Genomic DNA, 288358 nt, shown 5'->3' with positions numbered 1-288358 from the left:
TATTTGAGATCCTTAAAGTAAAAGTACTTTTTATGGGTTAGTTATACAAAGTAAAATTTAAGCATTCCTTTCTTGGGAGTACTTTTTACCACAAGTACTGTTTACAGCAGTGTGTTTTTACGTCTGCCTCACCTGCCTTTAACACACCAGGCACACTCCTACCCCAGGGCCTTTGCACTTGCCCCATATATTTGCATGCCTAGCCTCTCACTTCCTCAACTCTTTGTTTAAATAGTACATTCTCTAGAAGCCTTCCTTGACTACCTTACTAGAAATTACAACTGTCCTTTTTTGAAAAATATTTATTTATTTACTTATTTGACTGTGCTGGGTCTTAGTTGCAGCGTGCGGCGTCTAGCTCCCTGACCAGGGATCAAACCCCGACCCCCTGCATTGAGAGCGTGGAGTCTTAACCACTGGACCACCAGGGAATTCTCACAACTGTCCCTTTCTAAGGTGATTCAGAAAGGAAAGAAGAAGCCTATTCCAAACTGAAGAAAAAGAGAAGGTTTACAAGCAAAGCAGGCCACGCAGAAAGAGATCAACATATTAAAGAAGAAAAAGATCCATGCATCTCCCGTCTTCCTGTGGCTCCGGACACTGAAACTCTGAAGGCAGGGCATGTACCTTCAGAAGAGTGCATCCAGGAAGAATAAGCTTGACCACTGGGCCACCCTTAGGTTCCCCCTGATTTCCGAGTGGGTCATAGAGAAATGGAGACCAACAACACATGTGCTCACTGTGGTTGTCAAGGGCAGATCCAGCAAGCTGTGAAGAAGCTCTGCTACTCTGATATGGCCAAGGTCAACACATTGAGGAAGGAAGAAGACATACCTTAGACTAGACCTACCATCATGCTTTAAATGTGGTCAGCGAAACTGGGATCATTTAGGTGGAGTCCAGCACATCTGTTTTAAATATATTAATTAAGGTTTCCTGTGATCCAAGAAAAAATGATAGCTGTGCCTTACACCCCACCCCCAACACCTCTATTCCCCTCCTCTGCTTTGTTTTCCTCAGTAGCACTTTTTATAACTGTTTTTTCCATTATAGTGCAAATTTCCATAAGGACAGAGATTTTTGTTTGTTTCATTCATTGTGCATCCCTCCCTACCCCCAGCTGTTAGAAAATTACCTGGCACAATACAGGTGCTTTATAATATTTGTTGAGTGAATGAATGAATGAACAAATGAATAAGTGACTGGTTCCTACCTGACTGCAAACTTCTCAAGGTGCTGATGATGTTTTACTCAGTTTTATATCTCAAAATTCTAGCAGTGTATTGGTAAAATAAATGTTTACTGAAATGGATTTGTTACATTGAGAGCATAGCTATAGAAGTTTAATTTGGACATTTATGTCACCAGAATCCTTTTGCCTGTTGTTCAGAAAAGGTCAGATAAAAAATCTGGGGCTTCCCTGGTGGCGCAGTGGTTGAGAGTCCGCCTGCCGATGCAGGGGACACGGGTTCGTGTCCCGGTCCGGGAGGATCCCACATGCCGCGGAGCGGCTGGGCCCGTGAGCCATGGCCGCTGAGCCTGCGCGTCCAGAGCCTGTGCTCTGCAATGGGAGAGGCCACAACAATGAGAGGCCCACGTACCGCAAAAAAAAAAAAAAATCTGGATATTGTACCACAATTCATAAGCGAAGCCCACTCAGCTGTAATAAAGGATAATTATGTGTTGTGCATTTCATGTCTACAGTTTTGAGAATTTCATACTTGATAGGCAGTTTTTATTTGATATATAAACATCTTACTATCTTGTAAATGTATCACTTTTTACTTGATGCTATTGAGTTACTTTAAGAAGGTTTTCTGCATGTCAAAATTGTACAAGCTATTATTTGATGTAGCAGTTGCTAGGGTAACCATCTTAATGAGCAATTAAGCATGTGAAGTCAGTGGAACTCATCCATGTATAAAATTTCAACTCCAGTGGTTCAGAAAGAGACGCATCATTATTTTCATGTTTTAAAATGAAATTAAAATTTTAGTCATGTGGGACTTCCCTGTTGACGCAGTGGTTAAGAATCCACCTGCCAGTGCAGGGGACACGGGTTCGAGCCCTGGTAAGGGAAGATCCCACATTCTGTGGAGCAACTAAGCCTGTGCACCACAACTACTGAGCCCACGTGCCACAACTACTGAAGCCCACGTTCCTAGAGCCCGTGCTCCGCAACAAGAGAAGCCACTGCAGTGTGAAGCCTGTGCACCTCAATGAAGACCCAACACAGCCAAAAATTAATGAATTAATTAATTTTTAAAAAATGAACCTCAATCTTTATTTCATACCATATGCTAAAAACTAACCTGCAATGGGTCATAGACCTCCATGTAAAGCAAAAATTCTAAGACTTCTTAGATAAAAGCATAGGAGAAAATCTCAGCAACATTGGGTAAGGCAAGACTTTCTTAAATAAGAAAAGCAAAAAGAAAAAGTTGATAATTTGAATTTCATCAAAATAAAAACTTTTGCTCTTCAAAAGTCACTGATGAAAAATTAAAAGGTAAGCCAAAGTTGGGAGAAAATCTTTGCAAAACATATGTATAATAGAGAATTTGAACGCAGAGTATAAAGAGTGCTTAGAGCTCAATAAAAACAAACAAAAAACCTTGATAATAAATCGGCAGATTTGAATAGACCCTCCACCAAAGACAATATATGGATAACAAGTAAGTCAACAAGCATATGAAAAGGTGTTTAGCATACTTAGTATTTGCATGTTTGGGAAACACAAATTAAAACCGAAATGAAATGCCACTGCACATGCACTAGTGTAGCTAAAAAGGTTGATGATACCAAGTTTGGCGGAGGATGCAGAGTGCCTGGAGCTCTCATGCTTTGCAAATAGTACAGACATATTGGAAAACACTCTGGCAGTTTCTAATAAAGTTCAACATACACTTACACAACCCAGCACCTTGCTCTTATGTATTTATCCAGGAGAAATTGAAAAAAAATTCTTCACAAAGACTTGTATAAGAAGTTAATAGTTTATTCATAATGGCCCCAAACTTTAAATAATCAAACTGTTCATCAACAGGGTAAATTATAAAAATACTGTAGAATATTCATTCATGTCTTCTATAGAAATTGAGAGGAATATGTTTGTATATGGGTATATAAGTATATGTGTGTGTGCATATATCAAAGGGTTGGTGAATGGGCAGGAAAGAGTAAACAGGAGGGCACATTTACCCACCCACTAACACTTTCCCATATTCTTCATTCTTTTCTCCCTATAGGTGGAGTTTATGTTTGATGTCAATTCCCTTTGGGCTAAAGAACTTCTTTCAGCATTTTTTTAGTGCGGATCTGCTGACAATAAACTGTATCAGTTTGGGTTTATCTGTAAATGTATTCATTTACATTTCTTTTTTTAAAATAATTTTTAAAAAATTTTATTTATTTTATTCATTTATTTTTGGCTGCGTTGGGTCTTCGTTGCTGCACACTGGCTTTCTCTAGTTGCAGTGAGCGGGGTCTACTCTTCGTTGCGGTGCGCGGGCTTCTCATTGCGGTAGCTTCTCTTGTTGTGGAGCATGGGATCTAGGCATACGGGCTTCAGTAGTTGTGGCACACGGGCTCTAGAGCTAAGGCTCAGTAGTTGTGGCGCATGGGCTTAGTTGCTCTGCAGTATGTGGGATCTTCCCAGACCAAGGCTCGAACCCGTGTTGTCTGCATTGGCAGGCAGATTCTTAACCACTGCGCCACCAGGGAACTCCCCATCAGGGCTTTAAAAGCTAAATTAATTTCTCTCCCTTCCATTCAATTATTTTCTTCCAGGTACTTTCCTGTTCTCTTTTTTCCAACTTGCCTCTTGGTGTTATTTTTCTTTCACTCCTGACTTTTCATTTCTTGCATTTTTCTTCCTCTTTCTCGTTTTTTCCTGTCCTTTCCCCTTTTCCCTCTGACCTCTTTCAACCTCCTTTCCGTAAGTTATTTTTGTTTTCCCACTTATAATTCATATATTGTACCAACTTTACTGAGATATAATTCACATACTACACAATTCACACATTTAAAGTGAAGATTTCAATGGTTTTTACTATATTCATGAAATTGTGCAACCAACTTTAGAATATTTTTATCATCCGCAAAGAAACTCTCTGCCCTTTAGCCATTGCTCTCTGATCCGCCCATTTCTCCCAGCCCCAGGCAAACACTAATCTAATTTCTGTTTCTACAGATTTGCATATTATGGAAATTTCGTGTAAATGGAATCGTATAATATGTGGTCTTTTGTGACTGGCTTCTTTCACTTAGCACTTTGTGTAATGTTTTCAAGGCTCATTTACATTGTGATATTAATCAGAGCTTCATTTCTTTTTATGGCCAAATAATATTTCATTATATGGATATACCAATTTTGTTTATGTTTATCACTTAATGGATATTTGTGTTGTTTCTTGGCTATTAGGAATAATGCTGTTATGAACATTCATGCACAAGTTTTTTTATTTGTTTTTTTGTGTGTGTGGTACGCGGGCCTCTCACCGTTGTGGCCTCTCCCGTTGCGGAGCACAGGCTCCGGACGCGCAGGCTCAGCCGGCCATGGCTCACGGGCCCAGCCGCTCCGCGGCATGTGGGATCTTCCCGGACCCGGGGCACGAACCTGTGTCCCCTGCATCGGCAGGCGGACTCTCAACCATTGCGCCACCAGGGAAGCCCCATGCACAAGTTTTTGTGAGGTTGTATATTTTCATTTCTATTGGAGTGGAATTGCTGGATCATATGATCTATGTTAAACTTTTTTGAGGAACTGCCAGGCTGTTTTGCAAAGTGTCTCCACAACTTTACATTCCCACCAGCAGTGTATGAGGGTGTTGATTTCTCCATATCCTCACCAACACTTATCTGTCTTTTTAATTATAGCCATCCTAGTGGGTGTGAAATGATATTTCATTATGGTTTTGATTTGCATTTCTCTGACACTAATGACAGTGAGCATCTTTCCATGTGCTTATTAGCCATTTTCATATCTTCTTTGGGGAAATGTGTTTTCAGATACTTTGCCCAGTTTTCAACTGGGTTGTCTTTTTTATTATAGAGTTATAAGAAGTTTTAAAATGTATATATTCTAGATACAAATCTCTTATCAGAAATACAATTTGGAAAAATCTTCTCCCATTTTGTGGGTCATCTTTTTACTTTCTTGATAGTGTCTTTTGAAGCAAAAAGTGTTGAGTTTTTAAGAAGTCCTAATTATTATTTTTTCTTTTGTTGCTTGCTTTTGGTGTCATATAAGAAATCATTGCCAAATCCAAGGTCATAAGGATTCACTCTTATATTTTCTTCTAGGAGTGTTATAGTTTTAGCTCTTGTATTTAGATCTTTGATCTATCTTAGTGAATTTTTATTTACAATGTGAGGCAGAAGTTTTAAATTCATCCTTTTGCGTGTGGATATCTTGTGTTAACCCCATTTGTTGAAAAGACTATTTTTGCCCATTGAATAGTCTAGCACCCTTTTCAAAAAATCAATTGATGGGTTTATTTCTGGACTCTCAGTTGTATTCCTTTGAACTGTATGTATATCCCTATGTCACTACCACACAGTCTTAATTATCATTACTTTGTAGTAAGTTTTGGAATTGGGAAGTGTGGGCTCTCCAACTTAATTCTTTTTCAGGATGGTTTCATAATTCATTTTAATTTGAAACATGTTTTTTATCTTCTGTATACCAGGGAATATGTGAAGGGAACAAGACAAGAATGCTCAGCCAGGAGAGAGATGTGTTTAAAGAAGAATTAACAATATATGATGGAGAATTCCCTGGTGGTTCAGTGGTTAGGAATCTCAGGTTTCACTGCCGGGGCCTGTGTTCGATCCCTGGTCAGGGAACTAAGATCCTGCATGCCTCGCAGTGCGGCCCAAAAACAACAACAACGACAGCAACAAAACAATGTATGGTGGAGATTAAGGTAGGAGAATTATAGCTACTTATAAAAACGTAACAGGGAGTCTTAGCCAAATCTGGTAATTGTGCAAGACTGACTGAAGAAACAAGGGTCAGACTGAATGCTGGGGGAAGGAATAAGAGATAACCAGAAGAAGAGAGAATATACCCCATTCTAAGCCATTCCAAGGAATAGCTTTTGTGAATCTTGGAGTCAAGGCATGGCTGTAAAAAGACAGAACAAAGTTCAGAAAAGCTTTAGTAGAGAGTGCAAGAAGCGAGAGGTAAAATTTGAGTAGAGTAAAAAGGCAAGATAGGGTCTGCTTTTTATCTCAAAGACAATGATGGGTCATTGTGGGCACTGAAAGAATGATGGGAGCCTTGGAGGCATGGTCATTTTACATGCACAAGAATCCCTTTGGCTGTAGAGTAGGCAGTGGATAGGTGGGTGCAACACCAAAGAAAGGAAAACCAGTTAGGGGGCTTTTGAAATGAAAGGTGATGTGACCCAGAGTATGATGGTGGCAAAAAAAAAAAAAAAAAAGTGGAATGACTGTGAGAAACTTCCAGAGCAGAGTCTAACAGGACTTGGCGATTCTTTAGATGTGAGGGATAAAAGAGAGACAGGAATCAAAGATGGCTCCTAATTTCTCATAATATGGAACTTGTCTATATTTTGAGTGTGTTGCAGATATTGAATAAAGGTGAGCCAATTTAAAAAAAAATAAAATGAGAGAGGAGAATGTTTTATTTCTCAAAAATCTCCCAAGAAAAAAATTAAGTTGCCTGTAACTTGTGTGGTCTCTGAGTACTGTGTTTTGTTGTTGTTTTTTAAGGCCACTCTGAGTGATCCTTTAAAAAAAAAAAAAAAAAAAAAACAGGTTTAACCAGGGAATATGAAAACCAAGCGAGAGGGTGTGACTGTAGGAGTTTCATGACACCCAGGTGGCATGCCTGGTGATAGAATGACTTCTCCCCATCTACTGATGTCTCCTACTAGGACCGTTCCCCAAGTGGTCCCCCAGCTTCCTATTTCCAGTCATGCCCTCTATCAGTGCAGTGCAACCAGAATGATTTCTCACAAAGGTACATCTCAGCTTGTCACCTCCTTTGCATAAAACTTTTCAGTGGCTTCCTGTTGCCGTGAGGACAAAGTTCAGACCTTTTAACAGTTTTCACGTTTCTGCATAATCGGACTCCTGCTGGCCTGGCTGACCTCTTGCCACGTCCTCCCTTATGCTCTGTGCACCAGGCACACTGAACTGGTGCTCTCAGTTCCTTCAACGTGCTGTGCTCCCTCTCTCTCACCTCTTGGCTCTCTTTTACATCAGCTTTCTTTGCCTGCTACTATGCCTACTTATCTTCCAGGTCTTGAGTTATACATCAGTTTCTCTGGAAAGCCCCACTGACGTCAAATCTTGGTTCGGGATCTCCTGTGTAGCAGCCTCAAATGCCCTAGGCCAATGGACCTGCTGGGGCTTCGCTCTCTTTTGGTCTGGCTTGGTCCAGGCATAGATTTTATTTTATTTGTTTTTAATAAATTTATTTATTTATTTTTGGCTGCGTTGGGTCTTCATTGCTGCCCATGGGCTTTCTCTAGTTGCGGTGAGCGGGGGCTACTCATCGTTGTGGTGCACAGGCTTCTCACTGTGGTGGCTTCTCGTCGCGGAGCACGGGCTCTAGGCGCGTGGGCTTCAGTAGTTGTGGCTCGTGGGCTCTAGAGCGCAGGCTCAGTAGTTGTGGCGCACGGGCTTTGTTGCTCCGTGGCATGTGAGATCTTCCAGGACCAGGGCTCGAACCCGTGTCCCCTGCATTGGCAGGCAGATTCTCAACCACTGGGCCACCAGGGAAGTCCCGGGCATAGATTTTAGACTCTGATAAGAGTGAAGGGACTGTGTTTCCTTCAAGTCCCCATAATGAGAATACTGATGCTCTCAGCCACTGGGAGGTAATGAGCTGGTACCTGCTCTACAGATACCAGCAAGTATCTGCTCTACTGAGACTTGATTTTGCCAGGAGATAGTCTGAAGATAGAGTTATGTCCCTTTGTGAAGGCTGAATAGGGAATCAGGTCTTAAAAGGCCAACCCACATCCATTGCACAAAAGAATAAGCAGCGAATCCCCAGAGTTCTACCCCATATTTTTAGCCTGGGCAATTTTTAAAGCAGCCATATCCAAACTTCCTTGTCAACAGCAGAACCAAATCGTTTTCAGTAAACCATTCATCCAATACCCTGCACTGAGTAATGCTACTTGCTGACATTTCTTTCACCATCAACTCCCCACAAAATGGACTCCAAGATAGATAAATGAGGAAACTTGTTACAAGAAATTGTTACTGTATTTATAAACCAGTTAAAAGTGAAACAATAAAAATTGAGACAAGGAGAGCAAGAAAAATTGAAGTCCTGTGCTCCTCTCTGGGCATAATTACCTGGTAGGCCAGTTATCTGTTCAGGGTACTCCTACTTCAAGGTAGCATTTGTAATAAAAGAACACCAGTCTTTCTGGTCTCTTTAGAGGCAAGCAACAAGCTCATCTAAACTCCTATCAGTCTATTCACAACTGGCTTAAAAAATAAGGAATTAGGAGAAAGGGAAGGAGGGAGAAAACAAATTTCTTAATTAACTCATTGGGAAGTCTTAGGACCTCCTGAAGAAGCTCCCTTCTTTGATCCCAAATCTCACAATCATAGTGTAGTTCCAGTTCTACATAAGCATCCATGAATGGTTCTCTAACTGGAGCACATGCTCTCAAACCCAAAGTCAAATACCCAGGCCAAGAAAACTCAAATCTCAAATAAAATCTCAAATAATCCAATAATATCTATTCCCCAGGTAATGGCAAATAGTATAACAATGTTTGTGAACAAAGACCCACATTTGAGAAAGTCCTGCTGCGCCCTTATAAACACAGACACACACACATACACCCACACACACTTTATCTTTGAGGGCCAAAGTTTTGAAAAGAAATCTGGACCAGGGTAGGCAAAGAGCTGGAAAGGATGATAAAATCCTGGAGGGATAATTTACCATTAGGATAGGAGGAGAGAGGACAGGTGCGCTGTCTTCTGTACCATAGTCCGAAGGGGAAAAGGGACTTGTTATTGGTTCTGGGTGTGAGAGGGGCCACATGTGGAACAAACTTGGTTTGGGATGAACTGGTGGCCAGCTTGAGCCCTGAGGAAAAGATTCTTCAAGTGCATCTGAATGCTGGTTTCAGTGTGGAGAACCTCTTGGAAATTTGATTGGTCCTGGGGAAAGGGAAGCAGGCAGCTCTCTTTCTTCTGCAGAGAGTGCCACAAGCCCTCACTGTTTCCTGTTGAATGGGGCGATTTACTTGCTGTGCGTGGTGGGAAGGCAGTGCGGCAGGGCCAGGACCTGGTGAGTCCGCAGCCAGTGCAGCAGCTTGTAGCCTGTGAAGGAGATCTGCTTGCCCATAATGCAGTCGGGCTTCTCTGGTGCTGGGACAGCAGGGCTCAAAAGGCTTCAGGTGCCCGGGCAGTGCCTTCCCATCATCCTCCTTGCCCACCTCGGGGTTGGTGTAAATCAGGGCGGCGTATCGGCAGTGGAGGGCCTCCACGCTGTAGTTGCCCGCGTCCACCAGGGCTGCCTCTCGCTGGTCCTTCCCACACAGCCTCAGGGAGCAGCCCAGGTATCGCAGGATGGCATTGGACTGGTACAGGGTGAGGTCTCCATTCTGGAACTTGGGGAGCTGCCCGTACAGTTAGGAGGCCTTGAGTGGGCACTGCAGCTGGGTCTCCTTGGTCACCACCTCCTCCTTCCAGCTCTGGCCCTGACCAGCCCGCAGCACGTGTGTGGCCTTGGCAGACCCTGGAACAGGGAAGTAGACAGTGGTGTGGGGCGTCAGGGTGGTGGCAGAGCTCAGGCCAGTGTGGAGGATCTTTCGCAGAGGTTGACGTGGAGGAAAGGGACCACTGTGGTCTGCAAAGGAATTAGCATAAATAGCGTCAAGCAGCAACCAGTGCAGGACAAGAGGTCTGAACCACATCCCCCTAAACAGCTGGTTTAGAAGTGGTACCGATAACTTGGCTGTTAAACTTCTGTGCCACCTCCTTTCAGAGTCTCTCAGGTTTACCACCACCTGCTTCCTGACCAAACCCAGGCCACTCCCTGAACGTCCCTCCCCCATGCCATCACCACCTTCTGTCTTGTGGTTTAATATTGACATTTGGCCTAAAATACACCTGGAGTCCATGGGTTTTACCACAAGAGACTTTTTCTTGGCCTTGCCAAGTGGCTTGTGGGATCTTAGTTCCCCAACCAGGGACTGAACCCGGGCCATGGCAGTGAAAGCACTGAGTCCTAACAACTGGACCACCAGGGAATTCCCCCTTAAGAGATTTTTTTTTTTTAAATGTAAACACCAAATCGTGTAACTTGTCGATAAGTAACACTTTTTAAGCACATCAACCATAGTACTCTCACTGTGGAATTTATGGCCCTGAAGAGACTTAACCCTGGAGTTTGCAAGGTCCCCTCAGAACAAATTCTTTGGAGAGAGACTTGCTAACTGCCCTGGGAATTTGCTTTCACAGGAGGCCAAGGGAGCAGGTGCCTGAGCAGCTGGGAGAGAGTTTCCTGTTTACAGTGTAAACCCGCCATGGTTCACACTCCTTCAGGCCCAGATTCTGGCCAGACAGTACAAAGATGAGTCATCAGAAAGGAATATAGGAAAAACACAAGGGGAATGAAGCAGTATAAAAGAGGGGAAAGAAATTAAATAGATAGAACCGATAATATCTAAAACAGGACCTATAAGAGACTAAAAAGACAGGAGGTTAGATGGTTAGAGCTAATATTTCCAACTTTAGGAATTAAAAAAATGAAATATTAGGACTTCCCTGGCGGTCCAGTGGTTAAGAATCCATACTTCCACTGCAGGGGGCATGGTTTTGATCCCTGGTCAGGGAACTAAGATCCCACATGCCACATGGTACAGCTAAAAAAAAAAAAGAAAAAAAAATATTTTGGGAGGGAATATTCCAATATCTAATAAAATTTAAACTAGTGATAACTTTTGACCAAAAAAAATACTTCTCAGAATTTATCCTTCAGTAAGTCATATAAATGTATAAAGATAAATGTACAAATGTTAGGGATGACTCCTGCCAAAAGCCTAGAGTTGTTCTTGACTTTTGTCTCCCTCACCATCACCATTCTGCCCCATTCAATCCATCAGCATATCCCATGAATTCTCTATTCAATATACACCCTGAATCTGACCACTCCTCACTATATTCCTAGAACCTCAGTGAGTCACAGCTTTTCTCAGAAATGGATTCCTACCTGGTCACTCTGCTTTTGTGCTTGCCCTCCAAACAGTCCATTAGCTACTTAGCAGCTATATTGATCTTGTAAAATCCTAGATAAATTCATATCACATCCCTGCTTAAATCTTTCATGGCTTTCTGTTGCACTCAGAATAAATTGCAAACCTCTTACCAGGACACTAGGGACCTCTCATAGCAGCCACCACTCTCCCATCCTGCTAGCTCCATCCCAACCCCACTGGTCTTCTCTGGGTTCCTTGAACAAGCCAAGTTGGCTCCCATCCCTGGAACTGAGCACCTGCTCTTCTCTCTACCTGGAAAGCACTTCTCCAGATCATCATGTGGTCTGACCTTCTTATTCTTTAGTTATCTGCTCTAGTTCATCTTCTTGAGGAGATTCCCTCATGACCAACCAAGAATAAAATTTCTCTTGTTATCTCTAGCCCCTTTCCAGGTACCCCTTTACTTACCACTTACCCATTTAATTGTTTGCTCTCTTTATTCCCCTTCTACTCACTTACATTGAGGTTAGGGACATCATCTATTTCACTGCTGTCTCTTTAGCACCTAGAACAAAGCCCGCCACATAATAGGTGTTAGTATTTTTTGAATGAATGAATGAATGAATAAATGCTGGACATTTTCTTAAGATACATACTTAACTGAAAGAAAAAGCAAGCTTCAAAATGTGTACAATGCTGCTATATTTAAGATAGAGAAACAACAAGGACCTACTGTATAGCACAGGGAGCTCTGCTCAATACTCTGTAATAACCTGAATGGGAAAAGAACTTGAAAAAGAAGATACGTGTATATGTATAACTGAATCACTTTGCTGTACACCTGAAACTAACACAACACTGTTAATCAACTATACTCCAAGATAAAATAAAAATTTAAAAAATAATATGTACAGTCAAGCCCCATTAATATTAATACAAATATCTTAGTATACATTTGTATTCGTATTATATATAATATTTGAATGAATGCATGGAGGTTTTTCAAAATATATTTGTTATTGAGGTATAAGTGACATATAACATTGTGCTATCTTAAGGTACACGATTTGTTGATTTGATACTTTTATATATTACAATGTGATTACCACCATAGCTTTAGCTAACACCTCTGCCACATCACATCACTTCTTTTTCGTAGTGAGAACATTTAAAGTCTAGTCTCTTAGCAACTTTGAAGTATATACACAGTATTGTTGACTATAATCACAAGGCTGGGCATTAGATCTCCAGAACTTACTCATCTTTTAATTGCGAGTTTATAACCTTTGACCAACATCTCTCCAATTCCTCTACCCCCAGCTCCTGGTATCTACCATTCTACTCTGTTTCTACAAGTTCAGCTTTTTTAGATTCTCACATATAAGTGAGATTATACAGTGTTTGTCTTTCTCTCTCTGACTTATTTCACTTAGCTTAGTACCTTCAAGGTCTGTCCATGTTGTTGCAAATGGCAGGATGTCTTTCTTTTTCGTGGCTGAATAGTATTCCATTCCAATAAATATATCACGGTATCGTTATCCATTCATCCACTGAGGGACATTTAGGTTGTTTCCATGTCTTGGCTATTGTGAATAATGCTGCAATAAACATGGGAGTGCAGATATCTTTTTTTTTCTTCTTTGGCCGAGCTGTGCAGCTTGCGGGCTCTCAGTTCCCTGACCAGGGATTAAACCCAGGCCATGGCAGTGAAAGCCTGGAATCCTGACCACTAGGCCACCAGGGAACTCCCAGATATCTTTTTGATATCCTGTTCTATTTCCCAGGACTTACTAACTGAATAAAGTGGAAAGTTTAAAAATGGTGTATAAAGTCAAGTACCATTTATCTTAGTACTAATATCAATAAAATATCTTTTATGTGTATGTATATATGCACCCAAATCTAGATGAATATACATCCGTTATTCACAGTGATTATCCCTGCTGAGGGGATTTGGGGATGATGGCTTTCTACATTATACATTTCAGTAAAATTTTTATTTTTCTATTAACCATAAATATTTTAATCCAAAAAAAATTTGTATTAAAAATAAAATCAAGGGCTTCCCTGGTGGCGCAGTGGTTGAGAGGCCCTCTGCCGATGCAGGGGACATGGGCTCGTGCCCCGGTCCGGGAAGATCCCACGTGTTGCAGAGCGGCTGGGCCCGTGAGCCATGGCCGCTGAGCCTGCGCGTCCGGGGCCTTTGCTCCACAACGGGAGAGGCTGCAACAGTGAGAGGCCCGCGTACCGCAAAAATAAATAAAACATAAATAAATAAAATTAAATCAAGTAAAGTTGAAACATTTAGAATGACAATGATGCTGGAAGCCAATTAGATAAAAGGTTACGATGTGGAAGTTAAGTGATATAAAATTATGATTGTATAGTTTTATATGATTATATGAAATGATGAAATTAAAATACACGGGTAAAAAGTTTCATTAAAGTGCATGTCTCCACTCTGCTCTCTGCCAGGAGCCTGTATGGTATGGACTCAATGATCTGTTCTAAAGTCCTCTGTCACTCTGGTTGGGTTCATCCAGTGAGGAGTCCCAGTAAGAAAAATGAAGGAAGAGGAAAGCAAGCTAAGTCAGCGTATTTGTCCCCCTTCCTCCCTCCCCAAGAGGTCTCATTAAGTTGGCTGCATCCCTCGATGGGAAATCCCCATTTTTCTTGGGGCCACTAACTGTACAGAGTCCTATTCTCTGTGGTCCTGACAGCTATTCCCTCCCCTTACCCTTTCCAGTGGTGAGCCCCAGCTCCTAAATTCACACCTTTGTAAATAAACCCTCCTCGTTACCTGAGGCCATCGGTTTCTTGCTGGGACTCTGGCAGACACTTTTTGGATAAAAATATGCATGTTCCTAAATTGTTCTTCCTATTTCCCATGATCCAGAAATCATCCAGAAAAACAAGACTCCTTGTGAAGCTACCTCTCTGGTATTAAAGCCTTCCTTCTCCATCTCGGGGCATGGCAAACTTTTTCCATAAAGGGCAGATAGTAAATATTTTAGGCTTTTTTTTTTTAATTGAAGCATAGTTGATTTACAATGTCATGGTAATTTCAGGTGTACAGCACAGTGATTCAGTTATACATACATATATATCTGTTAGTTTTCAGATTCTTTCCCCTTATAGTTTACTACAAAATATTGAGTATAGTTCCCTGTGCTATACGGTAAGTCCTTGTTGCTTATCTATTTTATATATAGTACTGTGTACATGTTAATCCCATCCTCCTAATCTATCCCTCCCCCCTCTTTCCCCGTTGGTTTGTTTTCTATGTCTGTGGGTCTATTTCTGTTTTGTAAGTTCACTTGTATCTTTTTTTTCAGATTCCACAGATAAGCAATATCACGTGATTAAATATTTTAGGTTCGAGAGGTCTATCCTCTCTGTTGCAGCTACCCTGCCAAAGTAGCACCAAAGCAGCTACAGGCAAGAGGTAAATGAATGGCTTGCTGCAGACGTTGAAGGAAGTCTCCTAAGGCATTATCATTCAGTAACGTGTTTGCTGTGGGGTTTTGTTAGATACTCTTCATAAAGTCTAGGAGCACATTATTTGTAAGCTCCATTTTACAGATTAGAAAACTGAAAATCATCGGGATTAATAGCTTGCTGTAAGTCTCATAATTATGCAGGGTAGTAGCAGTAATCCTCTGATAACAAATTCTTGGCTCCCATTACTATGCAGAATATCTTCAAACAAGGTATTGTGAAGTCAATATTATTCTAAAGAATGGTAGGTTAGTGAGATTTTTGAGGCTACAGTGTTTGAGGGTTTGTTGGAATCATACTATCTATTGGTAGCCTCAGTACTAGCCAGATGTATCACCGCGGGATTGTATATATTATGACAGTAAGATTCTAGAAAAGAAGTGAGTGTGTAAAGGAAAAAGTGTGACATTTTGGTTGTCTCTCTTACTGGGTTCTTCTGATATCACAGAGCTGCTAAATTCAGGTTGCCCTATCTTTAAATTAGTTATTGTTGTTGTTAACCAGTTCTAGTTATTGTGAACTGGTATGAATTAAGCTCTCTGTCTTACAACTGAAAACATGCTAATAGAAGCCAGAGCTTCCTGCTCTTTATTGATCTAGAAACCCAAAGAGAATATTTAGCAACCCAAAGCTATTGAATCTATGATACCACCGTTGTATGCTTATTGTCTCCTAATTTTGCTTTCTGCAATCCTGTAAGCTTTCCAGAAATAGGTGAAAGGGCTTGTTTTGCATACTCAGGAAGACTTATTAAGTATTTTAATTACAAAGACGTTATTTAAATTGAAATATACTTGAGTACATATATTGTTTGAAAACTATTCATAAAGTAGGGTGAAAGCAGCTTATATAAAATTATACATTTTATCATTACACTCTCTCTTTAAAATTAGTCGTTATTGTTTAAATGGGGACACGCTAACTTTGTTATTTAGAAAGTGAATTTGGGAAGGGGAAGATTGACAAGGTTTTTAGTTTGTTTGCAAGCAAAGCAATGGCAATCCTGCTGTGAGAATACTGTTAACTGTTGCTATTCCAATCAGAAAAAAGTGGGCACTTTGGGGAAAAAAAAATTTCCAAATGTTTTTAATGCTTTGTCTACTAGTCTCTGAAGTTCCCTTTGTTCTGTTGGAACGCCCAAGTCAATGAATTCAGTATTGATTTATTTCAAAGGCCCTTAGGCTTGAAGCTTTGAGAGAGAATGAAAAGAATGAAAGAACGATTTTTCATAGACTGTAGTAAGCCTCCAGGCATAGAAAATGTATAAGTGAAAAGCACATCAGAGACATCTTTGCTCCTTGCTAAAGCCTGTGGAAAATAACTCTCCAGCCAGGGTGGAAAGGTATAATATTGATTACTGAGAAGATTTATAATTGAACCAGGATTTCTTAATTCCACCAAATGAAACAAACTAACATCGTGACTGTTCGAGGCTCCAGCGTCACCTACACGCAGGTCACACGCTTGGCCACGTCCAGTGGCGCAGGTCCTGGCTTGCACGTCCAGTAAATAGTTCATGACTAGCTGGCTGGCTGCATGGATTAATGGGAGACTATAAAATTCGTTTAACTATCTTTTTTTTTTAATTAATTAATTAATTAATTTTTACTTTTGGTTGCATTGGGTCTTTGTTGCTGCGTGCAGGCTTTCTCTAGTTGCAGTGAGCGGGCTTCTCATTGCTGTTGCTTCTCTTGTTGCGGAGCATGGGCTCGAGGTGCGTGGGCTCAGTAGTTATGGCGCACGGGCCCAGCCGCTCCGCAGCATGTGGGATCTTCCCAGACCAGGGCTCGAACCCGTGTCCCCTGCACTGGCAGGCGGATTCTTAACCACTGTGCCACCAGGGAAGTCCCCTAACTTTTTGATATAATTTTTACTCCAACATTGCCCACTGGGGCACATTAAATATGTTCATTCTCTGTTTTCAATTACAAAAAATCAGTAGGGTAATAAACAGTAATGAGTTCCAAGAGTGTTTTGTTGCTGCTGTCATTTAACACTTTACTTGATACAATACATCACCTCTCCATAAAGAAAAATGTTGGCAATAGCTGATATAAATAGTAACATCTATCGAGTTCTTACTCTGTGCCAGGCAGGGAGCTATATTCTTCACATGAAATTTCAGAATTCACCCTCACAACAACTTTCTAGGTAAGTAGTAGTATTTTTCTTGTTTTACAGTTGAGAAAACTGTGTAAACCATGTTGCTTCTTGGGCTATATGAAATATATTTGTTTGCAGAAGGAAAATAAGGACATTAATGATCCTTTTACAAAAAGATTCTTTTGAGTGACAGGATTTCCCCTAGTCTTTTAATGTAACAAATACTCCTAGGGCATTCAAAACCTTTCAATTATACTAGTTCAGTTTGCATGCTTTTCATTTACAACAATTCTTCAAGAACACACCTCTATACATGAAAAGAGAACTCTAAGTTATTGTCCTGGTGACGATGTTTTTTTTGTGTGTGTGTGTGTACGGTATGCGGGCCTCTCACTGTTGTGGCCTCTCCCGTCGTGAAGCACAGGCTCTGGACGCGCAGGCTCAGTAGTTGTGGCTCACGGGCCTAGCCGCTCCACGGCATGTGGGATTTTCCCTGAACGGGGCACGAACCCGTGTCCCCTGCATCGGCAGGCGGACTCTCAACCACTGCGCCACCAGAGAAGCCCCCGGTGATGATGTTTTTATATTTGAGGGAGAGATAATCACTTGAACAAAAATAAGTTATTACTCCATATTTGTTTAAGCCACAACTAGAAAAAACTTAACTATAAATATGTATATTTAAGATTTTTTATTATGGAAGTTAAACCCCTACACACCTATCATGCAGCTTCAAAAATTAACAAAACTTTCAGAGCTACAAATATGTTTTTGAAATATTGGTACTAAGAGGGGTGATCATGTAATTTATTACCCAAACTAGGACATTTTTGACAGTAAAAGGAGGTGTTATAATAACTCCACCAGGACAACAGGCACAAACCCAGACTGTACTGGGGAGACAATGGCATATGATCACCCTAGAACAACTTCATTTCTGTAATATTGAAAGCATGTAATAGCATACCCATATGTAAGAACACATAAACAGATAGTTCTGATGTGAAAGAAGACACACAAATCTCTTTTTTTTTACATCTTTATTGGAGTATAATTGCTTTACAACGGTGTGTTAATTTCTGCTTTATAACAAAGTGAATCAGTTATACATATACATATATCCCCATATCTCCGCCTCTTGTGTCTCCCTCCCTCCCACCCTCCCTATCCCACCCATCTAGGTGGTCACAAAGCACCGAGCTGATCTCCCTGTGCTATGCGGCTGCTTCCCACTAGCTATCTATTTTACGTTTGGTAGTGTATGTATGTCCATGCCACTCTTTCACTTTGTCACAGCTTACCCTTTCCCCTCCCCATATCCTCAAGTCCATTCTCTAGTAGGTCTGTGTCTTTATTCCTGTCTTACCCCTAGGTTCTTCGTGACATTTTTTTTTCTTAAATTCCATATATATGTGTTAGCATACGGTACTTGTCTTTCTCTTTCTGACTTACTTCACTCTGCATGACAGACTCTAGGTCCATTCACCTCACTACAAATAACTCAATTTCGTTTCTTTTTATGGCTGAGTAATATTCCATTGTATATATGTGCCACATCTTCTTTATCCATTCATCCGATGATGGACACTTAGGTTGTTCCCGTCTCCTGCCTATTGTAAATAGAGCTGCAATGAACATTTTGGTACATGACTCTTTTTGAATTATGGTTTTCTCAGGGTATATGCCCAGTAGTGGGATTGCTGGGTCATATGGTAGTTCTATTTGTAGTTTTTTAAGGAACCTCCATACTGTTCTCCATAGTGGCTGTACCAATTCACATTCCCACCAGCGTGCAAAAGTGTTCCCTTTTCTCCACACCCTCTCCAGCATTTATTGTTTCTAAATTTTTTTTTTTTTTTTTTTTTGCGGTACGGGGGCCTCTCACTGTTGTGGCTCCTCCCGTTGCGGAGCACAGGCTCCAGACGTGCAGGCTCAGCGGCCATGGCTCACGGGCCCAGCCACTCCACGGCATGTGGGATCTTCCCGGACTAGGACACGAACCTGTGTCCCCTTCATCGCCAGGCGGACTCTCAGCCACTGTGCCACCAGGGAAGCCCCTGTTTCTAGATTTTTTGATGATGGCCATTCTGACTGGTGTGAAATGATATTTCATTGTAGTTTTGATTTTCATTTCTCTAATGATTAATGATGTTGAGCATTCTTTCATGTGTTTGTTGGCAATCTGTATATCCTCTTTGGAGAAACATCTATTTAGGTCTTCTGACTATTTTTGGATTGGGTTGTTTGTTTTTTTGTTATTGAGCTGCATGAGCTGCTTGTAAATTTTGGAGATTACTCCTTTGTCAGTTGCTTCATTTGCAAATATTTTCTCCCATTCTGAGGGTTGTCTTTTCGTCTTGTTTATGGTTTCCTTTGCTGTGCAAAAGATTTGAAGTTTCATTAGGTCCCATTTGTTTATTTTTGTTTTTATTTCCATTTCTCTGGGAGGTGGGTCAAAAAGGATCTTGCTGTGATTTATGTCATAGAGTGTTCTGCCTATGTTTTCCTCTAAGAGTTTGATAGTTTCTGGCCTTATATTTAGGTCTTTAATCCATTTTGAGCTTATTTTTGTGTATGGTGTTAGGGAGTGAACTAATCTCATACTTTTACATGTACCTGTCCAGTTTTCCCAGCACCACTTATTGAAGAGGCTGTCCTTTCTCCACTGTACATTCCTGCCTCCTCTATCAAAGATAAGGTGACCATATGTGCGTGGGTTTATCTCTGGGCTTTCTATCCTGTTCCATTGATCTATATTTCTGTTTTTGTGCCAGTACCATACTCTCTGATTACTGTAGTTTTGTAGTACAGTCTGAAGTCAGGGAGCCTGATTCCTCCAGCTCCATTTTTCATTCTCAAGATTGCTTTGGCTATTCGGGGTCTTTTGTGTTTCCATACAAACTGTGAAATTTTTTGTTGTAGTTCTGTCAAAAATGCCAGTGGTAGTTTGATAGGGATTGCATTGAATCTGTAGATTGCTTTGGGTAGTAGAGTCATTTTCACAATGTTGATTCTTCCAATCCAAGAACGTGGTATATGTCTCCATCTATTTGTATCATTTTTAATTTCTTTCATCAGTGTCTTATAATTTTCTGCATACAGTCTTTTGTCTCCTTAGGTAGGTTTATTCATAGATGTTTTATTCTTTTTGTTGCAGTGGTAAATGGGACTGTTTTCTTGATTTCACTTTCAGATTTTTCATCATTAGTATATAGGAATGCCAGAGATTTCTGTGCATTAATTTTGTATCCTGCTACTTTACCAAATTCAGTGATTAGCTCTAGTAATTTTCTGGTAGCATCTTTAGGATTCTCTCTGTATAGTATCATGTCATCTGCAAACAGTGACAGCTTTACTTCTTCTTTTCTGATTTGGATTCCTTTTATTTCCTTTTCTTCTGCGATTGCTGTGGCTAAAACTTCCAAAACTATGTTGAATAAGAGTGGTGAGAGTGGGCAACCTTGTCTTGTTCCTGATCTTAGTGGAAATGCTTTCAGTTTTTCACCATTGAGGATGATGTTGGCTGTGGGTTTGTCATATATGGCCTTTATTATGTTGAGGAAAGTTCCCTCTATGCCTCCTCTCTGCAGGGTTTTCATCATAAATGGGTGTTGAATTTTGTCAAAAGCTTTCTCTGCATCTATTGAGATGATCATATGGTTTTTCTCCTTCAATTTGTTAATATGGTGTATCACGTTGATTGATTTGCATGTATTGAAGACTCCTTGCATTCCTGGAATAAACCCCACTTGATCATGGTGTATGATCCTTTTAATGTGCTGTTGGATTCTGTTTGCTAGTATTTTGTTGAGGATTTTTGCATCTGTGTTCATCTGTGATATTGGCCTGTAGTTTTCTTTCTTTGTGACATCCTTGTCTGGTTTTGGTATCAGGGTGATGGTGGCCTCATAGAATGAGTTTGGGAGTGTTCCTCCCTCTGCTATATTTTGGAAGAGTTTGAGAAGGATAGGTGTTAGCTCTTCTCTAAATGTTTGATAGAATTCGCCTGTGAAGCCATCTGGTCCTGGGCTTTTGTTTGTTGGAAGATTTTTAATCACCATTTCAATTTCAGTGCTTGTGACTGGTCTGTTCATGTTTTCTATTTCTTCCTGATTCAGTCTTGGCAGGTTGTGCATTTCTAAGAATTTGTCCATTTCTTCCAGGTTGTCCATTTTATTGGCATAGAGTTGCTTGTAGTAATCTCTCATGATCTTTTTTATTTCTGCAGTGTCAGTTGTTACTTCTCCTTTTTCATTTCTAATTCTCTTGATTTGAGTCTTCTCCCTTTTTTTCTTGATGAATCTGGCTAATGACTTATCAATTTTGTTTATCTTCTCAAAGAACCAGCTTTTAGTTTTATTGATCTTTGCTATCGTTTCCTTCATTTCTTTTTTTATTTCTGATCTGATCTTTGTGATTTCTTTCCTTCTGCTAACTTTGGCGTTTTTTTGTTCTTCTTTCCCTAATTGCTTTAGGTGCAAGGTTAGGTTGTTTATTTGATATGTTTCCTGTTTCTTAAGGTAGAATTGTATTGCTATAAACTTCCCTCTTAGAACTGCTTTTGCTGCATCCCATAGGTTTTGGGTAGTCGTGTCTCCATTGTCTTTTGTTTCTAGGTATTTTTTGATTTCCTCTTTGATTTCTTCAGTGATCACCTTCGTTATTAAGTAGTGTATTCTTTAGCCTCCATGTGTTTGTATTTTTTACAGATCTTTTCCTGTAATTGATATCTAGTCTCATAGCATTGTGGTCAGAAAAGATACCTGATACAATTTCAATTTTCTTAAATTTACCAAGACTTGATTTGTGACCCAAGATATGATCTATCCTGGAGAATGTTCCATGAGCACTTGAGAAAAATGTGAATTCTGTTGTTTTTGGATGGAATGTCCTATAAATATCAATTAAGTCCATCTTGTTTAATGTATCATTTAAAGCTTGTGTTTCCTTATTTATTTTCATTTTGGATGATCTGTCCATCGGTGAAAGTGGGGTGTTAAAGTCCCCTACTATGAATGTGTTACTGTCGATTTCCCCTTTTATGGCTGTTGGTATTTGCCTTATGTATTGACGTGCTCCTAATTTGGGTGCATAAATATTTACTATTGTTATATCTTCTTCTTGGATTCATCCCTTGATCATTATGTAGTGTCCTTGTCTCTCCTAATAGTCTTTATTTTAAAGTCTATTTTGTCTGATATGAGAATTGCTACTCCAGCTTTCTTTTGGTTTCCATTTGCATGGAATATGTTTTTCCATCCCCTTACTTTCAAGGTGTATGTGTCTCTAGGTCTGAAGTGGGTCTCTTGTAGACAGCATATATATGGATCTTGTTTTTGTATCCATTCAGCCAGTCTGTGTCTTTTGGTGGGAGCATTTAATCCATTTACATTTAACGTAATTATCGATATGTATGTTCCTATTCCCATTTTCTTAATTGTTTTGGGTTTGTTATTGTAGGTCTGTTCCTTCTCTTGTGTTTCTTGCCTAGAGAAGTTCCTTTAGCATTTGTTGTAAAGCTGGTTCGGTGAACTCTCTCAGCTTTTCCTTGTCTGTAAAGGTTTTAATTTCTCCATCAAATCTGAATGAGATCCTTGCTGGGTAGAGTAATCTTGGTTGTAGGTTTTTCTCCTTCATCACTTTAAATATGTCCTGCCAGTCCGTTCTGGCTTGCAGAGTTTCTGCTGAAAGATCAGCTGTTAACCTTATGGGGATTCCCTTGTGTGTTATTTGTTCTTTTTCCCTTGCTGCTTTTAATATGTTTTCTTTGTATTTAATTTTTGACAGTTTGATTAATATGTGTCTTGGCGTGTTTCTCCTTAGATTTATCATGTATGGGACTCTCTGTGCTTCCTGGACTTGATTAACTATTTCCTTTCCCATATTAGGGAAGTTTTCAACTATAATCTCCTCAAATATTTTCTCAGTCCCTTTCTTTTTCTCTTCTTCTTCTGGAACCCCTATAATTCGAATATTGGTGCATTTAATGTTGTCCCAGAGGTCTCTGAGACCGTCCTCAGTTCTTTTAATTCTTTTTTCTTTATTCTGCTCTGCAGTAGTTATTTCCACTATTTTATCTTCCAGGTCACTTATCCGTTCTTCTGCCTCAGTTATTCTGCTGTTGATCCCTTCTACAGTATTTTTAATTTCATTTTTTGTGTTGTTCATCATTGCTTGTTTCATCTTTAGTTCTTCTAGGTCCTTGTTAAACGTTTCTTGTATTTTCTCCATTCTATTTCCAAGATTTTGGATCATCTTTACTATCATTATTCTGCATTCTTTTTCAGGTAAACTGCCTATTTCCTCTTCATTTGTTAGGTCTGATGGGTTTTTATCTTGCTCCTTCATCTGCTGTGTGCTTTTCTGTCTTCTCATTTTGCTTATCTTACTGTGTTTGGGGTCTCCTTTTTGCAGGCTGCAGGTTCGTAGTTCCCGTTGTTTTTGGTGTCTGTCCCCAGTGGCTAAAGTTGGTTCAGTGCGTTGTGTAGGCTTCCTGGTGGAGGGGACTAGTGCCTGTGTTCTCGTGGATGAGGCTGGATCTTGTCTTTCTGATGGGCAGGTCCATGTCTGGTGGTGTGTTTTGGGGTGTCTGTGGACTTATTATGATTTTAGGCAGCCTCTCTGCTAATGGGTGGGGTTGTGTTCCTGTCTTGCTAGTTGTCTGGCATAGGGTGTCCAGCACTGTAGCTTGCTTGTCGTTGAGTGAAGCTGGGTGGTGGTGTTGAGATGGAGATCTCTGGGAGATTTTCGCCGTTTGGTATTATGTGGAGCTGGGAGTTCTCTTGTGGACCAGTGTCCTGAAGTTGGCTCATCCACCTCAGAGGCAGAGCACTGACTCCTGGCTGGAGCTCCAAGAGCCTTTCATCCACACAGCTCAGAATAAAAGGGAGAAAAATCAGAAAGAAAGAGGATAAAATAAAATAAAGTTATTAAAATAAAAAATAATTATTAAGAAAAAAAATTTTTAAGTAAAACCAAAAAACGGACAGATAGAACCCTAGGACAAATGGTAAAGCAAAGCTATAGAGACAAAATCTCACACAGAAGCATACACATACACACTCACAAAAAGAGGAAAAGGGGAAAAAATAATAAATCTTGCTCTCAAAGTCCACCTCCTTAATTTGGGATGAATCGTTGTCTATTCAAGTATTCCACAGATGCAGGGTACATCAAGTTGATTGTGGAGATTTAATCCGCTGCTCCTGAGGCTGCTGGGAGAGATTTCCCTTTCTCTTCTTTGTTCGCACAGCTCCCAGGGGCTCAGCTTTGGATTTGGCCCCGCCTCTGCGTGTAGGTCGCCGGAGGGCGTCTGTTCTTCGGGGTTAAAGGAGCAGCTGCTTCGGGGGCTCTGGCTCGCTCAGGCCAGGGGCAGGGAGGGGTACGGAGTGCGGGGTGGGCCTGCGGCGGCAGAGGCCGGCGTGACGTTGCACCAGCCTGAGGCGCGCCGTGTGTTCTCCCGGGGAAGTTGTCCCTGGATCCAGGGACCCTGGCAGTGGCGGGCTGCACAGGCTCCCCAGAAGGGGGGTGCGGATAGTGAACTGGGCTCGCACACAGGCTTCTTGGTGGAGGCAGAAGCAGCCTTAGCGTCTCATGACCGTCTCTGGGGTCCGCATTTTTAGCTGCGGCTCGCGCCCCTCTCTGGGGTTCGCGCTTTTAGCCGCGTCTTGCGCCCATCTCTGGAGCTCCTTTAAGCAGCGCTCTTAATCCTCTCTCCTCGCGCACCAGGAAGCAAAGAGGGAAGAAAAAGTCTCTTGCCTCTTCGGCAGGTCCAGACTTTTCCCCGGACTCCCTTCCGGCTAGCCGTGGTGCACTAACCCCTTCAGGCTGTGTTCACGCTGCCAGTCCTCTCCCTGGGATCCGACTGAAGCCCGAGCCTCAACCCCCAGCCCCGCGCGCCCTGGCGGGTAAGCAGACAAGCCTCTTGGGCTGGTGAGTGCCGGTTGGCACCGATCCTGTGTGCGGGAATCTCCCTGCTTTGCCCTCCGTACCCGTTGCTGTGCACTCCTCCGCGGCTTCGAAGCTCCCCGCTCCGCCTCCCGCAGTCTCCGCCCGCGAAGGGGCTCCCTAGTGTGTGGAAACTTTTCCTCCTTCACAGCTCCCTCCCACTGGTGCAGGTGCCATCCCTATTCTTTTGTCTCTGTTTTTTCTTTTTTTTTTTTTCTTTTGCCCTACCCAGGTACGTGGGGAGTTTCTTGCCTTTTGGGAGGTCTGAGGTCTTCTGCCAGCCTTCAGTAGGTGTTCTGTAGGAGTTGTTCCACGTGTAGATGTATTTCTGGTGTATCTGTGGGGAGGAAGGTGATCTCCGTGTCTTACTCTTCCGCCATCTTCCCCCTCTCCACACATCTCTTATTAAATAATTTTCTGTATTCATTGTTGTTACGGACTGAATGTGTCCTCCAAAAATTTATATGTTAACCCCTAACCCCCCCCCCCAATGTAATGGTACTTGGAAGTGGGGCCTTTGGGAGGTCATTAGGTCATGAGGGTGAAGCCCTTATGATGGGATTAGTGTCTTTATAAGAAGAGAAAAAGCTCCTCAACACTTCTCTCTCTCTCTTTCTCTCTCTGCCATAGGAGGGCACAGAAAGAAGACAGCCATCTATGAATCAGGAAGTAGGCCTTCATGAGGGACCAAATGGGCCAGCACCTTGACCTTGGACTTCCCAGCCTCCAGAACTGTGAGAAATAAAAGTCTGTACTTTAAGCCACTCAGCCTGTAATATTTTGTTACAGTAGCCAGAGGAGCCTAAGACAGTCATGCTGAATAGGATTTGTATGGGCTTTTCTATTCTGTGGAAGAATTAAATAAAACATACATTTACTTTTTTTTTTTTTTTTTTTTCCGGTACGTGGGCCTCTCACTGCTGTGGCCTCTCCCGTTGCGGAGCACAGGCTCCGGACGCGCAGGCTCAGCGGCCATGGCTCACGGGCCCAGCCACTCCACGGCATGTGGGATCTTCCCAGACCAGGGCACGAACCCGTGCCCCCTGCATCGGCAGGCGGACTCTCAACCCCTGCGCCACCAGGGAAGCCCCATATATTTACTTTTAAGAGCATGAACTTGGCAGTAAATCTATTACTATAATCTAGTGGCAATCTAATAATTCTAGCTGTAGCCCAGCAGTTAGAGTGCATGGGAGGAGACAAACCTACACGTGTGACAGCTGCCTGCCACCTGCTAGCCGAACGTGTTCCCTAGCGTCTCAGAGATGCCTTTTCTTCCTTCACCACATAAAATGGAGATAATAATAGGATTTATTTCCGAGGGTTGTTGTGAGGACAAATGGGTAATGTGGGCAGAGCACATAGCATGTCACCTGACACCCATGAAAGTTCAGTGAAGGGGACCGTTTCTTTCCTTCCTTCTTCTCCTGTCTTCTCCCCACCCAGGCTCCTCTGGGGTCCAGGCGGCGGCAGCAGGGGCCTGGGTTGGCGATTTTACAAGGAGCTGTAGTGGAGGAACAGGAACTGCTCCAGGGCCAAGACGCTCACCTAAGATGCTCGCCAGTTACTGGGACAGGTCATTTCTTGTCCTCAGTCAGAGGGACTTCAGAGTATCCTCATTTGACGACTTAAAACCACAACCCTATTTATAATCAAAGACTGGTGAGGCCTGAATGTATCATTTACAGGTAAAACTGGGATATTATTCGCCTCAGAAAGTTGATATAAAGAGTGGATCGAAAAATTTATGTACAGGGTCTAGGGCAGTTTGGCCCACTGTAGACCTCAAAATGGTGGTTACCTTACGATTTTACTCCTAGGAAACTTCCTGAGGAGACAAAATGATGGAAAACAGTCATGCTGAAGGTTCTTTCTCTGCCGCAGAGGAGGAGACAAGCCCCCATGCCCCTCACCAGCCCTTGGAAGATTCCTCCTAATGGCTAACCTGTTTGTGAGTCAGCTCAGAGGACCAGGTCAATATTTAGATTGAAAAGCTCTCGCTCCTGACTAAATGTTAACAAACCTAATAGCAAAAATGTTTTTTTCAAAAAATTCTCCTTCGGGGACTTCCCTGGCAGTCCAACGGTTAAGACTCTGCACTTCCATTGCAGGGGGCATGGGTTCAATCCCTGGCTGGGGAACTAAGATCCCACAAGCCATGCAGCATGGCCAAAAATCCCACCCCCCCCAAAAACAAAAAAACTTCTCCTGTGAAAACTTTATTCATTATTAAATTTCCATAGCTTATGATTTTTGTCCATAAAAAAGAAAAATTCAGAAAATACCTAACATATATTTCATTTTGGGCAGTGATGCATGTGAGAAAAATGATAATGCTTTGTTCTTCACTCATTGTGTTTATGGGACTAAAGAGAAGAGCGCTTTACAAGCCGTAAGTGGTGCTGCTGCCCGGTTGCTGGTACTTACATAAATAAAGATAAATCTTCTAAAAGGAAATTAAGTGAAGCTGGTGGTCCATTAGCTAATGCTCCTAGAACACTTCATTCTACTCATATAGAGAAGAGACTGAAAAATAGACGTTTAAGATCTGGCGAGATGCAGGAGGTAATCATAAAAAGTAAAACTGCTTGTTATCTCACTTCTCTAGTTTTCGGTAGACAATATTTTACTACTGAATTCTATGAAGAGCTGAGCAAAAATTTTACCAGACATAAATACCTTAATTGAATTGTGCATATAGAATTGCAGTGTGGAATGTAGATGAACAGAAGGCTCGTGGTGGAGTTGGAATTAGGACATTAGTTCTTTTCAAAACCGCAGACATGGACGAACTGGAGAAGGAAAGCCACAGAGAGAGAGAAGCTTCAAATTCTACCAGATGAACAAATAATGACCTCATTACTTGTACTGAACACAGATGGAGTACTTCTTCTTTTTCACATATGGCTTTCCCTGACCCCTCCCACCTCTGAGACAGAGTGTTTTTCAAATCCCCCCAAGGTAGTGCGAGAGCAAAAATGGGGTAGCGCACTGACATTGACAGGAGCCCACGGGGCTTCTGGGAGCTCAGTTTCTCTCCCCGGTCCGAGGTTCAGTTTCTTGTCTCGCCAAGTGACACATGGTTTCAGAGCCCCAAGTCAAAGGCACATTTTCACCCACGTCTGCATATATGTCATGCACTTTCAGATTTGCACGTGCAATCTGAACAGCCCAGAGACTGGCATGGGAGCTGTGATTCGAGTTGTTCTCCAAAGGTCAAAGGCCGCTCAGCCAGCTTAGCACTCGGCCAGCAGCCCAAGCAAGGTGCGGTCCTTTCCTCCCTCTCTCCCTCTCTTCTTCCTCTCCCTTCCTCCCTTCTTTCCTTCCTGCCCTCCTTTCAAAACTATGCTCATCCTAACATTAGGAGCCAGAGACCAGCCTGAGAGATGTCAGGAACTTGCATCAGCAGTGACAAATAGGTGTCCAGTGTCCAGGACAATAGTCCTAGGACCTCAGTCCTAGGACCAATCCTAGTGAAGTGTTTTTACCAATTTCTAAGTGAGTTATTTTCTTGAGCAAATATTTGAGTTATATCCATGGCAGTTATCATTGCTTGAATTCCTACAAGTAGGGTTAAACTCCACATTAAAAAAAATTAAAGCAAATATTCAACCTCAATCCATACTTTCACTGAAGTAGTTGTAATTAAGAGAGTAACTGAGGGCTTCCCTGGTGGCGCAGTGGTTAAGAATCCACCTGCTAATGCAGGGGACCAACTAAGCCTGTGCACCACAACTACTGAAGCCCGCACGCCTAGAGCCTGTGCTCCACAAGAGAAGCCACCACAATGAGAAGCCCGCTCACTGCAACGAAGAGTAGCCCCCGCTCGCCGCAACTAGAGAAAGCCCGTGCGCAGCAACAAAGACCCAACTCAGCCATAAATAAAAAGGAATGGAACATTTCACTAAACTGGGTAAGATTAAAAAAGAAAAAAAGAGAGTAACTGAGGTAAGTCACGAACTCGATTACAAACGACCCACAAGACAATTCCAAATTAATGAATGTGCTAATTGTGCTTCCCAGTTTGTGCAGTGATCCCCACTGGTCTTCAGTTTGACACATATACTTTTGTACCGTTATGCTGTCTGTCTTGGAAATTCCCTCAGGGACACTGAATTGGGTCTTTGTTGAATTCTGTGTAACAACTGATATAACGCCAACTAGATACTAAATTTATCTTTTAAGTGATCAGTTTGATGGTACATAGTAAATATGGCTGCTGGACGCAAGACAAGGCACAAAATAAATTCCTGCCTGATTCTTATTTATTGTGTCATCACCACAATCCATGTAATAACCACGCCCACAATGAAACACATCAGTTCATATCAAACGGCAGCCTTGCTTCTGGGTATGCAATAGTGGGGTGGAGGTTGCCATCGAGACTCAGAACTTGGGTTCTGGTTCACAAAGTGCATCACCTGAGAAGCCTCAACTCCCTCCTACGTTAACTAGGTATGCGCGGATGCAGAACGATGACTCCTGGAAGATGCACACGTTCTAGTCCCTGAAAATTGTCAACATGTTCCCTTGCATGGCAAACAGGATTTTTCAGTTGTGATTAAGGATCTTGAGATGGGGAGTTTATCCTGGATTATCCAGGTGGGTGCAATGTAATCACAAAGGTCCTTATCCAGGAAAGAGGGAGGCGGGAAAGTGAGAGGTGATGTGACAACAGAAGCAGAGGTCAGAATGATGTCATAAGCCAAGGAAGATGAGTGTTCTCTAGAAGTTGGAAAAAGCAAGGAGATGGATACCCGCTAGAGTCTCCAGAAGGACTGCAGCCCTGCAGACCTATTTTAAATTTCTTTTTTAAAAAATATTTATTTATTTATCTGGTTGAGCCAGGTCTTAGTTGTGGCAGGCGGTCTCCTCAGTTGCAGCTCATGGGCTCCTTAGTTGCTGCAGGTGGGCTCCTTATTGTGGCATGCAAACTCTTAGTTGCGGCATGCATGTGGGATCTAGTTCCCTGACCAGGGATACAACCCAGGCCCCCTGCATTGGGAGTTCGGAGTCCTATCCACTGCGCCACCAGGGAAGTCCCCCATTTTAGATTTCTGATTTCCAGAACCATGAGAGAATAGGTTTGTGTTGCTTTAAGTCACTAAATTTATGGGTGTTTGTTACAGTAACAATAAGAAACTAATATTGGGTTATGTAAGGATTAAATGGAAATTGTTATGTAAAGATTTAACATGGTGCCTGATACATAGAAAGAGTGGAATAAATGCTGTTATCGATCTATAAAGCATCACCTATAACCTCCTTGAGCTCTTCCAAAGCTCCCTACAACATGTAAAGAAAAAAAAAAGATAAAATATTTAAGAGCAGAAGGAGGAAGCTAGAATTTATTGAGCTAGGCACTTTCCATGATGGAATGCTCACAACAAACTTGGGAAGTGGGGCTTCCTAAACTCAGAGAGGTTAAGTAACCTGCCCACCATCACACAGCTAGTAAGATATTAAATCCAGATCCAAATTCCTGTCTGTCTGAATTAAAAGTTCTGGCCTTCCTTCAGATTTTATAGTAGAAAGTGTAGTGAAATATCTATCTTGAAACACTTTAGTTTTTTAAGAAGACATCTTAATATATCTTCATTATCAAATTATCATTTTGTACAGAATTCTATCCCAAGTTCATAATACAGTGATATGGTGACTGCCACTTTGCCAGCTCTGCAGTAGTGTAGTAATAAGAGCGATAGTGAGGCTTCCCTGGTGGCGCAGTGGATGAGAGTCCGCCTGCCGATGCAGGGGACACGGGTTCGTGCCCTGGTCCGGGAAGATCCCACATGCCGCGGAGCAGCTGGGCCCGTGAGCCATGGCCGCTGAGCCTGCGCGTCCGGAGCCTGTGCTCCGCAACGGGAGAGGCCACAACAGTGAGAGGCCACAACAGTGAGAGGCCCGCGTACTGCAAAAAAAAAAAAAAAAAAAAAAAGAGTGATAGTGGTGGCACTAATTAATAATTCATTTATTACATTTGTAAAGCACTTTTATAGCTTAAAAATATATAAACACTTTTTAAATATATGTCTTGATTCTTCCAGGAGCCTCATGACTCTTGGTGGGTGCAATGTAATCACTGGGTCCTTATACTGGGGTGGGGCATCGGGGCAGGGGAGTCTAATGACCCCTGGAAGGCAAGCTTTACCATTCCCTTCTGCTGATAAGAACTCCGAGGGGATCACAGGCTGCTTTGCCTGAGGCACGTGTCTAAATGACATGCCAGAAATGAGTCTCCTGATTCAAAATTTCACAAAATTTCTATTACATTGATCTTTGGGACTGTCCTTCCCATCATGGTCGGAAAAGTGATTTGCAAATGACTTCCAGCAGAGCACCTAAGCTGTGGTCAGAGGGCAAGTATGCATTTAGGCAGATGAGTCCGGAAACAGTGTCCTGAGCCCTGGAGTTATTTTGAGGTCAAAAGCCAGCTCTTCTTCTGCTGCACATTAGACTTCCACGGAGGGAATTAGAGATTGCTTCTAAGGGGCTTGGAGTCAAGTTTTACTGAAGGTCATTGTGTTTCACAGCCTGCTCAACCTCTGTATTCTGTGTAATAGCTGTAAACTCTTCACATGGTTATCGTTGGCTCTTATATTTTATTTTTAGTTGCAATGGTGTAAAAAAGAAAATAAATCGCATTTCTCTTTGAAGCTCTTTTGTACAAACATAGCAGTTTCTCTTCTCTCTCCAAGTTTGGTAGCCTGTATTCACTTGTTTCCAGGAATTTTACTTTATACAATATAAATTCATTCCCACAGCCTTCAGATAATTATACCTTAGACAATTCCCTTCCTTTGTAATTATTCTCCAGTTCCCAATCCTTTTCCGAGGACATAAATATACTTAGTACTCCCCTCACTTTTCATGTAAGTTTACATGTTTTTCTAAAATGTTCATGAACTGTTCAGAGAACTCCTAATTTTGCATTCACTTGTTTATGATTGCAAGTGTTATTTTATGGTCCCACAGATGTTTCTTGTATGTTTAAATCTTTTTTTTTTAATAAAAAAACTGTTTTGAAATTCAAAACTCATTGAATTTTGTGTTTGGTTTTATTATGAAAAAATAGTCATCCTGTCCTATTTATATGCTGTGCATTCATTATTACAAGCTATGTTTGTCAGCATTCTTGTTAGAAATTTGAATAAATTGATAATTAAAATGATAGAACGGGACAAATGATTTTTTATCACACATACACACATTTTAGCTAGTCACAGTGATATATACTATTAGTGAAGTATATTATAAGCACGCTACTGTACTTCATTCATTCTAAGACATATGTTACATCTTACCATCTCTGAGATTGAGATGTGTCTTACAATCAATTAAATCATAGTTCAATTACGAGTGTTTTATTTTTCTTGGCAGTATGATGTAAAATTAGGCTGTATCTTCAATTTGGTAGCGTGTTAGATTCAACTAATACAATATATACCAACACTAATTCTATATGTTTTATGAATTCTCCAATTTAATCCTCTAAGCAATCCCTTGATACGTGTATTCTCCACATTTCACAGAAGAAGAAAATAGATTAAGGAAGCTGCCCTCATTTCTTACGAGCTACACCATAGTCTGAGGCATGCTGATAACAGCTAGCTCTCCCAGCAGTGGGGGGAAGCTTTGATGTGTAGCAGTTGCTCATTTCCATGGTGTAAATACTCTCAGTATGGCCCACTTAGCAACTACCATGAAGTCACCGAACATAGAATTGGGAAAATATACACAACATTGGCTCTTGTGAGCAGGTGTGAGCTGATTTCAGTGCACCATTTATGTTATGTGTTCTTCCTAGGAACCGTTTCCTAGTCCATGTCTTTAATACTACTTGTAGGCCAAACACCACAATAGCACACTCTCTTTTGGTCATCTCCATGTGGACATCCAAGTCAATAGATAAATAATACCTTTCTTACCCCTGACAATCTCCATGAGAATCGTTACTGAATGCAGGAGAAGGAATAATGCTTAAGACTTTATCCTGCGCTTCCCTGGTGGCGCCGTCGTTGAGAGTCCGCCTGCCGATTCAGGGGACACGGGTTCGTGCCCCGGTCTGGGAGGATCCCACATGCCGCGGAGCGGTTGGACCCGTGAGCCATGGCCGCTGAGCCTGCGCGTCCGGAGCCTGTGCTCCGCAACTGGAGAGGCCACAACAGTGAGAGGCCCGCGTACCGCAAAAAAAGAGACTTTATCCTATCTGCAAGCTAACAAATAAGCCTGCTACAGTTTCATGGATCTGTGTCCCAATACTGGATTTCCTGTCACAGTATTCCTGGATCAGAGACAGAGGGCTTTATTACTCACAGCAAAAGCAGTAGCCATAGTATTGAGACTTTCTTGCAGCGGTAGCCTGAGTTCCAATTCCCACCGGATGATGTAGAGAGCCTGCATGTACAGTGGGTGGCGTTACAGGAGAGGGAACCTGAGTCTGGGGCAGCTGAATATTTTATAATGGGAAGTAACCCTGCCTGACTTTTGCCTAGGAGGGAAACACTATTTATCTTACAAGGCTGTAAGCAAACCTGCCCTTTGCTCCAGAGGAAACACTGTATCTTTCAAGAGCGTTCATCCTGGAAAAGACAGTCTGGAATAAAGACTAGCAATGGCCCTGCTCCCAAGATGTAAACAAACGTGAGAAACCTGTGAAGGAATTTCCCATGAGTATGCATGCCACTGTTGGCCACTCTGATTAATCTAATTTACAGAGGCTGGGACTGAATCCGTTTCATCTGTCTCATACAACATTTAATTAAGGCTACTATCAACAGCACTCCAAGCGCAGCCATACCCCACCCTCCAGCCCGCCCACCCAGGATCCTGAACATACTTTGCTGAACAAATTCCAAAAGCCAAAAGATTCTGTCTTAGCTAGCCAGATGCCTTTCTCCTTTAGCTCCTGTATTGACTTTTCTTCTTGGCCTGAGGTATTAATACAGTTATAGAGGGATCGATTGGAGATTGCACAGACTCTGCCTTGGTCTATGTAGAAGACGTCCGGGCAATTCTATCAACAACCCTGACCAGTGAATTGAAGATGATCTGAATACCTTCTAGGGCCAAGGTGGTATCATTGATCACGTCAGCTGAAGTCAGGGACAAATTTTAAATCATCTTTGTCTTTTTTTTGCTCCAACTAAATCATTTACTTTCCCTTGAAGAAATGACTGAAAATACACAACTGTGGAAAAACAAAGCTAAACACAGCATTCTGAGTGTTGCCTGACACAACCAACCTTCTACACGACACGGTAATAAGGCCCATCGGTGGATATACATATGGCAGAGGTTTTAAATTCCATACATACAGATTTAATTGCAAAGAAAACACAAGCAAAAAAATTAAAACAACAACAACCAAGCAAACGCTGCATATAGACGCTGTTTTGCATTGCACTTTAGAAGGAGGGCCAGCAGCACCCAGCCCCCACCCAGTAAATCAAGGGCAAAACCCCACGGACGATGCCCTCACCAGGTCTCCGCTCCACTCGGTGGTCTCAGCACCACCTCTCGCGCTGCAGCCTCCACCCCTGGCCTCTCTCGCAGTTCCCGGGGTGTTGGAACGGAGTCAAGCAGGGGGTTCTGGTAAGATCTCTCCATGTAAATAAATACCATGATTTTAGGACGGGCAGCCTACTGGGAAATCATTTTTCAAGCTTGGGTATAAGAAATCTTATACAATTTGCATGCATTTGAGAGTAAACGAGATTATTTAATATATATAAAATATATAATAAATGCAAGTAACTCATTGTGATAGTGGCAGATTCAATAGCTACTGAAGACATATTTTGGGGGTTAAAAAGACAAGTCAGGGTTTGCTGTACAAGATAAATCATCTTTTCTAACTGGATGAGTTGCACCATTAGGGAAAACTGTCTCCAGGGTGCACATCAGTCAGTTATCCCACTGGAAAGCTTCCCAAAGTAGCAAAGCCTCATTTGGGAGAGATCTCTGTTCTTGTCTAAGGGCTACATGATCTACTTGTGATGTTTTCTTAAATACTTGAAGGTCCTTATGGCCACCTCTAATGTGTTAAGGCAACATGTTTTGGGGAGAGAGGCAAGTTAATGCCCAGTTTCCACACAGGAAGTACACATGGTGCCCCCAGAAAGAAAGTGTTCTTTATAGTTGTTGAGGCCCCCAAGTGGGACTGACATCAGTCAGAGAGCACAGTCTGACAGTGCATTCAGTGTAGCCTCCTGGCTGGTGGGTGGGTTTTGGGGTTCCCAGGTCAGTTTGAATAATTGAGTCTAGACCTTATATTTTGGAGGGATGGCCTAAGGGCAGTCAGTCCAGCCTGTCTAATCTATCCATACAACCAGGCAAGTGGCATTCATCCGCCCCACTGAGTGACGGAGTGATGACTACAGAATGGGAGGGGAGAAGACATCCAGTGGAGTTGACAGTTGTTTCTTGCCTGGGTGGTACAGAAGCTAAGGCCATTCCCTGCTATTTCCAATAGACTTCTTTTTTTTTTTTTTTCCAGTACGCGGGCCTCTCACTGTTGTGGCCTCTCCCGTTGCGGAGCACAGGCTCCGGATGCGCAGGCTCAGCGGCCATGGCTCACGGGCCCAGCCGCTCCACGGCATGTGGGATCCTCCCGGACCGGGGCACGAACCCGTGTCCCCTGCATCGGCAGGCGGACTCTCAACAATGGCGCCACCAGGGAAGCCCTCCGATAGACTTCTTGACAGCATTGAAGGGAATGGTGATCAAATAGAGATGGAAAATGTTAGACTCAGCAGTCAATTAAATTTTTTTTTAACTGAGGTACAGCTGGTTTACAATGTTGTGTTAGTTTCAGGTGTACATCAAAGTGATTCAGTTATATATGCTTTTTCAGAGTCTTTTCCATCATAAGTTATAAGATAATGAATATAGCTCCCTATGCTATACAGAAGATCCTTGTTTTTTATTTATTTTATATATGATAGTGAGTATCTGTTAACCCCAAACTCCTAATCTATCCCTCCCCTCCAACAGTCAATTAAATTTAAGGCACTTGCAATAGTTTGGGAGAGGTTTTGTGAAGTAGCTCCGAGTGCAGTTCTAAAAGATAAAGACTGGGACTTCTGTGGCGGCCAGTGGTTAAGACTCTGCGCTTCCACTGAAGGGAGCACGGTCCGATACCTGGTCAGGGAACTAAGATCCCACATGCTGCACGGCACAGCCAAAAATAAATAAATAGCTAAATAAAAGAGGAAGACCATTAATGTCCTTTCCTCTCCCTCTCCCATGCCTTTTGGATCTTAAGGTGTTCCCTCCACTGCCATAACTTCACCTTTTTTTCCAATCATCCTCTGCATCTAGACCTTTCGTCCAAGAGGGTCAGGTTGCAAGAGGGATAATAACTTTTTTTTTTAGGAAATATTTATTTATCGAATATTCCTTTTTTTAAATTAATTTATTTATTTTTGTCTGCATTGGGTCTTCATTGCTGCGTGCAGGCTTTCTCTAGCTGCGGCGAGCAGGGGCTACTCTTCATTGCAGTGCGCGGGCTTCTCATCGCGGTGGCTTCTCTTGTTGTGGAGCACAGGCTCTAGGGTGCGAGAGCTTCAGTAGTTGTGGCACGTGGGCTCAGCAGCTGTGGCTTGTGGGCTCTAGAGCACAGATTCAGTAGTTATGGCACACGGGCTTAGTTGCTCCACAGCATGTGAGATCTTCCCGGACCAGGGCTCGAACCCGTGTCCCCTGCATTGGCAGGCAGATTCTTAACCACTGCGCCACCAGGGAAGCCCTGTTGAATATTGCTTTGAGAATATTTTTTTTAAGAGCAGTTTTAAGTTTGTAGCAAAATTGAGAGAAATGTATAGAGATTTCCCATGTGCCTCCTACCCTCACACGTATACAGCCTCCCCCATTACAAGCATATTTTTACAAAGCTGACTGAGACCCAGTATGTCTCCTACTCTGGCCCACCTCTCTAATGTAGGGGGACTCGATGGGCAGTGTGCTCAAACAAGTGCTCATTATCTTTATGATCTAGGTCACGTATACCCAAAGGGATAGCTGCCAATTTTTCATGTACAGTCAAGGTACCTCTGAGGCCAGGCTGGCTGCATTCTAGAATACACCATTTGCGTTTGACCAGTGAGGCTTCTTGGGTCCTTTCTACATTGCTAGTCCTTGAGTTCATGTTGGTAGTCCTTCAAAATCGGAATATCAGGAAGAAGAGTCACAAGGCCTAGCTAGGCCAGGAATTCCGTTTCTATAAGAGCCCAGTATTTGCTTCTAGCTGCTGCTTTTCGGAGGTGACAGTTCCAAGAGCTCAAAGGCTGACTCCACACAGAGGCTACCTTCCTTTGTCAAAGGCTCCAACTGGCAAAACCATCAGTCAAAGAGACTTAAAGCTCAAAGTTGTTATTAGGGTTGTGAAGGGAACTCGCACTTCTGCATCTTCTCCATGAAGATAATCCTCTCTGAACTGTCTGATCATTCATGGTGTAAGCATAAGAAACATCAATCCCAGTTACATATCATCAGTGGAAAGCACGACAACAATACTTTGAATGGCCCAAAGGGTCCCACCCGGAAGATCACTTTAGCTTCTTTTCCCTGCCTGAATCCCATTAGCTTAGTCTCAACCCAATTGTGCCTGAATTCTACTTCACTCCTGTTATTTCCAGTTAGGTGAGCCAGTAATTCTCTTTTTTACTTAAGCTACTTTGAGTTGGGTTTCTATAATTTGCAGTCAAAAGAGTGCTGATGAGTATAGTAGAAACTTACAAGAATATGCTAAGAAGAATGGTTTAAACCTTGAAAGTCATGTGTGGTCACAAGTGAAGGATTTTAATCACATGAGTGATGTGGTCAGCATATTTGGCTTTCTCTGGTTGGTCCTGAGTTGGAAGCAGGGATGAAAAATAGAGAAGCTGGCAGTCAGTGACCAAGTCCTGACTCTTCAGGGCTGTTTACTGCAGAGGTTGCGATTTGGCTTCCTGAACTGGCTGGGATTCAGAGTTCTATTGTCATATATGGTCTGACTATTATCCATTTCTACAGTTAGTCTCTCAGGCCCCTCTTTTGGTCATTCTGTCACTTCTGAGAAGTTGACCAACTCAGGGAATGCTTGAGTTTCAGATCTTTACCTCTTGGGGATTGTCTACTTGTTTCCATAGCCACGTGTATTGAGACATCTTCTTGACTTTTTTGTTTTTTCATCATGGAGATCATCTGGCAGCAGGATGACTAAGCAGACGCAATGAAAACTCTAGAGTGAGAATACAGTGCACCAGCATCATGACCACTCTGACAAAAACAAGAACAATTAATATTACCTGTAAGATGCTTCAAAACCAGGAACCCCAACTGCCCAACCCAGGACCAGAGAACAAACCCAGTGACCTTGAGGACCAAGCTTAGGAAGCCAAGTAGCTTTATTTCTTCATAAGGTACATAGTTTGTTTATCTTGCCTGCTTCATTGATCTAAGCACAGCAAGAACTACTAACAAGGATACAAATGCTCCCATGACCAGCCAACAGGGAATCCAGAGCTACACTATTGTCTGTTTCTACTTGTGCCAAAGACTTGTCTTGTTAATAACTTCTGCCAGAGTTAGTGATATTCTTCCTACAGTCTTTTTTATTTGTATGATTCCTACTGTTGGAAATATTGTTCCGATTGTTTATATAAGCAGTGAGTCAGTAATTCCTCAAGATATATATAGTGCCTCAGTAATCAAGTGTGCCATGTTTTGAGTTCAGGTCTGAGCTCGACTTTCCAGCTTTGGTGATTAGCAGGATTAGGGTCTCTGCTCCAGACAAGCTTTGGAACGTTATCTGCGAAGTGCATGAGGTGCTACTCTGAGACAAACAGAATCAGGCATCTTTCCCACAGAGGAAACAGTATCTGGGATGGAAACAGTATCTGGGATTGGCACATGGAGATCTAGGAAAAAAGAATTGCTCGAAATAGTATCTGGGATTGGCACATGGAGATCTAGGAAAAAAGAATTGCTCACAAGATTGGAGTTTGGATTTCTGTTAGTCTCTTCCAGGCAGCAAAGATTTGGTTTATTGCTCTATGAATGTTACCGAGTCAACTCCTCTTGAAAATAGACATTCAATAACTAAAACAAATTCAAATCCCTTGGGGGAAATGAAATAATGCAGGGAAAAAAAATTCCACCTAAAGGTATTCAAAGGGCTGTGAGTCATCAGATCCTGGCTATCCCCCACCTTTAGTTTTCCCAGGATTAGTTGTGGACAAACCACACACCTGACAATAACCCCAGCTGTCTTTTAAAAGTTTCCCCAGTAATTTTTTTTTAACATCTTTGTTGGAGTATAATTGCTTCACAGTGGTGTGTTAGTTTCTGCTGTATAACAAAGTGAACCAGCTATACATATACATATATCCCCATATCCCCTCCCTCTTGCGTCTCCCTCCCTCCCTCCCTATCCCACCCCTCTAGGTGGTCACAAAGCACCGAGCTGATCTCCCTGTGCTATGCGGCTGCTTCCCACTAGCTACCTATTTTACATTTGGTAGTGTATATATGTCCATGCCACTCTCTCACTTCGTCCCAGCTTACCCTTCCCCCTCCCTGTGTCCTCAAGACCATTCTCTACGTCTGCATCTTTATTCCTTTCCTGACCCTAGGTTTTTAAGAATCTTTTTTTTTTTTTTAGGTTCCATATATATGTGTTAGCATGCAGTATTTGATTTTCTCTTTCTGACTTACTTCACTCTGTATGACAGACTCTAGGTCCATCCACCTCACTACAAGTAACTCAATTTTGTTTCTTTTTATTGCTGAGTAATATTCCATTGTACATATGTGCCACATCTTCTTTATTCATTCACCTGTCGTTGGACACTTAGGTTGCTTACATATCCTGGCTATTGTAAATAGAGCTGCAATGAACATTGTGGTACATGACTCTTTTTTTTGTTTTTTCAGCAAGTGGCCAAAGAGGAGTTCACCGTGATGAGGCTCTGTAGCCGGCAGTCTGAAAACATTACCGGATCTTTCTGCTTTGGGAAGTTCACATTTCCCTTTCTCACAAGCTGCACCAAGACAGGCATGAAACTACATGACTCTTTTTTTTTTTTTTTTTGCGGTACGTGGGCCTCTCACTGCTGTGGCCTCCCCCGCCGCGGAGCACAGGCTCTGGACGCGCAGGCTCAGAGGCCATGGCTCACGGGCCCAGCCGCTCCGCAGCATGTGGGATCTTCCCGGACCGGGGCATGAACCCGCGTCCCCTGCATCGGCAGGTGGACTCTCAACCACTGCGCCACCAGGGAAGCCCTACATGACTCTTTTTGAATTATGGTTTTCTATGGAGGTTCCTTAAAAAACTAAAAATAGAACTACCATACGACCCAGCAATCCCACTACTGGTCATATACACTGAGAAATCCCCAGGAATGTTGGTTTAAGCTGGTAACCAAATTTTCTGCACCATAACGAGTAGTTTCATGGAGAAATTTAGCTAATATCCCTTTGAAATCATCTGGTGCCACAAAGCAGCAGTCTTGGGAGCATCAGAGATTATCTATGTGAAGAGCACAGCCAGATTTTCCCCATCCTTCCTTTTCAAAACCAGAGACTACAGACTGATATTTTGTAATGGCCTCATTGAATCTCTCCAGAGATTTATCTTTAGGGGGTATAGCTAGGATCATAACCTTGATTAGGTCTTTTTGTTTGGAAGTGCTGCTAGAACGTTTCTTCAGCTTCCATATTTTGTCTTCGTGCTTGGCCTCAACCTTTGTAAGAGCCACCTCTCCAAGAAGTAGGAGGGCATCTAAAAGTTCCTTAACTTGTTGTCCATGTTGGATGGAGTTTCCAGCAGAGGTGAGAAACCCCCTTTGTTTCCATAGCATGTCAAAAAATGTCCTATTCCAAAAGCATACCTGTTCTCTGTGTATACGTTGACTTTCTGGTTTTTGGATAGTTGGCAAACTCTACTAAGTGTAAAATTTCTGTCATCAGGGCTGATTTTACCTCAGGTAGAGGACTGTCTCCTAAAGAAAAGCTTAAATTAGTAGGTAAATATCCTGCTTGCCCTCCAGTTTCAATTCTGAGGTATAATCTGTTTACAAGTAATATTAGGTCAGAGTTCTCAACAGGAGTTTCTAATACATTTGAGTAAGGTAAGGAGAGTTCCTTAACTGAGGTAAGTCAACCATGGGGTTCCCCTTCTTTTGGTAGAGTCAGGGAGTGGCTGGAATCAGGGTGTTGCAATGGTGAATAGTGATGTGAGAGGGAGAGAGTGGGTTAATTGGCTGGGTGAAAGAGTTGTATCTTCTCATTAGGTAGTAATGTCTGGATTGCATGAGGAAATACAAGGCCAAGTAGGGAACCTAGAACTATTTCAGCAGAAACACTGACAGTTTTGCCTGGCAGCTACTGCCCTAAAGTAAGGGGGATAAGCCTTTACAACCAGGTCAGAGATGCAGCTCTAATAAGCAATGGGTGATAATGGTTCTTGTGAAGTTGAGTTAAAACTCTAAGGGTTGGGCTTCCCTGGTGGCGCAGTGGTTGAGAGTCCGCCTGCAGATGCAGGGGACGTGGGTTCCTGCCCTGGTCCGGGAAGATCCCACATGCCGCGGAGCGGCTGGGTCCGTGAGCCATGGCCGCTGAGCCTGTGCGTCCAGAGCCTGTGCTCCGCAACGGGAGAGGCCACAACAGTGAGAAGCCCGCGTACCGCAAAACAAACAAACAAACAAACAAAAAAACTCTAAGGGTTTGTCTAGATCACTCATGCCACTGTCATGTAATCTTAAATTTACAAATGTTGCTGAAAGTTATTTTCTAGATTATCCCCGAATCACCTATAATTTTATCTTTTTTTGTTTGTTTGCACGTTTGAGTTATGATCCAATTGATTTAATGAGAAGTATTTCAGGTTTGGCTATTAGGGGGATTTGCCCTACTTTTGGGACCATTTTTTGACTGTCAGATTTACTGTGGAAAGAGGAATCCTCTAGGTCCCTTTCTGGGTCAGACCAGTCAGCTTTTCTTTCTTTTTTTTAAAAAAAATTAATTAATTAATTTATATTTTATTTTTGGCTGCGTTGGGTCTTCATTGCTGCACACAGGCTTTCCCTAGTTGTGGCAGACAGGAGAGTGGGAACATTTATACGGTCAGCCTTCCATATCCGTGGGTTCTACATCCACAGATTCAACCAACTGGGGGTCAAAATTATTTGTAAAAAAATTACAGAAAATTCCAAAGTCAAAACTTGAATTTGCTGTGCACTGGCAACTGTCTGCATAGTATTTATATTGTATTAGGTATTATAAGTAATCTAGAGATGAATTAAACTAGATGATTGTGTAGGTTATATGCAAATACTATGCTATTTTATACCAGGGACTCGAGCATCCTTGGATTTGGGGTCTTGGTCCTGGAACCAAACCTCCCCCCAACCCCTGCCGTGGATACTGAGGGATGACCACAGTGAAAAAAAGGGGAGGCTTCAGGTATGTTCTGACTGGAGGTTGCTGGCATGAGGAAGCTGCAGGTAGGCCGACTAGCAGTGAGAATCTTACGTGATTGGTTTGGGGAACATATTTGGCTTTCTCTGGTTGACCCTGAGTTGAAAAGGTGGGCCCCAAATAGGAAGGCTGGCAGTCAGTGACCAACTCCTGACTGTTCTGGGTTTATCACTGTAGAGGTTGTGGTTTGGCTTCCTGGAATGCTTTCTGCAGGCTGTGGGTAAGAGTTCTCTTGTCATATCTGGTCTGGCCATTGTCTGTTTGTATATTCAGTCTCTCAGTAGTAATCAGAGACTCCTTAAATTATATTGTGTAGACAGATGTCCACTCCAGCTCTTGAGAGATTGGCTGCCCCAAACATGACCAATGTCAGTTTAAAGTAGTCTGACTGTTGCCTATCCACAAAGTGGTTATGAGGACTCAACCTGCAGGTCTAGTTCACCTGGGGAAGTAGAGAAAACCTGGGTTCTGTCTGTCCCTTCATTAATAGCTATACATCTGGGGTGTGTACTCATCCTCTCTGTAACTCAACTAAAATGGACATAATGATAAGGTTTTATTTCCCTGAAGGCAAAGGACCAAACCAGAAGTTCACTTGAAGTAGTTTCCAGCCCCGAGTCACGTGATTATTCTGTAACTTTTTTTTGTTCCCAGTTCTCTCCACGGGGATGGCACCAGGCTGGTGGGTCAAATAGGAAATGTTCACTTGCGTGTGTGTGTGTTTCTTCCCTGAATGAAGCTGTGTCAGTGCATTAATTCATCCTCAGAGCTGCTTTGCTGTCATGGTGTAGTGGAAAGCTCTCTAAACCCAAAGGGAGATCTCTAGGGAGTTACAGCTCTGACATTTAGGAGGTATGAGATTTTGAGTGAGTTTCTTAACATCTTTGTGTCTCAGTGTTCTCATCTGCAAGATGTCCTTCTCTCACCTCAATGTTGTTGGGAAAATAAGAGATTAGTATGTGACCTCACATTGATTTTTGGTTCCATTAAAATTTCAGAATTGAATATAATGAAAAAGGAATTGGAGGAAATAGCTCAATTTGTTTTTCAATGCAGAGTTTAAAACTTAAAAACTCAACAGAGAACCGTAGGAAATACTTTTCAGACAGTTCATTCATAAGCCAGCAAGTGGGAGTCCATAAACCCCTTAACTAATGGGAACCCTCAGGTGGTTTATTAGTGGAGATTGAAGAGAGAATATTTTTCTTTCCTGTGTCAGAAGTAGTAGCTCCCTGGTAAGTAATTTCACATCTGCATCTAATGGTTTACTTTAGAAGTCTCATGCTTCTTTGGCATTTTCCCTGGGGAGGAAGATAAATGAGGGAAAGAGAGAGATTCTCTTTAGTGATCCATCATTTTAATTTTGGAATGTTTGTGGAGGAAGGGAGCTTATCTTGGGCTTTAGGACTGAGTTCACGAAATGGCTTAAAATTCTTCCTTTTTTTCTTTTCTATTCTTTTCTTTCCTCCTTTTCTCCTTTCCTTCCTTTGTCCCTTCTTTCTTCCTTCCTTCCCTCTTCCCTTCCTTCCTTCCTTCCTCCCTCCCTCCCTGCCTCCCTCTTTCTCTCTCTCTCTCTCTTTCTTTCTTTCTTTCTTTCTTTCTTTCTCTTGAGTATGAGAACTGGGCTCAAAATGCACCATGAGTGAAGCTTTCTCTGGAGCTTTTTGAAAAGATTTTACTGATAATGTCATAGTACATCATTATAAGGACATTAGGAGTATATTTTGGCCCTTTGAGGAAGGGGAAGGTTCTGGTCAAGCACCTATCACTTGGGCAGTGGGACATTTTTCTTAAATTCCCATGTCATTAGAAGGTAAGTTTAGTTCTTATTTCTTTGTTTGACACTTCTTACTTCTGTTCTGATTTATATTACTAATTTATAACGTGGGTAGAGATGCCCAAGAAGTTTGTAGAATATGATTGAAAGGATGCTGAGTGGTACTACCCAGACCCTCCCTTCAGGACCGGCAGTGTAAGCAGCTGATGGCTTTCAGCTTAGTTTCTCTGGGAGAATTGCCCTCAGCAGGAGAAAGCCACCTTGCCCAAGATTATTTCCTGAGGGCAGCCCACTTCCTAGGATGGGTCAACATAGGGGTATTAAGGCAGGGCTCCTTGCTTCAATTTGGAACAATTCTGAAGGAGCATCCCAGCTCCAGAGCTCCCAGAGGGATGGGATGAGGCCTTTGTTGTGACTGTCTCGAAGTTCACTTGTTTGCTTCTCTGCCCCACAGGTTAGATCCCCGGAGGACTCACCAATAAGCTTCCTGCACACGAATCTCCATCTCACAATCTATTTCTTGGGGAATCTGTAACAATGACCAAAACATTTTGCATAAAGGAAGCCTATTACTCTCCTTTTTTCATTCCCCTCTTCAGAATCAAATGTCTCTTCATTTCCCTAACGGAAGAACAACAAAACACTTATTTCACGATAGAAACTTTGAAGTTCACATCAAGAACTGCCTTCAGAAAACATGGATTGGTTAAGAAATTTTACAGCACTTAGCATCTTTCTCAAACTTATTCCACATTTTTTCTGTCCCTCCTAAATAGTCAACTATTATTTATAATGATTGGTTAGAAGTGAATAAAGGGCAAGTATTGGATAATTCTTTAACTGTGGAAAAATATACAGTACATAAAATTTACCATTTTAACCATTAACACTGTTGTGTAACCATCTCCACAATCCATCTCCAGAACTTCATCCCAAACTGAAACTCTGTATCTGTTAAACAACATGGATAACTCTTGACCTCATACTGTAGTTTTTGTTCCTCTTCATTCTAAAAAGTTGAGTTTGGGGAAAGAAGAGCAGGCAGAAATACCAGATGATTCCAAAGAACTTGGCTTTGTGCAAATAGCGATTGCTAAAGGTAAGAACAAAGTGACTAAAAAAGTGCTGGCAAGTTGGGTGCTCGAAGATTAGTATTTCTAAGATTGCAAGTCCTAAGACTCCTGTGGGATAGAAAGAGTTAATACAAAATATTTTGGTCGTTGACTCCTTAGATTTTTTTCCTTAACAAAAATACCTTTGTTGCTTTTCACAAGCTTAGTGTTAAAAATATAACAAGAAACAACAGAGGATAATACAAACAATTTGAGCCTACCATAAAAAAATAACCGTGATTAATGCTTGGTCAACATCCTCCTAGGTATCTTGCTATGCATACGATCCAATACTCAAATACACTTTTCCAAAAATGTGATTGTAATCTGCCTTGCAATATATTTGGATCTCCCACAATATATTTTGTCCATCTCCTTAGGCACCACAGATCTTTAGAGCTGAAAGGGAGACTGGAAATAGAGTCATTAGGGCCTTTATATCCTGCTGGAAATGTGAAGGCCTTGAGAGCTCTCTGCACAGAACAAGTACAGACGTTTCACTGGCTATTTTAAGTCTAATACAATTCAAGGAAAATACAAAACGGCTCTCTTTAAACAAACTATGGACTACTAAATGTGTTCATGCCACTTTACTTATTAAACTTCTCATTTTAGTCATTGATTTTTGTTTTCTCTGGTTTGTTTTCACTTCCCAGGTTTTAGTTTTTATTAAACTTATACACGCACATATTTTACAGTGGAAAACAAGAGTTGTTGCAAAAAACTCCAGAAGTCCCCTCCTGCACCCTTTGTATGTGCCTCCCTGAAGCCAATCACTTTAAAATCATTTTTTAAAACACTTTCCTATCTTTAAATAACATGCAGATGTGGGTACTTGTTCCGTTTCCGGCATTATCCACCAACTTTCCACTATGACAGATGAGGCATTATGCCTTCTATTCACACCTCACTGTCACCTGCTCTTAACTTCCTTTCCCATTCACTCCCATTCTGTCCCTTCAATACAAGGAGAAAATAAGGGCGAAATCACTTTAGTAAATTAAGGCTAGAGCTCCATTGTCCTCTAGTCTGGTTCAAAAGTTAAAAATCATTTTTACCCTTGTACTTGGAAAGTGACCTTTTGCTTTTCATCTCTGGATCTTTGTATTCAATGTTCTGAATTTCATAAATACATGGTATGCTCTCAGCCCTTAGTGATCCCTTTCAATCTGGAAATCATGTTCTTCCATTTGGGGAGTTATTTCATTGATGATTTTCTTCTGTCTGTTTTCTCCATCTCTCTCAAGCTCTTTTTTTTGGATATGGGATCTCTGGGATCAGCCTTCTAATTTTCTTCTATTTTCTCCTCTATTTGTCAGGTCCTTCTTTTTTGTTCTACTTTCTAGGAAATTTACTTGACTTTCTACTCCAAAGTGACTTAAAAAACACAAACCTTACAGTTCTGAGGGTTAGAAGTGTAATGTGAATCTTACGGATTAGAGTCAAGGAGTCTGAAGGGCTGCGTTCCTTTCCAGAGACTCTTGGGAAGAATCTTTCTTTGCCTATTCAGGTTGTTGGCAGAATTCAGATTCATACGATTGTAGGGCTGCAGTCTGCATTTTCTGTTTTTCTTTTTTTTTCTTTCTTTTTTTTTTTTTTTTTTGCGGTACGCGGGCCTCTCACTGTTGTGGCCTCTCCCGCTGCGGAGCACAGGCTCTGGACGCACAGGCTCAGCGGCCATGGCTCACGGGCCCAGCCGCTCCGCAGCATGTGGGATCTTCCTGGACCGGGGCACGAACCCGTGTCCCCTGCATCGGCAGGCGGACTCTCAACCACTGCGCCACCAGGGAAGCCCCTGCGTTTTCTTGATGGCTGTCAGCTGGGGGCTCTTCCAGCTTCCAGCGGCCCCTACATTGCTTGGCTCGTGGCCCCCTTCCTTCATCTTCAAATCCAGCAACAGTGAGTGGTGTCCCTTTCATGCGTTCTAATCTCTCCTCTCCTTCTACTGTGGCATCTCTCAGCCTCTGGCCAGAAAACTTCTCAGCTTTCAAGGGCGCATTTAACTAGATTGGGCCCACTTGATAATCCAGGGTGATCTCCTATTTCAAGATCCCTAACCTTAATCGTATCTGTAAAGTCCATTTTGCCATAGGTTTCAGGGCTTAGGATGTAGACATCTTTAGGGATCCTTATTCTGCCTACCACTATATTATAGTATCTTAATGTCTACTATAATATATTTAACTTCCGAGAACTCTTTATTCTCTGAATGTTCCTTTTTTTTGTATAGCAAATACTTGTTTCATGTTTGGGATATCTTTACTTCTCTCTGAATATAATAATGATAGTTATTATATCAAAAGTTGTAGCAGAAAAATCTGTTTTCTTCTCCCTGTATAGTTTGTTTCCTGTAAGTTGCCTTTCTGTTGTGTTTATTTTGGTCTCTGTCTTCCATTGTGTAACACTCTGTTGGTTCATGGCTGCCCATCATGGACCTTAAGCCGCTGTCTGTTCTCCCTGGTGCCCGGGCAAGACTCGTGGACCATGGGCTTGAGGGCAAGGTGATCTGGCTTGCACAAGATCACCATTTTAGGGGTTGTTTTCTCTTGGTTTGGTCAAATTCCTGAGAGGTGGATCTTTCTATCTCCTACTTTCAGGGTATTCCAACTTTCATAGGACTGGCTGGCTGCATTCTGAGAACCAAGGGAAGTTGGGGATCTCAGCATTCGTGATGTGAATGGCTAACGAACTTCTCTGCTTGTGGTAGGAAGTCACCCTCAATGTACTTACTGTGCTCTAGTCAATAGATTGGCCAGTTTCTTTCTCCAGAGAAATCACCTCAGTCTTCTGAGCAGAGCTGGGGAGGGAATTACAACCTAACTCCTTAAGTAGCCTTTCAACCAATCCTCCTGTATTGAGCCTCACTTTCTCTCTGCACCCGCAGATACCTGGTGTTAAGTCCCGAGGTTTTTAGATGTTCTGCATTATAAATTAGGTTCTTCTTGGCTTTCCCCACTGCCAGTTTAGCAGTCAGCTTTCTCAGATCTGCCAGGTCAGTTATGATTATGCAGCCTCTTGCATTCTCTCTGTCCTCATGGGTTTTCCCCTTTTCTGTAATTTTTACTAGCATTGGGAGGAAGTAAGAATGAATGAATGTTCATTCAGACTACTGAATTGTATACTTTAAAAGGGTGAATTTTATAGTATGTGAATTATATCTCAATAAAATAAATTTTAAAAGTGAATTAATGTGTGTGTGATATGCCATTCTTATCCCAACATATGCCTCCTAATTTTAGAGGAGAGTGAGCCAGAGAAGCTTAAATGAGAAGCCCAGGATTGTGATGGTTTTAAAATGATCTCAAAGCTCACTTAAGTCAACTTTTTAAAAATAATTAATTAATGAATGTATTTTTGGCTGTGTTGGGTCTCTGTTGCTGTGTGCGGGCTTTCTCTAGTTGCGGTGAGCGGGGTCTACTCTTTGTTGCGGTGGCTTCTCTTGTTGCGGAGCACAGGCTCTAGGTGCACAGGCTTCAGTAGTTGTGGCTCACAGGCTCAGCAGTTGTGGCACACGGGCTTAGTTGCTCCGTGGTATGTGGGATCTTCCTGGACCAGGGCTCGAACGCGTGTCCCCTGCATTGGCAGGCGGATTCTTAACCACTGTGCCACCAGGGAAGTCCCTTAAGTCAACTTTTAAGCGACTGTTCAACTAAATCCAATCAGGTTTTCTGAGTTGTATCTGGCCTTGCAGAGTTGCCTTTTGGGGCAGTGCCTCCTCAAGCCGTGACCTTGGGCACTTGCCATTCTAGCCTGCACCATTTCTAGAAGAGGAACATTGGTGCTCTGGAAAACTAAATATCTCTGCAGGGAGGAGATGACCTGCATGTCATTGAGTCGAATGCTAGTTTAAAAATGTACAAATACTGTTAATCATTTAATTCTTCAATCTATACATAATTAGTGCAATTTATATCAGACAGTAGTTTTAAGAATACATGAAAATACTGAGAACAGTGATGTTTGAGGCTCCAGGAGAAAAGGGACCGCGGCTCTCCATGCACTCCCCTCCCCACCCAGCTCCCATGATGTAATTTGATAAACACACAGAACTCAAAGTGGCTAAAAAAATACAAGGAACATTAAGTGGTCTATGGCTTTTCTTAACATAGTCAAAATCAATAACTTGAGATCTCTTCCTGTTAACATTTAGGGATTTACATGTCTAACTTCCATTAGTATTAAGTACTCTTTCCTGCCAATATTCATTTTTATGCATTTTAAAGTTGTTTTTTTTTTTTAACATCTTTATTGGAGTATAATTGCTTTACAATGGTATGTTAGTTTCAGCTTCACAACAAAATGAATCAGTTATATATATACATATATTCCCATATCTCTTCCCGCTTGCGTCTCCCTCCCTCCCACCCTCCCTATCCCACCCCTCCAGGCGGTCACAAAGCACCGAGCTGCTTCCCACTAGCTAACTACCTTACTTTTGGTAGTGTATATATGTCCATGCCTCTTTATCGCTTTGTCACCGTTTACCCTTCCCCCTCCCCATAGCCTCAAGTCCATTCTCTAGTAAGTCTGTGTCTTTATTCCTGTTTCACCCCTAGGTTTTTCATGACATTTTTTTTTAAATTCCATATATATGTGTTAGCATACGGTATTTGTCTCTCTCTTTCTGACTTACTTCACTCTGTATGACAGACTCTAGGTCTATCCACCTCATTACAAATAGCTCAATTTCGTCTCTTTTTATGGCTGAGTAATATTCCATTGTATATATGTGCCACATCTTCTTTATCCATTCATCCGATGATGGACACTTAGGTTGTTTCCATCTCTGGGCTATTGTAAATAGAGCTGCAATGAACATTTTGGTACATGACTCTTTTTGAATTATGGTTTTCTCAGGGTATATGCCCAGTAGTGGGATTGCTGGGTCATATGGTAGTTCTATTTGTAGCTTTTTAAGGAACCTCCATACTGTTCTCCACAGTGGCTGTATCAATTTACATTCCCACCAACAGTGTAAGAGGGTTCCCTTTTCTCCACACCCTCTCCAGCATTTATTGTTTCTAGATTTTTTGATGATGGCCATTCTGACTGGTGTGAGATGATATCTCATTGTAGTTTTGATTTGCATTTCTCTCATGATTAGTGATGTTGAGCATTCTTTCATGTGTTTGTTGGCACTCTGTATATCTTCTTTGGAGAAATGTCTATTTAGGTCTTCTGCCCATTTTTGGATTGGGTTGTTTGTTTTTTTGTTATTAAGCTGCATGAGCTGCTTATAAATTTTGGAGATTAATCCTTTGTCCGTTGCTTCATTTGCAAATATTTTCTCCCATTCTGAGGGTTGTCTTTTGGTCTTCTTTATGGTTTCCTTTGCTGTGCAAAAGCTTTTAAGTTTCATTAGGTCCCATTTGTTTACTTTTGTTTTTATTTCCATTTCTCTAGGAGGTGGGTCTAAAAGGACCTTGCTGTGATTTATGTCATAGAGTGTTCTGCCTATGTTTTCCTCTAAGAGTTTGATAGTTTCTGGCCTTACATTTAGGTCTTTAATCCATTTTGAGCTTATTTTTGTGTATGGTGTTAGGGAGTGATCTAATCTCATACTTGTACATGTAGCTGTCCAGTTTTCCCAGCACCACTTATTGAATAGGCTGTCCTTTCTCCACTGTACATTTCTGCCTCCTTTGTCAAAGATAAGGTGACCATATGTGCGTGGGTTTATCTCTGGGCTTTCTATCCTGTTCCATTGATCTATCTTTCTGTTTTTGTGCCAGTACCATACCGTCTTGATAACTGTAGCTTTGTAGTATAGTCTGAAGTCTGGGAGCCTGATTCCTCCAGTTCCTTCTTTCGTTCTCAAGATTGCTTTGGCTATTCGGGGTCTTTTGTGTTTCCATACAAATTGTGAAATTTTTTGTTCTAGTTCTGTGAAAAATGCCAGTGTAAAGTTGTTTATATCATATTCACAGTCAGTTTTTTACATAGCTGAGAGAATACAAGATGGCTGTAATATTTTCTAAAGCAATTAAGTGTTAATTACCTGTTATTAAATCAATATTTCTCCAAAACGTGTCCTTGATTTCTTGGCCTTCCTAACTTTCACCTAGTATATGTACCTCATTTACTTCCATAGCTCAACTATCAAGAGTCTGTCTTTCTGCTGGAATATGGTCACTTTTTCAAAATTGTGGTATCATAGGCCTTTAGTGGCTTGAGCGATCAGAGAGCCAGAACTGCCCTTAGAAACAGTTTGGGTTGACAGAGCTAGCAAACAAAAACACAGGAACCCATTAAGAATTTCAGATAAACAATGAATAACTTTTTTTTAGTATAAGTGTGTCACAAATATTGCAGGGGATAAACTTATACTAAAGAATTATTTGTTGTTTATCTGAAATTCAGATTGAACTGGGTGTCCTGTATCTTATCTGGCAATCCTAGACCCAGGCTACGGGGGACCCCCGTACGGGGCCCTGGGTTTTAGAGATCACCCACCAGTGCTTTTCTCAGGGTAAGGAATCCTTGGCACCAATTGGACCTACCCATCCATTCCTGCACCCTCTTATACACCATGCCCTGGGTGTCTGCAATCCTAGTCTACAACTACAGGTGTGACCCAGGGGTGGTTGATGGGAAAGGGTGGATCGAGATGGGATTTCTGGCTGAGGTGCCTGGGCACAGGAGCATGGCAGGCCAGCATGACTATAGGACAGAGTCCTAGGAAAAAGACCAAGCCAGAGGAAAGGGCCAGGGCCTTTGTTTGTACCCTCACCCTGGGTCCCACAAATGTGAGGGGTGGGCCTGCAAAGACCATCTGGCCATATACATTTTATGTGATTTCTGCTGGCTATCAGATGGGGAATGGGTACAACGAGGGCAGAGTGTATAGTTTCCACTTATAATGTACGGCTTCTGTTTCTAACCTCTTTAATATTTTCATTTGCTTCCATTCATCTGCTTTTTGCTACACTTTTTTTTTTTGGCCATGCCACGCAGCTTGTGGGATCTTAGTTACCCGCCCAGGGATGAACCCCGGGCCACAGCAGTAAAAGCACCAAGTCCTAACCACTGGACTGCCAGGGAGTCCCCTTGGTACATTTTCTTGTAGAAATTTCACCAATGAATGGGTATTTGAAAAAAGAAACTAAAAAAGAAAAAAAAATCCATGTCACCATTAACAACAACAACCCTGCAAAGTAAATCTAGTGTCTCTCTCCTGTACTGAGCCTTTTAGAGGATGGTTCAGTTAAATGCACCCCGGTGCTCAGTTTAAGTGCTAGCCATTCTCCAGAGATTCCTCGGTGTGCTAAAACATAAGCTCTGTTCATTTGAGTTGTAACACATCATGAGTTGTTAAGTACAGATTCTATTTGTCAAGAAAAAAAAACAAGTAGAAGGAAGACACAAGAGAAAAGTAGGCTTTTGTGGAACTATTACATGCTAGGTTGTTTATAATATAAACAGTGCTTTTTTAGCCTTGTAGAGAAAATTAAGTTAATATTTGTCTAAGGTTCAGGGCTGCATGAATCCACCTATGCTGGTACATGCCAGGAAGGGAATTTTAAAATGGCATGTTGTATTAGTTAGGATGTTTTTGGCTCAGTGTAACAGGAAGCCAGCTCTAGTGGTTTAAAAAAGCCAGGCGTTTATTTTTTCTCCCATAAGAAGCAGCTTCATGATGCCACTGAAGACCCAGGCTCTTTCTGCCTTTCTACGCTGCCAAACTTGGCTGTGGTTTCCTTCCTCATGTTTCAAGATGGCTGCTGCCCTTCTAGGCTGGAAGGGGGAAGCTGAAGAAAAAAATGTTTCCAAGTCTTTCTTTTTTTAAAATTGAAGTATAGTTGATTTACAATATTGTGTTAATTTCAGTTGTACAGCAAAGTGATTCAGCTATACATAAATATATATCTATTCTTTTTCAGATTCTTTTCTGTTATAGGTTATTATAAGATATTGAATATGGTCCCCTGTGCTATACAGTAAATCCTTGTTGTTTATCTATTGTATATATAGTAGTGTGTATCTGTTAATCCCATACTCCTAATTTATCCCTTCCCCCCTTTCCCCTTTGGTAACCATAAGTTTGTTTTCTACATCTGTGAGTCTGTTTCTGTTTTGTAAATATGTTCATTTGTATTACTTTTTAGATTCCACATATAAGTGATATCATATAATATTTGTCTTTCTCTGGCTGACTTACTTCACTTAGTATGATCATCTCTAGGTCCAGCCAAGTCTTTCTTTCCGAATGATTTCTTGGAGGTTTCTTGCTCATATCTCATTGGTCATTAATGTGTCAGAGTGCCACCTCCAGCTGCAAGGGAGGTTAAAGTGGCCATGTTTCAGCTGGACACACCGCTATCCCAAATAATATTTGGGTTCTCTTACGAAGAAAAATGGTAAAGCTGGGTATGGGCTGTGCTATTAGCATCTGTATGCTATTAGCCGCAGATGTGAACAAGCACATAAATTCTTCAAAACACAAGTCATTTTTCTCTCCCAACATACATAACAGTCAGGTTTCTAACTATATAGCAAGTTAAATAGATACGAAGAGAATAAATCATATTTTGAACCAACACTATTTTCAAGTGCTATTTTTTTGTCCACAAGTTAGTCCATAGGTTGAGAGATTGTCTTTCCAGCCATTTATCTGAGCAGCAGCTGGTCAAAAATTCTTGATCCCGTTATAGAACTTCCTGCCAATGCCAACATTTACCTTACTGGTACATTTAAAAGGTCATTTAAAAGAAAAAAAAAACTATCATTGCACCTCTTTGTTACAAACACTGGATTATTAGTAGATACAATGTACCTCTTTTTAAATTTAAACCTGAAAGCTAAACTTACAATGTTGACTAAATGCATAGCATAATTAAAGCAATGAAACCATGACACAAATGATCCTTGACCTCCTGAAGCTCATAAGCTGCTAAGTTATGACCTAGCAGGGCTGTGAAAAAGACAACCCTATAGCTGTAGCAGGCTGGCCTGGGAGATGAGTCCCAGGGGTGAGTGCCACAGGAGAGAAGCCAAGTGCAGTGGGAGTAGGGGCAGTCAAAGAGGAGAGGTCTCAGCGGATTGAGATAAACAGAACAAACCTCACGAGAAGACGCTGGCAATGCAGGTGGGAAAGAGATACACTTACTTACAGCGCAATGGACAGAAAACATGGAGTTGCTTCAGGTAACTACTGCTAATTAAAAAACATATTAACAAAAGCCTAGCGTGTGTGAAATAGTAGGCGACGCTGCGGGCTGAAGGCCAAGCCAGAGTCTCCACGTAGCACAAAAAGAAGCTTGCCTTATTCGTAGCTGCAGACAGCTTAGGAAACTGGGTTACCACCTTAGAACTATGTGGTAATGAAAGTGACTTCACGTAAGATGAGAAACTGCAGAACACTTTGGAAATAGAGTGCTAATGCTAATCACGAGAAGTGTTATTACAGGAACTTCAAACTGTCCGTTGATCAATGGACATGAAGCCTCCAATTATACTTTCAAAAGATCCCTGTTGATAATTCTACCCTTTGGTTAACTTAATTCATTTCCAACATTTCATTTAATTCATCTCAGCGTGTTGTCCTTAATCCTGCACTCAAAACAGTCAGATTTTATTACATGAAAATCTTCCTAATTTGCCACCGAAAACCCTGCGCTATTAAAAGACAGGACCACATGGTTTTTCGAGAGATTCTTTGTAATTTTCGCCTCTTGGCTTGCTTCGGACCTAGTCTGGCAGATAGCATAGGCTATTATTTCGGCAACAGGAGAACATGAAGAATATAAGGGAAAAAGAGCCACTGGCATGTCGAAAGAACCTTCCTGTTTTTGCCACTCAATAAGTACAGAAGAGTACGCGCTCGCGGAGGCAAAGAAAGGGAATCTTCAGGGTCCCCCGAGAAAACTTCTGATATGATAAATAACTTGAGGGTGGAACGTAAACGCCATCCCGGTCCCCACGCGGCCCCCACGGTGATGCAGAGCCTTCGCCTTCCCCCTCTTCCCTCTTCCCCCGGGCCGAGTTCCTGCCTGAGCTCAGCCTGCCCTCCCCGCCCGCCCTTCCGTCCGTCGGTCCTTCCGTCCGTCCTCCCTCCAGCGCCGACGCGGCGGAGCGCACCAGCCGGCGGGGTCAGGTGATTGGTTGACGCCCCGGCGAAGCGCTCCCCACCGCGCGCGGGCGGTGCCGCCGCGCTCTACGCCTCCGGGGGGAGGGGACTTCCCGGGAGCCGCCGGCGGAGGACGGGAGGAGCGCGGCGGGCGGGCGGGAGACATGGATCGCGGCGAGCAAGGTGAGGGCGCGGACGCCACCGGCACGGCGCCTCCGGGATGGGCGCGAGGTCCGGCGCGGCGCTGGGGTCCGAGTCGGGGTCCGGCGCGGCGCGCGGCCTGGCGCCGGAGCAGGTGCAGAGCCTTCGGTGCCTGCGCCGCGAGTTGCATCCCCGATCCGGATCCGGCGTCCTGGTGGGGCCCTGCTTCAGGGAGCGGCGCTGGCGGCCGGAGAGGGCGGATGGGGCGCGCGTGTGTGTTAGAGAGAGAGACGAAGCAGAAAGAAAAAGAGAAGGTTCTGGGAGGCGGCGGAGGGCTGGCGCCAGGCTTACCGAGCCGGGGCTGCAGATCGAGATGCGCTTTGGTGGAAAACAGTACCCAGGGAGTCCTGTTCAGCTCGCTCTTGTGACCGGTGGAAACTGAGGGACTGAGGACAGTAGGTTGTTTCGCCCCGCAAGATGGGCACGTGAAGTCCTCCCCACCCGCGTGTGAAGACTTTCTGCCCTCTTCTCCTTAACGTGGTTAGGATTTTGGGTGGCGTTTGAGCCCCTGGCGATGGCTTTGGATGCAAACATTTAACATCCCCCAATTGTGGAGTAGTGGCTACGGGTTTATTTGCAGGCGAGGAATTTTTCATAGCAAGGGTCCTCTTTTACCCATCAAGGTGAAACCCCCCAACACAAAACCCCTAATCTGATTACTCTAGCTTTGGATGCACTTGTTTTTGAATATAGTGTATTAAGTGAAATTGCCTCCAGTTGAGTCATTGTTTAAGAGAGATGTGGCAGTAGTATGGCAAGGTTTTCGGATTTAAACATTGCCACATCCTAGAGATCTTTGCTGATAATAACCCACTAACAGTAATCACAGATTCGTGGCACGCTTTTAAAAAGGTATATAAACGCTAAAAGAAAAAAAAAGAGTAACGATATTAAGGTAAATTTTAGGAAGTGGGGCATAGGAATTATTCCTATTTTGAGTTCTAATACAACAGTTTTCATTAATTTTTTTTTTACCCTCCAGTATTTACTTTCATGCATGTGAGTTTTTGTTGAAATAAAACCATATTCCATATATACTATTTTGTGTTTTACTTCTGATAAGTTGTAAGATAGAATCTTTGGAGCCTTCCAACCCTTCCTTTCTCCCCACCCCTCAAATTAATCTCACACCTGACATCTGAGTGTGTATATTATAAACATTTTATACAATATATTTTTTTAACTGTCAGTTCTTTTCTTTTTTAACATCTTTATTGGAGTATAATTGCTTCACAATGTTGTGCTAGTTTCCGCTGCACAACAAAGTGAATCAGCCATATGTGTACATATATCCCCATATCCCCTCCCTCTTGCATCTCCCTCCCACCCTCCCTATCCCACCCCTCTAGGTGGTCACAAAGCACGCAGCTGATCTCCCTGTGCTATGCAGCTGCTTCCCACTAGCTATACAATATGTAATATATAGTGCATATGTAATACACTATATATACACTTGAACACATATTGTCTAGATTTTATACGTCTTGAGGTTAGAAGCATATGCTTCATCTTTGTCCACGGTTGGGTAGCCTGGTGATTTGCACATGGTAGATATTTAAATGTTTGAGTCAAAAAGCCCCTCACAGGTCTTATATGTATTGTTAGGAGGAGGCCTAGGGGCCACCAAATAAGCCAGCATTTTTTTATCTGGATTTTAATGGGGGCAATGAGGGTGTCAAATATGTGAACGTTTGTATGTCTTACGTTGTCATATTTAACATAATGATGTTTTTAGAATACATAACTGTATGTGGTACTTGTCAAAGTGGACAGAGCTGTGTTTGACTCAGGTGAGTGGAGTGACTAATTTTTTTTAGATTTTGTATTCTAGTTTGGCTGGTAAGAGTCACAGCCATTAGTACTTCTGTAATAGTCCAGTTTGCTGATGCACTTTGTGTGTTTTGTTTTTTTAAAAAATAAATAAATTTATTTATTTATTTTTGGCTGAGTTGGGTTTTTGTTGCTGTGCGTGGGCTTTCTCTAGTTGCGGCGAGCGGGGGCTACTCTTCGTTGTGGTGCATGGGTTTCTCATTGCAGTGGCTTGTCTTGTTACAGAGCACAGGCTGTAGGCACGCAGGCTTCAGTAGTTGTGGCACACGGGCTCAGTAGTTGTGGCTCGCGGGCTCTAGAGTGCAGGCTCAGTAGCTGTGGCACATTGTCTTAGTTGCTCCGCGGTATGTGGGATCTTCCCGGACCAGGGCTCGAACCCGTGTCCCCTGCATTGGCAGGTGGATTCTTAACCACTGCGCCACAAGGGAAGCCCTTTTGTGTGGTTTTTGTAGGACTAGTTTTTTTTTTCTGTGTGTGTGTGTGTGTGTGTGTGTGTGTGTGTGTGTCTAAGACATATTTAATAAATTTCTTGGTTTATAAGAGGAGTCTTTTTCCGTCTCTAATTTTCAGATGTTTTCTTTGGTCAGGATATTTGTTAGTCATGTCAGTCCTTGCTTTTAATTGTCATTCTTGGACGGCTAGGGAAATCCATCCTCTTAAAGTGGAGAGTCTGGAGACTTGACGAGCCACCCGCCTGGGCAAGGTCAGCTGACTCACCGCACAGCTTTGCTGTCTTAGAACCACATGGCCTTTCCTTATACTTTTGCTTCCTTCTGCCTGTCTCCTTTGCCTTTTCATCTCTATGTTCCCACAGCACATAGTAGGTGTTCAGAAATGTGTGTTGACTGCCTCAGATGAAAGGGAAAAGTGCCCAAGAGCAAGTACCTTCAGGTTCCTGTAACCTCCGATGTCCCTCTAAGTTGGTCATTTGCTTCCCACTTCCTCCTGTACATTTTTTCCTCTGTGTTTTAAAGAAGCAGAAATCTGGTTGGGTGGAGAAAGTTGCTGATAAGGCTGCATTGAGCGTAGAGGGTAAGTTTACCCGTCAGGTCTTTGAACCGGTAGAGGGGATGGCTCAGTCTTCAGCGATTCCATAGACCCCAGGCTGAGACTGAGAAGGAAGAACCTGCATTTGTAAACCTGCAGGTTCACCAGCAAAGTACGTTGGCTGAAAGAAGGTTGGCTGTGATCGTCACTTGAATTTGTGATTTTTTTCGAAGTATCTAAAACCAAATCAGAACATTTTAGAATTTGTTTAATTTACTTTTTTGGTATGTGTGGAGTTTGTTGTGTTTGTCCCTTAAAAAAAAAACACCTCTAGATGCAAAATTAAATGCCTTACCTCTTGTCTTAAGTACGCGTCTCTGTTGAATTGTCTCCTTATCCCTTACTTCTTATGAAGTTGTCAAAATCTATCCTTTGCTACTGAGTTTTAACAGAGCTATGAAGTTTTAAAATGAGCAGTTTACCTTTGTTTTCAACCATGTATTCTGAATGTTTTTTAGTATCAGCCTGAGATTCTGTTTTTCCTGTCCTCTACTATACCCAGACTTTGTATACAATACTCTACTTATATTGAGAGCAGTCAACATCAAATGATTTAAAATGTACCGTAAACCACATAGTGCCTCTCAGGAGTTATTACGCGTTCAGCCCAGCAAAGCACACTTAACGTGTGTGCTATTTCCCACTTTGAAAGTGCAGTGCAGCTGGCTAGCTAGAGAAAACATTGTGGAAAATATCTCCTGACTGCCTTTGATGGGGCTGAATAGATAATTGTACTCGAGTACTCTCCTATGTTAGTAATAACTTGTCGTTTAGCACCATTATATTGAAGTGACAGTCACCTAGCCACTAAGCATTTTATCTGTGTTTGAATTAAACCACTACCACCACCAAAGCTTTATATTTTAATGGGGTGAGGGAAGGCTGCTGGGGCTCAAACAACTGGGGGAGGAGAAAGCTGTAAGAAAACCATGACACAATAATAGGTTACTATAATTTCAGCATGGTAATTATGGCTTAGAAATAACAGAAAGGTAAGGTGTCGCTCATTTACAGGTAACACAAACATAGGGATGCATGGATAACAGTTTTGAGGGTCTGCTCACAAATCTGTGGGTGTGACCCACCCAGGTTCTTGGTGTCTTTGGGCAAGTCTCACTTTCCGTATGGTGCTAATGCCTTTGTTAGCTCCCATTTACTTCCTGCATTTATTTTTATGCAGCAACCTGCCTAGTCCCTAGGGAAAAGCTGAGTGGTAAGAGGGGTTGTGATCCTTCAGAAAGATCTCAAAACCGCAGAATCTGTGTACACAATAAAAACAAATACAATCACACTTCCAAACAAAAAAGAACACCCGAATCTCCTGAACTTCTGTGCTGCTGTTCCTTTTGTTGGAGGCTCACATTATTTTATTTTCCTTGTGGGGTTAATTATTTCTGTTTTAATTGTTGACTTTTAAAAATCTCTCTTCTGAGGCTCTTCCAAATTTTATTTAAACTCGCTGGGTACCAGCTGTCCAGAAACCATAATCTTAGCAGTGTTTTTTTTATTAGAAAAGTGTCCAAGGGATCAAGGGATTTAATGTTTAGTGGAAGTTAACAAAATGTTTAAATTAAAAATACTTCTTCGTAACCGAGAGTAATTGTTCATTTTAGTAAAGTCAGAAAATACAGATGGAGAAAAAGAACATAATATTACCTATAATCCTAGTCTGGAAAATCACTGTTAACGTATTGGTTTATATCCATCCATGTATCTATCCTTTTAAACAAATCACAAAATAATCTCCTATTGACTATTTCATCTTATATCTTGCCTCCCCTCCCTTTTTACACTCAGTATATTTTAAAAATACCCTTCTCCAGCATCATTTTGACTAGTGTGACCAGGTAATTAATGCACATGATACAGCGTTCAGAATGACTAAAAGGTTGCAAAATGTAAATCTCCCTTCCACTCCTGTCTCTGAGGCTATTTCCCTTGGGTAGTGATGTCACCATTATTAACAGTTTCTTCTCTATCCATCCAGAGAGATTCTACTTACATAGGTGTACACACATGTATTTCAATACTATGTATGTATGTGTGTGTATTATATAAGCTGTAGCACGCAGATTATTTAGCGTCTCACTTCTTTCACTGAAATACAATGTGTATTTTAGAGATCATTGAACATAACGTTATATAGAGCTGTTTCATTTTCAGGGCTATTTGTAGATGTCTATTTGTAGATGTACCATAACAGGTGATGTTTATCTTGTTCCCTATTGATGGACATTTAGGTTTCCCCTAATATTTTGCTATGAAAGCAAAGCTGCAGCAAATAAATCTGTATGCAAGTTATTTGATAAATGCGCCAGTATGTCTGTAGGAAGAATTCTTAGAAGAATGCGACTGTTCAGTTTTGATGTGCTAAATTCCGCTCCATAGAAGTGGTGCCAGTTATTCGCCACCAGCAATGTGTGAGCATCTGCTTCCCTCCATCGTGCGCCCAGGGTGTTGTCACACTTTTTCATCTTTGCTTATCTTGTAGGGGAAAAGGAGTTTCTCAGTATATGCTTTATTATATACTTTTCTTAATATGAAGGTGGTCATACTTCTTTTGATGTGTTTGAGATCTAGATTGCATTTTCTGTGACATGTCTGATCATATACTTTGCCAATTTTTCTTTTCTCTTTTTCTTCTTGACTTATAGAATGTAGCCCTCTGTCCATGACATGAATTGCTAATATATTTTTTCCTAGTTTGTCATTCCTTTTTTGACTTTCTGGTGATATTTTCCAAGCAGAAATACTAATTGATGGTGGTTTTTATTTATAGCTTCTGCTCTTGAATCATTCCTAGAAATGCTATTCTCACTTTGAGTTTATGTTTTTATTTTTTACATTTAAATCTTTCATCCATCTGGAGATTATTTTGATTAAAAAATGGGAGTTATGAATCTCAACCGGCTGCCAGCCCCTCAGCTGGCTACTGAATTGTCCAATACCATTCACTGACTAATGGCTCTTTCCTTTACTAATTTGACATAGTACTGTTATCAATACTAAAGTCCTGTATTATTTTCTTTCCCCTTGATCTGTCTGTTCATTCCCAGCAACTAAACGGTTTAAATTATTGTAGCTTTGTAATATGTAAAAATGTCTGGAAGGGCTAGTCTCTCCTGTTCACTCTGTTTTTCTTCTTATTGCTAGAGTTTTTCCTAGCTATTCTTGCCAGATTTTATTTCCAAATGAACATTAGAATCAACTTGTCTGGATGCAAATTCAACAGAAATCCGTTTGGTATAGCTTTCTTCCCTCCCCGTTGCTCTTCCTCTCTACCCCCGTTTCCCTTTCTCTTTCTTTTATTAGACCTTGTTTTTTCCTTTATTGAATGTCCCAGTATATGTTCATCATAGTCGTACTATACATAATATATATATAGCTTTGTATTGTATTTTGGATACTATTAGATAATCAGAATTTTAACATGTCATTTAAAAAAGTATCTCCAAACTACCTTTTTTGATGACTGTACCCTTTCAGCATTTGATGTTTATTTAACTGTTTCTTTGCTGGAATATAGATTGCTTTTCATTTTAGCTATTATAATACTTTAAAGAGAAATTGTTTTAAGGTAAACTTCCTGAGACAGGACAAAGGATGTCAGTATGTTTAGGCCTTTCATGCCTGTTGCTAAATCGCTTTCTGGAAAACATAATTGTTACTGCTTTTTTTATTGTAGTGAAAAATGCATGACATAAAATACATTATCTTAGCTATATTTAAGTGTACAGGAGAGTGTTGTTAACTATATGTACCTTATTGTATAAGAAATCTCTAGAACTTTTTCATTTTGATGACTGAAACCATGCACCCATTGAGCAACACACATTTCTCTCTCCACACAGCCCCTGGTAACCACCATTTTCTTTTCTGTTTCTATGAGTTTGATTACTTCACCTACATCATTAAAGTGGAATCATGCAGTATTTGTCTTTTTGTGACTGACTTATTTCACTTAGCATAGTGTCTTCAGGATTCATCCATGTTGTTGCATATTGTGGGATTTCTATCTTTTTAGAGGCTGTATAATTTTCCAGTATATATGTATGTCCCATTCTCTTTATCATACTTTATTTTCTTTATTCATTCTTCAGTGGGCATTCAGAGGTTGCTTCCACCTTTTGGCTTTTGTGGGCATGGGTGTACAAATACTCTTTGAGTCCTGTTTTCCATTCTTTTGGGTATATACTGTAGGAAAGGAAAATTTATTTCCCCTACCCTTCTTGGTTCTTTGGCTGGTCTGATAATCAAATTAACGTAGGACAGATTAACGGGTGAAAAACAAATTTAGTTACATATGTGCGGGGATTTTACAAGAATATGAGACCCACAGGCATTCAGGGAATTGAGACTTATATGACATTCTGTGTTATGGAGAAGGGGGTAGGGTTCTGGGTCTTCAAAGAGAAGGAAGACGATCACAGGAAGATGGGAAGAGCAAAGGTTTGGTAAACAGATGTTTGCCATGCCACGCAGGACAGTGGGATCCAGGGAGGACTTTGATCTCTAGGCCCAGTTGAGCTACCCCCAGCTCAACACCTCACCTGTGCTCTTTGTAATTATCTCTTGTGATAGTTCCCTTCCTGGACTAGACCCTCTGTCTAAATCCTTTTAGGCAGGTAAGGCAGAGGTAAAAGTTTTTCCTGAATCTGCTGGGTCTTGAATGCCTTCAGCTCAAAATAGTCCACATGCCAGAGTGGTATATTTGAGGGAGACTTGTTCTGAACCCCTTCAATACCCAGAAATAAAATGACTGGTATATATGGTAGTTCTATTTCTAGGTTTGTTTTTTTTTTTCTTTTTGCAAACTTCTATACTGTTTTCCATAGTGGCTGAATGGCTGTACCATATTACATTCCTACCAACAGTTATTTTAAAGGGAAATGGGAAGGTTGTAGGGGCCATAAAACTGAAGAGAGAGGGAGCCTGCATGGGTTCTAATTTTTCCACATCCTCAGCTACACTTTTTATTTTCTCGTTTTGATACAATTGGTCTGAGATAATATCTCATCGTGGTTAGGATTTGCATTTTCCTGATGATTAGTGATGTCGAGCAGCTTTTCATGTGCTTGTTGGCCATCTGTATGTCTTCTTTGGAGAAGTGTTTATTCAAGTCCTTTGCCCATTTTGTGTTTGGATTATTATTATTATTAATATTTTCGTCAAGTTGTAGGAGTTGTTTATGTGTTGTGGATACTTAGCCCTCATGAGATACATGGTTTGCAGATGTTTTTCTCCCCTTCTGTAAATTGCCTTTTCACTCTCGTTTGTTTCCTTTTCTGCAAGATGTCATTGCCCTTAAAAAAAAAAAAAAAGAATTATAAAGCTTATAGGTAAAAAAATGCCATCTCTTTTCATTTAAAATTCTTCCACTTGCTAGAAAGGCTGTAGATGATATTAGCCGTTTGTGTTCCCCTTTTGAGATTGTTTGCTCCTTCATTTTAAAATTGGGATCTTAGTGCCTTCTTTGACCCTCACCCCGCTCCCCTGTTCATATTAAACCTTTGTGTTTTGTGGCAAGTATTTATTTTTTTCTATTTTTATTTTGGTTATGTTGAATCTTTTATGTTATTTTTACTAAGAAAAGACATTATTAAGAGCAGATATTTTCTCGGTGACAGTCTATAGAGTAAGTTGCGTGGCTCTGAGTTGCTTTCAGTACTTCCTTCTCTGTGTCTTTGTGTCTTCTGACGCTTTTGTAATCAATACGAAAAGTCGTGGTTTTAGGCAAGACTAGTCATTTACATGCCTTGGCTTATAGGCGTGGTGAATGTGTTTCATGTTACAGCTATGCAAATGTAAATGTCAGTTTAAACATGATGTAAGACATGACCTTATAAAGTTTCAGATTGAGAATAAACAGGATTAAACTTCACCCATTGTATTTTGAGCTTTGCTGGAGGCATTGTGGTGTGGAAAAGGAGCTTATGGTGCAATCAGTAGGGCTGTAGGAATAAAGATAGTTGTTTATCCACCCTACTCGGATCTGTACTTGGCTAGAAATGAAGTGTCAGTAGGAGAAAGTTCTTACGTTCGTATTCCCGGCTCTCAGTTGAGTGTGTGTGTAGTAGGTATTCCATAAATATTTGTCCTATTGCACATACATTCATTAGAAAGATTTCTAACCTATATAAAATCAGATGGGATTAGATAGAAAAGGTGAAGAATTAAGGAAAGTTAATTGTTTGGCAGGGAGACAAGAATACATGTTCCAAATGTGCTTATAGTTTTATATATAATCACTGAAAATCTGGTCTGTAAATAGAAACCAAACTGGTACTTTACTTCCCAAGTATATATGTAAGAGTGCGTGTGTATACATTTACAGATAGAGGAGGAGACAGTGCTGTTAAATTTTTGTTCTCCAAAGGATGTTGGATGTAGTGCTCAGTAAATACTTTCATAAATATGTTTTCTATACTATTTTATTGAGGGTAGTTATTTGATGCTAATGTATTCTGAACTTAGGAGGCAAGGATGGTGTCAATACATTTTAGAAGTTTTCTTTGAATGCAGTTGAGAAGGGTAATGGCGTTGCTGACAGTGGTGGAAAGGGTTTGCTACTAGTTAACCAGAAGACAAATTATGTAAAGAGGGAAAAATGCAAACATTTTGGCTGGCTGGGGCATTTTAGCAAAGGGGTGACCAACTTTCCATTTTGGTATATACTGAGTGTATCACTTCCGGTATATCACTTTATTAGTAATCAGAATGGTGATGATGATGATTCCATCTGGTTTTTGCAGAACTCTTTCTAATTTTTCTTCATATTATTCCATTTCCCTCTTTCAGTGCTGCAGGGTGGTAGAACGGGTATCATTTCCATTTCACACATGAGGAACAAGAAGCTGAGTGACCATGACCTCCCCATTCTTACTCTACTAGATGTGGAGAGTTTTACAAAAACTTGGTCGCACACCTGTTGTCTCTAAGAGAGTAACCTAGTGGCCAAGAACAATTTAAACTACATTTGCAAACAGTTTAAAGGGCTGGGGACACTAAGTACTTTTTAGAAATGTTTCCTTCCAACTAATTAAAACAAAATTGGAATCTGAAGGGACACCACTTCAGGCCCTGCATTATAATGACCTAAGTTTTCCAACTGGGGTTTTACTGGGTCACATTTAGTAATACCACTACTACCACTAATGCCAGCAACAACATCTGCTGGGTGTTTTCTATATACTAGGTCTGTTCTAAATGCTTTTTTTTTTTCATTTTGAAAATTTTTATAACAAACCTGTGAGCCACACTCATAATATCCTTGCTTTACAACTGAAGAAACAAAATGTGAAAGAATGAAGTAATGGGACTTCCCTGGTGGTGCAGTGGTTAAGAATTGGCCTGCCAATGCAGGGGACACAGGCTCAAGCCCTGGTCCAGGAAGATCCCACATGCCGCGGAGCAGCTAAGCCCGTGCACCATAACTACTGAGCCTGCGCTCTAGAGCCCACGAGCCACAACTACTGAGCCCACGAGCCACAACTACTGAAGCCCGCGTGCCTAGAGCCTGTGCTCTGCAACAAGAGAAGCCACCGCAATGAGAAACCTGAGCACCGCAGCGAAGAGTAGCCCCTGCTCAATACAATTAGAGAAAGCCAGCCCGCAGCAACAAAGACCCAACACAGCCATAAATAAATAAATAAATAAATAAACAAATTTACTTATTTAAAAAAAAAAGAATGAAGTAATAACTTCTCCAAGGGCACATAGCTTGATGCAGACAGAGCTGGGTTTTAAATCTGAAATATTTGGCCATATAGTTCATGTCCTTATGCAACATATTATACTACCTAAAAGTTCTATATCTTGTCCCTTTTCCTTTCAGAGGTGTTCAGAAGGGTGCCACGCTATGGTAGCTACCATGGGAAGGGCGCAGTAGGACTTGTATCTGCACCAGACTATGGCCACGTGTCTGTCCTCGTGCACCAGAACTCATTGTAAATGTTCAGGGCAAAGAATGCTGGACCTGAAGTTACGTCTGTGTTCAAAATTTGGCTTCATCACTTTTTGGTGATGAGACATCGGATCAGTCACTCAACCTCTTTGAGGCTGATAATACTTCAACTGTTTGCGAAAATTGAGTAAAAATCTGTGACTAGCACTGGGGTTCAATAGATACTGATTCTGAAATGGAATGTGAGCATTTCTGTAAAATGCTAATTCAGTGGTTCCCCATTCAAATTAAACATTTCGTTTATTTATAGACAATTATGATATGATGCCTGCCCTCAGGCTTACAGGCCAGGCTGAAGAAACACACAGAGAACTTGGTCACTGTAGTCAAGTGGAGGTTGTAAGGGCTGCATGACAGGCTGAGGAGAAAGTGAGCAACTCTGGCTGGTCATCAGGAGAGGGGTCTCATAGCAGGTGACCTTTGAACTTGGACTTGAAGGCTAAGTAGGTGAGAGAAGGAAGGGTGAGGAAGGGAATTTGGGAAGAAGGTTCAGAGGGCTGGTGATCCTCAGAAGTTCCTTGTGGCTGGAGTTCTAGGTGGTCGCTAGGGGTGTGTGAGCACTCTTGTGCACTGGGATCAGGAATCAGGACTGTGTTCTGATAGGCAGGTGGTAGGTGGGTGGGAGTTTAGTTTTAGAATAGCATTTTGCCAGCTGCATAGAAGGTACTAGCAAAGCAGGCAGGGGGTATCACTGTGTTCCATGCCAGAGGTGGTGGTGCTGGATTCCCGAGGGATCTTTGGTAGAACAAGTCAGATGTGAGGGGAGAGGATCTGAGGATAGGAAAGAACAGACAAGGGCTTTCAGATCACATGGAAAACAGGAAAGAGAGCAGAGGCAGGCAGAAGGAAGGGAATTCCATTTGGAGTGTGTTACATCTGAGGTCTGTTCTGTTTATCCAAAGCTGCATAACAGATCACCCCAAAACCTAGTGGTTTAAAACCATAGCATTTTTTGTATGGTCACAGATCTGTAATTTGAGCAGGGCTTGGTGGGGACAACTTGTCTCTGCTCCACTCAGCTCAGCTGGGAGGCTTGCAGCATGAGGCTGGGCTCATCCAAAGCCTCACTCACTGACACGAAGGTGGCTGTACTGGGGAGATGCCAGCGGCTGGGGCTCCTCGGGCACCTGACTCAATCCCCATGGTCTCCGGTGAAAACAGCAGGACCTGTTTGAGGACGGTGATTTGCTTGCCTGTGTTGAGTACTGTTTTTATCTGGAGACCATGTTCTTGACCCAGCAGCATACAGCCTCAGTGTGCCTGGGCTTCTTATATGTTACCCCAGGGCCCCCAACCTGTGGGTCCTAAGAGAGAGGCAGGCAGGGGCTGTGTCTTTGCGTGACCTAGCCTTGAAGTCACGTGGCATCACTTCCTCCTCATTCTGTTAGAAATGCGTCACAAAGACTGGCCGAGATTCAAGGAGAGGGGAATTAGACTCCACTTTTTGTGAGAAGAGTGTACACACGACAGATGTGTGCACGTGTTTTAAAACCACCACCAGGTCCTTGTGGGATGCTGGTGTGGATGGGTTCATGGGTGAACTACAGATCTTGAAGAGAAGGATCTGGGACAACCTAAATGTCCATTGACAGAGGAATGGATAAAGAAGATGTGGTACATATATACAGTGGAATACTACTTGGCCATAAAAAAGAATGAAATAGTGCCATTTGCAGCAACATGGATACAACTAGAGATTTCCATACTAAGTGAAGTAAGTCAGAGAAAGACAAATATCATATGATATCACTTATATGTGGAATCTAAAATATGGCACAAATGAACCTATCTATGAGACAGAAACAATCATGGACATAGAGAACAGACTTGTGGTTGCCAAGGGGGAGGGAGGGGAAGGAGAGCGATGGACTGGGAGTTTGGGGTTGGTAGATGCAAACTATTACATTTAGAAAGGATAAACAACAGGGTCCTATTGTATAGCACAGGGAGCTATATTCAATATCCTGTGATAAACCGTAACGGAAAAGAACAGAAAAAAAGAATGTCTCTGTGTGTATAACTGAGTCACTTTGCTGTACAGCTGAGATTGCCACAACATGGTAAATCAACTACACTTTAATAACAAAAATTAAAAAAAAAAAAAGAAGGAACTGGGCAGGAGAGCAAGGTTTGGGAGACGTGATCATTTGAAGCTGTTAACTATTAGCATATTACTTACATATTAGCACATGTGATATTTGAAGCTATTAAGTTGCTGAGACAGCCCAGGAACAAAAGTAGAACAGAACATGGAATCTGAAGATTTCAGGGCAGGGAGAGGAAGGTACAGGAATAGGGAGTTTAACTTTCAAAGGCCCTGGAGAGGCAAGGTAGATCGAAGGGGGACAGTAGATATTGGCTTTGGTGTTAAGGACCAGTCATGGATAATGCTGAGAGGTTCAATCTCCAAGGGTTGGGAGGGCGTTGAGGAGAATGGAGAGGGCAGAACCCATGGATTTGGGGCCTGTGAGAATGGTCAAATGTGGTTTAAAAAAAAAAAAACAACCCACAAATTGAGAGACTGCTCTTTCAAGAAGCAAGGTGGTTTTGTTGTTGTTGTTTTTTGCGGTACGTGGGCCTCTCACTGTTGTGGCCTTTCCCGTTGCGGAGCACAGGCTCCGGACGCGCAGGCTCAGCGGCCCTGGCTCACGGGCCCAGCCGCTCTGCGGCACGTGGGATCTTCCCGGACCGGGGCACGAACCCGTGTCCCCTGCATCGGCAGGTGGACTCTCAACCACTGCGCCACCAGGGAAGCCCCAAGGTGGTGTTTTAAAGGGAAATTTGGATTACATCGGTGATTTGCTTGCCTGCACTGAGTGTTGGTTTTTGTTTTCATGCGCAGAGAGGATGCTTGTTTGACCTCTGTGCATGTTTGTAAAATGAGAGAAGAAAGCGAGGCAAGGGAGAATAACTGGATTTGCTATTCCTGTATATGTCACTGGTTTTAGTTAAGATGCTTTTAATGCGAAATGTATTTTAATAGTCCTGTCCTAGAGTTTGACCTTCAAGGCGCTCAAGTCTGTAAGCAGTCATTCACTTTAATGTGTAAGAGACTTGCGGAGATAAGTATTTATTAAATACCTGCAAAACGAACGCATTATACATTCTCTGGGTGGTATGAGAGCCAGAGAAGCAATTTAGCCTTGAGGTGACATTATAGCCAAATCATAGTAAAGCTGTGATGTTTTTCTAAACCAGTGATTTCTCAGGGCAAACCTGAATTGTGAGCCCCCCCTTTTCATCGTGGAACGTGTCGGCTGCGGGGCTGATTTATGCAGCGTCTGAATTTGTCAAATAGCCTCTTGAGAGATGATTTTCCCTCCAGAGAGGCTGTACCTGCACTGGAAAGTCAGCCAGCTGTTCTCCTTGGGTCACGGTTGACCTTTCAGTTGGTTCTCCTGGTGGTTTTTCAGTGGGTGGCTGCTGTTCACTGCTTCAGGAATTCAATGAAGACTTTGACTAACAGTAAAGATAACATGACAGCTTTCTCTTGGTTTAGGGGCTTTTGTTTTTCCCAGAATTACAATCTCTTCCCAAACTTCCTTCCTCTTTTTAGCCCTGAGAAGAGACTCCAGTCCTGGGAGCCTTGCTGCCCTGCAGGTGGCCTCTGACTGGGGCTGTGGTCACTACCCATGAAGGTCTGATGACATTGTCCTAGTCTGATTATTCTCTTCACAATGGCAACTGTAGCTGTTAAATTTGAAATGCAGTGACCTCTGATGTAACAACCAACTTTTCAAAGTATACTAGGTCCCCAGTGTTCATGGCATCATTACTTACAATTGGCTAGGTATGGAAGCAGCCTAAGTGTCCATCAGCAGATGAATGGATAAAGAAGATGGGTATATATACAATGGAATGCTACTCAGCCATAAAAAAGAATGAAAATTTGCCATTTGTAGCAACATGGATGGACTTGGAGGGCATTATGCTAAGTGAAATAAGACAGACAGAGAAAGATATATGTATGATATCAATTATGTGTGGAATCTAAAAAATACAACAAACTAGTGAGTAAAGCAAGAACGAAGCAGACTCACAGATATAGCGAACAAACTAGTGGTTACCACTGGGGAGAGGGAATAGAAGAAAGGTAATGTAGGGATAAGGGAAAAAAAGATTATTATGGGATTATATAAAGTCATATGTGTGAAGCTTTTGAAAGTTGTAAAGCACTATAGAATTTAAAGAATCTTTCATTCAATATAAAAAACAAAGGAGCAAAGTGCACTAGGTCGCTTTGATAATTCCCTAAAATCCAAAGTGATGCGTAAACCTCAGATCCCGTGTCAGTCTGTCCATTCCCCTCAGTTCGGGTGTGTGCACGGTTGTTTCTTTCAGTTTTCTGTTGTCGATCTTTGCTTTTCCCTTCTCCTTCCCTTAGCCTTTCTCTCGTTTCCCGTCTTTTTACTGCACCTAATTTCCAGTTTCTTCTTTCTCTTTTTAATCTTTTCCCATTTGGGGACATAAAATGGAACTCAGGAGTTCTGTTGCTTTTGTTCTTTTTATTTTGCTTTTACTTAAGGTATTTCATGGATTTATTCAATATGTTTGTGTTTCCTATTAGTATTAATTTTTTTTTCTTTAGGAATAAAAAACCCCCCTGAAAAGAGGTTTCCTAGTTTGTTCATTTATTATTAATTAATTTCATTGCTATTGTGAAGCTAATTTAGGTCTCTCTCTCTCTCCCTCCCCGCCCCCTTTTTGGTGTGTGTATAATGATTCAAAGCTTAGAAAAAAATATTTCAAGTTATTAATTGGGAATTTTCAAAAATTATACCGTAATGGTTGAACTATTTGGGTTTCTCTGTGTGAATTCTGGGCAAAGGTAGAAACACTTGGAGGCCATATCATTTTTAAAACTTATTAGCACCCCTATGTTCATAGCAGTACTCTTCACAATAGCCAAGACATGGAAACAACCTAAATGTCCATTGACAGATGAATGGGTAAAGAAGATGTGGTATATATACACAATGGAATATTACTCAGCCATAAAAAAGAATGAAATAATGCCCTTTACAGCAACATGGATGGACCTGGAAATTATCATACTAAGTGAAGTAAGAGAAAGACAAAAATCATGTGATTATCACTTATATGTGAAATCTAGAATATGACACAAATGAACTTATCCATGAAACAGAAACAGACTCACAGACATAGAGGACAAACTTATGGTTACCAAAGAGGAAAGGGGGTGAGGGAGGGATAAATTAGGAGTTTGGGATTAGCAGATGCAAACTATTACATATAGGATAGATAAACAACAAGGTCCTGTTGTATAAGCACAGGGAACTATATTCAATATCCTGTGATTAACCATAACGGAAAAGAATATGAAAAAGAATATATATATATATATATATATATGTATGTATAACTGAATAACTTTGCTGTATAGCAGAAAATAATACAACATTGTAAATCAACTATACTTCAATAAAATAAATTAAAAAAATAAAGGAATTGAGGGAAGTGTTAGTTGCAGTTCTAATCAGGTGCCATCCCAGGATGTGGACCTTTGTCGTACTGTCACTTCCACCTCGGACTCTGGGCACATTGGCAACCAACAGATGCTCCAGCTTCCGGAGCTGAGGGAGAGGTTGCTGGATGTGTGGCCCCTTCCACCTGGGCTCCTGGTACTGTCACCGGCACTTGCCTGGGGAGAGCATCAGGAATCCCCCCTGCTGACTCTTCTCCTGACCAAGATGCCTGTCTGCTCAGCCACCCTTTTGCTTTTCAATTTTATTTATTGATTTAATTTATTTTTGGCTGTGTTGGGTCTTCGTTGCTGCGTGCGGGCTTTTTCTAGTTGCGGTGAGCAGGGGCTACTCTTCATTGTGGTGCCCGGGCTTCTCATTGTGGTGGCTTCTCTTGTTGTGGAGCACGGGCTCTAGGCACTCGGGCTTCAGTAGTTGTGGCACGTGGGCTTCAGTAGTTGTGGCTCTCGGACTCTAGAGTGCAGGCTCAGCAGTTGTGGCTCACGGGCTTAATTGCTCCGCGGCATATGGGATCTTCCCGGACCAGGGCTCAAACCCGTGTCCCCCGCATTGTCAGGTGGATTCTCAACCACTGCGCCACCAGGGAAGTCCCCTCACCCTTTTGCTTTTGACAGTGAAATGCCATTGGGGGGATTTTTTTATGTGTGTTCATTTTCTCACTAATACCAGTACATCGCACCCATAGTTGCCACACTGAACAAGAGAAAAATGTTGTTGTGTCCTTCTCAGTGTGTCCTGCCACAGAGAGCATGGCAGTTCTGCTTGTCTTTTCTTTAGAGTTTGGAAAAGGTGAATGAAAGGGTGCAGAGGGCAAGCTGGGGATGGTTTTGGTCTTTCAGCTTTGGAAAATTTTGACATTCTTAGCTCTTTTTAACCAGTACTGTGTGCAAAAAAAAGGGAATTTTATGTGGTGATGGTGCTAAGACATTTATTCGGTGCATCCTGGGTCCTGGCTCCAGCCAAGCAGTGGTGGGCAGCGAATGCCTTATCTGAGACTCGCATCAGCTCTGGGCAGATGTCCTCTTTCTCTTCCATTTTCCTGATGAAGGGGTTTGACGTGTAGGGGGCTTAAAGAGCTCCCTAAGATCGTGTAGTTTATCTGCAGTATTTTAGCTCCTCTCAATCACGTAGAGAGATCTTATTTTAAGTGAATTTGTTATAGACATAGATTTACCTCAATGGAGCTGATTTACTTAATAATACCAAGTCTCAAATGTAAGGAATCTTGCCTGTGAATCGTTGTGGGAACCACGGATGAGTGAAATGTTTTGATGCCCGTATGGCAAAATCCTTGGGACGGCAAATCAAATGCAGTCTCGAGATGGCTGTTGTGGACAGAAGGCTTTTGTTTTTGCTTTTTGGAAGCAACTATGGCCATCGTTAACTTCCTTCAGTTACTGGGCATTGTGTCGCTAAAGCAGCTGCACTTAACATATTTAGTATTTTTATATGCTTTGCAGTAATTCTTTATCATTTGGGGGAGCATAGGTTAAACATAATTTTAGTGGAGAAGAGTGTAGAAAAGCAAAGCAATAAAACATTTCTTTTTCAAAGATATTACATAATTATAGACTGTAATAAAACATTCCTTTTAATAAAGAACCTAGTGATCCCTATAATCTTAAGCACTCCTCTCCCACGTTTATTTGTTTGTGCGTAAGCATCATTCTGTCTTTGAATATCCACGTTAATTAAAGGACAGATATACTAATGGAAACATAAACATGTTCTAATGAAAGTACAAACCAAGGTGCAGGCCTTATTTTCTTTATTCAGTCGTATTTGTCCCCTCTGCCCTCCTCCCCCCTGCCCTGAACACACCCTGTCGAGTCAGGGTTCAGGCTCTTACTCATAAGCGTTTACTTGAAACACAGGCTGCTTCTTTGGCAGGCCTTCAGGAGGTCAGTTTTCCTCGGTTCAAAGGGAACCCGAGACTTGCTTGTGCCTGACTTCTTTCACATAAGAGATCTGCTTTAAAGCTGGCTTTGCCAGGCACAGTTTTGAGTATTCCACGCAGGGGGCCTTTCGATGGGGGTGGGTGTCGAGGAGGACGGGTGTTTTCACAGCAGCGTTGTGGACCTCCTCTGGGAACTGCAGCTGTCTTGGGTCACCCATCCGAGCTCAGACGGCTCACTTCTGCCCACGCGGTTCTGTCATTTACTGTGGTGGGCGGACCTGGCTCCTCCAGCCTCCCCTGAGGATATGGCTGGCCCCTCATCTCGGGATCAGCTCTCTACCTCTGGGTGCAGGGGCTGGGGATGAGGATGGAGACGGGATGGGGGAGGGAAAAGATGTTCGGGATTGACGTGCTCCCGAGGTTGGGGGGCTGTGGTAGGGAGGTAGAGGCAGGGCTAGCCTTCTTCCTTTCTCCAGCTGTTACTGGGCATTGAGAAATGTCTGTTCTAGAAGGTGCCTTTCAAGCCCGCCCACCCCAGGAAGGCAGAGCTTCCCAGAGTTGCAGTGCTCTTTTATTGAACAAACAGAGAGGCGCCAGGCCCTCGTTTATACTGAAAGTTGCTTATCAGTAAATGCTTAGGCCTTCTCTGACAAATATTGACCTAAAGGCAGTTATATTCTGTGTCTTGCCTCTTACCTTAACTTGTTTCCTAACTCATTTAGGCACAGATATATTACAGTAGACATATTGCAAAATGATCTTGTAATATAGCTTACACCTTACTCTTTTCATACTCTTTTTCTCAAGTTTTAAGTCTGTTCTCTTTAATTCTTTTTTAATTTTATTTATTTTTGGCTGTGTTGGGTCTTAGATGCTGCGTGCAGGCTTTCTCTAGTTGTGGTGAGCGGGGGCTACTCTTCGTTGTGGTACGCGGGCTTCTCATTGCGGTGGCTTCTCTTGTTGCAGAGCACGGGCTCTAGGCGCATGGGCCTTGGTAGTTGCAGCACGTGGGCTCAGTAGTTGTGGCTCATGGGCTCTAGAGCGCAGGCTCAGTAGTTGTGGTGCACGGGCTTAGTTGCTCAGTGGCATGTGGGATCTTCCTGGACCAGGGCTCAAACTCGTGTCCCCCGCATTGGCAGGCGGATTCTTAACCACTGCGCCACCAGGGAAGTCCCTAAGTCTGTTCTCTTTAGAGGTAAAGTATGTTTTTGTTTAATACTCTTTTATTTTGTTGAAGTATAGTTGATTTACAGTGTTGTGATAGTTTCTGGTGTACAGCAAAATGATTCAGTTATACATATATGGATAGGCACATTCTTTTCCATTATGGTTTATCACAGGATACTGACTGTAGTTCTCTGTGCTCTACAGTAGGACCTTGTCGTTTATCCATTCTATATATAATAGTTTGCACGTGCTAACCGCAAACTCCCAACCCACCCCTCCCCCACCTCACCTCCCCCTTGGCAACCACAGGTCTGTTCTCTGTGTCTGTGTCTTTAATACTGTTGATGTGGCAAATCTTCTTCTTTAATTGGATAGGTCTATTATATGAGGTTATCACAACACTCTTTGCTTCATCTTCTCTGGGTAAAGAACCCAAGCTTCTTACATGGATAGAGCTAAAAATTTGGCCTTGTTAAAGGGAGAAAAAGAAAAATTGGCCGAATGGTGGGAGATGAGAAGGAGAACTGTGCTTCCTTTTAGGCTAAAAAAAGAAATTATTTTTCTCTGTACCATGGAGAAACATGGCCCAGAAAATTGAATGGCATACAGCTGTTTCTTTGTAGTTCTGCAATCACTTCGAGCGTGGGGTTTTGCTTGTGTCAAAGAAGAAGTGGGTTGTGATGACCTCGCAATATGTGAGAGAATAAAGCTTTACACTGGAGTAGCTGATGTTCCCAAAACCCCAGAGTGAGAGTGTACTTTTATCCAGCTTTTTCTCTTCAGTGAAATTTGAAGAGCACTTGCTATATAGAGCGAAACTTTTACTTGATCTTTTGTGGCAAAGTTAAGTAAGAATATCTAGGCTGTTTTAGATGTTGGCTGTTAAAATTTTTGTATGTGTCAAGGGTGACACGATGCACTTTTGATATCAAATCAGCTAAGCTCTCACTTTTAAAAAAATTTGGAAGTGGAAAATTCATAAATCTTTATAAAATACCATTTATTTTTATCCCTGGGTTAGAGCATGACTTGTCATAGCATGGAGATTAATAGGTCACATCTTACTGCCATCTCTCGACTGAAAATTACGTATAGCTAATCCTATTTTTAAACATATAGATTTCTGTAAACCTTATTTTAAAAAGGATTCCTAACTACCCTTGTGTGTTTATCTTTATAAATATTAGCAGTAATGGTTGATTTTCTTCTGATGGTCAAGTTGAAAAATAAAGTACAACGTTTGTGTATGTCTTTGTGTGCATGTGTGTTTCCAGGTCCCACTACCTTGAAGGAGGATGGTCAAGGTTAGAGGCATAGTGGCTAGATGTGTGCACTAGGATTTGTGACTTAGGTTTCAAAGCTCCCTTTCTTGTCACCTGCAAAACAGCCCCAGCAGGTGTACGGATGACAGCTGGGGTGCACATGGCATTGGCAACTGCAGTGTGTAATGCTGAAGAATCGACAAAACAGGACAACAAAAGACTTTATAAAAGTCTAGCTTTTCCAAAACAATGTCTGCATTGTTCTTTTTTCTCCTTTGGTAGCTAGCTGTCCTTCCTACGAGAGTTGACTGTCCTGCACTCTCTCCACAGGCACACCAGTAGGACCAGCTGAGCTCCGTGGAGAGTTCTGGAGTAAAATTCCTACTGGTCTTGTTCTTCCTGTTTGTGACCTCCCCTTTCAGCAGGTCTTAGGGAACTTCCGCTCTCCCATTCCATCAGCTTTTCCTCCGCCGCAGCTGCGTAGTTAACTCTTCCCCAATCTCCACCTGTAGTATCTGAAAAAAGTTACTTTTAATTTATGGAGCAGTGCATGAATACAATCTCCTTGTTTAAAAAAAAAGAGTTGGGGGGCTTCCCTGGTGGCGCAGTGGTTGAGAGTCCGCCTGCCGATATGGGGGACACGGGTTCGTGCCCTGGTTCGAGAGGATCCCACGTGCCGCGGAGCGGCTGGGCCCGTGAGCCATGGCCGCTGAGCCTGCGCGTCCGGAGCCTGTGCTCCGCAACGGGAGAGGCCACAACAGTGAGAGGCCCGCGTACCGCAAAAAAAAAAAAAAGAGCTGCGGGGGAGAATATAGATAAAGGGGATCGCTCAGAGACCTCAGTTGCTGTGAGTCCTGTCGGTCCCTTTCTTGGGGATGTGTAGATAGACCCGTGTAGACAGCAGCCCTCTAGCTTTTGCTTGCATCAGAGGGCTTGCACAAACATGTATTGCTGGACCCAGATCGCTGATTCAGTCCTTCTTGGGGTGGGGGGAGGCCTGAGAATTTGCATTTTGAGCAAGTTTCCAGATTCAGGGACCACACTTTGTGGACACTCAAAGAATTGATTTGTGTGTGTGTGTGTGTGTGTGTGTGTGTGTGTGTGTGTGTGTGTGCGCGCGCGCGCGCGCTCACCTTTTAAAAAAGCAAATGCTATCATACCATATGTGCCTCTGTATTAGTGTTCTAGAGTGTAAATATGCCTTAGTTTGACTTGTTAATGGGCATTTTGCTTCATTACAGTATTTTTAAAAAACTATTATAAACGAATGCTACACTGAGCATCTTTTTTTTTATTCCTGTTTTATGTAAGCAGGTTTGTCTAGGGTAACATGAAGAAGTGAAATTGCTGAGCATGTATATTTTATTTCATTTTTGTTCTAATAGATGCTGGTGTCTCCCTGACTCTCTGTGATGTTCACCATATTAATGCCCAGCCCTGGGTAATTTGTTTTAGTCTCCTCCTAATCTGGGGCTAAGCCAAGTTGCTAGGAAAATTATAAAAATGTGCTGACTGGGCTCTTTACAAATTCAACATGAAATGAGCTTCGGGCTGCTGGCCAGTCTTTTTTCATTTTTTGCGGACTTCCTAAAACAGTGATATTCACGTTTTTTTTCCCCCCTTAATACCCTTGATGGATAAGAAATGCCCTCAGTAACAATGGCTCACGTAGTTTCTAGAGGGTTTAAGTCCAAATGTATCTTTTTATGTGAAGTCATTGTTAGACTTCTCCAATCTTGGATATCCCCACCCCTCCACCCCCATCAGACTCTCTATATTTATAACCAAATGCAACATTCTTCATGCCCTCCACCTTCAACACCAGTTATTCCTCCTTTTCTGTTCTGTCCTGGGCAGGGATATGTGCTAGGTGAGTCGGCAGGCGTTAGGGGCTGTAGTCATATGTAAGTGCAGGGTAAGTGAGTGCTACATCTCAGCACTACCATTCCTAATACTTAGGATTTCATAGATTGGTGAAATTAAAATTGGGGCTGGGAAGCTCACACTGGGTCCTCAAATCCTGTTTTGCCAAGTCATTAAAACCAGCCAACAAAAAGCCACCATTTCTAAAATTAAAATATGAGATTTTTAAACATCCCTCTACACCCTCCAAAATCAGAAAGAATACCCCCGAATAAAGGTTATTATGACTTTTATGTTCAATTTTGAGAAAATGAACTCAGACATTTTCACTTGTCTCAGACAAGTGAAAATGTTGATTTAGTCTGGAGTTACAGCATGTAAAGGAAACTGGTCTTTTCAAAGATTTGATGTCTGTATTAGGCTTCCCTGGTTTGTCAGACTGTCCACGGTGCTGCCATGGACTGCTGCGGGTGGGATGGCCCTGTATGCCAGGCGCTGAGCGAGGTCCCGGAGGGAAAGAAGCGGAGGAAGGAGTTCTTACATTTCAGCAGCTCCCTGGTAGTCTGGCTTCTTCTATAGCACACAAACTGCTTTCCCGTGAAGATGTGTTCAAACTTTTATGGAGACAGCTGCCACGCTTGCCCAAGATCACTTGCCGTCAAAATCTTTACTCATATCGCTCACTTCTGGCCCCAGGCTGGGCTTAAACAAGATCACTATCGTATCTTTGAGCTTCTTGGGAGAATCTGCTTTTCATGCAAGGAAAATCCTTTTTTGTCATTAAGGAAACCTAAGCATCTGTTACCTACTTTTACGCTTCTGCTTTGGGCTGTGAAGATACCCTAATGAGTGACAACAGAATTTGTGCTGATTTTAACACGAGGGCTTCCCAAATACAGGGCAGCCTCTTCCAGGAATACTTCAGCTGGGCTTGAGACAGTTGTGCATTTTGAACCGCATGGGGTGTGGGGAAACAAATTAAAAACTAACCAACAGAGTAACTCATTACAATATTAATTCTTTCCAAACAGCCAAGATCTAAGAGGCTTATTAGATTTTAGATACAGTGCTTTATTAAATCTTTTTCTGTTACAACTTATTGGATAAGGTACTTGAGGGGATAGAAATGACCTAAAAAATGGGAAAACCCTTAGGTTTGATTAAAATAGGCACTGAATACCATTTAAAGAAATAGACACTGAATACCATGTAAAATGGGTAGGCCAGTGCCTGCCTGACACCAAAGGAACCAGTTGTGGACACTCCCTTTCTGGATTTATTCCAGTGAATCTGATAGAGTGTTTTGGGGGAATTGCTTGGTGGTCCAGTGGTTAGGACTCTGTGCTTTCACCGCTGAGGGCCTGGGGTCAATCCCTGGTCAGGGAACTAAGATCCTGCAAGCTGCGTGGTGCGGCCAAAACAAAAAGATTGTTTTTGAAGGAAGAGTGATAGGCTCTGAGTCATGTGTGCATCCCATGAACTTCCCCAAGAAGGCTGCTATTCTGAAACCTAATAAGTATTTAACATAAGGGCGGGGTGTGGGGGGGACATCTGATGCCCTTGCTGGCGCTGAAGGGCTTGCTGCAGTTGCTGTGGAGAGATGGGTGCAGGTGTCAGCTGTGTGACAAGACACTCGGGCCTTTCAGGAAGGGAGCAGGAGTGAAAGGTCATTTAACCTCAGTCAGCTTGAAGAGCCCTGTTGATTGTGAGGAGTGTTGATCAATTTCCTTATGGTTTCCCACATTGTAAAATGTCTACCATTTTTTACTGTTCAGTATTTTTAAAAAAAGTATTGTATTATTTTAGTCAGAATTGGCTTCCTGTTGCAAAATCCTGGTTTTGTATGTTGGTAAAATTAAGATGTAATTTGCTTACTAGTTGTTTGAAATATTATCATGAGATTCTTCATAGTAGATGAAAGAACAAAATATTACAATATACACTTGCCTGACAAGGATTACTTTCATTTGAAGAAGAATGATTGCCCTGGTTTGCTTCTGACTATACCTTGAACTTTTTTTTTTTTTTTTTTTTTTGCGGTACGCGGGCCTCTCACTGTTGTGGCCTCTCCCATTGTGGAGCACAGGCTCCGGACGCGCAGGCTCAGCGGCCATGACTCATGGGCCCAGCCGCTCCGCGGCATGTGGGATCTTCCCGGACTGGGGCACGAACCCGTGTCCCCTGCATCGACAGGCGGATCTTCAACCACTGCGCCACCAGGGAAGCCCCCTTGAACGTTTTTTTAAAGTTGATTACAAAATTTGTCAGGTATAATTAAAATTTTGGAATCTTTTACATGGATTTCACCTTGTAGATTAACCAACAAATGAACTATTAATTGTGGGGTTTGCGATTGTTTAAAAATGTAATCTTTATAATTCATGAATGTTATGAGACCATAAATAACATTGTTTTGGAAAGTGTTTTGCTTCTTTTTGTCTGCTTTGGTGCTTAATACAGTGTAATGTACTAGAATCTTAATAGACATGCTTTATGTTGAAAATTGAACTATCTAATCCTTAGTAGGTTTTTTAATGTTTCTACCTTTTTAGTCCCCAGAGTAGGGTTCTGTGATACCTGTAAGTTCTAGAAATAATAATTTCTAGTTGATTGGTCAAATTAGTTGCTTTTAAAGTGGTGGACATTGTGCTAATTATGAAGCTTAAAACACACATATGTACACACACACACACACACACACACACACACACACACAAGAAATGAATCCATGGCTCTGGCACCTAAGGAAGGTAGTCAGGTGCGGGAGTGCCAACATATAAATTAGGTACAACAAGTTCTTTGGGGTGATACTACATGGAATTAGCCTAGAATATACTTATGGGTGGCCTTTTGCTAAGTTTTAATGAGTTCTGGTCAAAGAGAAAATGTATGTTTGGAAGGAGCCAAAATTTTTTTTAATTTAATTTAATTCATTTATTTTTGGCTTCATTGCTGCACGTGGGCTTTCTCTAGTTGTGGCGAGCGGGGGCTACTCTTCATTGCAGTGCGCAGGCCTCTCATCGCGGTGGCTTCTCTTTGCTGCGAAGCACAGACTCCAGGCGCACGGGCTTCAGTAGTTGTAGCACGCGAGCTCAGTATTTGTGGCCCATGGGCTCTAGAGGGCAGGCTCAGCAGCTGTAGCACATGGGCTTAGTTGCTCCATGGCATGTGGGATCTTCCCCGACCAGGGCTCGAACCTATGTCCCCGGCATTGGCAAGCGGACCCTCAGCCACTGCGCCACCAGGGAAGCCCAGAGCCAAACTTTTTAATTGGGGCTTTATGTAGGTATACAGGTGAATTTGGGTGTTGTCTCCCCAACCCTAGAGCCTCTTTTGGGATTTGTAGCAACAAGGGCAGTAGAGATGGCTTGACTTTGGGTCCTCATGTTAGAGCTTAGACCCTCCGATTTGGGGCACAGCTTCTCCTGAGGTCTGGCTTCAGTGAGGGGAAGGGAAGTGGATGAGACGATGCCCCACTCTTCCAGGTGTTTCACATAAACTTGTAGGTTGATCTCATTTAGTCTTTTCTATAGTTGCCTTAGTAATTTGTAATAATTTACAGGTGGGAGATCTGAAGGTCCAAGGACTGGATGCTTTCTTCCTGGGTCTTATGGTTCCTAATTGTGAGATCAAGATGCAAACCCAGATGGGTCTGGTTCCCAAGTTCACGCTGTGTGGCTGCAACCATCAACTGCTGGAAGCCAGTGCAGCTGACTCGGAGGGGGGTGTTCTGTTGTCTTCCAGAATACCTGCTCTACCTGACTTTCCCTGTGAAGGTGCAGACTCGATGTTTCTATCATTTATTCATCCTGCCTCAGTCTCCTCTGATGGAGTTACCAGGGAAAGTATAGGGGTTGGGAAGGGAAGGAAAGGTTGACTTCAGCCCAGGACCAATCTGATAGTGCTTTTCCTGCCTCCTTCTCTGACTCTCCCCATTTTTCAAATTGTGGTCCCAGCTAGAGCAGGCTTGTGCATGGATAATCAAGTCTTTATTACTGGGAACCAGCCCAACCGTAACTAAAGTCTGGTAGAATTACTTCCTAGTTTTTTCTGTACACAGGTGTGGGATGGGTGAGGATCCCTGATCTGATCTGTGCCTCAGAGAGCTTACGGGATGCGGGCTTGTGAGCCTTAACTGCGACATATGACAGAGTAACCGCAGTGTTAAACAGTGACCCATGCAATTTGAATTGAGAGAAAGAGAAAGTAATTCTGGTGAGGGGACAGTCCAGAGCATTTTTGTAAAAGATAAACCACCATCATTGGATCTCAACTTTGAGAATTTGGGTAGTTGGGCCTAGGAAAGAACATTCCAGATAAAGGTGGTATGGAGATTGCCTCAGTATTTATTGCTGCCTGGCATTATCCCAAAACTTAGCAGCTTAAAAAAAAAAAAAAACCCAAACATTTGTTCTCTCACACAGTTTCTGAAGGTCGGGAATCTGAGACTGGCCAGATACACGGTCTGGCTCAGGGCCTCACATGAGGTGGCAGTAAAATTGTTGGCTGGGGCTTCAGTCATCTCAAAGCTTGATTTTGGGTTTGAATGAGAAGAAAAGTGAAAATATCCTGTGTTTAAATCAGCAGTGCAGAAGAAATATGAAGGATTGATGCACACTTTGGAAATAAGTTCGTCCTAATAGAAAATAAGCCATAATTATTCCAGAGGGTCAAAAAACTCTTGTCAACTTTGATAATATCCCACATTCACAAGTCTTTGGCCGGCGGTGTCAGTTCCTCACTCCAGAGGCCTCTGCATAAGGCTGCCAGTGACGTTTCCCTGAGGGCGAATGATCCTAGAGAGAACCCAGGAGCTGTGTTCCGTAGTTCACGCAGACCATCCCTGGTACCACGTGGGAGGGGACGACACAGGGCACGACTGCCAGCCATCCTCGGCTGCCGTCTTGTAAACCGTCTTGCGGCTCACGGCAGAGATGGCCAGGGGAGTAATGTGTGTGGAAAAGGTGCAGAGCCTCTGTCGCTGGAACCTAGGGGCTAGAGAGTGATGCCTGGGAGGTGAAATTGATGTCGATGCTGTGTGAGCTCCCAGGGGTATGAATGGGATGTGGAATCAACCTTCAGACAGCTTAGTCTTGTGGGGAGTTACATTTTATACTTAACTGTGATCCCAGGTGGAAAGCCACGTGCATACAGAGGTACAGATCACAAAGGTGAGAGTTCAGAGGTCACCGCCAGCTGGGGAGCTGAGTCAGATTTGTAGGGCAGGTGGGGTTTGCGGGTGAAGGAAATGGTCCAGGTGTTACTCATATTGAGGTGGTGCGGTTCATCCATGCCTTACGGTGCCCTGGACTGCCATGGTCCTCTACACACACAGACATACGTGTGTCGTTCCCGTAAATGCCTCTGTTGGTTTATTCTTCCTGCCAGGATGACAGAATTGAGAACAGATACCGGATTTTAAGGTTAAATGTGAGGTGGCCTCACTAGGTGGTGTGATAATGTTGACCCCTCCACCTTTTTTCTGTTTTTGAGTGGTGCAGGAATGGAGGATGGTGGAAGTGTTTAATTTCCTAGAAGGCAGCGCAGCTAACCATTGTATTTATGTGGGATTGTGTGGAATCTGTTACCATATGTAACCAATTCAGATAAAAATAGAGTAAGTGCGGGAGGGGCGTGTGTGTGCGTCTGTGTGTGTGGTGTGTATCTAAGCGGGCGGCAGTGTTTAGGTGTCCTACACTGTGGGTGTTTTCTGTAGCCATGGGGAAGCCATAACCATTGTTACTTACAACAGATTACTTTCCAGAGTTTCGTTAATCTCTTTCAGGACATTAAAGGCTTAGTGACTAATGAGTAAACCCAAAATACCACCTTGTGTCTGAAAAAGAGTTAATGTGCCTGGAAAAAGCGAAAAGCGAAAATCGTTACCCAGCCGGAGCCCAGGTGTTACCGTGGTTCAGGTTATGTTAAGCACTCGGTGAGTGAGAGATGCTGTGATTCTGGAGACAATTAGAATTTTAAGTAATTTTACCTCATTTTAATTAAAAGTGTCTCACCCATCTGGCCCACCGTTTGGGCAAGGCACTGGTACTTCTCCCTGTCAGGCTAGCTCCACTCCTACTTTTGGGGTAACCTCAGGATAACCCAGGACGTGGGCTTTGGAGGGGGCTCACGTTCTTAGCACTCAACAAGGAAAAAGCATTTGCAGAGGCTTTCGGACCAGTGTGTGTGTGCCGCTGCTGGACCAGTGCTGACAGAATCTCCAGGGCCGTAGCAGAAAACAAAGGCGTGTTTTGTTGCGTTGAGAGTATAAATAGGCTTCCTTTCTTTTCCTTTTTCCAGGCAGATATAAAATTGGAATTGCTTCGTGGTCGCACAGAGCCTGCTCATTGCGCTGGCCATGTACTTCTTCCTGGGGCAGGATAGTGGAGAAAGTATGGGTCCGGGAAGAAGACTGAGAGAAGAGCTGGCCTGGGGGACCTGCCTGGTGACCGTGTGGGTCAGGTGTGCACCCCTGCACTTCAGGCTCCCCACTTGTAAATGCACTAGATATCTATCTGGATACTTGGGAGGACAGAAAAAAAGCCATGAGGCACTCCCCAAATACAAACTGCTCTCTACTACTGCTTGTTATTTTAATAGTTGTACTGAAGATTTTCCCCCAAGGGAAACCTTTACCTCTGCCCTTTAAGTTACATATGCCCAACGGGGGTAATTATTAGCCATCTTAATCTAGATCACATACTGTACAGTTTTTTGATAGCATGAGTGTTTTATAATTTTAAATGTTCTAAAGTTTGCAAGTCTGAAACTCTGACAAAAAATTTTTTTTCATAAAAGCACTCTCCTAGACGCACATGAGTACAGGGTTTCTTTTCGGGCTGATGAAAGGTTCTAAAATTAGATTGTGGTGATAGTTTCACAGCTCTTTGTAGACTAAAAACTACTGAATTGTACCCTTTTAAAGGGTGGATTTTTTGGTTATGTGAATTATGTCTCAGTAAAGCTGCCATTAAAAAACAAAACAAAATGCTGTCCTAAATGTTATCTACAGAAATCCCATCACCACCAGTGTCTTGGACGTTGCAGCTGTTCAGTGCGTACAGGTGACTCAGGGTTGAGTACTGTATTTGAAATAATCCAAGTAAGCACAGATAGGTGAGTGTGGAAGCAGGGGCTGCAGTGCTGGGGATGAAACAACAGGGGGCCGTGCAGCGCTTGGGGGTGGGAGGGCAGGGAGCTCCTGGGGAGGGGCTGGTGTGGTGCAGAAGCAGGCTTTGTAGGGGGGGTGGGGGGGTGGGGGGGCGGCGTTTTGTGGCAAGAGGTGGTAGTGATGGTGGATATTCCTCAGGGTGGCGTGGGAGGAGGAAAATACACCACAAGCAGGTGAGGATCTGGGTGGGAGGGGCCGCAGATGGTCTTGGGTGCAGGTCATATGTGAGTCTTGTGTTTCAGAGTTGTGTATGCTGGTATTTTATGGTCCAGATTCTGGTTACCTTGGCCTTCAGGATGATGTGATGATAGAGTGGGCTGAAGGCCAGAAGACGGCTGCATTTTGGGAAGTTGGGGAAAGGGAGATGCAGTGAGCCACAGGTTCTTAATTTTCACAGTGTTCTTGGGCAGCCAGGTGAAGAGCCCGGTCAGGTCCCCAGACGAACAAAAGCCAAGTAATGAGGTGAGGCCGGAAGGCAGAACCTGGGCCTCAATCCAGGCAGCAGCTAAGATCTGGTTGTAAGCTTTGAGACTGTGGTGTTCAGTGGCCTTTTTGGGTTCATTTTTAGTTTTTCCATTTCTGTATTCTTATTTTCGATCAATCTTGATGAGGAATATATTTGCAGTTCCCTCGATGTATATAGTCCTGTACTTATATAGAAGGTATCGGATGCCTTTTTAGATTGATGATTGCAAAGCATAAACCACTCTGAGTTCTGCTCCAGCAGGACTGGAGGCTGATGACTAAATCTTAGGAAATGACATTTTCCTCTTCGAACTGTATTTAGATTCTCTTCCTGTTGGGTTTTATGCAATAAGGACTGAGAAAAGATTTTGTTACTTTTGCTGTCTTATTGTCAAAGACAGTGTCCTGTTGAACGTAGTCTTCTACTGAGAAGTATTTAACTTCTGCAGGATGAAACAAGCCCCTCCCTCAAAGGACAATATTAACCAGCATCATAATTCACTCGGACTCCTGTGAGAGTCCTGCTTCTGACGGCTTCTCACCAACTTGCTCAAGGAAGAAGATTTCAGGCAGTACAAAGGGATATACAGTTAAAGTCAAACTCTTTCACCCTCTACCCATTTCTCAGAGATGACTGACTTTCTTGATCAAGATCCTTGGATATCCTTCCAGAAATGTCCATGCAGGTACTATGTATAACCATTTAAAAAAGCCAAATGGGAACATGTCATACACATTAGTCTATACTTTATTTTAATTAACATGTATTTTTTTTGAATGGTTTTCCTTATCTAACATGCATGGATTTTTTTTAAAAAACAGCTTTATTGTGGTATAACTTGCAATAAATAATAATATATAGTTTACCTTAAAATTCACGTCTTAAGTGTACAATTCCATGACTTTCAGTAAACTAGAGTTGTGTAACTATCACCACAACCCAATTTTAGAACCTTTCCGTCTGCCCTGTGCCTATTTGCAGTCCCTCCGCATTCCCGCCCCCAGGCAACCCCTAATCTACTTTCTGTCTCTATAGATTGATTGTACTCTTTTTAATTGCAACCAATGGTCCATTTTGCGGAAGTACGAAAATGTGTTTACTGTCCTCTGTCCAAGCAAATTTAGTTTTTTTTGCTGATGTTTTTGCTGCCTTCCTACTTCCTTTAAAAATTTTTGACAAGATTGAAAATTTGCCTTTGAGCCAGACTTGGTAAGAGTGATAAGGGAGTTTTAATGAGGGTTGTGTGTGGATTTTCCAGTCACTAGCTGTAGGACTGGAAGAAGAATTTTAGGGCTTGGGTAATTATCTGCATTTGAATAAAACTGCCTGAGGTTGTCCTTGATTAGGTGGAAGCCCCAAGCATTACTGTGTAGTTTATGAATGTGGGGAAATGGAGCTAAGAACTTAAATGTGATTGGGGCTGAGCGAAATTTATGATTTCAACTTTTCCTTTTTTACTTTCTCTCTAACTCAGAGGATTCCGGGCGTTGCTGAGTGTTCAGGAGTATGTCATAGGGTATATTTTTCACACTGTGTGTTGGGACCCATTCTTGGGTGTGGATTCTGACCAGCTGTTTTTGTTGTTATTGTTAAAATGTAGAACATCATACTGCCTTGCGTGTTATAATGGTAAGCATTGTTTTCTGAAAATTGTTTTAATTGTAAATTGTGTGTGTATGTGTGTTTGTGATGTAAACACCAGAAATGTTGAAAAGTCAATGCCTTAGGAGTTAGAGGTTTGCAATTTCAGTCAAGGGCATAAATGTTATATTCGGGCTTCCTCTTCATCCGAGCTGTACTAGAGCTCTTCCTAGTGACAGGCAGGGTGAGGAGTCTAGGATAGGGTAGTTCACTGAGGTACAATATGTTGGATATTGGCTGGAAAAATGAGCCAACTTGTCTTATGCGATTTGGTATATAGGTGATTGCTACCTAGAGTAGCTGTAAGGAGATGTATGGCTGTGACTGGCCACTGAGTACCTTGTCTTTTAGAGTTAAGTCCTCTCATAGGGATCACGGCAGGGTACCCTATCCCAAAGAAGACTGCATGTGGCCAAATCTCAACACTGTTGAGTGGGGGTGGAAGAAATGAACTGTTTAGCATCGGCCCAACGACTCTTGTTAAAAAACCACCTTATTGACGGTGCTGGCTATCACTCTGGGCTATAATTCAGGTGGAGTCTGGCCCAGGAGTCGTAGGAGTAGAGGGTTGAGGAGACAATACAGATCTTTTGAAGACAGAGGAAGAGGATTCAGCCTGGATATTAGGGAATATCAGATTAGCGCTTAAAAGGGCATCTGTATTCCTTAGTGTACCAGATAGTATTTGAGGGCATCCGTTTTGCTAGATATTTTCCTGCGAATTATGTATACTGCGATTAACAAAGTAGACTTCTTGTCCTCAGAAAAACAGTTTAGTAATACCAAAGAGAAACGTAACAGTCAAGCAGAGTGGAATCACTGGGCCAGTTGGGCCACTTGCTTCCCCTCTAGTAGGTGAGGCGTTTTGGACATCTCAGTGAGTCAGCTTTGCTGATCCTTTCTCATCCTCTCAACACAAAGCTTTCTTCTTGGCCCTCCTCTCCTTTTTTTTTTTTTTTTTTTTTTTTTTTTTTTTTTTTTGCGGTACGCGGGCCTCTCACTGCTGTGGCCTCTCCCATTGCGGAGCACAGGCTCCGGACGCGCAGGCTCAGCGGCCATGGCTCACGGGCCCGGCCGCTCCACGGCATGTGGGATCTTCCCGGACTGGGGCACGAACCCGTGTCCCCTGCATCGGCAGGTGGACCCTCAACCACTGCGCCACCAGGGAAACCCCTTCCTCTCCTTTTTAGTGACACTCTCTCTTCAGGTGATCTTGAGCAGGACCATGGCTTTAATTACCATTCAGTCACTGACTCCTAAGACTGCGACTCCTTTCCCCCTTAACGATTTCCAGAAGGCACTCTATATGTGAGTGGGAACAAATATAACTCTAAAGACTTGGGAAAAAGTCTGGAGGAACTTCTGTGTAAACGACTTTCTTCCTGGATCTCTCTTTTAAATTTCTTTTTTTTTTTGCACTTGGATCGAATGATCATTTATTTTGAGTGGTGAAAACAGTTTAAACATGTTAAAATGGCTCATCTTTTCCTTAGTGGAACCATGAAATCAGATACTTATTTCCCATCCTTTAGTTGATATTGTAGTGAGTTGAAGACTCTTGTTGGGAAGAAAATATTCCTGGTGGGTTGGATGAAGGGTGACTGATGATTTTGAGAGCAGGCAAGGTTCAACCAGATATCTCTGCACCGTCCAGCTGGTAGCTCTGCATCTTAATGTGTAACTCATAGCACAGAACGTTACTTTAAGTTACAAGATGTGCAGGATTTTTTCTAGTATGTTAACCTGTGATTTCTAGACTTCATATGGTCCATCTCAATTTAAGAGGGTAAGTACAAATACCTGCTGTGGACAAGAAGAGGGCTTTGGAGGGAACAGCATGTGGAACTGCTCACTCACTGAACAGAATGGTTAGCTTGTGGAGTGTGATGGGGATGGTATGCAGAAACCAGAGGGAACTAGGGGCCTGAGGGTCTTCAGTGCCACACGTAACTGGGTCCTAAGGGCACTGGGGAGCCTTTGTGGGGTTTTACGCTGTGCGTTGACATGATCTGGCCTTTGCCACCAGGCATTGCAAAATGAGTTAGAAGTTTTTAAAAGTGGTTTCATCCAGCCTATAGTACAGACTTTCTGTGCTTTTCTCGGTCTGTGTCAGTTCACTCGCTCACTCTTCCCACGCTTATCATCATGTCTATTCCAAACTTGTACAATTTTTCCAAGCCCTGTATTCAGCCTCTGCCTTGTCTTCCTCTGAGAAGATGCTCTTGCTTCTTTCACCTGTATCTGAGCCAGTCAGGTGTGAGCTCCCCAGCTGCTTACCTTTAAAGCTGATTCATTTGCCCTGTTCAGAGTATGAAGTGTGTGAGCCAACCATCCTCTAATCCAGGGTAAACATTTAGAATTACAGCCAGAAAATTGCGGTTTGAGAGGGATGGGGGGATGCTGCCACTTCCAGCCCTTCTAGCTGCCGAACTCAGTGAAATCAGCTGTGTAGACTCTGAAATGTGAATTGTGGTTCTTTAGGGAAGAGTAGGACAGCATCACCAAAAACATGAAGATAGAATACAAGAGCAAAGAAAAGCTACGAGCACTTAGGTATAAGTGACAAATTCCAATGTTGACATGTCTATGGCTGGCGTCCTGTTTCCAGTGCCCGGGAGTCTGTTCCTGTCTGGGCCTTAGCAGATTTTGTAATGCTGGCGTGTGAATTTCAATGCAGATTTAGTGGCTATATAACTTTTAATTTAATAATGTTTAATTTTAATATAAATGATATGCTTTAATTATTTTAGTTATTTTATAATTAAACATTTGTCAGTATTTTGTATCTGGTTGTGATTTTTTTTAAATAATAGCAATTATTCAAAAATTGTTCTTCTTTTTAAGAGTTCATGTTCTGAGGCAAGCAGATATGAGTAGTAGGAACAACCAAGAACTTTTCATCAGCAGTAAACTCACGTATGTTCAATATAAATAAGGAGGTGAGAATGAGGTTGTGTCAAACAGGGATCTTATACATTTTCATTCTTGAAAATAAGTGAAGGAACATATCAACCAAAATTTACCTGCTAGTTCCAAGACATTCAAGCAAACCTGAAAGAGTTAAAGATTTAAAAGATTCAATAATTTATATTTTTTATAACTGGAATATAACATTACAAAGGATGTTATTCTGATAGTATTCTATCATTCTGATAGTATTCTTATTCACCCTTCCCCCAAAAAAAATCAAGATGGGAAAATGATCTAGAGAAATTTATAAAACATGAAAGAGGTGAAAAAATGAATGTTTTAAAAATTATTGCAAATTTTGATGGAAAACGTGAAACATTCAATGACAAATGATCTATTCATGTAAGGTAGAAGAAATGGAATGTACCTGAAGTTCACAGTCAGATATTTTACTGAGAACAGAATTTACCATTATAAGGCATGACATGTCTTTTCCTTCCAGGCATAAAGATAAGTAAAAATCAGCATAAAAGCTAAAGGTAAAAAAAAAATTCATTTTATGAATTCTAAAGCTAATATGTACAAAATGAACAAATTCCAAGTAAAATAATAAAGACTGAAATATAGTAGGACATCATAAGATAATTGTTTCTTTTGTTTGTGCAGTGATACAAGACAGTCTGTAGAACTGTGGACAGCGGGCAGTTTAAGATAACCTTTGACGTTTGCAGCAGGTACCTGATTTCCACGAACTCCTTTTTAGTAAATGTAAAGCAGCAGCAACCAAAAAACCAAACAGCACAGAGGAGCATAAAGTGAAAAGCGAAAGCATCTCTATCTACTTCGCTGATCCCGAGTCCCATTTCTGATAGATAACAGCTGTTAATGGTTTAGTATTTACCTTTATATTTTTATATTATATATCAACATGTGTGTGTGTGCGCACGCGTGCTCACGCAAGTGTGTTTATTTAGAGATCATGATTGGGACCCATGATTGTCAGGTTATAGGATGACTCCTGTAATAACCTCAAAATTTCAGTGGTTTCACAGTAACATTTTAATTCTCACATGATGGTCAAGTGTGTGGTGTCTTGGTTGAGTGGAGCTCCTTGGCCGCTTTGTATTAAGCAGAATCTCGGGGATTCAGGCTTCTTCCATCTGGTAGCTTTACTCCCACCTGTAGGAATATGAAAGAGAGAACACCAGAGATGACAGGAGGTTTTTACGGGCAGGGCCTAAAGGTGGCAGTCATCACTTTCACACACTTTCTATTGGCCAGTCTTAGTCACATGCCCCACATAACCACAGGGAAGGCTGGGAAATGTAGTCTAGCCATATGGCCTGGAGGAAAAAGAAGTGTGATTTAGTAAACACATAGAAGTCTCTGCCATAGCACTTTGCTTTTTTCATCTTAGCAGTGTAATGAGACATGTTTTCGTATTGACATTTACAGCAATCTCACTTTAAAAATGCAGCCAGACTTTTCTTTTGTATAGCAGTATCATAATGGACACTGTTTCCTCCCTTCATCATAATAAACAGTTCTATAAGGCAGCAGTCCTCAAACTCTCTGGCACCAGGGACTGATTTTGTGGAAGACAGTTCTTCCATGGACTGGTTTCAGGATGATTCAAGTGCGTTACATCTATTGTGCACTTTATTTCTATAATTATTATATCGTAATATATAATGAAATAATTATACAACTCACCAGAATCAGCGGGAACCCTGAGCTTGTTTTCACTTGCCACTCACTGATAGGGTTTTGATATGAGTCTGCAAGCAGTTGATTTATTATGGTCTCTGTGCAGTCAAACCTGTCTGCTAATGGTAATCGGTATTTGCAGCCGCTCCCCAGAATTCAGGTTTTTTTTTTTTCTTTTTTTTTTTGCGGTACGTGGGCCTCTCACTGTTGTGGCCTCTCCCGTTGTGGAGCACAGGCTCTGGATGCGCAGGCTCCGCGGCCATGGCTCACAGGCCTAGACGCTCCGCGGCATGTGGGATCTTCCCGGACCAGGGCACGAACCCGTGTCCCCTGCATCGGCAGGCGGACTCTCAACCACTGCGCCACCAGGGAAGCCCTGGCCTGCATATTAATCACTGTTTGGAAAAAGAAATACCCATATCATGTCTCCCTTCTGGTTGCACTAGGTTTGCATCTTCATCTCTACCCGAGGCTCTGTTTCTCCTTACTCAGCCTCTCCCTGTTTTGAATCTTCACTCTTCCATTTTTGATAAACTAATATCGCTGAGTCCAGAGGTTCTTGACTCAGTTGCACGTTAGAATCACTAGGGGACCTTTTAACAAGGACTGATGTCTGGCCCAGGTTGAGAACCATTGTTTCAGTATGTGAAACATGCCCACACGCCTTTCTTGCCCATAGGTCCCTCTCTAGTATTGTCTAATGTTTTACCTCTGCTTCTCCTGCAAAGTTCTGCCAAAGAGAGGGCAACTGTCATCGTCTATTTATTTATTTATTTGATTGCACTGGGTCTTAGTTGCGGCAGGCGGGCTCCTTAGTTGTGGTTCATGGGCTCCTTAGTTGCGGCTTACCAGCTCCTTAGTTGCAGCATGTGGGCTCCCTAGTTGCGGCAGGCGGCCTCCTTAGTTGTTGGCTCACCGGCTCCTTAGTTGTGGCATGTGAACTCTTAGTCACGGCATGCATGTGGGATCTAGTTCCCCGACCAGGGATCGAACCCCGTCCCTCTGCATTGGGAGCTTGGAGTCTTATCCACTGTGCCAGCAGGGAAGTCCCTCTCTTAGTCTTCACTTCCTCACCTTTCGGTCTTGTTCAGCTCATGGAATGAGGCTTCTTTTCATCATTTACCTGAAGTGCTGTTGCCAACATCACCAGTCACCACCTGCTTGCTACTGATTTTTCCTTCCTTATTTTGCTGGATGTTTCTGTTGCATTAGACACCGCTGCCCATTCCTTTTTTTTTAAACATCTTTATTGGAGTATAATTGCTTTACAATGGTGTGTTAGTTTCTGCTTTATAACAAAGTGAATCAGCTATACCTATACATATATCCCCATATCCCCTCCTTCTTGCATCTCCCTCCCACCCTCCTTATCCCACGCCTCTAGGTGGTCACAAAGCACCGAGCTGTGCTATGTGGCTGCTTCCCACTAGCTATCTGTTTTACATTTGGTAGTGTATATATGTCCATGCCACTCTCTCGCTTTGTCCCAGCTTCCCCTCCCCCACCCCATGTCCTCAAGTCCATTCTCTACATCTGTGTCTTTATTCCTGTCCTTCCCCTACGTTCTTCATAACCATTTTTTTGTTTCGTTTTGTTTTGTTTTTGCTGCCTATTCCTTTTCTTGAAACTCTATTTTCTATTCTTTCTAGGTGTTGAGCTTTCCCAGAACTACTCCTATCTCCTTGACCAGGACTTAAAGACTCTAGATTCTCTGTCCATTTCTTAAAGATACGTTTCCCTGCCCCTTGCATATTCTCTTTCAGAGAACTTATACATTCTCACATTTTCAGCTACCATTGTATGCTAATGTAAACCTATTTCCTTGGTTATTACATCAGTATTATAATCTTATTTCCAACTGCCCAGGCAACATATCTACTTGGATAGCCCATGAACTTGACCAAAATGGAATTAATTTTTCTCTAAATCTGTTTAACCTCCCATGTTCTTTTTCTTAGCTGGTGGCAGCACCATCTACCCAGTCTTCTGTGTTAGAAGTCTGAGAGTCATTCTTCTTTCTTTTATATACCATCATCTTATAAGGGCTGTAAATTTTATGTCCTAAATATTTCTCAGCATTAATCTTTTTCTCTATCACAAACCACCAGGCCCCTCCCTAGCTCAGGACCTCATCCTCATTTGGATACTGCAGGTCTCCTAACTGGTCTCCCTGCCTCTGGGCTTCTCCCTCTCCAGTTGCTCCTCCATAATCACCAGAGGGACTCATCTAAGATGCAAATCTGAACTGTTACCTCTCTACTTCCCATTACCATTCCCACTCTCATTGTCTTTCTTGAGTCTCAGCTGGTAGCCTCCTGCCCAAAGGACCTTAATGGTGCCCCTGACCACTGTGATTGCCATGCTTGCTTCTGGCCTGCTCTTCACTGGCCTATAGGCACAAGTCAGAATTCTCAGCCTGGCACTGAAGGTTCCCCAAACCTTACTTTCTAATCAACCAATTTACTTATTGTCCTTAGTACTGTCATGTGCTTTTTTTGTTGCCATTCATTCAGCCCAAATGCTGCTTCCAGTTCATTGCCTTTTTCCCTCTGTGCATTCTTGGTTTAATCTGATTTTTGTGTTGTTTTGAGATGCAATGGGTTGTAATAGAGAAAGCCATAGTCATGATATGAGACCTGATTCCTAGTTCTCACGAGATTATAGCCAAATTAAATAATGGATTTGATTTTGTTTTCTCATCTATAAAATGGTAATGATGATAAAACGTAATTGCCCAGGGATTTTTTTTTGAAGCATTAAGTGAGATAGTGTATTGAAAGTACAAGGGAAATTTGTAAAGTAGAAATAATGATAAACATTATTTATTATTAATTCTAATTACTAATAATTGAAAAAGACTTATTATCCATAGCTCTAGGCACTCAGTTGGAAATCAGTAAAAATCTTCCAAATGAAAAAAGAAAAGGAAAGAGTCAGACTGAAGCCCTGCCTATAATCCTGGCTGCCTGTGTGAATTCAAGAAGACAAAGTGATCAACCAATGCAGGTTTAGTGTCTTCAAGACAACCTGGTGAAGTCTTGGCTTGATTTGTTTTGGAATTAATTTTAGGCATTTGTACTGAGAATGAAACGCTAGTAGGAGCTCTTCCTAACAAATGTACAGAGTTCTGGGGGGAGATAATTGTATTACATTTTCCGTGGCTCCTGAGGTCTCAGAGGATTCCTTTGGCTGATCTGTTCGGGCTTGGCTACTTTTATACAGTGTATTTGTTAGTTTTGAAGTGTGGTGTTCATGAGGATTGATGACTGCATTAAGTAAGAGTAAACCTAAGACCTTCTGAGAGCTCCTTATACAAACCTCCAGTCAAAATCCCCAGTCTGTGTGATCATAATCTTTTAACTGGATTGAATAACGTGGCCTCTTATGCTGCACAAAGAAGAGAAGGGTTCTGTCACTTCTTGTGCATTTGGGGCTCCTGTCACATCTTGTCATTTCTGGGGCCATGAAAGGGTGGCAGTTTTGCCTTGTTCACCTGAAATAACCCTTAGTTTTAAATTGATTCTCTTTTCTTAGTGGAAAATGGTAGAGTGTTGATTTTGGTCATCTTGATAATAATCTTGTACCTGGCAGGGTATATTCACAAATTTGTGTGGGTAGAGGAAGAGAAAACCAACAAAAATCAATTTGAATGTTTATTTTAGGCAGATTTTTTGTATTATTTATTTATTTACTTAAAAAATTTTTTTGATACAGCAGGTTCTTATTAGTCATCAATAAGTGTATACATGTCAATCCCAATCGCCCAATTCATCACACCCCCCCCAGCCCCCCGCTGCTTTCCCCCCTTGGTGTCCATACGTTTGTTCTCTACATCTGTGTCTCAATTTCTGCCCTGCAAACCAGTTCATCTGTGCCATTTTTTAGGATCCACATATATGTGTTAATATATGATATTTGTGTTTCTCTTTCTGACATACTTCACTCTGTATGACAGTCTCTAATCCATCCACGTCTCAACAAATGACCCAATTTCATTTCTTTTTATGGCTGAGTAATACTCCATTGGATATATGTACCACATCTTCTTTATCCATTTGTCTGTCGATGGGCATTTAGGTTGCTTCCATGACCTGGCTATTGTAAATAGTGCTGCAGTGAACTTTGGGGTGCATGTGTCTTTTTGAATTATGGTTTTCTCTAGGTATATGCCCAGTAGTGAGATTGCTGGATCATATGGTAATTCTATTTTTAGTTTTTTAAGGAACCTCTGCACTGTTCTCCATAGTGGCTGTATCAATTTACATTCCCACCAACAGTGCAAGAGGGTTCCCCTTTCTCCACACCCTCTCCAGCATTTGTTGTTTGTAGATTTTCTGATGATGCCCATTCTAGCTGGTGTGAGGTGATACCTCACTGTAGTTTTGATTTGCATTTCTCTATAATTAGTGATGTTGAGCAGCTTATCGTGTGCTTCTTGGCCATCTGTATGTCTTCTTTGGAGAAATGTCTATTTACGTCTTCTGCCCATTTTTAGATTGGGTTGTTTGTCTTTTTAATATTGAGCTGCGTGAGCTGTTTATATATTTTGGAGATTAATCCTTTGTCCGTTGCTTCGTTTGCAAATATTTTCTCCCATTCTGAGGGTTGTCTTTTCGTCTTGTTTATGGTTTCCTTTGCTGTGCAAAAGCTTTGAAGTTTCATTAGGTCCCATTTGTTTATTTTTGTTTTTATTTCCATTACTCTAGGAGGTGGATCAAAAACAATCTTGCTGTGATTTATGTCAAAGAGTGTTCTTCCTATGTTTTCCTCTAAGAGTTTTATAGTGTCTGGCCTTACATTTAGTTCTTTAATCCATTTTGAGTTTATTTTTGTGTATGGTGTTAGGGAGTGTTCTAATTTCATTCTTTTACATGTAGCTGTCCAGTTTTTCCAACACCACTTATTGAAGAGACTGTCTTTCTCCACTGTGTATCCCTGCCTCCTTTGTCATAGATTAGTTGACCGTAGGCACATGGGTTTATCTCTGGGTTTTCTATCTTGTTCCATTGATCTATGTTTCTGTTTTTGTGCCAGTAGCATATTGTCTTGACTACTGTAGCTTTGTGGTATAGTCTGAAGTCAGGGAGTCTGATTCCTCCAGCTCTGTTTTTTGCCCTCAAGACTCCTTTGGCTATTCGGGGTCTTTTATGTCTCCATACAAATTTTAAGGTGTTTGGTTCTAGTTCTATAAAAAATACCATTGGTAATTTGATAGGGATTGCATTGAATCTGTAGATTGCTTTGGGTAGTATAGTCATTTTCACAATATTGATTCTTCCAATCCAAGAGCATGGTATATCTCTCCATCTGTTGGTATCATCTTTCATTTCTTTCATCAGTGTCTTATAGTTTTCTGCATACAGGTGTTTTGTCTCCCTAGGTAGGTTTATTCCTAGGTATTTTATTCTTTTTGTTGCAGTGGTAAATGGGAGCGTTTCCTTAATTTCTCTTTCAGATTTTTCACCATTAGTGTATAGTAATGCAAGAGATTTCTGTGCATTAATTTTGTGTCCTGCAACTTTACTAAATTCATTGATTAGCTCTAGTGGTTTTCTGATGGCATCTTTAGGATTCTCTATGTATAGTATCATATCATCTGCAAACAGTGACAGTTTTACTTCTTCTTTTCCAATTTGTATTTTTTTTATTTCTTTGTCTTCTCTGATTGCTATGGCTAGGACTTCCAAAACTATGTTGAATAATAGTGGTGAGAGTGGACATCCTTGTCTTATTCCTTATCTTAGAGGAAATGCTTTCAGTTTTTCACCATTGAGAATGTTGTTTGCTGTGGGTTTGTTGTATATGGCCTTCATTATGTTGAGGTAGGTTCCCTCTATGCGCACTTTCTGGAGAGTTTTTATCGTAAATGGGTGTTGAATTTTGTCAAAAGCTTTTTCTGCATCTATTGAGATGATCATATGGTTTTTCTTCTTCAGTTTGTTTATATGGTGTATCACATTGATTTGCGTATATTGAAGAATCCTTGCATCCCTGGGATAAATCCCACTTGATCATGGTGTATGATCCTTTTAATGTTTTGTTGGATTCTGTTTGCTAGTATTTTGTTGAGGATTTTTGCATCTATATTCATCAGGGATATTGGTTTGTAATTTTCTTTTTTTGTAGTATCTTTTTTTTTTAAAGGTAATGCTGTTTATTTATTTATTTATTTTGGCTGTGTTCGGTCTTCGTTTCTGTGTGTGGGCTTTCTCTACTTGTGGCGAGCGGGGGCCACTCTTCATTGCGGTGCGCGGGCCTCTCACTGTCACGTCCTCTCTTGTTGCGGAGCACAAGCTCCAGATGCGCAGGCTGAGTAGCTGTGGCTCACGGGCCTAGTTGCTCTGCAGCATGTGGGGTCTTCCCAGACCAGGGCTCGAACCTGTGTCCCCCGCATTGGCAGGCAGATTCTCAACCACTGGGCCACGAGGGAAGCCCTGTAGTATCTTTGTCTGGTTTTGGTATCAGGGTGATGGTGGCTTCATAGAATGAGTTTGGGAGTGTTCCTTCCTCCGCAACTTTTTGGAAGAGTTTGAGAAGGATGGGGGTTAGCTCTTTTCTAAATGTTTGATAGAATTCACCTGTGAAGCCATATGGTCCTGGACTTTTGTTTGTTGGAAGATTTTTAGTCACAATTTCAATTTCATTACTTATGATTGGTCTGTTCATATTTTCTATTTCTTTCTGGTTCAGTCTTGGAAGGTTATACCTTTCTAAGAATTTGTCCGTTTCTTCCAGGTTGTCCATTTTATTGGCATAGAGTTGCTTGTAGTAGTCTCTTAGGATGCTTTGTATTTCTGCGGTGTCTCTTGTAACTTCGCCTTTTTCATTTTATTGATTTGAGTCCTCTCCCTCTTTTTCTTGATGAGTCTGGCTAATGGTTTATCAATTTTGTTTATCTTCTCAAAGAACTAGCTTTTAGTTTTATTGATCTTTGCTATTGTTTTTTTTTTGTCTGTATTTCATTTATTTCTGCTCTGATCTTTATGATTTCTTTCCTTCTGCTAACTTTGGGTTTTGTTTGTTCTTCTTTCTCTAGTTCCTTTAGGTGTAAGTTTAGATTGTTATTTGAGATTTTTCTTGTTTCTTGAGGTGGGCTTGTATAGCTATAAACTTCCCTCTTAGAACTGCTTTTACTGCATCCCATAGGTTTTGGATCATCGTGTTTTCATTGTCATTTGTCCCTAGGTATTTTTTGATTTCCTCTTTGATTTCTTCAGTGATCTCTTGGTTATTTAGGAACGTATTGTTTAGCCTCCATGTGTTAGTGTTTTTTTACTTTTTTTTCCCTGTAATTCATTTCTAATCTCATAGCATTTTGGTCAGAAAAGATGCTTGATATGATTTCAATTTTCTTAAATTTACTGAGGCTTGATTTGTGACCCAAGATGTGATCTATCCTGGAGAATGTTCCATGCGCATTTGAGAAGAAAGAGTAATCTGCTGTTTTTGGATGGAATGTCCTATAAATATCAATTAAATCTCTCTGGTCTATTGTGTCATTTAAAGCTTCTGTTTCCTTATTTATTTTCATTTTGGATGATCTGTCCATTGGTGTAAGTGAGGTGTTAAAGTCCCCCACTGTTACTGTGTTACTGTCGATTTCCTCTCTTATAGCTGTTAGGAGTTGCCTTATGTATTGAGGTGCTCCTATGTAAATATAAATATATATTTATAATTGTTATATCTTCTTCTTGGATTGATCCCTTGATCATTATGTAGCGTCCTTCCTGTCTCTTGTAACATTCCTTATTTTAAAGTCTATTTTATCTGATATGAGTATTGGTACTCCAGCTTTCTTTTGATTTCCATTTGCATGGAATATCTTTTTCCATCCCCTCACTTTCGTCTGTATGTGTCCCTAGATCTGAAGTGGGTCTCTTGTAGACAACATATAGATGGGTCTTGTTTTTGTATCCATTCAGCAAGCCTGTGTCTTTTCGTTAGAGCATTTAATCCATTCACATTCCTGTTACCATTTTCTTAATTGTTTTGGGTTTCTTTTTGTAGGTCCTTTTCTTCTCTTGTGTTTGGCACTTAGAGAAGTTCCTTTAGCATTTGTTGTAGAGCTGGTTTGGTGGTGCTGAATTCTCTTAGTTTTTGCTTGTCTGTAAAGCTTTTGATTTCTCCATTGAATCTGAATGAGATCCTTGCCTGGTAGAGTAATCTTGGTTCTGGGTTCTTCCCTTTCATCACTTTAAGTATATCATGCTACTCCCTTCTGGCTTGTAGAGTTTCTGCTGAGAAATCAACTGTTAACCTTATGGAAGTTCCCTTGTATGTTATTTGTCATTTTTCCCCTACTGCTTTCAATAATTTTTCTTTGTCTTTAATTTTTGCCAATTTGATTACTATGTGTCTCGGTGTGTTTCTCCTTGAGTTTATCCTGTATGAGACTCTCTGCACTTCCTGGACTTTGGTGGCTCTTTCCTTTCCCATGTTAGGGAGGTTTTCCACTATAATCTCTTCAAATATTTTCTCGGGTCCTTTCTCTCTCTCTTCTCCTTCTGAGACCCCTATAATGCGAATGTTGTTGCGTTTAACGTTGTCCCAGAGGTCTGTTAGGCTGTCTTCATTTCTTTTCATTCTTTTTTCTTTATTCTGTTCCACAGCAGTGAATTCCCCCATTCTGTCTTCCAGGTCACTTATCCGTTCTTCTGCCCCAGCTATTCTGCTATTGATTCCTTCTAGTGTAGTTTTCATTTCAGTTAATTTATTGTTCATCTCTGTTTCTTTGTCCTTTATTTCTTCTAAGTCTTTGTTAAACATTTCTTGCATCTTCTCAATCTTTGCCTCCATTCTTTTTCTGAGGTCCTGGATCATCTTCACTATCATTCTGAATTCTTTTTCTGGAAGGTTGCCTATCTCCACTTAATTTAGTCGTTTTTCTGGGGTTTTATCTTGTTCCTTCATCTTGTACATAGCCCTCTGCCTTTTCATCTTGTCTATTTTTCTGTGAATGTGGTATTTGTTTCACAGGCTGCAGGATTGTAGGACTTCTTGCTTCTGCTGTCTGCCCTCTGGTGTATGAGGCTATCTAAGAGGCTTGTGCAAGTTTCCTGATGGGAGGAACTGGTGGTGGGTAGAGCTGACTGTTGCTCTGATGGGCAGAGCTCCGTAAAACTTTAATCTGCTTGACTCTTGGTGGGTGGGGCTGGGTTCCCTCCCTGTTGCTTGTTTGGCCTGAGGCGACCCAACACTGGAGCCTACCTGGGCTCTTTTATGGGGCTAATGGCGGACTCTGGGAGGACTCACGCCAATGAGTACTTCCCAGAACTTACGCTGCTAGTGTCCTTGTCCCCATAGCGAGACACAGCCACCCCCTGCCTCTGCAGGAGACCCTCCAACACTAGCAGGTTGGTATGGTTCTGTCTCCTATGGGGTCACTGCTCCTTCCTCTGGGTCCCAATGTGCGCACTCCTTTGTGTGTGCCCTCCAGGAGTGGAGTCTCTGTTTCCCCCAGTCCTGTCCAAGTCCTGCAGTCAAATCCCAGTAGCCTTCAAAGTCTGATTCTCTAGGAATTCCTCCTCCCGTTGCCGAACCCCCGGGGTTGGGAAGCCTGACGTGGGGCTCAGAACCTTCACTCCAGTGGGTGGACTTCTGTGATATAAAGTGTTCTCCAGTCTGTGAGTCACCCATCCACCAGTTATGGGATTTGATTTTACTGTGATTGCACCCCTCCTACCATCTCATTGTGGCTTCTCCTTTGTCTTTGGAGGTTGGGCATCATTTTTGGTGAGTTCTAGTGTCTTACCGTCAGTGACTGTCCAGTAGGTAGCTGATTCTGGTGTTCTTGCAAGAGGGAGTGAGAGCACGTCCTTCTACTCCATCATCTTTGTTCCTAATCCTCATTGGTTTTCAAAGCCAGGTGTTTGGGAGGGTCATCTCTCTTGTGCAAGATCTAGGGTGTTGGGGTGCCTGATGTGGAGCTCAAATCCCTTGCTCCTCAAAGAACCGTACCTTTGTGATCCCTCCTGATGGTGAATCATTTCTGCTGGGGTGTGGGTTTGTACTTGAGCTTGTATTTCTGCATCTCCTAGCCATCTCAGTGCTTTCCTCTTACCCTTTGTTGTGGACGCTCTGATCTCCACTCTCAGGTACCTATATGAGGGAATTATTCCCTATGTAGTTATACATTTGGGAGCAGGTTCATGGGAGGAGGTGAGTTCAGGATCTTTCTTTGGTGCTATCTTGAACCATCTACACATTGTTTTATAGTATTCACTGAAGAAGGTCAAATGACAGTTTCAATAAAACTACAAACTATCTTTAAGTTTAAAGCTGCTCTTCACTTCTAATATATGTTGTGTTTAAGTCCCATCAATAACTTTTAGGGAGAACATTCTTTGACATAAATCACAGCAAGATCGTTTTTGATCCACCTCCTAGAGTAATGGAAATAAAAACAAAAATAAACAAATGGAACCTAATGAAACTTCAAAGCTTTTGCACAGCAAAGGAAACCATAAACAAGACGAAAAGACAACCCTCAGAATGGGAGAAAATATTTGCAAACGAAGCAACGGACAAAGGATTAATCTCCAAAATATATAAACAGCTCACGCAGCTCAATATTAAAAAGACAAACAACCCAATCCAAAAATGGGCAGAAGACGTAAATAGACATTTCTCCAAAGAAGACATACAGATGGCCAAGAAGCACATGAAAAGCTGCTCAACATCACTAATTATAGAGAAATGCAAATCAAAACTACAGTGAGTTATCACCTCACACCAGTTAGAATGGGCATCATCAGAAAATCTACAAACAACAAATGCTGGAGAGGGTGCGGAGAAAAGGGAACCCTCTTGCACTGTTGGTGGGAATGTAAATTGATACAGCCACTATGGAGAACAGTGCGGAGGTTCCTTAAAAAACTAAGAATAGAATTGCCATATGACCCAGCAATCTCACTACTGGGCATATACCCAGAGAAAACCATAATTCAGACAGACACATGCACCCCAATGTTCATTGCAGCACTATTTACAATAGCCAGGTCATGGAAGCAACCTAAATGCCCATCGACAGACAAATTGATAAAGAAGAGGTGGTATATATATCCAATGGAGTATTACTCAGCCATAAAAAGGAACAAAATTGGGTCATTTGTAGAGACATGAATGGATCTAGAGAGTGTCATACAGAGTGAAGTAAGTCAGAAAAGAGTAAAACAAATATTGTATATTAACTCATGTATGTGGATCCAGAAAAATGGTACAGATGAACTGGTTGCAGGGAAGAAATTGAGACACAGATGTAGAGAACAAACGTATGGACACCAAGGGGGGAAAGCAGAGGGGGGTAGTGGTGGTGTGACGAATTGGGAGATTGGCATTGACATGTATACACTGATGTGTATAAAATGGATGACTAATAAGAACCTGCTGTATGAAAAAAAAATGTTTAGCTGAAGTATAAAAAAAAATCTTTTACAGAATCAACCTGTAATTCAATCTATTCATTATTTTATTTAAAAATATTAATTTATTTTTGATTTTGTTAGTTTAAGATGCATCTGTTGAAATCTTATTATGTGTACGGTGCAAAGTATGTAAATTCCCATCTGTTGCCAAAATTTTCTTGCAGGCTATCACTTGTCTTTTAACTTATGTTTTATTCTGAGTTTATATTTGTAGTAACCAAACTTGTCAGTCTTTTAGTAACTTTTGAGTTTTATACCTTAGAAAAGTCATCACTCAAATTATGAAGGTAATCTCCTATAGTTTTTCTAACATTTTTACTGAGTATATTTTTTCATGGTTTAAATAGCTTTTTATTCCATCTGGATTTTCTGGCCTGCGTTAAGGAATGGTTTATCTTTTCTCCACTGATACTGACCTTTGTCATATATTAAATTCCTTTGTATGCAAAGATCTGTTTATTCTTGTGCCAGTACTGTGTGGGTTTATAAACTTTTTTGAAGTATACATGATTTACAATATTATATTAGTTTCAGGTGTACAGCATAGTAATTCAGTATTTTTACAGATTACATGCCGTTAAAAGTTATCATACGATAACAGCTATAATTCCCTGTGCTGTACAATATATACCCTTGTTTCTTATCTGTTTCATACCTAGTAGTTCATAGTTCATAACTCTTAATCCCATTCCTCTAATGTGCCCCTCTCACCCTCCCTCTCCCCACTGGTAACCACTGGTTTGTTCTTTATATCTATGAAGTACTGTTTGGTTTTAATTACCATACAAAGCTCCTATTTTTAAAATTTTAAAAAAGTTTTCGGGACTTCCCTGGTGGTCCAGTGGTTAACAATCTGCCTTTCAATACAGGGGATGTGGGTTCGATCCCTGGTCAGGCAATTAAGGTCCCACATGCCACGGGGCACCTAAGCCCATGCGCCACAACTATCGAGCCTGCGCGTCTCAACCAGAGAGCTCGCGTGCCTCAACTACAGAGCCCTCGCACTCTGGAGCCTGTGCCCCACAACTAGAGAGAAGCCCATGTATCTCAATGAAGAGCCCGCACCCTGCAACTAAGACCCAGTGCAGCCAAAAATAAATTTTTTAAAAAAGATTACATTTTCTTTTACACGGTGTAAGACAAATTTTACGTGAACAGCAAGGGATAAAGTGAAAATTGAAATTCCTTTCTTTAACCCATTCACCATATCTCCCTTCCCATTGTTAATTAGGGTTAAATTGTTTCACTTTTTTTTTTCCATAAAACGTTTATCCATGTTCCAGTACATTCACTTACCTGTGGGTAAAAATGTGTACAAATGGGATAATATTATACATACTATATTTTATTCTTTACCTTGCTTTTTAAAAAGTGATGGCTTTATTGAAGCCATGGATTCTGAAGAGGCACAATTACTGAAAAGTCCCGAGGTTCTGAACCAAAGTGAGTTATCTTTAATCAACACTCGCAAACTACTTAGTGTGCTGGTTGAGGCCAAAGGTCAATGTTACTACACTGTTATTGGAGGGAGGGGTGCACCTGCCAGGTCATCCCAGTGTTAAGAAGCCCCTCACATGCGTAAAGTTCTTAGATGCTCAGAGACAGGCTTTGGTACTGACACTGAAGACCTCGTGTACTCAAGAATCATCACAGCTTCTACTGGACATATTTTCTTTTTGGAATGAAGGAAAATTCTCCCATTTTTGAGCCATTCTTTTATGTCGGTTCTACAAAATTGCATGTAACGTTATAAATATTTTTAAAAGATATAGTTTCATAAATATTTAATATTCTAATTTGATTTTGAATTGTAAATGTCAAGTATTCTGTTTTGGGGAGTTTTATGTTTTATTATATTTTGTTAAAAAGGAAAAATTGTGCATTTTTAGAATGTTTTTATGAGTCAATTTAATGTACTGAAGATAAAAACTAAAAAAAAAAGTAATGGCTTTATTGAGATAAAATTCTCATACCATACAATTCACCCATGTAGTGTATAATTCAGTGGTTTTTAGTATATTCATATACTTGTGCAGTTTTTATCACAATCGGTTTTAGAACAGCAACACAAAAGATACCCCTTACCTGTCAACAGTTACTCTTCACCTCCCCCCACCCCTTGCCTTCAGCCCTAGGCAGCACTAATCTATTTCTGTCTCTATATATTTACCTATTCTGGACATTTTGTATACATGGATTCATACATATATGGTCTTTTGTGACTTCTTTTGTGGCTTCTTTCACTTAGCCTGATGTTTTCAAGATTCAGCCACGGTATAGCATGTATCAGTACTTAATTTCTTTATTGTCAAAAGCATTCCATTGTGTGGAGATAGCACATTTTACTTATCCATTCATCAGTTAATGAGCATTTGGGCTATTTCCACTCTTTGGCTATTTTGAATACTCATGTACAGTTGTGTGAATGTATGTTTTAATTTCTGTTGGGTGTATATGAGGGCGATCGCTGAGTCATCTGATAACTCTGTGTTTAACCTTTTGAGGAACTGCTAGTCTGCCTTCTACAGTGACTACACTGTCTTACATTCTGAGTAGCAGTGTATGAAGATTCTGTATCTTCACCAACACTTGTTATTATCAACTTTTTGATATTTGGTAGAATTCACCAATGAAGCCGTTTGGGCCTAGGCTTTTCCTTATAGTAGTAGTATTTTGATTACTAATTCAACCCCTATACTTTTTAAGAGTTCTTCTCACACTTTCTATTTATTCTTGCTTCAGTTTCAGGATTTTATGTTTTTCTAGGTATTTGTCCATTTCTTTCTTTGTTTTTTTTTAATTTATTTTATTTTTGGCTGCATTGGGTCTTTGTTGCTGTGCGTGGGTTTTCTGTAGTTGTGGCGAGTGGAGGCTACTCTTCATTGCGGTGCACAGGCTTCTCATTGTGGTGGATTCTCTTGTTGCGGAGTATGGGCTCTAGGCGTGCGGACTTCAGTAGTTGTGGCTCGTGGGCTCTAGAGCGCAGGCTCAGTAGTTGTGGCGCACGGGCTTAGTTGCTCCGCGGCATGTGGGATCTTCCTGGACCAGGGCTTGAACCCGTGTCCCCTGCACTGGCAGGCAGATTAACTACTGCGCCACCAGGGAAGCCCAGTATTTGTCCATTTCATCTAAATTATTTAATTTATTGGAATACAGTTGTTCATAGTATTTCTTTATAATCCTTTTTATTCGTATTTCCATGGTTGGTAATAATGACCTTCTTTCAGTCCTCATTTTATTTCTGCCTTGCATTTTAAAGCTTTATATTTTAGAAAAATTTCCATAAAGTCCTAACTAATTTTTTAACAACCACATACTATTTTATAAATAACCTATTTATGACCGTTAATATTTATAAATAATGCCTCAATTAGTATCCTTTTATATATTTTGGTGTATTTTTGGTGATACTATGTGTCTGAGTGTTCTTAGTTGAATTTGCTAGGTCAAAGGGATGTCATATTCAATATTAGTAGATATTAACAAATTCGTAGAATTTTCACCAGTCTGCGTGAAAGAGTTTCTTTTCAGTCTTTCCAGCACTGAGAATAATCTTACTTTTTCATATTTGCCCCTATGATTTATGAACATTTTTATCTTACTTTGATTTATACTTATTAATGAGGTTAAAGGTTTTTGTCATATATCGGCTATTTACATTTATGTATCTATAACGAACTTTATATCCTTTGCACTTTGTTGTTGGGTTATTAACGAGGTTTTTGTTATATTAAGGAAATTAGACTTTGACATATGTCTTCTAAGTATTTTTTCCCCCACTAGTAGTTTCTTTTACCTTTGTTGGACATTTTTGCCACATAGAAGTTTGACATTTTTATGTGGTCAGACTTTTCCACCCTTTCCTTTCTGGTTCTGGCTTGGTATCAAGTTCATTTTCTTAACCACTGTTCATTGCTGCCTCCCGTGTAATTAGGCTCTTTTAGGCTTGAAGAAACCAATATGCTTGGTTTACCTCGGTTTTACCTGGTTTACCTGGTTTACCTGGTTTACCTTGGTTTACCTGGTTTACCTCTGTTTTACTGTAAACATTCATAGAGAATAGGAAGAATAGGGTCAGCCACATAATCAGGTTGTATCTTTGGAACATAGCAGTAGTCCAGGAGTTTAGTCTGTAGTCTGTTCGCTGCAGGTTAGATGAATAGAAAATCCAGAAACCGTCTCCTTAGAGACTGTGTTCCACCGTTATGGTCCCTCCCCCTTTTCTTCTGCTTAAATGACTGGATCTTTCTCCTCTGCTTGCTGGCTTCTGTGCTCTCATTGCTCTACTTATTGTCATCTTTCTTTATGTCATTGTGGTTTCTGTGCTCATGACTGACTCTCTCGTTGTCTCCATTTTAGCCTCCTGTTCAGAGAAAAGATCAGACTGGTTGGTCTGGTCACACTGTTCATTGTAAGCCACCCCAGATGGGTGGAGATTTTCTGTCAGGCTCTTCCATCTGCACATGGGCCTCTCTTTGCACTTGGGGCAGGCTCCCTAACCGATCAGCTATGGCTTCAAATGTGGGGTCCAGTGAGAGAAACTAGGGCAGGCTCTGTGCTTAAAAAAGTTTGAAAGCTTGAAAAGGTGCATGTGACGGGAATTTTGAAAAACCAGAGGGAGCATTGTAAGTGACAGGCACCTTGCTTGACTTGGCTTGTGAAATGTGTAGCAAGCCAGTCACCTGTTCTATAGGAAGCAGGTGCACCCCTAACCCCAGATGCTATCAGTGCCCTCTATGGACTCACATCAGTGGAGAAGATGTGACTCAGACATGATTCATCCTATAGGGGAGTAGAGGAAATTGGGCGCTTGGCAAAACTAAGCCTTTGGAGTGGACCCTGTTATGCGTCTGAATTCAGGCAAGTCTTTGAAAAAAGACACCATTTCAGAGGCCTTGGAGAATGGAGTCTCTTTGACAAAGGTGTGAGGTTATAGATGGAGGTGTGGTAGAGGACAAGGCATTCCCTGGAGAGGGGATATCTGAACAAAGTCAGCAGAAAGCAGAGGAAGTGCTGACTCCCTGGGTTTCTGAGTCTGAGTTAGGGAGGTTAAAGATGGGGAGAGGTCAGTTAGCGTCCAGAAGCTTTGAGACGATGCCTGGACTTCATTTGATAAGCAGTGGGGAGCTATTGAAAGGTTTAGGGTTGGACAGTGACATTTGTTTGTACATTCATTCAACAAATAGTCATTTATGTCAGGCATTGCACAATGTGCAAAATAAACCAAAAAAGAAAAAAATATATACTGCTCTTGTATAACTTACGTTCTAGTGGGGGAGAGAGTCAGTAATCAGTATGCATAATAAGTATATTATATAGTATGTTCGGTAATATATACTATTGACGAACTAAATAGAGCAGGATAATGGGACTGGTTATGTGTGTATGTGGGTTAGGAAAGAGCGTAGTTGTGATTTTAAATAGGTGGTCAAGGTACGCTTCAGTGAGCAGGCAGCAGATGATAGAACCTGGTAGTACATTAGGGAGAAGAGTCCAGGAAGCCAGGTCCTATGGCATTGAATGGGGAGAAGGACCGAAGAGTCTGGAGGCAGGAAGATCACTTGTGTGAACTGATTTGATGCCTCAGTTTGGAGGTGGAATTTCTTTTCCACTTGGTATATCTTTTTGCCTTAGCAAAGAAGTCCATCAGTTAACTAGCCTGATAAAATCTGCTTTGTTTTTTTAAATTTCGGAGAGATACAATTTTGAAACTAGTGTTATTCTTTATTGCCAGGAGTTCAGAATTTCAAGTGTATTTATTGACTACTCATATCAGAATCACTTGGAATACCAGTTAAAAATAAACATGCCTGGACCCTGCCCATACCTGATCTTGAAAGGTAGAGGGGATAATGGTTAAGAACACAAGCTTGAGACAGTCTATTTGGGTTCAAATTCTGAATCTGACTCTTACTTGTCTGGGAGGTCTTAGGCAAGATATTTAATGTTTCTGTACCTCAGTTTTCTCATGTGTACAGTGGGAATATTGCTCATGGTAAGGATAATATCTATTTCATAGCATTGTGAGAATTAAATACAGTTGACTGTTGAGCAACACAGGTTGGAACTGTGCAAGTCCACTTATATGTGGGTTTTTCAATAAATATACTACCTGTAGTTTCATTTTACAGATCTTTAAATTAACTAGGTGGGAGGAAGAATTCTGTGTTCAATTAGACATCACAATAGGTGGAATCAAAAGAACTAGGCTTGAGTCCCGATTCTATTTAAACAGTTTCAGCTTCCTGCCTTGGGTGAGTCATTTTCATTTCCTTTGCTTTTGAGGCAGATTTTTGAGTGTGTAGGGTCCTGCGCCCTTAACCCCCGCTTTTGTTCAGGAGTCAGATGTCAATTCATGTGAAGTGTTTAGAACACTGCTTGTCATATCCTAAGCCTTTAATTTCAGACACAATCGTTTTTGTTTTTACTGAATCATAATTCCTGAAGGTGAGGCCATTAATCTTCATTTTTAATAGATACCCTGAATGACTCATTTGCCCATGTGCTGTATTGTTACTAATTGCAAAGCTACAGTAATAACGCTTGGTGACTTTTGTTAGAATATGGGTCAGTGTCAATTTTCCAGATAAGAGTGGTTTATTTAGTAACACATGCCGTTGTTTACTGGGTGCATATGCTAAGCATGTTCTAGGCTGTTGGCAGCAACCCTAAAGGGGTAGGTAGATATTAACCCAGTTTTACAAATGAGAAAATTGAGGCCTTTGCTAGAGAAGAAACTTGCCGAAGGTGAGACAGCTGTGGAATTGTCATGGATCTCCGGCTCTGTCCAACTCCAGAGCACTTGCTCCTTCCATGAAATCAGCTTCTAGTTGCTCAGCCTTTTAATCTTGCAAATGGATACTTTTTATGCTCAGATATTTCCCGTGATCCTGGTATTCACACCTTTGTATAGTCACCTCCTGCAACAAGGTACCAGGTGTAGAATATGGCAGAAATGATGATATGTGATGTCACTTCTGAGATGAGGTTCTAAAGGACTGGTTTCTGTCTGTCTGTCTGGCTCTCTCTCTTGATCTCTTGCTCTGGGGGAGTTCGCTGCCCTGTTGTGAGCAACTCTTTGGAGAGGCCCACGTGGGGAGGAACTAGAGCCTCTTGCTAACTGCTGTGTGAGAGAGCTCAACCCTCCAGCCCCAGTCAAGCCTTTGGATGTTGCGGCCCCAGTTGGTACCTGACCTGCGACATCATGAGAATCCCTGAGTTAGAACTACACAGCTCAGCTGCTTCCTGATACCTGGCCTTCAGAAACTGTGAGATAACGAATGGTTGATGTTCTAAGCTGCTGAATTTGGGGGTAATTTGTTAGACAGCCTTAGCTAACTAGTGCATTTTGCAATTTTATTATGAACTTCTGAGTTCTACCCCTTTATCCCGACATCCTGGTGCCCCTCCGTGTCCTCCACACTATTTCCAGTTGTTTACTCCTTTGTTAGGCTTGTTTGTTATCTAGATCATCTCTGCTCCCTTTCTCCTCACTAAGTGTGTTATTGACTGGGTCCCCGGTGCTATTTACTAGCAAGTCTATCACTGTAGCACCCAGTAGAGCACTCAGTGACCATCAGCTGGCCAGGTGGCTGAGGGCAGTGGACCATCCTTGTCTGGGATCCTTTACTCATGCATGTGATGAGCCGGCCTCCACCAGCAGCCGGAACGGACCTTGATCCAGGTAGTTTCCCAGTGATAAAGATTCTAGTTTCTGTTGTAAAAGCTGTATGGGTGTTTAGATGGAAGGGCTGAGGACACCCCGGAGTCTTCCTGCTTTTCTCCCTCTGCTTGTTCTTAAGCAGCAGAGCCAACTCTAAAAAGAAAATTCACTTTGGTTAGCGTTTCTGTTTTTATTTCAAAGTAAGACAATGTGACAGAAAAACCATTAGGGCTTGGATCAGCTTATTTAAAGCAATAATCTTCCTATTAAGACAAATATCCCCATGGTTTCTGGTCTTTGGGAGTTTTTCCTGGGTGTCATTCTCCCCCTCTGCAGTTATCACCCTTGGATTTCCAGTTCTCAAAATTTGGAGGCCAGATTTCTTTAGAGGTTTGTCTTTCTAAATCAAATCCTCTTATGGAGAATCTAAATTTGGAATTGCTCTCTGTTTTGATCAACATGCCAGTTAGATATTTAGAACACTCTTTAATGAAATGCTGGGGCCATGTATGTCTTCTTAGAAATCCACAGAAAAGATTTAACTGAATTTTGCCAAGAATAAAAGACTTTAATGATAAATGTAGGTCTTGAACTTGGTGTCCTACTTCTATGTTGAATAGATAGATATCTGTTTCTGGCTACTTCTAGAGAGATATTAGCCCACTAGCCAGTTCTGTGAGCCATCCTCACTTGTGAAGATTCTTTGAAGATGAAGATGGTAATGTTCTTCCATAAATTTTCAACATCTTTAGCTAGGAAGCAGGTACTCAAACCACTACAATTGTTTTCTTAAAAATACATGGGAGGAATTTAATTAGAGCTGCTCAGATGAATGTCTAGTTTGCATTAATAATTGAGCTTGATAACTAAGTCATCATTTCTTTTATCATGAACTCAGACCTGCTCTAAACATGCTTTCTGTGCTGGTCCTTCAGATACTTATGAAGCCTTGACAGTAGCCCAAGCAGATGAGTTTCAGTGCCCTGGGTGCTTTCCCATAGGCAGAATGGCAGAGTAGGTGAAGTATGTTGTTTGTTTAAGTAGTAAATTATTTTTATTTTTATTTTTTATTTTTTGCAGTACGCGGGCCTCTTACTGTTGTGGCTTCTCCCGTTGCGGAGCACAGGCTCCGGACGCGCAGGCTCAGCGGCCATGGCTCACGGGCCCAGCCGCTCCGCGGCATGTGGGATCCTCCCGGACCAGGGCAGGAACCCGTGTCCCCTACATCGGCAGGCGGATTCTCAACCACTGCGCCACCAGGGAATCCCAGTAAATTATTTTTTAGAACAGTTGTAGGTTTACCAAAATTGAGCAGATAGTACAGAGAGTTCCCCTGTTTCCTCCTCCTCCCCTTCCCCTTTCTCCTATTATTAACACCTTGCATTTGTGTGGAACATATGTTGTAATTAATTAACCAATATTGACACATTATTATTAACCGAAGTCCATAGTTTATACTAGGGCTCACTCTTTTTTTGTTTGTTTGTTTTCGATATGCGGGCCTCTCACTGTTTTGGCCTTTCCCGTTGCGGAGCACAGGCTCCGGATGCGCAGGCTCAGCGGCCCTGGCTCACAGGCCCAGCCGCTCCACGGCATGTGGGATCTTCCTGGACTGGGGCACGAACCCGTGTCCCCTGCATCGGCAGGCAGACTTTCAACCACTGCGCCACCAGGGAAGCCCCTGTGCTCTGTCTCTTTATCCCTCCCTCCTGCTGAACCCTTGGCAACCACTGGTATTTTTACTATTGCCCTGGTTTTGTTTATTTATTTATTTTTGGCTGTGTTGGGTCTTCGTTTCTGTGCGAGGGCTTTCTCTAGTTGCGGCGAGCGGGGGCCACTCTTCATCGCAGTGTGCGGGCCTCTCACCACTGCGGCCTCTCCCGTTGTGGAGCACAGGCTCCAGTCACGCAGGCTCAGTAGTTGTGGCTCACGGGCCCAGCTGCTCCGCGGCATGTGGGATCCTCCCAGACCAGGGCTCGAACCCGTGTCCCCTGCATTAGCAGGCAGACCCTCAACCACTGCGCCACCAGGGAAGCCCTCGCCCTAGTTTTGGCTTTTCTACAATGTGATACAATTGGAATCATACAGTATATAACCTTGTCAGACTAGATTCTTTCATTAAGCAATGTACATTTAAGGTTGCTTCATATCTTTTCACGGCTCAATAACTCATTTCTTTTTATTGCTGAATAATATTCCATTGTCTAGATGCACTACAGTTTATCCAGTCACCTGTTGATGGATATTTTGGTTGCTTACAATTATGAACAAGGCTGCTCTAAACATCTGTGTGCAGGTGTCTGCGTAAATGTAAGTTTTCAGCTCCTTTGAGTAAACAGCTAGGAGTATGATTGCAGGACCTGGAATAGGTTATTGGCCTGGTGATTCCCTCTTGTTCCCCGGTGACTGTACACTTGTTGACAATGACCTCCCTACTGGGACAGCCTAACCAAGCTGCTGCAGGCCAGAAGGAGTGGCACAGTATATTTAAAGTGATGAAAGTGAAAAACCTACAGCCAAGAATATACTACGTGGCAAGGCTTCCATTCATATTTGGTGGACAGATCAAAAGTTTTACAGACAAGCAAGAGATAAGAGCATTCAGCACCACCAAACCTGTTTTACAAGAAATGTTAAAGGGATTTCTCTAAGCAGAAAAGAAAAAGCCACAACCAGAAACATGAAAATTATGAAAGAAGAAATCTCACTGGTAAAGGCAAACATACAGTGAAGGTGGGAAATAATCCACACACGAAGCTAGTAGAAAGATTGAAAGATAAGAGGAGTAAAATCGTCTATATCCACGATAAGTAGTTAAGAAATACACAAAACAAAATGATGTAAAATACGTTGCCAAAAACAGTAAAGGTTGGAGGGAGGAATAAAAATGTAGGGTTGTTAAAATGTGTTTCAACTTGAGATCAGCAACTTAAAATAGTCACATATATATTGCTATATATATATATTGCTATATAGAAACCTCATGGTAACCACATACTAAAAATCTATAGTAGATATGCACACGCAAAAGAGAGAGGAATCCAAACATAACACTAAAGATAGTCATCAAATCACAAAGGAAGAGAGCAAAAAAGAAGAAAGGAACAAAAAAGAACTACAAAAACAACCTCAAAACAATGAACAAAATGGCTCTGACTACATACCTATCAATAATTACTTTAAATGTAAATGGACTAAATGCTCCAATCAAAAGATGCAGAGTGATGGAGATTCCTCAAAAGATTAACAATAGAACGGCATATGGTCCAGCAGTTCCACTCCTGGGTGCTTATCTGAAGAAAACAAAAACACTGATTAGAAAAGGTACACGAACCACTGTGTTCATTGCAGCTTTATTTACAATAGCCAAGATATGGAAGCAACCTAAGTGGCCATCAATAGATGAATGGATAAAGAAGATGTAGGGTGGTGTGTGCGCGCGTGCGCGTGTGTCTTATTACTCAGCCATGGAAAAAGAATGAAATCTTGCCATTTGCAAAAACATAGATCGACCTAGAGGGTATTATGCTAAGTGAAATAAGTCAGACAGAGAAAGAAACATACTGTATGATATCACTTATATGTGCAATCTAAAAAACGAGGCAAATGAGCAAACAGAACAGAACAGAAACAGAGTTATATATAGAGAGAACAAACAGGTGGTTGCCAGAGGGAAGGAGAAAAAAAAAGAAAAGAGTGAGGGAGATTAAGAGGTACAGACTTCCAGTTGCAAAATAAATGAGTCACAGGTATGAAAATGTGCAGTGTGGGGAATATAGTCAATAACTATGTAATATCTCTGTATGGTGATAGATCATAACTGGACTTATCATGGTGATCATTTTGAAATGTATAAAAATACTGAATCACCAGGTTATGTAACAGAAACAAACATAGTGTTGTAGGTCAATTACACTTCAAAAACAAAGAAACTCATAGAAAAAGAGATCAGATTTGTGGTTTTCAAAGGGGGAATTGGATGAAGGCAATCAAAAGGTACAAACTTCCAGTTATAAGATAATTACTAGGATGTAATGTTTAACATGATAAATATAATTAACACTGCTGTATGTCATATATGAAGCTTGTTAAGAGAGTAAATCCTGAGTTCTCATCACAATGAAAAATATATATTTTTATTTCTTTAATTTCATATCTGTATGAGATGATGGATTTTCCCCAAAGTTGTGATAATCATTTCATGATGTCTGTAAATCAAATCATGCTGGACACCTTAAACCTATATAGTGCTGTATGTCAACTATATCTCAATAAAACTGGAGGACAAAAAAATAAAAGAGGAATTTAAAAAATCTACCTGAGGGGCTTCCCTGCTGGCACAGTGGTTAAGAATCCGCCTGCCAATGCAGGAGACATGGGTTCGAGCCCTGGTCTGGGAAGATCCCACATGCCACGGAGCAACTAAGCCTGTGCGCCACAACTACCGAGTCTGCGCTCTAGAGCTCGTGAGTCACAACTACTGAGACCAAGTGCTGCAACTACTGAAGCCCGCACGCCTAGAGTCCGTGCTCCGCAACAAGAGAAGCCATTACAATGAGCACCGCAACGAAGAGTAGCCCCCACTCACTGCAACTAGAGAAAGCCCGCGCGCAGCAACGAAGACCCAACACAGCAAAAAAAAAAAAAAGAAAAAAAAAATCCACCTGAAGCTATGTTTAGCAAAATACTTTTGTCATTCGGCTTCCTCTAAATTTTGCTGCATAAAAGGCCTCAACATCTCAGTGGCTCTCAGCAGTCTTTATATGTCCCTCATGTTACATAGGTATCATTTGCATGTGGCCAGACCTTAGTCACGTGGCCACATCTAAGTACAAGGGAGGCTGGGAAATGGAATCTAGCTGTGTGCATAACAATAAGAGGAAATTTGTTCTGTGATTAGTTAGCAGTCATAGCCATATTGAGTAAATGATTCAATCATACAGTAGCTCTTTATTTTGATCTTTCAGGGACAACAGGACAGTGCTTGCATGATTGCAGAGTTCTGGGTGCTTTTTAGGAAAGCACTTTTCACCTCATGTCCTGTTCCCATTGCATCTTGAATTATCCTATCATTTTACTTCTGAGAGAGCTTATTGGAATAAAGAAAAATGTGTGTTGTTTCAACAAATACCTGTTTGATAATGATGGCTTCTAAAACTGAGAAAAGTCAGTAAGGAGCCTTAATAATAATAAATGTGGCTGTTAATAAGTCAGATATTTAAAACTTGTCAGGTCCCCTGTCTTTTGTCAGAGGAAAGAGGCTATTTTGAAGCCTTCTAGCCCTTGATTTAGTTTCAGGATAATGGACTCCTCTTCACTTGTGACATTGGTATTCTCCTGTTGCCTTTAAAAAGAAAAGTACATGAAATTTGTGGCTGGATATGGCATTTCTTATCCAGAGTAGCGGGTTTTTAGATAGAAATGGTATAGATTTTAGCATGAGACTCTATTTCTTAATAAAATTTAGGAAGAAATGGGCGATGTTTGTGTGGCGTATTTTTTTAGTGATCAATCCACTAGATCTACTTTATTAACTAATTATAGTTGCAAAGCAAGCTTGGCTGCCCTATGTGTGTGACTTGGCGGTAGCGTATTCTGAGCATGTTTGGTCGGCCTCAGCTTGCTGTTGATTGAAGTTCACGGCCAAATATTGATTTTAAATAGGTGCCTACTGTTGCCCAGCAACTTTCGTTCCCTTCAGGAGAAGTGTTTCCTATGAGCCTCTAGTTGCTGAGAATAGCTGTGTAAGCACTGTGAAAGTTTTTCCAGATTAAAATTTGGTCCTCCAGTTCATTTATTCCTTTCAGAGCTCTGGCAGTCGGGTGTGTTTATGCCCCCCTGCAGAGCCCTCTTTAAGCTCAGTCAACAACTTGGAAACATTCAGCTTGGGCGAAACCTCTTTATCTTCCAGTAATCTCTCCATAGAGACCACTGTGCTCTTAAATACACCATTAATACCCTTAGACGGGACGGCCTGCTGCCATTCTCTTATTACTGAGCAACTGCTCCAGACTCTTCATATTACTGTAATTCCAAACTCTAAGTAATTATCACTTTGAAAAGGCCAGGCAAGTGTACACCTGTTGTGACATAGCCGATTTTGTCCCCTGTCTAAACTTGCTTGCTTTGTGAGCTGCTAGGGAAGAAACAAACGGGACAAAAACAATCCCTGAGGAAACAAACACCCTTTGGCTACAAAATCTGTCTCTTATTTTCCAAGATAGATATTTCGTAAGTGCTAAGGCCATGTAAAATGACAAGCATTAGATTTTGCTTAAGCTTTCATCCTAAGGCAGATTAGCAGCTGTTGTCTAAAGCAAGCATCAGGCCTCACCTTGGAGTTTGTCCAGGAGGCAGAATCTCAGGCCCCATCCCGGATCTGTTAGGTCAGAATCTGTAGTTTATCTCGGTCCCAGGTGGTTTGTGAATGTAAAAGTTGGAGAGGCACTGGTTGGAAAACTTCAGCCTGAGCCTGCAATTACTGAAACCACTCATCAATGTGAGGAGGGATCATAACACTTGAACTCAAACTCTATTTATAAAATGAAAAATTTGTGTATTGTAGTTAACGATCTGAGCACATGGCGAATATCGAGCTATTCTGTTATTTCCTGCTGTGCTCATGAAACCTCTTCAGTCCGAGGACAGTAGTGGCAAGAACACGTCCCGAATGGATAAGAGATGATCTCACTGAAAGAGACCTTTTTGCACAATTTTAGAATCCAGTCCCTGGCTCCCTGGAGATAGAGAATTCAGGCATTCTTGATTTCTCAACAGGTTCTGGCTCTCGCAGTTGAAGACTCAACCAAAAAGTGTTTGGAGGTAGTTGTTAAGGGGAAGGAATGAAGCCTCTTGCTCTTTTTTTTTTTTTTATATCCTCTGTATCTTTATTAATTTTTTTAACATCTTTATTGGAGTATAGTTGCTTTACAATGTTGTGTTAGTTTCCGCTGTATAATGAAGTGTATCAACTATATGTATACATATATCCCCATATCTCCTCCCTCTTGCGTCTCCCTCCCACCCTCCATATCCCACCCCTCTAGGTGGTCACAAAGCACCGAGCTGATCTCCGTGTGCTATGTGGCTGCTTCCCACTAGCTATCTGTTTTACGTTTGGTAGTGTATATATGTCCATGCCACTCTCTCACTTCGTCCCAGCTTACCCTTCCCCCTCCCCGTGTCCTCAAGTCCATTCTCTACATCTGTGTCTATATTCCTGTCCTGCCCCTAGTTTCATCAGAACGAATTTTTTTTTTTTTTAGATTCCATATATATGTGTTAGCAAACGGTATTTGTTTTTCTCTTTCTATCTTCACTCTGTATGACAGATTCTAGGTCCATCCACCTCATTACAAATAACTCAATTTCGTTTGCTTTTTATGGCTGAGTAATATTCCATTGTATATATATTCACATCTTCTTTATCTGTTCATCTGTTGATGGACACCTAGGTTGCTTCCATGTCCTGGCTATTGTAATAGTGCTGCAGTGAATATTGTGGTACATGACTTTTTGAATTATGGTTTTCTCGGGGTATATGCCCACTAGTGGCATTGCTGGGTCATATGGTAGTTCTATTTTTAGTTTTTTAAGGAACCTTCATACTGTTCTCCATAGTGACTGTATCAATTTACATTCCCACCAACAGTGCAAGAGGGTTCCCTTTTCTCCACACCCTCTCCAGCAATTATTGTTTGTAGATTTTTTTGATGATGACCATTCTGACTGGTGTGAGATGATACCTCATTGTAGTTTTGATTTGCATTTCTCTAATGATTAGTGATGTTGAGCATCCTTTCATGTGTTTGTTGGCAATCTGTATATCTTCTTTGGAGAAATGTCTATTTAAATCTTCTGCCCATTTTTGGATTGGGTTGTTTGTTTTTTTGATATTGAGCTGCATGAGCTGTTTGTATATTTTGGAGATTAATCCTTTGTCCGTTGCCTCATTTGCAAATATTTTCTCCCATTCTGAGGGTTGTCTTTTCATCTTGTTTATGGTTTCCTTTGCTGTGCAAAAGCTTTGAAGTTTCATTAGGTTCCATTTGTTTTTTTATTTCCATTTCTGTAGGTGGTGGGTCAAAAAGGGTCTTGCTGTGATTTATGTCAAAGACTGTCCTTCCTATGTTTTCCTCTAAGAGTTTTATAGTGTCTGGCCTTACATTTAGGTCTTTAATCCATTTTGAGTTTATTTTTGTGTATGGTGTTAGGGAGTGTTGTAATTTCATTCTTTTACATGTAGCTGTCCAGTTTTCCCAGCACCACTTATTGAAGAGACTGTCCTTTCTCCATTGTATATCCTTGCCTCCTTTGTCATAGATTAGTTGACCATAGGTGCATGGGATTATCTGGGCTTTCTATCCTGTTCCATTGATCTATATTTCTGTTTTTGTGCCAGTACCGTATTGTCTTGATTACTGTAGCTTTGTAGTATAGTCTGAAGTCAGGGAGTCTTGATTCCTCCAGCTCCGTTTTCTTCCCTCAAGACCGCTTTGGCTATTTGGGGTCTTTTGTGTCTCCATACAAATTTTAAGATTTTTTTGTTCTACTTCTGTAAAAAATGCCATTGGTAATTTGATAGGGATTGCATTGAATCTGTAGATTGCTTTGCATAGTATAGTCATTTTCACAATATTGATTCTTCCAATCCAAGAACATGGTATATCTCTCCATCTGTTTGTATCATCTTTCATTTCTTTCATCAGTGTCTTATAGTTTTCTGCATACAGGTGTTTTGTCTCCCTAGGTAGGTTTATTCCTAGGTATTTTATTCTTTTTGTTGCAGTGGTAAATGGGAGTATTAATGTCTCTTTCAGATTTTTCATCATTAGTGTATAGTAATGCAAGAGATTTCTGTGCATTAATTTTGTATTCTAAAACTTTACCAAACTCATTGATTAGCTCTAGTAGTTTTCTGGTGGCATCTTTAGGATTCTCTATGTATAGTATCATGTCATCTGCAAACAGTGACTGTTTTACTTCTTCTTTTCCAATTTGTATTCCTTTTATTTCTTTTTCTTCTCTGATTGCTATGGCTAGGACTTCCAAAACTATGTTGAATAATAGTGGTGAGAGTGGACATCCTTGTCTTGTTCCTTATCTTAGAGGAAATGCTTTCAGTTTTTCACCACTGAGTATGTTTGCTGTGGGTTTGTCATATATGGCCTTTATTATGTTGAGGTAGGTTCCCTCTATGCGCACTTTCTGGAGAGTTTTTATCGTAAATGGGTGTTGAATTTTGTCAAAAGCTTTTTCTGCATCTATTGAGATGATCATATGGTTTTTCTTCTTCAGTTTATTAATATAGTGTATCACATTGATTGATTTGCATATATAGAAGAATCCTTGCATTCCTGGGATAAACCCCACTTGATCATGGTGTATGATCCTTTTAATGTGCTGATGGATTCTGTTTGCTAGTATTTTGTTGAGGATTTTTGCATCTATGTTCATCAGTGATACTGGTCTGTGGTTTTTTTTTTTTATGCCATCTTTGTCTGGTTTTGGTGTCAGAGTGATGGTGGCCTCGTAGAATGAGTTTGGGAGTGTTCCTCCCTCTGTATATTTTGGAAGTTTGAGAAGGATAGGTGTTAGTTCTTCTCTAAATGTTTGATAGAATTTGCCTGTGAAGCCATCTGGTCCTGGGCTTTTGTTTGTTGGAAGATTTTTAATCACAGTTTCAGTTTCAGTGCTTGTGATTGGTCCGTTTGTACTTTGTTTCTTCCTGGTTCAGTCTCTGAAGGTTGTGCTTTTCTAAGAATTTGTCCATTTCTTCCAGGTTGTCCATTATATTGGCATAGAGTTGCTTGTAGTAATCTCTCATGATTCTTTGTATGTTTGCAGTGTTAGTTGTTACTTCTCCTTTTTTCATTTCTGATTCTGTTGATTTGAGTTTTCTCCCTTTTTTTCTTGATGAGTCTTGCTAATGGTTTATCAATTTTGTTTGTCTTCTCAAAGAACCAGCTTTTAGTTGTTTTGATCTTTGCTATTGTTTCCTTCATTTATTTTTCATTTATTTCTGCTCTGATCTTTATGATTTCTTTCCTTCTGCTTACTTTGGGGTTTTTTTGTTCTTCTGTCTCTAATTGCTTTAGGTGTAAGGTTAGGTTGTTTGAGATTTTTCTTAAGCCTCTTGCTCTTTAATATCTCCAAAAGCATTTCTTAAAGGAAAGAAAAAAAAGCCTCTGGCCTGTTTATTGGAAAGGAGCTCAATTTCAGTTATTTTGAGAGGGCAGAAACACACTCCACCCATAACATTCAAAGCTCCTGCCAAGTGAGAATTTCTTTGCAAGTCAATAGGTCAAGTAATAGAGTTGGTTGGAACTCATTTATCACTTAAAGATTTGCATTTAGGTCTGAATAATTTGAATATATTACTAGTTTGTGCATTTTTCTGGAGAAGGGGGTTCCAAGGGGTAATGTTTTTTCTTAGAACACAGTGCCACAATAGACTTTTTTCCCCTTGGGTTAGAAAATAAACGGAGAAAGTAATGGCATTCTCATAGGGAGTATTTCCTACAATTCTAACATAGAATTTCCAATCTGAGGGCTGACATACTTTCAAAAGAAAGTCAGGATTATGCAGTGTAGGAATTGAAGCCTCCTCCTGAGCCAGGGATGTCGTCCTGAACTGCCTTCTTTATCTCATCCATCGCATACACCACAAAGGAACATACAGACCAACCACCCCCACCTCCTGTTCGCTCACTTCTAGCCTCTCGTCCTTCCCCTGGCCTCTGCTCCCCCTTACCTGTCTTCTACCATTGCTGTGACTAAAATTTCTATGCAGGATCACCGGGACACCGAGTCCAGTGGCTTGTTTATAAATCTCTGTAGCATTTGGTCCTGTCCACTTTCTCTCCTCCCACTATTCCTGTGGTATTGGTCACTGAAGTTTTTGTCCAGGTTTTTTGCCTCTTGAGAGCACTTGAGCCAGACTGCCCGAGTTTGAATCCTAGCTTCACCACTTGCTAGTTATGTGTCTGGGGCGAGTTATTTATCTTTTGGGTGCTTCAATTTTCTCATCTATAAAATGGGGGTAGTGAAAAAACCTACCCTACAGGGTTGGTGTAACGTGCATAGGAGAATGTCTGGTACATAGTAAGGGTTCCTTAGGGGTGAGTTATCATATTGTCATTGTCTTCATCACCATCACCACCACCACCACCACCACCATCATCATCACCATCACCACCACCACCACACCACCACCACCACCACCACCACCACCATCACCATCACCATCACTACCACCACCACCACCACTGCCATCACCATCACCACCAACACCACCATCATCACCATCACTACCACCACCACCACCACCACCACCATCATCACCATCACTACCACCATCACCACCGCCACCATCACCACCACCACCATCACCATCACAACCACCACCACCATCATCATCACCATCACCACCACCACCATCACCACCATCATCATCACCATCACCACCGCCACCACGACCACCATCATCACCATCATCACCACCACCACCACCATCATCATCACCATCGTCACCACCACCACCATTACCATAATCACCATCAGCACCATCATCATCATCATCATCAAAGGGCAGTTCTTGCTCTTTGCAGGCTTCTTGGCCTGCTTCCTATTTGTAGGTGTTCACTGCCTTTTTTCTTTCTTCCTTTCATAGGACCTGTCTTCTCTTTGGGCTCTTCCTTGACAGTCTTGGGGTTTCCCACATTGATATCTTTGGTCCTAACCTTTTCCTGAGCCCCAGAGTTTAATTTCTAACCACTGGCTGGCCATTTACTTTCAAAATTTTCTGAGCATTTTAAACCCAACCTGCCAAATGGAATCCACTTTCTGGTCCTTCAAAGTCTCCTCTCTCCCTCCTTCCACCACTCCTCTTCCCTCCTTTCATCTTCATTGATGCCATCACAGACTTCCACAGCTCCTGCTGGGGAATCACAGGTAGAGCTTGGTCTTTATTTCCCCCACACCCCAGTCATCCAGTTGGGCTTCAGGGTCTGTTGAAGATTCCCTCCGTGGTATCTTGGAATATGTCTTTGCCTTTCTCTTTCCACTATTGCTCCCTGGAGCACACTCTTTGTATTAGTTTGCTCTGGCTGCCATTGGGTGGCTTAAACAACAGAAGTTTATTTTCTTACAGTTCTAGAGGCTTGAAGTCCAAAATCAAGGTGCCAACAGGGTTGGTTTCTGGTGAGGACTCTCTCCTGGGCTTGTGGACAGCCACCTTCTCAAAGGCCTCACAGGGCCTTTCCTCTGTGCATGTGCTTCCCTGGTGTCTTGTCTTTTCTTATAAGGACACCATTCCTATTGGATTAGGGCCCCACCCTATGACCTTATTTAACCTTAATTACCTCCTTAAAGCCCTGTATCCAAAATACAGTCACATTGGGGATTAGGGCTTCAACATATGAATTTTGTGCGGGACACAGTTCAGTCCATAACAGCCTTGGTGCTGCTGATGGTTTCACTGATCTCCTATCTCCCCTCTGTGATCCATGTTCATATAGAGGCAGGAACGATCTTTCTAAAACAATGGTCCCCAACCTTTTTGGCACTAGGGCCTGGTTTCATAGAACACAGTTTTTCCACAGACAGGGTTGGGGGCAGGGAGGGTTCAGGCGGTAATGCTGGTGATGGTTCAGGAGGAAATGCGAGCGATGGGGAGCGGCTGTAAATGCAGGTGAAGCTTCGCTCACTTGCCCTCTGCTCACCTCCTGCTGTGCGGCCCAGTTCCTAACAGGCCACAGACCGGTACTAGTCCATGGCCCGGCGGCTGGGGACCCCTGTTCTAAAACAGAGCTCTGACCACCTCCCTCCCATTTCTAATAGCTTGACACAGCTCCCCCTTGCTTAGATGCAGTGTGAGGATTCCTGCTATGGGACTTTTGGGCTCTGTCCTTCAGTTCTTTACCCTTACTAATCTGGAAACTGGAGATAACTTTACCAACCCCGTGTTGCCATAAGGATGACGTAAATGCTGACAAGTAATTGTTGTTTTGTTGTTATGAAAATCACGTTCGTGCTCCATAGTCTGCTGTTCAAGGTCCTCCATCACTTTGTTACTCTGTGTGGTCCCCTGCCAGCAGCCTCCCCTCGTCTGGTGCTTGTTAGTGATGCAGATGCTGCACTGTAATTAGATCCTCAGGTGATTGGTATGTGAGGGTCTGGTTCCTCACCTGCTTCTTAACTGCAGTCCAGCTTTCTCCTGGTGCAGAAAGGAGACAGGCCTTGGAGACAGACAACGTGGTTTCAAATCCCAGCTCCTGGAATTTGGTTTCAAATCCCAGCTTTGGGTGGGCGTGGATGTTTACAGACCCTGTCTCTGCTTTGTTTCCATCTGAAAAATGGGGACAGTCATAGCGCTTACCTCACAGTGGTTTTTCGAGGATTAATTGAGACATTGTGTAAATAATGGAGTCTCTACCCTTGTGATTTTAAATTGGATTTCATATTTGAAACTAAGTACCTTTTTGTGTGCTTGGTTCATGGTACTTTTTTTTAAATTGAGGTATTGTTAATTTACAATGTTGTGTGGTTTCAGGTGTACAGTAGAGTGATTTAGTTATACATGTATATATATTCTTTTTCAGATTCTTCTTCATTTTAGGTTATTATAAGATATTAAGTATAGTTCCCTGTGCTATACAGTAGGTCCTTGTTGTTTACCTACTTTATATATAGTAGTGTGTATATGTTAATCCCAGACTCCTCATTTATCTCCCCTGACCATCTCCTTTGGTAACCATAAGTTTGTTTTCTATGTTGTTTTGTTTTGGTTTTGAGTCAAGGTTTCCTTACGTGGCACTGGGGGGGAAATGGCGGTGGTGTTTCTTAACCCCTCGGCCTCTGTACTGTCTCATGCTGATCATGGAACAGGGTCCTGCTGGTTTTCCTCAGGCAGGATGTGACCAGCAAAGATATGATGGTGAGACTCCTTTTCCCATGGAGGGTCAATCAGCTGCTTCTTCAGGGGAAGGTGGAGAGAATCCTTTCAGGTCTCAGCAGTGGCCAGGAACCAGAAAGGGTCTGTATGTCTATCCCTTTGTGACACTTCACCCCATTATGGCTGGGAGAGAGAGCCTGTTCCTTGCCGCTCCAGCTGCTTCAAGCCTACTTAACCCCATAAAGAGGAGTTCTTCTCAGTCAGTTTTAAAAAAACCTTTTCAAACTTACAGAAAGTTTGCAAGAATAAGAATACTAATGGGCTTCCCTGGTGGCGCAGTGGTTGAGAGTCCGCCTGCCGATGCAGGGGACACGGGTTCGCGCCCCGGTCCGGGAGATCCCACATGCCGCGGAGCAGCTGGGCCCGTGAGCCATGGCCGCTGAGCCTGCGTGTCCGGAGCCTGTGCTCCGCAACGGGAGAGGCCACAACAGTGAGAGGCCCGCGTACCGCAAAAAAAAAAAAAAAAAAAGACGACAGCTCCATATTCTACCCAGATCATTCACCCACTGCTCACATTGTACCCCATCTGCTCTATCATTCTCACACGCATAGTAGTTTATTTTCTGAACCATTAGAGAGAAGTTGCGTACATCATAGCACTTTTCCCCCAAATCCTTCCATTTGTACTTTCTAGGGAGAGGGATATTCTCTTACATAACCACAGTACAGTTGTAACTTCAGTAAATTCAATATTGATACAATACTTCTATCTCATCTGCCATTGTATTCCAGTTTTTTTAAACTGACCCAGTAATGTCCTTTATAGAATTTCTTTTTTCTCTTTGGTTCAGGACCCAGTCTAGGATTAGGTATCATTTCTAGTTGTTATGTCTTTTTAGTCTCCTTCAATGTGGATCATTTTCACAGCTTTTTATGACATCAACATTTTTGAATAATGCAGCCTCTGCCTCTTTAAAAAAAAAAAAAAAGAACCTTTCTCATTTTGGATTTGTGTGATGTTTCTTCATAATCAGATCCAGGTTCTGCATTCTTAGCGTGAATACCTCGTAAGTATTCAGGGTATCACATTTGAAGATTCATGTCCACCTGCCTCTCGAGTGACAGCAATGTTGATCATCCAGTAAAGGTAGTGTTCAGTTTCTCCCCCGTGTTGTTACTGTATTTTCCATTCCAACACCTAATTAATCTGTGGGGAGGCCCCAAAAGACCACGTATATATCCCACTTATAAAACTTTCTTCCTGATTCTTGCCTGAGTCTCTATGGTGACGGTGGATGCAGTGCTTTTCTCTAAGAGGCTTCCTTCTTCCTCTTTATTGATCTACTTATTATTTGTATGGCATGTTAGTCTGGGTTCTTCAGAGAAATAGACCAATAGGATATCTATATCTATATATCTGCATCTATGTCTATAAATAAGAGATTTACTGTAAAGAATTGCCTCACAATTATGAAGCAGAGGAGTCCCAAGTAGTCACAGCTGGAAACGCAGGAAGGTTGATGATATACAGTAATTCCCCCTTATCTGTGGTTTCACTTTCTGTGCTTTCAGTTACCCGCAATTCTAAAACATTAAATGAAAAATTCCAGAAATAAACAGTTCATAAGCGTTCACCGGTCTGAGTAGTGTGGTAAAAACTCGTGCTGTCTCACTCCTCCCCGCCTTTGACGTGAATCAGCCTTTTGTTCAGTGTACCCTGCCCGCTAGTCACTTGGTAGCCAGCTCAGTTATCAGATTGACTGTCACGGTATCACAGAGCTTGTGTTCAAGTAACCCTTGTTTTACTTAATAAAGGCCCCAAAGCACAAAGAGTAGTGATGCTGGCAATTTGGGTATGCCAGAGAGAAGCCTTTAAGTGCTTCCTTTAAGTGAAAAGATGAAAGTTCTCAACTAATTAAGGAAAGAAAAATATTGTATGCTGAGGATGACAAGATCTACGGTAAGAATGATCTTCTATTTGTGAAATTGTGAAGAAGGAAAAAGAAATTCGTGCTAGTTTTGCTGTTGCATCTCAGACTGCGAAAGTTAACAGCCACAGTGCATGATAAATCCTTAGTTAAGGTGGAAAAGGCATTAAATTTGTATAATAAGGTATTTTGAGGAAGAGAGACCACGTTCACATAACTTTTATTAGTATATTTTTGTAATCATTCTATTATTAATTATTGTTAATCTCTTCCTGTGCCTAATTTATAAATTAAACTCTATCATAGGTATGTATGTATAGGAAAATTTCTCATGGTTTCTGCCCCCATTGGGGGTCTTGAAACGTATTCTTTACTAATAAGGGGGGCACTCCTCTACTTCTAGTTTGAGTCTGAAGGCCTGAGAATCGGGAAAGATGACGGTGTAAATTTCATTACAAGTCCAAGTCCAGACACAGAAGACTGATATCTCAGCTCGAAGACAGTCAGGCAGAGAGAGTGACTCTTCTGTTCAAGCCTTCAACAGATTGGATGAAGCACATCCACTTTGGGGAGGGCAGTCTGCTTTACTCAGTTTACCGATTAAAGTGTTAATCTTGTCCACAAACACCTTCACGGACGCAACTACAATAATGTTTAATCAAATATCTGGGTACCTCGTGATCCAGTCAAATTGACACATGCAGTTAACCATCGGATATGGACTCTTGGACTCCTATTTTTAATGGTTTATAATCCACTGCTATCCTTAATTATGATGGTGATCAAATTGTCCTGTATTTGGCCAGCTGGCTGCTGTGTCATTATGACACGTTCACAGGATCTGATATCTGTGGCCTGGCACTCCTGTTGGGCAATTGCATCGTCTGTCTGTGTGCCCTGCAAGCTCCCTCCAAGTAAATTTTTGTGTGTTATATAGCTTTTCTGTAGACTATCTCTTGAACTCTTTCAAAATTAGGGAGAACCTGCCTAGACATATTTGAATGATGTGTTAACGGGCAGGTAGAAACTTAATATTGTTTGTAGTCGTTAGTACTTAACTCCGTTTCCATTTGCACTAACAGGAGTCATCCAGTGGGTTATTGCTCTGTGGTGTATACTTTACTGGCTGGAATATTAACTTCTGAGCTGCCCATGGGTGCCCTCTGCTGGCACTGCAGTGCATACACACTTTTCTGGGATTTCTCCTCGGCCCACTTTCTCTTCTGGTTGATTGGTCTCTCCAATTATCACACAATTATGGATCATGCAGTGCAAACAGTTTTGGAACCTGCTTTGTTTACTGATATCAAGAATATCTTTCCCTGTAAATATATACATTTCTACGTCATCATGTTCATGTTTGCATAGTTTTCTATTATGTGAATGTTCTATTTAGCATTTAAATAATCCACTTTTAGGAAGCATTTGTATTCTTTATTTTTTCTATTTTATATAGCACTAAAGTGGACATTCCTTGTATACAAACCATTCATATGTGACTTATTAAGTTGAACTTGATAAGTGGATAGGAATTTGACAGGTAAAAATATAGGGAAAAGAGACTAGTTGGAGAAAATTGCATAGGCCAAGTTTAGGATGTATTCAAGCAATAGGAAAATCAGGTTTGGCTGAAACGTGGTGGGGTAATAGTGCGAGATGGTTGGAAAGTAGGTATTGTAGGATTCTTTCTATTGAACTGATAGACTCCAACTCCAACCGTAAGTGAAGCAGAATCGAAATTTCTCTGTTTAATAACTGGGAACCCCAGGGCAGCTGGATCTAGGGACTCAGATGCTCTTGCTCTGTCCCTTTGCTGTCACCGATTGTCCCTCTGTCCCTTCCCAGGTTCTCTTGCCTGTTGGCATGGGGACAGAAAGAGCTCTCAGCTCCCCCAGCTGGACATATGGGAAGAGTCACTTTCTCCCATTACTCATTGAGTAAACATCAGGGAAGGTCTGTAGTTGGTGCTTTTGGGGGTCAGATGTCTACCCTTAGACTAGTCCCTGTGAGCACGGGGATGGGGTGTCTGCATGGGCCAGATCTGAAGCGCTAGCCCACACCTGTGCCCAGGGGCAGAGGCCGGAACCACGGAAGACTCTCCCCCAGGAACCCTGTGGAGAAGGTGAAGCGGGATTCTTCAAGGAAAAGAGGGTGCTAAAGAGACAAACAGGAGATGTCTGCCACACTGTGGGGCGCTGGTCCGTCCTGGAACGCTTCAGGTAGGTCCGCGGTCGGTGCGGTCAGTGACGAACGAAAAGAGGGAAAGGATGAAAAAGGCATATTATGTGTACACGTTGGACGAAGAGCTCTTGGTGGTGCCTCAGCATAGAGGTGGAAAACGTGGAGGTGATTCCTCTTGCCTGGACTGTGGCAGTAGACTCTGAGTCCCCCCTCTTTTTTTTCTTTAATAATTAATTAATTAATTTTTGGCTGCATTGGGTCTCTGTTGCTGTGCACGGGCTTCTCATTGTGGTGGCCTCTCCTGCCACGGAGCACAGGCTCTAGGTGCACGCGCTCCAGCAGTTGTGGCACATGGGCCCAGCTGCTCCACGGCGTGTGGGATCCTCCCGGTGAGTCCCCCCTCTTTTAGCCTCTTTCTGTCTACAGTGCATCCTATACACTGTTTCCAGAGTCATCTTTATAAAACATTTATCCTGTTCCCCCCTGGCTCAAACACCTTCTGTGGCTTTTTTTGCACGTTATATTAAGTATAAAAATTTGTCACTCAAGGTCTTTAATGGTCTGTCCCTAAGCTACACTTCCATTTTTTATATCTTACAGCCCCCTTCTACTTAGTTTCTGAATCTTGAGCCTACTGAATTTTTTTGCCATTCCATTAACATATCCCATGCTTTTCCCACCCCCTTTGCCATCCCATTAACATATCCCATGCTTTTCCCACCCCCTTTTCCCACCGCTGTTCTTATTTTCCTCATGTGCTAGAATGTATTGACTGCGACCAGAACTACAGCTGGTTCAAAGAGACAGATTTTACATAACGGTCCTAAGATAATACCTAAGTGAGTAGAGTAAAAATTTGAGACATCATTTAAATTCTGAATGCTCATGTTTATAAATAAGGCATGCAGTGTCTGCATAAGCTGTTATTTCTTTCTTCACTCCCTGTGGATTAGAGCGAGGACAGCAGTCCAGAATGCAGCCCCTGCCCTGGAGGGAAGGCTGTCCGGGCCCAGAGGGACTGGCAGGTGGACACTTCACATCCTGTGTGCTGCTGGCGGAAGGGAGAGCTGGAGAAGGCAGGGCTTCCGAGAAGAGATGGCGTTTCTGCCTGAGTCTTGAAAGACGAATGAGTTTAGCAGGCAGAAAAAAGGCAGCATTTCAGGCAGAGGGTGTAGCATGGGGGTCCACACCAAAGATCAAGGACATGGGAATTTTGAGGGTTCTGAGGAGCTTGGAGCTTGCTCTGTTACCTGTGTCGGTGCTAATATCTTTTATCTTAGTTCCGGCTGCTGTAATAAGTTACCACAAAATTGGGAGGCTTATAACAACAGACATTTGTTTCTCACAGTTCTGGAGGCTGGGAAGTTCAAGGTTGGTTGATTTGATCCTGGTGAGAGCCCTTTTCCTGTTGGCAGATGGCTCTCGTCTTGCGTCCTCGTGTGGTGGAGAGAGAGCTCGAGTTAGCTCTCCTTCTTTTTTTGCGAAGACACTAATCCCATCAGGGGCCCAATCCTCTTGGCCTCATCTAAACCTAATCATCTCCTAATACCATCATATTGGGGGTTAGGGATTCAACATATGCACTGTGAAGAGACACAAACGATCAGCCTGTAACACTTTCTAACACTTGTGGCTCAAGGAGGAAGCATGAGAATGGAGAAATGTTTTTTTCCACCAGTGATTTGGTGACCACGTGTAGAGTGTTGAAAGGGTCAGGGGCCCCATTAACCACATCTAGTCCAAGAATGTAACTGTGATGCCTGCCCTATCTTGGTAAGAGATACTATGGATTTCAAGAAACCAGCCAACTCATTTTTTCCAATAATAAGAAACCATTTATTCTATTTCTAAATATAGAATAAACAGCATTTATAGTTGCCCAAATTTTGGTATCTCTTAGGAGAAAAACACAGGTTGATTTTTTGTTGTTGTTGTTACAACTAAACTTTTTAAAAACTTAGATAGACTTGCCAAAAATAGAGTACAACATGAGACTAACAGAAAAAAAAATAGAAGATAACTCTTAAGATGAATATAGACTGTCTTGGTGCATATATATTTTATACACTAGCCACAGATTGTTTTTTTCATGCTTAAAATATTTTGTTTCATATTTGCTTCCAATGCAGGGACAGTATATTGAGTTCCCATTTTATCAGGTGGACTTGAAAAGGTAGAACACGGCCTTTTTTTTTTGTTATGCAGTAACAGACCATCTCCCGCCTACGAGAGGGGTTGCTTTTATTTTCACCTTTTTAATATGAGCTGAGCCACGTGGGTGAAAGCAGCAGGAACCGTAAATGCTGTCACTCTGGCAAAGGCCAGGGTTAGCTCAGAAAGGGTGTGTGAAGAGGCCGGGAAGTGGATCTGGTGACTTAGAAGTTTTGTTTTATAAGCCAACCAGGACGGTTGCTGTGCAGGTCGTGTTCGCACCCAGGCTACTGCCACCCCTGCAGGCCTGACCTTGGTTAACAAGGAAGGGGCAGGGGGATCTGGGCGCTTCACCTGCAGGGCTTTTCTTCTCTTGAAACGGAAACACCATCTTTGCAGAAAAGGGAAGGGAAGGGAAGGAAAAGAAAAGAGAGGAAGACAAGTCAGACTGACATTTTTGTTACACTAAAGCCAGACGTTGCTTTAGATAAAGTCATCTTGGAAATGGAGGTTTATTTCTCTACCAAGCCACACACAGAAAGCCGGTCGCTTAACCAGGAAGCTTGGCTCTCAGGACTCCACTCTAATCCAGGGTGGAAAAAAAGTAGCCCCCAGATGGCATTTGTGGGAGATTACTGGCTGGTAATCCTTCCTTGTCCTAGAAGATTAAGTCTGCCCTGGTGTAGTTGTGGTCAGCTGAGTGAGTGATTTAAAAAAAATAATAAATTGTGGTTTCTTGTCAATCTGCCAGTGTCTGACATTTGCTTGAACTGTTTGTACATCGGGGCCATGTTGCGGCACCAGGTCCTCCTTTGTTTATTGAAGAAAACTCCAGCAAGCTTGGTTTCCTGTCCAGGTTGTTGGTTGTTGGCTGAAATGAACAGCAGGTGGTGACTAGAGCCTTTCCTCAGGTTGCTGGGGAGAAGTCATTTATTAAACAGCCCTCTTGTCCCAAGGGCGTGACGGCTGCACCTGGGCCAGGAAGCCAAGCTCTCAGAAACCTGGGCTTGATTTTTTTCGCGAGGTTGCCCAGTGCAGTGATCCGAGGGAATACGGGCAGAGCAGCGCTCAACCGAGGAAGAGCAGGCGGTGATAGAACTATGCGTTCTGCATTCATCTGGAATGGACAGTAGAGAGATGGATTTTTACGAGGACTACCAGTCCCCGTTTGATTTTAACACAGGAGTGAACAGAAACTATCTCTACCTGTCTCCTAGTGGAAATACATCCCCACCAGGATCACCTACTCTTCAGAAGTTTGGTAACTACTAGTTTTCGAAAGTTAAGTTTGCTGTAATGAAACCTGTACACAACTTGGGATTTGCTGGGCCTTAAAATTCTTAGTGTAAAAAGGTACCGGGATATTGCTCTGTTGCCACTGGTTCGTGAAGCTGCTGCAGATTCCAAGCAGAGAGCTAGATGGCTCATTAAATATTTAGAATATATGTTATATATTTAAATATATATAAATAAATGGGAACTTAGATTTTATTTTATTTATTTTTTAATCTTGTATTGGAGTGTAGTTGATTTACAGTGTTGTGTTAGTTTCAGGTGTACCGCAGAGGGATTCAGTTATACATATACATATATCTATTCTTTTGCGGATTCTTTTCCCATACAGGATATTACAGAATATTGAGTAGATTTTAAAGGTAGAACTATTTGTATGGGCATTAGAGGTCTTCTGATCACTTAGAGTTCATTGAGCTGATAAATAACAAAAATGGGGGAATCCGAACACTTCTGGTCACCTATGTAATTTATGAAGATCCGCCCTCCCCCCCATCTTGTCTTTGCGAAAATGAGGCTTAAGCATCTGAAACACTGACTAAATTCAAGGTTCTGCTAAGGGAGGGCCTGGATTTTGTTCTGGAATACTGTGAGCAACATGCAGAGATATCCAGGTGAGAGATTTTAAGAGAAAAACTCAAAGCTGCTAGACCTTTGGAAGCAGTCATTGCTTCCCAGGTGCTGCTCTAAGATTGCTCTGCAGGCCCGGAGCCACCATCAAGGAAGGGCTCAGTTTATCGGTACTGGCAGCACAGAGCTGGAAGCAGCCTCGGCCACGTCCAGGCCAATCCCCTCACTTTACAGCTAACACTTGGAGATGGTTAAACGACCTCTGTGACTTGCCAGAGAGGTAAGCAGATTTTCCTAGAAGTTAATGTTTCCCTTACTAACGAAGAGAGTAGGTCACATTTCTCTCTTCTTAAGCTTAAAAAGTGGGTAAATTAGGAAAAAGATGGTAAAGGCCACAACACGAAACCTAGTTGTAAGTATTTTAGGGAGCACGCTAAAGCAGCATGCCTCTCGCCATTGATCACAATCCGTGGCCACCTGTGGGGGTGTAGTTTGGACTTCCAGGAATGGAAAATGGTTGACAGTAACAGGGTAGAGCTGATCTCCAGCAGTTGGGGACTGGCAGGCAGCAGCTGGGTGCCTGCCCCCAAAGGATGACCTCCTCCATCCTCACCTCTCAGTCCTATGTATAGGAGATGCTTCAAGAGCAACACACAGTAGGAAGTTAGAGCTCAATGACAGAGTGAAGCCTAAGTGACATTGGCCGTGGGAGCTGGGACCGTAGTGACCTGACCTCAGGTAGATCTTGGTGATCAGTGTGCAAGGCTTCGAGATTCCCAGGAGGATTCTGCCGCTCGTTTGAGGTATCTCTCAGTCTTTTTATGTCTCTGTTCCACCTCCTTTTACTTTTCTCAGCTGTAGTATTTGCTGCCTTTGGATGTTTACTGTTAAAACAGAAGCAGTGGGTAGGGTTGAGTGTGTCTCTAGGCAGATTTTGAACAATTACCTCCCCAATTCCTACTAGCAATCTGTAAGAGTCTGGGCTCATGGGATTCGACACAGAATGATTAAAAAAAAAAAAAAAAAGCAGTGAACAACAAAAACTGAAAACAAGCTCATGTACCCACCAGTGCTCATGAGATTTGTTAGTTTGTGATAATTAAAAAAAAAGGAACAGTGGAGAGAGCAGTAAAACAAACAGAAACCCCCATAAGCAGTCACCTAGTAAGAACATGGTGATTCTAAAATAAGCAAATCAAAGTGGGGATCTCCAGTCTCTATGCCCAGGACTACTCGGGGCGCAAGAAGCTTGCAAATCTGTTTGAACGTCAAGTGTGAGGCGTAGGTGGAATGAGTACTGTCTTCTGTATGTGTGCAGCCTTTGTATTTCTAGATAGGAGTGCTTAGGATGGATTCCTACATTATAAATCCATTTAAAAGCTCACGTGGCTATTGACCACTACGCATTTTCCTAATCAGCAGACAAGTAGTACAAAAAAAGGACTGATGTTAAAAGGAATCATAGGGCTTCCCTGGTGGCGCAGTGGTTGAGAGTCCGCCTGCCGATGCAGGGGACACGGGTTCGTGCCCGTGAGCCATGGCCGCTGGGCCTGCGCGTCCGGAGCCTGTGCTCCGCAATGGGAGAGGCCACAACAGTGAGAGGCCCGTGTACCGCAAAAAAAAAAAAAAAAAAAAAAGGAATCATACTCAGAAAGGCTGGGAACACTGATCTGAAAAACATATTCTTTGATATTTATCCAAAATGCCATCATGGGGCAAATGAGAAGGTAACAAGATTTAATCTGTGGGTAGAATGTTCCTCAGAAGCAATCTGAGTGAAGTACAGGATGAGGGCCAGTGCCTGGAACAAGAAGAGGTCTTTTATCAGGGACTTTAAAACTCTCTTGGTACAGCCAGCCCACGTTCAGAAATGCCATATACTTCTTGATCCACAACTCTCATAGATACAAATGTCAATAGCTGAAGCAGAATCCTGTGAAACAGAACTTATCCTTACTATGTGTGATGTACTCTGATATATTATTCCATTTCTTCTTTTAAAAATGCTCATTTGGTACTGCTAAATGGATTTCACAGTGCATAGTTTGAAAAACACCGATTTCAGATTCTGGAATACAAAGCTCCATTAGGGGTGTCAGTCTTTTGTTCACTGCTTTTCCCCCAGCACCTGGAACAGTGCTTGACAGCTGTGGTTCAACAAGTATTGTTGGTTGAATGAATGAGTGAATGAATGAATGAATGAAATGAAACTGGCAAAGAGTAAATCACACTGCAGTTCATTTTACAGATGTGAACATGGAGGCCAAGAGAGGTGTTAAGTCCCTGAATCACAAAGTTTAGCCTAAGTCAGGACTCATACTCACCCTCAGTTCTCAAACCAGTGTGTGTTTTTTTTTTTCCTTTGGTTTGTTTGTTTTTTGATCACAGGAAATCTCCACCTGTCTGGTAACGGATATCATACAACAGGTTAATCATTTAAGGCCTAACCTTTCCTTTGGTCAAGGGTCTTAAGTGGGGTAGTTTGTTGATTCCTCATGTGCTGCTTGGACCTGAACTTCCCATGTTGCCATGCGGTCAGCAGAGTGGCCTCACAGCTGGTTTCCTTGGCTGCGTTTTTCTCTTCCATCCTGTGAACATCTACAAGGAAAACTTCCCAAATGTTATTTATGTAGACTCACTCATTCTCTTAAGGATTTTCTAACGTACAGAAAGATGCAGCCCTAGTTTATAAAAAAAAAACCCTTTGGTTATTTCTAGTGGTTTCAGGAAATAGGAACCATTTAAAACTCTGACATTTTAGTTTCGTGCTGTCGTATTTGACGCTCTAACAACACGGGAAAAACTCGAACTGAAATGTCCTTTTCATTCTCTTTTATACCCCTTCTTGATTTCTACTCTGTGCCATTCTCTCTTCTTTTTAGGGAAGGAGTCATCACTTCTTGAAAGTTTTTCAGGATTGTCAAGGTCTTAAATAGCAAATATATGGTTTACAAAATAAAAATCTGAGCAGAATTGAAGAGATGTAGAACCTTCTTATTCCTACAGAGGAGATTTGAGGATGGAGTGACTTCCCCGTTGGGGATCCCCAAATTCCTCCATGGCTGACCTTTCACCCCCTTTCATGGAGTGCCCCAGTTTTACACTTGATTGGGTCTGTGGGGACAGATGGCTCTGAAATAATTGGCTAAAGATTTTTTTTCCTTTCTCTCTTTTTTTTTGTTTTTTTAAGATGAAAGAGATTCAAGGGTCAGTTTAAGAATATCTGGAGAGAGGTTAACTGGTTTTATCAATATGATTCTGGATACAAATTTTAAAGATTCTCGGTATGGTGAAAACTGCATGCTGTGGGATTGGTTCTAACTCTTGGAACTCCAGCAAGTGTGTTGGGAAATAAAACCTTGAGATAAATTCTTTCCTCATTAACAAAGAATGTGTTCTTCATTATGTTTCTTACACACTTGTGTTAATTAGGACTTTAAAATTGTTTCTATATTAACCATAATTAGTTATTCATCTTTACAATATATTGCAGATCCAAAAAAAAAAATCTGGAGAGGCACATGAAACATTTGAAAATACGAATATTTTTCTTTTCTTCCTCCTGTCTTTTCTTCCTCCTCCACTCTTCCTGGGAAGTGAAGTTCGGGGAGGGTGACCTTTTTTCTTGGGCAGGAAGTTGACTGCTGTGTCGGGCCCTGTTTTCAGAGTTGAGTCCCAGGAGCACGGTGGCCCGTCTGGCCAGAGAGCTCTCTTCCCCCTTTTGCGTCAGTGCTGTCTGCCTCCCCTCCCTGGCATGCAGGAATTTCCTCTTTGATGACCCTGTCACTGCCCAGTTCATCTCCTGGGTTCCTGGGTCGCCCCCCTGGGTGGAGTGACTCGAGTTTCCTCAGCTTTCTTGTTGCTTGCTGTCTCCATGACAATTACTCCACTCATTTTTCTCTCCTAAGGTTTTACTGTTCTCACCATGAGCAAATATGGGAAAATCACAGCCTTAAGGAGTATCAAGGTTTCACAGCCCGTGCTCCTGAATCTCTTTCTTCTGAAAATAATCAATGTCAAATAGCAGGTGTCAGAGGCTCCCTTGCCCGAAGTCAGTGGGGAACTTTTGCCCCCCTGTGGGCATTTGGCCACATCTGGAGGAGATTTCAAGACGGTTTGGTTGCTACTGCTGGGTGCAGGAGGGGCTGCTGCAGACACTGAGTGGGTGGATGCCTGGGATGCCCATGGGACGCTGCATAGGATACCCCCTGCCAAGAACTGTCCTACTCTAAATGTCCACCATGTCACAGTTGGGAAGCCTCGTCTTAAGTGGATCCTTTGCTCTTAGGGTCTCTTAAGGATAACCACTTTGGTGTGAGGACCTCCAAGTATTCCTCCCCCTCTTCTGGATTTTGTTACATCCGGAAACAAAGAATAAGGCACAGAAAGTTGGAGCCCCAAGCACAGACTTTTAAGGGGAAAAATTTTTATCTTGTGATCTTTGTGGATATGACCACTAAAGATATTTTGAACTATATGTTTTATATATATATATATATTTTTTTTGTTGTTGTTGTTGTTGTTATCTCTAGGTTAAAAAAAGGGGCTGCATATTTCTTCTTGGATATGCTTAAAGAAAACAACCCCAGAGACTGAAGTTTCTTATTCTTCCTCTTGTCTTAAAGCCATCGTTGCCTCTTTGAAGACTGTGTAAGAGAGGTGTATACAGTTTTACTTTCCAGAGAAGCTTCTAGGCCTTGATTATCCTCTTACAAATTCTCCCTTGGGTAGACAGTGTTAACATTCAGACTTCAGTAGCCGATACCTTACACTTCTCTTGTGGCACCTTCTTCCCTCCTAACTGAATGTTCTTGGAGGTGGCTGATGTTATATTCTTCCTGCTCTGAGACCATTAGCGCCCCACCTGTTCAACCACGGAGCGTTTGCCGTGTACACACCTTCTGTGTAACGTGAAGGTAGGTGCCCTGCTCCAAATGGTAGCAATCTATTAGATTATGTATGACACAGAGTTGTATTGCTTCAGAAAAGTGACATTTTACGTCTGTTTTAAATAGGTAAACCTTTTTAGGTGAAAGCAGTGAAGTGAGAATGAAATACATAAAATAAAAAGAGGGGCAAGGTAGACCAGGATGGGAGACGGGGATCCTCTCTCTCCCTCTGACTCCACGGGGTGCCTTCCTACAATTCATTCATTCAGAGAGTATTGCTGAGTATCTCCTGTGTGCCAGACACTCTGCACCAGATACTGTGCGGGGCCGAAGCTACGTGTTCGGAGCGCAGTGCTAAGGTCAAATACTGCCCAGCTGGCTGTGTTCTAAGTACAGTAGGCAATATACAGAGGGGTATTAGGCCCAGAGCAGCCCGGGCCACCAGGTCTGGAGAATTTCCTCCAAGAGCAGGAGACTTTTCCTACTGGTTTATTGAAATGAATGGGACTTGGAAATAAGGAGAGGGTTTCAGGAAGAGAAAATAACATGTGCAAAGACAGAAAGGAGAGCATGATGTGGAAAGAGAGGGTGGAGGTGGTTGTACGACATCGTGAATGTAATTAATGCCGCTGACCTTCATGCTTAAAAATGGTTAAGATGGCAAATGGTATGTTATATATTTTACCATAATAAAAAAATAAGAGGGGAAAAATAAGTAGGGGAGGCAGCTTATCTTAACTTACTTCTTAATACGTTCCTTAAAAAAAATAAACCCGTCAAATAACATGTTTGCAGAGGAACTGCAGTTTGGAAGATGCAGTGAGCGCATGGGGTGGTTGTGGGCGTGAGGACAGTAGCAGGAGATGGGATAGGTGGGCTCCAGATTGTCAAGAGCAGTGAGCTTTACTAGCAGGTGGGCAGCCATACAAGGACGTATGGCAGGCAAGGAGTGCCGTGGTCAGAGTCATGTTTAGAAAGATCCCTCTGTTGGCAGGGCAGTGAATGGATTGGAGGGGACAGAGACCATCAAGGAGCTTTGGGGGCAAGAATCTAAGCAAAACATGGGAAGAGCCTTGACTAAGGCAGGGGTAGTGGGATTGGTGGTGGAGGGTGAAGTGGACTCCTTGGGAGAGGGAGATGGAGGTACATCTCAGAGAGGTAGGAAAAAACGCAGGGAGGACAGTGGGAGGTATCAGGACCGGAGACTTCAGAGTGAGGTTCAGTCTGCGCTACCTAGAGATGTCACATGAGATCGTGACGGAGGACTGTCCTTAGCTGAAGGGGCGGAGGAGGGGCAGATGCTGACGGAGGGGTTGGAGAGTGATGGGAAGTGAGGAAGTAAGCCTTGTGAATCAAGCGTCGTGGAGGAGGAGAGAGGAAATCGCCAGGACGACATATAGGACCCAGGAAGGTGAAACAGCAAATCCTTATCGAACACTGAGTATGTGCCCACCCTCGATTTCGTGGTCCTTTAAAACATTCTTATAAAAAGAGAGCTAGGTGGAATTATTGCCTTTTAATTTATTTATTTATTTTTTTGCGGTACGTGGTCCTCTCACCGTTGTGGCCTCTCCTGTTGCGGAGCACAGGCTCCGGACGCGCAGGCTCAGCGGCCATGGCTCGTGGGCCCGGCCGCTCCGCGGCACGTGGGATCTTCCCGGACCAGGGCACGAACCCGCGTCCACCTGCATCGGCAGGCGTATTCCCAACCACTGCGCCACCAGGGAAGCCCCTGCCTTTTTATTTTTTAAACAGGTAACGGGGTTTGGGGCTCAGTGTCCTGGGGCTCAGTTCCCTGGGGCTACCATAACAAAGTGCCCCAGACCGAGCAGCTTAAAACAACAGAAATTTATTATTTTTATGGTTTTGGAGGCTGGAAGTCCAAAATCAAGGTGTCAGCGGGGCCATGCTCCCTCTGCCACCTGCAGGGACATCCTTCCTTGCCTCTTCCTAGCTCCCCGCTCGTAACCCCTGGCTTGCTTTGGCTGGCAGCTGCATCTCTCCAGTCTCTGCCCTCCAGCATCACACAGCGTGCTCCCTGTGTCTCTGTGCGCTCTGGGTCTTTACATGATGTTCTCTCCGGGTCCCAGTGTTCAGACTTCCTTTTACTTATAAGGACATCAGCCACTGGATCAGAGCCCACCTAGATCCAGTATGATATCATCTTGATTACATCTGCAACAACCCGGTTTCCAAATAAAGACACGTTTATGGGTCCTGGGAGTTGGAAGTAGAAGGTATCTTTTTTGGGGGGTGGGGGAGACGTAAGTCAACCCACAACACCATCTAGTTTTAAATATCTCTACCCTGTGTTTCCTGTCTTTACACAGTGAAGTGTTTGGATTTAAATGACCCAAAATTCTTTTCAGATCTAAAAGTGTATGAAAATGGTTAAAATTTTTTTAGTTGATAATCATAGAAAGTCTTGAAGGGAAATAGTTGGCCTTGATTGGAAAAAAAAAAAAAGGTGAAAGACGAAGAACTGAAGGGAAGAGAGAACTGCTTAGGGTTCCACTATAGGGGCTGCACCCACCACACCTGAGCAGGGAGGTACCCACCAAACTCTCAGCTGTGGCTTAGTTTTAATTGTAGGTTCTAAATATGTATCAAAAAAGCTTTACTTCCTTCCCTGGTTGAAATTTTTGGGACTCTGTAGCAAATGGATGGCTATGCATGGGGTGGGAGGAGAGTGGAGAAAAGAGAAACTTAGTTGGAACAAATCTTTAGCAAATAAGTCAGTTCAAGTGCAATATTTATGAACGTTTGCTTTATTTTGGGCGCTATGAGTCCTGAGGTGAAAAGATAAGGGTGTGACGTCAGGACCTTGTTTTCTGGAACTGGAGACTGTTCAAGACTGAAGTCTTTTTCCCATTATTCCTCGTTCTTCCCCACCGTTCTCACTCCTCAGACATGTTTCCACTGAAGCAAAACACTAAGAACTTCATTTTCCTCAAAGTACTAACAAATTCTCTGACGTCCAAAGTATCATGTTTCATCACATCAAAGACACCACAGATTTTACGAATTTTACGATGTACCATTATTTTACGTTTCATTAAGGGAAAAAATTGCTGCAAGTTAAACTAAAAAGCAATGTTTTCACTTAAAATTAGCTTATTTTAAGTGAAAACAAATTTTATTTTAAGTAAAATTGTCACTTAAAATTTTCTGCTTATTTTTTCAGATTTATTCAGACATATACATTGATCATAACACTCCTCTGCATACTTTTTTTTTTTTTTTTTTTTTTTTTGCGGTACGCGGGCCTCTCACTGTTGTGGCCTCTCCCATTGCGGAGCACAGGCTCCGGACGCGCAGGGGCTCAGCGGCCATGGCTCACGGGCCCGGCCGCTCCACGGCATGTGGGATCTTCCCGGACCGGGGCACGAACCCGTGTCCCCTGCATCGGCAGGTGGACTCTCAACCACTGCGCCACCAGGGAAGCCCCCGTGCATACTTTTTAAAGTCAGCTCAGTTCAAGTTTTCCTGAAACATCTTCACGTGCATCGCCTGACTTACCTGAGTTCCCTTTCAGTTAGAAATACTCCATGTCTGTTTTATTTATCTTGCTCTCACAAAACGCCTGTGATACAGACTTTCTTAGAAGAGAGGTCTGTGATTTTTCTAAGCCACTGACACCCATTTTGCACATTTTGAGGCACAGCTACAGGTGACAAACAGCGATGCCACAAGGACTGCCTAGCTGGCTGGCTGTACGATGATCTCCAGTTCAAAGATGTAAAATGTAGAAGAAAAAAATTGTGTCTCAGGACTGAAGGGGCACCGTTCTCCCGGTTCATCCCCATCGCTCCCTTGGCAGTGGGTCTCCCACCTGGGCAGCCAACACTTCTCCTGTCCATGGGCTTCAGGCTCTCCTCCCCAGATGAAACTCTTCAGGGTGATCCCATGCATGCAGCTGAAGACAGGCTGGCAATCTGTTTGCAGAACTAGAAGAAGAATTAAGCAAGTGGCTAAAATGTTAGTAACCTGATGGAACGAATTATCACTGATTTGCAGTCGCATGGGCGACTGTGTATCTGTGACTTTCAAGCCAGGCACCCCGTGTGTTCTCACACTTGCAGGGAACGAAAAGCCCTCTGCTTCCAGCTTCCCTTCTGACCTGCTGTTTGTTCCCCCTGCTCTTTGGAATTTCTCTACGAAAAGTGTACATGAAGGAGTAAGAGTTTAGAGTCAGAAAGACCTGCGTTTTAATTTCTGTGACTCTGGGCACATTACTGAACCTCAGAGAACCTCAGTTTCCTAATGGAAGTAAATACTGCAAATACTGCTTTGCTCATTGGGTGTTGGTTGTAAGATTCTTGCCCTTTTTTTTTTTTAGATAATATGTAAATGTGTCTCCCCTCACGGTGGCTGGTATATTAGATCTCAATAAATATGTCATATTTTCTCCCTCTTCTCTGTCTTTTAAAAATAGATTTCTGTCAGACTCTGAGGAGGAACATTAAAATTAATGATCAAATAAGAATTTTTGAATTATTTATAGTTTTTAGTAATCTATATTTAAAAAAAATTTATTGGAATATAGTTGCTTTACAAGGTTGTGTTGATTTCTACTGTACAACAAAGTGAATCAGCTATACGTATACATATATCCCCTTTTTTGGATTTCCTTCCCATTTAGGTCACCACAGAGCACTGAGTAGAGTTCCCTGTGCTATACAGTAGGTTCTCATTAGTTATCAGTAATCTATACTGATATACATTTCCATGTCCCAACTTTCATGTTATGAACGAGAAATTAATATCTTTTTTCCAGCATGCCAGATTCTACCTCTGCAATAAATACTCTACTCTTACTGAACATATAAGATATGGGATAATACCTAGAAACACATAACAAGGTTTGAGGAAACTATATGGTTGGAAATGATTAAAAGACTGCTTTTGATCTACTCTACCATTTTTTACAGAGTCTTATTTATTATTGCCTCTAGGTATCTCCCAAGTCTGACCTTCAGCCCCCTACTCTTGTCTTTATTTGTGCTTTGTACAATGAATGATTTGAAGTTTTATTTTCACATAAAAATATTCAGGTTCAGAGTCCTAACTCCACCATGTATTCAGGTATGTTACCATGGGCAAGTTGCTTAACCTCTGTAAGCTTCAGCTTCCTCATCTGTAAATGGTGATGGTGATCCTTGTCTCACAGAAGTGTTGCAAGTAAATGATGTAATGTATTGGGACCACTTAGCTCAGATTTGGATATAAATAGAATGCACTTTGTGGTGGCGGCTATGGTTATTAATAATTTTCCTAAGTCATGACTGTTAGGTTTTGCAGGTGATTTCGATATCTATGTTTCTGTTCTTCCTTCATGTCCTTAATTTTCCAATTTTTTCCCTAGTCGATGATCCTAAAACAAACCTCGCCTTTAAATTTTAATATTGATAATTTGCTGCCACCTACAGGCTAATACGAAAAAAGCAGAACGTGTAATTACCAGCTTTCTTAGGCTGAGTATAAAATCCCAAGGTCATCTTGGAGGTCCCGAAGCTAACTGTGGACAACCCCAGAATGCCCTTTTCTGAGATTCTTATTTTCCCTGGTAGCTCAACTAAATTCTTGATTAATATCAGAATCCTCTTAGATTCTTTCTGGAATTGGGCAGTTACGCGTAAAGCATTATTAGTAATCAGATATTGCATCTTCCCCCATAAGTAGATCTGCAAAACAGTGTTTATTAAAAAGTGTGAAAGAAGCTTTGCTATTTAAGGCATGGTTTAGCACCTGAGTTTTTTGTTTGTTTATTTATTTATTTGGCTGCATCGGGTCCTGGTTGCGGCACCCAGGCTCTCGGTAGTGGTGCGCAGGCTCTAGAGCGCGCAGGCTTGGTTGCCCTGCGGCATGTGGGATCTTAGTTCCCTGACCGGGGATCAAACCTGCATCCCCTGCATTGGAAGGCAGATTCTTAACCATGGACCACCAGGGAAGTCCCAGCACCTGAGTTTTCTTGCGCTTTGTTGGGTCCTGTCCTAGTTGGAGAACTTGAGAGGGTCTGAGCAAAACATTAAAAATAAAATAATGTTTGAAATGAACTCTGTTGTGGTTCTTATTCTCTTGCCTCATACGATTGCTGCCTGTATGCTTGTATCCCATCCTCAGTCTCACGCTCCTTTGTCGAATAATCTGGTATAGGGCATACATTAGCAAGCGCACATGGACCCTCCTCAGTGGTTTCTGGCCGTACATAGCACGGCACCGTGTCCGCAGTTTGATATGACTCAAGCTGGAGTAAGAGGTTCCAGTGCCAGATAGCAGGGGATGGGGCCAGTGAGGCTTGTGTGCTAAACTACGTGGTCGAAGTTGCTTTGAAAACGACAAGGAGCTACTAAAGGAACCATTTTAAGCTGGAGAGTGACATGATGAGATTTCTTTCAGTACTTGGGCAATCTGCTTGAAGATATTTTAGAGGGGACCCACAGAAGCAGCTATTCATGGAGGCTTTCGATCCACTGATTGTACCTGTCACGTATTGTCTTTGCATGAGAGGACTTGAAGGAGATCCTATTTGCCACTCTAGTTTGTGGTTTTTGAATTGTTTTATTTGTGTTACTTTTATGCCTTTAACAATTCTGTAAACACCTTTCAGGTAGGCACTGTTATGCTACTAATTATTGTTATTGTAATTATCAACTGCTCTTATGCAGTTAATATACAATAGATCATGTGCAAGTGTCTGTACCTTTTACACAATGTACGTACGTATACCCCTCCCGGGCTTGCCATGGCGCTGGCTGCTTGTCAAACAGCGTGCTCGTTCTCTGTCGGTCTTCCCCTCTGCCTGCCTCTTAAGTCTGTCATCTGCCACCTGGCATCCTGCTTTGGGCGGATGCCACATTGCCACTGTGGTGAAACCAGCTCTTCCCAGAAGTGGACGTGAGGGCTGGTGGGGAACAGTGTGGTCCCTGGAATGCTCACTGGCAGCAAGAGGCAAAGAGCAGGAAGAGGAGGAGACCTTTTCCTGGTTCCCCGTGCAAAAAAGCTGTTGCCAGAGGAGACTGTGAACGCCCACAGCTGGGGCATGGGAATGGGTGGCAGGACTGCGACCAGGGTAAGGCGAGCGAGCCCTCGCCTCAGGTGTAGAATTTAAGGGGGCATCGAAAAGCCCTGCAATCAAGATGAGTATTATGTTAATGCGGTGTTTTAAGAAGATTAAAATGGAAGGAATCCATGATGAACAACATACTAGCATTTTAAATAAAGACGAGATCAGTAACAGTGCTATGAAAAGCCACCTTTGGAGCCTGAGGCAAAAGGAAAAATCAACCATACTGAGCCTGTCTATTTAAAAATTTGGTACTTTGTTCACCGTGGATTCTTTGAATTAACTTTGATTTTTAAAAAATATGACATTAAAATATTAAAATAATTTATATTGAGGTTTTTTAGTGCCCTCTTAAATTTATCACCCAAGGTTCAGGGGCCTCACTGCCCACGCTCTTAGCCTTGTACTTGGTTGGTTGGGCAGAAGAGAGGGGAGACTTGCCGAGAGGCAGGTGGCTTCCTGCCTACTCTCTGAAAATACCGAGTTCTTCCTGATGGATGAGTAGACATTGGCTCTATTCCAGGGCAATGGGTGTGGCAGGATTGGTCATAAATAGTGTTTTGGTAGAAATATTATGTGGGTGTTGGTCATTTCTCTGAGTATATAATTTAGGATTTTTAAAAGGGTATCTGGATGAGATACATATTTTTAAAAAGCTACAAGAAGGTGTCTCCTACTTCCACTAACTAAGGGAAAGAAATGGAATAAAATTTCTTTAGATAGTTCTTCATTGAGGCTGTTAAGAGTTGAATCTGATTAGTAGAGGAAGCTAAAGACATTTACAGTCTCCTTCCTTTGGTTACTATGAATTTTTAGTCATGCTGATTGACTAGTTAAGCATTTAAGGTCTTGGGAAGATCCCATTCTTGGCCTCTTAACTCTTCTGCTTTGCAGTAAGTATATTGTGACTGGAGAAATGAACAGAAGCAGAGAGGGTGCTGTATTTTTTTTTTTTTTTTTTTTTTTTGCTGCGGTATGCGGCCCTCTCACTGTTGTGGCCTCTCCCGTTGCGGAGCACAGGCTCCGGACGCTCAGGCTCAGCGGCCATAGCGCATGAGCCCAGCCGCTCCGTGGCATGTGGGATCTTCCCGGACCGGGGCACGAACCCGTGTCCCCTGCATCGGCAGGCGGACTCGCAACCACTGCGCCACCAGGGAAGCCCGGCGCTGTATTTTTTAAATTCATATTTTGGTAGGCTGTCATTTGGTGGTTTTTAGTGGTTAGGTCAGACTTTTTTTTTTTGGTGTGTTCTGGGACAGGCACATCATTTGAAGGTGTAGAAAAATGAGGTGTGGCTCTAACCTAATTGGCTTTATTCTGGCTGGGGCAGTGGAGGAGCCCAAAGGAGAATTTTACTTAGCTTTCATACCTTACAGACTTTTTTTTTTTTTTTAAATCTCCAACAAGGTCTACTGAGAACAGACCCAGTACCCGAGGAAGGAGAAGATGCTGTTGCCACTATCAGTGCCACTGAGACCCTATCAGAGGAGGAGAGAGAAGAGCTAAGAAAAGAACTTGCAAAGGTAAAGGCGCAATCCTTCTGGAACTTCATGTTTTGCACTTACTATATTGTCTTTTGTTTTTCTAAAGCACATGGTAATATTGTAGACTCAGTTTCAGGGCAGAGAAAGCAACATGTGTTTACTCTCCTAGAGATCTTGAGTGGGGGAGAGGAGATGAGGGAGTGTGAGATCAGTTGGTTTTTATATGAGGGAAGGTAGGTACAGGTAAAGTGGATCTGAGAAGTAGGGTGTGAAGTGGGAAATGGATGAGGGCTACTAGTGAATATCTTCTAGGTGACCTCACTAACCCCGATGCGCTTGGCTTTTCAGCTGCTTCACTGACTTTTTTCTCCCCTTGGCAGTGTTGTGGATAGAGGTACTTTGAACCTTCTTTCCATACCTTCCTCTCTTTTTTTTTTTCCTTAAAATCAACCATTGTAAAGTGTACAGTTCAGTGGCATTCAGCATATTCACAATGCTGTGCAATTATCATCTCTATCTAGCTCCAAACATTTTTAGCACATCCAGACGAGACCTCATATCACTAAGCTGGCATCCCGTTTTCCCTTCCTTAGCCCCTGGTGACAATTAATCTGCTTTCTCTGTCTATGGATTTACCTATTCTGAATATTTCATTTAAATGGAATCACATATCATGTGACTTTTGGTATCTGGCTTTTATCATTTAGTATAATGTTTTTGAGGTTCATCCTTGTTGAGCTTGTATTGGTACTTCACTGCTTTTTTGTGGCTGAATAATATTCCATTGTATTTATCTTCTGTATTTTGTTTATCCGTTCATCTGTTGATGGACATTTGGGTGGTTTCCACCTTTTGACTATTGTAGATACTGAACTGAGGGATATTTGTGGAAAACTACTTGTTCGAATACCTATTTCTAATTCCTTTGGGATATACCCAGAAGTAGAATTGCTCGTCACATGGTAATTCCATGGGTAACTTTTTTTCAGACCTGCCAGACTGTTTTCACAGCCGGGACACTGTTTCACATCTCCATCAGCAACTTCTGTACATCCTTGCTAACATTTTTTATTTTCTGTCTTTTTGACTATAGCCATCTTAGTGTAAAGTGGTATCTCATTGTGGTTTTGATTTGTATTTCACTAATGACGAATGATATTGAGCATCTTTTCATGTGCTTATTAGTCGTTTATATGCCTTCTTTGGAGAAATGTCTATTCAAACCTCTGCCATGTTCTTAAAACATTATTTGCCTTTTTGTTGTTGAGATGTAAGAGCTCTTCCTATATCCTGGATACTAGACCCTGATCAGAAATGTAATTTGCAAACATTTTCTCCCATTCCATACATTGTCCTTTTACTTTCTTCATAGTGTCTTTAAAAAAAAAAAACTTATTTATTTGGCTGTGCTGGATCTTAGTTGCGGCATGCGGGATCTTTAGTTGCATCATGCAAACTCTTAGTTGCAGCATGTGGGATCTAATTCCTTGACCAGGGATCAAACCTGGGGCCCCTGCATTGGGGGCACAGAGTCTTAGCCACTGGACCACCAGGGAGGTCCCTCTTCATAGTGTTTTAATGCACGAAGGTTTTAAAGTCTGATGAAGTCCAGTTTATTTTTTCTCTAGTTGCTTGTCCTTTTGGCATTACATCTAAGAATCCATTTCCCAAACTCAAATCATGAAGATTTACACTATGTTTTCTTCTAAAACTTCTCTCCTATATATAAGCCTGTGATCCATTTTGAGTTAATTTTTGTGTATGGTTTGTGGTAGGGTTCAACTTCATTCTTTCACATATGACTTTAGTTTTGTTAGCACCATTTGTTGAGAGATTTTCCTCAGTGAATGCTCTTGGCATTCTTGTCAAAAATCATTTCACATAGATGTAAAGGTTTCTTTCTGGACTCTCAATTCTGATATATTCATCTATATGTCTGTCCTTCTGAGTGTACCACACTCTTTTGATTACTATAGCTCTGTAGTAAGTTTTGAAATCGAGAAGTGTGACTTTTTCACCTTTTTCTTCTTTTTCAAAATTATTATTTAAGGTCTCTTGCAATTCTATATGAATTTAGAATCTACTTTTCTACCCACAAAAAAATGCCATTGGGATTTTGATAGGACTTTTATTGAATCTGAGGATTGATTTTGGGGAGTATTGCCACCTTAACAATATTAAATTTTACACTCCATGAATGTGGAGTGTTTTTTCATTTGTTTAGATCTTCTTTAATTCCTTTTAGGAATGTTTTATAGTTTTCAGTGTACAAATCTTATACTTCCTTAGTTAACCTTATATTGAAGTATTTTATTCTTTTTGATGTGATTATAAATGGAATTTTCTTAATTTACTTTTCAGATTTTTCATTGCTACTGTATAGAAATACAGCTGAAGTTTCCATGTTAATCTTGTATACTGCAACTTTGCTGAATTTGCTTATTAGCTCTAATAGATTTTTTGTGCATTATTTAAGAATTTTCTATATATAAGATAATGCAGTTATCTTATATCTTATATTTTCTGCAGTTAAAGGTCGTTTTACTCTTCCTTTCCATTTTAGATGCCTTTATTTATTTTTCTTCCCTATTGATCTGGATGAAACCTCAGTGCTACGTTGATTAGCAGCGGTGACAGTGGGCATCCCTGTCTTGTTCCTAATCTTGGGGGAAATGCTTTCAATATTTCCCCATTCAGTATGGTGATAGCTTTTGTTTTTTTTATAAATGCACTTATTCATGTTGAGGCAGTTCCCTTCTCTTCCTAGTTTGTTCAGTGTTTTTTTCATGAAAGGGTGTTGGGTTTTGTCAAATGCTTTTCTGCACCTTATTAAGATGATCATGTGTTCATCTTAATTCAATTAATATGGTATATTACATTGATTGATTTTCATATGTTGAATCATCCTTGCATTCCTAGGATAAATCCCACTTTATCCTAGGTGTATGTATTCTAGGTCATGGTGTATAATCCTTTTAATATGCTTCTGGATTTGGTTTGCTAGTATTTTGCTGAGTATTTTTGCACCTATATTCATGGGAGGGATTGACTTGAAGTTTTCTTGTGATATCTTTGTCTGGCTTTTGTATCATAGTAATGGTTGGCCTCTTGGAATGAGTTAGGAAGTTTTCCATTCTCTTCTATGTAGTGGAAGAATTTGAGAAGAATTGGCCTTATTTCTTCTTTGTTTGGTAGAATTCACCAGTGAAGCCTTCTGGTCTTGGACTTTTCTTTGTTGGAAGATTTTTGATTATTCGTGCAGTTGCTTTACATGTTATAGATATGTTCAGATTGTCTATTTCTTCTTGGGTCAGTTTTGACCATTTGTGAATTTCTAGGATTGCATCCATTTCATTTAGATTATCTAGTTTGTTGGCATACAATTGTTCATAATATTTTCTTATAATCCTTTTTATTTCTATAAGGTTGGTAGTAGTGTCACCACTTATACTTCTGATTTTAGTTACTTGCATCTTCTCTTTTTTTTTTTTTTCCTCTGTCAGTCTAGCTAAAGGTTTGTCAATTTTGTTGACCTTTTCAAGGAACAGCCTTTGACATCATTGATTTTTTTGCTATTGTTTTTCTATTCTCTATTTTGCTTATATTTAATCTTTATTATTCTCTTTTGTTAGATTTGGGTTTAGTTTACACTTCTTTTTCTAGATCTGTAAGGGTGTAGAGTTAGGTTCTTGATTTGAAATCCTCTTTATTAATGTAGGCATTTGCAGCTATAAATTTTCCTCTGAGCACTACTCCTACTACTTCTCATAAGTTTTAATATGCTGTGTGTTTGTTTTCATTTGTCTCAAGGTATTTTGTAATTTCCTTTGTGATTTCTTCTTTGACTCATTGGTGGTTTAAGAGTGTGCTGTTTAATTCTGATACATTTATGAATTTTCCAATTTTCATTTTGTTTTTGATTTCTAGTTTCATTCCATCATGGTTGATAAAGATATTTGGTATGATTTTAAATTTACTGAGACTTGTTTTGTTGCCTAACATATGCTCTGTCCTGGAGAATGTTCCATGTACATTTGAGAAGAAGGTGTATTGTACTGTTTTTGGGTGAGGTGTTCTATTTATGTCTGTTAGCTCTAGTTGGTTTATAGTGTTGTTCAAGTTTCCTGTTTCTTTTTCACTTATCTGTTTGTTCAATCCACCTTTTTTACATCAGATTTTATAAACTAGGTGGGGATAGGATGGGCAAGGCAGATTGGTGCTAAGCCCTACGAGGAGAGTAAGAATTAAAAATTTTGAGTATGTGGTAAATGCCTAATATTGTTATTTTGAAAAGATAAAACAAAAATACTTTTTCCACAAGCTATTTATGTTTAGTGCAGAAACAAAAAAAAAGTCAAAGAAAATTAAAATTACCTACAGTGTAAAAGATTTAGATTATCTGTTTCCAGATTTCCAGACTTTTTGCTATCTATGTATTGCTATAACATATTTCAGTATTTTATGAAGGCATCAGAATACACATCTGTAACTTTTTTTCACTTAACTGAATTTCAAAAAAAACTTGTGCCAGTAAATAATCTTCTAAAACATCATTTTAAATTGCTGCATAGCCCATTTTTTAATTGCTTCAAGCTCATTTTTAGTTAATGGGCATATTATTTATAAACATTTAGTTGTTTCCCTTTTTTGCTATTATGAACAGTATTTTGATGGAAGTACTTACATATAATCCTTTAGGCACCTCTTTAATTAGTTCTTTAGAATAAATTCCTAGAAGTAGAATCCCTGGGTCTACTGGGTTTTTAAGGTCACAGAGTCATTCCCGTGTACACCAACAAGGCCAAAATGCTATCCAGAAGATTTCTCATAGTATGTGAGAGAGTAGTTTTTCCAAATCCTTGCCTGCTCTCGGTATAATTATGTCATTATCAGTAATATTAACTTAACAGTAGTAGCTCTTAATATAGGTCTAAATCTCCCAATAGATTATGTAATGTTATTTAACAAATGAAGTTATCAGACATATGATATGTAAACGTTTTCCCCCATTCTGTGTGTTTTCCTTTTCACTTTCTTTTCACCCTTTGACACACAGAAGTTTCTAATTTTGATGAAGTTGAATTTATCTGTTTTTCCTTTGGTGATTTGGGCTTTAGTTGTCACATGTCAGAAACCATTGCCTAATCCAAGATTATGGAGATTAAGGTCATAAGGTAATGCACTGCAGCACTGAGTCTTGTGTCCAGGTCTTCATGAACTCTGATGCATGTGCATTTATCCTTTTATTTGTATAGTATTCACGTTTTATCAGAAGTTTATTCAATTTTTCTGAAAACTCCATGAGATATGGCAGATATACTATTACTTTACCTCATATCATATATGACATTGTGATATCACAGTATTATCATAATAATCATGATATCATAATAATGATAATAAGATATAATAAAATTATTTACATTTAAAGAAAATGGTAAGGTTCAGTTTTTTTACATTAGAGTCACTGCTTGAAATAGTTGTAGAAATTAAATAAAATGGAGATAAAAAACATTAGTTTTTTTTACTCCTTTTTGAGATATAATTTACACGCCATCAAATTCATCCTTTTAAAGTATACAGTTCCTTGATTTATATATATTCACAAGGTTATACAACTATCACTACTACCTAATTCCAGAGCATTTTCATCACCCCAGAAAGGAACCCTGTTCCCATTAGCGTTCACTCCCAATCTTCCCTCTCCCCAGTCTCTGGTAACCACTAATCTACTTTCTATTTCTATGGATTTGTCTATTCTGGGCATTTCCTATAAATGGAATCAAACAACATGTGGTCTTTTGTGACAGGCTTCTTTCACTTAGTATAATGTTTCCAAGGTTGACCCATGTTGCAATCATCAGTGCTTCATTCCTTTTTATGGCTGAATAATATTCTGTTGTATAGGTATATACCACATTTTGTTTATTCATTCATCAGTTGTTGGATATTTAGATTGTTTCTACTTTTTGGCTATTATGAATCATGCTACTGTGAACATTCATGTACAGGTTTTTGTTTGAACATATGTTTTCAGTTCTCTTATTATATACCTAAGAATGGAATTTCTGGGTCATATGGTAACTCCATGTTTAACTTTTTGAGGAACTATTGAACTGTTTTGCTGCCAAACTGCACAATTTTACATTCCCACCAGCAATGTATGGGGGTTCCAATTTCTCTACATCCTTGTCAGCACTTGTTATTGTTTGTCTTTTTGATTACAGCCATCCTAGTGGGGGTGAAGTAGTATCTCATTTGCACTTCTCTAATTACTAATGAATGGTATTGGCCATCTTTTCATATGATTATTGGTCATTTATATGTCTTCTTTGGCAGAATGTCTATTTAAATCCATTGTCCATTTTAATTGGATTATTTGCCTTTCTGTTATTGAGTTGTAAGTGCTCTTTATGTATTTTGCATTCTAGACCCTTATCAGATATATAATTTGCAAGTATTTTCCCCATTCTTTTAGTTGTCTTTTTACTTTCATGATGCTGGCCTTTGAAACACATCAGTTTTAAATTTTAAGGATGTCAATTTATCTATTTTTTCTTTGGTTGCTTGTACTTGAGGTATCATATCTAAGAGATGCTGCCTAATCCAAGGTTATTAAGATTTACCTCTGTGTTTTCTTCTAAGAGTTTTATTGTTTAGCTTTTTCATTTAGATTTCTGATCTATCTTAATTTTTATATATGGTCTGACTTAGGGATCCAACCTCATTCCTTTGCATATGGAAATTCAGTTGTCCCAGCACCATTTGTGGGAAAAAAACTACTCTTTTCTACTGACTTATCTTGGTACCTTGGTTGAAAATCAGTTGGCCATAAATGTGCAGGTTTATTTCTGGACTCTTAATTCTACAACACAATCTTAATTACCATAGCTTTGTAGTAACTTTTCCACTCATTATTCCATAATTAAGGAATTATTGCTACGGTATTCTGAGCTTGAGCTAGGTAGGTATGTTAGCAGCACAGTCAACAACAAAAGCAGGGAACGTACTGGGTCATGTATTGTTCAGAAAGATTTACAGTGGCCTTTCTTTCTAACATTCATTAGGGCAAGTGAATACCTCAGGGATGGGTCAAGGGGTAGAAAACTTAACCTTTAAGTCTAGTCTTTGAAGTATCTGAAATTTGGAGTTCAGGTAAAGAGAAATATTAGAAAGCTAACGATGTGTAATGAGAATTAGCCAGTAAACTGAGAAGTGGGCTCAGAAAACCTGAGTTAAAATTCTGGTTCCTACATTATTAGTTTGGTGACTTAGGGCAAGTCATTTAATTTACTTGATTTTGAACCTTATTCATCACTGTTGCCCTTTTCTTCTCATATTCCACTTTGTCAATATACTTCTCAAACTGTGACTTCCCAAAAGGGTACAGTATGTGTGGTCCTGTCTCATAAGCACGGAGGATTATTTTTGTTATGGGCCTGTATTCTAATTAAGGCCATCTGAGAGTATGTTGTTCTTTTTTTTTTTTTTTTTTCCTTTGGCAGCTGCAGCCGCATCACATTTGATTTATCCTTCTTTCCTTTTGTTGAGTACTGTCAGTTCGCTTAACAATACTCTGTTGTTTTTACAGGCCATGTTGTCTTTGAGCTCATAGAAGTGTTGTGTAGGTCAAGACTAAGAATATGGCTTTGCCACAAGCCAAGAGAAGCATTCTTCTAAGGGTCTTGAATATTAATGACTGTATGGTCGTCCCTCGGTATCTGCAGGGGGTTCATCCCAGGACCACTGTGGATATCAAAATCCACAGATGCTCAAGTCCCTTTTATAAAATGGTGTAGTATTTGCATAAAACCTATGCACGTCCTTCCATATGCTTTAAATCATCTCTCGATTACTTATAATACCTAAGGCAATGTAAATGCTATATAAGTACGATGTAAATGCTATGTAGATAGCTGCCGGCACGTGGCAAGTTCAGGTTTTGTTTTTACGGAACTTTTTTTTTCCCGAATATTTTCAGTCTGCAGTTAGTTGCGTCTGTGGATGTGGAACCCTTGGATACAGAAGGCCACCTGTACTTTAGGGACCCAGTTTTTCAACTTCCTGGGACAAAAGTCTTTTCCACCAGGTGTCTCTTCCTCTCTGTGGGTCTGCCCTTTCCCTCTGTTATCCTGGCTTAGGCTTTTCCTCTACTCTGTAAGTCTTTTTTTTTTTTTTCCTTCATAGCTTCTGTTTATAGTTTTGACCTCCTCAAGTATATTTAAGCTTCTGTAACATCTCAAAATCTCACTGAGCCCCACCTGTATTTCAGGGCTTCTTTATCCAAGCTTCTACTCTCAGTGTGATCATAGTTTCTCAAACTACATTCTTTATATTTATTTATTTATTTATTTTTGGCTGCATTGGGTCTTCGATGCTGTGCGCAGGCTTTCTCTAGTTCGGGTGAGCGGGGGCTACTCTTCGTTGCGGTGCACGGGCTTCTCACTGCGGTGGCTTCTCTGGTTGCGGAGCACGGGCTCTAGGCGCGTGGGCTTCAGTAGTTGTGGCTCGTGGGCTTTAGAGCGCAGGCTCAGTAGTTGTGGCACACAGGCTTAGTTGCTCCGCGGCATGTGGGATCTTCCCAGACCAGGGCTCGAACCCGTGTCCCCTGCATTGGCAGGCGGATTCTTAACCACCGCGCCACCAGGGAAGCCCTTAAACTACGTTCCTGAATGAGACTGGCTGGTGGCCACTTGATGGGTTGGCTGACCTTGGGTTGGGAGCCCATTTCTAACCACCAAGCTGAGGCTGGTCAGTCAGCATCAGAGGGTCCACACCTCTGCAGGACTCTCTGGGGGAGACAGTGTGGTTTATTTATGCTTGTGACTTTAGCAAGTACGGAGGCTGACAGTGTGAGCTCCGGTTTATACTAGAGTATAAACTCCTATGAAATATGCAAGAAAGTTGGATTTTGATTTGGCATGGTTGTGTGTATTTTGGTGGGGATGGAGATTAGTTTGACTTAATACACAGATGTGAGTTTTTATGGGCATTCAAGCAGCAGTGTTCAGCTGGAAATGCAGACCCAGCAGTCGGGAGAGTGGCTGTTAGAGTAGTTTGAATATTATCTGCGTGGAGGTTTGAGCCCTCAGCCTCTGTGAGGTGACTGGGGACGACTCAAGATGGAAATACAGAGAAGAGAGGAAAGCAGCTTTACAGGAGAGATCAACCTGTAAACTGGTTTACGTAACAACGTATCATATGTTGTTTTTAAAGAGGCAGATAAATGAGTCAAAAATGTTTTAAAATGACTAGAATTTTGAGTATAGTTTTGTGCTAACCGTCTTAACTTTTTGAATGACTGTATACCTACCCCAACCCTCTTCGTCACAGGTAGAAGAAGAAATCCAGACTCTGTCTCAAGTGTTAGCAGCAAAAGAGAAGCACCTAACGGAGATCAAGCGGAAACTCGGGATCAATTCGCTCCAGGAACTAAAACAGAACATTGCCAAAGGGTGGCAAGATGTGACAGCCACGTCTGCGTATGTTCCCTTGATTCTACATTGTTCTAGAAACTGTAAAGGACACTTTGCCCTTTTTGTCTGGGGACGGGATCGAAAGGCACTGAGGACGTTTCTGCAGCTTTTCTCTGTACTGCGCAGGGCACTGCCCGTTCCACCCCCCGTCCCCCCATTCTCAAGTGTATCTGACCCTTCTCTAACTTCAGTCTTTCAGACTGTTCTAGGGAACAGAAAGAAAACCAGACTCATACGTGAGTTGAAGAAATAAAATCTAAGCTCTAAAAACGTTATATATCGACTTACCAGATATATACATGAGTCGCTTAATCCTCAGAATAACCCAGTAGAGTGGGTAGTGAGATAGCCCTAGATAAGGAAACAGGAGCAGATAAGTTTTGAGGTCACAAACCTCTCAAAGTATGGAGGCAGGATTTGAACTCATGTCTGGTCCAGTACAGAGCCAGTCTTTTTTTTTTTTACCCTGTTCTATACATACCATAAGATTCTCAGGTCACCATCTCTGATGTATGCTGGTGGCAGAGGACCACCCCTTAATCTTTTGGTCTTTTTGGTCACATGGTTTTGATCCAACATTTTCATGATGCAGTTTTGTTTCCCGACACAAGGAGGAGCAGGCTTGTAGTGACAGTCTCCGAACTGTGTTCTCTGTTCAGTCCCATCTGCTGAGCTGGTGACCAGCAGCAGTGAGGCTGACTGCATCCTGACATGACAGCACGAGGGTGACCACCTCCACTTTCTGCCCATATAAATAGGCAGTGGGAAACATGCAGGACACCATTCTTTGTATCATCATAAACTGGGTTGTTTTTTGTCTTTAGTGTTTGATCTTGACGGGGTAAGTAAAAATGCCTGAGCATTCCTTTCTACAATGTGGGGATCTTAACCTCTTTGGTGCAAGAACCATGTTCTCTCATTTTTGTTTTAGTTTTTCCCTTCACTAATCCCTGTGTAGATGGGAGGAGGGAGATGGTAAATTATACCTTTGTACTATAGCAAATATCCCACTCAAGTCATTTGAAGTATTGTTCCTTTTACGTACCCCGTTGAGAATACACTGGTCCTTATTTGATAGCTCAACAGATATGCAAAATTCAAAAAAAATCTTTATGCCCCCAAAATTGATTTGGATAATAGAAAAGTACCCATGGGTCCTACCTTGCTTTTGGCCCCTTTTTAGGAGATAAAGTTGTGAAAGACATGTGAGGAATCTGATTTCATTTTTGTTTTATTTAGCTTAAGTGGAAAAGGGAAAAAATAAAGAGACATAATTTCATTCAACCTATGGCTCATTTTGATCTTGGCTCCATGACTATTTTTAGCCCTTACTCGGATTTCTTGGGCCCCGCCTTTACAGGCCACTATCTGTCTGGCTGTCCTAGAGCACTGCAGAGGGTTGTATCTGAGATGATGGTTAAGTAAAAGATGATGTGGTGATGCTGACCTGGTGGATGTGATATGCTGACCTGGTGGCTGTGAAGAGTTTTAGATGTTCTAAATTTTTTTTTTGAGAGTTCTCAAGAGGTGGTCATCACTGAATTCTAAATAATGGATACTGGAAAGGTTAGCTTACTTTCTTTGCTTTGTTCTTTTATAAATTAATATAGGTACAAGAAGACCTCTGAAACCTTATCTCAGGCTGGACAGAAGGCTTCAGCTGCTTTTTCATCTGTTGGATCAGTCATCACCAAAAAGCTGGAAGACGTAAAGTACGTCCTCATTTTTCCTGGCTTAATTAAGCTGAGGCAAATTAAAATCTGTTATCATGGTTGCGTTTGTTTCCTGTCTGGTTCTGGCTGATGCTGGATTCCTCTCTGTTTGAGTGAGGGAGGGCATTCCTTCAAACCAGGACCGGAAATGCTTCCCTAAATTCTTTTAGGCATAGCCTTCAAACTGATCATCTTATGAATACATTTAAGGTTGTTGAAAAATTCTGGTTGTGAATTTTGTCCTTTAAGTCGTTCTTGATCACACCGGGTAAGTATGTGTTTGCAAACCTGTGGTTGTGGGCGGAGCCTGGTGTCTGATGGGGATGAGTCTGGGAGCACCGAATCCTGCCTGCACTTCCGGGAGGTACATCTTTATCCCATGGTGTGCTTACAACATGCTCGTTTGTGCATTGCTTTGTACCATTTATGTTCCTGCCGAGGCCCAAATCTTGTTTTGAGCTGTTGCTTTTTATTTTGTATTTATATTTTCAGTGCGTCTGCAGAATTTTCCTGGCCATTTTGGTAAAACCACTTCACAGTGCTTTTGTGTCCACCCGTGCCTTGCGCCACCCACCCTGTGGATTAAAATAGTGCTGAAAATGACAAATGTGGATTAAATCGTCTGTGCTTCTGTTGGCATGAAAGATTTGTGTTTAAAAAAAAAACAGTCCTTCAGATTGCATGACTTTGTGTTTTCCGTTTGTGGGGAAAGTAGATTTTACAACCAGAATTTTGTTGGTTGAATAAGTTTGGCTAATTGATATTATACTTTGTACCAAAAAAAACCAAATGACTTGCTCATTGTATTTGGACTGTTATCATTTTCAACACAATGTAATAAACACAGCTCTCTTAAACCCTTTTGACAGTTATATATACTTCTCTTAGGTGCTCTCTTTTCTTTCTGTGCTGACTCGATTGTGTAGCCCTTTAGAATTCAGTTAAAACCTTACACAACTTTTAAAAAGTAGGTTATTTAATTGTTTTAGATTTACCAGAACTTCCTTTCTTTTTTAATGCTTACTCTGGCTTCTTGCAGATTGCAAGCCTTTTCACATTCCTTTAGGTAAGGAGAGTTTGAACCATCACTGCAGCCTAGCTCTCGTTTGAGACAAGTGTGCTTAGATTATGATGCCACATTGGATGGTTGTGTTTGTCCACTATGTAATTTTCTTGCCTTTTGGAATATCTTTTCTCTGGTGCATTCCTATTTTCAAGGGAGGGTTTCTTGTATACCATGGGTAATGGATACATTAAAAGAAGAATAATTTGACACTGTGGTTCAAAGGGATATGGAAATGATTTTGACATTTTCCTTTTTTTTTTTGGTAAAAAGAAGCAGCTTTACCATGGCATGCAGAATTCCTCCCTTTTAATGTCTGACTTTGTTTGTTTGTTTTTTGATGCTTTAATTTCTTTGGTGCCTTTGTCAGGATGTTGGAATCTTCCTTCACCTGGGTCCCATTATGCAGTGGTAATAGACAGCATATGTACTGTCTCACAATGTTAGTCTTCTGTCCTGTACAGGTTACTCTGATATTTTTTTTATTGCAGTAAAATATGCCTAAGATATATACCAAATATACCATGACTCAGCACGTTTTAGTACTTGTTTTATTAGCTTACAGTGTTTATACTATTTTATTATTTCGTTACACTGGTTGTATTCTATAATTATGCACACAAGAACATTTCATGGTTGCAAAAGGAAAAATAAAGTATATTAGGCCAAAACAGAACGTACATTAAAGAGATGTCAGCCCAAACCAGGCCTTATAGAAGGAATCTTTGTGATATTGAGCAAACCTCTCCTCTCTCTCCCATACAGACTCTCTGATTATCCTATTAGTAGTCAGAGAAAACTAAGGTGGAGGAAGGTCTTTTGAGTGTAAGCAGGAAGGATAATATACTAGTCTCCATCTCTGTTCCTATTAATGTGAATTGTCTTCTCAAGCGGTCACTTGCTGTGGCCTAGCATTGTGCCTTCTTAAGTAATCACATAGGTACTTATAGCTGAGGCTCTCTCTTAATGACACTTAGCCCTGAAAGTCAGTAAATCATGGGGATAAACAAAGTCTAAGTGTTGAACTTTTTTTTTTAATATTTATTTATTTGGTTGTACTGGGTCTTAGTTGTGGCAGGTGGGCTCCTTAGTTGTAGCTCACAGGCTCCTTAGTTGCGGCTCTCTAGATCCTTAGTTGAGGCACGCGGGCTCCTCAGTTGTGGCATGTGAACTCTTAGTTGCGGCATGCATGTGGGATCTAGTTCCCTGACCAGGGATTGAACCTGGGTCCTTCGCATTGGGAGCATGGAGCCTTATCCACTGTACCACCAGGGAAGTCCCTAAGTGTTGAACTATTTAAAGTTTAAAATTGTGCTAAAAAACCCAAGAAATCAGCGATAGGAATTGATTTTGTATCTTTGGTGTTCAATTGAAAATGGCCTAAGTGCTTTAGGAAACTGTTAAAAGACAGTTTTATCTAAAGTTATCTGAGTTGTGTGAGGATGTATTCACTCACATAATCCATTCTGCTAACATTAAGGTGCCTATCGTGGACAGGTCTAAAGGATGTAACCTAGACCAGACACGGTTCTTGTTCAGAAAGAGCTTGAAATCTTTGAGTGGATGGAGTGGGGGAGGGAAGTAGGGCCTGGGAATGAGTTAAGAATGGAAGAGCCCTGTTAATACCTGATTATAAAACAACGTTAGGTGTAAACAAAAATATAAAACTTCGTAAGTGCTGTGGAGGAATGATATTTTCTGTACCTTTGAGAAGATTAAGCAGATGTACATAAGTATGGCTCAGTATGTTCTGTCTTTTTAATTCACCAGAAACAGAGTTGGGCGGCTCTTTTCTAGCTGCTTACACAGTCACTTTTTTTCATTTCATTTAAAAAATGCAATTGAGATTATATGCTATCATTTTCAGTCTGGTTGTTAATGAACAATATATTGCGTATCAATACATGCAGGTTAAAGTAAGACTTTATATTGTAATTTGGAAATGGGAGATATAACATTATCTTTTGAGAACTAAATTTTGGAATTATTTCTTACAGATTAAAAGTTGGGTAAAGTCACTTTAAAAAATCATTTCTAGGGCTTCCCTGGTGGCGCAGTGGTTGAGAGTCCACCTGCCAATGCAGGGGACACGGGTTCCCGGTCTGGGAAGATCCCACGTGCCGCGGAGCGGCTGGGCCCGTGAGCCATGGCCGCTGAGCCTGCACGTCCAGAGCTTGTGCTCCGCAGCGGGAGAGGCCACAACAGTGAGAAGCCCGCGTACCGCAAAAAAAAAAAAAAAAAAAAAAAAAAAAAAAAATCATTTCTTGATCTATGAAAAAAATCGTTTCATAGATCAAGATGTCCTCATTGTAATCTGATTTAATGGGTTCATATGTAATAGAAACTATATGGAAACATATAATAGAAGTATATAAAAACGTATACAATAGAAAACATAAGGAAACACCACATCTTTTAGATGAGTGAGTCACAGAGGCAAACACTGGCCACGTGCCCCCAAGAGCTGTGCAAGGAGAGGAGCTTGGGCAGCAGATTTGAGCGTTTCCATCCCAGCAGCAAGGCCTTTCCTCCCATGGAGATGGATGCAGGGGGCCCATTTTTGCAAGTGCTTGAATTAGTTGGGTAATCTTGTTAACTACCCTTTGTTCCGAGTCCATGCTAACCCAGCAGACTTGTGGCAATGATTTCACTCTCTGATGGAATTGCGGATATTTTGCTGACTTGAATAGTCAGCAACAGTTTTAATTGTACTACATTATCAATGAATAAGTTAGCACTTGGGATATAGATATTTGCTGTATGCCTTGGGTGGGTGAGTAAGGAAGAGGAAGAGGAAGGGAGGGTGGGGGAGAAGGGGAGGGAGTGGGGGAGAGAGAAGGAGGGAGAGGGAGAGACAGAGACAGAGATAGAGATGTCTGTTTTTGACGCCCTGACAATTAGGTGTCAGCGGCAGGGAGGCCAAAGGAGGCCCTTTGGGGACAGACAGCTTTTCCCCAGGTGGTATGTTCATAGTCACTCCTCTCCTGTTGGCTTGTTTTCTACACATACATGGCAAACGCTGACTCATGCCTTTACTTTTTTTTGAGAGAAACTTTAAAAGAGCCTTCTCATTTCACTTGCTGTCAGTGTAAACATGAATTTTCATGTTATTAATAGCATGCTCTAATAATTCAGTAGCCTCATTAGTCAAATATTTCTGATATATTTAGGAGGAAATGTAATTAACTTTGCCTTTATCTTCAAAGGAAATTTCGCCTTTTTTTTTTTTTTTTTTTTTGCGGTACGCGGGCCTCTCACTGTTGTGGCCTCTCCCGTTGCGGAGCACAGGCTCCGGACGCGCAGGCTTAGCGGCCATGGCTCACGGGCCCAGCCACTCCGCGGCATGTGGAATCTTCCCGGACCGGGGCACGAACCCGTGTCCCCTGCATCGGCAGGCGGACTCTCAACCACTGCACCACCAGGGAAGCCCATCCTTTTGATGTGTGTTTCTTCCCGTAAACCTCTAGATATTTTGTTGTTGTTGTTGGTTTCGGACTCATGAAAGTCATTCCAGATAATTCCATTTTGCTGAAAATTTCTTTTTTTAAAAAAAAAACAACTTCTACCACTTAATAGGAAAAGAAATGACCTCTTTTCTCTTGTTGTAATAGAGTACCTTTTGATTTGAATTTGAAAAGCTTTAATGAACTTTTCTACCTTTTATGCCCATATTTCCTAATTTTAGTTACTGCAATTATTTATTCATTCTTTCATTCAAAAGTATTTATTGAATGGCAGCTTTGTGCCAAGCACTGTTCTAGACTCTAGGGTTCAAGTTATCAACCAAAATAATAGCTGGGTGAAATTTGAAAGCTTTAAAGAAAATAATATAAAATGAAATAAATATTAATGTGTGTTTCAGTTAAAGCCATCCGTAACAATAATAATGGTGAACTGTGTTTCAGGCATGACTACGTATAGCAGGTGCTATTATTTTTCTGATTTTACAGATGAGGAAAACTGAGACACAGAGAGGTTAAGTGACTTCCTCAAAGTCATACAGCGACGTGGCTGAAGGCCAGGACTTGAACCCAGGCACACCCGGGTTCAGGAGCCTGCGCCACCCTCTGCATTGTTCTGCCTCCCCAGAGCAATGATAGTTTAAGACTTAGGCCCTACAGGCACAGTCCAGCAATTCCTTTGGTTCATCACCTATGATCAAGAGATTATTTTGAGGACAAAAGGGGATAGTAATACATAGATAAGCTTTCAGACATGTTGACCGTTAACTCTTCTTTCTCTATCTTCTGTTTACTACTTCCTTCCTTCTTCTTTTCCCTCTACCCCTCCCCCTTTCTTATTATTAGGTATGAAAAGATCAAACACCTATGTAAGAAACAAGGACACTTTAAAAAATCAATTCAGCTTTTTAAAAGAATAACTTTTCCAAAGTAACTATTAGATTGCGAAGTACTTTGTGTTTTCTGAGTGAGAATCAGGTTGCCCTTTTTGATTTTTTTTCTCAGTGTTTTGAGGAACCCAGATTTGCATTCCTACTTTGATTATAGGTTACCTTCTTTGAGAGCCAAAATCAAGCTGGAAAAAGTTCTCATAAAGTTTGCTTTATAAATGCTAACGAATCCTCACGATATATCTATTAGAGCCAGTTCTGGTCCAGTAGCAACATGGCTTTGTGCTTTTGAAGTTTTCCATATTATGTTTAAACTTCATAGGTGATAACAAATCCTCACAATATATCTGTTAGAGACAGTTCTGGTCCAGCAGCAACGTGGCTTTGTGCTTTTGAAGTTTTCCGTATTGTATTTAAACTTCAGTGATATTGGAGATGATGTGTAAGTTGAGGCAAGTTGAAGCTTGTGTAACCTTCCATAGAGAAGCTAGAAATGTAAGGACAGCTGCCCAATTGTTAGATTACAGACTAGCCAGCAACGAAGTGGAATTTCATTTAAATAGGGATTGTAGAGAAGTTCAGATAACTGGGCGGACTTGAAATTGATATGTACTCCTTGTTCTTCCTGCTGTAATGGCTACCTCAAAAGTGGGAACACCTCGACTTTGTATTAATTTAACTGATTTCATTCTCTGTTCAGTGGGTGTATTTTTAATCTTATTTTGAAATGTAAAACATACAGAAATTCAACCCAGCAATTTATCACAAAATAAACACCTTATTGTAATCATTTCCTTGCTTTTTCCTATACATTCCCACTTAAACGTATTTAGTGGATGTATCCTTCATGGTACTCAAATATTTAAATTCTTTCTCTGCCTTAACTGCTAATTGAAACGCAACACCAGCAAGGATGATGTTGTCATGATCCTGTAAAGACCCTAAAGTCCTTTACAAGAGATGCTGCACTGTTTCTTAGAATTCTCAAAGTGTTCATTTTTAACATTCTTTAAGTCATATTATAAACATCATGGGCACCTTCTAGGTGTTTAATAACTTAAAGGCCCCAAATTATGATTTCTATCTTGGTTTTCTTGGAAGTGTATTGGTAGTCCTTTCCTATGATAATACTGTAAAAACAAAATATTTTAAAAAATTGTCTGTATTTCCAACATTATTGTCTTCTCCTGACTGTTTACCCTGTTTGTCAGTTTCCCCCATTCTCCTGATATCCCCTTGCACTGATGCTTCACCAACCGTCCTTCTCCTACCTAATCCAGGGAAGATCCCTTGATGAGTCATTCGTAAGCTCTCCACTGCCTTCTTGTGTTAATTCTCCATCCCCTGATAATTCCATGTGACTTCGTGACTTTTACAATTCAGTTTTTCAACTTTTATGACCTCAGGACTTGTTTCTTATGTAGGATAATCCTGAATTAATTTTGTGCGCTGGATGTGGAATTGATAGTCAACTTGATGCATCTACAATTCACTTTTATGATCATTCTTTTCACTCTGCCTTTGCCGTAGTCCCTTTTAACTAGTTTGTAGGCTGTTTAAAGGGGCACAGTATCCACAAATTGGCCATTGGAGGAAATGATCTTTTACAGATCTTAGGGAGAGTCAGTGACTAGAATTAACTGCATTTCTGAGATTTATACTTGCTTTATCCACCCATTTTCTCATTTTGTTGATACTGTTGGATTCAATGTGTGAGTCCTTCGGACAAATAATTTATCACATGTTCAGCCATTAAGCACCTTCTTTTGCCAGAATTTGGTAATTTCTGCCAAAATGTTCTAACAAAGTCTTTTGGTTAGGACGAATAGAAAACTATGTAACTTCGCTCACCTAAAAAGAGAATGTGTTGCATAGAACGAAAGTTCTTTTGGAATCCAAGGAGAGGAAAGGAAGCAAGCCCAGGCCCCACCCAGATTAGTCCTGCTCATTGAAAAGCTGTTAGAAATGAAGGTAGCTTCTAGAACCCCCCAAAAACCAAGAAACCCTTTCCTCTACCACCTGAGCCCTCTTCCCTGAATGCTCATCTCTCCTTCATTCCCTCTACCTCTCTCTGTGCTTATATGCAATTCTTTCTTTGAGAATTGGTTTCCTCTGCATTCTTGAAGCTTGTACCTGGTCCCCCCAAATGTCTTCCTCAACATCGAACACTACATGACTTTCTGGTTCAAGTACCTACCACTAACTGACCAGCGGCTTAGTGTTCTAATTACAAAATCCCAGGATAGGAATCTTAATTATCTCAAATCAAATTTTTTTTTAATTTGGTCTAAACAATTTGTAAATTACCAGGAGGTTAGCTCTGGTGGGTGGAACTCTACTGGTCCAGTTATTATCTTGGTGATGGTGGAAGGTGGCTTTGACTTACAGAGACAGCTTTTTTCAGAAAGGTCCAAGGAAGGGCAGTAGCTTTTGGAGTTCTGGTATTGTAAACTAAGAAAGGTGATTTTTATTAATCTCTGTCTTTAAAATATGGATGCAACACACTGCAATAAATCAAGCAGGAAAAGAATTAGCAAATTCCTCCCAGAATATAGTCTTATATCCAAGGTATCTACCATTGTGATAGGAAGAGAGAATGCTGAGCTACAATGGATCTTTTCCTGTATTGTGTACAACATTAAGTACGAAGATGTCCAAATATTTTACTGATTATTTGACTGTACGAGCTGTCAGCTTCTTTTGATTCATATCAAGATCATACTCCATACTAATGCAGAACTAGATTTGAGGAGCTACACTGAAACACATTGTCATTTGTAACAACAGAATCTTGGAGAAAACTAAATCATAAACACACACAGTATTTAAATATAATTGAGAATTGAAACCTTGGACTGTCCAGCTTACCCCAAAATGCTGTGTCAGTGATCAAAATGCTTATAAGCATGTTAACAGTATCAGCAGGGTGCATACAGTGACTTAGTGAGCCCAAGAATTGAGGTACTTTCATCTTGTGAGGTGTTCTCTATGGGAGATGGCTGGAGGTAGATAACCTTGAACCTGAATGGTCAGTGAACTGCTTTGCCCTTGAATAAAAAGCTGGTCCTTGTAAAACAGGGGATCAAATGTTATTTGAATGGCCTATAAGAACATTTAGTTTGAGATGAAGTACAGGTGTCTCTTACTAGAAAACTGGATACAACTACCACTAAGAAGTGACATGTAATTTTAAAGTCACTTGAAGTTGTCAAATAGTGACTTTGAAACCTTCCTGTTCTGATAACAGGTATGTGGGAGAAAAACGACTGCAGGAGCCCTTCAGTGGTCTCGCTTGTGTGTGTGTGTGTGTGTGTGTGTGTGTGTGTGTGTGTGTGTGCTTCATTTTTTGAGGGGAGGTGGTGAACATCGGATTAGGAGTCTTAAAGACCCAAGTTCCATTCATGATTTTGCTGTGACCTGTAAATTATTAACTTTTGAGCCTTGATGCTCAATCTAGATTCATTACAGATACTGGTGAAAGCACTCGACAATTTTCAAAGTGCTGTAAGAATGCAAAGTTGATTATTAGCTCTATTAACTGCTAGAATTAAATTGGCTCATGAATAAAAGTAAATTATGTTGAAATAATTTTGATCCCCTCCACCTCAAAAAGCAGGTAATTCTTCATGGTACCAGAAGAACAAGCTCCTAGAAAACTAAGTTTTGTTTGCATTTTATAATGTCTAATCACCACTTTACTAACTCCATTTCTATCTCTTTTTAATGCTGCCTCTTAGTATACGCTCCATTCAACACTCAATTAGCATGCCTGCTATGAGGTAAAGTATATTTTTACAAAATGTAGTTGGTCTGATGTTTTCTTATTTTTTTTTTAACTAGATGTTTAACTTGAACTGTTCTGAAGTAGGAGCTAGAATTCTACTTTAAACAAGCTGTGAAAACTGTCACCAGTTTTCAGTTGCTCTTCCTAACAATGTTAGGTTGGTGTAAGAAATCCATTAAATGTTTGCGATTAGAAAAAGGAATGATTATTTCTTCTTTGTTTTGTAAACCTGTTAAATTGTTTCATATGTGGAATCTGTTTAATTAAAAAAAAGTGAACAGTGCTCATCTAATCAACCTTCTGTTTTCATGGATGTAGGTGTCCCACCTCCTCCATCTGCATTAGCTTTGGTTACAATCCCCTTTTCCTTCTTTTTTTAATTAATCAATTTTTTAAATTTTATTTTTGACCGCGTTGGGTCCTTCGTTGGTGTGCGCAGGCTTTCTCTAGTTGCGGTGAGCGGGGGCCACTCTTCATTGTGGTGCATGGGCTTCTCATTACGGTGGCATCCCTTGTTGCGGAGCACGGGCTCTAGGCACACGAGCTTCAGTAGTTGTGTTGCGTGGGCTCAGTAGTTGTGGCTCATGGGCTCTAGAGCGCAGGCTCAGTAGTTGCGATGCGTGGGCTTAGTTGCTCCACGGCATGTGGGATCTTCCCAGACCAGGGCTCGAACCTGGGTCCCCTGCATTGGCAGGCGGATTCTTAACCACTGAGCCACCAGGGAAGCCCCCCTTTTCTTTCATCCTCCCCATTTCTACTTCCCTCATCCCACTGTGACATTTGGAGCCAACTGTGATCTGATTCTAGTGTCCTCTTTCATCAGTAAGTACTTGCAAGTGGCACATTCTACGACCTCTCCTGACCTCTCTATAGAGGCAGAGGATTTTTAACTATACATGCTTGGCTTAAACTTTAGTGTGCCTCAGAGCTACCTGGAGGGCTTATTAAAAGCCTCTGCCTAGTGGGCCCACATTGAGTTTCTGATTCTGTAGGCCTGGGGTGGCTGAGAATTTGCTTTGCTAACAACTTCCGAGGAGCTACTGATGCAGTTGGTCTGGGGACCACACTTTGGGACCGATTGCCTGTCCCCACGATGGGAAGGAGGAAACCCCTTGTTCCCTTCTTCTCCTTTTTCATCATGGTAGTAGGAAGGATACTGGAGGTCAGGTGGATAGTATAAAAGCTTTGGAAACCCAGGTGGGAGCGGCACAGGTGCTGTGATCCTCCTTAATTCAAATGGATGAATGTGAAGTCACAGGAGAGGCTTCCTGTGGGCTTAGAGAGCTTCTGTCAGTTGGGGCAGCTTTGTGAAGTGGCCAAAACCACATTTCTGTACTCCTCCCTTCCTTTTGGTCTCTCCTTGCCCTGTCTGTTATGCTGCTGCTGGGAACCAGCATCCCTGGTGTGGAACCTCCTATGGTTTGCTTGTCCTGCTTAGGTGATGGGGGTTCATGTAGAAATCTTGCCAGGCAACATGTGAATTTAAACATGAGTTCTAGTGTAGCACCTTAACCAGAATCAGACTGATCCAGCAGTGGCATTTTCTTATACCGTGACAAGTTGGTTGGGAAAGTGACAGACTCAACGTTGTACCTGACTTTGTTCCATCTCTTCACACATGTACTTGACTCTATGTATATGTCTAAGACTGGCTCTGTTCAAGGAATTGAAAACATCGTTGTAGAAATCTTAGAACAGAATCGATAATCTCACATAATAAAACGTTTGTACGTATGCCTGCACATCTATGGAACAGGTGTCACATATGGTATATGTGTTCTTTTGCTGATTGAGAATAATGGCGAAGAGGAATACAGTCAGCTTAATAATGTTTTCAAAATTGTTGGCTTTTTTGTTCAGTGTTTGTAATTTACTATTTGTTTTTCTTTTCTCTCCGTAGAAACTCCCCAACATTCAAATCGTTTGAGGAAAAGGTTGAAAACTTAAAGGCAAGTAGAGAAATGAACAGGGTCTTTTGTGTTATCTTGTTTGGTACCTTAACTTTCTTTGGTGTGGGTAAATTATTCAAATTAGTATTTCCTTCTAAAAATAGTTAAAGAACTTCAATAACTTGCTTTACATTATTTATGGATATTTAAGATGATGTATACTCTTTTAATCAATTTTTTTGAGTGTATATTGAGCATGGCCAGCATAAGTGCTGAAAAGAAATGTATAATTTTAAAGAACAGTAGTACTTTAGAAGTTTGTGCTGCTTTTTGTGTTATTCAAATACTTTCGTAATTGGACAAAATTTAATATAAATCTTACTGTGGAAAATTAAAAACAATATAGAAAAGTACAAAAAATAAAACACAAAAAAGTGGTCCTACGACCCATAGACAGTGATGTTGTAGGACTGTGCTGTTACACTTTAAAAAAGAATTAACCAAGAACCTGCTGAAAAAAAAATAAATTAAATTTAAAAATTAAAAAAAGAAAAGAATTAACCATAAACATGTTTCTGTATCATTATTCTTCTTCAATATTATGTTCAGTGGCTGCTTACATAGCCTTATAATGGGTATTGTTTGTTCAATCCTTAATTATTGGACATTTTTATTATTATGATGATGCCGTGGTGATCATCATTGATAATTCATTGTTTTATTTTTTTTGCGGTACGTGGGCCTCTCACTGTTGTGGCCTCTCCCACTGTGGAGCACAGGCTCCGGATGTGCAGGCTCAGCGGCCATGGCTTACGGGCCCAGCCGCTCCGCAGCATGTGGGATCTTCCCGGACCGGGGCACGAACCCGTGTCCCCTGCATTGGCAGGCGGACTCTCAACCACTGCGCCACCAGGGAAGCCCCTATTTTTTGATTGCTTTGATATTGGTGAAGGTGGACATTTTCCCATAATAATCAGCTTTATTAATTTGTAAATTGTATTATCTTCAAGATTATATTCAAAACTATAAAATCATCAAGGATCACAAGTGACCAAAAATATTGTTTTGTTCCCATCCACTGCCCAGACTTCTCTACAGAGAAGTGCAAAGCCCATATGGTCATTTCTTCCTAAACAAATTCTGGTAGTTACTGTGGTTATTTTCTAAGGGTTAAAACTAATATCTTAAAATGTTTTATATAAATCAGCTTTAAAATATTCATATTTTGTCTTTTAGAATTGTAATTGAGTCACTTGCTTTTAAATATATCTTTTTAAAATTACAGAATCAGGGTATGCTTACAGATAGAAAACCAAACACTGTATCATGATCTGAATCCTTTTTTCTTGCGCATACAAACGCTACTACCCACCTTTTCTGTTTCTACATAAATGTATAAATGTTTTTCAAAAAGGAATCACACTGTACAAACATTCCTACAGCTTGTTCGTTCAACCCCCCTAGCACGCATGCTCTAATGAACCCACAAACGCAGGCCCCTGTTCTTTTTGCTCACTGATGCTTCTCCAGGGCCTAGAGTAGTCCTTGGCATATCACAGCTACTTAATACATGTTTGATGAGCAAAAAAGACATCATAGTCATTCTTTTTTTTTTTTTGCGGTATGCGGGCCTCTCACTGTCGTGGCCTCTCCCGTTGTGGAGCACAGGCTCCGGATGTGCAGGCTCAGTGGCCATGGCTCACGGGCCCAGCCGCTCCGCGGCATGTGGGATCCTTTCGAACCGGGGCACGAACCCGTGTCCCCCGTATCGGCAGGCGGACTCTCAACCACTGCGCCACCAGGGAAGCCCCATAGTCATTCTTTTACGACAGTACCAGAGGCCTGCTTTATCTTTATTAATGCCTAGTCAGGCGTTTGAAAAAACTGTACGTTGCCAGAAGTCAAGGTTTTACTCTGATTTAGTTCTCAATGTTTTAGGAATATCATAGCCTCTCCTTGAAATCTACCCTGAGCATTAGCTTTTTTAAATGACTAGCTGGAAAACCAGGAAAGCCTCAGTTCTTTTGACACTGAAGAAGAGGAGAAACTTCGAGGTCATTTACTGTGTACTTTCCTCCTGAGTATATTCAGACTCTCTAAATTGTAGTGAAATCAGTTTTTTAAATATGACTGGGCACCATTCAAATAAAAATTTTTTTTAATAGTATAGTGTATTAGACAAATATCACCAAGGAAGCTGTAAAATATAATTGTGTGCTTGGGATGCAGATTTTCTAACTTACATTGATATTCAGTTAAACATCGGGTCTACATGTACTTACATTTAGATTTTGGATCAAGTCATTAACTGTGATTATTGAGCATTTGCCATGTGCCGGGAGATGAGTATTGGGCACTGGAAATACCATGGTGAGCAACAGAGACACAGACCCTTTCTGAAGATGTTTAGACAATTAAATGGCCAGTGAAAGTAAACACAGGGTAAGGTGCTATGACAGTGGAAGTCAAGGCTGCAGGAGGATAAGTAGCGGGAATTTCTGTCATGCTTGGCAGGAGGGAAGGTCAGAGCAGGCTTCTCAGAGGATGCAGTAATGTAAATGGAAACCAAACCTTTAGGTTGAGGGGAATGTTTGAAGCTTTGGGGCCCCTTTGAGGAACAGCAGGAACTTTGCTGTGCTGTGGGGTACTGAGCAGGAGATGTAGCTAGAGAGATGGGTGGGCCACGTTAAGGAAAGTGTGGGAAGCCACTGGAAGATTTTAAACAACCTGAGTCGCACATTCTTCTGTGCATTTTAAAAAAATCACTGTCTGCCCTGCAGAGCTAAGGGGAGAGAGACTGGAGAAGGAGACAAGGTGGAAGGGAGGCACTGTAATCCAGGCCAAAGATGTTGGTGTGGTGAGTTGAGCTAGTGCCAGTGGGACAGAGTTGAGAGATATTTAGACTTTACAGGTGACACAGAAAAATTGAGTGATCGATTGGATGTGGAACAAGACAGGGAAGGACCAAGGATAACTCCAGGAGTCTGACTGGGAGTTACTACTGACATTCATGGTCTTAGAATAGAGAAGGGACCAGTTGTGGGGAGGAGTTGTTTTAGACTTGTGAATTGCAAGAGGTCTTAACATTTTCTTGTAATTAAGGAATGTTTTCATAAATTTAATAAATATACAGTGGATACAAGTCATGCACATTTTTCATGCAATTCAAAGATTTTAGGTGGGAGGCCAACAAGAAATGAGAGAGAAAATTTCAACGAGATTCCAATTGTTAATGAATCTTTGGCCAGTCAAGACTGAGCTAAGAGCAAGGTCAGATGCAAGCCCACTGTGAGTTGCATCCTTGATCATTGACTGGTTTCTTAATGTTAGTCAGCTGTCCTGTTGGTCAGTCATGAGATGTAATGGGGGCAGGAGAGGGGGTGACGGTGGGCAGGAAGCATAGATTCATCAATGTCACTAAGGATGTGTAAGGGTTTTGAAAAGCATACAATAGTATACAAATGCGGGGCAGATAAATTCATTCAAACAAATATTTATTGACAGATTTTCAGGCCAGATAACTTGGAGTAGTGCTTCACAAATTATAATGTGTATAGGAAGCACCTGGAGATCTTGTTAAAGCCTGGATTTCAATTCTGCAGATGGAGATGGGGAGGCCAGTCTGAGGTTCCAAATGTCTAACAAGCTCCCCGGTGATGTTGAGTCTCTAGGTCCATGTACCACTCTTTAAGCAGCAAAAGGTTAGAAAGTTTATGCTGTAACTGGGAAACGTACATATATTTCTTTCCTTTGTTTTACTCAATAATATTTCACTAAGTGTTATCCAAATACAAAGAGTTCAGTAGATACTTTAGCATAATAGGCCTTACAAAATTCTTCAGACAACCTTCCCCGTGAAGAACAATAAGCAGATAGGGGAAAAAAGTGGAGGGGTAGAATTTACCAATTTGAATATTTCAGCAGGGAAACTGCATACGTTTTTCTGTGAGACCGCATGGAACATTACAACAGTACTAAATTCTGTACAAATAATCACTGAGCTCTTAGGCTCCTGATTTATTCTTCAAAGTAAAATTTGAGTTACTTTATGCAGAGTCAGCGAAGTTTATGTTTCCTAATGTCTCTTCCTTTTTGAACTTTTATTTTAAAAGTCTAAAGTAGGAGGAACCAAGCCTGCTGGTGGTGATTTTGGAGAAGTCTTGAATTCGACTGCAAACGCTAGTTCCACCACCACGGAGCCTCTTCCAGAACAGACACAGGAGAGCCTGTGAGATTCCTACCTTTGTTCTGCTACTCACTGCCAGATGCTGCAAGCGAGATCCAAGCACATCTTGTCAACATTCATTGCCATGAATTTCCACCAGATGTGCTTTTGTTGAGCTTTACATATTCCTTTGACCAAATAGTTTGTGGGTTGAACAATGTAAAAATATCTTAACCTCTATTCCTGGGAAACACCCTTTTATGTGCATTTAAGGCCCTTTATTTAGAAAATATCATTATAAAAACATACATAGTACCTGGAGATCCTCACTAGAATGATCTAAGAAGCTGTGGGTTATCATAATTGCTTTCCTACTTTACAAAATTGCTCTGGATCTGGGATACCAGTTTGATCTTTGTCTTCTATACAATTTTCTTTTTTCCTCTTTGAATCTCTGTATATTTGATTCCTAGGTAAGATTGTTCTTTAAAATTTTCTGTATCCTGGTTATTAAAAGTTTTGGCAAATTGTTCTTTACCTCCAAGGGAAGAACTACCAGGTACAAAAAATATTTTCAGATAAATATTGTTTTGGAATAAGTTATCTTACATCTTGGGTGTTTGAAGACACCAGACTAAATATTCAATTTATTATAGTTTTGTAAGTGACAGTATGTACAGACAGTAATTCAAAATCCTAGGCGACTTGAGAGTGGAGCCCTCACATCCTTGTTTATCACCATCTGTGACAGTAACCATTTCAGTGTCATGGTCATTATGCGTCATGGTTATTGTGCCACTTATAGCTACTTATTTTGCACCAGATTAAAATTTTAGTTTTGGAATAGACTGTAAGTTAATGTTCTGAATCAAGCATATTGTATTATCAATAGGTTGAAATATGAACACTGTCCTCAAACATTCAGTTCAAAAGCCTGAAAGATTTTTAGATCTAGGTAGCTGAAAAGTGCTAAAATCAATCACATTAGGGGAAACACTGTTGACTTCATTTAATTCATTTAGCAGCATTTACAGTAAGAAGCACACATGACTAATATAACTTGAAAAAATTTTATACTAAGGGGTTGGTGATAACTCCTGAGGATTTAATGCATTAATAAAAATCAACTCATCATTTTCTACTTACTTGTTTTCAGTGTGTTCGAAATTACAAAATGATACTGTAGATATTGCCCCCTGCTTTGAAAACTGAGTGTCAGGGCTGAATGAACCAAAGCCTCTGGAAGTATCTGCATGGAGGCCAAGGTACTCTATTAATTCTAATGACTACTTACTCATCACCATCTTTTCCTTATGCTGTGTATGGTTATGGCCTACAATGTTGTATTTGTTATTTATCAAGTTGTGATTGTTTTATTATTGTTTATGCCAAATGTTAATTGCCAAGCTTGGAGTGACCTAAAGCATTTTTTAAAAGCATGACTAGATTTACTTTGGGATAAATTATCTTATCCAAATCTGAAAAGCTACAAGTGTTGATTGTTATAAAATATTGATAACATGCTGCCATTCTTGATTGCTGGAGCTTTTGTTAGCACTTCAGATGCAACTGAAACTATGCTCTATTACATGTGAAAAGCTTAATAAATTGTGTATATCAGTAGTACAGGTCTCAATATTTATTATGAGACCAGTGGTCTGGAAACAGCTTGTTGTGTTACATAATCAACCGGTATCTATGCTTTAAAAAAAAAAGGCCGTTTTTTACCATCTGCTTTAAATCACTGCTTCATGGTATTAGACTACCATAAATTATTTACTGGAAAAGGCTTTAAGGCAAAGGTTGTTGAAGCATTGTCCTAGAGGAGTCGACATGTAGAAATTTGTCTTTTTATAGAAATATTGTGGTTACTCAACATAGCTGTTAAAGTATTTTTTCAACCAATTAGTCTTTCAGTTGTTTTTATCACATCTTCTTTTCATCACATTGTTTCTTGGATGTCCAGCCCTACTGTTGTCTTTTTAACAAAGCAAAATGGAGAAGATGGCAGTTTCTTCAGTTGAGTGAAATATCCTCAAGTCTCCTTACTTTATGAGAGAAATGATAGAACTAGGGTTGGAAGGTGGGATGGGTATATGTGGGTATTGGTGATGGTTGTAAAAGAATAAATTGGAGAATCACTGTTCTAGACATCTACCTACACTTAATTTAGAAATGATTTAATCTGTTGCAGAGTACTCTACCTCTTAAAAGCAACAAAACAGTAGAGGGACGGTAAATTTAGAAAAATAAACATCGACTTAGAAATATGATTCCAAGTAGTCTTTGTGGAAGATTCAATATTATGAATTCACAGATATTTAAGCAATTTAGAACACAGTAATTACTAAGAACAGCAGAGAGGGGTCCCGGTCATTCTACTGTGTTTTGTGTTTGACACTGGAAAAACATAGCAACAAGAGTGAAATCTCAGATATTTAAGGATTCAAGAAGTGTGACAGAAGAAAATAATTCCTGAAATTATCCCCTTCTTACAAAGGAACTCCTTAATTTATGGAGTTTGTGGGAAATAAAGCAAGAATTCTCATACCTATGAGGCCAAAGTAATCAATGGAAGAGAGGAGAAACCATTGGACTATCCTAGTAGTAACTGAAACTACTGAAATAGAGAAAAAACATGTTGAATTTGGACTCACTACTTCTGGATCTGTTAAGGAAAAGATAATACTGTCTATTTTTTTTTGTATAGTATTTGAAAACAATAAAAATTCTATAATTTGGGCATGGGTTCTTTTGTATTACCTATCTGCTGAGCAAAGTGGGTGAATCCATTCATTATACAGCTTCTCTCCAGACCCTTCATATCCTGGGTATAGGAAGAACCAGGAGCAGCTGTATGGACTCAGTGTATCAAACAAAAACGCTACATGCTGACTACAAAAAGACATTTGTAAGTGACTATTTGCTGTATTTGTGCCAGAGAGGCTGCATAAGGCCCTGTATCAGGATTGCATGTGTTTCTTTATAGCTCTTAAGACCCAGATGAAAAATCAGATTTTTGCACATAATGAGGAGACGTTTGGCCATTAATTAGTGACTGTCCCATTGTAATTGGATTAATTATAGGGACCATATTGGTTTACAGTTAATAATAAAGCATTATCACTTTTAAGTAAACCTACAATCCATAGATTTCAATTTCCACGTTCTGATTGTGAAATAAAAATGAACCAAAATCAAAATGAGCCAAAAGAACTCACTTTTAGTTTGTGAGCCCTGAGAGGGCAGGGCCTGCATGTGCCTATCACCTGCCAGGATTTTACTTAAATAAAACGCTACTTGGTGACTTTCACTTTAACACGCTTCATCTCAATGTGCTTTCAAGTTTTCCTCTTGGTTTCTAGAATTAATTATTTTCTCATTTTCCAGTTTGACTATTCTCTGGTATTCTCTTCTTCCAACTCCTTAAATGTTATTGCCTATCTCTAGTCATCTTCTACACAGTCTCCTTAATGACTGTATTCATCTCTATGGTTGAAATGACTGTCTTTACAGTAATACTCATATCTTTCCGGTGTATCACTAGCCCTATCTTTATTCCAGCTTTTCATGCATGTTTGAGAGGCATGAACTTCTAAATCACCTTCTGGTCACCTCCACCTAGCCACTAATAGCCACTATTTATTGAGCTTTTAGTAGGTGTTGGGCATTTCACACCCATTTCCTTTAATTCCTCACTCAAGGATGTGGTGCTGTCACCATTTGATAGATGAAACCACAGCCAGTAGACATGGAGCCAGAACTTGAATTACTTTTTTATTCACTTGTCATCTGCCATTACTAATATCTTTAAAAAGCATACTAACAATTTGAAAGCTATATGGGAAGAAAGAAGCTTGTGTTTTTAATAAATCAAGAAGGAAAGTGTGGTTCAAGGAATACAGCAGGATCAGAAGTGCCATGATGTTGAAATACTGCCATTAGGGTTGTTTTTACAATTGGCACTGATACAGGCAAGGACAGTGTGCAGATTCACTCAGTCCTTTACCCTCTCTCTCATTTGATGCTTCTGATGCGCTACCAAAGGCAGAGAACTAGGCATACTTGAAGTCAGTTGATGCAAACTTACTCTTATCCATTAAAAACATCAGGGTTTGTCTCCAAATGCATTATCACAGTACTGAAGGAATTTATCATCTGGCTGAGGTAGGACACGAAGATAATACATCTACTGAATTTTAGAGCTGGGATATTAGTAATCCCATTTGTTCTGTAGATGCTGATTTAGTTAAGTTTACAAAACACTTCCTTAAATTTAAGACAGAGGCTAATAACTTGGTTTTACGTGAGGAAACCAAATCAGCAACATTAAATTGGCTTCCCCGCGATGAGGACGGGAGGTCGAACTAGAGCTAAGAACACTGGTCAACACTCTTTACAATTTACCACACTTTTTCCTGAAGGGAAACAGAAGTAGCAAGAGCCATAAAAAGTAATGCAAAAATATCTTCGGCAAGACTGCATTAATGGTCAAGGGAAAGACACGGTTTATGCACCAAAAGGGAGAACTCACCTGGAGTAGAATTTATCTTAAGCTCTCCACCGAATTTAAGGACTGCCGAACAGGTGGCTAGTAATAAGTTGTATGTGATTCATACAGTCACGCACCATTCTAAGGTTAGTGCACTTCTAGGGTTCTGTCTGCTGTCTACGCAGTTGATGAGAACATCAGAGTTTTAAAATCCACAGTCAAAAGCATTATTGGGAATTCCCTGGTGGTCCAGTGGTTAGGACTGTGCGCTTTCACTGCTGAGGGCATGGGTCCAATCCCTGCTCGTGAAACTAAGATCCCGCAAGCTGCGCAGCGCGGCCAAAAAAAAAAAAAGTCTCAGTCAAGAGCATTATTAAAATAGGGGCTGTAGTCATACATAAAACTTCCTTCTGTCCAAGTACTTATAAATGAGCTGGAAAAGTGCTTGCTACCTCCCTCCAGATAACTGCGCATTAATATAAAAATGCTGGGTAGAAGCTGGGTGGACAGTTTAATTCATAAACACTTCAAGCATGGAGTTAGGCTCGGTTTTGAAGAAGGTGGGCAAATTCTGGCAATTAACATGGGGCGGGTAGGGAGAAAAGCATAAGTGAGGGTGGGCCTCTGGTGGTGTATGTTTTGGCATTACGAAATTCCTTAATTCCCTAGAAGGGATTGTAGCTAAGAGGTGACCAAAAATGTCTCAAGTTAATATTTTTGTAACGAAACTTAGATCCGGGATTTCACAAGTGTTTGCGCCCTACCATGTGCCCGCTGTCAGGTATTCAACAGCAAAATTCCTGCCCTCAGAGTTTACAAATCGAGAGAGCAGACGCTAAACAAAAGTACTAGTAAGTAAACTACGTGGCATATTGTCTGGGATTCCAATTCTAAATAAGATAGTCAAGGAGAACCTCGCATTTGAGCAAAGACCTGAAGAGCGGTGGCGACCAGAGAGAGCCTTGGGGCCATCTGGGGAAGACATGCAGGCGGCGGGGCCAGCAAGAGTCGCATTACCAGAATTTACAGCAGTACAGGCCCAAAGGGCACCCGCGAGGGCGAAATTGCTCCGAGTTAAAACCCTTTCCATGCAAAACTTAGCGGGTCGCTGCTAGTAGGGGACTTGAGCCACCAAGGATTTAGTCCCCCAATTTTACCTTAAGTCTCTCTCACACCACCCTCCTACCTTACACCGATTAGGCCACGCCCACCGGCCCACAGTGCTCCGCAAGTGGGCGGACCTCTCATTGCCCCGCCCCGTGACCTGCACGTTCGCGGAAAAGCCAAAGGTCAGAGGTTGTGGAGCCGTCATGGCGGCGCTGTGCCGGACCCGTGCCGTGGCTGCCGACAGGCATTTTCTGCGAGTGCTTCTCTTCTTTCGGCCCTGTCGAGACGCAGGCACTGAAAGTGGCTCCGGAAGCGAGAGTTCTGATTCCACGGAGCCTAGGCCGCGCCTAGGCGGCTTCGCGAGCTCTTTGAAGCGGCACTCAGAGCTGCAGCGGAAGGCGGAGCTCGGGCGGATGAGAGTGAGTTGTGGGAGCTAAGCCAGCGACGCGTTGGCGGGCGGGGTCCGCCGTTGTGGGTGGAGCCGGGAGCCGGGACGGAGCCCGGCGTAGGGGGTGGGCCCGGCAGGGTGGGTGGGACCGAGAGGCGGGGACGGGGACCGAGAGGCGGGGACGGGGCCCGGCGTAGGGAGTAGAGTTGGGGGCCGCGGTGTGGCTTGTCCCACCTGCTGGCCACTTCGAACAGAGCGTGTGGTGGTGTTTTTCTTCCGTTTGTTGTACTTTTGTACAGTATCTACATGCTGGGCGTGCGCTGCCCACACTGCTTTGCACGCGTCTTCCACAGGCGAGTGCTGGAAGGGAAATCAGAAGCGAGCGTTGCTAGTGACGCGCCTAGGGCGACTCTTGGGACTCCGAGTAAAGTTGGACTCACACTGGGAGAGGCAGGGCCCTCTGCTCCTCTTGTTCTACCCAGTAGCTGCAGTGTGGACCTTAGTGTCTGGCGTACCAGGCTCATAAATATTTCTTAATTCAGTGGAGAGGTGAATCAGAGAATTACTGTCACTATGAACTTGAGCAAGTAATGTAACTTGTCAATGCTTCACTTTCCTTTTCTGTAAATGACCTTTTTTTTTTTAATCCATCTGTCCGAGGCAATAATTTTGTAAAATGCGATAGAATTACTAGATAAATAAAATGGAAGAAATAGACGTAAATACAAGTCAGATTTTTTGAGTTAGCGGACATGAAATTGGATGTCTGGCAATATTAAACTGTATAAAAATAAACTGTCTTAATTTCTGTACTCATCGCCTTGGGAACCAGTACCAAACAGTTTACCGATGGGTAGTGTCGTGGGTTATAGAAAACTGCCCAGCATCTAGCACGGTGCTTGACTCTTAGTGGGCACTCCGTATGTGTTTGCCCAATGCGTGAATAAATGAATAGAACAGAAAGTGCACATTTGAACTTCAGGACAATCTGAGCAGTCTTTGAATTGAGATCTTTGTGTGACTGCTCACAAACGGTTGTGTAAGTGAGGATAGGACAGGCTTGAGCATGTGAATTAAATGTGCTACTCCAGAGTAATAACTGAGCAAAAACAATTGTCAGAGTAATAAGAAAACTGAAGGTACCACATTAGTTTTATTTTAGTGTTTATTGGAAGCTTTCAGTACTTTTGTGACATATTTATGATGAGGAATATGAGTAGTTGTTAGGTATTGATGTAAAGGTTCAACTTTGTGAAAAATCTTTCACTTAACTCTTTGAAGTTTCTGGAACTATTTAATTGAAGAGTATCCTGAGATTACAAGATGAATAAAGTTCGTCTTTATTGTGTGATCAGGATTTTTGAAAAAAATTGTAAAGTATAAAAATAGTATTGCAAAAGGAGCATGTAAATAGCACTGAAGGTTACTATGGGAAATATAAAAGCCCCCTTTTTCTTTTCCTCACTTTCTCAAAGCTGGAAGGTGTATTTTTAATAAATGCATACTGCTAGAGATTTTATGTATGCATATATGAATATAAGCTAATTATATATATATATATACTTTAAAACATATAAGTTTTGAACTACATTATTAATGTTTAACAGTGTAAGCTCTGGATTCAGACAGACTTGGTTTGAATTCTAATTTTTCTGTCATTTACTGGCTGTGTTTCCTTGGAAGGTTACTTGATATCCGTGTATCTTCTTTTCCTTTTTTTATAAAAGGAAAACCTGTCATGGGATTATTATGAGATTAAATGAATTCATTATTTAAACACTTAGCACAAGTACCTGATAATAAGCACTCAGTATATTTTCATTGCTGCTGCTGAAAATTGCTATTCTCACTTAAGTATAACTTTGAATATTTTTCCTTATCATTATATATGTGTAGTGTAGTGTACTTACTGCTGTCCCTAGGTATCCACGGGGGTTTGGTGCCAGGACCCTCTGCCATACCCAAATCCCTGGATGCTCAAGTCCCTTATATAGACGGTGCAGGTAACCCTCTGCGGCTCCCGCATCTGTGAATACAGAGGTCTCACTGTATATCTCATTGAAAAAATACTTGTTTGGTATTCCATGGTGTGGATATAGCGTAATTTATTTAACCAGGCCTTCACTAATGAGCTTCCAGGTTGTTTCTGGGTTTTTTTTTTCCCCTTAATACAGACAGTGGTACAGTGAGCATTTACATTTTTTTGCTTATTTATGGAATATATACTAGGTCAATGTGTACACACAGTTTGAGTTTTGATACATACAGACTGCACACTTCCACTTACAGTGCATGACAGTGCCTGTTTCCTCACCCACTTATACATGTGGGGTATTATAAGTGGATTTTCTTGGTAGTGGACAGTCAAAACAAAATACAAAAATTGGGAACTGGAGTTGTTTATCTCTCACCTCTGATACCAGTTTGTAATTTTTATCAAAATAACTGCATGTTCACATTTTTTGACTTAATAAGTAAATGCTATCAATTTGAACTCATAAAATACACTTATACCAACAAAATACTACACTTAATGTTATATATATTGGGGTTCTATGTAAGATTTAATTTGTAACATGGTTTCTGCTTAAAAAAATGTTTTTAGAAGGTAAACGGTTTGCTGTTCCCTAAACAAAGCATTATTTCTTTACCTTTGCTCTTTCCCCTAGAATTAGCTTCCCTGCCTGCAAATTCCATAGTAAAAATCACCTGTTCTTTTAGGCCTTGGTCATTTCACCAATCAGGTGAAACTCCTTCTGAATGTCTTGGGGCTTTGTTTTATGCTACCTTTATTTTACACACACAACTCTTAAGTTATATTAGAGCCATTTGTGAACTTGTTTTATCCCGTCTCCTAGATTGTAATTCTTGAAGGTCGGGATAGTTTTTTATTTACCCTTTTCATTCCTTGCATAATGCCTTACACATAAGTAGGGATTTAATATATATTTGTTGATATGAATTGGAATAAGATTTACACAGTTTGATGTCTGAATAACTATAAATGAGAAATAACATCTCGTGTTATTGGATTAAAATGTATATATACATAGGAATGAAAGTTGACATCCTACCCATTGGTTTAATTCTTACTCTCAAAGTGCAGACATGTGTATATATGTGCACCTCAAAAATAAGTGATATTCAGTAAGAGCCAAGCAAGTTATCCTTAAAAGGGACTTTCCCCTGCAGGCAGGAATTTAATCAAGGACAGTTCATCGTAAATTCCCTATCCTAAAATTTCAGTGAGGTTACCAGTTAAAGGAATCTCAAGTTTAAATGACCTGAAAGGCCATTTACTCATCCATGCTCACTTATCCATTATCTTTTCCTTGATTCATTAGCTTTAAGATTGGTTTATGCATGTATCTCTTTAAGTGTTTTTTTGTTTGTTTATTTTTTTTTTAGGATGGGACCAAGTCCTTTTCATTTTTGTAACCAACATAACACATACTTATGAATACAGGACCTGGTAAATGTTTGCTAAATACATTTTTAAAGTCAAATACCTTTTTTCCTTTTTTTTTTTTTTTTTTTACTATTTTAAAAACTTTAACCCTTTTATGTCACTTAGACAATAGAGATTTGTAGAACCTGTTAAGCCGATGGGGAGCTATGGTATAGTGAAAGATCCACCTTATAGCCACAGGGTGGCAATAGTTGAGCAAAGAATTGGTTTTCTGCTTTATGAATATTACTGTTTCTTAACAGTAGAGGGGGGCATATTACTTTTCAGCACATTGAAAAAATGGTTTGCAAGAGTTTTTGAGGCTACACAGAATGTTTTTTTTTTAAGATGGAGAATAACATTTTATTTTAGCTTATTTATGTAGAATACTGATGTTATACTTTATAGTTTCATTTTAGCAATGTATTAGGTAGAGTTTATGTAAATATTTTTAAATGTTATTTTTTACTTTTTCATGAATATTTCTTATCGGCACTTTTTATTTCAAAATGCTGGAATATTCCAGAAGATAGAATATTTAAATCAGCTGTTTTGTCCTTTCAGAATACTGGGAAAATCCAAAAAATAGCTTACTTGAAGGATTTGTTTCAATTCTCTTATTTTTAGTATAAGTTTTAAGTCTTCTAAATTCATAAAATAGCAGTATTATACAGCTTTATTTAACCCTTTGTTTTCTCACTAGTTTTATATTGACAGCTTAAAAAATTACACAAATGTTTTAAAAACTAATATGTAAAGGAATGATGAAAAATATTTCTGGTTTTAACCATGGTGCTCCCTGGTTTTTACATTAGAGAATTTTAGGAGAGGTATCTCCAACTAATAAATAAAACCTTCTGAAATGTCTAGTTTCACAGTAGAGTCTAACATTTTCAAAGCAGGTTTAGAGGAAATGACCAGCTAATATAAAAACAATGAAAGAGTGTATTGAGGTAGATATAAATCTCTAGGGAAAATAAGTTTTTTAATCAACAGCTATAATATACCTATAAATAATACTATACATTTCCTGCAAAGAAAAGATGAATATATTCTGTATGTATTTTGTTTTGTGGGTGGTCATATGCTCTGATCATACGCAATCAGACTCTTAGGACTTCTCAAGTCAGCATTAGCTTTCACTAGTTGAATATCTTTCTTAACTCTTATTTTTGCTCAGGCATCTCACTCCCTTCTTTTAATGTGTTTGGATTTTGCTTTGTTTTTTCTGTTAAAGGTTATATTAAGATTTTCTCTTTTGATTAATTGTTCTAATGTGATTACAACTCTTAAGTTTGTTTTTATCTATAGGTATTAAATAACATAGGAAATAAAGGAAACTATCACATTTGAGTGGAGCCTGGTTTGTAGGGATTTGGGCCTGCACCTGGTAAAATGCCTAGTTGGTCAGTAGTCTGGGACATGTGAGATACCTCCCCTACCCCTAAGACAGAAGCAATCCCTGCTGTCATGGCAGCTTTGTTCTTGAACCCACTGGGGAGGTGAGCAGGAGTGGCTGGGGAAAGAGGTTGACTGACCTCCACATGACTAGTTATCTTATCCCTTGATTATTAAGATTCTTTTCTGCAGAAGAAATGATTCACATTTATTTTCTCACTCTGTCCATTTTATCTTCCTATCTCTTTCCCAGACCTTCTTGTTATCTATTTCCCAGTCATGTTCCTGCTAAATCCCTGACCATCCAGCAAAATCATTAAGTCACTTCACACGAATCAATATAGATCCCACCTTAGGCCATCTCTCTTTCCAGGCAAAATGATCATTCAAGTATATGCTCAAAGTCCTTTACTGCTGTCGTTCAAAGGTACTCTAGCTCTGCACTACACTTCACCTAGGGAGGTCTGTCAGAATCTCATTCTACGTGTATATACTGCCACTGCCACATCTGCTGGGTTGTAAAACTCAAGTAGTAGAAGAGCTTACCTGATAGCCTAGACCTTTTACAGAGCCTTGTATTGTTCTGGGCACCACTCAAAACTGGCAACTTTTGGGGTTACTTGGTAAAAGAGTTGAAGAAGCATGTCCAAATGAGGTATTTGTTGCCTACAAAATTCAAAGAGACCCACTAGGCATTGAGCTTCTTTCTTAGTGGTAAGAAAGGGTAAGTTGACGTAGCCCAGACCATTGGCTCCCTAGGAAATTCACTAAGGCCCAGTATTTTTGTGGGATTTATTTCCCACCCACTGGCATATATGTGTCTTACCATGTGTCAGGAGGAGTTGCAGCTTTCTGCTTCCAGGTCTAATCAGCATATGAAATGGAGCAGCATGCTGTCCAGTGGAATGGAGTGGCAATCAAAGTCTTTGTAGACTAGATTGTGGCATAGAGCTAGAGAATTAATGTAACCTGGAGGTATATAGTCTTTACTAGCAGGTCTAGAAAAAGAAAGCATTTGTTAGATAATTATTGCATACCAGGTGCTGGAGGATATTTGATTTGCTCCAGCCATGAAATGACATCTGGAATAGCTGAAATCGGAGTTACCACTTGATTAAGTTTATGATAATAAATTGTCATTTTCTAAGACCTGTCTGTTTTCTGCAGGGCCTCATAGGCAAGTTGAATGGGCATGTGGTAGGAATCACCACCGTGCATCTTCCCGGTCCTTGATAGTGGCACTAATTGCTGCAATGCCTCTAGGAATGTGGTATTGCGTTTGATTTACTTGTTTGGTAGGTAGGGGAAGTTCTACTACCTACCAAACAAATTCATCTTTTACTTGGCCTTCTGTACCTTAATAGCCTTCACTCCACAGATCAAGGAACCAGTGTAGGGATCCTGTCGGTTGCTGAGTATACCTATTCCAGTTGTGCATTCTGGAACTAGGGAGAGAACTATAGAGCAGGTTAATGGGATAGAGCTGAGCTAAAACTCCATTTATCACGTGATCTCCGTAAGCCCCTGTTCTGACTGGCATTGAGTTGGTTCTTGAAGAGTTAGCATCAGTTCAGATAATCCCTGAAAGGTCTGATGATTTTTCCTTCCTCAGTGAACATTCTGGTAAATAGCCACAGCTCCTTTGGGGAAAGCTAGAAGGAAGATGGGTGATATAAATGTTTGCTTTTGTAGCGGGATCTTTCCTCAAGGGGACACAACCTTCATTCAGAAGGCTTGGTGTCTGAGAATTGCTTCAACTTTGGGAATTGGTTGAGGGGCCTTGATATTCATATGTGGTATTCAAGTCAGACTTCTGTTCTCTAGAACTAGAGTTTTCCCATCTATTTTATTTCTAAGGACACCATGACCAACCAGCCAACACCAAAGAGCTCTACAGGTCAGATTAGTTGGATTGCTGTTAGGCTCTGCTGCATCATGATAACGGTGCCCACCATGTTGTTGGCTAGTAAGTGCTGGCTTGACTCCTGCCACATTATCTACGTTGAATTCAGGGAGCTCTTGTTGGCAGCAGTTCTCACTGTCAGTCCTGGCCTACAGAGAATCACTGCCACACATCTTTCAGGAATGTTGGTGCTCCCTTCACACAGGTACTTCTCTTAGCCTTGGTGAAGTGAGTATCTTATAGATTCTCTTGGGGGCCATAGTAAGGAGTGGTGAACAGATCATAAACAGTAAATTCACTCCAGCATTCCATTCACTTCAAGCCTTTGGATACCTTTCTTTGTGGTATACTGAGGAAGTTCCGGTATTTCAGCTTCATCTAGTATAGCCTATAACTCTCAGCCATTTAAGCTAATGTATTGTATCTGAATCTCTGCTTAGTGAGCCTATATTGGTAAATTTGGCTCAAGGCAACACTGTCTTCCTCTCACCCTGATCCAGTATCCTTAGGATCCATTCCCACATATATCTTCAATTTCTGTGGATATAAATTAGCAAAATCATGCAAATCATTCTGGTTATCCAGTCTCCTCTTGTAACTATATTTCTCCCTATCCGGCATAATTATTCTCCTGCTACTATGATATACCTCTATTATAAAGGTTTCTAAACTTTTTTGATAATGCCCCTTCGTTAAGAAATTTTTGAACACATCTTCCAATATTTACTTTATTTATTTCATTTATTTATTTTTGGCTTTGTTGGGTCTTCGTTGTGTGCAGGCTTAGTCTAGTTGCAGCGAGCAGGGGCTTCTCTTCGTTGCAGTACGCGGGCTTCTCATTGCGGTGGCTTCTCTTGTTGTGGAGCACAGGCTCTAGGCACGCGGGCTTCAGTAGTTGTGGCATGCGGGCTTCAGTAGTTATGGCTCGCGGGCTCTAGAGCGCAGGCTCAGTAGCTGTGGCGCACGGGCTTAGTTGCTCCACGGCATGTGGGATCTTCCTGGACCAGGGCTCGAACCCGTGTCCCCTGCATTGGCAGGTGGATTCTTAACCACTGTGCCACCAGGGAAGCCCCAGTATTTACTTTAAAAAGATTTATGTACTACAGTACTATTTATTATACACATTTTAAAGCATTCACAAAAAACAACAGTTTAAAGGGTGAAGTAAAAAAACCATCACTAGAAGTTCCAGAAGTTTCTTCTTTTGTTTTCTGGGTTATCATGCAGATAACTGTTCTTTCACATTTACTTGCCTTCTTTCCTTCAGCCTGCTCTCTAGGTTTGTATTCCTTGGTCCCAAGTCTCCTAAATCTTTCTGTGCACAGTCTCCCTTTAAGCTTCTCACAAGTGTTTCTTGCTTTCTTCCTCGATTTCGCTTGATAACACTACTTCTCAGATGGGTCTGAGAAGAAAAGGAGTCATTTTGGTTCTTGCTTCTCTACCATTTCAGACCACTGTTGTGTTAGAAATATTTAAGGAAAGATTCCTTGATAGAAATCTTCTCAATTCTTTGAGTTTTTTTTCTTCAGCATTTGACTCACAGCTTTTCTCTTTTCCCCTTCTTACTTGCCATCTTCATGGACTTCAGCATGTACATCGATGACTTTACTAACACTTGGGCAACAGAGATGCACATTGTATTCTAAGTATCATATTCTTAGACCTTCATTTCTACTTTCTTTTACTTGCAGATATACCATAATTTGTATGTATACAAATTCATTATCACTTGGAACGCTATCTTCAAGTTCTCAAACTCCTGAGCCCTCTTGGACCACAGTTTTACCCTCTTCACCTTCTCCATTTCCTGAATCCCACCTTTATCTACCAGTCTATCAACTTTTTTTCTGGGTCTACCTTTCTTCATACTCAGTCTGGAACTACTTGGCAGCCGTTCTATCTTAGGATCTCACTCTCTTAATCTTTTGTCTTGCCTTCCATCCTAGATCTTCCTAAATGCAACTGACATTGCTCCTATACCTGGCCTGCCGTGTGCTCCTGGGTCTGCTGAGTGCAGGGTTTTTCAGTCTTGGCACTGGTGACATTTCGGACCAGATAATTCTTTGCTGTGGGGGCTGCCCTGTACATTGTAAGGTGTTTAACAGCATCCCCGGCCCCTACCCCTTGCATTCCAGTAACATCCCCAGTCATGGGAATCAAACATGTCTTCAGGCATTGACAAATGTCCCCGGGGAAGAAGGGGGATTTGGGGGGTGGGGAGAGGGAGGGCAGGCAAAATTGTTCTGTTTGAAAACTACTAGGGTTATCCATAAAACTTGATGGTGACTGGGTCTATAAGAAATTGATTAATTTTTTGTTTAAAGCTATATTTTAGGAGGTGTTTGCCCTGTCAGAGGCACAGTTTGAGAGCTTTACGTATAGTCATGTGTTTATTTAATCCTCACAACAACCCTGTAAAATAGGTATAATTATTAACCCCATTTTATAGGTGAGTAAACAGCAGCACAGAGAGTCTAAGTGCATTGCCTCAACCACAGAGCTGGTAAGTGGTACCGCCAGGACGTGAACCATGTGGTTTGACTTCAGAGCCTTCAGGAGCCCGCCCTCCTACTCCAGGCCTTGCTAATTGCTGGTACCTTGCCAAAGACCTGTCATTTCGATTCTTTTCTTTCCTGATGGGCTAAGTTACCTATTGCTGCATAACCAACCCTCCTAACTTATTTCTCTAGACAATTTATTCAATTATTATTATGTTTTTTAGAGAAGAGAAAAAAAGTTTATTGTATTTATTTTGCCAGGGCAATAAATGCCTTATTATTAGGTATTGTGCACCTGGCCTTTCTGCCAGGTGTTCTGTGCTTGACAGAAAATTGCCTTCCCTGCCTGTATTCTTTTAATTATTCCCTTTGTTTCAGCCTCTCTTCTCATTCCAGCTTTCTATAATTCCTGGCCTGATGGAGTCCAGCACCTTTATGGGATTCTTCAGAATAGATTGACTTATTTTCATACTGCATGTGTTTTTAGCTGCAGTTTCCTTCATTCTGCTTCACTAGTTACCACCCTTCTACATGTTTTCAGTCCACTAAATAGTTGTTGAAATCTCATATACTTTTTGTCTCCATTTTCTTCTCTTTGATACTGAGGGTTTGTAATTTTCTCGTTCATTTTACCATCTGAATGGAATTTCAGGAGGGGAAAAGAGAAATGTAAGTACTCATTCTGCCATCTTGAACCACTAATCCATTAATTTTACTAAAAGAGCATTGTTACGAGCATAACATTTACTGGTTAGGGTTGAGGAAACTGAAGTTGTTGCAGCACAGTTAATAGAAGGGAGTCTTTTTTTTTTGTAATACATAAACATTTATTTCATTCTGATATCTTTTTTAAACATCTTTATTGGAGTATAATTGCTTTACGATGGTGTGTTAGTTTCTGCTTTACAACGAAGTGAATCAGCTATACATACACATATATCTCCATATCTCCTCCCTCTTGCATCTCCCTCCCACCCTCCCTATCCCACCCTTCTAGGTGGTCACAAAGCACCGAGCTGATCTCCCTGTGCTATGCGGCTGCTTCCCACTAGCTATCTGTTTTACATTTGGTAGTGTAAATATGTCCATGCCACTCTCTTACTTCATTCCCGCTTATCTTTCTCCCTCCCCATGTCCTCAAGTTCATTCTCTACGTCTGCGTCTTTATTCCTGTCCTGCCCCTAGGTTCTTCAGAACCTTTTTTTTTTCAGATTCCATATGTATATATTAGCATATGGTATTTGTTTTTCTCTTTCTGACTTACTTCACTCTGTATGACAGACTCTAGGTCCATCCACCTCACTACAAATAACTCGATTTCGTTTCTTTTTATGGCTGAGTAATATTCCATTGTATATATGTGCCACATCTTCATTATCCATTCATCTGTCGATGGACACTTAGGTTGCTTCCATGTCCTGGCTATTGTAAATAGAGCTGCAGTGAACATTGTGGTACATGACTTTTTGAATTATGGTTTTCTCAGGATATATGCCCTGTAGTGGGATTGCTGGATCATATGGTAATTCTATTTTTAGTTTTTTAAGGAACCTCCATACTGTTCTCCATAGTGACCGTATCAATTTACATTCCCACCAACAGTGCAAGAGGGTTCCCTTTTCTCCACACCCTCTCCAGCATTTATTGTTTGTAGATTTTTTGATGATGGCCATTCTGACTGGTGTGAGGTGATACCTCATTGTAGTTTTTTTATATATAAATTTATTTTATTTTTATTTTTGCCTGCGTTGGGTCTTTGTTGCTGTGGGTGGGCTTTTTCTAGCTGCGGAGAGATGGGGCTACTCTTTGTTGTGGTGCGTGGTCTTCTCATTGTGGTGGCTTCTCTTGCTGCGGAGCACAGGCTCAGTAGTTGCGGCACACGGATTTAGTTGATCCGCGGCATGTGGGATCTTCCTGGACCAGGGCTCAAACCAGTGTCTCCTGCATTGTCAGGCAGCTTCTTAACCACTGTGCCACCAGGGAAAGCCCCTCATTGTAGTTTTGATTTGCATTTCTCTAATGATTAGTGATGTTGAGCATCCTTTCATGTGTTTGTTGGCAATCTGTATATAGAAGGGAGTCATTTTTAAGTTACTTGTCAGAGAAGACACATGATGAAATGTTTTTCTTGCTAACTAATATGAAGTAAAGTACATAGAGCATTTCATTATTTTTGTTATTGTTTATGTTTAAAAAGGGACTGGGTAGGATTTGTCTTCCCTTTTCAATAGTTTATTACTTTAAAAAAACATTTTTATATTTTAGAATATTTAGGAATTCCTACTACTCAACTTGGTAGGTATCCAGTCTTTTCATTTACAAATGAGAAGGCAGACCTAGAGAGGTTAAAAGACTTATTACTCAAGATTTTTTAGTTATTTAGTTGCTGAGTTGACCATAGAACCCAGATTTCCTAAATATTTCTGTTATTCTACTGTACTATGTCCTTACTTTTAAGTTTTATAATAGTGTTTCTCTCTACTTTCCACCTTTTGAGGCAGTTGTATTTAAATCGCTGTTCAGCCTATCATGTGGCTGTGAGAAGCAGGTATGGTGATCGTCTGTGAAATGAGGTGGCCGGACTCGCTGATATCTTGTGTTTCCTTTAGTGCTAGTAGCCTCTGATTCCAAGCTATGTATTAAATGTCTTCATATGCATTATGTTTTTTTTAAGTTTATTTCTTTTTTTAAATTAATTAATTAATTAACTTATTTTCGGCTGTGTTGGGTCTTCGTTGCTGTGTGTGTGGGCTTTCTCTAGTTGCGGCCAGCGGGGCTACTCTTCGTTGTGGTGCACGGGCTTCTCATTGCGGTGGCTTCTCTTGTTGTGGAGCTCGGGCTCTAGGCGCGCGGTCTTCAGTAGTTGTGGCTCATGGGCTCTAGAGCGCAGGCTCAGTAGTTGTGGCACATGGGCTTAGTTGCTCCATGGCATGTGGGATCTTCCCGGACCAGGGCTTGGACTCGTGTCCCCTGCATTGGCAGGTGGATTCTTAACCACTGTGCCACCAAGGAAGTCCCTGCATGATAGTTTTATACATACATACATACATATGTACATAGGCTTTATATATTAAAATATTTTAAGTACTACATATTCTTTGTGTTCTAGATTTTCTAATATAAATAATATAAAAAGGGCTTCTCTGGTGGTGCAGTGGTTGAGAGTCCGCCTGCTGATGCAGGGGACACGGGTTCATGCCCCAATCTGGAAAGATCCCACATTCCGCGGAGCTTCTAGGCCCGTGAGCCATGGCCGCTGAGCCTGTGCGTCCAGAGCCTGTGCTCTGCAACAGGAGAGGCCACAACAGTGAGAGGCCCGTGTACTGCAAAAAATAAATAAATAAATAATAATAATGTAAAGAAAAAAGTTCTATATGTAAATTTTTACAGTTAGCATTTGATATATTTCTTTTGAGGAATTTGTATCTATATAATATTACTGTAAACATATTTGTAAATTTATGTAAGTATGTATATGAATATGTGCACCATGGGAGTTCCCTGGTGGTCTAGTGGTTAGGATTTGGTGCTTTCACTGCTGTGGCCTGGGTTCAATACCTGGTTGGGGAACTGAGATCCCACAAATCGTGTGGTGTGGCCAAAAAAAAAAAAAAAAAGTGCACTATTATTTTTAACTACCTACCAGATAGACAGTGTTCCCTAAAATTTTATGGGTATCAGAAACCTAATAAGTGTGAAACTAACTTACTCTCTTACTTCTGCTGCACTGCTCTCCCACCTCGTCAGTGGCTCCCCTTTTCCCTTGCTTTCTACAGCCAATTGGGTATCAAGTCTTTGCTGTACTGTTTGGTAAATAGCTCTGTATCCCTTCTTCCCTATGGCCACTGCTTCAGTGTAGGCCCTTTATCATCTCTGCCCTAGTTACTGGAGGAGCTTCTCAACAGTTTGCCCCCTTTCCATTCCCCCCCCTTCTCTGGTCCATTTTGCATACTGCTGCCAAAGTTTTTTTTAAAACAAAGAACAAGTACTGTCACCCCGTTAATGAGGAACTTCTTTTGATTTCCCACTGCTTATAGGATAATGTCTAACCCACTTAGCCTTTGGTATAGGACTCTTTACAACCTGAATGAGGGTAGCAATTGTTTTCAGCAATTTTTGGACCCTAATGTCTTCTCATGTTCGTTTAACTGTTCCATATATTTTCATATCAAGGCTAGAACGGAGTCTGGGGTACATGACAGGCACTCGGTATTCAACACATATTTGATGAACGAATGAATGAAAGTGGAACTATTCCCTATATCTGTAATTCATTTACCTTCCCCTGTTCTATCTGGGCAGTGCTATTCAACTTTCAGGCTTCAAAGGGAAAAAACAGTACAGCAGAGTAACAGGAATACTTTGGAAATCTGAGATTTATGACCAATTCTTAAAGGAAGCAGTCCACCTTAAGGCACCTGCTTTACCTATGACAACTTTATGAATGAACTTTGTAGCAACATTTTCCATAAGCAGGATTAGACACTGAGATCTGTGATACACCCAGAAGGTGACAGTGTGCCTGGAGTCTTTGCAGTCTGCAGCAGCATGAGAGGAGCCTACAGTGTTGGTTGTCATCATGGATTGTGTTACATTTATTAGTTTTAGAAGCCATTTGACAAGTAAATGAGGAATTCAGAGATGATTCTAGACCATGTTTTTTTGAAGGAGGGCTTTGTCTAATTATTTGTTATAGTTTCCAAAAAGTATAGCAAGCATACAATTTAAAAGCAAATTCAGGTATTGATCAAGGTGTCTTATACTTGTGGTAAAATCATTTCACTCACTGAAAACACATTGACTTCCATTGTAAAATATAACAAAGTGAAGGCAAAAATAATGGAGCAATAGCATTCTGTTTTACTTGATTTTAAAATCTCCTTTAAAATAATTATTCATAATTTTATAAAGTTTATAATGTAAATATTTCACAACACATTTACTAAAAATCTCAAGAGATCATATTAAATAGTCAAGAACACTCTATTTTCTAAAACCTAGAGGGAAATACCATTTACTATCATACTAATCTCAGCCCTTCACAGTTGTAAAGGAGATTGTTGTTTTAGGAAGAGGCCCTAGTGATGGCTGAATTATCTTCAATAAGTATTCAAGTATTAGATCTACTATTGTATCTTCCTCTCATCTGCTGTTTTAATGACACCATGGCTTTAATTGAAAGTCTACCTGCCCCCCGTCCCCCCCCCAAAAAAACCAGATGAAGAAGAAGAAGAATAGATATCAACCACAGAAGTGGAGTAATGGGAAAGCAGGTTATAGGGAAAAATGAGAAGGACCTTCCCAGGTTGTAAGCAGAATGAGACCCCCCAAGCTGATAACCTGTCTGGTCTTGCCTGGAACAGTGCTCTTCCCAGCTGCTCTGGATGGTATAGTGGTTCCCAGCAGAGGGTTATAGTATCTGCACTTGTCTCTGACAGCGTACTTCATATTACTCTCTTTGCATCAAGAGGACAATTCATAGCTGTTTCTGTGTTGAGCCTATAAGATGTGTTTCACGCTTGGCTCTCTGCAAAAGAACTGTTTTCAAGGTGCTTGTTTAAGGAATTAAATATTTTACTGTGTAGAATCATAAAACTAGTATTATGGCTCAAAGTGTAATATTCCTGGCTACCTTTTCAGCTTTATTTGGCATCTAGGTCTACTGACTTGTCTTTGGTTTAGATCAACTCTTATGTGCTAAGGATTCCTTCCCATTGGGTTTCAACCCACTGAAACAAATCTATCACCATATCCTCCCTCCAGCATCTAAGGGACTTGGTATCTGTCATATGATTTGACTTTCTTTTTCTTGAAGCAGAGGTCATAAACTTTTGGTTCATAGGTCAAAATGTGCTCTGATTTATAAAGTGAAAGACTTTTTTTCAATGTATAAACACTTAAAATTGGAAATTTTACATTAATATATGGATTTCTGGCTTTTCTTGGAAAATCAAAAGATGTGGCAACACTGGACTTGAACTGCAACTGCAGCTAGAGCTGAGTAGTGGCTATATTTTTAGTTTGGCATGTATTCTTCTGCTTAGTAAGCTCCTGGCTGGGCATTTGATTATTTTCTAATCCTTGGAGTATCCCATGCATTAACATTGTCATAAATATGGTTTTGTAGTTTTTAAAGTAAGTGTATTATCAAACTCTTAGTAATTCTCCCTTAAATAACAAATGTAAAATTCATTCCAGATACAGGATATACATAGGCAGATCAGATTGTTAATATTCTTCTGTGATGAGCTCTCACAAACAGAAACTCAGCTTCCCTTAGTTTGAACTGAAGTGCGCACACACCACACCACACACAAATTAAAGATGAGTAGAAGGCACAAATCTGTATTCGTGGATTTCTGAAAAAGCATGTGTTTGGAAAAAATTTTGGTAAGTTAAAAAAAAAAAGTAATCGGCTTGCATTATATGTTCAGCCCTACCTCAAGTAAATTCAGTACGTCAGACGACTCCTAGAAAGTGAGTAGCACAAAACAATTAAAGCTGTCTTTGCTTTAAAATTTTACTTTAGGAAAAAGAAGAAAATTATAATGTTAAAATACAACATTAAAATGATAAAGTCAAGTTATTTGAAAATATTACATAACAAGAGCTCGTGTTCAGACTGCTAATTAAAGGACCCTTAATCATTTTTATCTTAATACTCACTTAAATTTGTATTAAAGCATAGTTACTTTCATTAAACCAGTATTCGAAGGCATTTTGCTTTTTGCAGATGGTCAGTACTAGGAATGAAGCCAATTGCCTTCTTGGATGCCCTCCTCGCACACTCGCCTCCCTACCCCCTCCTTGCCCCAGGCCTGAAGCTTTGTCTAAGGGGGCTCCTTATCCCGCTCACATTCCAGATTCCACCCTGGGCCACCACATCTGCGCCATCCCCCACCAAGCACAGATGCCTGCTTTTCCCTGGCTCCTCTTCAAGAAGGAAAGGAAGGAAAAGGAAGTTGAAGAGCGTCCCAGGCTTTTTAAAGCAAAATTCCATTTCAGTATTTTTATTATTGCTACAAAACGTAAATATACAGCAAATTGACTTTTAAAAATTTCCCCTATAAGACATTACTGTACCTACCATATTATACCTTAGCATTGAACTGTATGCATATAAATATCTCTTTTCATATTTAGGGCTCTCCAAAAGATGTGGAATCCTTCGCGTCTATGCTGAGACATTCTCCTCTTACACAGATGGGACCTGCCAAGGATAAACTAGTCATTGGACGAATCTTTCATATTGTGGAGAATGATCTTTATATAGATTTTGGTGGCAAGTTTCCTTGTGTATGTAAAAGACCGGAAGTGGATGGAGAGTAAGTAGAATCATTTCTAAGTGCTTTAAGCATGTGCATAAAAGTTGAAATACCTCAAAAGTATTACTGGACTTTAATTGGTGATTTTTTGAAAAGACAGAAAATATGTTTATTTCTCTTCATCATGCTAGTTAGTCAAGTTAGGCCAAGTTCATATCATGTCATATTAGTCAAGTTAGGCCAGATCCATGTCTTCTCAAAGCAGTGAGAGCAGTTTTGGGGAAGATTTGAATGTCCATCCTGATAATAAACCATTTCATGCCATAAAGTTAAAACCAGCTTGGGAATAATATATGCTGCTCAGGCCATTTTACGTGTAACGTTTTTGCCTCTTTTTTTTTTTTTACATCTTTATTGGAGTATTTGCCTCTTCTTTTCCACAGTCTCCATCTGCTTCTCAGAGAAACCTCTGCTTTCTGTTTCTTCATGTTCCTTTCTCTTACTTTAGCAAATTCTGATGCTTTATCATTTTCTTTTCTTACTCTTTTGCATCTGCTCTCCGGATTATAATTTTTCCTGAACAGAATTCATTCTGTTTATAGTCTGTGTAGATAAAGATAATTGTGAATATAAATATGCCTTACGAAAACCACTAAGGTGGGAGACCTGGGAGTAGAATATAAAGAGTGAAAAGAGGTAGAACTAAGACTCTGAGATTGGAAAACAATAGTCATCAAGATAGAAATGAATTTTTTCCACCAATTTTTAATGTACACATTTTTTTTAGATTTTAATATTTCTGACGCCAGGATGCATCTTATAGTTGATGCAATTTAATTGGCAATTTAAAAATTCTTAATAATACATAAATTATGGTGACTCAGAATCAATGGCATCTTAGATAAGATGAATTACAGTGATGAAGAAGTTTGTGATGTTTAAGAATGAGTCAGACCATAGATATGAGTAAGGAAAGAGTCTACTCTAGTTCTAAGGGAGCAGTTACAAGAATGGGTTGCCTCTTTCCCAAGAGCTCTGGATACCTAAAGGTCTTCTTGATAACTGGGCTCACCCAGTTAGGAGACAGGAGCCCCTTCTACCTGAATCTGAATAGGACCTGACAAACTCAACTGAATACACATGTTCTCCGATCAGTGATATGTGAGTAGATACTTAACAGCCAGCTCTCCAATAAATAAAAGGCCTTGATTTGCCGATTTCTGTGGTATGAAATAGTTCCACCATGGCCAATGTTAAGTTACCTGTGTGATGTCATTGAATGTGGAGTTGGAAATATGAGTGCACAGTCAGCTTTCACAAGCTGGTGCAGTCTGGCTCCAGCACACCTCTACTGCAGGTAGTCAGAAGCTAAACAGTGTCTTAGCAAGGTGAACGATGCAAACCAGGTGATACCTGGAAGAGAAAATGGGTTCTGTGCTACGTGGCATGAGAGGTAATGGCTAGGTCTTGACTTACCCTGGTATATCAAATAACATACAAACTTAGTCAAAAATAGTAAAACCTAAAGAAATTTCTAAGTAAGACGTGTCTGTCCATCTAGATTTTAATACTGCAACCTATATCTATTGTGTAATGGGGTATTGAAGGGATTAAATTAGATAATGTATGTAAAGATTTAGAACAGTGATTGGTATATAGTAAACAGATGCTACTATTATTATTCTTTAAATCCTGATGATTTAGGGTTTTTGTGACCTAATGATGACATTCCCTCAAGAATTTCTATTGAGGGATTTTGCACCAGGCAAGTTGTGAAGATATGTAGTCCTAAAATTGTCCTTCAAGAGAGGCAACCTAAACTCTCTCATATTGTCAGCAGGAGCTGTAGCAGGTCATTTTTCATTAATAGAAAATATATCAGTAATTTGAAAATGAAGTACTGCTTTGTTTTATATAAAGAAATCCTCTCCTCTCTTCCCTACAATTGATAAGCTTTACATCATGCTACCATGGGTGCCACCCAGTTGCAGCGGCCATCCTTATTCTTACAAGCTGACCTAACATGCAGCCAGAACATCTGGTATTAGCTTTATAAAAAGATGTATTTTACATATAACTCTGCTGAATTATGGGTATTTCACCTGCTCAGTCAAATTTATTATAAATTGCAAATGCCAGTGATATACATGTTTCTTTATATTTGTGGATGGAATTTTGTTTGATATTTCTTTCATGGATATTTATTTCTTTGTGGATATTCTTTTATCTAAAGTTTTTCCCCCATTTTATGATATATTCTTGAGCATAAAATTTCAGAATGCTTTAGGTGTCTAGAATTTCTGATTTGATTCTTATGCCTTATTAACTAGGTCACAGAATTTTAAATATCAGTATTTTTGACTAGATATTTCTCTAACTAGTTCTATAATATGATTTGAATTTATTTTATGTGTAGTATAGCTCTCAATGGTTAAATATTGGAATCTGTTGTAACATTAAATTAATTTTAATTAATTAAATTTCAGTTTAATGAATTGAAAAATTAAATTAACTGTTCATTGAAAACTATGTACATACCACATAAGCACACATCCTATTAACAGAAATTACTATATGGTTGAAACCCCCATCTCCACATGTACTCTCCTCCCAGTGAAGCAGTCTATTTAACAGAAGTGTTTGAGGGGGGAGAGCGGTGGCTCATAATAATTTTGCAAAATAAATTCTCTAGTCTAGGGGGCAGTCACTGTATTAGAGTCTTTTTTTTTCCTTAGGAGAATTAAATGCCTGTATCTCTTTGTTCTGTAGTTATCTGCCATAGTTACCTTTACTGCTTCCATCTACCTGCCCAGTATCCAATCACTCTCACCAGGAATTCCCACTTAAACTTCCAAAGCACTCACAAAATCAATATATTCATGATTGAGGATCATGAAAAGGGAGGAGCCATACTGGTGTAGGAGTTGATTTGTTCGTTCGTTTGTTCATTCATTCATTCATTTATTCAACAAACGCTTACTGGACCTCTTCAATTTGGCAGGCACTGTTGTAAATAAGGGCTGATAAAGAAGACAGACTAGCTCTCTGCTCTCATGAAGTTGGGGGAACTTAGTCTATTGGGGGAATGAGGAACAGATAGTAAACTAGTGCACAAATCAATTTTAGAAATTCATAATTAAGTAAGAAGTGGTAATATGGTGACAGGATGTCTGGCGAGTAGAAGATAACAGTAGTCAGAGAAGGCCTTTGACCTCTACTTCTATTGCTAAAAGTCTAAAATGCCACCAGATTGCTTCTTTTAAAAAAGGTGATAGGGCTTCCCTGGTGGCACAGTGGTTGAGAGTCCGCCTGCCGATGCAGGGGACACGGGTTCGTGCCCCGGTCCGGGAAGATCCCACATGCCGCGGAGCGGCTGGGCCCGTGCGCCATGGCCGCTGAGCCTGCGCGTCCGGAGCCTGTGCTCCGCAGCGGGAGAGGCCACAGCAGTGAGAGGCCCGCGTACCACAAAATAAAATAAAAAAAAAATAAAATAAAAAAGGTGATAAACAACTGATAAGAATCCTAAATTGTTTTGGTTAACTGAATATTCTAATTAGCTAAGTTACAGCCTTTTAATAAGTTCTGTAACTTTTTTGTTTTAATTTTTTTTTTTTTTTTTTTTTTTTGCGGTACGTGGGCCTCTCACTGTTGTGCACTTTCCCGTTGTGGAGCACAGGCTCCGGACGCGCAGGCTCAGCGGCCATGGCGCACGGGCCCAGCCGCTCCGCGGCATGTGGGATCTTCCCGGACCGGGGCACGAACCCGTGTCCCCTGCATCGGCAGGCGGACTCTCAACCACTGTGCCACCAGGGAAGCCCTGTTTTAATATTTTTGATTATTGTTTAAAAGAACCAAGTTTTCAGTCTTTGACCCAAGAAGCTATAGAGTTATGCAGAAGGGCTTCAGAGATTGCCCTGGGAGTAGAGAGGGGAGTTAGGCCCTATTTCAGAGCAGCTCTGCATTCATAGTTTTATATGTTACAGTTCTGGGAGTGTTTTGTTTAAGGTGTTGTGGGGGAGTGGTGGTGAGTATTTGTATCACAAAAAAAAGTTTGAAAAACACTTCTAAAAGAAAAATTAAGTCTAGAAAGATGTTATATTAATAGTAACAGAATATAAACTATAGTATTTAAGCATGAAAGGTAGTATTGTGATCTACTTTGAGTGAGTTGCAAAATAGAAATATTATAATTACATGCAGAAATTTTGGAGGTGTGGATGGGACCTAACTCTTACACTACCAACCTCAAAAGTTTTAACCATTATATGTTTTTAAATATCAATTTATGACTTGGAATCAGAAGTCAAATTATGACAAACCATAGTGACGCTGGTATTAATTTCTTTGGCAGTTTTCATTGAATTAACTGACTTGCTAAATTAATCAAGATTCTCTTTTATAAAACCCATTGACTCATACCAGCACTTAGACAATTAGGAATTAGTAGTCCTCTACTATAACTGGGCACTTTTGCTTCTTTCAGTTGAGGTATGTGTTTAGCAAAAGCTAGTTGTGTTTATTCCAAAACCCATTTATATTATCACTAGGTAATTTATTTGATTATTGCATAAATTAATAAAATATGAGCATAGAAAGGGTTTTTGTTCTTATACAAGCTGATTTTAATGTTTTAGAAAGGCTCCATAAAGGAGAGTTGTTTTAAATGAAATTGCTATTGAATTAGTTTGAGCAAGTAAACCATAAAGATGCGGGGCGGGGGGCGGGAATCATAAAAATCTGGAAGGAATTGCTTTCCAAATGTCTTTTCTGTCCCTGCATTACTTTAAAGTGACTGACTCTGGCAATTGCAGACATTGCAGTCTAGGTATTGTTTATTTAAGGAGATCAGTGCAGAGCTCCAGCGAGTGAGCCTCTACTTAGCAAGAAAACCTGGCTCTGTGTCAGAATATTTGCATTAGTTGCTAAGTTAATATCTTTAGAGTATATGTGTATACTTTTTTAATGAGTCCTCACTTTGACCTACTTTTCCATGAACCAACCTATGAGTCAGAGGGCTTCTACTGTGACTTAAAAATATAAAGCACTTTTCCCTTTAGACGTTTTTGTGTGTGTGTGTTATTAATACAGCACACAATTTCACAAAATTTGTCCTAGTGTGGATTAAGATCATTTCCTTTCTATGTCTGATAATCCCAATAGCCAATTTTTAAAAAACTTATGTTGGCACTTTATGTACATCGTCAGATTTATTCTGCACAAGAAGCATAGAAAGTAGAAGATATTTTCCCCATTTTCCAAATGAAGAAAATGAGTCTCTGAGCATAAATAAGGTGGTGCAGCCATACAATTATAGTTCACAAGGCAGGTATTCAATCCTAGGGCTGTGTGTATCCATCACCCAGGAATGTTCTTTCACTGTACTGTGCTACTGTCTAAATCCTACAACATACAGCTACTAAAGTGTCATAAAAACGTCCTAAAGTAGCCTCACGTATGAACCAGGTTTATACCAGGAACCCTGAAAACAGTATGGTGGTGAAGCTCTAATAGAGGTCTGTTAAAGACTGAGAGGTAGCCTGTTCTAATATCCTGGGTTATGGTGTCCATGTATAGTATATTTGAATAGTATTACCACCAATAAGCTAATGACCAGAGGGCCCAGGCTTTGTTTCATAATGGCTGTGAATCATAATTGTGGTGAGACCTGTAGTCACAGGAACTGGTTAACGTCTGACGATGATTAGTAGCTTAGAGTCAGAATGCCTCTTGTTATTTGGGAATGACATATTTCAAAAAAGTTTATTTTATGAATAGTAGAAAGTTGACTCTTTATGCATATAACACTTAATTTTTAATTGATTCGTTTTATAAAATGTGTCATTTATTTTCTTGAACCTTGTTAGACCTAAAGTTGTTTAACCTGTTTTTTGTCTTTGTTTTGATGACTCAAGGTCATAATTATAAACATTAAATCCTGTATTGTATCTCAACTCAAATATATAGAATTATTGTTTCTCAGCTACATAACCCTCCAGTTCTGTAGTTTTTGTGTTTCACCTTTGCGCGTCATCTTTCTTTTTCTACTGTTTTATCTGTGTCTGCATTTTTAGCTTTCTTAGACTTCCTAATTTTCCTCTCATATCTGATGCCTGAGAAATTGGTCACCAAAATTGTGCTTAAAAATAAGAACAACTAGAGTTTGAGTAAGGACCTCACAGCCTCTTATGTAAGTAAAGTGTATGTACTTTAGTACATGAACTTCAACATATATTTTGACCGCTCCTAAACTCCTCTGCTTAATTCTCATTGGGTTCTGTGGAGACTTGGTGTCACCAGATAACTAACTTCCTGATAAGTGAAGTGTAACCAGGTCAGGGTCTTGCCTGTGTTGACTGCCTGTTCACTGATGCCCTTGATAAGAGTTGTCACGTATCAGAAAAGTGTTTGCTGAACCAATCAAGGTGCTGAGTGTCTTGGATAAGAGCAGTTGTCGTGGTTGAGACTTTAACACCACCAGTAGGAATGGTAGCGAAAATAAGATAGGATTATTGGATCTCAAATACTACTTGAGATGGTGCCAATTCTTAACAGCGAATTTGTAAGTGAATGAGTAAATCTTTTAAGAATATTGTTACGTGCAAAGTATTGCTTTACGGCATTGATTAGTTTGGTTGGCTTGGAATGTACCTGTCGTACATTTTACCCATCTCAAGAACTAAGCTGCTGATTTTATTAATCTTTTTTTTTTTTTTTTTTTTTGCGGTACACGGGCCTCTCACCGTTGTGGCGTCTCCCGTCGCGGAGCACAGGCTCTGGATGCGCAGGCTCAGCGGCCATGGCTCACGGGCCCAGCCGCTACGCGGCATGTGGGATCCTCCCGAACTGGGGTACGAACCCGTGTCCCCTGCATCAGCAGGCGGACTCCCAACCACTGCGCCACCAGGGAAGCCCCTATTAATCTTACTTTTAAGTAAACTGGGCCATGGTACGATTTTTCACTGAGTCAGCAAACACTTAATGAGCAGCTCTTGTGTGCCACCTCTGCGTTTTATGCTAGAGATGTACAGATGAAAGACAATCCCTGCTTTCAGGGAGTTAGTGATTCAGTCAGGGGATAGAGAAGTAAACCGATATACATAGTACCGTATGAGTTCTATTTCCAGTGTCCTATAGGAACGGAGAAGAGGGCATTGATGATGGAGTCAGCTTGTGTCAGAGACGGTTTCCCAAAGGAGCTGAGTTCAACAGTTGAACTGAGTTGTAAAGGATGGGTAGGAGATACAAAGTGCAGAAAATGGGAGGGAGCTGTACTTGACAGAGTTTTCAGTGAGAGAGAGCCCGGCTTTTCCGGGAACTCAAGTGGCTTAGTTGGCTTAAGTTTAAGAGGAGTGAAGGGGAAGAGTAGGGAGATGGGCAGGAGCCAGATCTTCAAGGGATTTATATACCATTCTAGAACACTGGGCCTTTATTCTGAAAGTGGTAAAGACACATTAAAGTATTGGAACAGGTAACATGGACCACACTTGTGTTTCAGTGAGACCATTCTGGCTGTGGTATGGTGTGGAGTACGTATTAGAAGAATGAAACCGGAGTTAGGGAGGCCAGTAAGGAAGCTTCTGGAAAGAAATGATAAGAATGTGAATTAAGTCTAGGGGTCAGGAAAGGAGACTTTTATTAATAATTTAGGAGATAGAAGAAACAGGTCTTGGTAACTGAGTAATGGTGGCTTGTGAGTCAGAGGGAAGAGTTTCTGATGGTGTTGGATTTCAGACATGAATGACTAGTAGATAGTAAATTGAGTTGTATTGGGGAGGTGGAGAAGGGAAATGTATTATATTGATACTTTTGCCTGCTTCAAAAATAAAAATTTAAATGCCCAGATTTAGATTAGTTTGATTCTCCTTTTCCCACTCCTAGTTATAATACTTCTGATTAGTATCAGTTAAGGAACATTCCTCTTTTTCACTGAAATATAAAATCCCTGTGGTTAAACCATGCATATCTTTTTGGTTAAAGAGTCTTATTCTCTAAATCTTTTTATTTCATTATGTTATATTTTAATTTTGATTTTTTTTAAGAATTGTATACCTTTCTATAAAATCCTAAAGTTCAGTTTTACAAAGTCCATTGATTTCTTAATGTTTCATGAAGATTGCCTCTCTTAAAGCATTATTTCTACACCCAACATCTCTCTCAACACACATGATTAACAGCTCTGAAAATCGAAGCGTTTCAAAACAAGCATGATTGGCAGTTCTAAGGTAACTAGCACATGCACTGAATATTATTTGTACTTTTGTTTGACACTAAGGTGGAATACACAAGCTAATTTCCCAGTCTTTGTTTCTATTTCAGGTTGTGTGATGTATAGGGTCACATAAAGAGTTGGATAGATACTAAATGTTTCAAAAACTAAAGTTTTCAAGGTGTATTGGTAGGGGGAAAAAGAAAATAAGAATTTGAATTAAGTAGTTCTTTTTATTCCAGAGGACATGATTTACAATTAAAAATATGCATGTTTTTAAATAGATTGGTGATTGAAAATCATTAGGTTTTCCTTAACAGATCTCTGATTATTTTTTTAGGATAAAGGAGCATCTGCTCTATTTAATTTTTTAATAAGAAATCTTAAGAATATTATAAATATTCTTATAAATACTATAAATCTTAAGAAAATTGTAAATTATCTCAAGAATGATATGAGTTCATGAAACACATGTAATTCAGACTGGATAACATTAGACAAAAAAAGGGGGGGATCATAGATGCAGAGAGCAGATTGGTGGTTGTCAAGGTGAGGTTGTGGGGTGGGTGGAATGGTGAAGGGGGTCAAAAAGTACATATTTCCAGTTATAAAATAAATAAGTCCTGGAGATAAAATGTACAGCCTGGTTACTACAGTAATACTGTGTTGCATATTTGAAAGTTGCTAAGAGAGTAGATCTTAAAAAGTTCTCATCACAAGAAAAAAATTTCTTTTGTAGCTATTTATGGTGATGGATGTTAATTAAACTTCTGGTGATTATTTCGTAATATACACAAATATTGAATCATTATGTTGTACTCTTGAAACTAATATAATGTCAAATGTCAGTTATACCTCAATAAAAAAAAATTTTTTAATGAATAGCGTTAAAGTTTCCCACCCACCCTCCCCACTCGGATATATGGCATAGCAGTGCTCTTTTGGATTGATTTTTTTCTATTGGATTCTACTTTGATTGATGTACAAAATTGATTTACTTTATGTGGCATATTCACATACATACAGCTATATTAACCCAGAGATTGTGTAAATTTACATGTCTAGTAAGTTTGCCGTATATGCCTTCCCAGGACTGTAAAGGTTAAAAGTGAATCTGGAAACTACTATGGTGGCTGCTTGTTAAGGAATGCAAGCAATTAAGTGTTCCCACAAAAGCTTTGAAGTTAATATCTTAATAGGACAATGAGGAGAAAAAGTCAAGGCTGCACTCCTACAATTGATTCAGGCTGTAGTTCTATTGACTTAAAAGTAGATTTTAGAAAAATTAAAAGTTATCTTAATAGAAATGGTGAGTTCTATTTTAGTTTGTAGAATTTCGTATTAATTTAGATTGCCACTTGATAACATCTAGAGACTTTCAGGGACCCAGAATTTCAACATGTACTTTGTGGTTAGTAATAAGAACAATAATAGCTAACATTTGTTGAACACTCTGTGCTAGGCACTTTGCTAAGAGATTTGCCTCTGTTTTTCAAAAATCTTTTTATTAATCTAAGGTAGATACTGTTAGAATCCTCATTAAAAAGCACTGAAGAAACGAAGGCTTACAGAGATTTTTAAGTAACTTAAAAACTAGTCAGCGGCTAGTAAATAAGCAGACTGGTGAGAATGTTAGCTCTAAGTCCATATTGTCAACCTCTACTTTTTATATACTCATCAAATACACTTCCAGAATGAGTGTGTATGTGTGACTTGCTAATTTTCTCAGCAAATATTTATTGAGTATCTAAATTACAGTGTGCTGAATGCAGTTTAGAAGAACTGTATGGCATCTTTAGAAGGAAAGATGCATAGAGCCCAGCAACACAGAGGGATAGATGAGTAAATGCCTAAATGAATGGTGTGGTTAAGCACAGAAGTGTTCAAAGGAGAACTGGAGAAGCGAGAGTTGAAATGGTTTCATGAACAAAAAAGAGGGCTTCTCAAGGAGATGGAACTTTGGCTAGATTCTGAAGGATAGGGGGAAGGGCACTGGGAGATGGATAATGAAAGAACAGTGGTGGGGGAGACGGCATGAGCAATGGCACAGAATTGAGAATGAGCTTGGGGGGATTGTATTAGTCATCTACATCTGTGCAACATATTACTCCAAAATTTAGTGGATTAAAACAATAAACATTTATTATCTCACACAATTGCTGTGGGTCAGGAATCCATGGGTGTCTTCACTGGACAGTCCTGGCTCAGGGTTTCTTATGAGCTTCAGTTAAGATATTGGCCAGGCTGAAGTCATCTGAAGGCTTGACTGGGGCTGCAGAATTTGCTTCCAAGGTGGCTCCTCACTTGCTCCTCACTTGCCAGTTAGTGCTGGCTGTGGACAGGAGGCCTCAGGCCTCATCACATGACCTCTCCATGGGCTGCTTGAGTGTCCTCATGACATAGCAGTTAGCTTTCCCCTGAGTAAATAATCTAAGAGAGAGCTTGAGGTCGTTGTGATGTCTTTTATGACCTAGTCACACATTGTCACTTGTGCCATATTCTGTTCTTTAGAAGCAAGTCACTAAGCCTAGCCCATACTCAATGGGAGAGGAGTTAGTCCCCACCTTTTAGAGGGAGGTATATACATAATATGTGTACGTATTTTAAAACCACCATGGGTCAAGAGCCCATGGCCTGGATGAAGTTTTAAGGAATAATGAAATATTTACTTTGCTAGACCGACAAGGATCCTGATAAAAAATTCTGAATTTCAAGCTGAAAAATTGTGATGGTGGAGATACAAAGGAGTTGTATTTGGGGATTGGTGTTTTTGAACGATGACACTGGTAGTGATGTGTGGGATGGAATGGATGGGCAAGGCCAGTTCTGAGACTGTCACAGTAATCCAGACAGTGGCTTACTAGGGGCTGGCCTAGAGTGAGAAGAAATGGGAAAGAAAAGCTTGGAGAGACTGTTTAAAGAATTGACTGATAGGCTTTGGTGACTGGGGCTTGAAGTTTCCAGCCCAGTGACTAGAAAAATGGAGGTCACAGCAAAAGGGAAGTTGGGTGGAGTTGCTGTTCATAGGGCAGGACATGGAGCTCAGGTTTTTTAATTAATTAATTATTAAAATTAATTAATTAATTTTTGGCTGCATTAGGTCTTTGTTGCTGCAAGTGGGCTTTCTCTAGTTGCAGAGAGCGGGGGCTACTCTTCATTGCGGTGCACAGCCCTCTCACTGCGGTGGCTTCTCTTGTTGCAGAGCACAGGCTCTAAGCACGCGGGCTTCAGTAGTTGTGGCTCACAGGCTCTAGAGTGCAGACATAGTAGTTGTGGCACACGGGCTTAGTTGCTCCGCAGCATGTGGGATCTTCCCAGACCAGGGCTAGAACCCGTGTTCCCTGCACTGGCAGGCAGATTCTTAACCGCTGTGCCACCAGGGAAGCCCGGAGCTCAGTTTTAGACATGTGGTTATTCTGTAGATGTTTGGCCATATGAAAGTGGATTTATGATAAATTAGGCTGTAGAATAACAGTAGACCTGAAATTAGCAACTTCATATTGGGCTCTAAGTTTCTATATCTTCTGACTTTATCAGCAAAACACACGACAAAACAAAAAAGAAAGGCAACGGCATCAGTGTAGATTCGTGTTTGTGCCACGTTAAGTGAGTGTGATTTTTTTTTCCCCAAAAAGAAATCTTGTGGTGTTCAGGTTCAAGCATCCTGTTGGAGCTGAATAGCTTTGTTTCTAAAAGTGAAAGGCAAATGTAGAAATAGCAGATGGGATCCTTTCGGAGAGGTAACATGTCTTGCCAGGTGTATTCAATATAGGATCATATTATATGACATCAACCAGAGTTCTGAAAATTCTTTCATTTCTAGTAGATTCTGCATTACTTTACCTTTTTCGATCTCAGGTCTCTTGTTCCTGTCTTCCACCTCCTTAGCATATCACCTTATCTTCTTCTTTATTAAGTTCATACATTAGTTTAATCTGTGTGAAATTGCTGGGTTTTTTAAAGTAAAAAAATAGTTGAATATCTGAAATTTCAAATGATTCAACCTAATACTCCCTGGCTTTCCTATTCTCTACCTTAAATTTTTTCTGTATCATCTTGTCTAAATTCTATAAAGTTTGAAACATTTTACCCTTCAAGCTATCATTCTGTTCCTCCCTGTCCCCCAAATTGCCCTTATTTTCTAAATTTCCATTTCTTCCTCAGTTTAGCCCACCTGACTCTGCCCTCACCATTGTACTAATTGAAAACACCCTCTTAAATTCATCGGTGACCTTCTGGTCCCCTGCCCAGTCGTTTTTGCTCAAGCTGTCTGTAATATTCAGCACTCTTTGTTGGCTGTTCCCTTTTCTGAAATTGTCATATACCTTCTTTTTCTTGGTTCTCCTTCTATTTCCCTATTGTTTTTCTACACTCCTCTAAAAGTGCTTTATAAAATTTTTGAGGATAAAATGGTAGGAAGGAGATACAGTGGTTCTTGGAATGTGCAGGAAAGTTGAGTGGGGCAAGTATCAGGAAGAACATGGGCCCGGAGGGCAAGACGCCTTGGTTCTAATCCTACATCAGTCAGTGTGTACAGTGAAAGTTCCTTTATCCAAGAGTCTAAACCTAGGCTAATTTAACCAAGAGAATTGTTTAAAAAGGAGTGCTTTGGAGCTCCCCTAATAAAAAAACCCAGCATTATAATAATTGAAAAATACTTTATAAGCCTGTAAATGACACTTACGTCTTCGTTTATATGTATCCCGTCTTCTTTTATTTGGTAAATTCAGTTTCAACATAGTCCTGTACTTGAAAATATGATGCTCTGCTTTGAGCTTGTTTTAATTTTTAAGAAAAGATTTCTCCATAAGTATACTACAGTTAGATTTCTTCTAAAGTTGTAATTCAGAACCTTAATTTTGGACCTAAAATAGAATACTTTGTGTTCATTTTAAAAATGCAGATTAGCTATTAATTAGCTTAATTAGTACTGATTGAGCATATTATAACGTTCACGTGGATTTTATGCTATTGCCTGTGTCATTTTTGAATTTATTAAGCAAATGATTCTTTCCTTGATGTATTTTCCTTGAAAGCATTTTCTTTTATATACAGTACTTTTTTGAAAATGTGGTTATCAATTATTGTTATGATATATAATGGAGAGAGCTATACCTCTTTCAGTGTGGAATATATGTTATTTGGCTTCCAAAAAATATATTGCTGTGAACGTACATAATTTGAGACTTAACGTTTTTGAGTTAACCTTACCTCAAAACTTCTACTTTATTCACCATCCATTTAGTTTTAGCCTTTACATTAGTTTTTTATTTACTAGAAAGATACATGCCAAACTATTTTTGAAAGTTAACAACTACACATCAACTCTTTAGATCGCAATCTTTTCCAGGAACTAAATATCTTTTCCTAATTGCAGTTATCAGTATTTTAGCCTGTTTGCTGAATGTAATTTATTTAGAAACTTTAATTTTGAATTTTGCTTGTTTTTCAAATACTGCACCTTCAGCATGAATTTTTTAAAGTGGTTTCATTTATTTCACTGAAGGAAATGAAACATTCTGACATTTGAAGGAAAACGTTCCAAATGTGGTACCTAATGCTTAATATATGCGAGCTTGTGATATAAAATCTGTGTATGTTAGTAATGATGCTGATGATGTTGATGATTGCTAACAGCAGCAGCCACTTCCTAATTTTTAGCACTGTTAGGATATTCTCCCTCTAAAGCAGTCTTAAGTCACTTTAAGAAAATAAACATATGCTATTTCTTTGGCAAAAATAATTTTAAAATATCTGGCATAGTACCTTGCAGATTATAAGTTCACCATAAATATTCATTGCTTACTTTTTTTTTTTTTTTTTTGCGGTACGCGGGCCTCTCACTGTTGTGGCCTCTCCGTTGCGGAGCACAGGCTCTGGACGCGCAGGCTCAGTGGCCATGGCTCACGGGCCTAACCGCTCCGCGGCACGTGGGATCTTCCTGGACCAGGGCACGAACCCGTGTCCCCTGCATCGGCAGGCGGACTCTCTACCACTGCGCCACCAGGGAAGCCCCATTGCTTACTTTTTTGATAGACAGGAGTCACAAAAGCATTTAGCTAACAGTAGGTATTGCAATTATTGGTTGATGTATACTGTTATTAGTTGCTCTTTGGTGTTATAAAGGAACAAAATTTCCTTCAATGAAGAGTAATGAGTATTCCTCTTTCAGTAAAGAAGTGAGATCATCCTAATTTTAAGAAGAAAAATGAAATTAATGTTGAATTAATGAGAATTTATTACTTTCCAGAATGAAAATTAGGATGTACTTGTTCTTGTCTTCATAGTTGTCTAACATTATCATAATCATTATAGCCAGTGATTATTAGGTTTAGCTCTTATTATGTTGAGTCACTTTTCTAAGCATTGTAGTGGTTTAAGCTCATTGGCCCTGCAATAAGAATTCCTGAATTTGAATCCTGGCTGTACTACTTATTAATTGTGTGATCTTGGGCAAGTTGCTTAAATTCATGGAGCCTCAATTTTGTTGCTTTCAAAATAGATGAATGAAATGATTACTGCAAATGGCTTGTGTGAGAAATAAGATCATCATCATCATGATCATGAACAGCTGACATTACCTTTTCTACGTGTCAAACAGAAAACGATACCTTACTTACATATCTTACTATCTACTTACTATCTACTTTACAGAGGAAGAAAAGTGAGCCCCAGAGAATTAAGTGACTTTTCAAATCATTTAGACTTGTGTCAGTTAAACTTAGCAGAAAACTTGAAGACGTGTGGATTAAACATATAGAGACTTATTTTTCTTGCATAAGAATCCTGGCTGCTGGAGCTTCCGGGGTTGCTTCAGCAGCCTGACAGCATTAGGACCGCCTTCTTGCGTCACAGGTGCAATAAGGCTGCTGATTCTCCTGGGCTACATGTCTGTGTTCAAGAGAGGAAGAGAGTAGGGCAGGGTACAGTCAGCTTCTCTGTCCCTTTTATCAGGAAAACAAAAGCTTTTTTAGAAATCTCTTCCAGACTTCAGCCTACCTTTCCTTGATCAGACCTGTATAAGATGGCTCTGCCCTAACTGCAGAGAAAGCTCTGAAAACCAGCGTTTAATCTTTTCATTGTGGAGGCTGCAGAGGAGGAGTAATTCCCCTTCCGTTAACCTAGCCAGAGGGCCTTGCTGCTTTGCCTAAGATCCAATAACTCTTCAGTGGCAGAGCTGAGATTCTAACCCAGGTGTATCTTGCTCCAAAGCCTATTTCTCCAACTCTGCCTCTCAAAGAATCAAGACCCCATCACAAACATTTTGAATAACCATTTTCCAACTTCCGTATGCAGGCACAGTTTTTCTTCTTGAAATTTTGTATTTTTCAGAATAAAAATTTATTTACCTTGTTAGTCTGGCTGAATTTTGAAGGTATAGGTTATGTGTCCCTCCCTATCTTCAAATAAAAATATAAACCCCAAATTAGTGACTGAATGCTTTTTCTATTAGAAATGATTACCAAGATATGTTTATTTCAGGGAATTTCTGATAACATTTTTCAATTTTCTATAGTAAAAAAACATAATACATCATTAAGGTAGTGAGGTTTTGCCTCTTTCCGTTCTAATTATTATGTTTTAACTCATGGTAAATGAGTTTGTTCTGTGCTCATTTCCTAAGGGGTGGTTATCCACTGATTTCATTTTCTGGAATAAAGTTATGTCACAATTCTTGGAAACTGCATATTTATTTTTTTGTTTTGTTTTTTCAGAGATGGGGGTGGGATGAGGAGTGGGTGAAATGAAGGTCGTAATCCAAATTCTCTATTCAGCCCTCAAATATATAACCATAACTTACTCTTATTTTGTCTTTTTAATATTTGAGATAAGTTACATTGAATTTTGTAGAGAAAAAAAGGATAAGATACAGTAACATTTTGAACTAGGCAACATTATCCACATTTGTAGGCAAGCTGACTAAGCCTAGAGAAGTTAGGAAATTTCTGCAGTCAGTGAACTAGTACACGGTAGGGTTTGGAGTGGAGCCCAACCTGTTGCTCCATGCATTGAGAGGATAGAATCCTCAGCAGTCTGTTCACTTAAGACAGATCGTTCTGTTTCTTTTAAAATATTTAAATAACATGTTTATCAAATAAAACATACCTCTAGGTATCACTTTTTACATTTGAACAACTTTTTGTTGCAATAAGCTTTTGTAAAATAATCAAGAAACATTATTAAGTATAAGCCATAGTTTAACTTAAGCCATACCTTTTGATTTCTGTTTTACCAAATCACTTTACCAGAGATGTTATCAAGTAATATTTACCTCATGTAAGCTAAATTCACCCACATTGTTAGTGGTAAACCATCACTGACTAATAAACAAGTGAACTGTTCCCGTATTGACCTTTCTAGTCTGAATTGCAAAGTATGTCTTTCTAACTAATGACATTGTGATGTGGTCCATCTACATTTCTGTGTACATTTCTCTCTTTTCAGATTCATTTTTTTGAATTGGATAATTAAGCAAAATGTTTCGAGTTGCATTTTTTATTATTAGGAAAGTAGAAAAAAGAAGTATTTTTACATCTATAATTGTAAATATCATCAAATACTGTGTTCTTTTACATTAAAAATTTATGGGTTACTGAAAATGCATAAATTTCAATTTATGCAAGTATTCTTTCCAACTTTTCTGTATACTCTTTTGTTTATTATAAAAAAATATGCTACTGACCAAACCAAATCCAATTAATTCTGTTGGTTTCTTCATTTTAGATTAAAACTTTAATTCATTTATTTATTCTATTGATATATATTGATCACCACAATGTCAAAGCTAATGTTCTTCAGTGATCAAGCCAAATTACTAAAGTTACACCTATGTTGGAATTTCTGTTATAAATTTTTCTTTTTGTTTCAACTTGTAAAAGTAATGCAGTCTCATAGAAAAGCTATGGGAAATTCCCTAAGTAGGAAAATTTTAAAACTTCGTAAGTCCAATTTTGTAACTGTGTATGGTGATGATGTTAACTAGACTTCTTGTGATGATCATCTTGCAGTGTATACAAGTATTGAATCATAATGTTGTTCACCTGAAACTAATATAACGTTATATGTCAATTATAACTCAATAAAAAAAAAGTACTGCTAAAACTCTAAAAACAAAAGAAACAACAAAAAGAAAACCTTCATAGATCCGCCAGTCATTTTGGTGAATTTCCTTTCAGTCTTTTCATCTAGACACAGGTTTTTGTTTTGGTTGTATATGGTTTTAATTTCTATATAATTTTGAATCACGAGTTTCTCAATTTTGTAGCATAGCCTTTTTCATTATGAAGGATGCTTTATGTATCACTAAATATAACACAATTTCTTTAAGCAATCCTGTTTATTAGACATTTAGGTTGTTTCTACTGTTTTAACTCTTATAAGTGGCACAGCCATGAACATCTTTGAGGGTAAGACTTCTAGGACTATTTCCTGAAGAAAGATTAAGTGGAATAACTAGGCTTAAAGGTTATTGATATTTTTCATGCTTATACAAACAGATTGAACATTTCATAGGTTTTTTATTAATAGTTTTTCCTTTTTTGTAAATTGTTAGTTTCTTTGCCTAGCTTATTTATCTTTTTGGGATTATAGTGTCTTCCTGAGCTATGTATATGAGCACTTGGTATAATTAAGGTTGTTCATCTTTTTATTTAAAAAATATCATTTTATTATAAAAGTAATTAAAGCTTATTGCAAAATACAGTAAATTTACATAACTTAACAGAAATAAAGAACATCTAGTGAAAACATAATATAAAAAAAATTTCTTAAAGAAATCATATTTTTGAGTACTATTTTATAACTGGGTTTTCCCTCCAAATAGTTAGGTGTCTAAATATGTCATTATATATGGAATATATAGCATCCATTACTGTAATTTATTTGGTGTTGCTTCCAGTTTTCACTATTTTTATAAACACTTCAGAGACAATTCTGTGCATAACTCTTGATATGATTATTGGATTATTTCCTTGAAATAAATTCTTTGGAATGGGAAGACTGGAAAGGATGTATATTCCTTAAAAATTTATACATATTTCCCATTTGCCACAAAGAAATTATTTGTCCCTAACACTAGTTATCATTTTATTTTTCATGTTTGCCAGTCTAATAGACAAAAATACTGTCATTGTTTTAATTTGCATTTCTGATGACTAGCAGTGGTGAACATCTTGCCATTTATTTAGTTCTGAAATGAATGTTGTGTTCCAGTTTCATTGGCCTGTTCCAATTGCTCATTAGTCTTTGGATTTATCACGTTTTTATTAAGTTATACCCTTTGTCATGCTGTTAAAACTATTTACTACCAGTATATTGTTGGTTACATTTGCCATACAACATTTTTCTATTATTATCTAATTGATTTTGCATATTTTTTCTTTTATAGTTTCTAGTTTGGTTGTCATACATAGAAAAGCCATTCCCTCCATGGAAATATTGGCATATGTTTCCTTCTAGTATTTTGTAGTTTTATATTTCAGTCTTTTTTTTTTTTTTTTTTGCGGTACGTGGGTCTCTCACTGTTGTGGCCTCTCCCGTTGCGGAGCACAGGCTCCAGACGTGCAGGCTCAGCGGCCATGGCTCACGGGCCCAGCCACTCCGCGGCATGTGGGATCTTCCCGGACCAGGGCACTAACCCGTGTCCCCTGCATCGGCAGGCGGACTCTCAACCACTGTGCCACCAGGGAAGCCCCCACGATCTGTTTAATTATTATCATTTTTAAAAGCAAGAACTTTCTGATGGATGGGAATATAAAATGCTGCAGCCACTTTGGAAAATAGTTTGGTTGTTCCTTAAATACTTAAACAGAGTTACCACATGACCCAGCAATTCCACTCCCAGGTATATAACCAGAAGAAATGAAAACATATGTCTACTCAGAAACTTATAAACAAATGTTCAAAACAGTATTATTCATAATAGCCAAAAGGTGGAAAGAACCCAAATGCCCACCAACTGATGAAATGATAAACAAAATGTGTGTGTGTGTGTATGTATGTGTGTGTGTGTGTATGAATATTATTCAGCCATAAAAAGTAATGAAGATACAACTTGCCTGAACTTTGAAAACATTACACTAAGTGAAATAAGCCAGTCACAAAAGACTACATATTGTATAATTACATGTACATGAAATGTCCAGAATAGGCAAATATATTTAGAGGTAGAAAGTAGATTAGTCATTGCCTAGGGATGGGAGGATGAGGGGAGGGGCTTAAGGAGTTGATGGTTAGGGGCTGTAGAGTTTCTTTTTGGAGTGATGACGATGTTTAAGAATTGATTGTGATAATGGATGCACAACTCTTTTTAGTGAGTACAGTATACTTAAAGCCACTGAAGTGCTTACTTTAAATAGGTGAATTGTATGGTATGTGAATTATATTTTATTTTTTTAATACAGTCATCTTCATTATAATTCATGGTTACATTAGAAACTGACATGGATCTCTTGAATAATAATAAATAAACCTAGGTTTTCATAGGCTTCTGCTTTCTTTTCATTCAGTTATGTAGTTAGAAAATCCAGTGTTTACTTCAGAATGGTGGAAAAGGCCAAGTAATATCTTAGAGGCATTATGACAAGTGTTCACCTCATAAGTACTCTGAAAGGGCCTCTGGGAGCCCAGGTCAAAAGACGATACTGTCTTATGAGAATTGCCGGTACTCAGTGTCTTCTGGAATTCCTTATAAATTTCAGTGGGCAGCTGGCCAACAGAACATTCCATTGCCCTACTGGTTTTCAAGGTGTGGTTCTGGGGCTACACGTTAGAATTTGCATTTCTAACCTCCTGTTCCCCTTTGATTTACCCTAACGGGCAATTTTTAAAAGGAGTCACATTGTACCTAAAGTTAGATTTTCATGCTGGCCATGCTTTTTTTATAAAAATAGTGTATTACTCACTTGGCCAACTCTCCCTGCCAGGTAAAAGACCCAAAAGCCTTATGTCACCTGCCAAAAAGCTAGGTGAGGCTCCTCCTCTCTCCCCAAATCAAGTTACTTGGAATCCCGAGCAAATGCAATCGCAGAACAATAGTCTTTCCTGAAAAAGAGATGGCAGAGTAAGGGAGTCAGGACACTCAGTTTCTTTCTGTTTTGGTTTGTGAACTTGAGCAAGTCACGCATGGTCTTTGGTCCTCAGTCCCATCATCTTGTAGATCTTTTTACAGCCTTACCAACTCTAAAATCTATGATTTTAATTTGGGGGGAAATGATCTGATTACAACTGTCAACAAATAGGCATTTAGACACACTGACTGCTTTTATTCATGGTTTCCCAAATTGCAGGCATGCTGATTTTGTAGGACTAATCCCACTGCCCTCCTCTCCCTTATCATGGCTTCTAAAGGAAAGTCCATTGTTTGTTTATATTAAAGGCAGCATTTTCCCAAAGTTACTATACAGTGCAGTTCACCTCATTTCTTAGCCCAAACAATACATGTGGTGCCACAGAGTCTACTGTCAAATAGCTTTAGTTGCTCCTTTATAAAACAAGCTAAGAGTAGCCCTTGTCACTGCCATGTTAGTCAGAGTATCTCAGCAAATAACCAGAGACTTTATTTATAGCAATGTATGTTTTGGATTTATAACATTTTATCTGTTATAGACATAGTATATTATTTGCTTGGTTACTTTATAATTGTGATAGTTTCATGCCACCCACCGTAGGTTGTTCTGCAGTGGTTATTCTAACCACAAATTAAGGAGTTATTTTTCTGTGGTTCAGTTATACACAAGAATTACATTGCAAGAGTTGCTGGAGCCCAAGTTCTGTAAACAGTTTTTTTGGAAGAAGTCTTTGTCTAACAGACTGTCTAGATTGCTGGTACTCAGAACATTAGAGGATGGAATTTAGATGAGTAAAATGTAACTTGTCAATAAAATTGTTGAATATTGTGCTATAAAATGTCAGGTGAGAATTTGCCAACTGCCGTCTGTGTTGGTATATGGCAGCAGTCTTTTCAGTAGGACAGAACTGTAGGAATTTTCCTGTGCCTAGAACAGTGATGGTTTATACTTTGGGGGTCATAGGCCCGCTTGAGAATATAGTGAAATCACATTGTGTGTCTAGGAAAGTTCACACATGTGTATACATACACACATTTTGCATGTGATTGTACAGGGTTCACAGATTCCCCCAACTCATTCATTAACCTTTAGGGACCCATGAACCTAGGTTAAAAATCCATGATCTGGAAGTCTGGGAGCAAGGTAGATTTTATCTTCTGGGGTCACTAATGGTGATAATTTGGAGGTGGAGCCGTATGTTCTTCATGGCGGTGTATAAGGTGCACTGGATTTGTTGAAATGTAGAGGCTCTTCCTATGATAAGCGCCATAGGAATGGCATCACACATGCCTGGCTCTTTGGTTTACTGCTGTGTCCAAATATGTATAATAGTAGGTGCTGGGTAAATATTTATTGAATGAATGAAGAGGTCCAAGGAGAAATGTGTTCTGTGGAAGAAGAGCTGACTCCTGTTTCCAGATCACTGTATCTTGTTTCTACCCTTTCTTTTTTTTTTTTAACATCTTTATTGGAGTATAATTGCTTTACAATGGTATGTTAGTTTCAGCTTCACAACAAAATGAATCAGTTATATATATACATATATTCCCATATCTCTTCCCGCTTGCGTCTCCCTCCCTCCCACCCTCCCTATCCCACCCCTCCAGGCGGTCACAAAGCACCGAGCTGATATCCCTGTGCTATGCGGCTGCTTCCCACTAGCTATCTACCTTACGTTTGGTAGTGTATATATGTCCATGCCTCTTTATCGCTTTGTCACCGTTTACCCTTCCCCCTCCCCATAGCCTCAAGTCCATTCTCTAGTTAAGTCTGTGTCTTTATTCCTGTTTCACCCCTAGGTTTTTCATGACATTTTTTTTTAATTCCATATATATGTGTTAGCATACGGTATTTGTCTCTCTCTTTCTGACTTACTTCACTCTGTATGACAGACTCTAGGTCTATCCACCTCATTACAAAAAGCTCAATTTCGTCTCTTTTTATGGCTGAGTAATATTCCATTGTATATATGTGCCACATCTTCTTTATCCATTCATCCGATGATGGACACTTAGGTTGTTTCCATCTCTGGGCTATTGTAAATAGAGCTGCAATGAACATTTTGGTACATGACTCTTTTTGAATTATGGTTTTCTCAGGGTATATGCCCAGTAGTGGGATTGCTGGGTCATATGGTAGTTCTATTTGTAGCTTTTTAAGGAACCTCCATACTGTTCTCCACAGTGGCTGTATCAATTTACATTCCCACCAACAGTGTAAGAGGGTTCCCTTTTCTCCACACCCTCTCCAGCATTTATTGTTTCTAGATTTTTTGATGATGGCCATTCTGACTGGTGTGAGATGATATCTCATTGTAGTTTTGATTTGCATTTCTCTAATGATTAGTGATGTTGAGCATTCTTTCATGTGTTTGTTGGCACTCTGTATATCTTCTTTGGAGAAAGCCCAGAGATAAACCCACGCACATATGGTCACCTTATCTTTGACAAAGGAGGCAGAAATGTACAGTGGAGAAAGGACAGCCTATTCAATAAGTGGTGCTGGGAAAACTGGACAGCTACATGTAAAAGTATGAGATTAGATCACTCCCTAACACCATACACAAAAATAAGCTCAAAATGGATTAAAGACCTAAATGTAAGGCCAGAAACTATCAAACTCTTAGAGGAAAACATAGGCAGAACACTCTATTACATAAATCACAGCAAGGTCCTTTTTGACCCAACTCCTAGAGAAATGGAAATAAAAACAAAAGTAAACAAATGGGACCTAATGAAACTTAAAAGCTTTTGCGCAGCAAAGGAAACCATAAACAAGACCAAAAGACAACCCTCAGAATGGGAGAAAATATTTGCAAATGAAGCAACTGACAAAGGATTAATCTCCAAAATTTATAAGCAGCTCATGCAGCTTAATAACAGAAAAACAAACAACCCAATCCAAAAATGGGCAGAAGATCTACCCTTTCTTAATAGCTGATAGTTCAGAAGCAAAATAAGACAAAATGAGAATGCATCTAGTAACATTACAGAGGATGCATCTGAGCACAAATACAGTTTTCCTATTTACTTCTCACCTTGCATAACCATAATTTTTCTTTTGTTGGAGATGGCCAAATTTTTCCCTCACTCTATCTTTTCCATTTCAGACATTACTTTAGTAATTAGAGAAAAGGCAGGATTCATAAAAAGTTTTCGTACTGTTTCTAATTATTTTGAAGACCTATAGGATTTCTTGAAATATATTTTTGGCTAAATTTTTAGTTTTATAAATAATGGAAATTTTGCTGTGTGAGAATTTAGTCCAGATTTTTAAGTTCTCTTACTATATATTTAAAAAATAATGGCTGAAAGCTAGGCTTAATATTTGCTTTCTTTTTTGAAATTCAAATAGGTATCTAAGATTTCTAAGTTTTTTTGCTTCCCTAGTGAATGACTTCAAAAGACAATCCTTCCTATATAAATGCCTTTTTTTCCCTTAAATAGGTTTAGTGCATCATCCTCAGTCACCTTTTGAGAAGTAAATGAAGTTTCATTGAAGTTTATATATAAATTACCCTCTCTTTTTTTTTTGTTTTGTACCACAACTAAGAAAGAGAGCTCTTAAATTGATTGACTTAATATAAAAGACTGATTCATAGTCTAAGTGATATGAATAATTTCTAAACAGGAAGCTAATGTTTAGTGACCATTTGCTATGATCCAGGCAAATGCTTTACATGTATTAACTCATTAACCTTACAGTATTATTATTCCTATTTTATAGTGTCGGCAACTGAGCACAGAGAGGTTGAGTAACTTGTCCAAGGCCCTGAGTCACTCACTTACTCATTAATAATTTGCAGAACCTGGATTCAAACATTTGGAGTCTGACTGCAGAGCCTATACTCTTAACCACCTCTAGACTGCCTCTTAAACTCTGTAATTAAGAATGGATAAATGCCAGAGGCAGTCAAGGAAGGCTTCACGAAAGAGTTCATATTTGAATTGATTCCTAAAGAATGAGTAGAAGATCCCTAAGTAGAGAAGAGAAGAAGGCAGAATGTGTGGACGCCTAGTAATATGAAAGGGTTGTGTGTTGTGAATAAGGCTGGGAAGGGAAAGTTGCAGGGGATGAGACTAGAAAGAGATTGAACTCAGGTTGTGAATTGACTTGTATTCTGTTCAGAGAGTCTTGGACTTTCCATAACACAAACCCAGAGATTGATTTTGGGCTGGTTACTTTAGAATCAAGAGGGGAGTTTGTTAAAAAGGCAAATTCCTAAGCCCCATTCTAAGAGATTCTGATTTAGAAAGGTTAGGATGAGGGGTAGGGATCTAAGTGGTTCTGATATACAGACATGCTTGGGACCTCTGCTGCTGTGAAGAACTATCAGCAGTTTATAAGCAGGGGTGTGACAAGGACAAGATTTTGCTTTAAAATGGAAATTATTGAAGCTAGTACAAAATATATTGGACATTTGGAGGCAGAAGGGTCAATTAGGAGGTATTCTAAAAATTCAGAAAAGAGATAGTAAGATCTTGAATTAAGGGTCTTCCCTGGTGGCACAGTGGTTAAGAATCCGCCTGCCAATTCAGGGAACATGGGTTCGAGCCCTGGTCCGGCAAGATCCCACATGCCGCGGAGCAACTAAGCCTGTGCACTACGACTACTGAGCCTGTGCTCTAGAGCCCGCAAGCCACAACTACTGAGCCCGTGAGCTGCGACCACGGAAGCCTATGTGCTTAGGGTCTGTGCTCCGCAACAAGAGAAGCTGCCGCAATGAGAAGCCCGTACGCCAGAATGAAGAGTAGCCCCTGCTCGCCGCAATTAGAGAAAAAGCCCAGACGCAGCAACGAACACCAAACGCAGCCATACATACATACATAAATATCTTGAATTAAAACTATGGTATTGTTGATGGAATTGAGGGGACTGATTAAAAAGATATTTCAGAGTAAGAATCGATAAATAAGCAGGAAGGAGACAGAGAAGAGATAGAGGATTATGCTAGGATTTATAGGCTGAGCAAATGGGTGGACAGTTATGCTTTACCTGAGAGATGAGCAAGATCATTTTGCTATACTAACTTTTACTTATTTAGATATCTGTGTAGTCAACATAATATAAATAGTATGTATCAAATTATGTGAGTTGAGGCCAGGCAGACTGTTTAGTATAGGCAACAAAAACTCAAGATATTTAGTAAAGGCTCCAGGGAGAAGGAGCTCAGCAGTTCTGTCAGAAGTCTCTCTCCCCTAGCCAAATGCAGAGAAACTGGAGGGTCAGGTTCAAACATGACCTGTCAGCTTCTTGGGGCAGTGCTGGCCACACTTCTCTCTGCTGTACACTCTTGTTACTTGAGGAAATCTGCCCTCCACCTCTTTGTCTGAGACCAATTAGTATCCCATCCCCCTACCCAAGACCTCAGCCAGTGTCTTCAACTTTGATTATCCAACTTGACACCTGCCTACCGGGCACAGAGCAATATGAAATTCCATCAGAAAGCATGTTGCTCATGCACAGCGCTTGTTCTTGCTTATGCTGAGTGCCTTTTACAGTTTCTAACACAACAGCACTTTTAGCTACCCTTGACCACCCAAGCAGTGGTCTGTGGGCAGCCATGTTGAAGCAGTGTGGCCTTTTCCACCTGATTAGACCAGAGTAGGCACCTATACCAAGCTGGAATCAAACCAAGTTCTATCCCCTGGATTTTGGAATTGTGAACAAGGGGAAGGTAATTAGTCTCTTTAACTTGTAAATTCAAGGGCTTTGAGTAGCCATATTTTATGCCATGCAGACTGGAGAACACAGAAAGCTGGTTCAAAGGAGTAGAGAATTATGCAGACATGTGGAGTGAAGACTGGTGAGAATCACGAGAGGGTTCACTGCCTGAGTCTCTCATGGCTTCTCAAAGTTTCTCGACCAGGCACCTCTATATCCTTATAATGAATTCATTTTTTCTCTTTCTTCTTAAGCTAGTTTAAGTTAATTTCTGTTTGGGGGAGCTAAGAGTCAGTATCTACACATCAAATACTTCTTGTTCTCGTTCTCCTTCTTGGTTTTTCAAAGATATGCTACCAGGATGTCCTATCAGGCACACTAGGCTACCATTTTTGAAAGTATTTGGCTTTCAGACAACATCCTTGGATTCAGTGATTCAAAATACAGATCAGGCCTTCATATTTTCAGTTCAGCATATGCATTTGGATTGAACATTACCAGAATTAGCCATTTAAAGTGGGAAACACAGTGGTGTGGGTTCCAACACAAGTTTTTTAATCCAAGTACATATCCAGTATATCTCTAAACACTTACAATTCAGGATTCTGGTTTTTAATGTTCTTTTCCTAACTTTTTTCAAATGATTCTTTGATTCTTGCCAAGTTTTATAGCTAGTTTTTGAATATAGAGAAAATTGGAATTTATTCAGTATCTTAGTCTCTTCAGGATGCTACAACAAAAATACCATACATGAGGTGCCCTGAACAGCAAACCTTTATTTCTTACAGCCCTGGAGACTGGGAAGTCACATAATCTAGGCACTAGCAGATTTGGTGTTTGATGAGGGTCTGCTTCCTGGTTCATAGCTGCTGTCCCCACGTTTTGTTCTCACATGGCAGAAGGTTCAGGGGAGCTCTTTGGGGTCTCTTTTATTTTTTTATTTAATTTACTTTTTTGGTTGCATTGGGTCTTTGTTGCTGTGGGCGGGCTTTCTCTAGTTGCAGCGAGCGGGGGGCAAGCGGGGGCTACTCTTCGTTGCAGTGCACGGGCTTCTCATTGTGGTGGCTTCTCTTGTTGCAGAGCGTGATCTCTAGGCATGTGGGCTTCAGTAGTTTTGGCTCACGGGCTCTAGAGCACAAGCTCAGTAGTTGTGGCACACGGGCTTAGTTGCTCCGCGGCATGTGGGATCTTCCAGGACCAGGGCTTGAACCCATGTCACCTGCATTGGCAGGTGGATTCTTAACCACTGTGCCACCAGGGAAGTCCCTGGGGTCTCTTTTAGAAGGTCACTAACCCCATTCATGAGGGCTCTATCTATCCTTGTGACCTAATCACCTCCCTAAGGCCCCATCTCCAAATACCATCACCTTGGGCATTAGGATTTAACATATGAATTTTGGGGGTACATAAACATTCTTTCTATAGCGTTCAGGAATCAAGGGTGCTTTAAATGCATGTATGCAATTTGTCAAAAGTTTTTTTTTAAAGAACATTTACATTGGACTCAAAGAATCATAAATGTATATCTTCAAGATGGAAAATTTTAAGATGCCAGACTAACTCAAACAGGTAATACCTTGGGATAGCCTAGTCAAGGAAGCTTCCTAATAAATATAAAGTAAGATAGAGCATAATAAATAAGTAATTATAATAAATAAATAAATAATTATAAATAAGTAATTTATTTTACTAATAATAAATAAATAATTGTATTTAACATAATAAATAAATTTATTTTATTTTGGTGGGGAAGTGTACCATGGTTTATTTATCAGTGCCCTGTTGATGGGCATCTGGATTGTTTCCAGACTTTTTTTTTTTAACTTTTTATTTTATATTGGAGTATAGCTGATTAACAAGTTGTGATAGTTTCAGGTGCATAGCAAAGGGACTCAGCCATACATATACATGTACCCATTCTCCCCCAAACTCCCCTCCCATCCAGGCTGCCACATAACATGGAGCAGAGTTCCCTGTGCTATACAGTAGTCCTTGTTGGTTATCCATTTTAAATATAGCAGTGTGTACCTGTTGATCCCAAACTCCCTGACTCTCCCTTCCCCCCATCATTCCCTCCCACCCCGTAACCATAAGTTCTTCCTCTCAAGTCTGGGAGTCTGCTTCTGTTTTGTAAATAAGTTCATTTGTATCATTTCTTTTTAGATTCTGCATAAAAGGGATATCATCTGATATTTCTGCATATAAGGGGTATCATCTGATATTTCTCTTTCTCTGTCTGACTTACTTCACTCAATATGACAGTCTGTAGGTCCATCAATGTTGCTGCAAATGGCATTATTTCATTCTTTTTAACGGCTAATATTCCATTGTATATATGTAACACATCTTCTTTATCCATTCCTCTGTCAATGGACATTTAGGTTGCTTCCATGTCTTGGCTATTGTAAATAGTGTCTTGGCTATTGTAAACAGTGCTGCAGTGAACATTGGGGTGCACTTATTGTTTCGACCAAGAACATAATTTATTTTAATGAAAAAATATTGGTCACATTTTTATAGTTAGCATACATGATTATACTGTGCTAATCAAGTATTCTTCTTATGAATTATAAAAAACTAAAGCCAGACAAACTGCAGGCTGTTAAATAAATTAGTTTACAAGAATTAAAGTGTTTTATTAGTATATATTATGTTGTTATGTAGTACAGTTGAACAACTTGGCTAATTTATATATTTTCATGTTATTTTCTAAGTCCCATTATTTCTTCTTTGAGGCATGAGTTGTATAAAAGTGTATTTTAAATTTCCAAACAAGTAAGAATGTTTTATTATTAATTTCTAGCATAATTGTATTGTGACCAGAGGAAAAATACCAAATTTTTGAAATTTGTTAAAACTTCCTTTTTAGCCCAGTATTTGGTCAATTTTTGTAAATGTTCCATTTTCAAAGCAGTTTTAATGGTAGATTTGTCTTTTCTGCTAGTAATCCTTTAAATTTTACTGTATATAACTTGAGACTGTTTTACCTGTTTCATACAAGTTTAGAACTTTCCTATCTTCTAGGTAATTTTCTTCTTTTTTCCCATTATGTAGTGACCCTTTGTGTCTACAGAAATGTTAAAAGAAGCTCAAGTTTTGCAAAACCCAGCTTCAGTGCTCTGTTTATTCTTTGAGTTCCAGCTCTCTTTTCTTTTTCTGCCTTTCTATAATCAGTTCTAAATTGCTGACTCAGTGATACAATTAAAGAAAACATTTTTTGGTATTTTAACCACTGTGTTTATTTCTTTTTAGCAGGAGCTTTGGTCAGTTTACTTATCCTAACATACCGCTGGTTATGGAAGTCTGTTACCTTTATTTTTAATTTAATTGTAATCAAGGTCATTCATGAATATTTGTCTATGTTTATACAAGTTTAGATTTTGAAGAATAAATTAAATCAGAGACATATGGAATGAATTTTTAAATAAGTGCAAAATTTTCCTTAAACTTCTGACATGGTTCTTGCTTGGTATTGATGTTCCATTGACCAATACCATGAGAGATTTAAATGTGGGGAGGCATTCTGAAAGTTAGTGAAATTGGGGACAGTTTTTTCTTTTTGTGATCATTTATATGCTTAAAGCATCTATCCTCAAGGCAGTTATTTTTCATTAGTTAACTTCTTTGCATTCTCAGAATCATTGCAGATATAATTAACATGTAAGATTAACTTCATAAGCGTGAAACTAATTATGGTTGTGTGGTGATGAAAGCAATTAAACAAAGCTTTCTACTTTTTGACTCCTACTAGACTAGAAGTAGTCAGCAACTGCCTGTTCTTCAAAAAGGATATACCTTAAACATATTTTAATTAATAGTATATTATCATTTATGAGGCTACTTGTGGGTATATGGTTTGATTCTGTACCAGAATCTTCTATTGAAAGGACTTCTTTCCTTTGCTAAGTGTAAGAATAAGGATAGTACTACTTAGCAATTTGTTACAGTTGCTTTCATAGGAATATTAATGAAACGGTACAGTGTAGTGTTTATGAGCACTAGATGAGAAGTCATATTGCCTGGGTTTACTTATTTAACAGTGTAATCTTAAGCAAGTTACTTAATGCTCTGTCCTTTAATTTCTTCACTGTAAAAATAATAGTACCTTAGATTAGTCACTTAAAAGAGTATCTGGACCCTAGAATATCAAGCATTTAATTAAAATTGCTGTTGTTTTCCCCCTTAGGAATATATATATATTTTGGTATCTTTATCTTCTTTTTTAACATCTTTATTGGAGTATAATTGCTTTGGGAATAATTATTAGGCTGTACATTGATGTAGATTTTGGGAAAAATTCAAATCATATACCTTTTTTAAAGTTTTAATATTATTAAGCTTGTGTGTCTTATATATAGCTTATGTCACATGTATACCATCCATGAAGCTTGAATTTATTTACTAGAGACCACTACAGACAGCCTCTGGGTATGTGAAATATCCTCTTGGACTCAAGGATTAGCGATCTCAATCATCTGGTAAGAATTTTCTGTAGAGTCCTGAAAAAGCAGTTCTCTCTCTGTAGGAGTGGTAATGGAGTTTGTGATGTTAGTACCAGTTAGAGAATTATAGTAGTGGTTCTAATAGCAATAGGGGCTAGTGCTTAGTATAGGCAATATTTATTGAGTATTTACATAGTACCAGGTCCTGTTCTAGGTGCTTTACATGTAGTTTATCTTTACAGCAACCAGTGAAGTGTAGGTACTATTAATATATCAATAATTATTTTTTGGATAGAGAAATGGAGGGACATCCCACTTTACAGATGCAGAAATTAAGATTTGGAGGGGTTATACAAAGTCACACAGCTAGTAATTGGCAGAACCAGAATTTGAACACAGTCCTATCCCAAAACATGTACATAAACGCAGATGCATTTCTGCCAGGATGTTTTTGGCTCAGGGCAATGACATTTCATTCATCTTTCGCACTTGTCGCTTACTTTAGCTACGTTTCTTGGCCAGTTATCAAGCAAACCAATCTTAAGCCTATGGTACTGTGTATTCATAGTCTCCAATGAATTGTCTTAGAATTCTATTTTATCCCTGGGTTGGGTTCTTTATTGTTATACTCCCATTACCTTGGGAAGTAGGCAGAAAGATAGATGTGTATATACTTGGGACAATATGCTGTTAGTATACAAGCAAAGAAATGCTCACTGCCAGCCTTGCTGATGCCTCGGATCCCTACCTGGATCTTGCCTCCTTACCTGCTCTTTGGCCTTATTCCTGTGGTCTCTAGTGAGTCCTGGCCTGGGTTACTTTAGTTCCGTACTGTGAGCCAGTCCCAATTTCTCTTTGCACCTAACATAAGCTTTTGAAAAAGAAATATGAGAAATGTGACAGAAAGCAAAACTCCAAAAGACCAGTAATTCAATCAATTAATATATTAATATCAAACCAATGGTGATTTTTCTGCTCTTTTCTAGGCACTCTAAATAATGCTTTCTTTGTATTTTAACGCAAAAATCACTTTATTTGGGTAAGCTGGGGTAGGAGGAGTTTTAGCAGGTGACTTTCCAGTTCTCTCTTGACCTGTTCTGTGCCTCTGGAGACAACTGCTGGCCACAGGGAAGAGTGTGGAGCATTCTTCCGCCTTCACTTCCTCAGCTCTTTAGCCCCCATTGAGCTGTGAACAGTGGCTGAGGACAAAAGCTGTATACACTGTACAAACAGAGCACCAAAGCAGCAGTACACTGAGTCATTCTTCGCTCTGTGTGAGAACTGAGGGGGACTCTATTCATTTCCTTTGTGCTGGTGTCTGTCAACAGCGCTGTTTGAGGCAAGGCCTATTGTGCTGGCCAGTGTTTCTTATTGACCTAAGTCTGTGCCTGCTATGTTCCCAGGGTCGAAGTTGCGAGTGAGAGAATGTTTGAAAAGGGGTAATCATAGGCTAAATGCATTTTGCTGCATTGTCATCTGACCTATTAAATCTAAACTGTGGTCTCCGTTAATGCAAACAGGTAATTATATAGTCACAGCTGCAGCTATTGACATCTGGTTACCACCCCCATAGGAAAAAAATATGTGTTTTTTTGTCTGTGTCGTGTCTAGGTTCTTATATGCTGGACATTAATGATTTTTAACTGAAAATAGATAATGGATTAGGAGGACTAAAAGAGCTGCAAGGTGGGTGCTTTAAAATAGCCTCTGCCACAGCTGTTTGCATATGTTTTCCTTTGATGACACAGTGCATTCCCATGACTCCAGAATGAGTAATCTCCATTCACTTTTAGTTTTCCAGGTGTGTAAGGTAAAGATAATTTTTATGTTTCCATCCCTTACGATCCCATCATACTAAGTCACTTTGGAAGGTCTACCTCTGATAACTTCGTCTTGATTGCTTGCCTACTGGTTTTATCCATTGTGTTTCATTGTCCCGATACCCCTGTATAGGACAGTATTTGCAAGAGGTCCACGCTCCCCAGTCGGTACAATTCTAAATACAAGTACATTGGAGTGAATTGAGGCTTTATGGCTATTAATTATATTAATAAATGCTGTGTTTTCTAGTTTCTTTCAGTATTCAAAGGAGCCAAAGTTATGAATAAATCAGTCCTGGTACATCACATCCTCAGTGTCCTTTGGAGACAAAAGACGTTTATATTAGTAGAAGAAAACATGTTTAGAAATATGTTCCCACCAACCATGAAAATCCATTTACCAAGAGAGCACTCTATACCTGTATTTCATTCACCTCCATAATTCATTATTTTACAGTATTTTTAAAAGCCTAGTAGACGATTGACTCTGTGGTAGGTATTGGGACACAATTTAAAAATAAAAATCTGCTGTCTTAGTTTTTCTGATTCACACTATTACTAGTAGCATTATGAAGTCTATCAGGACGGAACTGAGGCAGGAGACAGAGTAAAACAGTTTTAAGACCTTGTAACTTCGAGGTTTTTCTGATGCTTTGACATTTCCTGTCTCCTAAATGTTTTGCTGAAGTATGTCTCTAAGTAGGTAGTTACAAATCCCGTTGGGACCTTGAGGGGGAAGCACTCAGGATGCCTAAGCGCTTGGATTATGCTGCTGTTTGAGCCCGAGTCCTGTGGACTGGGCTCAACCCATGCCTCCTTGCTGTGCATGGCTCCGAGTGTGTTAGGGCTGGGTGCGGTGCGATGTTTGAGATTGTGGTGGTTATTCAGAGGATAGAAATTCATCACGGCCTCCTGTATTCTGGTACTGGAGATATAATGATGAATAATCGAAAACTCTTACAGTCAGGGAACTCAGATTAAATGCCGCCTTTTTTTTTTTTTTTTTTTTTTTACCATCCTCAATACAAGCACAATTTTGGGAAAAAAATGGCCTTGTGATTGAATTTAATAGAATAAATGATACAATAAAATATCAAATACTAAATATATTCTGCATTTGAAAATGGGCAAAAATGAAGAAGTAACCTTTTTACTTTAAAAATTATATTTCCTGTTAATGTTCCTAAGTAAAGTTGGCATATTCTACATAGAACAACACTATGTGAAATTAAAATATTTACTAAAATGCATGCTGGTCACTATGTTAACTCTCAGAAATGAAAACTATTTTCAAATTCTTACAATAAATTTTTTTTACAAATAATAATTTAAAAAATTTTAGTACTGTTTCATATATAGAATTATTTTGACAGATACCAAGTATAATCACTTCAAAAGGCTTTTCATATTTGTAAGAAATAACAAACCATATGCCATCTTGTAGAAGCCTTGATTTGGAAAGAACATGGCTCTTGGCCAGCAATTAATTAAGCCACTCTTTTGTTTGACCATATTGTGGTGGTGTATAGGTGTGAAATTTTCTGTCTTCACCAAATAGGAATATTCCTGTGTATCCATGATAGGTATTAGGGAAAGCAGTCAACTTTGCAGTTATTTTCCTACAAGGTAATGGGAATTATAAGTACAAGTAACTGAAGCACAAGAAGAATTGGGAAAACTATTGGGATAAAATGGGAATATGAATTTGGTACTGGATAGCTGAAAAGTGACTCCTGTCACTTTGGTCCCTTTAAAATTGCCTCATTGTTATCAGGAAGGTAGAAGCTGAAAATCTGTAGATGTCTATTGCTACAGAATATAGAGTGAGAGAAGATTACTAAATTATCTGTTGTGTGTAGTGGGATGCCCTGTTGTCAAAAAGAGAAAATAATTAGCCTGACCAATCAATTTCCTGCATTCCTCCTGAATCCAATTCAGATATTCTTAAATTATCTTCAAATACAGATCTTCTATGATATCAGTTTGTAGGGGCTCAGTTAGGTTACTCAGTCTTCCTCTCATCATGCGACTTCACTTGCTTCTCATTAGAGCAGAATTAACTTTTTATTCAGGATATAGTAGTTAAACAGAGTTATGGGCTTGGGTCTAAAGATTGCAATCAGGGAAGGCTGGCCTCAACAGAGAGCTTCCTTTCACCCATTTTGACCATTGTCACTGCTTCCCCTCATTCATCCTCATTGCTGTTGATCTTAGCGAGAGACCCAGAGACACTATTGCTTTGCTTACAAATAAGGTTTTATGTTTGATCTTTTTCATTTTGTAAAAGATAAAGCACCTAAGTCTTAAAAGGGTGCTTTCTTTTTTTAATGAACAGCAGTGGCTCTGGGAATTTCAAAAGCTCTATAATGTTTTGTTCATATGGTAAAAAGGATTCACAACAGACATTGTGATCCGAATACTTGTTTTCTTTCTCTTGATGGAAAATTATTTCCCTGAGGTTAAACATGATTAAACTGTAGAAGTCTTCTGCACTTTACTCCAAACCCTAACAAATAAAACCAAACTCCACGTATATTTTGGAGTGGCTTCCTGAACCCTAGCCTTAGATATTGAGTTTCTCCTTTACAGTAAGTACTGGTAGCAATTACTGTACCGTGGTTACCTGCACGCACCCACCCACGCACCCTGCTGTGCACTGCTACAGTCTGGCATTTATCTTTATCTTTGGGAAGAGTGAAAGCATATCAAAGTGCTTCGCAAATAATTGTAGGTGGGTGCAGTACAGAGAGGGTTAACCATCCGGCATTTTCAGTGGCTTAATTAAGCTCTGGCAAAGAGCCAGGATCAGTAGAAAATGGGACAACCGCAGAAACCAGTGGGTTTCAGCATCTTGGCAAGGTCTGGAGCATTCAGCAGCAGTCTGTGCTTGTGCCTACCTGTTGTGGGAAAGTGAGAGGCTGTCCAGACAAGGGACAAAAGCAGCCAGGCATTTTCCCATCCAGCTTTCCTTTTGTATTTGTCTCTTTAAAAAGGAGGCATGAGTACCTGTGATCCAGCAGACTGTAGTGGTTCACTGCACTGTGCTTTGCACCGTGCAAGGAGGGGCTAGTTTAAACCCCCTGAGGAAAGCCCTGTCACCTCTCTGAGGCTGCACTGTGTGGAAAGCAGTCTTCCCTGTAAAACAGGATGTTGTCAGGACTTGAGGTTTGGGAATGATCCATGGGGAGATTTGGCAGTGTTGAGAAGTTTCAATCAGTCAGTGTTTATTTAGCCTCAGTGTTTTTTCAAGAAAAGAAGTACTAGAGTTTTATTATACTTGTTATTGATAAAATTAATATTGATCATAAGATTATGAGCCTTTGAAATAAAATATCATTATCAATGTGTATTATTTTAAAAAACATACCCTAGTTTTGTGAAGTGTACAAACCTACACTTTACCAAGGATTGTAATTAAATACTTTCTACTTCTCTTCTTAGCTAAAATAAATTGATTTGCTATTTGAATGGTTCATAACTCTCTTAGGACTAAAGCTTCTAATCTTTCCTTTATACCAAAAACCCATATTGTAAATGTGCTTGAATTTCTTTCTGCCAAAAAAATTTTCTGGGCAAAATTATTTCAGATAGGGGAAACCACTTTGCATTAGAAACGTCCTTCTGTCCCATTTATTTAGAATTGTACCGCTTCATCCTTCAGGATGAAACCCAACTTTAAAAAACTATAACAAAAATATAACAAAGTCTTGTATATCTTAGAGAAAGCTGTGTTGTCTTTTTATTTAGAAAAGCCAATTTTCCTGTAATTATTAAAAATAGGTTTTTCAGCAATAAAAATAAAGTATTGATACATGCTAAAAAAAATTTTAAAATAATAAAATAAAATTAAAATAGGTAGAATACATCCCTGGGAGTAACAATTCTATTTTTTTTCATGTTCTATAACCTTTGTATATTAATAACAGTATTTTGGAGCTGATTTGGTTTTACAATTAAAGTCAGATTAACAATAGAATGTCATTAGTTCAATAATCTTTGCTGCAGTTAAAATAACATAATCCTGTACACCCTAATGTTTTATAAGCTCACATGTGAAAACAGGAAAGAATTTCATTTTAAAATCTGTTGTGTAGCTCCAGCTGTTAAAGGGCTACTGCCATTGTCTATACCACACATTTATTTTGGTACTCATTCATAGATGGGCTTGTATTATTTATTTAACTCTCCAAACTAGATTGTAACCCCATATCTATCTTTAAGGCAGTGTTGTACAAAGACTTAGAGTGAGCCCTTATTAACTACAGTTGTGTAATTTGCTTGATTCAAGTGAGTTGAGCAGATAAAGAGTAGTTTGGGTATACTTGGGGGTTAAATTTGAAACATTTCTTACAAGATCTAAGAAAAATTCACCCTGGCTTTTTTTTTTTTTTTTTTTTTTTTTTTTGCGGTACGCGGGCCTCTCACCGTTGCGGCCTCTCCCGCCGCGGAGCACAGGCTCTGGACGCGCAGGCCCAGCGGTCATGGCCCCCGGGCCCAGCCGCTCCGCGGCACGCGGGATCCTCCCAGACCAGGGCACGAACCCCTGTCCCCTGCATCGGCAGGTGGACTCCCAACCACTGCGCCACCAGGGAAGCCCCCACCCTGACTTTTTATACCAGCAGAGTCTACGCCAACGTTTTTGAGTGTTTTAGCTGTGTGGACAGAGTGGAGCAGCGGGGCAGCTGCCACTCTCTACATCAATTTGTATTGATACACACCCATCAGCAAAGTCTCTGAACTCCCTTTTTTTCTTTTTTTGTAAATGTCTTTAAAAACTTGTTGGTGTACCAATCAAAATTAGTTAGCAATAAAAATCATTTTTAAAATAGCCTTTGAGTTCCTCTGAATCTCAACATTTTCTCCTTCACTCACAGATCTCTTTTCATATTATGCTATCTGGGGGAGATTTGCAAAAGTGATGATAACATGTTTCTCTTCTAGCTCTTGCTGTGAAAATGTTGCAAAAGATAAAGACATTGTAATACAGCATGGATGAACCCTAAAAACATTATGCTAAATGAAAGAAGCCAGTCGCAAAAGACCACATATTGTGTCATTCTCTTTATATGAAACATCCAGAATAGGCAAATCCACAGAGACAGAAGGTAGATTTGTCATTGCGAGGGGCCAGGAGAGGGGGAAATGGGGAGTTTCTGCTAATGAGTGCAGGGTTTCTCTTTGGGGTGATAAAAATGTTCTAAAATTATGGTCACTATGTGACCATAGTGGCACTAAATGAATATACTCTGTGAATACACTAAAAATCACTGAATTGTATACTTTAAATGGGTAAATTTTATGATATGTAAATTATAGCTCAGAAGCTGTTTTAAAAAGCTGTAATAATGGGAAATATTGTAGATAAAAAAAATTATTAATATTCTGTGCTTATAGTTAACCCCTCCCAAAGTACCCCACTTTAGCATAGTAACTATAAGTTGTATGTGAACTAACCCATTAGCCTAGCTTGCAGTAATACTCACAATATAGCAGTTAATCTGTACAGTCCTGAAAGTTGACCATTTAAAAGACATTTTGTGTTCTTGGACCACATCATTATCAGCAGAGTTAAAATGCATTCATTCAGCAAATACTTGTTGACTTTCTACTATATTCCAGGTACGGTCCTACATGTTAAAAACACAGAGATGACCAGAGCATAGTTTTTACCCTCCAGAGTCTCACCATTAGGAGGGTGGACAGACAAAAGCAAAAGCATACCTAACGTGTGACAGTGTCATCATACTCGACATCCTAGAGTGGGTTTTGGGAATGCTGTGTCTACCTCAAAGCACTTGGGAGGTTTCTTTGAGAATAGGAGTTTGGTCTAATTGGAGGAAAAAGACAATGGGCCAGAGAGATGAAAGCTTCTAGGCAGAGCGAATGAGTGGCTCATGCCAAGGCCCAGAGGACAAAGGGAAAACAAAACAAGCCCAGACAATTCAAGAACTGCAAGTGGCCCAGGTCTCATCTGAGGTCAGAGTTCATGTGGTGGGAGCTGCCACATGAGGCCAGCTGCGCCAGGAAGGCAGGCAAAGGTTCTAGTACCAAGGGCCTGATAGTCTTTGCTAAATTCTCAAAAGAACAGTTCTTAAGAACTGCTCATTTGTTATAAATTTGTTAATTTATAATCACTCAACTTAAGTGCAGAAAGGAAGTATTCAGTTCAGCCTTTCATTTTTTAGACCAAGGGCCAGAGAACTTTGTTCAAACTAGGACTGACACCTAGAACTCTTCTGAGTCCCATTCCAACAGGTTTGGTCCTATATCACTTGCCTTTGGAAAATCAGAGGCTGAAAGGTTTAGTAACCCGCAGTAAATGTTAGCTATTCTTAATTTTCAGAAACATTTCTAATACTGTCCAGTAATAACTAAGAAGTACTGAAAAATTGTCATCTTTACACATAGAAAGTCAACTTTACCCATAGAACAAATGTTTCAACCAAAACCTTTGTTTCAAAATTTGATTAGAAGCATAGATTTATAAAATGTATTACTTTTTTTTTTTTTTGCGGTACGCGGGCCTCTCACTGTTGTGGCCTCTCCCGTCGTGGAGCACAGGCTCAGGACGCGCAGCTCAGCGGCCATGGCTCACGGGCCCAGCCGCTCCACGGCATGTGGGATCTTCCCGGACGGGGCACAAACCCATGTCCCCTGCATCGGCAGGCGGACTCTCAACCACTGTGCCACCAGGGAAGGCCCAAAGTATATGACTTTTTGTTTTAAGCCACTAAGTTTTGGAGTGGTATCTTACATAGAAAAAGATGACTGGCATAGATTCTAGTACCTGAAAGTAGAATACTGATATAAAAATAACCTAAGAATGTGACTTTGGCTTTGGGACCAGGCAGTGGATGGAAGCTGTATGAACCTTGACATGTTAGCAGGAGCCTAAGGGGCATCAAGGAGACTGTCAGTGAGGGATTAGACGTTACTGGAAGTTGAAGGAAAGGGTATCTTTGTTGTAAAGTGGATGAAATTTGGCAACATAATCACAATAATATGGAAAATTGAAAATGTACCTAATGAACTAGATGACCTAGATAAGGAGCTTTCCAGGCAGAGGTTAAAGGTGCCCCCTGGCTGCTTCTACCCTTTATAATAAAATGAGAAGAGAGGAGAGATAAGCTAAAATACAAGATGCTAACTGTAAAATCAGCCAGGACTTGCTGGGTTCAAAAATAAATTTATTTTCTCATTCTTTGCCTCTCCAGATAGTAGATGATTCTAAAATTACGAAATGGCTTGTGGGCAAAGGTGAAATCCAAGGGTGCTGTCAGGGAAACATGGTCTAAAGATGACGTCAAAGATGTCACTGTAAAACCCTTTATCCAGACCTCAGAATGATTTCATAAGGAGGTATCTTATATACCCTTTCAAATAGACAAAAGGTCCTCTTAAAATCTAAAGGGTGTGCCTCACTGATCTTCTTTCATTAAATAGATTAAATAGACCTTCTATTATTCTTAAGGACATTATTTGGTAACAGTTTTAAAGTTAGAGAAGGGCTTATCTCAACAAGATTTGTGGGTGTGACTTTGCTTTGGTCTAATGGAGTGAATTCCACTATTACTCAGAAAACTCACAAAATATTTAAGAGAATTGTATTGGAGGGGACACTGTTAGCTGTGACTAAAAGGGACAGAGACTGTCTAAAATGAAGAGGTATTTGGACTCCTGGATTTCTAAGGGGAGGAAACAGGCTGAGAAAACTACTATTCCACTGCAAATGCAGGCTACCTTTTATGAAAAAGGAAACATAGTTCAGAGGATGGAACCAAGAACCCAGAGGGCAGAGAAGAGCCCTAGAGAGTCATTCCCAGATAGTGGGACTAAGCCTTAATCAAGCATCTGGCAAGATTGACTGGATTTCGGAGTTGTTATGGGCCAGAACCTGCTATGTGCCTCCTTTTTCCCCTCTTTTTAGGACAGAGGGTCTAGAGCAGTTATCTTATGCCTGTCCCGCCAGTGTATGTTGGGTATTTATGTATAGAGGCGTGTACTTTGTTATTTTAGTTTATAGGGCTTCATATCAAGAGGAATGGCAATAAAGGATCTGTTCCCATGGAACCACACTAAAGGTGTCTCATTTGCACCTGGACTTGATTTAGATCATGAGATCTTGGACTTTGAGCCTTAGCCTGATGCCACCTTACTAAATGAGACTTTGTGGAGATCTTGGGAGGAGGGAATGTGTGTATTTTGTTTGAGAGGGGAAAGTAAGTAATTTGTGGGCAGCATCAGACTGTGCTGATTTTTAAACATATCCACAAATTCTCTGATGCTCCTGCAATCTAGAGGTGGAGTCTAATTCCCTTCCTTTTGAAGATAGGCTTGTCTTACAGTACTCACTTTTCACAAATTGAATGCACTGGAAGTGACTGAGGAAGTGACATGATTCTGAGGCTAGGTCATAAGACGATTCTACCTCGGTTTCTCTTTGGGAATTTAGCTGCCGTGCTGTGAGGGATCGCAGACCGCATGGAGTGGCCAAAGGTAGGTAGTATTCTGGGTGATAGCCCCAGCTGAGGTCCCAGCCACATCCAGTGTCATGTGCCATGCCTGTGTCTGAGGAAGCGATGTGGGGAGCCCTGGGTGAGAACTGCTAGCTAGTTTGGGGTTGGTAAGTTGCTTGGTCAGAGTGGTTATGAGTTTTGTCTTGTTTGGCAGTTAATCTTTTTTTTTTCTTTTTTCAATCCTTTAATTGAAGAATACCACTCATAAAGAAAAGTGTACCGATCCTACTTATACAGCTCAATTATCCCAAAGTGAACACACATATGTAACCATCACCCAGTTTAAGAAATAGGAAACTACTAGGGACTTCCCTGGCGGTCCAGCGGTTAGGACTCTGTGCTTCCACTACAGGGAGCCCGGGTTCGATCCCTGGTCTGGGAACTAAGATCCTGCATGCCAGCGTGGTGTGGCCAAAAAAAAGAAAAACAGAAATAGGAAACTACTGGCACCTCAGGTGCCTCACATGTGCCCGCTCTCAATCACTACCTCCTCTCTCCTTTATACAGGTCATCCCCATCCTGACATCCACTGCCAGAGATTAATTTGGCTGCTTTTTACCTTTATTTAAGTGGAATCATAGAGTAGGTGGTTTTTTTGTCTGGCTTCTTTTGCTAGCCTGTTGATGACCATATTCGTGTGTGTGACAGTAGTGTATGCATTTTTGTCACTGGACAGCAGTGTACTAATGGAATTGAAACCTCAGTGTCCTCTGCAGCAGCAGGAGAATTATGCATACTGCTTGTGTCATGAAATATGCAAGCAGAGTGGCATTGTAATTTTTAAAGCAAGAGAAAACGGCTGCAGCCTGCTGAGTGCAAGCAGCTGCTGCTTGATGTCTTCCACTGTGAGAGCACCTTTCTGACAGGTTCTCAGGCTCAAGTCTGAGGTCAGAACAGGATTAGGACAGGAACCCACTTTGCACTGACAGCTGCTCCGTTAGTCAGTGCACTGACTTCAGCTCCATGGCTTCCAAGGAATGTTTAATTAATTTTCTCACTACCAAAAGTTATCTCTGAGAAAGCTGTAATCGTGTTTTAACTGGGTTTTTTTTTTTTTTTGTGATTGGTTATCATTTTCCCCCAAATCCGATGAAATTTTTGTCCCTAAAGCTCTTGGATGCTTTACCTAACACAAATTTATCAAATGTATCCAATTGTGAATGTTGCTATCCAGTCTTCTCTTTATTATTATCCAGGAATAGATCATTTGCTTTGCAGACCTAGGCAGCTCTCAAGAGACACCCAATCATCCATCGTATTGAACAGCTGGTTCCCTGTAGCAGGGAAACTGCTCATGGGAAATAAGGAACTCTGTTGAGGGTGTGGGACGCTTCCCTATGTGGAGGACCCAGATACAAGGATGTGGGAGGAACTGAGCTAGTGAGGACAGGGATGCATCTGCTGTTGCTCTTTCTCTGATGGTGGCTTTGTTTTGTGGAGATGAAATTCCAGACCATTTGGATCTTGGCACCAGAATGCTTCATAGGAAGAACATTTCTACCTCTGCACGAAAGCTAATGTCATTCTCTTGCCAGATAGAATACAGTGAGATTTCTGTTTCCAGTGGAAATATGTTTGTTCCTATTCTCTATTTATTTGGTACACAGCTCATTGATGATGAGCTTAATTTTGGAAGGCCAGGGTAGGAAGAGAAAGAAAATAGGCTTACTAGAAAGTTAGTTTCTTTCTAATATACCATGTTAAATCCACCATGATGATACCCCTCAATCTATATGACTAAAATTGTTTCTATCTATCTAGCTATGATCTAGAAACCACTGAGAATATTCCAGCAAGTTTTGAAAGGGGGTGTTTTTGAATGGTTTGATTTAAAATATGGACAATGTAATACATAAAATTCACTTAGGGGAATAGGCATCTATTTTCCAAAGTTGATAAAATAGGTTCTGTGAGATCTGTATTACTACCAAAAGTGCAATATCCTATGTACCAAGATGTTTTCAGCGCTGAGAATTCTTCAGCTGCAGTTAACAGAAAGACCCACTTTAACTGTCTTAAACAATAAGGAAATTTATTAACTAAAATAACAAGGAATTCAGAGGTAGGACAGTTGTAATTTAGTTGTGATGAGTGCCCTGGGTCCTCCTCTTTGTAATTCTCTAGTCTAGACTAGCCCTCCTCTCCATATAGGTTTGTACTCAGGCTGATCCCTTTATGGTTGCAAAATAGTGGTGACAATGCCACCAGGTATCACATGCAGAATTGACAACTTAAAGATGCAGAAAAGGGGGTATCTCTTTCTTGTGTCTCTTTTTTTTTTTAATTTTTGTTTATTTATTGGCTGCGTTGGGTCTTTGTTTCTGTGTGTGGGCTTCCTCTAGCTGCGGCGAGCGGGGGCTACTCTTGGTTGCGGTGTACAGGCTTTGGTGGGGGGCTACTCGGCTTCTCATTGAGGCGGCTTCTCTTGTTGCAGAGCATGGGCTCTAGGTGCGCGGGCTACAGCAGTTATGGCTCACGGGCTCAGTAGTTGTGGCTCACGGGCTCTAAAGTGCAGGCTCAGTAGTTGCGGTGCACAGGGCTTAGTTGCTCCGCGGCATGTGGGATCCTCCCGGACCAGGGCTCGAACCCGTGTCCCCTGCAGTGGCAGGCGGAGTCTTAACCACTGCGCCACCAGGGAAGTCCCCTTGTGTCTCTTTTAAGAGTAAGAAAACTTTCCCAGAATTTCCCCTGCAGATATTCGTCTGTGTGTTATTGGTTGGAATTTCATCACATGCTAAGATACAAAGCAATCATTGACAGGGGGAGAGACCACCATGACTGATTCAGACTTGTCAGGATCTGCTAGGCTGGCTGCGAAATTTGCAGGATTCACTGCAAAGTGAAAATGTGATGCCCAAGCCAGGGGCAAGGAAATTAATCTTCCCTTCCCATGGTCCCACAACCCTAATTCACCATGGAGGGCAACCCCAGGAGATTGCTGCCTGTGTGCCAGGATGCACAGAGGAATTATGCCCTAATGTCCTGAGGCACATTGTGTATAAAGAATTAACTTCTATACATATAGCTGATTAACTTTGTTATATAGCAGAAACTAACACAACATTGTAAAGCAGTTATACTCCAATAAAGCTGTTAAAAAAGAATTAACTTCTTATGATCCCTGGGAGAATTGATAAAATAGTCATTCAAACCATTATCTGTAGGGCTTCTGTCTCTGGCTGAACCGCAGTTGAGAAAGGCTGCTAGAGGGTCCACTGAAGACCAACGGCTTTGTTACTGTTTCATCCAAACTACCTAAAAATAAAGATCAACACCAAAATATTAGATAAGCAAATGTCCTATTGGTAATATGAGTATTATATGAAATATGAAAACCTTTTTAGTTGTACCCTTGGGGTGAAGGAGTGAGATCTAAAAGATGAAATATGGAAATACTAGTCAAACTTTATGGTCACATCCAGTATTTTATTTTTAGCTGGTGATTCTGTTAAGCCAGCCTCCCTCGCATCCCGGAGATTTGGTGTTTATTGGCAAATCGTTTTCCTATCAACAAAGTCACAAAAAATGATTTTCTGTCATGTGAGGGGAGCAACAATTACTATGAACCAACCTTCAAGTAGGTATATTATGCCAAGAACTATAATATACATATTAATTATGCCATATAATATTTGGTCATAAGAGATACCTGGGAAGGTACAATTCAAGACAGTATTTAGTGAAATATAATCATGGTGACAGCACCAGTCCCTCTAAGTGTTAAAATTTAGAGCTCTGTTTTTGCTTCCAAGGTTCAGGCAAACCACTGCTTTATGCTGTATCACTATGTAATTATCTTTACTCCACTAGTAATTGTCAGACACATCCCATGCTACTTGATTTCCCACTCTATACCAACTCATGATAACAAAATAAATACCAGCTACCAAAACTAGACCAAAGTGTCACAAGAAAAGAGAACTACAGACAATATCTCATGAACTTGGATGTAAAAATCCTTAATGAAAGGCTAGCCGTCCAAAAGTAATTTTTTTAAAGGAGTAATACATCCTGACTCAAGTGGAGTTTTTTCTGGGAATATAAGTTCACTCAGTGTAATTTATCATATTAATAGAATAATATTATCAGACACAGAGCATTTGACAAAATTCAACACACATTCATTAATTAACATTCAGCAAACTAGGAATAGAAGGGAACTTCTTCAACCTAATACAGGCATCTGTGAAAAACCTACAACTAAGATCAAACTTAATGGTGAAAGGTTCAATATTTTCTAAGATCAGAAATAAGACACAGACGTCCATGGATGTCCCCTTTTCACCACTTTTTTTCAAAAGTAATTTTATTTTTTAATATTTAATTTATCTATTTTTATTTTTGGCTGCCATCGGGTCTTTGTTGAGGCACGTGGGGTCGTCATTGTGGCATGCGGGATCTTTCATTTTGCCGAGGGGGCTCTTCGTTGCAGTGTATGGGCTTCTCTCTAGTTATGGCACGCCATCTCCAGGGCCTGCAGGCTCAGTAGTTGTGGCGTGGGCTTAGTTGCCCCGCGGCATGTGGGATCTTAGTTTCCCAACCAGGGATTGAACCCGTGTCCCCTGCACTGGAAGGCGGATTCTTTACCACTGGACCATCAGGGAAGTTCCCACTTTCACCGCTTCTATTCAACATTATGCTGCAGGTCCTAGCCAGAGTAGTAATTAAGGCATACAGTTTGGGGGCTTCCCTGGTGGCGCAGTGGTTGAGAGTCTGCCTGCCGATGCAGGGGACACGGCTTCGTGCCCCGGTCCGGGAGGATCCCACATGCCGCGGAGCGGCTGGGCCTGTGAGCCATGGCCACTGAGCCTGCGCGTCTGGAGCCTGTGCTCCGCAACGGGAGAGGCCACAACAGTGAGAGGCCCGCGTACCGCAAAAAAAAAAAAAAAAAAAAAGACATACAGTTTGAAAAGGAAGAAGTGAAACTGTCTTTATTTGCAAAAATCACAGTCATATATGTGGAAAACCCAAAGGAATCAGCAAAAACCTAGTAGTACTAAAAGTAAACTTAGCGAAGTTGCAGGATATAGGATCAGTATACAAAAGCTAATGTATTTCTGTATACTAAGAAATAAACAATTAGAAAATTAAATTTTAAAAACGTTATTTACAATAGCATAAAAATGTCTAGGAATAAATTTAATGAAAGATGGATATGCAAAACCTCCACACCAAAACACAAAATATCACAACAGGAAATTCAAGAAGACCTACATAAATGGAGGCATCAATATTGCAAATTAATCTATCGATTCAAAGCAATCTCAATCAAAGTCCTAGCAGACTTTTATGAAGAAATTTGATGAGTTGATTTTTAAATTTATTGAAAAGGCAAAAGAACTAAAATAGCCAAAACAATCTTGATTGCTTCTTATCTGATTTCAGTACTTATTATAAAGTTACTGTAATGAACACAGTATGGTACTGACATAAGAAGAGACATATAGATCAAGGTTTGAAAGGGTTTGTTGGTTGGTTTTCATGGAGATCCTGCACATGTTTTATGTTTATTCCTAGATATTTTATCTTTTTGTTGTTGTTGTTGTTAGTGATATCTTTTCATCTACTATGTCTTCGTACTAATTTTTGTTTATAACTATGATGACTGCTTGATTTTTGTTTATTTTTGTATCTAGTCACTTTACTAAATTTATAGTTTGTAATACTTATTACTTTGATTATTTTAGGTTTTCCACAGCATAACCATCACTGTGAACAATGAAAATGTGTCACCCCCTTCCAATTTTTATGTTTTTCTGTTTATTTTTGTTTTCTAAATACATTGGCTACATTAGCACTCCTTGTTATTAAAGTACAAGAGTACCAAGTTGCAGGTTTTCTTTTTTGTCTATTAAGCTGATTTTTTAATACTTAGAGAGCATTCTGAAATTTTAAATTGAAATGATGCCTTTTAAGAAAAGCTTCTAATTTTAATTGGAAAGTAATCATTTTGTAGATCTATGATTAGTGACTTGTTGATACATTTTTTTCTTTACTGTAAAAGTAACTGGAAAATTTAGAAATTATGTAAGAACAAAGAAAGAAGAAAATGAATCCTGTCATTTGCAAGTGGTCATTGGAAATATAATGGTGTGTTGCATTCTAGGGATTTGTTTCCCAAGTAGGATATCTTGAACAGAGAAGGTGTATTTTAATATGTAGTGAATGATATTTTTAAAAGCTAGCTATAATTTTGGCAAATTGTTCTCTTCCTATAAGATTTTGAACCTTGGAGTAAATATTAAATTGGATTTCTGTCAAGAAAAGTAAGACTCTTTTGGCTAGGAGGATTGTTTGTATTTTCATTAGTAGGAAAGAGCTTATGTTCCAATATCTATTTCTGCCTCACTTCAAGCAAACACATATTAAGAGAGTAATCCAAGAATGCCACACTGTAGTATATCAAAACATGACTATTGTCATAGAAATTCCTGAGGTGGAGGAAGGGTGAGATGAGCCCAGAAGAGAGGTAACAGATTATTGCCATAGTCAAGGTGTGATTTAACTTTGACTTAATGATTTAACTTTGGACAGTGGTATTGGGGCTGTAACTTTGGACAGTGGTATTGGGGCTCATGAAATATTTAGAAAATAGTAAGCAGTGGAATTGGTATTTAAAGTGGAGCATTGGGGTCAAAAAGGCTTTTTAGATTTCTATTTTAAGAACCTTGGATAAGAAAAATTTGGTCTTGAAATTGTGTTAGACCTTTTTGGATTGGTCCCTAACAAAAATTAGATTTAGTAGTTTTAGGAAGATTTCTCACTAATCTCTTTCACTCTTATTGTAAAATGTGGCTTTACAGTACGTACCTTGTAGTGTTGTTTGAAGGACTTAATAAGTTAATATTAAGAATATTGACTTGGGCTTCCCTGGTGGCGCAGTGGTTGAGAGCCGCCTGCCGATGCAGGGGACACAGGTTCGTGCCCCGGTCCGGGAAGATCCCACATGCCGCGGAGCGGCTGGGCCCGTGAGCCATGGCCACTGAGCCTGCACGTCCGGAGCCTGTGCTCCGCAATGGGAGAGGCCACAACAGCGAGAGGCCGCGTATCGCAAAAAACAAAAAAACAAAACAAAAAAAACAGTATTGACTTATTAAGAATATTGCACTGGGCACATATTAAGTGCCCAGTAAATGTTAGCTATTTTTCTTCTGATTTGCACAGCATTACTTGTATGGACTTGCTTTTTCTTTTATTCTCTCCCGCCTTTTCAGACTGTATAGTTTCTTTATATATAATTTTGAAAAATTTGAAATCATTCATTATATTGACAATTAATGGGGTATTATATTTATTCAGGTAACATAGAAGTAAAGGAGGAAAGCTCTGGAGCTGCACATGTCCATTGAGTTGACTCCTTGACGTGAAAGCAATATTTAAATCTGTAAAAATACAGCATTCTTGTAAAATAGTAAAGGAATGGTTAACTTTGTTAAGTATATCTTAATAAAACCTCTTTTTAACTGGAAAACTATGGGAAAAAAAACAGCTACCTGAATGTCCACCACCTAGAATTAACAAAACATTGGTTTTGGTGGCGGTGGTTCTTCTTGTTATTGTTTTACTTCAGATTTCTTCTTAATCAAGGAGACAAATCAACAGGTTAAAAAAAATTGAGGCCCTCTCTTGTATAGTTGGGTGAGGCTAACGGAGACAGACCCAAACAAACCCCAGAATTCTAATGCCTTACCACTATTTCTCACTCATGTAACACTGCCATGTCACTGTTCCTGGGTAATGGCTGGCGATGTAAAGACCCAGACTCCTTTCATTTTATGGCTCCCGCATCTGCAGCACATGTTCCAAGGTCACAGTGCTCATGTGGATCAAGCTGATGGAAAAGGAAAGAGAAACTGTGGAAGGCATTCCCACTGATTAAGTTCCTTGGTCTTTGTGCGACCAGCCTCGTTTCTGCTCATATTCCTTCCATTGGTGAGAAAATGTCACATGACCCCATGTAAAGGTGCTGGGAATATAATCCTTGACCTGCCAGCAACAGCATGAAGAGGGTTCAGAAATCTATGGTTAATAGCCAGTTTTCTCTGGTATATTTAGTTTGTTTAACTCCCCCATACCATTTACCTTTCTCTCCAGGGGTAACTATCATCTTGAATATATAACATATAATATGTACTTTTTAATATTTTTACTCTATGTGTGCATAGCCATAAAGAATATATGATATTGCTTTTTGTGTGTGTTTTTAATTTAAACATGTTATTTTATTTTAAAATGTTTTATTTTATATCATCTTGTAACATTTTAACTCAACACTATATTTTTGATATCTATCCAAGAATCTACATTGAGATCTAGTTCATTCACTTTATCTGCTGTATAGATTCTACTCTATAGATATACCTCAATGATTGTTTATACTTTTCCCTATTGATGAAACTTTAGGTGGTTTCTAGTTTTTAATATTTTAAATATTATGAGCATTAGCATTCTTATCTGCATCTCCAGAGACAAATGCATTTGTTTCCTTATATTATCTGAAAGCTTAATCATTGGATTGAAGACTGTATATACATTTTCTGTTTTATTAAAATGCTGCCAAATTGCTTTCTAACATTATTATTCCAAAGCTTATGGTGGTTCCCATTTTCCCTCATATTCATCAAACTTTGGGGTTTTTTTTTAAGACTTTATTTTATTTTGACAGTCTAATAGATGATATATTTTTATTTGCTTTTTCCTCATCACTATAAAGTGACGTTGAACATCTTTTTTATATATTGGCCAATCAGGTTTCCTCTCCTATGGGTTGACTGTTCATATTCTTCATCCATTTTTCTATTTGACTTTTTTTTTCCTACTGATTTATATATTTTTATATATTCTAGATATTCTTTCTTATATATGTTACAAATTACCTCTTTTCAAAATGTCCTTTTTGTACTTTTGTACCTTTTTCACAGTGACTTTTGTCATGCAAGGGTTTTAAATTTTGGTATAGTCAACTCTGCCCATCTTTTCCTTCAGGAATGGCTCTTGCAGTCTTAAAACACAGCCTACAAATTCTTTGCACATTCTTCCCATCAAGGAAGGTCTGTATCCCCCCCTTGAATCTGGGCTATATAATTCCTTGAACAATAGACTAGCAGAGGTGACATTGTGCCTGTTTTGGGGCCCAGGCTTTAAGAAACTTATAACTTGCAATTCCTGTCTCGTGGGATGTTTTTGAAATACAACCACCATCCTGTGAGGAAGCCCAAGCCCCGTACAAAGTTACATGTGGACAACAACCAGCAGTCGGTTGTAACTTGACATGTCTGTGAGTGAGCCGTCCTGGAACTGTCCCAGCCCAGTCACCCCAGCAGACATGGTGTGGAGCAGAGGTGTGCTGTCCCTGCTGAGTCCTGCCAAAATTTCAGATTCTTGAGCAAAAGAAATGATTGTGGTTATTCGAAGCCACTGTTTTAGGATAATTTGTTATCCAGCTGTAATAGGTGTATTCTGTGTGTCTCATCTGGAAAAGCCTTTTCTACCCTGAGGTCAAAAAGATATTTCCACTGTTTCTGTACAGTGTATTCAAAGCTTGATTTTTCACACTTAGTTTCTGTAATATATCGGTAACTTATTGTTTTTATTGTTATAGTATACATATAACATAAAATTTACTATTTTAATCATTTAAAGGTATACAATTGGATGGCATTTAGTATGTTCACAGTGTTACGCAACCATCATCACTGTTTATTTCCAGAACATTTTCATCACCCTAAAAGGAAACTCTGTATCTATTATACAGCTTATCTTTGTGTATGGTTTGATATGGAGATATACGTAATTTTTTTTTCCAGATGTAAACCAACTTTCCCAATACATTTTATTGAATGGCCCTTCCTGTTTCTTACAAGATTAAAATGTTTTCTCTATTGTATACTAAGTTCCCTATGTATACTTAGGTTTGTTTCAGGACACTTTATTCTTCTCAGTTCTCTTGCTGAGGGATTTAGGAAAGTAAATTTATATTTATAAACACACTGCCTTTTGGGTAGGCTTCTTTCCAACATCCCTTTAGTAGTTCTCTCTGTACAGTTATGTATATATGTTTTTCTTTAATACGATAACAGATCTCTGAATGGCTTTCCATGTGAGCAGGATGCTAGGACTTTCCAAAATTACATACTGGCTTTGTCAAAACTTATTACAGGTTTTGTGTAAAGTCATATGTTCCTATGCCAATCAAGCTAACTATATTATTAATAAACACCCCTTGTTGATAGTAATAGTTAGTTGATTTGAAATTTTGTATTTGACAAGATTGTAGCTTTAAATAGGATTAATCTTAAGTATACATATCTTACTTCTGTTCCACACTGGCTTAAGCAAGTGTGGTCATGCTCTATTCTTGGGTTCCTTCTGTAGATAATGGTAACCTCCAAAGAAATTTGAAGCAGGTAAGGACTAGCTACTTCCTTTAACATCATTATCAAGTTATAATGAAAGCAAATCTCAGACCCAATTCTGCTGCACATAAAGACACACATACAGAGATTTGTTAACTAAGTATTAACAAGCAGGCACAGACAGGACAGTACTTGGAACAGGAGGAAATCCCTGTTCTCGGTCCTCAGAGGGGCTCTGCCCAACACCTTGCAGTAAAGGGGTCACTTAAAGGGGAATTCTGTCTCCTTTATACCAGCAACAGGCAAACAGAATCCTCCACGTTTCAGGCTGATAGAGGAGTGTTCGATTTAAAAGGAGGGCATCGTCCATCAAGGAAAGCATCCATGCCCAGTTGGTTCCTAGGCTTTTTTTGTGAAAGGATGGAACAAGTTGTTAAAATACTCTTTAGCCAGCCCATATTTCTTGAATGCTTTTTATTTCACAAATGGGAGCCCATTTTTAATATTCATCATGCTAGTTATGGGCCATTATATTCACCAATGAAACCTTTTCTGACATTCAGTATGGTGATTAGCAAAAGGTCAGTTGTCCACTGAAATACAGATATTAGAGGCACTTATAGGAGCCACCTTTAGAATATGGATTTTTATTATGACTACAATTGACCATCCCCTGAAATGTATGTAAGTGTATTTTAAATATTTCAAAGTAAATTGCAGACATCATGATCAAGTATGGTGTACAGTATTTTTATTAAAATAAAAATGTTTTCTAAAAAAGAAATATAAATATCAGTTCTGCTTATAAACTCTATCTAGACTTTTAATCCATATTAAATATATTCAAAGAGGGCCATTTTAATGAAATAGAAACACTCTTACAAATGTTAGTTCCTATCAAATTATTGTCAGTTTCAAATTCAGTTGTACCCTGGGATGATTCTCAGATTATTCTGAAGCTTTATAACAGTGTTAATGTTAGAAAAATCAGTTGTTGTTTGTAACTCTTAAATTTTTGGACACAAATCTTTAAGATTCTTTGTTGCTTAATTTATTAAAATGAAAGTAGAAATCAGTACTGTTTATGTAGTAGTGAGGATTTGCCTCTGTGCATAGAATGCTGAAGAATCTAAAATTTTAAATATCAAAAACAATGTAATATCTCATAAAGAAAACAATTTGGAAACAGGATGCGTTACTGGTAGAAATTAGTTGTATTCATCCTTTCCTTGTTCTCTCGTAGCTATTGTCGCACAGCACACTCTACAGCAGTATGACAGGCAGGCAGCTGCCTACACAGCCATTGCCAGTACTAGAGATTTTTCTAGGCCTTTAGCACTCTTCTTTCATCTGTAAGGACAGGCAAGGCAGCTGTCTTTATGTATTGGTGTAGCGTTGGTTGGCATGGTTTGCTAAGGCAGCTGCTAGCCTGACTTCACAGCTGGGGAAATAGCACTTGGAATTAACAACAAAATTTAACAGAAGTATGAAAAAGACAATTGGCGGGGGCTGGGTGGGGGGGTGGGTCTTTTAATCTTAGATCTTGGCCAATTCAAATGGAGTAGGGCTATTGATTCCTCCTAAAAATATAGATAATTAATGGAAGGATATTGAAGTAGTTTTCATTGAGTTTCCTGCTAGCCTTTTATTCCCCCCCCCACCGAATCTCCCCTTCCTGAGTTATTTAGGACAGGGACATACAACTGTTTGTTTTATTCAAAAGTAGGCCACATATTCAAAATTCCTTTTATCTGTAGACAGCACATGAGATTTTATCTTATATTAGCCATAGTTATTAATAACTTGTTAGAAACTTTTAAAATATTTATTAATTTTTTTTAGTATTTTTACAGCACTCTCAAGACCAGTCTAATTAACTTTAGGTGATAACAGTGTACAAACAGTGGCCTAGTGTTGCCCAGAGATGCGTTTTGATGAAGTCAGTGAACACGCTGGTATTCTTGAGAACTCTTGGATAAATTCACATTGACCCGTAACAACTCTGACTTCCAGGCTTCTGGTACTGGTCCTCTCAGCTTTGTTCACAGAAATTTCATGAAAGAAACTAGTGTCACAGAACCAGATGGATACAAGTATTGCCTGGAATTGGTTATTTAGCCAGAAATTTGGGGATAATTCCGGGATTTTGAGACTCATCTTCAAAATCCCAGAGATGTCATGCCTTCACTTTGGGCAGAGTCACTTCTTGAACCTGAGCCATCCTGAGATAGCTGCAAAGCATAGTTCATGCTGGTGACAATTTGTGGCTCTCTTGAAATTGTGACTTTATTTTTACCCATCTTCCAAATGTGTTGCTTCCTGAAGTGCAGCCTGGCCTGGCCAGGGAGAGTCAGTGCAGTCTCTGTCACCATCTCTCTACCCGCTTTCCTACAGGATTAAAATACAGTCCCTGAACATCCTCGAGCAAATCAGAAATGTTCTCATTTTTACCCGAAATTTTAAGTTCACTATTCTCAGACATCTTGTCCCCTCAGTAAGAAACTGTGTGCACTAGGGGGTCTAAGTTGAGTCTCAGACCTCCAGGAGCTTTAGCTGATGTAGCTTATTTACTAACTTCTTCAACATATTTCCTTGCCATCTGACCACATTAAACTAAGTTAAATAAACATACTACGCTTTTCCTTCTTCCGTAGCAATGGTCAAAATAATTAACATGAGCATGAATGTGAAAAACACTTTCTTCTTAATCCCTTTCTCCCTACTGTACAATACTCAAGTTACAAATTCTTAGGATGGATGGTGCAATGGAAGATATACAAATCTGTCTTCTCTTTAGATCTGAATAAATTGTTGACAGTTTTCTCTTTCTTTTGCAAGTAACAATGAACTTAACTTTTCAACATTTAAAACCAAACTTTCCAAATTCATTTCCAGCTCATTAGTTCATGCTAGCTAGTTTGACTTAAAGAAAAATTTGAGCCTAAAATCTTGGAAGAGCTGTATTTCAAGCTCCTGTTGATTTAGGAGGGCTAAGAGCAGGAGGTTTGACTGGGTGACTTCTCAAGAATGTAAATTTTATACTATATTTAGTTTGTTTTGCTCTGCAGATAGCTTTCTTAATCAATAATGGTTTAGTGTGGAGAACTGAGTGTGGCAAGTCTCTGGCTTTAAGATTGTACAAATGCAACAACAAGGACCACCTGTATAGCACAGGGAACTAAATTCAATATATTGTAATAACCTATAATGGAAAATAATCTGAAAAAGAACGTGTGTATGTGTATATATATATATAAACTGAACATATACATAACTGAATATATATATAACTGAAAAAATATATATATATAACTGAATCACTTTGCTGTACACCTGAAACTAACACAACATTGTAAATCAACTATACTTCAATTAAAAAAAAACGATTGTACAAACTCAATATTTTATATACAGAGAATAATAGAGGATGTGGAGAATAATAGTTACATCTGTGTGCTATTTGGAGCATCTTTCTTCAGTTGGTGATCTGGAAGAATAGAGGGAGTAATGAAATGGATCAAGATGTTATGCTACCACATCTGGAATTGAGGAGGGGCTGGAATATTTGAGGATTTTCATATATTTCGCCAAATGATTAAACTTATAAAGTAACAGCCAAAGATTATCTCTTACCTCTTCTAAAGACACATATTTTTCTAATGTCCTACTAATCTGATTTAACATTCTAATTTTATATTTAGGCATAGGATTATATCAGTGATTTCTCTATTAGTGGGGGGAAAGGGATTATACATATTTACAAATGATAGCTTCTTTTCAGGTATTTCAATACCTAGGTCCAAATACTAATGAAATATAATCAATGTTATATGCTTCATTGCTTTCTTCATGTGTGAGAAAACTTTCAACAATTCTTTCTACCCCAAGGGTACTATAGATTGCTTGTACTGTCAATACTTTTCTCCATTCCTTTTGTCCAGCACAATACACCCCCTTGTCCCTTTTTTTGAGAGTGGTGGTAGAATTTCACCTACCATTTAAAATGTAGATGATGCATTGTTTGGGAAAGTTGGCTTTGAAAAAAGTAGTTTAAATCTGAATGAATTATCACCTAGGTTGTGTGTGTACCTAGACCAGCAACCTGATACTGTGGGAAAGCTATACACCACCTTTGGAGACTGTGAAAAAAGAAAGATTCTGCTGTATAGTTTCTTTTGCTGTGACATAAAGGCAGGGCTTCTTAATCACTTGCCTGTTGTTCTTCCCAAATTTATGGTATATACCCCATCCTGCAAGACTGCTGTCAGGACCAAAGTTTATAAGAGAAACTTTAAAAATCATTTATCTAGAATAAGACTCCTGTAATGACAGCTCTTCAGAACAGACCAGAGAACCTGAAAATAATGTGGGATTCTAAAAACAGTGGCCACAAAACCTCTGTAAAAACCTGGTCTCTTCTTAATACGTTTCTGCCCAATATGTAATCCCTTAATTTCACCCCAAATGTAAAGAATCAGAATATCTGGGAATGAGGCCCAGAAATCAGCCTTCAACACATCCCCCAGCTGCTTCAAGCGCTAACTCAAAATGAATGTTTGTATACTTCTAGCCCTCTCAAAGAGCTTCATCAACCCTCATTAACCTATATTTCTTTTTTTTTTTTTTTTTTTTTTTTTGGTATATGGGCCTCTCACTGTTGTGGCCTCTCCCGTTGCGGAGCACAGGCTCAGCGGCCATGGCTCACGGGCGCAGCCGCTCCGCGGCATGTGGGATCCTCCCGGACCAGGGCAGGAACCCGCGGACCCCCAACCACTGCGCCACCAGGGAAGCCCAACCTATATTTCTTAATAAGATATTTTGGTTTCTCAGTCAAGAGGAGATCAGAAGTGGTTTACTTCTAAAACCATGTGGGAAATTGAGACAAGTACCAAGTCATCTTAATGATGACTGAGACCAGGCTGGGCTCTTTGTTTGTTTTTTTGTTTTATTTCTTATTACAACATTGCTTGTACAATAAAATTTAAAATGCAGTTGTAGTCTCAGTGACCTAAAAATGGCAAGGAATTACATGTATTGTAGGCAACTCTGACTAGCTCTACTTTTTGTTTTAAAATCACCATGCAGGCAAAGTATTTAAAAAATAACAATGGGCTGATTGATGACATGGAAGATGTTTGTTTGCATGACTGCATCATGATGAGTCTTCAGGAATCAATATGACTCTCAGCAAGCAATGACTTTGTCGAAGGAGTATCGACCCGCTTTGAAATGTGTAAGAATGTGGTGTGACCATAAAAGATGTTTTTTTCAATGTGAGCGAAATCATTTTGAAGGGAAGGATGAAAATCATTCGTGAAACCAGGTAGCTGAATCCAGTCTTAAGGAATCTGTAGAGAAACTCTGCCCTGATCTTTCAGTAAATATCTCTGAAACTGTGATTGCTGGTGCCTGTCTATAGAAACAGTATGCAGAAGCAGTAGTCACCACAGACATCCTGCCACCTCTCTCCCCCTTCCCACAGGCAGAGAATTCTCCATTCAGATTTTATGTTAAATGTTTGGTTTCACTTACTTAATATCTGTGAATGTATATACAGATTAATTTTGTTTCTTTTTCATTTATTTATGTGATCAAATCAAAGTTCCTTGAAGAGAAAACCTATTTATATCACTGAACTTTTAGTTCAGCTTCCCTAGAAATCAGGTTATGACTTGATAGTCTACTGTGCCTTTTTGACAAATTTGCCCAAAAAAAAAAATTGTCCAGTTATCTATAAATTCTCCTATGTCAAACAGTTGGTTTGGATCTAACTTGTGTTAACAAATGGACTTTGCCAGTGTCTTGAGGATAAGGGAGACACTGGCAACAAGTAAGGTATCTTTGATCTGGTGGTGTCACTGCTGAAACTTCAACCATAAGGTGTTCCATAATTTCAGCATTCGATCAATCTACTTCTCTTGACCCTATAACGTGGTAAAAAGAGCACAGACTAGAGTCAGAGAGATCAGGGTCTGAATCCCACCTCTACTGTTTACTAGCTCTGTGACTTTGGGAAAGTTTTTTCACTTGGAAAATGATGACAGTAACACCTACCTCTAAAGTTGTTTGTGTGAGAATAAATGAAATAACATGTAAAGTACAAGAAGTACAATGCATGGCAAATAGCAAGACTTAGTTAAATTCCATTTAAAATAAAGTCCAGTGTTCAGCACAGGGCCTTTGTTTCTGTGGCACACCCTCCACCTGCGTCTTGGTGATACGGTGTTCACATTTCGCTTGACAGACAAGCATTCCCCTGCAGTATGTTTATTCAGTAATTAAACCAGAAGGAATCTGTATATCCTTTAAAAGTTGTATTATTTGTTGAGAGGTCTTCACATATCTAGTTAACTGTTCTGCCTTTAATTTTATTTATGAACATATTTGGTCATATACTAGTGAACATAAAGAACAGATGGATCAGTTAGCTTCTAGAATAATAACACTTTAAAAATATCACATGAAAACCCTGCTTGTGTACAGTGAGGGGAAATCCAGCTCACAAAGCAGGACACTTTTTATTGCTTTTCCAGTGATGGTTTTTAAATACCATGTAGTAAACTGGTATCAATTAACAGAGTACAGCTCTGTCTGTCTCATTTATTTAACAGCTGCTTTGCAAACACTTTTTTTTGGTGGCCATTTTAAGCAGAAAATTTTATTTTTTTCAAAAGAAATACATAGGTTACTGTAGCAGAATCACAAGCTATGTAATTTAAAACTGGTTTAGAGAATGTATCGCAGAAAAAGAATGATACAACTCAAAGGATAAAGCCCACACTTTGTCTGCTTTCAGAATTCATAGATCTCTTTGCAGCTTCCTGGCTCCTGTGCAAGATGTCAGAGGAGAGTAAACAGATTAAATGGAAAGTAGTAGAGAATTCCTTTCATCCTTTTAGACTAAAACTGGAAAGTGATTTCCTTATTAATCCAGTTTTGTAGTATAAGATAAGACAGGTAAAAAATGCTCTCTGTATTATCTTTGACTTAAAGAATAGAAAACTTCATTATTTTCCATTTATTCCATTTCTACCAATAAGTACACACACACACACACAATTACAGTTGTTTCTTGTTTATGTTGTTTCATTGTTTTAATCTACTAAACGTTAGAGGTACATTTCACATGGACTGGTCTTTCAGGCTATGAAAGCAGTGTCAGCTCTAACTATCTTCATTAAACTTCTTGAGCTACAATTGGGTGATTGCCAACTACTACTTAAAGTGATAAATCTAAGAGATTTTTCCATTCTCAGTCTTAAATTATTGTAGTGATTCCCTCTTCCTGTTTGTCTCTTGCTACAGCTTTCATGTGAAATTTTACATGATTTTCAATGGAACAGTTTCTGAAAACCTGGGAAAATGTTAATGTATCTTTGAGAAGAAATGAATTACCCTTTATTTATTTAATGATAATAAATTAAGTTTTTCCATCAATTCTAAGAAGAAATAATTCAGGGACTTCTTTCTGGTTTAAAACTAAAGGCATGTTTATTATAAAATAGAGAAATTTATTATTACATCACCATGAGAAAATACCATTGTTAACATTTTTTATTTTTCCTAAGCAGGCATATATTTTTAAAAGGTGGATTGCCATTATGTATCATATTTTATCACCTGCTATTTTCACTTAACTATGTAGTGAAATTTTTTATTATATATTCTCTTAAACTTCATTTTCTTGGTTGTATAGTACTCCTCGAAGAGTTGTATCATAATTTATTTAACAGAGCCTCTATAATTGGATATTTATCTGTTCCTAAGTTGTTTCTATTTTAAATAAAGCTACAGTAAACATCTGGGTGCCCATTGCTTCTCATTTGTTTTGGATAAAATCCAAAAAGTGAAATTGCTGGGCCAATTTGTATAAACACTTATACTGCCAAATTGCTCTCTAGAAAGGTAGTACTAATTTAAAATGCCAGCTATTCCATTCCTTTGCAAACATGTGTAGTCTGTTTTCAAATATTAACCATACTGATAGCAAAAGTATCTAGGTTTAATTTGCATCAATTTGATCACTAATGAAATTGAGCCTTTTTTTTTCTTTTGTTTAGGGAGCAGATAGAAGCTGTGGGTCTATAATACGTAATTTTCCTCTGGTCAATTCCTAGTCATATTCTTTGTGCATTTGTCTCTTGGTGCACCCTAATTTCTTTTACCTCTTTAAGCCCAAATATTGATTTGAGGTGAAGGTAAACATAATAGAAAAGTCTTTCTTCGGCATGAAACACCAAAATGTAATATTCTTATGGAAGTAATAGCTTTTGTTGTAAACTTTCTACAGGGAACATATAGTTTACAAGTTTTTATTCTCGTGAGTATATTACCATTTTTTAGTTTTTATTTGGATTTTTCACTCTATATAAGTAAAGTTCTAGAATATTCTCAGAATTGGGTAACTTCTTTTAGTTAATATACCTTTAAGGATCTTCATCTTTAAAGTCAATACTCTTCAGATGATCACAAGTCTAAGCTCATAGGGAATCAGGATTTGAATTTAATGTGTTTTCAGGATTTGGATTTAAAGTAATAATAGTAGATGGCAGATGTAGTTGTTTGTCACTTTAAACAAACAAACAAACAAATAAAAGGGAAGAGGACGGGAATGAAAGACCATTTCCTTACCAGCAATCACATAGTTTATTGTCTAGGAAATTAAAAAGAAGAAGAAAACAGAAAGTAAGAGAAAGAAAAAAGAAAAGAGCCAGTTTTGTGTACTGTCGAGCACACAGATGTTCCTCTTGGCAGCCACACAGTAGTAGTCAGGATCGGGGTTTGTGCAGACGTAGAATGTGAGGCTTCTTTGTTGGAGACAAAGTGTTGCCTGTGGTGGGAATTGCTGCAGTGATGGGAAAGTATCGTAATGTATTGTTGGACCTCTGTGATTTTCAATAGAGACAGTACATTAAAGTAGCTTTGTGGGCAGTGGATTGTTTCAGCCAAGCCTGGCTAATAACACACTCATCTTGGCAAACTCTATTTAAAAGGTAGAGCTGGCATAGTTTTGTGGTCATGGAGCCTGTCCCATACTTGGGCATCAGAATTACTTTTGCAAGCACTTGTTTGATCTGACAAGAGAGTTTGTGACTGTAAAGTTAGAACTGTAACCAACTTTTCAAATGAAACTATTTCTTTTTTGGATAATTACTAATAAACTAGTCTATTTCGGAATTGTTATAGAAAATATCTTTTTAATTGAGTTGTTTCTTCTCCACCCACTCATTCATTTGGGATGAGATTTTGTTATAAAACAGAAGATGCATGATTTACATTTTAGCAATCTCTTTGTGTATAGCTAGAGTGTGTTTTTGTTTAAATATAAATACTGTATTGTGAAATGGTTAAACCATACGTTTAAATCTAATCACTAGAAAGCAAAGGTGAGTATTTAATTTGCCTGCCACTATTATCTGTCCTGATTTTCCTTACAGTTTACTTGAAGTAGAACAGTTACCCTAGATGTTAACTGTATTTTAAGGTTAACATTTAAACTTGAAGGATTGATAATTGAATTTTTTGTTGTTCCTTCCTTCCCCCCTTTTATGTTAAATATAATATTGGATGAATTTTTATGGCCTTTTAATTGCTTGTATAAAATCTGAACAAGAAGGGAAAGGAGATCTTTTTTGAAGTAGTGAAGACTGGTACCTTTAAGAAACCCCTAATTAGACAGGGTAGTTGAATGAGAGATTGAACTAGTATGTTCATAGAGCTTGTCAGAACTGTATATACCTAGTCAACTCTCTCTTTCGAAAGAAAAAAGTGAGACCCAGAGAAATTACCTGGAATATTCTCTTTGTTAATGAGGTGTCAGAACCTGATTATAACCCTCCTAATTCTCACATCTAAGTTCTCTTATACATCCTTTAGTCTCCTCAAATCAAAGAACCTTCATTTACTACTATTGAAGGATTCATCAGCTATGTTCCTTACCTTCAAGAAACATAGGCATGCACTCATTAAAACTTACTAATAACAAAAGACTTAAATAGTTCAAGAGAATAGTAGAAGCTGTATCTCAGAGCACTACTTTAACAGCCAAAAGAACTGTGCAAACAATAGTTATTCTTGCAACTCAGTAAAAGGATATATGTCTTCAGGCTGGGGGAGTCCAAGGAAGACCTGTTTCATAGAGGTTGGGTTTTGAGGTAGTTCTGGATTTTCTTGTCTACCTCACTGGTGAATTCCCACTCATTCTATAAAATTTAACATAACTGTCAGCTCTTCTCCTTATGGTTTCCTGACATTTTTTGCCCTAATAGAATTCTTTGTGTTTACATATACTGCCTCTAGTATAGTAGTCCACATTTCACTGTAATTATCTCCCCTGCTAGACTCTAAACTCCTTGAGATCACAGATTTATTCTTTATATCCTGAATATCTCATTGTTATATAGTGGCAATAAATATGTGTTTCAAATAAATTTAACATTTGCTTGTACTCACACAAGTAGGAATTCATAATAACACATTGTTATGGAGTGAATTGTGTCCACTCAAAGTTCATATATTGAAGCCCTAACCCCCATTATGACTATATGGGATATAAGGAGGTAATAAAGGTTAAGTGAGGTCATAAGGGTGGGGACCTAATCCACCGGGATTGGTGTCCTTATAAAACGAAGAAGAGACATGAGAGTACTCTCTTGCTGTGTGTGCACTGAGGAGGGGCCATGTGAGGACATAGTGAGAGGGCAGCAGTCTGCAAGCTGGGAGAGAGTCTTTTCCAGAAGCCACATCAGCCAGAACCTTGATCTTGGACTGCAGATCCCTAGCCTCCAGAACTATGAGAAAATGAATTTCTGATGTTTAAGACACCCAGTTTTGTTATAGCAGCCCAAGCACACTAATACACTTACATAGACCAACAAATGTAGGAGTAGACATTGCTTTAGGAAATTTAAAGTCTTGCCTCCCCAGATTGCACCACGCATCTTTGAAAACTTTGTCAACTGCTGTCTGTCTTTAAAAAGATCCAACTCTATTTCCAAGGCAGTTTGCCACCCCAGAGGACGTTAACAACCAGGCTCTGCCAGTTATAACAGGAAGTAGGTGGTTCTACACGTGCATAAATTGTATGTTAAAACAAGAAGAATACAAGCAGTATATTAAAAGGTTCAGCCCAGCTCTACTGTGATCCTGGATGAATTATAACCAAGACACACAGTGTTATCGGTAGGGTTAGATCCAGCTGCTTAGATCCTGGAATTTGGTGTACCAGCACAGCTATATCTCACTGCAACACCTTTGCCCATGGATAAGTTTCCTAATTAGCACTTCAGTCCTCCCCACCCAGAGTCTTTCCATCCTCACTTCCTACTCATTTTCCAGAGAGTAGCCAGAGTGATCTTAAAAACAGAAATTTGATCATGTATTTCTCCAAAATAAATTCCAAACCTTTTCTATTGGGGTCTGAGGCACTATGGGTGGCCTGCCTCCTGCCTTCCTCTCTGCCCTCTCACTCCTCCCAGTGTCCCTGTCACCCAGTGCTCTCCAGACACGCTGGCCTTCTCTTACTTCTTTAAACATGACAACTTGTTCCTTTGAGCCTTTGAACTAACTGTGCCTCTGCCTGAAATGCCCTGCCCCCATCTTTACACAGCTGGCTCCTTTTTTGTCATTCAGAACTTCCCTTAAATGTCACTTCTTCAGAGATGCCTCCCTTCACGACCCAGTCAAATGTCACCCCTTTCTGTCATATTATCACCTTATTTAAATTTTCTGCACGGCACTTCCTCCTACCTGATTTGTTTGCTTATTGTCTTTTCCTCCCTACCACAGTGTAAGCTCTATGAGCACTGGAACACTGTCTTTCTTGTACATTGGTTACTCCAGCACCTAGAGCAGTGCCTGCCACAGATGGGCCTTTAAGAAATATTTGTTGAATAAATGAATGAATGAAGCAGTGAAGCAACGAACAAACTGACAGGTTGGAACCCCAGACCCAGAGCAAGCACTCATGCTGGGCCCCCCTTTCTCAGGGCTCATGTTCTGTTCCTGTATCCTTTGTCACGGGGGTCCTACTCTCAACAGAAAGGCCCTCTAGGTCTAGAAACACATTTGGTCAAGAGTCCAGCTGCTTATCCAGTAGATTAGCAATCGACAGCCATCTAAAGTTAAACCCAATCTCTTTGAACAGGAGATCTTTGGAAACTTTTTTGTCAACTTCTGTCCAACCCCAACAGGAATCAACCGCTTGCCAAATCAGTTTGCCAGCCCCAGTAAGCCTTACAGCCAGACCTACATTGATTGTGACAGAACTAGTTATATGCCTGAACAATTTCTTTGTTAAATCAAGGCCTGTCCTGACTAGACTTTCACTGAGTATTTCCTAAGTCCTGTATATACATTCTCTTGTACAATCTTCTCAGCAATCCTAGGAGGTAGGTACTGTGGTGATTCCCATTTTACAATAAAGGTAACCTTGCTCAAGATTACATAATGATCATAGAGTTGTTCGCAAAAAAACGAGTAAATTGGGGAACAGAATTGTTCTTAAACACTGTCAGTTTGTTATCCATGGTCCTAGTTATCACTGAACAATAAACCAATAAACCATGGCTTTCTTTAGCTATTAATATGACATGATATATACTTTTTGAACAGAATTGTGCTATTCATTCACCCTTTTCTGGCAAGTTTAAAAGCTCCAGGATCTTGAGCTTTTTTCCCGCGTTTTGTAGGCACTGATTTAGGAAGTCCACGTACGTGGACAAGGAAAGCTATATACAGATAACCGATATAAAATAGAATTTGAGAGCGGAAATGAATGCTCATCAAAGTTGAGTTTCTTGGGCTTCCCAGGTGGCGCAGTGGTTGAGAGTCTGCCTGCCGATGCAGGGGACACGGGTTCGCGCCCCGGTCCGGGAAGATCCCACATGCCGCGGAGCGGCTAGGCCCGTGAGCCATGGCCGCTGAGCCTGCACGTCAGGAGCCTGTGCTCCGCAGCGAGAGAGGCCACAACAGTGAGAGGCCTGCGTACTGCCAAAAAAGAAAAAAAAAAATAGTTGAGTTCCTTAATCCCTTTTTAGTAGTGAAGGAAAAAATTTTAATCACTATTCTTCCCCGTTTTGCTTTACTTTAAGAGCATAAGAATTTATTCAGAGATGCGAATATTAGTCAAAATGCTATCCTAACACAGTTCTTTTGGAATTTTAGTATTTTTTGAATCTTGTTTCTGGGTAGTAAAAGCCTTGAAATAGTATCATTATCTAATCCCAAGGAAATAGTCACAGCCTCCTACTAAATAAAAATAAAAGCAAAAAAAAAAAAGGCTCTTATTTACAATTTTTAATCACAAAGAGATGCTTTGATTTTGATTCGGAGACTCCAGAGTGTGTAATATTTCTTTTTTTTGCAGAATTTTATTCCAAAGGCATTTGACTCTTAACAATATTTTACTCTATTAGCATTTAGAATAAAGTCACCCTAGAGATACCAATCTGCTCTGAAACAATTTCTTTTCTCAAATCAGAAGCAAAAAAAATCATCAGCTGGCTGAGCAAAAGCCCCCCGGTCACTGTGCAGTCACACTCCTGTGCTGATAGGAATGACCCAGCGATCGGGGAGCACTTGCAGCATTCTGTAACACTCTGTCAACATGTAGGCTGCTGCTCAGGATTTGAAGTAAATCAGTGTGGCCTTGAGATTGGAGTCCAGTTAAGGTGCACATATGCCTAGTGGTGGAATGCACTGTGTTCAAATGTAGACTCCCAGTGTACAACTCCAGTTGCAGAAGTTTTGTGTAGCACATGAGAATGTATATTCACTGTAGTCTTCCACAAATGTTTATCAGGTGCCTATTATTTCTAGTGTAGTGCAGTGCTACAGAGTGCAATTTCAAAAGTATCACATTAACATAAATTTATTAAAGAGAGCACGTTAACAGAAAAAGTTAGCTCTATTTGACCTCTGTCACTTTTCTCATTTGTATCCAAGCAGAGGGTGATTTAGAAATGGCCTACCTAGGGAAGTGACAAATAGAAGGGGTAAAACATATGCTTTTCCTGGTCAGTTAACTGTGTATTCTATCTGAAACAAAATTTAGTTTGTCATCTAGCCAGCAGTCATGTCAGTAATCATCTTTAACTTCAGATTTCAGCTAGATGAATAAGTTAATCGTGCCTAGCGGATATTGCTATCCAGAAATAAGTCAAGGCACCAACATGGTCTGAAAGAGTTAAGTGCTGAAAGGTAAACCAAAAAGTGATCAGATTTTCAGTTTTTTATTGCATATCTGACCTACCGTCTGACCCTTTGGCTGCTCTTTTTTTAACTTGCTTTCCAGCTTTCATGCTTCCTGAATGGTGGAAGACCTAATAAGTATTCTGAGTCATAGAATCATAAAATTTTAGAAATGGAAGGAATCTTAGAAGTCATCTGATTCAGCCCTTACTGAATTCCAACTCCATCACTGCTGCAGTGCTCATCCATCTTGAAAATTCCCTGTGATTTCCTCCATTAATGCACAAAACACCCAGTTCCTCTTCCAGCCAACTCTGTTAGAAGTTCTTCCTCATATTAAGCTGAAATCTGCTAAATCTGCCATTCTGTAACTTCTAACCATTTTTCTTATTTCTGCTTTTTGGAGGCATACAAAGTAGATGCACAAAATAAATATTGTGACCTCTTTAATAATATCATTATCTAATCCTTGCCTTTCAAATTCTTCTGACAGGTATAAGGTCCTTTTTCAACTTTTTTTTCAACCTGTTAACTGCTCTCCTTCCCTTAATTTTTCATTCACGTAATACAAGATTCTTTCACTGTCTTCTTTCCAAACAGGTGACAATTCCCTAGAGTGGTTAGAAAAGTGCAAGGAGATTGGGATTATCACGTGGGAAATGTGGAATATATACTTGTACTAATTCAGCCTAAATTACATTAACTTTGGGGGGGGAACAAAATCACATTGGTGACTCTTATTGAGCTTTCAGCGATCTAAAAGCACCTTATCACGTGAAATGCCTGTAAACAACTTGCTTTTCTGAATGTATGTAGTCAGTTTTCTGTTTTATTTTTAATTTCACAGAACTTCTCTAGGCTTCATTGCCCTCAGTTTTAAAAGGGCATGAACCAGAGTGTTTAATGCATATACCCAGATTTGGGGGTGCAGATGACAAATATCAGCCCGGAACTGTAAAGTGCCAAGTCACAAGCTCTATTCCAAGCCCTAAGGGTCTCTCTTAAAACCAACCTGACTTCAACCTTGTCAGCATGTGATAGGAGTCTTTGTGCTCCATTCCCTGCTTCCACTACCCCATCGCTAACCGCCCCCCCCACCCCGCCAACCCCAGACACTGAGTCTCGTTCTACAGAGGAGGCTGTTTGAAACACTCTGGATTACATGAAATCTGCAGGCATGTATTTGATTCTTTTATGAAAGGTTTTTCTCTCTCTGACTCTTGCCAGCCCACAGAGGCTACTGAGATAACAATCTCTTAAGTATTTGGCTTTCCAAAAGACATCTGGTAAAGTCTCATGTCTTATTGAAAGGGCACAGAAATCAGGACTGATCTGCTAAAGTAGTCCTACCTCCCACCGAGGGAATTGATGGAAAATGGGTTTTCACTCCATTTTTGCCTCCATGGGTTGGGAGGGAGCAGGATAATTTCTCCCTTTCTTGTTGGTACCCCCTTAGCCCAGTTGAGCAGGTGTTTGTTGAAAATTCAGTAATACTTATTTAATAAGTAACTAATTCAGAGAGACAGAAACAAGATTAAAAGAAAAAAGGAAGCTCTGAAAATGGGTTGGTAACAGTGAATTTAGAAGTCCTCTGTTCTCTTAATGTAGGCAAAACTACAGGAGTTAGGAATCTGGAGACAGAGTTTCTGCCATTGAAGGACATTATTAAGGACATTTTAGGGATGGGATCAGGAGATGACATCTGCCATAAGATAATTTTGAAGCTAAATTTGACAGTTGTCGTATATGCCAGCAAGTGTTAGGTGTTCAAGTGCCATGGAAGTGATTTTGAAAATCTTTTGGTCATGAAAATATATCCTTAACTGCAATAATCCTTATATGGCCAACCTAAAATGATCCAGCCCTTTGTATAGATGGAAATACATATTAATCTCTTCAGTTTTCATAGTAGAAAAACAACTTTGCTCGTCTCACGTTTGATATTTAAAATGTGCAGTTCTAACTTTGACCTTCTGTATAACGTCTGTACTGCATGCACGTGTTAGGGAAATTAAAGCTTGAATTGAGCAAGACTCAGCTTGGCCCCCAAACTGCCGTGAACCATTCATTTGGAGTTTGATTGAGACAGAGACTCAGAGAATGTAACTTATGAACACTTTAACCAATACTTTTTGAACAAGACCCATTTGAGGAGTTTTTCCCCAAATATGCATGAATCTCCAGCTCTACCCTATTGATTTTGAGGGAGTAGGTCTGGGTTGGACTCCAGGCATCAGTATTTTTTAAAAAAGAAAACACTGTAAAAAGCTTCCATAGGCAATTGATTGTGTTTTGCCTCTCAGCTCTGACTCCCTGCAGACTCACCAAGTCTGTCCTTATTAAGTAACCCCTGGATTTTATTACCCTCCTCCCTCAGCCCCAAATTCAGACTTAAAGAACGCCTTCAATGAGTTTCGTTTTCCTTTTCTTTCTTTTATATATATTGAAGGTTGCTGTCAGACTTATCCATTTGAACAGTATTCTAGTTATCTTTAATAAAATTATATTTGAAGTTACTATCCTTTCAGTTATCTATTATACTTTATATAAGTATCAACGTAGTGAATTTCATAATAGCTACTATTTATTGAGTTTGTATATATGTGACAGGCACTCTCCATACTTTATAATGTGTTAGGCATCAAAGCAGCCTTGCCAGGTGTTACGTATCGCTTTACAGATAAGTAAACAGTCCATACGAGGTAAGTGTCTTGTACTCAGTCACAGTCAAATCTAGACCTTTCTATAACTTTTTTTAATTCACATCTTTATTGGAGTATAAATGCTCCACAATGCTGCGTTAGTGTCCTCTATACAATAAAGAGAATCAGCTATATGTATAAACATATCCCCATATCCCCTCCCTCTTGAGCCTCCCTCCCACCCTCCCTATCTCATCCCTCTAGGTCATCACAGAGCATCGGGTTGATCTCCTTGTGCTATGCAGCTGCTTCCCACTAGCTATCTATTTTACATTTGTAGTGTATATATGTCAGTGCTACTCTCTCACTTCATCCCAGCTTCCCTTTCCCCCATGTGCCTTCAAGTCCATTCTCTAAGTCTGCATCTTCATTCCTCCCCTGCCACTAGGTTCATCAGTACCGCTTTTTTAGATTCCATGTATATGCGTTAGCATACGGTATTTGTTTTTCTCTTTCTGACTTACTTCACTCTGTATGACAGATTCTAGGTCCATCCACTTCACTACAGATAACTCAATTTCATTCCTTTTTATGGCTGAGTAATATTCCATTGTATATATGTGCCACATCTTCTTCATCAATTCATATGTTGATGGACACTTAGGTTGCTTTCATGTCCTGGCTATTGTAAATAGTGCTGCAATGAACATTGTGGTACATGACTCTTTTTAAATTATGGTTTTCTCAGGGTATATGCCCAGTAGTGGGATTGCTGGGTCGTATCGTAGTTCTGTTTTTCGTTTTTTAAGGAACCTCCATACTGTTCTCCATAGTGGCTGTGTCAATTTACATTCCCACCAACAGTGCAAGAGGGTTCCCTTTTCTCCACACGCTCTCCAGCATTTATTATTTGTAGATTTTTTGATGATGGCCATTCTGACGGGTGAGAAGTGATAATTCATTGTAGTTTTGATTTGCATTTCTCTAATGATTAGTGACATTGAGCATCCTTTCATGTGTTTGTTGGCAATCTGTATATCTTCTTTGGAGAAATGTCTATTTAGGTCTTCTGCCCATTTTAGGATTGGGTTGTTTGTTTTTTTGATACTGAGCTGCATGAGCTGCTTGTATATTTTGGAGATTAATCCTTTGTCAGTTGCTTTGTTTGCAAATATTTTCTCCCATTTTGAGGGTTGTCTTTTCATCTTCTTTATAGTTTCCTTTGCTGTGCAAAAGCTCTTAAGTTTCATTAGGTCCCATTTGTTTATTTTTGTTTTTATTTCCCTTACTCTAGGAGGTGGGTCAAAAAGGATCTTGCTGTGATTTATGTCAAAGAGTGTTCTGCCTATGTTTTCCTCTAAGAGTTTTATAGTGTCCAGTGTCACATTTAGGTCTTTAATCCATTTTGAGTTTATTTTTGTGTGTGGCGTTAGGGAGTGTTCTAATTTCATTCTTTTACATTTAGCTGTCCAGTTTTCCCAGCACTACCTATTGCCTTTCCTCAATTGTATATTCTTGCCTCCTTTGTCAAAGATAAGGTGACCATATGTGTGTGGGTTTATCTCTGGGCTTTCTATCCTGTACCATTGATCTATATTGCTGTTTTTGTGCCAGTACCATACTGTCTTGATTACTGTAGCTTTGTAGTGTAGTCTAAAGTCCGGGAGCCTGATTTCTCCAGCTCCGTTTTTCTTTCTTAAGATTGCTTTGGCTATTTGGGGCCTTTTGTGTTTCCATACAAATTGTAACATTTCTTCTTCTAGTTCTGTGAAAAATGCCATTGGTAATTTGATAGGGATTGCATTGAATCTGTAGATTGCTTTGGGTAGCATAGTCATTTTCACAATGTTGATTCTTCCAATCCAGGAACATGGTATATCTCTCCATCTGTTTATGTTATCTTTGATTTCTTTCATCAATGTTTTATACTTTTCTGAATACACGTCTTTTTTTTTTTTTTTTGCGGTATGCAGGCCTCTCCCTGTTGTGACCTCTTCCGTTGCGGAGCACAGGCTCCGGACGTGTAGGCTCAGTGGCCATGGCTCACAGGCCTAGCTGCTCCGTGGCATGTGGGATCTTCCCGGACTGGGGCACGAACCCGTGTCCCCTGCATCGGCAGGTGGACTCTCAACCAATGCGCCACCAGGGGAGCCCTGAATACAGGTCTTTTGCCTCCTTAGATAGGTTTATTCCTAGGTATTTCATTCTTTTTATTGCAATGGTAAATGGGATTGTTTCCTTAATTTCTCTTTCTGATCTTTCGTTGTTAGTATATAGGAATGCAAGAGATTTCTGTGCATTAATTTTGTTTGTATCCTGCAACCTTACTAAATTCATTGATTAGTTCTAGTAGTTTTCTGGTGGCATCTTTTAAGATTTTCTATGTACAGTATCATGTCACTGGCAAAAGGTGACAGTTTTACTTCTTCCTTTCCAATTTGTATTCCTTTTATTTCTTTTTCTTCTCTAATTGCTGTGGCTAGGACTTCCAATACTATGTTGAATAATAGTGGTGAGAGTGGACATCCTTGTCTTTTTCCTGATCTTAGAGGAAATGCTTTCAGTTTTTCACCATTGAGAATGATGTTGGCTTGCGTTTGTCATATATGGCTTTTATTATGTTGAGGTAGGTTCCCTCTATGCTCACTTTCTGTAGAGCTTTTATCATAAATGGGTGTTTAATTTTGTCAAAAGCTTTTTCTGCATCTATTGAGATGATCATATGGTTTTTATTCTTTAATTTGCTAATATGGTGTATCACATTGTTTTGCATTTATTGAAGAATACTTGCATCCCTGGGATAAATCCCACTTGATCATGGTGTATGATCCTTTTAATATGTTGTTGGATTCTGTTTGCTAATATTTTGTTGAGGATTTTTGCATCTCTTTTCATCAGTGATATTGGTGTATAATTTTCTTTTTTTGTGTTATCTTTGTCTGGTTTTGGTATCAGGCTGATGGTGGCCTCATGGAATAAATTTGGGAGTGTTTCTCCCTCCACAATTTTTTGGAAGAGTTTCAGAAGGATAGATGTTAACTCTTCTCTAAACGTTTGAAAGAATTCGCCTGTGAAACCATCTGGTCCTGGACTTTTGTTTGTTGGAATATTTTTAATTACAGTTTCGATTTCATTACCTGTGATTGATTTGTTTATATTTTCTAATTCTTCCTGGTTCAGTCTTGGAAGATTGTACTTTTCCAAGAATTTGTCCATTTCTTCCAGGTTGACTATTTTATTGGCATACAGTTGCTTGTAGTAGTCCTATATGATCTTTTGTATTTCTGCAGTGTCAGTTGTAATCTTTCCTTTTTCATTTCTAATTTTACTGATTTGAGTCCTCTTCCTTTTTTTATTGATGAGTCTGGCTAAAGGTTTATCAATTTTGTTTATCTTCTCAAAGAACCAACTTTTAGTTTTATTGATCTTTGCTCGTGTTTTCTTCGTTTCTATTTCATTTATCTCTGCTCTGATCTTTATGATTTCTTTCCTTGTACTAACTTTGCGTTTTCTTTGTTCTTCTTTTTCTAGTCGCTTTAGGTGTAAGTTTAGATTGTTTATTTGAAGTTTTTCTTGTTTCTTGAGGTGAGCTTGAATTTCTATGAACTTCCCTTTTAGAACTGCTTTTGCTGCGTCCCATAGATTTTGGATTGTCTGGTTTTCATTGTCATTTGTTTATAGGTATTTTTTAATTTCTTCTTTGATTTCTTCAGTGAACTCTTGGTTATTCAGCAATGCACTGTTTAGCCTCCATTTATTTGTGTTTTTTACTGTTTTTTTCCTGTAATTGATTTCTAATCTCATAGCATTGTTGTTGGAAAAGATGCTTGATACGATTTCAGTTTTCTTAAATTTTCCAAGCCTTGATTTGTGACCCAAGATGTCATCTATTCTGGAGAACGTTCCATGTGCACTTGAGAAGAAAGTGTTTTCTTGAGCTTTTGGGTGGAATGTCCTAAAAATATCAATTAAGTCTCTCTGTTCTGTTCTGTCATTTAAAGCTTGTGTTTCCTTATTTATTTTCTAACTGGATGATCTGTCTATTGGTGTAAGTGGGATGTTCCAGTCCCCGACTACTATTGTGTTACTGTCGATTTCTCCTTTTATGGCTGTTAGCATTTGCCTTATGTATTGAGGTGCTCCTATGTTGGGTGCATAAATATTTATAATTGTTATGTCTTCTTCTTGGATTGATCCCTTGATCATTATGCAGTGTCCTTCCTTATGTCTTGTAACAGTCTTTATTTTAAAGCCTATTTTATCTGATATGAGTATTGCTACTCCAGCTTTCTTGTGATTTCCATTTGCATGGAATATCTTTTTCCATCCCCTCACTTTCAGCCTGTATGTGTCCCTAGGCCTGAAGTGGGTTTCTTGTAGACAGCGTATATAAGGGTCTTATTTTTTTTATCCATTCAGCCAGTCTATGTCTTTTGGTTGGAACAGTTAATCCATTTACATTCAAGGTAATTATTGACATGTATGTTCCTATTACCATTTTCTTAATTGATTTGGTTTGGTTTTTGTAGGTCTTTTCCTTCTCTTGTGTTTCCCACTTAGAGAAGTTCCTTTAGCATTTGTTGTAAAGCTGGTTTGGGGGTGCTGAATTCTCGTAGTTTTTGCTGCCTGTAAAGCTTTTGATTTCTCCATCTAATTTGAATGAAATCCTTGCTGGGTAGAGAATATTGGTTATAGGTTTTTCCCTTTCATCACTTTAAACATGTCCTGCCACTCCCTTCTGGCTTACAGAGTTTCTGCTGAAAGATCAGCTGTTAACCTTATGGGGGTTCCCTTGTAGGTAATTTGTTGCTTTTCCCTTGCTGCTTTTAATATTTTTTCTTTGTATTTAATTTTTGATAGCTTAATTAATATGTGCCTTGGCGTGTTTCTCTTTGGGTTTATCCTGTAAGGGACTCTCTGCACTTCCTGGACTTGATCGACTCTTTCCTTTCCATGTTAGGGAATTTTTCGACTATAATCTCTTCAAATATTTTCTCAAACCCTTTCTTTTTCTCTTCTTCTTCTGGGACCCCTATAATTCGAATATTGGTGCATTTAATGTTGTCCCAGAGGTCTCTGAGACTGTCCTCAATTCTTTTCATTCTTTTTTCTTTATTTTGCTCTCCAGCAGTTATTTCCACCATTTTATCTTCCAGCTCACTTATCCATTCTTCTGCCTCAGTTATTCTGCTATTGATTCCTTTCCGAGTATTTTTAATTTCAGTTACTGTGTTGTTCATCACTGTTTGTTTGCTCTTTACTTCTTCTAGATCCTTGTTAAACGTTTCTTGTATTTTCTCCATTCTGTTTCCAAGATTTTGGATCATCTTTATTATCATTACTCTGAATTCTTTTTCACATAGGTTGCCTATTTCGTCTTCATTTATTTGGTCTTGTAGGTTTTTACCTTGCTGTTCGTCTGTAACATATTTTTTTGTCGCTTTTTTTTTTTTTTTGATGGGTGGGGCTGTATTCCTGTCTTAGTGGTTGTTTGGCCTGAGGCATCCAGCAGTGGAGTTTTCAGGCAGTTGGATAGAGTCGAGTCTTGGTGGTGAGATGAGGACTCCCGGGAGGCCTCATTCTGATGAATATTCCCTGGGGTCTGAGGTTCTCTGATAGTCCAGTGGTTTGGACTTGGTGTCCCACCACAGGAGCTCGGGCCCAACCTTTGGCCTGGGAACCAAGTTCCCGCATGCCATGTGGTGTGGCAAAAAAAAAAAGAAAAAAGGAGCAGTACAATAACAAAGAATAAAAAATAAAATAAAATTAGAAAGATAAAAAATACATTAGGAAAAATAAAAATATAATTGAAACAACTGCAACAAGGTAAACAAAACCACAACAGAAAAAAAAAAGGGGGGGCCTTGGCTCTGGGGGGCAGAGTTTAGGTGGGGTTGGCTCTTAGGCAGGGGTGGGGTTTAGGGTGGGGTGGGGCCTAGGTGGGGGTGGGGTTGACGTTTGAGCGTGGGGTGGGGCCTCTGCTTAAGACCTATGCGGAAGGGGAGAGGCAGCACGTCCAAAGGGGGGCCTCCATAGTGTGGAATTCTGGAGTTTGGAGGGAAGGCTCTGGGTGAGGGTGTGTGGGTGGGGTTTAGGCCCAGAGCCATTGGAGGGTGTCTCAGAGGGTGTCTCCGAGTGTAGAGGTAGGGCCCTGGGTTGTGGTGTAGGGGTGGGGCTTGGGCTCTGCACAGCAGGAGGGAGGCTCTGAGGGCAGAGGATTAGGCCTTGGAGCCCAACAGGCTCCCCGGTGCCTAAGTGGACAGGGAAAGCCCTGGCCGTGTTTCCTTCTGTTCCTCCCTGCCCCCCACCTACTGTCTCCCCCATGGTCTCCCCTTTTGGACCCCTAACCGTGGTTGGGTCCCGCTGGGTGTAGGAACTCCCTTCCTCTAACCACCCTTCAGGGGTGCCGGTTGGTAGGTCAGATCTTTACTTTTGCTCCCCCTTCCCTCCTTCACACTCCCTCAGAACCCGCCCAGCTGGAGGGGGCCTCGGTGGACAGAGGGTCAGGCCGGGGATCTCAGCAGGCTCCTGGGGGCCGAAGTGAGTGGGGGAAGCCTGGCCATGCTCCCTTTTGATCCTTTGCCCTCCCAATGGTCCCCCAGTTTCCCCCTTTGGGCGTGGGATCCCTTCTCCTCCCCCAGCCGCACCTCAGGGCACCACTCCCATCCAGCCTACACTTCTCCTCCCTCCCACTCCGCCCCCCCACTCCCCACATCCTACCCAGTCGCTAGGGGTTCCTTCCGTCCTCTTAGGTGTCCGTGGTCCCCCACTGGTGCCTGGTAGGTGCCCTAGTTGTGCGGAGACACGAATTCTGCGTCCTCCTATTCTGCTATCTTGACTCCACTCCTCTGTAAATTTTTAAAGCCCATATTCCTTCCTCTGTTCTACACTGACAAAACTTATCTCTGGCAATAAATGTGTATATTTTCTTTTCTCATAAAACAAAACTTGTATACCACAAAATGTATCCTTTGCTTAGATGCTGTAATTCTGGCTCCAACTCTGATCTAATATTAGTCATCAGCGTATCTCAGGTGCCTAAAAGCATTTATTCCTTATGTTTCCTTTGGAGTTTTTGGCCCCTCTAAATATAAATGTGTGTATATTCTTTTTTATTATATATGTATATTCTGACCAGCAACAAACATTTTGGTTTTTTTAAAAATAAATATAGAGTTGATATAGTTATTAGGTTATAGGGTTTTCCTTTCCCTAATTTCTTGACACATCTTATTTTGTTAACTGTAAGAATAAAGTTCTAACTATCATTATTGATGCTATATGTAATATATTACATTATATTTATATTCCACATTATTAAAAAGTGAAATTTATTGGACATTTAAAAATGTTCCATTTCCACATTTCATAAAACAAATCAATGTTTGAACAAGAGACAAAACTTCTGTTTGTGGAACGAAATACTTAACTGGCAGGGCAAGGTTAAAAAGAATTTGGTTTAAGGGAAAAACAAAATCATACGTTTATAGTAGAGTGACAGAAAAAGATTAAAATTCTTATCCATGATGATAGCAATTTGAGGAAATGCATTTTAGTATTATGAACATTTTAAGTTTTAATGAGTTGAATTATTGGAGAGCTGCAGAACTTTATGAGCACTCTCTATCTACCTTTATTTTGTTAACCATGGACGCTGTGCTTGATAAGACAGAATAGATAGTATGTGGTGAGTCAGTCTTGACAGGCATCTTACAGATTGAACAGAAAGAAGCAATAGACTAGAAACACTGTCAAGGAAACACAGTGATGGTACTTTGAAAAAGGGAGACAAATCTGAAATACACCACAGAGTCTGCATATAAAAGTTCTTGTTAATTGAATATTTAAGACTATAATAATATTTTATATATTTAATAACAAGTCTTAAAATTTTGCATTTTGTATGTATATTTAATCAATTTTTCACTTAATAGCTCTCTATACTATATCTGTTTTCAAACACTTAAAATTGTGTAAAAGTAGAATAAAATCATAGAACTGCAAAAGACCTTAGGTCTCTTCTAACATTGTGCTTTTCAAAACTGAGGAAATTGATGCCCAGACAGTTCATTTAAAGAAGAACAAAGTACATATATTCCCTCATGCTCACATGCAAATGCTCTCCCTCTCACACACACGCACACACACGGACAAAGTATGGGCTTAATACAGAGATCAGCATTACTGTGAACATTTGTATGAATTAGAAAAGACAAATAGGTGGTAATTGAACCATTAGAAACATTGTAGCTTTCTCTCTTCAGAAAACAAAATTTTACTTCTAAAGTCTTAAAACTTTAACGAATTATAAGAAAATCAGAAAAAGTTCTATTTTAACTTACTGGGAAAAGTAACTATTTTAACTTACTGGGATGAAAACATAGATGGTTAATGATTTCAAGAGAACTATTTTTAAAACCTCTGAGATCTATGATTACAGCAAGACAGCTAAATTGACTAGCAAAGTCAGAACTCCTTACAAGATTCTCTTTGGATACTGAGGTTCAATCCAAGCCTTGTATTTGTCGGCTTTGTATTATTTAATATATGTATATCAAAGAACTAGTCAGAGAGACTGTCTCTATTTTAAGTCTACGAGAACCGTCACCAGCATGCACTGACAGATGTTAAAGAATGTCTGTGGAAAGAATGTCAAAAACCTCTCCAAAGGAAAGTCTTTAAACCATGTCCTTAATACAGAAATGCAAAACCAGATTTAATTGCCCTTTTCCTAAACAGCTCAGACATGCAGGCTCATTTACTGCAGCATATGGTCTGCGAAAATGCGCAGTGGAAGAGAGCAGTGATGGTGAAGGCTGGCTTTGAGTCCATTTAGGCTGAAGTTCACAAAGATCAGTCGGAGGCAAGCACTTGAAGTTAAAGAAACACGCCAAGCAGTGAAAACACAGACTATTTTCATTTTGAACATGCTTACTGGAGACATCCTATTTGCTTTCAAGACAACAGTATTCAATGTTTTATAATATGAAATACAGCATTTCTGAAAAACTAATATCCAAAGTTTTTTTTTCTAATTAAAAAAAAAATAGACAACCTTGCATTAAGCCATGGAGACTTTTTTCTGATAATTTATTATTTGTTACCACTGAAAGTAACCATTTTTCTAGTGGGGAACAGTTAAAACAATGAGTTGGGTGGCAGCAACATGGTTTACATTTTATTTCAAAGGGAAGACATTATGAGACCATATGAAGTGGTAACTTCTTATCACTCCTAAAGGGATTAAGTTTACAGTTCTTGCAAGAAGTCAGAGGTAACTGAGAACTTAAGAAAAGGAAGAGGAGAAAAAAAATCTGTGAATCTTCTTATACAGCTTTGTGGTATTGGCAAGTGACTTCCATGTATCTTAATTTTCTATCTGTAACATGGAAGAAGCTATCTTTACAGAGAATTTTGTTTTAACCTCTAAATATCTAAAAGACAGTTCAGTTGCTATGTGTCTAGTACAGTGTCACACAGATTTGAGGAAAAATACAAAAAATAACAGAAAGGAAAGAAACATTTGAGGAGTTAGGAATGGCAAACATGATCTGATGGTTTATTATTGCTGGAATCTAATTAGTAATAGCTATTTATTATAACAAATTATTTCAGAGTTCTATTTTTCCTGTAAAACTAGCCTTTCTTCCAGTGTTATGTATTGTAGGGCAAATATGCTTACTATTTTTATTGTCAATTTGAAATTGTCTACAACTGCACTAAATGGCTATTTAAATTTAATTCAAATTAAATAAAATTTAAAATTTTGGTTCCTCACTCACATTAGTCATATTTCAAGTGCTCAATGACCACCTTATATGGAATGTTTCTGTCATTACAGAAAGTTATGTTGGGCAGTGGTGTTTTGGTATTATTGATATTTTAGTTAAGTTTTTATCAATGCATTTCATTGAAAGGTGAGAAGATAAATCATATACTTTTAAATAGCAGGTGTGGAGGAGATGGATCTCCTCCCAAAGCAAACAATAAGCCAAAGTTTAAGCTGTAAAGACGGTACATTTAGCCCATGTAGCAAGACACAAAAATGAAATGGTGGTGTTGTTATGGCAGTGTGATTTTCTGAAATAGTGAGCAACTCTTGCTAACATTGTGGACAAAGTCAGTCTTCCATTAATTTACACAGTAATCACATTCTTGGAAATTTAGTGTATACTTAAACCTTTATTTTTTAAATTAATTTATTATTTATTTTTGGATGCATTGGGTCTTTGTTGCGGTGCACAGGCTTCTCATTGCAGTGGCCTCTTCTGTTGTGGAGCACGGGCTCTAGGCACGCAGGCTCAGTAGTTGTGGCTTGCAGGCTTAGTTGCTCCGCAGCATGTGGTATCCTCCCGGACCAGGGTTCGAACTCGTGTCCCCTGCATTGGCAGGCGAGTTCCTAACCACTGCGCCACCAGGGAAGCCCTAAACTCTTATTTTTAAAAAACCAACTCTTTGTATTTAGCAGACAGAGTTTTAGGCTTAGATAGTTATAAGCAGGTTTTTCACCCACATCAATGTCTGTCACAGATGCAGGACAACTCTGTTGTATGAAAGAGTTCTGTGCATTACAGAATGTCTCCATCCCATCCACCCCTACTAAATGACGACCTGATCATTGCCATACAGTCCTTCTGAACATTTCCAACACATTTTGGTATAATTATTTGCTATAAACAAACATTTATGGTATAAATATTCAAGATGGTGGGACCCATTCAGCTTCTTAAGAGTCATCTCAAGCCTGTTCCTTTGTTGGATACATTTTATTGATTTATCTTTTTATTCCATGTTTATTTTATTTATTATTTATTTTTTAATTGAAGTATAGTTAATTTACAGTGTTGTATTAGTTTCTGGTATACAGCAAAGTGATCTAGTTATACATGTATATATATTCTTTTTCATATTCTTTTCCATTATAGTTTATTACAAGGCATTGAATATAGTTCCCTGTGCTATACAGCAGGACCTTGTTTATTAATTTCACATACTGTAGTTTGCATCTGCTAATCCCAAATTCCTAATTTATCCCTCCCCCCTTACTCCCCTTTTCCATATTTTTTAAAGTGAAAATATTATGCTTCTGTGGACTAATTTTCTTTTTAACACCTGTCCTTATTCATTCCTAATAGTTTTAAACTTAAGGAAGTGACCAGGGTAATGAAAGAAAAATTCCTTCTCTACATATGCCATGGACTTTTGTCTTATATCCATTAGAAAATGAGGGTGTGGTAGAGGCTGGGTCTACCGCTTACCAACTGTGTGGCTGTGAGCAGTGGCCCAGTGAGCTTGTTCATTGAAGTCCTAGGTTTCATTAAGAAACACATTGGGAATTAAACAACAGATACAATCATCACAAGGCCATGTTGTGTAGATGGAATGAGAACCCATTTCTTTTACCTCAAGAAATAGTAACAGACTTAAAATCTAGCACAAAACTTTTTAATCTTATAGTCTGTAGATGACCTTCAGGTAACCTGTGAACCTCTTAAAATTGTAGCAAAATTATGGGTATTTGTGCATTTTTAGAAGGAAGAGTCCATTGATGTAATCAAAGGAATGAGGAAAAACTAATTAAAATTTTAAAATAATAAAACCTCATTATAGAAAGAAGACATAGAGGAGATAGTGTCTGGTATATAAAGAAAGGGGATGGTTGATTAGGTTAGAAGTTAAGTCTGCTATTGAAACGGTAAATTTTTTTCCTTAATTTTTGAATTTTATTTATTTATTTTATACAGCAGGTTCTTATTAGTCATCAATTTTATACACATCAGTGTATACATGTCAATCCCAATCCCCCAATTCATCACACCACCACCACCACCCCCCTGTGGCTTTCCCCCATTGGTGTCCATACGTTTGTTTTCTACATCTGTGTCTCAACTTCTGCCCTGTAAACCGGTTCATCTGTACCATTTTTCTAGGTTCCACATACATGCGTTAATATACAATATTTGTTTTTCTCTTTCTGACTTACTTCACTCTGTATGACAGTCTCTAGATGTATCCATGTCTCTACAAATGACCCGATTTCATTCCTTTTTATGGCTGAGTAATATTCCATTGTATATGTGTACCACAGCTTCTTTATACATTTGTCTGTCCATGGGCATTTAGGTTGCTTCCATGTCCTGGCTATTGTAAATAGTGCTGCAATGAATATTGTGATACATGACTCTTTTTGAATTATGGTTTTCTCAGGGTATAGGCCAGTAGTGGGATTGCTGGGTCATATGGTAGTTCTATTTTTAGTTTTTTAAGGAACCTCCATACTGTTCTCCATAGAGGCTGTATCAATTTACATTCCCACCAACAGTGCAAGAGGGTTCCCTTTTCTCCACACCCTCTCCAGCATGAAATGGTAAATTTTAAAGGAAGCTAAAAAATGCTTCTTGGAAGAAAAAATAATGAACCTATTGAGTTGATCATCTTCCCCTTCCAAGAAATAGTATGTGCTAAAAATAGATTCATTGACAGCTTAACTCCATCAAGAATTAAGGAAGAGTGATAGGAGATAGGTAAAATTAGACAGCTCTACCTGCCCCTCAATCCTCAGTGTTCCTTGAACCACTGTCATAAAGAATACTAGAATAGATAAGTCACTGTGACTGACAATATATTCTACTTTCTTGTTTTCAGTTATATTGTGGTTAATGCTGGGAAGTGTGGACTGTTAAATGTGCAGTTCTCTGAATTTTACTTGCTTTTGTTCAGTGCTATTTTGCCTCACATCTTCAAAGGAAATTCAGCATTCATTTCAAGAGAAATTGTTTTCTTTCTTGTAGGACATTTATAATGTATTTATATATATTGCATGTTATATACATTATATAATACATTTTAAGAGAGGAATGCTTATACCATTAAAATAAGATTTGAATCAAAGCAAATTATTGAAAGAAAACCCACCCCAAAAACATACCTTCTACAGAAATCCTTCATTGGTTTAATTATTACTTGGAATTATATCTGGGACCGCTCTTGTACTCCCCATCACGCCAAGGCTGGAGCATCAGGTGTCACTGGGTTTGTTTTGATGGTGATGGTGGTGGTGGTGGTGGTGGTGGTGACTGATGATGGTAGCTAACATTTATTGAGTATTTATAAGGGCTTGGCAGGTGTTAACTCATTTCATGCTCATAGGAACCTAGAAGGCATAATTATTCCCATTTTACAAATGAGGAAGCTGAAACAGAGAGATGAAGTAACAGCTCAGAGTTGCAGATTTATGGACAGAGCTGGGCACACATCTGGCCATCTGGCTCCAGAGTCTAGAGTCTTGACCACCACATTGCCTCTTCTGGATATTTATACTTAGGCCCAAATCTTTGAATAAATAGACCATTTAAGAACTGCATGAACAAGCTGGGGAAAGAGTTTACTGGCATTTTCATTTTAAATCTTGTTGTGTGGAACAGTGGAAACCCAAATGGGAAGACTAAGTAGTATTAAGTGATTGTCAAAGACTACAATACTGAAGGTTCACCTCACATGTCATTGGCAGAAATGGAGTTCTCAGAAATACATTAGTTATTTCTTTACTTCCCTTTAATAAAGTGTTTCAAAGTTAAAGCGCGAGGGCGAGAGAGAGGCATGGACATATATACACTAACAAACGTAAGGTAGTTAGCTAGTGGGAAGCAGCCGCATAGCACAGGGAGATCAGCTCGTGCTTTGTGACCGCCTGGCGGGGTGGGATAGGGAGGGTGGGAGGGAGGGAGACGCAAGAAGGAAGAGATATGGGAACATATGTATATGTATAACTGATTCACTTTGTTATAAAGCAGAAACAAACACACCATTGTAAAGCAATTATACCCCAATAAAGATGTTTAAAAAAAAAAAGAAAAGTTAAAGCACAGATAAACTCCACATTAATTGTATGGCTCCTATTCCTGTTGAGTGAGGACTATGCTAACGTTTCCATGTCCCGGGTCTCCCAGAAAGGACAGTCTGTGTCTGGGAGAGGCAGCCCCACCCCCACTGTCAGTAGGCTTTGTTCAAGGGACTGTTCTTAGGTGCCTTTCTCTATTATATATTGTCATTCCCTGACCTTTTTTTTTTTTTGATCTGTTTAAATTACTCACCCTAAAGTCTGTTGGCTTTTTCATCACTTATAGGAAACATCTGTTACCCTCAAAGGCTGTTAATGGTGGCCACAAAGTCCTGTCAAAGGTCCTCATTTTACTGGCCCTTTGTATGTGTGTAGGATGCTGTGTCTTGTATACAATAAAGGTAATTCTAGGCCAGATTTCTCTCAAATGCTGATCAGAGAAGACTGCATCCAAATCACCTGGGGAGCTTGTTAAAAAGGGAAATTCCCAAGTTCCACCCTAGATTTGCCAGCTCGCTCTCTGGGGTTGCTTCCCTCATTTGCATTTTTAATAAGCACCCCAGGTGCTTCTGATGTACTGGAAAGTGAAAAACCACTGTTCAAAAGGCTACATTAAATGAAATGTATACATCTCAGTACTGTAAGAGAGGCAGATGTGATTAAAGCCCTGCGCATAACGAACCTGTAGTCTGCTAGGGAAGAAAAACATAGAAATAATGCACAGTGAAAATTAAGTACCATAAAAGTAGAAACAGCTACTTCCTGGTAGCAGAAGTCAGAGAATCTTCTAGAGGTTTTTTTTGTTTAGTGCAAAGTATATACATGTGGGTGATTCTTCATTCATTTAGCACATGTAAAGTCCTGCAGTTCCATTTTTCATCTCCTTTACCAACTCACTGGATAACTTCTAGAATTTGCATAATTTTTAGAGATGAAGACAAAACTTTCATATTATTAAAGGCTACTACACCTAAAAAAAGTTTTCCTTTCCATAAACTACCAAGCATACTGTGCACTCATGGTATTTCTGATTTTAGTTTTTAACAGGAGATTGCTAGCATTTTATGACACAGAACCATCTACACTGAGAGCTTCCCCTTCAGTGAGACCATGCCCAGAAATTGTGTCCCAAGTGTTTGTGAATGTTCAACCCTTTTCATAAAAAGTCACTGTTCCCCTTCATCATGGTTGTTTATAGGCCAGATATGAATAATGGAAGGAGAAGAGAACTAACTTTATTAACTACTGTGCACCAGGCACTGTGCCAGGCAAACTTCAGAGAGGTTAAGTAAATGAGCCAGGCCACACAGCTGCTAAGGCCAAGAGAATGGAAAGCCTAGGTAGTCGGTGTGGTGGCTTTTGCCAGCAAGCGTCTTGTTAATTTATTGACAAATATTTGAGGACCTGCTGCATTGGCACTGGAAGGATACAGAGATAAATACAGTGCCGGATCTTGGGGAGTATTCGATCTAATGAGAAATCGGAGATTTACGCAGTTAACCAATACAGGTGAGTGAAGGGCACTGACATTTGCACTTACTGGGCTATGCGTTTTCAATATATAATATTATCCCATTTAACCATCCCAGCAAACCTGCCAAGTGGTCGAAGTCTGTTATATAGATGAGGGAATTGTGGTTCAGAGAAAGCAAGTTACCCAAGGTTACCCAACTCGTAAGTAGCAGGACTCAGATTTGCATCCAAGTCTGTGACTGCAAAACCTCTGTCTTCCTTGGCAATTCCAATGACAGAATCTGCATTCTGATAAGGGGAATGTGGAGGCTCTCAGGAGCTGCATTTGATGCATTCTACCTGGATACTTAGGAATCAATAGGATTTATTTAGAAGGAAAGGCCAAGCAGTGCTACAACAGAAGCAAAGGTGCAGAGCAGTAGAAGTGTGTGGGAATGGACGTTAGGCCATTTCCACATAAGTAGAGCAGATACGGAACCATCGTGAGAGGTAGACTAGGAAGGTGGGCTCCGGGAAGACCAGGTCCTACCTCAAGCTTTAGCTAAGGATGATGAGATCTGAAGGGCTAAGCTCAAGAAATATCTGTGTTAAAAAATGAACAAAACTTGATAACTAATTGAATGTTGTGCGGGGGGTGGCGGGGGGGAAGGTGGTCGACGTGAATCAAAGCTGATTAAATGAATCACTGGAGTAGTGCTGTAAGGACAAATGAAAGACGCCATTAGAACACAGGTTACAGCTCCAAGTAATGCAGAAAATAGTGTTCAGCTTTACCTTGTCTGTGAACTAGCTTGTTTTCCCAGTGGTTAATTCATATGGAATGTGTTCTATAACTGCTGTTTTCTAAGAATATAAAGCTATGCCTTAATATTCTAGGATATCTCTTTAATTTTTTTAAACAGAGACAGAAAGTAAGATCTATGCCGTCAGATACACACACCCATGTACATATATACATAAACATACATATAGAAGGACTATATGTGACTGACTAAATGTGACTGACATCATCATTTTCCAAATTTTACAAAAGGACATTTCCTTCTGTAACCAGAAAGAAAAATAACTTAAAAAAAAAAAAAGCCAAATAGCCTAAATGTTTACTTGATGGACCACTTATAAATTCCTCCAGAATACCTAATCAAACATTGTTCATTATATGGTCTACTAAAATCAATTTCCAGTGACTTTTTTGGAGAACTCTGTTTCTTCATTTTCTGTTTATATAAAATTGTTTTAATTTTAATTTTAAGACTTAGGGTACTCTAGGTATATATTTTTAGATTTTTAAAGATTTGTGGTTTTCATTCAGTAGCCATATTTCACTCTCCTGTACCTTTTCATAATGTTGATGTTAAACTCTTAAAATAATTGATCAAGGAAGAAAGACAAATGAGTATCAGTTTTCATTTGGTTTTATGAAATACTTGAATAATTTTTTTGACCAAATTGAGCCGTCATGCATGTTATGGCCAGCATTATACTTTAGTTACAGTTCAATCAATCCCCAGTACTAAGTACTTTGCACTTAGACTGTTTTCCATTTTGTTTTTGTAAAATTTCTTTTACTTTAAAAGAAGATTTTAATTTTAGAAGACAAAATGTTTCTGAAAACATTTTTTCCCCTTGATACTTTTTGACTTTAAAAATAACTGACATTAAAATAAATGTCAGTTTCAAGAACCAACTTGTTTGGATTTCAGTTTGGAATACATTTTTATTTAGGTTATAAAATCTTTGAAGGCAGCTTTAAGATGAAAATTCTGATACAACTAAATTACTTTTCTGTCAAAAACAACTATTTCTCATATACTAGTGTTAATTTTGTTATCTTGAGCCAACACAAATTAAAATTAGAATTTGGGTTTTACTTTAAAGTAGTTGTTCATTTAGTGATATTCAGAATTAATGGAATTTTTTTTTCTTACTATTTAGGAAATACCAGAAAGGAACCAGAGTCCGGCTGCGACTATTAGATCTTGAACTTACGTCTAGGTTCTTGGGAGCCACAACAGATACAACTATCCTAGAGGCTGAAGCAATTCTGTTAGGACTCCAGGAGAGTAAAGACTCAAAATCAAAAGAAGAACATCGTGAAAAATAAATGAACTTTGCTTAGCGTATTCACTCCTTTTTTGTTGAACCCAGGTATTCATCACGAATGCCATTAGACAATTATGAATAAATGATTGGAGAAGACATAGTAAATGCAAGCTATAATTATAGCTCTTATTTGTCAGAATTTTCTTTAGGTGTAGCTCTCCTCCTCCTGTTTTTATACCCATTCTTTCCTTTGATTGGAGTAGTGTAAACTGTACTGAGAAACGCTGTCATTCAATAAATATGTTTTGAGTGCACTCTTTGTGCATGGCACTGTTCTAAATACTAAAGAAACTGCAGTAAACAAGTTAGACAAAATTGCTTGCCTAGTATAGCTTACCTCTGGCTGGGGGAAATTGATACAAATAAGTAAAATATTGATATATAGTATGTTAGGGATGTGTGCTGAGGACAGAAATAGAGCAGGAAGGGCAGAGGATCTGAATAGACATTTTTCCAAAGAAGACATACAGATGGCCAAGAGGTACATGAAAAAGTGCTCAAAGTCAGGGAAACGTGTCAAAACCACGAGATACCACCTCACACCTGTTGGAATGGCTGTCATGAAAAGGCAAGAAATAGCAAGTGTTGGCGAGGATGTGGAGTTTTAAAAGGGAACCCTTGTGCACTGTTTGTAGGAATGTCAGTTGATGCAGCCACTATGGCAAACAGTATGGGGGTTCCTCAAACAATTAGAATTATCACATGATCCAGCAATTCCACTTGTGGGTATTTCCAAAGAAAATGAAAACATTAACTCAAAAATATATGCACCCCCATGTGCATTGCAGCATTATTTACAATAGCCAAGGTATGGAGCAACCTAAGTGTCCATCAATGGATTAATGGATAAGGAAACTGATACACACACACACACACATAATGGAATATTATTCAGCCATTAAAAAATAAGGAAATCTTGCCTTTTTTTTTTTTTTTTTTTTGCGATACACGGGCCTCTCACTGTTGTGGCCTCTCCCGTTGCGGAGCACAGGCTCCGGACACGCAGTCTCAGCGGCCATGGATCACGGGCCCAGCCGCTCTGCGGCATGTGGGATCTTCCCAGGCCGGGGCATGAACCCGTGTCCCCTGTATCGGCAGGTGGACTCCCAACCACTGCGCCACCAGGGAAGCCCATTTTTGCCATTTTTGGCAACATGGATTGACCTTGAAGGCATTGTGCAATGTGAAATAAGTCAGAGAACGATAAATACCGTAAGATCTCACTTATATGTGGAATCTAAGAAAAAGAGCTCATGGATTCAGAGAAGAGATTGGTAGTTCCAGGGCAGGGGTTGGTGCTGGAGAGATGGGGCAAAATGCGTGAGAGGGGTTAAAAAGTACAAACTTCCAGCCATAAGATAAATAAGCCATAGGGATGTAATGTACAGCATGGTGACTATAGTTAATAACTGTATCGTATATTTGAAAGTCGCTAAGAGAGTAGATTTTTTTTTTTTTTTTTTGGTACGTGGGCCTCTCACTGCTGTGGCCTCTCCCGTTGCGGAGCACAGGCTCTGGACGTGCAGGCTCAGCGGCCATGACTCATGGGCCCAGCTGCTCCACGGCATGTGGGATCTTCCCGGGCCGGGGCACGAACCCGTGTCCCCTGCATCAGCAGGCGGACTCTCAACCACTGCACCACCAGGGAAGCCCAGGAGAGTAGATCTTAAAAGTTCTCATTACAAGGAAGAAAACTTTAAACTATGTATAGGGATGGATATTAACTAGACTTATTGTGGTGATCATTTCCCAATATACACAAATATCAAATCTTTCTGTACACCTGAAACTAATGTATTTCAATTATATATCAATTAAAAAAATAAAGCAAGGAATGGGTTTATGAGGTATCAGAGTGATAGACTGAAATTTAGGTTGTGCTGTCAATGGAAACCCTCAGAATTTACTTTTTTTTTTTTGATGTAAAAGATTTTATTTTTCCAGTGATACGGTATTTAGAAAAAGCTCTTTAAAGAGCTTTTTTTTTAATTGAAATATAATTGACATATAATGGTATATTAGTTTCAGGTATACAACAGAATGATTCAATATTTATATATATTGCAAAATGATCACCACAGTTACCAGGAATTCACTTGGATAATAACTGAAGGATTGAAGGAGCTAGTCCCATGAGTCCCTGGGAAAGAGTATTCTAACAGAGGGAACAGCTACTACAAAGGACCAGATTGTGCTTGTCCCAGTTAAGGGGCTTGGGAGGAAGCCATCGTAACTGAGCATAAGAGGAATAGGAGATGAACCTGAAGAAGTGAGGGAGGTCTTGTTGGTCCTGGTGTGAACTTTGGCTTTTATTTACTCTGATTGGGATGGAGGGTCTTTGCAGGATTCTCAGCAGAGGAAGGGTATAATCTGACTGACAATTTCACTGGATCCTGTACTAGCTGGGTAGACTGAAGATGAACAAGGGCAGCAGCAGCAAAATGTTAGGAGACTTTGCAGCAATCCAGGTGAGAGATGCTGGTAGCTTGGACCAGTGGAGTAGCAGTGGAGGTGGTGAGAAGTGATTGCAATCTGGATATATTTTGAAGGTAGAGACCGTGGTATTTCCTAACATATTAGATATGGAGTGTGTGATAAAGAGGAGTGAGGGATGACTCCAAGGTTTTTGGCCTGTGCAACTAGAAGAATTGAATTGCCTTTAATTGGAAAGGGAAGAGCAGGTTTGAGGGAGACTATGAGGGCTGTTTTGGACTTGTTAAATTTGAGATGCCTATTAACGACTTAAGTGGAGATGTTCTGCAGGCAGTTGGATACGTGGATCTGGAATTCATGGAAGAGGTCCTGATGTAATATAAAAACTTGCAAATCATAAACACTTCATCGTACTTCACAAATTATGTAGGTCAAGCAACCCAGAACAAAGATGACCCATTAGACAAGTCCTGTATTAAGTAGGAATGGCCCATCTCTGGTACTCCCACCAAGCTCCATCATCGGAGATTCTCAGTGTATCACCTCAGCATGAACACTGTTGGTGGATCCTGAAAGTACAGCAGCTAGATGCTGTCTATGACATACACTCAACAAATCAGACTCTCACTCTTTTTTAAACCACTTCATTGAGGTATGATTGACATGTAAAAAGCTGTACACATTTAATATATACAATTCAAGGAGTTTGAGGAGAAGTCTACAGCCATGAAACCATCACACCATCAAGACATAGACACATCCATCACCTCACAAAGGTTCTTCCCACCCCCTTTATTTATTTATTTTTTGAGGGAGACCTGAATAATGTGTTTTTATGCCTACCACAGTTTCCAAACATCCAAGAGCCAATGTATAAAAACTACAGTTCTGATTTGTCTTTTGGTTTTCTGAGCAAGAATATAAACTTGAAATAAGTGAATTATCAGTCATGACAGGTTTACCATATCTTTGTAGGTGTATAATTTTATTTGAAATATAGATGTGTCATAAGTTTCTCAGCCCTTCCCAATTTCATTTTTATTTGGCCTAAGATTTAATTAATATGGCCAACTCTTTAGTTTTCCATTATGTAGAGAGGTACAGTGGTGTAGATTACCCTAATTATTCGTATTTAGCTTTAGAATATACACCCTCCAGAAAGTAGGCATAGAGGGAACTTACCTCAACATAATAAAGGCCATATATGACAAACCCACAGCCAGCATTGTTCTCAATGGGGAAAAACTGAAACCATTTCCATGAAGGTCAGGAACAAGATAAGGTTGCCCACTCTCACCACTATTATTCAACATAGTTTTGGAAGTTTTAGCCACAGCAATCAGAGAAGAAAAATAAAAGGAATCCAAATCAGAAAAGAAGTAAAACTGTCACTGTTTGCAGATGACATGATACTATACATAGAGAATCCTAAAAATGCTACCAGAAAACTGCTAGAGCTAATCAATGAATTTGGTAAAGTAGCAGGATACAAAATTAATGCACAGAAATCTCTTGTATTCCTATACACTAATGATGAAAAATATGAAAGAGGAATTAAGGAAACACTCCCATTTACCATTGCAACAAAAAGAATAAAATACCTAGGAATAAACCTAACTAAGGAGACAAAAGACCTGTATGCAGAAAACTATAAGACACTGATGAAAGAAATTAAAGATGATACAAACAGATGGAGAGATATACCATGTTCTTGGATTAGAAGAATCAACATTGTGGAAATGACTATACTATCCAAAGCAATCTACAGATTCAATGCAATCCCTATCAAACTACCACTGGCATTTTTCACAGAACTAGAACAAAAAGTTTCACAATTTGTATTGAAACACAAAAGATCCCGAATAGGCAGAGCAATCTTGAGAAAGAAAAACAGAGCTGGAGGAATCAGGCTCCTGGGCTTCAGACTATATTACAAAGCTACAGTATTCAAGACAGTATGGTACTGGCGCAAAAACAGAAATATAGATCAATGGAACAGGATAGAAAGCCCAGAGATAAACCCATGCACATATGGTCACCTTGTCTTTGATAAAGGAGGCAAGAATATACAATGGAGAAAAGGCAGCCTCTTCAATAAGTGGTGTTGGGAAAATTGGACAGCTACATGTAAAAGAATGAAATTAGAACACTCCCTAACACCATACAAAAAAATAAACTCAAAATGGATTAAAGACCTAAATGTAAGGCCAGACACTGTCAAACTCTTAGAGGAAAACATAGGCAGAACACTCTGACATAAATCACAGCAAGATCCTTTTTGATCCACCTCCTAGGGAGATGGAAATAAAAACAAAAATAAACAAATGGGACCTAATGAAACTTAAGAGCTTTTGCACAGCAAAGGAAACTATAAACAAGACGAAAAGACAACCCTCAGAATGGGAGAACATATTTGCAAACAAAGCAACTGACAAAGGATTAATTTCCAAAATATACAAGCAGCTCATGCAGCTCAAGATCAAAAAAACAACCCAATCCAAAAATGGGCAGAAGACCTAAATAGACATTTCTCCAAAGAAGATATACAGATTGCCAACAAACACGTGAAAGGATGCTCAACATCACTAATCATTAGAGAAATGCAAATCAAAGCTACAATGAGATACCACCTCACACCAGTCAGAATGGGCATCATCAAAAAATCTACAAACAATAAATGCTGGAGAGGGTGTGGAGAAAAGGGAACCCTCATGCACTGTTGGTGGGAATGTAAACTGATACAGCCACTATGGAGAACAGTATGGAGGTTCCTTAAAAAATGAAAAATAGAATTACTATACAACCCAGCAATCCCACTACTGGGCAAATAACCTGAGAAAACCATAATTCAAAAATAGTCATGTACCACAGTGCTCATTGCATCACAATTTACAATAGCCAGGACATGGAAGCAAGCTAAGTGTCCATCGACAGATGAATGGATAAATAAGATGTGGCACATATATACAATGGAATATTACTCAGCCATAAAAAGAAACAAAATTGAGTTATTTGCAGGGAGGTGGATGGACCTAGAGACTGTCATACAGAGCAAAGTAAGTCAGAAAGAGAAAAAAAAATACTGTATGTTAATACATATATATGGAATCTAAAAAAATTTTTTTTCTGAAGAACCTAGGGAAAGGACAAGAATAAAGATGCAGACATAGAGAATAGACTTGAGGACACGGGGTGGGGAAAGGGTAAGCTGGGACCAAGTGAGAGAGAGGCATGGACATATATACACTACCAAATGTAAAATAGATAGCTAGTTGGAAGCAGCTGCATAGCACAGCGAGATCAGCTCAGTGCTTTGTGTCCCCCTCGAGGGGTGGGATAGGGAGGGTGGGAGGGAGACACAAGAGGGAGAGGTTATGGGGATATATGTATACATATAGCTGATTCACTTTGTTATACAGCAGAAACTAACACACCATTGTAAAGCAATTATACTCCAATAAAGATGTTAAAAAAATAAAAGTAAATAAAAATAAAATTTAAAAGTATATATATTTTTCGATGAAGCAAATCCTTTTTTTAAATTGTGGTAAAATATACCTAATGTATGATTATCATTTTAACCATTTTTAAGTGTGCAATCCAGTGGCTTTAAGTATTGATACATGCTCATTGTTGTGCAACCATGACCACTATTGATCACCAGAACTTTTTCATCATCTCAAACTGAAGCTCTCTATCCATTAAGCAATAACTCCCTGTTTCTCTCTGCCCCCATCCTCCATAACCATCAGTCTATTGTACTTTTCTGTCTATAAATTTGACTACTCTAGGTAGTATTGTACAATAAGTGAAATCATACAATATTAATCCTTTCATGTCTGGTTTATCAAACTTAGCATAAATATTTTCAAAATTCATCCATGTTGCAGCATGTATCAGAATTTCATTCCTTTCTAAAGCGGAATAATATTTATTGTATGTATATACCACATTTGTTTATCCATTCATCTATCAATGGACATTGAGTTGTTTCCAGGTTTTGGCTGCTGTGAATAATGCTGCTGTGAACATTGTGCTAGAATATATTTTTGAACTTACAATTGAATGAGTCTGTGACCTAAACGGCTTAACGGCATGAAAGAAAAATATGCTATCCCATAATAAGTAATGGGGTGATTCAAGATAAGCTGGTTCATTGTACAGCATTTTCACAAACTCCTTTCTTGCGCTCCTTTCAGGTGTTTGATGAAACCCATAACCACCCCCAGTGCTTTGCCAAAAAGAACTGGCCTCTTTCTGTATTTGCTGATTTGCCCTTTTCCATGCAAATGTTCTTTCTATTTCCATGGTGTTTCAAACAACAAGGAAGGACTTTAGAAATCATCTAGGCCAGGAATTTAAAACATTTATGGGCACAGAAACCCTTATTCAAATAAAATTTTACTTAGTGTGAAAGATTGAATTATTGATCTCAGTTCTTCCCTTCAGTGTAGTAATACTGTAAATGCATACTCTCAGCGTGGTCTTATGATGATGAATTATACTTTCCTACCCCTTGACTTTGGACTTGGGCATAGGACTTGCTTTGGCCAGTGGGATCTTAGTGACAGTGAACAGAGGCTGAAACATTCTTTAGTGTTTGGCTTTGCTCTATGGCACAGACCTTCAGAGCAGAGCCAAGCCTAATGGACCCACAGCCTGAAACAGAGCCATCCCAGACTTGTAGACCAGTGAGTGAAGTGAAAGCTTATTGTAAACCACTGACATTTTTGTGGCTGTTTGTTAAGCAGCAATAGCTAACTGATACAGAAATTAGTACCTAGAAGTGGCATTGGTCCTGGGATTGGGTGGTAGGCAGCAGGAAAATTGTTATGGGGGACTAGAAAAATAGCAGCCTGTGTTAAGTAGTAGCAAGACATTTGGTAAAACTGTCACCTGAGGTAACTTAGAAGATAGAAAACATACCTAATTAACAGAGACATTGGCAAAAACTTTTGAGGCAGAATGTTGGAAGCATAAGCTGCATTTAATAAGGTACTACAAGAAATAGTTGAATTCAGGAAAAATTTTATCAAACCAAGGGTGTAGGCATTAAAACAGTGCTCAAGCAAAAGTGAAATCCACAGTGTTGACATGACCTCAAGGTAAAGACCAAATCTAGAATGTAGCTAAAACATCTTGAAAGGACTTTTGAAAGGACTAAAATATGTCTAGCAGATTCTTTCAGACGGACAGAAGAACTCACAGAAATCATAAGGGCAAAGTGTCACAGAAGCCTGAATGTGCCCAAAGTGAAGTAATTAAGTTTAGAGAGAGAAAGTCTTACCTCAAAAAAAAAAAAAAAATTGTGGGTGTGCCTTTTGTTTATTGG

The 288358-nt window shown here is 40.0% G+C and overlaps 2 protein-coding genes and 1 pseudogene across 6 annotated transcripts; 2 read left to right on the top strand and 1 right to left on the bottom strand.

The window, feature by feature from the left end:
- Positions 1–9241: 9241 nt before the first annotated feature.
- On the bottom strand, positions 9242–9917 carry LOC132507938 (glutathione S-transferase P-like; annotated as a pseudogene).
- Positions 9918–55313: 45396 nt separating this feature from the next.
- TPD52 (tumor protein D52) lies at positions 55314–175517 on the top strand. Of its 3 annotated transcripts, none has more exons than XM_060127460.1 (7): positions 55314–55347; positions 146259–146374; positions 155669–155817; positions 157422–157523; positions 168622–168670; positions 172723–172838; positions 173932–175517. In XM_060127460.1, exons 1-7 carry the CDS (start codon positions 55329–55331, stop codon positions 173951–173953), a joined length of 573 nt encoding a protein of 190 aa, XP_059983443.1. In that variant the 5' UTR covers positions 55314–55328; the 3' UTR covers positions 173954–175517. The 3 variants fall into 3 exon arrangements, with proteins under 3 accessions (XP_059983443.1, XP_059983444.1, XP_059983442.1); XM_060127459.1 differs by lacking the exon at positions 55314–55347 and adding an exon at positions 128827–128920; XM_060127461.1 differs by lacking the exons at positions 55314–55347; positions 172723–172838 and adding an exon at positions 128822–128920.
- A 2978-nt stretch (positions 175518–178495) lies between these two features.
- Positions 178496–280841, top strand: MRPS28 (mitochondrial ribosomal protein S28). Of its 3 annotated transcripts, none has more exons than XM_060127457.1 (4): positions 178496–178793; positions 194873–195037; positions 195153–195334; positions 209983–210836. In XM_060127457.1, the coding sequence occupies exons 1-4, from the start codon at positions 178578–178580 to the stop codon at positions 209984–209986; spliced, it is 567 nt and encodes a 188-aa protein (XP_059983440.1). In that variant the 5' UTR covers positions 178496–178577; the 3' UTR covers positions 209987–210836. The 3 variants fall into 3 exon arrangements, with proteins under 3 accessions (XP_059983440.1, XP_059983438.1, XP_059983439.1); XM_060127455.1 differs by lacking the exon at positions 209983–210836 and adding an exon at positions 280426–280841 and having other exon boundaries at positions 178537–178793; XM_060127456.1 differs by lacking the exons at positions 194873–195037; positions 209983–210836 and adding an exon at positions 280426–280839 and having other exon boundaries at positions 178540–178793.
- The last annotated feature ends 7517 nt before the right edge of the window (positions 280842–288358 follow it).

This window comes from Lagenorhynchus albirostris, chromosome 17 (genome assembly GCF_949774975.1).
Source record: "Lagenorhynchus albirostris chromosome 17, mLagAlb1.1, whole genome shotgun sequence".
In the NCBI taxonomy this organism is placed as follows: Eukaryota; Metazoa; Chordata; class Mammalia; order Artiodactyla; family Delphinidae; genus Lagenorhynchus; species Lagenorhynchus albirostris.
The sequence above is the reverse complement of the archived record's forward strand: the minus strand, read 5'-3'. Positions and strand labels throughout refer to the sequence as shown.

Coding starts and splice junctions, on each gene's coding strand:
- TPD52 (XM_060127459.1), top strand. CDS start 128,875: ATGTCTGCCACACTGTGGGGCGCTGGTCCGTCCTGGAACGCTTCAG. Junction 146,375..155,668: donor TAAGAAAAGAACTTGCAAAG/GTAAAGGCGCAA, acceptor TCTTCGTCACAG/GTAGAAGAAGAAATCCAGAC. Junction 168,671..172,722: donor AAAAGGTTGAAAACTTAAAG/GCAAGTAGAGAA, acceptor TTATTTTAAAAG/TCTAAAGTAGGAGGAACCAA.
- MRPS28 (XM_060127455.1), top strand. CDS start 178,578: ATGGCGGCGCTGTGCCGGACCCGTGCCGTGGCTGCCGACAGGCATTTT. Junction 178,794..194,872: donor CGGAGCTCGGGCGGATGAGA/GTGAGTTGTGGG, acceptor CTCACATTCCAG/ATTCCACCCTGGGCCACCAC. Junction 195,335..280,425: donor AGACCGGAAGTGGATGGAGA/GTAAGTAGAATC, acceptor CTTACTATTTAG/GAAATACCAGAAAGGAACCA.